The 243,793-nt window shown below is 42.6% G+C and overlaps 15 protein-coding genes, 1 long non-coding RNA gene and 1 pseudogene across 21 annotated transcripts; 15 read left to right on the top strand and 2 right to left on the bottom strand.

Moving 5' to 3' along the window:
• Positions 1-359: 359 nt before the first annotated feature.
• Positions 360-2,657, top strand: LOC308395769. The gene is made up of 3 exons (XR_013971454.1): positions 360-478; positions 997-1,145; positions 2,415-2,657. It is a non-coding gene; the product is annotated as an uncharacterized lncRNA (long non-coding RNA).
• Positions 2,658-2,793: 136 nt separating this feature from the next.
• LOC308409561 (uncharacterized protein) lies at positions 2,794-7,958 on the top strand (the record flags this gene model as incomplete). Its single annotated transcript, XM_080902402.1, has 5 exons — positions 2,794-2,863; positions 3,366-3,632; positions 5,676-5,927; positions 6,071-6,208; positions 7,852-7,958. The coding sequence occupies 5 exons, from the start codon at positions 2,794-2,796 to the stop codon at positions 7,956-7,958; spliced, it is 834 nt and encodes a 277-aa protein (XP_080758528.1).
• A 7,689-nt stretch (positions 7,959-15,647) lies between these two features.
• LOC308409570 (P2Y purinoceptor 14-like) lies at positions 15,648-16,964 on the top strand (the record flags this gene model as incomplete). The annotated part of the gene is made up of 3 exons (XM_080902412.1): positions 15,648-15,752; positions 15,852-16,111; positions 16,313-16,964. The coding sequence occupies 3 exons, from the start codon at positions 15,648-15,650 to the stop codon at positions 16,962-16,964; spliced, it is 1,017 nt and encodes a 338-aa protein (XP_080758538.1).
• Positions 16,965-39,560: 22,596 nt separating this feature from the next.
• Positions 39,561-40,901, top strand: LOC308411236 (P2Y purinoceptor 14-like; the record flags this gene model as incomplete). The annotated part of the gene is made up of 3 exons (XM_080905093.1): positions 39,561-39,668; positions 39,768-40,027; positions 40,235-40,901. The coding sequence occupies exons 1-3, from the start codon at positions 39,564-39,566 to the stop codon at positions 40,899-40,901; spliced, it is 1,032 nt and encodes a 343-aa protein (XP_080761219.1). The 5' UTR covers positions 39,561-39,563.
• An 8,942-nt stretch (positions 40,902-49,843) lies between these two features.
• Positions 49,844-51,257, top strand: LOC308411214 (P2Y purinoceptor 14-like; the record flags this gene model as incomplete). Its single annotated transcript, XM_080905055.1, has 3 exons — positions 49,844-49,948; positions 50,047-50,303; positions 50,609-51,257. 3 exons carry the CDS (start codon positions 49,844-49,846, stop codon positions 51,255-51,257), a joined length of 1,011 nt encoding a protein of 336 aa, XP_080761181.1.
• An 8,263-nt stretch (positions 51,258-59,520) lies between these two features.
• On the top strand, positions 59,521-60,740 carry LOC308411227 (P2Y purinoceptor 14-like; the record flags this gene model as incomplete). Its single annotated transcript, XM_080905079.1, has 3 exons — positions 59,521-59,625; positions 59,723-59,982; positions 60,143-60,740. The coding sequence occupies 3 exons, from the start codon at positions 59,521-59,523 to the stop codon at positions 60,738-60,740; spliced, it is 963 nt and encodes a 320-aa protein (XP_080761205.1).
• A 6,185-nt stretch (positions 60,741-66,925) lies between these two features.
• Positions 66,926-69,194, top strand: LOC308411222 (P2Y purinoceptor 14-like; annotated as a pseudogene). The gene is made up of 3 exons: positions 66,926-67,024; positions 67,116-67,375; positions 68,583-69,194. The product of its transcript is annotated as a P2Y purinoceptor 14-like (transcript).
• Positions 69,195-76,430: 7,236 nt separating this feature from the next.
• Positions 76,431-240,467, top strand: LOC308411170 (P2Y purinoceptor 14-like). Of its 4 annotated transcripts, XM_080904952.1 has the most exons (7): positions 175,849-176,268; positions 232,466-232,571; positions 232,926-233,002; positions 233,427-233,491; positions 238,887-239,001; positions 239,108-239,367; positions 239,560-240,467. In XM_080904952.1, the coding sequence occupies exons 5-7, from the start codon at positions 238,897-238,899 to the stop codon at positions 240,203-240,205; spliced, it is 1,011 nt and encodes a 336-aa protein (XP_080761078.1). In that variant the 5' UTR covers positions 175,849-176,268; positions 232,466-232,571; positions 232,926-233,002; positions 233,427-233,491; positions 238,887-238,896; the 3' UTR covers positions 240,206-240,467. The 4 variants fall into 4 exon arrangements, 2 of the variants coding, with proteins under 2 accessions (XP_080761078.1, XP_080761079.1); XM_080904953.1 differs by lacking the exons at positions 232,466-232,571; positions 232,926-233,002; positions 233,427-233,491; ... (1 more) ...; positions 239,108-239,367; positions 239,560-240,467 and adding exons at positions 218,040-218,154; positions 218,280-218,539; positions 218,698-219,843; XR_013974347.1 differs by lacking the exons at positions 175,849-176,268; positions 232,466-232,571; positions 232,926-233,002; ... (2 more) ...; positions 239,108-239,367; positions 239,560-240,467 and adding exons at positions 76,431-76,551; positions 195,825-195,930; positions 196,303-201,883.
• LOC308411244 (P2Y purinoceptor 14-like) lies at positions 104,118-105,379 on the top strand (the record flags this gene model as incomplete). The annotated part of the gene is made up of 3 exons (XM_080905106.1): positions 104,118-104,222; positions 104,312-104,571; positions 104,664-105,379. 3 exons carry the CDS (start codon positions 104,118-104,120, stop codon positions 105,337-105,339), a joined length of 1,041 nt encoding a protein of 346 aa, XP_080761232.1. The 3' UTR covers positions 105,340-105,379.
• LOC308411192 (P2Y purinoceptor 14-like) lies at positions 112,712-116,681 on the top strand (the record flags this gene model as incomplete). The annotated part of the gene is made up of 4 exons (XM_080904997.1): positions 112,712-112,824; positions 115,371-115,473; positions 115,576-115,826; positions 116,003-116,681. The coding sequence occupies exons 2-4, from the start codon at positions 115,375-115,377 to the stop codon at positions 116,679-116,681; spliced, it is 1,029 nt and encodes a 342-aa protein (XP_080761123.1). The 5' UTR covers positions 112,712-112,824; positions 115,371-115,374.
• LOC308411213 (P2Y purinoceptor 14-like) lies at positions 125,089-126,506 on the top strand (the record flags this gene model as incomplete). The annotated part of the gene is made up of 3 exons (XM_080905054.1): positions 125,089-125,175; positions 125,279-125,538; positions 125,840-126,506. 3 exons carry the CDS (start codon positions 125,089-125,091, stop codon positions 126,504-126,506), a joined length of 1,014 nt encoding a protein of 337 aa, XP_080761180.1.
• On the bottom strand, positions 132,872-133,753 carry LOC308409576 (E3 ubiquitin-protein ligase TRIM35-like; the record flags this gene model as incomplete). The annotated part of the gene is made up of 1 exon (XM_080902421.1): positions 132,872-133,753. The coding sequence occupies one exon, from the start codon at positions 133,751-133,753 to the stop codon at positions 132,872-132,874; it is 882 nt and encodes a 293-aa protein (XP_080758547.1).
• Positions 145,389-147,159, top strand: LOC308411164 (uncharacterized protein). The gene is made up of 3 exons (XM_080904937.1): positions 145,389-145,588; positions 145,733-146,015; positions 146,143-147,159. The coding sequence occupies exons 1-3, from the start codon at positions 145,497-145,499 to the stop codon at positions 146,812-146,814; spliced, it is 1,047 nt and encodes a 348-aa protein (XP_080761063.1). The 5' UTR covers positions 145,389-145,496; the 3' UTR covers positions 146,815-147,159.
• Positions 150,829-152,136, top strand: LOC308411186 (P2Y purinoceptor 14-like; the record flags this gene model as incomplete). Its single annotated transcript, XM_080904983.1, has 3 exons — positions 150,829-150,933; positions 151,039-151,298; positions 151,491-152,136. 3 exons carry the CDS (start codon positions 150,829-150,831, stop codon positions 152,134-152,136), a joined length of 1,011 nt encoding a protein of 336 aa, XP_080761109.1.
• On the top strand, positions 163,504-215,584 carry LOC308411204 (P2Y purinoceptor 14-like). 2 transcript variants are annotated; one of them, XR_013974350.1, is made up of 4 exons: positions 163,504-163,612; positions 163,713-163,972; positions 164,153-165,382; positions 210,598-215,584. XR_013974350.1 is itself a non-coding variant. In XM_080905021.1 (3 exons), exons 1-3 carry the CDS (start codon positions 163,508-163,510, stop codon positions 164,793-164,795), a joined length of 1,008 nt encoding a protein of 335 aa, XP_080761147.1. In that variant the 5' UTR covers positions 163,504-163,507; the 3' UTR covers positions 164,796-165,540. The 2 variants fall into 2 exon arrangements, 1 of the variants encoding a protein (XP_080761147.1); XM_080905021.1 differs by lacking the exon at positions 210,598-215,584 and having other exon boundaries at positions 164,153-165,540.
• On the top strand, positions 204,090-210,604 carry LOC308411198 (P2Y purinoceptor 14-like). The gene is made up of 4 exons (XM_080905009.1): positions 204,090-205,773; positions 207,443-207,557; positions 207,658-207,917; positions 208,098-210,604. The coding sequence occupies exons 2-4, from the start codon at positions 207,453-207,455 to the stop codon at positions 208,738-208,740; spliced, it is 1,008 nt and encodes a 335-aa protein (XP_080761135.1). The 5' UTR covers positions 204,090-205,773; positions 207,443-207,452; the 3' UTR covers positions 208,741-210,604.
• On the bottom strand, positions 233,146-237,676 carry LOC308400470 (uncharacterized protein; the record flags this gene model as incomplete). The annotated part of the gene is made up of 3 exons (XM_080888195.1): positions 237,463-237,676; positions 236,003-237,368; positions 233,146-233,219 (listed from the first exon to the last, which is right to left on the bottom strand). The coding sequence occupies exons 2-3, from the start codon at positions 237,006-237,008 to the stop codon at positions 233,146-233,148; spliced, it is 1,080 nt and encodes a 359-aa protein (XP_080744321.1). The 5' UTR covers positions 237,009-237,368; positions 237,463-237,676.
• Positions 240,468-243,793: the final 3,326 nt, after the last annotated feature.

The raw sequence follows: 243,793 nt of genomic DNA on the forward strand, positions 1-243,793 counted from the left end.
TCAGCACGGGGTCGACTGTCCAACTACTGTTCACACGTAGGATGGTAACAATGTAAAGTGCCTTAAAAACCACACATTTACTACACTCACAGACTGTTTGTGGATCTGAGTGGATTATGTAGAGATGTTGCTGATGATGTGTTTTTCTCTCCAGGTATGATGGTACATTTCTCACTGATTTTTATCAGATCCCAGCTTGTTTCGTTCGTTATTTTGGCCTTTGTTCACCCCAGAGTCAAAGGTTTCAGTTTGGTATTGATAAAATCACCTTAACTTGTAAATTTGTTTCTGGGTATAACTTTGGGGACCACGGCAGGGTCACCTTCCTTTTAAACACTTATGCTGTGCTATCTCTCTCAGCCTCTTTGAAGGTCACTCCCAACTGGTCCCAGTTTTTTGAGTACGAGCACATCAGTCTGAGCTGTGAGCGGATCGCCTCCGGTGAATGGACAGTGTGGAGATCCCCAGCGAAAAAAGGGTCAGTTTACTGCTTAAATAACTAAAATCACAAAACTGGCATGTTAAAGGAAGAGCACTCTTTATGTTTCCCTCAGCTAATTCATCTTTTCAGTTGCTGTTGTGCAGGAAGAAAATCATTTCTACCGAGATGTTTTCAGTGTCTAAACCTGATAGAATCATTTTCAGTGAATTAACCTAACCGGAGACTGAAAGCAAATAAAAGGAGATGTTAAAGAAAAGCAATCAGCAAAACAAAGAGCAAATTCCAGCGGTCTCATAACAAACTGCTGACAAACTGATATTTGACTGGTGATTCAGAGCACCAAAGTACTTTATGAGTGACAGTGAGAGTCAGCAGGCATCTGGCAAAATGCCTGGTTTGAGAATTTCTTGCATAATTTACAACCTTGGACTGTAAAATGATTCCAGTATAGTACTGAATTAGATAATTAGTTTATTCATTAGTCGTCTAAAAATGAAGTTGAGAATCAGGTTATTCCACATGTGTAAAGGACTAACACAAACGATGTTTCTCAGGTTGAAAGTGTCTGACTGCACATCAGGCTGGGGTATTCAAACTTCCTCTACCTGTGAAATTAAGAGAGTCACACATTCAGACTCTGGGGTTTACTGGTGCCAGTCCACACACGGTCACAGCAGCAACGCCATCAGCATCACTGTCAATGGTAAGATTCATTAAACTGCATTTCAGCATGCCTGAAGGAGGCTACATAACTCCTGCTTCCTGTTTCTATGAAATTTAATGTGACTCATTCATGTGTGAATCAGCTCTTCTCTCTCCAATAGACTTTTGCAACTATAGACGTGTATAGTGTTTTACAGGGAACTAGTTGTGATAAAGGGAAGCACATCAATATAAACCAAAAAGGTTTAGTTCAGTTAAGTGGACTCATTTTTATACACAACTTGCTTCATTCATTCGGGGTGATTGTGGCTCAAGAGTTAGGTGTTCCTCTTGTAATCGGAAGGTTGCCGGTTTGAGCCCCGGCTCGGACAGTCTCGGTCGTTGTGTCCTTGGGCAAGACACTTCACCTGCCGCCTACTGGTGTTGGCCAGAGGGGCCGATGGCGTCATATGGCAGCCTCGCCTCTGTCAGTCTGCCCCAGGGCAGCTGTGGCTGCAATTGTAGCTGCCTCCACCAGTGTTTGAATGTGAGAGTGAATGAATAGTGGAATTGTAAAGTGCTTTGAGGGGTCCCGAAAAGCGTTATATAAATGCAATCCATTATTATTATTATTATTATTCTCCCATTAACACAAGCACTATTGACTAACTTGATATTTGGCATTGAGACTGGTGCAGTCAGGGATTGAACCACCAGCCTTTTGGTTGGTGGTCTGGCTCAGGGCTGCAGCTCCAAACAAGCCACACTTTTGCAGTCTAACATTAAAGTCTGTGAGCTGTAGCTCTTTGATGTGTTTCTGATCAGCAGCGACCTGCTCTACTTTCTGTGCCACAGCCAACCAGAGCTAATGTTGCATGTTATGTCAGTAAGCTCTCCGCATGTGGAAAAAATGAGCTATAATGCTGCACATTTCTTGCTGCATGGGGCTGTTCATGATCTGTTTTAGAAATGGATGCCTGATTGACCTCTATGAGGCTGGTAGCTAACCTGTGCTGTGTTAGGTTCCCTAAACTGGGACACTGAAATAAAATCATTTTTAAAAGCAGATAAATTACATTTTAGCAATACCAAAAATGATCCCACTGGGCCTGTTGAATATCAGTTGTGTATAGAGTCCATGTGAAGTCTCTGTGTATGTGGACGCAACACCTCCAGTCCTTCTCTGTAAACCACAGTGACCTAATTTCTTTCCTGCAGAGATTCAGAGATAGCTGATTTTGTTAGCATAATTGTTCTAGGGCAGTCACCTCTTCCCTGTAGGCTGTCTCCTCACCTGAAATCACACAACAACATATTTCATTTTCTGGAGGTTTAGAGAACCCGGTGATCCTGCTGAGTCCTGCTGCCCCTGTGGTGGAGGGAGAGAACGTCACTCTGCTCTGTAGAACAAAGAATCCCTCCAACCTCCCTGCTAATTTCTTTAAAGATGATCACCCCATCAAAAGTGAAACTGCAAACCACACGACCATCTACCAAGCATCTAAAGCTGATCAAGGTTCCTACAAATGTGACATAAGTGGTCATGGGGAATCACCATCCAGCTGGCTGCTGATACAAGGTAAGGAACAAAGTCATTTCACTAAATAACAGCTGTCTGCTTAAGCTGCTGCCTGTGACATGACCCAGATAAGTGAACAAAATAGATGAATGGATGCAGACAGCTGTATAAACACATAGTGAGGGTAAAGATGACAGAAGAAGAAACATTCAGTGCATCTTGGGAATCCCCCAGCATTCATCAGGATTCATTCAGTTCAAGTATGAACAGGACGGCTGTGAGTATGCTGAAGGAACATCCTAAAAATCTCTTCTTTACTCTTGGATTTGGTTACCTGACATCATGTATTTATTAGGATTTGTGTTAATTAGAAAATCTTATTGTAAAACTAATTGTGTTACCAGTCTCAGTGAGATTCGTAGCGCTGCAATACATCATCCAACACGTTGCTTTATATGTAATAATGTGTGCCAGTCGAACTGGGGTTTGTAAAGGTTTAAATATATATGATTTTAAAATGCATATTATATTAATATTAGTTGTAATGCCTTGCATGAATGGAATTCTGATTGGGGCTCAGCAACATAATAAATACATTAATTGAATTTTGTTGCATTTTTTTAGTGTAAAAAAGTTTTGACACGTGTATCATAGAAACAAAGTGAATAAGCAAAACAGAAGACGTCTCATAACAACAGGAAATGTGAAAACATTGAATACAGCGCACATATTTTAACACACTGAGTCTTGTTCTGTCCCCAGATCATTCTGACCTTCCCCCTCTCACACCGTCTCCCAACTCCGCTCAGATGTTTGAGTACAAGGACTTGAATCTGAGCTGCGGCATTCAAGGATGGACAGTCAAGAGATTCAGCACCTTTGACAAACAAGTGTCCGGATGTGAAGTCTGGGGAAAAGCTACTTCCTATGGTTGCATCCTCCACAAAATCAAGGGGCTCGACAGTGCTGTTTACTGGTGCGAATCTCCTACACACCAGCGGAGCAACTCAGTCAACATCACAGTTTATGGTAGGAGAGGGTTAAAAATCTAATTTGAAACAGAAGCCCTCAAAATGTATACGAATGAGAGAAAACTAAACACGTAATAGTCATGCTTGTAAAACACGTGTCAAAGTTGTTATAACAAAAATGGTTAAATGAACACTTTTTGTTTTACACACACAAACAGTGGAGCTGTACAGCTTCACAGCTGAGCTCAGTGGATAGATGCTTTACTATGAACAAACATAGTCGAGCTAAACAGAAAAAAACATGCATTTCTATTTCACTAATGCTAGTTTTGTTTTCTTTTAGTTAACAGAATCCATGATTAATCACAAAGCTGTAGTGCTGCACACTAAAGTGGATAAAGTAATGGTGGAGACAAAGTGCACCATGTTTAATTTCTAAGGTCTAACATACCAGGAAATAAGAAAAAGTTATTAACACATAACTTAATGCACCATATCAGGACAAAAACTAATTGGAAAAAGCAGGCTGTGAAAACCTAAATACACCTCACAATGCTGCTGCTTGTAGAAAATAATAGTTTCTAACTTCATGAGAATAGGTTGGCCAACTCTTCTTTACAGCATTGTTTCAGTTTATTAATGTGCACAGCTCTCTTAAGCTATCTTAAGATCCCACAGGGTTGCAGTCGGGTTCACTCCTGGACTTTGCATAAGTCACTGATACATTTGATCACAGAAGATGTCGTTCTTAGAATCCTGTAACTAAGTTTAAGGATGTAAAGTCTCCACTGTTATCTTCTCCAATGACATACGCCAACACAATGTAAAACAGCTACCTAGACTCCCACAAGACTGATTATCTTGTTAGTGTTGCATTAAACAGCTTTCATTGAAAAAGCAGGCCTCAAATCAGAAGTGCATGAGTGCCTGGTATAACTCACAAAAGTGTGCCTTAAAGCAGATAACCTGCAAGCTGTAGAGAGAAAGGCAGCTCACTATTCTAGATCTTCATTTAGACTGGAAGAAGAGTTTGCTGCTCTATAATAAAAAGACGTCTTAGTATTTGTCACTGAATCGAGACAACAAAAACAACCCCAGGTTTCCTCAGGTGACCACAATATTTTAATACACAGAGAAGAACATGCAATAGAAATTAAAGGTACTGCACTGCAGTGCTCTGAATCATTCCATATCTATCTAATAAACTCTGTTTTCATGTAGATTGATATCTCTCTTCACACACAAAGGTTTATTATGAAGTTCCACAGGGTTTAGTGGTGGAATCAATTATATTTTTCCCAAATATATTTTTCCTATCATCGCTTTGGTGCAGATAATACCCAGCTTTATCTATCCATGATGACACACACTGATTAGCTAAACTGCAGGGATTTCTTAAGGACCTGGATGAGCTGGATGAGATTATTGTAATTTGCACTAAAAATGTTAGAAACATTGTATCTAACCAAAATGCTTACTCTGAGTGGGATTACCTTGGCCTCCAGTAACACTGCAAGGAGTCATTTTTGACCAGGATATGTCCTTCCATGTACATATTAAACAAATGTACAGAAAAAGTGCTGCATATCTGCAAGAAACGTTCATGCAAAAAACTAGTTCAGTCATTTATTACTCAGAATCTGCACTGCTGTAATTTATTATGATCAGGATGTTCAGATGACCCACAATGACAGTGACTACTGTTGTAAATTGCTGCAATAAAAATGAAACCGAATTGAACTGCATCTTGTAGAAGTACTCACACTTGCTGATGATCAAATAATCAAGTGCATTTGACTAGTAGCACCTGCCCAGAATACTTCCTCACCCACTGTTTCTCTATTCTGGCTTAATTTGTTTTATATGTCATGTCATGCAGTTCCTCTGAGGTTTTACTTACTTAATTTTAAGAACTTTAAGGAATCAGAATATTTTATGTCCTGATACTTGAAACCTTAGCAACTAAGGAAGGTTTACTTTCTTTATTTACTCTGATTTTATCTGCCTCTCATCAGACAGTGCTAGATAAATAAAGCTGAATAGCATGTTCTGCTACATGGCATGTACTTGTGTATTCAAACATTTTGTTTTTATCTCTCAGAACGAGAATATACTCCAGTAATCCTGCAGAGTCCCGTCCTCCCCGTGATGAAGGGAGATAACGTTACTCTGCTCTGTGAATCAAAGAACAGTCAATCCGACATCCCAGCAACTTTCTATAAAAATGAATCTATTATTGGGACTGCGCCTAGAAGTCACATGATCATCTATAACATCACAAAGTCTCATGAGGGCATCTACAAGTGTAACATGAGTGTGGGAGTGTCTCCATTCAGCTGGCTGTTCATCATAGGTAAGGACTGAAAATCCAAGGAATGACATGACTGGTGACTTTGGTCTTTTTTCTTTGATGTGTATTAGACACTGTTCATCTGTGGTTTAGAGAGAAGATAAAAAGAGCTTTTTTCCAGCAAGATCTTTGTTGTTTGTTTCTAGATCCTGAAGATCCTGATGCCCCCACCTCAGATCCTCACAAAAACCTGTCTTCTCTGGGAATACTGCGCTACATCTTGGTGTACTTCCCATATGTAATTTCCACATTCCTCATGGCTTCTATATATCGCATGTCTGCAGGTAACACTGATCATTATGTTCAAAAATCACCCGTCCATCTCGTAGTGTTGGATCTATAATCTTTACCAGAATAGAAAAACACTGGTTACTGAACATGAATATTTTGTCATAAACCAGAGTTACTATGTAAAAATCAGAGAATAACCAAAGTTATTGCCGTTTTGATGGAGGTTTGATGTGCCTGAGCCACATTTAATTACAGTTCACACAAAAGTCGATAAGAAAAGCAGGGAATTGGCAGACGAACTGGCCAACATCTACAGAGACATGTTTTCAGGGCTCTTAATCTACCAGTTTCCCAGAAAACTGGGATGATGTGTAGAACAGCATCAAAAACAGAAATTCATTATTCATAATTCATTATAAGTGCACCTGTATTTATTTTGTTTTTCACATCAAAATTATTTGTATTTGAACAAGGATAGCAAAAGACTAAGACATCTCATTGTGGTTCAATTTTCACTACTAATCGGGTTATTTAGGGACATGATCGATATATTAGATGATCTCATAGAGGCTTTGTGTTTCAGAAGCAACCCTTGGTAACCTCCAGTCTCTGTGTGTTTATTCTCAAACCAGTTGCTGAGTGGTTGTGAGATCAGTCACATAAAGGGTGCTGCATCAAAAACCTTCTTGCTTTGGACACTTGTAGATTGCAGTGGTTGCCCAGATGCATGGAAGATGCAGACTTTGCCTTAAAAGTAAAAGTTACACATCATCTGGTTTCTGTGACACTTTTACCACAGCTTGGGAAGTATTTGGCATTTATTTGCAGAAAAGTTAGTGTCTTCCTTTCAAATTATAGGCAACGTTTGCAATGTGCTAGTGACCAAATTAAATACAAGGAGGTCCTCAATGTATAGCTTTTTACAACCAGCTTCATGTTATGGACTGCCAGCAACTTTATCAAATCAGACAAATCACTTTTATTGTCACATCACATGTGCAGGTACATTGGTACAGTACATGTGAGTGAAATTCTTGTGTGCGAGCTTCACAAGCAACAGAGTTGTGCAAATACAATAACGTAAACAAGAAAAATACAAGAATGGCTACATCTGAAACTAATAAATATATGTACAATATATAATAGTATATGCATTTCTGGATGTGTATACTAAATATTTTTCTACGTTTAGCAACCACTCATTGGGTCACAGAATACACATTATTCCAGAGGGGGTCAGTGATTGGATTAATGGGACCAATGGGCTAATGACTCAAAATCAATATACATAAGGGAATAAATGAAAGCTTAAATTTAAAAGCCATGATCTTCAGGCCCTCAGGCAGCACTGCAGTAACGTCTTGATATTCACATGTCCCGGCTTAGGTTTGGAAGTTGTTTTAGCCACATGTTAGTTTTAGTCACTACAATCTGCAATTCAAATAAAGTCTAATACAGTTTGGCGGTCCAGTTTTGCTGTCTTAACAGTTTCCATCCCACTTTCTGTTGGCCCCAAATTATTTAAGATGGCGACAAATAGAAGCTCAAATCTATCGTCAGACAAGAATAAGTTAACATCTACAGTCGATGTCAAATTAAGTTCAAATTAAGAATGTATTATTCAAAAGAAAAATGACTTCTTTATATTTACAGTTTGTTTCATCACTGTTGTCATTTCTTACTTTGCGCCTAACAGGCAGGAGCTCACATGTTTCCATAACGATGCCTCCACCCACCGAGGAAGATGAGGACCAGTCGTATGATGATGTCATGGCTGACGTCACCACTGAGCATAATTTCTAACTTAAACTCTTTGTCATGTTTTGAAGTCCATGAATTTTGTTGCATGTTGTTTTTAATTTTTGTATCAATAAAGTTTTTTTTTTGTAAATTCATTGCTGTGTGTTTTCTTTAGTTTACATCTTCGACCTCTTAACATGAAAAATGAAGCGGTGCTTTCCTGGCAACAAACGTTATCGGGGTTAGAGGTGAGATTTTATTTATAGGATCTATTTTTAGGGCAAAGGGAGAATTTAACTGTTAGTTTCAAACTTTACTGGGTTGAAGAAGTATATTCAAAATGAATAGAACCGTGATGTTAAGCTGCCACCTGCTGATGGCTTCTTGTCACTGCATCTCTGAGAGGTGACTGTGGAGCTACAGCAGCAAACTGACTCTGAGATATTAAAGATGGAGCTTTATTAAAACACCACCAGACTTTATGCCTGACTTCAAACATACATGTGGCTTAAAACTGATGATGCATATACATGTATATTTTAGTTAGTTGGTATTTAGTTGTGTGAAGGGAACCTGCAAAGTGCGGTGTATATGACAATAAACTTCTTGAATCTTGAATATTTTTTTTAATGTAATGCTTACACCCCACGAAACAGGCCGTCTGTTTTTTCAGTCTGATGACTGACAGCCTGCACAGAAGGAACCCTGATCCTCTCACCAGAGAGAGGCCAAACTGAGTGCAGTCATGGTTGGCTGAAACAAATCACAGAATGCATGAAAGCTATTGGAAAAGGTACTAAATCAGCTCAATTTAACTGAGCAAGTGAAAGAAAGTTTAAAGTAACATAAAAAGAAAATCAAATATTTTCCACAACATTTCTTTTGCTGGCCACCTTTTCAGTCCCCAGAGAAACTGCGATATCAGCCAGTCTCCGGTGCAGCCGCTCCACTGCTGGCTGCTCATTTGACCTCCAGAGATGCTCATGTGTCCTTCTCCATGTCCAGGCTGATGCTCTAAAGTGTCTTCAGGCCTCGCTCAGCCTCGTGGTAGACCCCCTGAAGTGGTTAGCCCCTGCACAGGGCCTTCCTTTCTCCTGTCGTTGTCTCCTATGCTGTGCAAACCTCTCACACCTTAGTTTATTCTTGCTTTTGTATCTTGCTTATCTTTGGACTTCAGCACTAAATGGTCCCTTGAGTTTTCATCTGCCTCCTTTTTCTACATTTGGGTTAAAAACTTTCTAGATTTAGTATTTCTAGTAATTCATAGCATCTGTAGTTATGCAGTGAAATGGGTAACACAGCAAAAGAGTTTGTAAATGTAAATGAGCAAAAACACGCAGCCATTAGCTGTGTTTTCACTTCTATTATGAAAATAAAAAATGGTGCCAAAAGGTAAAAAACTAAAATCTTGAAAATAAGTTCTTCTTGCTATGAGAAAATATTGAAATTAAAACAGGTTTTGACACTCGCTTGAATTCAGATTTCACACATTTAACACTTCTTACTTTGTTGTAAGACTTGGGCCACAGACTGGTTGAGTTTATTCATGCCTACAGATCAGTAATTGTGCTAATAGCTGGCAGCTAGCATGGAGTTGATGGGGAGGAGAAACTTGTTGTGGGCAGCACACATGGGAGAATTTCAACCCCAGGTTTGACCACGAGAACAGTAGAAGCATTCAGCCATCCAAAAAACATCTATCCAGCAAGAGACGCAGCTGCAAGATGCACATGTAACCTAGATTTGCTTCTGAGTAAAATATCATGAGCAGAAATGATGCTTGCCAGTGAAACTACAGCAGGAGGAATCTGCCAGTTCTGCAGTAGTTAGAGCTACAGTAAGAAAATATGCACAAATGCTGTCTATTTAAGATCATGTTTGTGTTGAGTTCAGCCTCATGTTGATCTCTGATATCATATTCATTTTCCTGAATGCTTGGGATCGATTAAAGCTCTTTCTCTCACTGATATCATTTGACTCAAAAGGCCTCACCTCCTGCAGGAGGTGCTGTAGTAGAAGAAGAAAACCAACCTACAGCTGGATGGTGAAGCTGGTGTTGATTGTTTTGATGAGCAAGTCGACATTAGAAAGAGATCTGAGATAACGTCAACGGGCACTAAAAAGTGCCTTCAAAACAAAATTCCCCCTCAGTGTACGGAAATAATGTGCAGTACAGATAAGCAAATGACGCATGTTGTGGTTGCTTAAGAGCAAAGTCAGACTTTGAGGGGAAAAAAACTCAAATCAAACTGAATTATAAAGGTGGAAAACCTGTGAAGTCTTATCAGAAAGTGACAGTGTGATATGACCATCTGAGAAAAAAGTCCTGACATTTGAAGAATACAATATGCAGGCAACCTGTGCATCATAAATGATGAGAAAGCATATCTGTTCCTGCGTTGGAAATTTGTAGCCCAGTTTAGCATAAAATACAAAGAGGAAATAAGTATGAGGGTAGTAGTGCGGTCTTTGTGAGTTTCCTGATTTGCAACAATATCATTAAACTCAGAGGACTCAGCGAATCAAGCAGCTTTTCCACAGGTGAGTCTTGTTTACGCTCAAAACTTTTGTGCTTAAGTTCTAATTTCATGCTTAAGTTGAACGATGATTTGTAGCAGCTTCTGGGCAGTAGAAACACACAGCTGCCTCAGCACCACAGTTGGCTCCTGCCAGTGTTCAGGGTGCAGATCTATTGATGTCATTACAAATTGGTTATTGTTGTTGTTATAGACAAAGACTTAGAGTGTACTGGTGCCAAATGCACTGATAATCAGCCTCACACTCTTTTATGGCTTCGTTATGAACAATCTGTTCACTACCATTCAAATGTTTGGACACCTTCTCATTTAATGTTTTTTCATCTTTCGTCCTGGAAATTGTTTTTAATGGAGTTATGTAGTAAACAAAAAAGTGCGAATCAACTCAAAACACGTTTTATATTTTAGATTCTTGAAAGCAGACACCCTTTGCTTTGTTGACAGTGCGCGTTTCAATTACCGCTTTTAGCTTGAATATCAAAATATAAATGTATTTTGCCAGAAACACCAGAATCTCAGGTTAAAGCTTTCATTTGAACAACCATCAAACAGCTAAAACAGCAAATGACAGCAGGTAAACAGATTCCAAATGAAGACGTAAACACAAAGCTCACGCACGCATACAGACCTGCTGCTGGGGCTGAAAGCCAACATCTTACAGGTTCTGATTCTGCACATTTTGTCACTCTCCAACCAAAATTCATTGAAACAGCAGAAGAAGGAGATCAAAACTACGCATCACATTTTATAGACATTTACATTCACAGCATAAACAGTTCCCTCTTACTTTCCCTCTTACCATAAAAATCACACTTCCTGCACAGCTCTCTCTCTCTCTCAGTGTTCGCTCAGTTCACGACCAGTATCTATATCTAAGAAATGTAAACTTTTTAAAACCCTTAGCTGTGTCTCAAATCAAACCTCTGTAACTTTTCTCTGCTTCAGTTCAGCAGCATCACTTACTGTTCATATGCTGATTAATGCTTCCCTCAGTTTTTGTTCTACTCCAGAATATTTTTAAGGTATTTGCTATAAAAAGCCAGGCCAGGAAAATTTCCTTCATGTTTTTCTGTGTTTTAGCCTCACTTACACTGACAAAAAGGCATCTGCTGTGATGTTTACACCTGTGATGAAGTCTCACGAGTGTTAGTACTGATAAATGATCAGAATTATAATATTTCTTACTGTTTGAGGCAAAATTTCCCTAATTTAAATTGAAACAAATTAAAAACAAATCGATTACAGAAATCAGTGACGATACCCAGCCCTCCTGCAAACCCTTGACCTTCTCTCGGTGAGATTCATGTTGTAGACACCTGCCGTGGTCTTCACTTCACATTCCTTGTCAGGCTTGTCAAACTTGTCAGTTTGCATGTTCTCCCCGTGTTTGCCTGGGTTCTCTCCAGGTACTCCGGCTTCCTCCCACAGTCCAAAGACATGCAGTTAGTGGGGATAGGTTAATTGATTAATCCAAATTGCCCATAGGTGTGAATGTGAGTGTAAATGGTTGTCTGTCTCTGTGTGTTGGCCCTGTGACAGACTGGCGACCTGTCCAGGGTGTACCCGCCTCTCATCCTATGACAGCTGGGATAGGCTCCAGCGCCCCCCGCGACCCTGAAAAGGATAAGCGGAAGTGAATGAATGGATGTTCAGACTTATACCACAGGTTGTTGTTAATTTCAGATGTGTTCATTCATAGTTTTGATGCTTTCAGTGAAAATCTTCAATGTAAATAGTCATGAAAATAAATAAAAACCATTAAATAAGAAAGGATCTGTCTACCAGAGGACCCAAGCTTGAAGGATAGACCACCCGCAGGGGCAAGAGGGGATTTATTATTATTATATACTCAGCCTTGGAAAGAGCAAAGATGACTGACAACCTTGGCCAACCACTTGAAGAAGTATACTAGAGATATTAAAGGCAGAAGAATAAACCAGCACTACTCCACGGAGCCATCTGAGGTGTACTCTGAGTGGCAGGGGAACAAAATGAGAACAGTGCCACTAAAGCTGGAGACAGAGCAATAGTGGAAGAGCATAAGGGAGAAGGACGCAACCATGACGGCAATGCTCAGAAAGGGTCATCAGTATGAGCTGAAAGTTGGACATCAACAGGCCCATGATTCACGTCCACTGGCTGAAGAAACTGACTCCACTCCATTAGTGACTAGCAGCACACACACACACACACACACACACACACACAATCAACCCAGTTGATAGTCAATGAGTCACTTCCAGAAGGGAGCAGTCCCATTTAACTACTGAAGAACAACCTGCCTCTGTAACACATGGATTCTCCTGATGTCGTAGTGGCTAAGTTAACCAGGCACATGGCTCAGTGCATGAGTGGTGCACCAAAAGACATTGGCAGGAATACCAGAGGAGCGAAACACGAGAAAATATTTGACAGTGTCATCTGCTTATGTATGCATTTATATATCACCAACATACTGTGCAACAATCTGATGTTACAAGCAAGTTACGTTAAGGATTTTACCTGGTTAAATGTTAGTTTAGCTGACAGCTTTCATCTGTGTACTGAGATGTATGGGCATCCAACTTTGGATCAGCTGATCAGCTTTTCAAGTTGCTATTCAAAAAGCCCAATAATGGGGAAATACAATAATAAAGCCTCAAAGTAACAAAAGCATGAACCTTGATCGGATTAAAGAAGGCACTGCTTAAGTAGATACCTGGTTAATTGCAAGTTAAAGTTATTCTGATCATATTCTGAATGATTTGCCATTGTGACTGGGGCCCAGTTAAACAATGACTACGTAGTAAGACAGTTTTGAGATGTTTAGACGAAATACAGTTCCTATGCAATATCACTACACAAGATGGAACATGTCATTAACACAGTAAGTGATGTGATTTAGAAAGGAAATAAGCATAATGATATTAAGATAAGATAAGATAAGATAACCTTTATTAGTCCCACACGTGGGAAATTTGTTTTGTCACAGCAGGAAGTGGACAGTGCAAAAGTTATGACGCAAAAATTAGAATACAATAAGAATAAATACAGTACACAGCTGTACAGAATAGAATAAAATAATATACTATATACAGTAGAATAAAATAGAATAAAAATATACAATAAGATAAAAATAGAATACGAATGCTATATACAACTGAGTAAAAATACAACGATGCCAGAAAAGATTATTGCACTTAGTGTTATTGCACATGTGTGGATGTGTGTGTTTGTTCAGTTAAAGTCTTTGTTGTGGAGTCTGACAGCAGTGGGGAGGAAAGACCTGCGAAATCTCTCCGTCCCACACCGTGGGTGCCGCAGTCTCCCACTGAAGGAGCTGCTCAGTGCTGTCACAGTCTGCTGCATGGGGTGGGAGACGTTGTCCAGCAGGGATGACAGCTTAGCCGCCATTCTCCTGTCACTCACCACCTCCACTGGGTCCAGAGGGCATCCTAGAACAGAACTGGCCCTTCGGATCACCCTGTTCAGTCTCTTCCTGTCCCCAGCAGAGATGCTGCCGCCCCAGCAGACCACACCATAAAAGATAGCAGAAGCCACCACAGAGTCATAGAAGGTCTTCAGGAGTGGGCCCTCCACCCCAAACGACCTGAGTCTCCGCAGCAGGTACAGCCTGCTCTGCCCTTTCCTGTAGAGGGCGTCTGAGTTATGAGTCCAGTCCAGTCTGTTGTTCAGATGAACACCAAGGTACCTGTAGCTGTCCACAGCCTCAATGTCCATACCCTGGATGTTCAGTGGTTGCAGTGGAGAATGCTTGTGCCTGCGGAAGTCTACCACCAGTTCCTTGGTTTTACTGGCGTTGATCTGGAGGTAGTTCAGCTGGCACCAGTCCACAAAGTCTTGAGTCAGTCCTCTGTACTCCTTGTCATCCCCATCAGTGATGAGGCCGACTATTGCAGAGTCATCAGAGAACTTCTGCAGGAAGCACTGGGTGGAATTGTGGGAGAAGTCTGCAGTGTAGATGGTGAAGAGGAACGGAGCCAGAACCGTTCCCTGTGGGGCCCCCGTACTGCAGACGACCCTGTCCGACACACAGCCCTGAGTCCTCACATACTGTGGTCGGTCGGTGAGGTAGTCCAAAATCCAGGTAGTGAGGTGATGGTCCACTCCAGAGTTCACCAGCTTGTCCTTCAGAACTGAGGGAAGAATAGTGTTGAAGGCACTGGAGAAATCAAAGAACATGATTCTCACAGTGCTTCCAGCGGTCTCCAGGTGAGCGAGGGAACGATGTAGGAGGTGAATGACGGCATCATCCGCTCCAATGCCAGGCTGGTAGGCAAACTGAAGTGGGTCCAGTGATGAGCTTATTAGGCGCCGAAGCTGAGCCAGGACCAACCGCTCCAGGGTCTTCATCAGGTGGGATGTCAGAGCCACCGGCCTGTAGCTGTTGAGGTCCTTGGGGCGTGAAGTCTTTGGCACTGGTACAACACAGGAGGTTTTCCAGAGCTGTGGGACTCTTCCCAACCTCAGGCTCAGGTTGAAGAGGTGCTCCATCACCCCACACAGTTGGTCCGCGCAGGACCTGACGACCCTCGAGCTGATGCCATCTGGGCCCGCTGCCTTCTTGCCATTAATCCTCCTCAGTTCCCTCCTAACCTGGGTGGTTGAGAGAGACAGGCTGGAGCCTTGTGTTGAGTGTGTATTGGATGCTGTTGTTGGGGGTGGGGGGGAGTGAGCAGGGTGAATAGAGGAGGTGTGAAGTGTCTGAGGTGTCAGAGGTGGAACAGCAGCAGTTGGGGTGGGTGAGTCTGCAGCCGATGTTGTAGACTGTCTCATGGTTGAATCAAATCTGTTGAAGAAATGATTCAGTTCATTTGCCCACCTCACATCCCTCCCAGGCAGAGAGTTCTGCTGTTTGTGGCCTGAGATGGTTCTGAGGCCTCTCCAGACTTCATCTCCAGACTTCACCAACGTTGTTTTGCTGAAGCTGGTTCTCCATCTTCTGCCTGTAGCTGTCCTTCCCATTCCTTATCAGTCCCCTCAACTCTCTCTGCACCCTTTTCAACTCCTCTTTGTCTTTGGATTTGAAGGCCCTCCTCTTCTGCTTGAGGACAGCTTTAATTTCTGGGGTAATCCAAGGTTAAAGAAATGGATTAAAACACAATACTAATAATAAAGTGTTAGAATAATAGGTCGGTTAAGACTGAGCAGTGGATTTCTATGACTGCTCCTTCTTGAACTCAATAAATTGGATTTATTTTTCAGCTCCAGAAACATGGCTGACACAATAAATGTGACTTCATCTTCCAAAAAGACCTGCGATGCTGTTAACACTTCAGCCTATCCTTTCTTTATGCTGGTCTACAGTCTAGTGTTCCTGGTAAGTTTCAAATCATCAGATCACTGTTAAAAATGTGTTAAAGGTTCTCAGTGTATGTACTGAAGTCCTGTCCTCTCCATCCTTTCTGTGTTTCTTTAGGTGGGGTTAATCCTCAATGGCTTCATCATGAAGTTTCACTTTTGTGGAGCACAGCAGCGGGCATCGAGCAGCTTGAAGATCTACCTGAAAAACCTGACAGCTGCTGACTTCCTGCTCTGCCTCTTTCTGCCACTCCGCATCACCCACTATGCTAGCAGCTCTGTCATCATTCGGCAGCTCTACTGTAGTTTTGGAGCTTGTGCCATTTTCATCAACATGTACGCCAGCATCATATTCATGGGCTACATCGCTGCCAACAGGTAAACTTCATGATGAAGATTAGAGGAACCTTTTACCTTTTACTCAAACTGCATTTCATGGTAATGCTGTTTACGCCTGACAGCTTGACTAAAGTGCTGACAAGAATTTTTACTTTATTAATGATTTCTGCTGATTTCAAACTAATAATTAATAAATAGTGACTGATTCATCTACTCAACCCCCGTTTCTTTTCTCTTCAGGTATCTAAAGATCGTCCGACCTTCAGGAACTCACATCCTGCAGACAGCAAAAACTGCCCACATCATTTCCATCATTACCTGGGTTTTCCTCCTGGTTCCGACTGTGACATACACCATCCTGTTTTTCATCACCCAGACCCCTGTGACCTCTAACCCCAGCTGCTGTGATCCCTTCTTTAGTGAATCAATCAAGTTGTTCTTCACAATCATCCACACTTTGTCTCCCATCATCTTCCTCGTGGTCTTCATATCCCTGGTTTTCTTCTATTACAGCACCTCCCGCAGGGTGTTGCGGGCACAGCAGAGGCAGCTGGCCTCCTCTGGCTCCGAGAAGCTTGTCAAGCCTCGCAGGAACATGTTGGTGCTGGTCAGCATCTTCTGTGTTTGCTTTGTCCCCTATCACCTGGCTCGTCTTCCCTATAGTCTTCTGTGGAGCAATGACTCTGTAGGCTCAGTCTTGAACTATGTAATGGAGGTGACCACCATGGTGGCAGTTTTCAATGTCTGCCTGGACCCTGTTGTTTACTTTTTCCTCTGTAAGTCTTTCCGGGCAAAGGTTAGAAAGGTGTCCAGGACAACCAACAACCAACAAGCAACTGAGGAGAGTGAGAGTACCAAAGAGCCACTGGACAGTGTTCCAGCAATGAAGTAACCCAGTGAGTTGTAAGGAAAAGCTCAACATTTTATAAAATAGAGAGATTTGCATTTGGTTTGAGAGTCAGATTACACCAGTGAAACCAGTGTCATGGATCCCTAATCCTTGTCAGTTATATGACTCTCTGCTAAGCACATGAATCAATACAGTGCTTAACACAAACATAAAGACAGAATCAGTGTTTGTGTTGCTTTCAGCTATTAGCACAGTGGCTGATTTAGCATAAACAAATTGAACCAGTCTGGGTTCACATGGATATAACACTTGGCATCTGATGAACATTTACAGAGGACAGAGATGACTCCCTTTGGGGAGAGTGTGATGGTATGATGACAGTTATGAAGTGAGGGTTAAAGCCATGCACACACTGGAAGTGATTCCTCTCATCGCACATGGCTCTGAAAATGGTTGTTGGTCACTTGTGGACATTGCAGGCTATGGTTGCCTGGGTAACGCTTTAATGTATTTATTACCAGGTTGTATATCAATCAGTGGTTCCCCATGTTCTCATTGGTAGTTGCTTCAATCTCTTACCTGGGCCCAGAAAAATGTCGTTCGCTTCATTTTGCCAGAGTGTATTTTTGTTGTAGTCATTTAAAGTTGCAGAATGTCATTCACTTTCTATGTCTCAGGTTGCCAAATTCCTGTGAATTTGATGTATGTATGAAGCTTAAATCTGTAAGAAAACCTGCATCAGAATGAGGCTTAATGAAAAAACGAGTACTGTGTCAAATAAAGCAGCATCTTAACACCAGTGAACTCGTTTTGGTTTCTTTTCTGAATCTTGTCAACAGTTTTTCAGGTCTTCGCTGTGTTCCCTCTGTCTGTCCATGATGTCATAGTGTCTGCTCGTGGGTCTGTCTGTTAAGTTCAGTGTCCAGTCTGGATCTCTGTGTCTGTATTTCCTGTTTTACTTAGAAGGTCCATTTCTGATGTGTATAACTGTGTCCCAAAACGTCGGCTGTATCCTTTGGAGGCTGTCACAGCCAGGCGACGAAGGCTGTCCCAATTCGGCGATTCCTTCAAATGCAGACGGCTGCCCACTGCTTCACTGGGTGAATGGGTTAAATGCAGAGGAACTATTTCCCTATGGGGACTAACACGCACACTTTACACTTTTTACGACAAATGAGTCCTCCATTTCCCCAAATTTGAAGGATGGGTCGGGTGTGTCCTTTGTGGCCCACCATATCCCAGAATTCATAGTGCGGCCCAGCCAATTTCAGTTCCCAACAATGGCAGCCGCTACTAAGTTTTAAAATTACTCTTATTAATCTTTCTGGGTCACAAAATAAACTTTTAACATTTCTCAGGTGAGAAAGTAGCTGTGTAAACTTCAAATATCTGCTTTGTTTATCGAGACATTGCATATGTGCAAAAGTGCGCCGATGTTTTTGGAGACGTCTGTTACCCACCCACTCAACCGGGGGATTCAATGGTCACTCCAGCCGGCGAGAGCAGCGGACTCCCGTCTTTTCAGACCCCCGCTCTTTCGCTACTCAGGTTAAACATGATATATAAGTCACTCGGATAACTTAAAAATGTAATTGTTTGGATTTTTTGTAATTAGCTTCCTTTAAGTTGCTTCAGTGATGCAGTTTTTCAAAACTTTTTTATGAAACTAACACCTCGGTGGTTGTCCAGTTTCCTCTTTCTGATAAAACCTGTTTTACTGCATGCCTGTCGTGTTTAATAACCCACATAGTCACCCACATGTGCACAATGCAAATTATGCGGTTTCAGCATGTTTTGAAGCAGCTCAGCAGTCACCATTCTCGTCATCAGAAGTCTTTATTTTTATTTTTCTTAAACACTTAAAACATCATCATCTTTATTTATACAGCACTTAAAAAAAACAAAGCTGTCACGAAGTACTGTACATTTAAAGTAAATAATAAAAATACACAGGTGTACAAAATGAATTGTTAAGTGATGATGAGAAAGTTGCACACATTCATCATGGAGGTGGATTCATGGTAATCTGTTCTTTTTACAAGGTGGAATGATTGCACAGCATGCAGGCTCAAAAGTATACATATGGGGTCAATTATAAACATGTATGGGATGCTGTGTAAGACATAAATAAAGCTAAAATACAAAGGTTTGGACACTGTTTTGCATGTTTCGGAGGGGGGCTATGTGTTTACGTGCATAACGAGTGGTGCTGTAACAGCAGGATCATTCACACACACTGTTCTCCTGATTTGGAGGTTCTGGCAGTCTCGTGCAGACCTTTTTACATCCCGAGGGAGTTTACAGTAGTTATTGTGATAGCTGTTTATATACCGCCGGATGCTAACGTTGGCACGGCTCTCAGCCTCTTGCTCAACACCATAAACAAACAACAGCTTGCCCACCCTGATGGGGTTTTTATTGTCGCCGGCGACTTTAACAAAGCGTGCCTAAAGACTGTGCTTCCTAAATTTGTCCAGTTTGTGTACTTTGCTATGAGAGGAGAACACACTTTGGACCATGTCTATTCAAACATCAGGCATGCTTTCAGAGCGACACCCCTCCCCCACCTGGCTGGATCTGACCACCTCTGCATGTCCCTCACCCCCACCTAGACCCCCCTGCTGAGAAAAACAAAGCCCCAGACAAAGACAATAAAAACCTGGCCTGAAGGAGCCCTCTCTCAACTGCAGGACTGCTTCTCAACAACTGTATGGGATTTATTCTCCAGCCACAACCTCAAGGAGTACATGGACACTGTACTCTCATACATCAGGAACTGTGTTGACAATGTCACCATCAACAAAAGGGTCAGGGTTTTTCCAAATCAAAAACCCTGGATGAATAGCGAAGTGCAATCCCTCCTAAAAAGCCGCAACACTGCCTTCAAGTCAGGGGACAGGGCTGCGTATAGGGCGGCCAGGGCAGACCTGAGTAGAGGCATCAGGAAAGCTAAGGCTGCCTATAGGAGGAGGATTGAAGATCACTTTGCTGACAACGACCCCAGAAAAATGTGGCACAACCCTCTGTAGAGCTCGTCTGTCCTGCATGGTGCTGTTCCCGAACCAGGTTAAGATGTTTCCCGCCAGGATGCTCTCTATGGTGCACGAGTAAAAGTTCCTGAGCACCTTGGAGGGCAGTTGGAAGTCTCTCAAGCGTCTGAGGTGGTAGAGACGCTGACGGGCCTTTTTCACCACGGTGTTGATGTGACAGGACCATGACAGGTCCTGCGTGATGTGAACTCCGAGGTATTTGAAGCTGTCCACTCTCTCCACTGGGCACTCGTTGATGACGGGGGTCTGGTAGTTCCTCTCCTGCTTAGTGCTGAAGTCCACTATCAGCTCCTTTGTCTTACTGACGTTTAGAAGGAGGTTGTTCCTCTGGCACCAGTTCTCCAGATTCCTAATCTCCTTCAGGTAGGCCGTCTCGTTGTTATCAGAGATCAGGCCCACCACGACGGTGTCGTCAGCAAACTTGATGATGGTGGTGGAGCTGGTAGTGGCCACACAGTCATATGTGTACAAAGAGTACAGCAGGGGGCTCAGAACACACCCCTGGGGGGCACCAGTGCTGAGAGTGGTGGAGGCTGAGACATGTCCGCCCATCCTTACTGCCTGTGGTCTGCCAGTTAGGAAGTTGGAGATCCACTGACACATAGATGAGCTGAGTCCCAGATGCTCCAGCTTGGTGGTGAGTGTGGAGGGAATTATGGTGTTAAATGCAGAGCTGTAGTCTATGAAGAGCATTTTAACATAATTCCCCCTTCTAGTGTCCAAGTGAGTGAGTGATGTGTGGAGGAGATGAGAGATGGCATCGTCTGTGGAACGATTTGGACGGTAAGCGAACTGTAGTGGGTCCAGTGTGTCTGGTAGTGAAGAAATGATGAAGTCTCTGACCAGGCGTTCAAAGCACTTCATCACTACTGAGGTGAGGGCTACAGGGCGATAGTCATTGAGAGAAGCAGGGTGGGGTTTCTTCGGGACAGGAACAATGATGGACTCTTTGAAGCATGTGGGGATCACCGACTGAGATAAAGAGATGTTGAATATCTCAGTGAACACAGGAGCTAGCTGGTATGCGCAGTCTCTTAGGATACGACCTGGGATGCCGTCTGGTCCTGCTGCTTTCCTGGTGTTCACTCTCTTGAAGGCTCTCCTTACTTCATGCTCGGAGATGACGAGCACGTTTCCGGTGCTGGCAGTATCTTCCTGTCTGCAGCCGTTAGCGCCGCTAACACTAGCATTGTTGGAGACCTTAGCTGCAGCCTCGAAGCGAGCATAGAAAGTGTTCAGCTCGTCTGCCAGAGTCACGGCCGCGTTCGTCATACCGGTTGTTGGTGCTTTATAGTCCGTTATTGTCCTTAGTCCCCGCCACAGGCTCCTAGAATCACTCTGTTGGAGTTGTGACTCTAGTTTCCTCCCGTAGCGCTGCTTCGCCTCTTTCACCGCCCTCCGCACGTTATATGACGCGGCTTTGTACGGGTCCATGTCCCCCGTCATGAGTCCCGTGTTGTAGGCAGCGGTGCGGGATCTCAGAGCGTCGCGGATGGTTTTATCCACCCACGGCTTCTGGTTGGGAAACGTTGTGATAGTCTTTGTCTCCACGGTATCATCCGCTAGTTTCCCGATGAATCCCACAACCGCTTCCGTAAACACGTTGACGTCATCGTCGGAGCTGTTTCTGAACATGCCCCAGTCTGCGTCATCGAGTGCGTCCTGTAACGCGGCCACCGATTGATCCGTCCAGCGCGCGACCTTCCTCTGAACCGGAACTTCCTGTTTCAGCCTTTGTTTGTATTTTGGCATGAGGAAGATGGTGGCGTGATCAGATTTGCCAAACGGGGGGCGGAATTGTGCCTTGTAGCCGTCCTTGACCGTAGTGTAGCAGTGGTCCAGTGTCCTTTCACCCCTGGTGGGGCAGGTGATGTGTTGATAAAAGTTCGGCGCTGCGCGTTTGAGGTTGGCGCTATTAAAGTCCCCCGTCACAATAAGCGCAGCGTCCCGGTGTTGTGTCTGGTGCTGTGTGAGTGCCTCATGCAGCTCGCATAAGGCGGTGACCGTGTCCGCTTGTGGTGGAATATAAACGGCACTTACAATGACCGATGTAAATTCCCGAGGTAGATAAAAAGGACGACACATGATGGACAGTAGTTCCAGATTTGGTGTGCAGGAGCGTGTGAGAGGAACAAGAATGCTATGTGAGAATGCTCTTCCTGGACTTTAGCTCAGCATTCAATCATATCATCCCGGAGATCCTGGTCCAGAAACTGTCTCACCTGGGACTCTCCACCCCCATCTGCCTCTGGATCAAGGACTTCCTGACAAATAGACCACAGTCTGTCAGACTCGGCCCCCACCGGTCCAGCACCATCACACTCAGCACCGGGTCTCCACAAGGATGTGTTTTGAGTCCCCTCCTGTTTACGCTCTACACATCCGACTGCTCCCCTACCCATCTCTCAAACACCATCATAAAGTTCGCGGATGACACCACAGTGGTTGGACTCATCTCAAGGGGGGATGAGTCGGACTACAGAGATGAGGTCAACAGACTGACTGAGTGGTGTTCAGTTAGCAACCTCCACCTGAACACTACGAAAACTAAAGAACTTATCTTGGACTTCAGGAAGGGCAGAGCAGACCCGGCCCCACTCTACATCCACGGGAACTGTGTGGAGAGGGTACACTCCATGAGGTTTCTGGGCGTGCAGATCTCTGATGACCTCTCCTGGACTGCAAATACCACGGCGGTGGTTTAAAAGGCCCAGCAGCGTCTCCACTTTCTGAGAGTGCTCAAGAGGAACAACCTGGAGGAGAGGCTGCTGGTGACATTTTACAGAGCCACCATAGAGAGCATCCTAACGTACGGCATAACATCATGGTATGCAGGGTGCTCAGCTGCGGACAGGAAAGTACTGCAGAGGGTCATCAACACAGCCCAGAAGATCACTGGCTGCTCTCTGCCCAGCCTGGAGGTCATTGCATACTCTCGGTACCTCAGCAGAGCTGGCAATATCATCAAGGCCCACTCTCACCCCAGCAACCAACTGTTTGAACTATTACCGTCAGGCCGACGGTACAGGTCACATAAAACCAGGACAAACAGATTCAGGGATAGCTTCTTTCCCAGAGCTATCACCGTAGTAAATAAGCACAAAAACAATTGAACCTGCTTAGCTATACCATACCGTCACTGCCATTATATTATGCTGCTATTCATACTGTCATTATATTAATGCTGCTATCCTGTATATATCGTACTTACTATTGTTTGAGTACTTGCGATTATTTTATTGTACTTTTTATATTTTACATTTATATTTATTATTTATCTTGCACCAAGGGAGTGGCACTCCAATTTCGTTGTACTCTGTACAATGACAATAAAGGCTATTCTATTCTATTCTATTCTATTCTATTCTATTCTATTCTATGTTTCCCTACTGTAGGGGTCTGTTCAGGGCTCTGAGAGGGTACAAGATGACAACTTTGGAATTCTACAAGAAACAGTCGATCATATTTGTTTGTCAAAGCTGAATCCAGGGCAAACTACGCTAAATTAGCATTTTTAGCTAACAACTACAATAAGCATAAAAGTTACTGTACGGCTATCATTTGTCAACATGACGCTTGTTCTTTTACATGTAATACATTTATTAACAACCTGAGAGTTTATCCGCTGGTCATTCGACATGACGAATGACTTCTGAAGTCTTAATTCAGCTCAAGACGCTGTAGATTCCCGTCAGTAACACTTTCGGTCCGCTAGTAAAACGTAGTTCTATTAATCTGCGCTTGATTACTTTTGAACCGGAACCGGATGTAAGTCCCAAAAAAACAGAATTTTGGAACTGAAACTGAATTGTAGAACTGAAACTGAATGGTGAGAAGTGAAACTGAAATTATTCAAGAGCTAAATTTTTAAAGGATAAAATATGGTTTCAAAGCAAATGAATTCATTTTCAAACTATAAAATTCAATTTCAGTTTAGTGATGATCATTTTCAAACCAATAAATTGAATTTCAAATTAGGCTAATTCATATTCTGTTTTTAAAAGCATTTATTTAAGTTACAATTCAGATTCAATCCGAGCAATTCAAATTCAAATTGAACTTATTCAAATTCAGTTTCTGATGGCACAGATTTCTGCCCATATGAAAGGGCATAGCCTAACATATAAAACAGGAACAGACCGCCATGTAATTCATTTATTTCAACAAAGTAACTTTATTCTGAATATCACCTTTTTAAACGGTAACTGTAATGGACTACAGTTACTAAAATTTTGTTTTAAATATGTAATGCTGGTACATGCACTCTGTTACTCCCCAACACTGTCTGTGTACAATATATAGTGCTCTAGCATGGTCCATGGTAGTGATGTGCAAAAACACAGTGACTTCCAAACCCTTTTCTCAGTGATGATTCAGCTCTCATAACTCTCCTCCTCTCTCCTCTCAGTTCCAAGTTCCACTTAATACTTAATACTCCAGGGCTGACTGAGGCCCTCTGTTAAATAGTCAAGGCAAGAAGATTAGTGGCAGGTTTGACGTCTCCAGCACGGGAACGCTCCCAAGAGCGCGTGACCTTGATAAACATAAACAACACATACAGAGGGAAATGAGAGGGAGAGGAAGTGAGAACACCACACCAACGCAAGTCGACCGGTGAAGATCATCAGACCTTGACAGTTTCCATTTTGCATCATAGTCTAAACTTTGTGGTGACACCTCACGGACTAAATAATGAGTGATTTAGAAAAGTTAACATCTACAAAAGTGACCAAAGAAAAAACAAGGAGGATTTTGGTGAAACACCTTCAGTACAAGTGACTTTAACCAGCATTAGCCAAAGAACAACCAGCAAGTTTCATGTTGCCATGTTTTTATCCATGGCAACATGATGTTGCCAGGGGATCACCAACTGGTTTCTATGCTTAAGTAACTGTGGTGCAGCTGAAGTCATGTTTCCGATATCATTATTTTAACTATAACTGTGACTCTATTATTTTACAAACTTCAGCAACGTGTCTCATTACTGTCACACACAGGCATTAAAAACAGAAATATTATGTTCACTGTCATTAGTTCAAAATGAAAATATATTGTTCAAAAGGACAATTACTGAATTTTAACATTTGATATGTTCGCTTTGTGCTATGCTCCAGGACTTGATGACTCAATTTTCTTTTATTTATATTTAATTTGAGACAATTATTTACTGTACAGCTAACAGAGAGGAACTCATGTGTTTCCAGAACGATGAAGCCACTCACCCAGAAAGATGAGGAAAAACTGTGTGATATAGCTGACGTCACTACTGAGCATCATTTCTGGAACTGCCATATGTTGTTTCCTGATGTCTTTGTTTTTTTCTAACACAATAATTCCAGGTTTCAGTTCATGGCTTTGCTTTTGTTCCGGTTTGTTTGTGTTTTTCAGTTTGCCTATCGATAAAGATTTATTTTTTCAAGTTTATTAGTATTAAAGTTGGCATTGCAGGATAACATGTAGGTTTTCATTTTCAGATTCTCCCTTACACTAAAAAGTCGTCTTATCCCTCAATTGCAGCGGTGTGAAACATAAATCTGGTCCACTGGAAGGCACAAAATTTGGATTTTTAATTGTATTTTCATATGTATTACAGCTTTTCCTACTAAAGGTCATTCATACTACACCATGATAATGAAGTACAATACTACATAAACAATTAAATAACCAAGAAATGTTTTTCAATATCTAGTATAAAAAATAAAATAAGACATTTCTTGTAAACTGACAAAGATATTCTTTAAAAAAAATACAGGTCAATCAATGAATACATGAATGTAAATTTGACATATTCATATCCATTTTTCACGGCACGGTGGTTAGCACTGTTGCCGCACAGCAAGAAGGTCCTGAGTTCAATTCCACCATCAGGCCGGGGTCTTTCTGTGTGGAGTTCGCATGTTCTCCTCCTGAGGATGCATTTGTAGGCCGATTACGTCACAGCGACGCAACGAAGGCTGTCCAAATTCGTAGACTCCTCCGAATGCAGTCGACAAATGCGTCCTCTTTTTCCCTGAATTTGAAGGATGGGTCGGGTCTGTCATTAGTTGCCCAACCTATCCCAGAATTCATAGCGCGGTTCCAATTCCAGTTTCCAACAATGGCGGCCGCTACTAAGTTTTTAATATCACTCTTATTATTCTTTCTGGGTCAAAAAATAAACTTTTAACATATTTGCAGGCGAGGATGTAGCTGTGTAAACATTAAATATCTGCTCGGTTTATCAAGATATCACATATTTGCAAAAGTGCTCGAGGAGCAGAGAACAGGAAACTCCCGGCACATCATTTTCAGTTCACCGCAAGGAGCAGACGGCCGAGTTTATTAAACTCCACCGAGACAGCAGTGACACAAATCCAAAGGCTACACCGTCCAATTTCACAGGGGTTTACTTTCAGCCTACCCGACCTTTTGAGGATCCGGCCCACGTAGACCGTGAAGGCCGGGTCCTCAGGAGGATGCAGCCCATGAATTTGGACATGACTTATATACACACAATTTGTAGAACTACTTATTGAGATGGGCAGCTGGCTGCTTTCTGTCTCTGTCAAGGCTGTCCATATCTGAGAGGAGACCGTGGAGCTACAGTAGGAAACCATTTGATATTAAAGACAGAGCTTTATCAAAATACCACCATCCATGTGTGTAATGAACTGTTCAGATGGGTTACTGGAACAATAAATAAGTTGATGTCATGGTCCTGGGCCATGTGGGCCCAGTATTCTTAGTTCCTTGTATTTTTGTATTTCGTTCCTTATTTAGGCCATGTCTTCTGAGTTGCCCTGTTGTGTTGTTCCCTAAGTGTTTTCCCTTCATGGCTCTCTCCCCCCTGTGTGCCCTCTATGTATTGATAAGCCCTCGTCTCCCTTTGTGGTTGTTTCATGTTTCCCCAGCCCGTTATGTCTGTGTTTTCCCCGTGCTCTCTCTCCTCCTGTCGGAACCTCTGTGCCTCTACATGTCATGTTCAGTTCACCCCGCCCTGTCTCGTTATGATTATCAGTGTCACCTGTGTTCCCCGTGTGTGCCCACTTTCCTCGTTTACCCTCTGTGTATTTCTGTCTGAGTCTCCCTCTGTTCGGCGTCGTGTTCTCCCTCATGCTGTGTGTGATTCCCCCGTGTTTCCTTGGTGAGCTTTATGTTAGTTTTTCCCAGTTTAGTTTTGTATTGTTTCTCGTGGCCAGCAATAAAGCTGTGTTTTTGAGTTCATCCCCGTGTGTGTGAGTTTTGCGATTGGGTCCTCATCCTGCCTGCCACACAGCCGAAACATGACAGAAGAACACGACCATTACATGGACCCAGCAAACCGCTCTCAGCTGTATGAGCGCCAGGAGGCAGCCCTCGCCCAGCTGGAGGAGGAGCTCCGCTGGAAGCCGTGGCGCGCTCCGGATTATGAGCACTTATTCCGCGGAACCCGGCTGGCTTTTGGAGGTCCCCGAAGTTGCCAAAATCCTCCGCCTGTTGCCCCGCTCGCACCCAAGCCTCGGCCGCTTCGGGTGGGAGTGCTCCGTTTTTCTTCGGATGCTCACGCTCCAGCCTCTGCATTGCCGTCCCGCACGTCAGAGGCTCAGCTGTATGCCCCGTCAGCTTTCTCACCTCAGAGGAGGCGACGCTCACGCCGCCGTCACTTTTCATTTGCTGAGCAACTCCCGGTGGTGAGTTATAATGACTGCCTTTCACACATCCCACCTGAAGCCATAACTGAAAAGGACAATAAATTCACCCCAGACACGGTTGGAGTCTCCCTTTTGGATGATGACATAGACTGGGAGAGGTTTTTTCATTTTGCTCCCTCTGAACAGGGAGAAATCACAAACAATAAGCACTCGCCAAAGGCTGTAAAAGCTGTTAAACCTAGGACTGCAAATGCTAAGACTGCTAAGCATGAAGTGGACGGCGGGTTCATTTTTGATAGATCCGTTTTTGTCGACCCTGTATGTGTTGACCCTGAGCCTGCCGTTTCTACGACTGTTTTTTCTGAGCCTACTCCCGTTCCTGCTCGTGTTTCTCCCCCCGGGGCAGCTCGGGCCCAGCGTACCTCCGCACCCGTACCTACTCCTCGGGTGGGAGTGGCTAGTGTCCGGCATGTGCCTACACCCGTCCCTATTTCTACTGAGGGCTCAGGAGAATTCAGTCTACAACCCACACCGCCATCGCCACTGCATGCCTTTCAGTCAGTAGTTCGGTCGTTAGCTCTGTTAGCAGCCCGGCCCGTAGCTGACATTCCTGTGCTTCCGTTAGCGCAGCCACCCTCAGTTCAGTTAGCTCCCTCGCAGCCACCCTCAGTTCAGTTAGCTCCCTCGCAGCCACCCTCAGTTCAGTTAGCTCCCTCGCAGCCACCCTCAGTTCAGTTAGCTCCCTCGCAGCCACCCTCAGTTCAGTCTCCAGTAGCTCCAGTGCCGCCTGTAGCGCAGGCCCCAGTAGCTCCAGTGCCGCCTGTAGCGCAGGCCCCAGTAGCTCCAGTGCCGCCTGTAGCGCAGGCCCCAGTAGCTCCAGTGCCGCCTGTAGCGCAGGCCCCAGTAGCTCCTGTAGCCCAGTCCCCGATAGCAGTACGGTCCGCTGGTCAGCTTAACATTCAGCCAGGGGTCTCAAATCTCTCTGGCCCTGCATCAGCTCCTGCTGGGAGCTCGGATGAGCTCATCCAGGACTCCGCGGCTCCCACGCAGCCATCTACCTCATCCGCTGGAGGGTCCAAGGGGCCCGTTCAGCCTCCTGCCTCCGCTGGAGGGTCCGAGGGGCCCGTTCAGCCTCCTGTCTCCGCTGGAGGGTCCGAGGGGCCCGTTCAGCCTCCTGCCTCCGCTGGAGGGTCCGAGGGACCCGTTCAGCCTCATGTCTCCGCTGGAGGGTCCGAGGGGCCCGTTCAGCCTCCTGTCTCCGCTGGAGGGTCCGAGGGGCCCGTTCAGCCTCCTGTCTCCGCTGGAGGGTCCGAGGGGCCCGTTCAGCAACCTTCCTCGTCAGCTGGGGGTTCTGGAGAACCGCACCAGCCTCATGCCACGTCAGCTGGAGGGTCCGAGGGGCCCATTCAGCCTCCTGTCTCAGCTGGAGGGCCCGAGGAGCCCATCCAGCACCATGCCACATCAGCTGGAGGGCCCGAGGAGCCCATCCAGCCACCTTCTGCTACGCCTGGTCCAGCCTGTGCTTCGTCAGCTGCAGCTCCGGCCTGTGCTTCGTCAGCTGCAGCTCCGGCCTGTGCTTCGTCAGCTGCAGCTCCAGCCTGCGCTTCGTCAGCTGCAGCCTCAGAGCCGTCATCCTCGCCCGGTCCGGCCTCTGCATCAGCTACTCCTGCTCCGCCTGGTCCGGCTCCGGCTTCAGCCTCAGAGTCTTCGTCTGCTGCAGCCTCAGAGCCTTCGTCTGCTGCAGCCTCAGAGCCTTCGTCGGCTGCAGCCTCAGAGCCTTCGTCGGCTGCAGCCTCAGAGCCTTCGTCGGCTGCAGCCTCAGAGCCTTCGTCTGCTGCAGCCTCAGAGCCTTCGTCTGCTGCAGCCTCAGCCTGTGCTTCGCCTGGTCCCGCCTCGACTGGTCCTGTGCCCGCCTCGACTGGTCCTGTGCCCACCGGGCCTCGGCCAGTACGCCTGACACTGGAGAGCCGCCGCCGCTGCCTTGCGCGCGGCCGGCCCCCTGAACTGCTCCGTCGTCTCCTTCGCCGCCGCCGCTGCCTTCCGCGCGGCCGGCCTCCGGACCAGCTCTGCCACCGGTGCCACCCGCCTGGTCGGCCCCCCGACCGTGTGACCCGTGAACTCTGGTGCCTGTGGGCTCTGGGTCGGCCCCCTGAACTTTATTTTGACTATGGTCATGTGCTCCCGTGTTTTCTGTTGTTTATTTTGTTTCCCGTTCTGGTCCCTCCATCCTGGTCCCCCGCCTCCCGCCCTGGGTGGGTTGTTTTCTGTTTTTGTTTTTGTTTCTCGGGTTTGGGCTGTCGGGAGCCAGCCCTTTAGGGGGGGGTGATGTCATGGTCCTGGGCCATGTGGGCCCAGTATTCTTAGTTCCTTGTATTTTTGTATTTCGTTCCTTATTTAGGCCATGTCTTCTGAGTTGCCCTGTTGTGTTGTTCCCTAAGTGTTTTCCCTTCATGGCTCTCTCCCCCCTGTGTGCCCTCTATGTATTGATAAGCCCTCGTCTCCCTTTGTGGTTGTTTCATGTTTCCCCAGCCCGTTATGTCTGTGTTTTCCCCGTGCTCTCTCTCCTCCTGTCGGAACCTCTGTGCCTCTACATGTCATGTTCAGTTCACCCCGCCCTGTCTCGTTATGATTATCAGTGTCACCTGTGTTCCCCGTGTGTGCCCACTTTCCTCGTTTACCCTCTGTGTATTTCTGTCTGAGTCTCCCTCTGTTCGGCGTCGTGTTCTCCCTCATGCTGTGTGTGATTCCCCCGTGTTTCCTTGGTGAGCTTTATGTTAGTTTTTCCCAGTTTAGTTTTGTATTGTTTCTCGTGGCCAGCAATAAAGCTGTGTTTTTGAGTTCATCCCCGTGTGTGTGAGTTTTGCGATTGGGTCCTCATCCTGCCTGCCACACAGCCGAAACATGACAGTTTAAGTATAAATTTTCATAAGATAGAAAGAAAATGATGTTGGAGTCATTTAAAAGAAAAGTTTGTTGTGGAAAAACTGTTTGTTATTCTATAAAAAAGCTCTCGGCAAAGTTAGGACAATTGGAACAGCCCCACTCATCTTTCCAACACTGTAGCCAAAGACCCAGAGTTCAGTTCACTGAGTAGTCCCTTAACTGTAACTAGCAATTAATTTATGAATTATCTATCCATCCATCCCTCCTTATCAGGGTCAGATCAGAACTGGACACTATCCCAGGTACCATAATAATACATAATTCTTTAGGTTTTAGAGAACAAGACTGTGAGACTTTCTGCAGGTTCGAGTTAGACGAGATTAGACAAGGACCTAATAAGGCAATCAGGAATGATAAGGAAGGAGATGGTGAACAATGTGTCCGCCTCTGCCAGGGCCAAAGCAACACGTCCAGTGACCAAAAGACAGATGAAAAGTGAAATTCACATTTTTCTATCTTTACTATCTTTACTCTTCTATCTTGTAGCACATTGCATTGGACCCATTTATCCTTCAGACACTAAAATAAAAAAAAAAAAATCTGAATATAATCCAAGTAAATAATATGATGACTGGTAAAAATAAAAAGATTACAGACAGTATTGTGGAGCCCACCATCTGTATCCCCAAAATTACCTGACTGTGGAATCTGTATCGTGAGGCCATGGGTCTTTCATCTAGTGTTTGCAAATATACACCCAGAAACAGGAACTTAGCCCAGACAGGCAGAACCTGGACTCATGGGCCAGAATGGAAACATACAGCAACACCCTTGACACTCAGCATGGACCATGACACTATTGATCTTGTTTTTAGAGTTTGTTCCTGTGTTGCTATGATTAGTGCCACTGTGCCATCTTTCAGCCCAGCTTTGTCCATCCACTGGTCCAGATTTCTAATATTAGATTAATATCAGCCACTTCTTCTATCTGTTGGTGCTAAATACCATGTTTTCATGTTTTCAATAATGGTTGCTCTTGCTCCTCTTTTTTCTCTGGCTTCGGCTGTCTGAGATAGTTACTAAGCAAATAATAAGTCGTAACTATCTTCCTGATGTATTCATGAATCTTTGTTGTTTCGTCCTGGAAAGGGGTTCAGACACTATCTAGTCTCCGGGTGCCTTCCTTCTGCTTAGTGTATGTAACACTCCCCTAGTAAGAGGGCAACAAACAGCTTATATATGGTCCTGAAAAAAAAGAGTAAATGATGAGATGGATGAAAGGTAGTGTGTTTTCCTCTCCCGCATCTGCTAAAGCTTTATTTATACACATTCACATGTTCACAATAGGTTACAAAAACTTCTTAATCTCTTGTGTCACATTACTAAAATCTGAGTAAACTAAAATAATATAAAAAAAATCTAAACAGTCATATCTGTTGTTTGTTACTCAAAGTTACACATGACACTCTTTTTCCCCACACATAGTTTAATAGAACAAACATTCGTACTGGTTCAAATACAAACTTGTATTGGAAATTTCCACATCAACATTTCAGAGTGACCAGAGTTGTTATTACACTAACTTTAGACAATTACAGTGGTAGAACATCAAACTGTCTCTGTGAACTCACTAATATAGAGGAGCTGTGGTGTACTGTTGTTACAAGAGAGTGCCTTCAGTTTAGAAGAAGCCACAGACAAAGGCTACTCCAGCATGCGGTGAGCTAAGCTAGCTCTGCTCTCTTAACCATAACACGTTTCAAAGAGAAAAAACAGACAAATACAGATCCCACCAAGACAAACTGTTGGTCGGGTTTTACCCTTATTTGGCATCTTAATCATGTGGACCACATGTGTTGCCTTATTATTTACTAACCTGAAAAAAACAGGTGGACTACAGGTAGTGTGTTTTCCTCCCTCGTTTCGGCCAGATCTGAAGATGAGCAGTAGCTCACACTAAACCGTCTCACTAGGGTGGAGGTGCCCCCTTGTGGCGCAACTTGGGATTGCACAACATGTTGACTCTCCACCCAAAATCACCAAATTAAGGGCCTCCTTTAAGAAAAATACACCTGGAAACTTATACAATACACAAAAGGTAAATCACATAATAACGCTACCACACATTACGGTGTATCACATACGTTCTTTTTTTTTGTCCCATCTTATCTTAATGACCTTGTAGTACCATATCACCCTATTAGAGCGCTTCGCTCTCGCTCTGCAGGCCTACTTGTTGTTCCTAGAGTATTTAAAAGTAGAATGGGAGGGAGAGCCTTCAGTTTTCAGGCCCCTCTTCTGTGGAACCAGCTTCCAGTTTGGATTCGGGAGACAGACACTATCTCTACTTTCAAGATTAGGCTTAAAACTTTCCTTTTTGCTAAAGCATATAGTTAGGGCTGGACCAGGTGACCCTGAATCCTCCCTTAGTTATGCTGCAATAGACGTAGGCTGCCGGGGGATTCCCATGATGCATTGAGCTTTCCTTTCCAGTCACCTTTCTCACTCACTATGTGTTAATAGACCTCTCTGCATTGAATCATATCTGTTATTAATCTCTGTCTCTCTTCCACAGCATGTCTTTTATCCTGTCTTCCTTCTCTCACCCCAATCGGTCACAGCAGATGGCCCCGCCCCTCCCTGAGCCTGGTTCTATCGGAGGTTTCTTCCTGTTAAAAGGGAGTTTTTCCTTCCCACTGTCGCCAAAGTGCTTGCTCATAGGGGGTCATATGATTGTTGGGTATCGATGAAGCGCCTTGAGGTGACTTTTGTTGTGATTTGGCGCTATATAAATAAAATTGAATTGAATTGAATTGATGAATATCACATTATTAACTTTTTTTTTTTTTTTTTTTTGCCTGTCCCTCTTTTGCCATCAGAATTATTGTCTAAAGGCAAAGAAAGATCACATACGTTCTTAAAATGCAGATAAGGAGTTTTCTTGTCTCTCCCCTTTGCTCTCTCTCTCTCCCTCTCTATAGACAGTGACATGTTTTTTGTGTGTTTCTAAATCTGTTGCACTTTTATTGCAGTGAAGACAAACAGGAAGTAAGTGAGAGTGCAGGGTAGAAGTGTGATCGCGGTGTTTCCAGATTTAAAGCAGTACGATAAAAGAGCACATAAAAGCTCAAGCAGCTTTTCCTACTCATTGACAACTGCAGAAACATAGGTGAGTCCTGCTTGTTTTTCATCTTCCACTTTTTTCTTCTACTGATTTCATGTTTACCTTAAAATATGCATATATAAAAGATACTTTACCAGCTCTGACACGCTAGAAGAGAAACACTATGTTCCTTCGATACAGCTATCGCAGCATCACAGCTGGTTTCTGGCAGTGTTCAAGATGCACAACCTACAGCTCTATAACACTTTTTTATTAACTAAGAGCTCCTAACTAGCCTGCAAATCAACCTTACACTCATTTTTTTGCATTTATTATGAACAATCTGTGAGTAACACAACATTATATTTAAAAGTGTTGTATATTCAGCAATGCAATATATTTGGTCATTTTCCATCTGCATACAGGGATTTCTTCTCTGCATTTATACATGACACACATACTGTGGCCCTTGTTAACGATTTTATCCAGTTGCTATTGCAGATGACAGCTTTAATCTATGTACTGAGGCGTATGATGACCCAATTTCGGCTTTTCAATCGGCTTTTAGAAAAGCCAGATAGTAAGGAAAGTAACAAATGTTGAAACATTGATCAGATTAGAGAAGGAAGTTAAACAGTTGATACTTGTTTAATGTGCAAGTTATGATAGGGGGCAGGGGCAGGGAGGAAGCAATTGCATGGGCACTGCTGAGCAAGAATAAAGTAGTTGTGGTAAACCAGTCATATGACCAATTTAAGGCAGCATAGTAATAAGATGCTATGTACCCATTTTTAAATTGTGGTGATAGGCCAGGTAAAACCAGAGTCATGATAAAAAACAAAAAAAACAAAACGCTGTGTTTTTTCCTGAATACTGTCGTCACATTTACTGTCTAAGGACAGCGCTAGAAAGCAGTCTCTGCTGATGACCCCCCAAAAGTTTAGAAAACAAAAAACACCATTTCCTATCGGTGGAAAAAGGTACAATGTTGACCTATCAAAAAATGATATGGAAACATGGTATTTGTTTTTTTAGGAAGAGGGGGACGTTTTAGGAGTGATGGTTGTGAGAGAACAAAAGAGAGAGAGTTTTAAGATGTGAGAGATTTGTGACATTTAGGCTACGTTCACACTGCAGGTCTTAATGCTCAATTCCGATTTTTTGATCAAATCCGATTTTTTTGTCTGCTCGTTCACACTACAAATAAAATGTGACAGCACACGCGCTCTAGTGTGAACGCTCAAAGTGGCCCGCATGCGCAAAAGAAGACGTCACACACAACGCGCTCTGTTTACACCCAGAGCAAACAGCATTGTTTGACTGATGGTCTTAATATAAAGACTTCGGACTTGTGTTATTTTGTTATTTACATAATAATGTAAATACATAATAATGTAAATAACCTAATAATGATCCTTATTGCTGTTTTAGAGGAGCGGTGCTTCAAAGGATAGCTGCAGATTTCTGTCAGAATCTGCAGAATATACAGTGCAAATAAAATGTTCACGTTTCTCCAACGTTGTCTTCCCAACAGTTTCACTGGATGGCCAGGAAGCGTTCACGATGTCTTCTCCGGCGCTGATAATTGCCGTCTGTCTTGTGTCAGTGACGTAAAAGACGGATTTAATGCGACATGACCGTTCAAACAGCAGTCGCTTTCTGAGACATCAGATATGTATCGGATTCAGTACCACATACGAAAGTGACCCAGATCGGATTTGAAAATATCGGATTTGTGCCGTTCACACCGTCACACCATGATCGGATATGGGTCGCATAGGGTCAGAAAAATCGGATTTGATGCGCTTTCGCCTGCAGTGTGAACGTAGCCTTAGTGTGTTTAGATAGTGTAATTGTTCGTGTTCAGGTTATTTTCTACGTGCTCGTGTTTATCTGTGCCACCTTTCTGTCTCTGTGCATTATGTTCTAGTTCCACTGCATATGTCATTAGTCAGATTATGTTCAGCCCTGTACTCACCCTGCTGACAGTACCCCCCACTCCCCCCGTCAAAGGCCGGCACTCGACCAACCAAAAAAGGGTGGGCGGATGGGACCCAGGACGGGGGGACAGACTCCAAAACAAAGACAGTTCAGGTGGGCGGCCACGTGACCAGTGGCTGAGACAAGAAAGACAGTTCTGGTGGGCGACCACGTGACCGGCGGTGATGCTGGAGTAGATATGGTGGGTGGCCGCGAGCATGGCAGCGGCAGCCGCGAGGAAGACGGCGGCTGCCACTGAGCAGGTCCGGCGGTGATGGAGGAGCAGCTGCAGGTGACGGCTTGGGAGGTGCAGGTGCAGGTGCGGAAACCTCTGGCTGAGGAGCGAGAAAGCTCACAGCTGGCTCCGAATGCTGTGGCGGCAAGTCAGGGAGCAGAACAGGATGATACATGAGTGACTGGGCCAAAGACTGGGTAGGAGACTGGACTACAGGCTGAACTGACTGGACTACAAAAGACTGGACGACAGACTGGACTGGCTGGAAGACGGGCGATTGGGGGACAGGGGGAGACTGAACCAACTGGACAGGAAAGGCCGGTAGATTAACAGAGGTAGGGGAGGCTAATGGCTGAGGTTGGTGAGGCTAATGGCTGAGCTATAGACTGAATTAGTGAGGGGATAAAGCTGCAGCTTGGGCTAGCGCATCAGGTGCTTGAGCGGGGAAGAGCTCAGCTAGCCTAACTAGAGATAGTGTGAGGGCATGAAAGGCTGGATCAGGAGGTGGATGGAGTGATAAACTAGCAGGTGGACGGGCTAGTTCTTCGAAGCCTCTATACAGGTCTGGTTGGGTTCTGGCTGCCCTCAGCCTGGGTGCTGGGGCAGGCATGGAAGGTGGCTGGACGCCAGTCACCTTCCCACCCAATGAACACGAACAGCTGCAGGAGTGGACTGGGTCGCAGCTGCCCTCGTCCTGGGCAGCTGGTACAGGTGTGGGTGTAGTCTGACTGATAGGAGTGGAAATAATGACTGGGTGAGTGATACTGAAAGGTAGGTGCAGGAGGATTTTTAAGAGTAGCCTGGGCTGATGAAAACTAAACAGGCTGACAGGTGGACGATGGAGCAGTCTCAGATAAAACAGTCCTAGAGTGAGCAGACCAAGGGCTTGAGTACACAGGGACCATAATAGATTTATCAGAGACTGTTCTGTCCCTTCTGCCATCACCATTTACAGTCTTTAATTGAACAGTCTTCGGGGGTGTTGAAGTGCGGATATTGTCCTTAATAAATCCCAGCTCAGAGGGAGCAGAGCAGAAAAATTCTTCCCAGTTCACATCATCCTCCAGGAGGGAAACTCCCCATGGATCGGAGATTAGTCTATTATTTGTTTTAAGTGAAGAATGAAATGAGGAGGGTGGAAAACAGTCACTGGAACTCAACACGGGGAGTCACTCAAAACGGTCCATTTTATGGTGGCATATGCACCGCTTTCTCCGGGAAGAGGAAGCGGACGGTGCAAACAACTGAGCGTCTGGTGCGGGAGCCTCCGTTGAGCGGAGGTGGGAGGCGTAGCCGCTGTGCCGTGGCGATGCAGAGAGGCCAGTGAGTGAAGCGGCCGGCGGGCGAGCGAGGAGCCGAGCGAGGGAGTGAGCGGTCGAAACTTGACCAGTGACACCCACCCGGCAAATGCTCCGATGCAGGGGAGGCAGCAGGTTCGCCCAGAGCCAGATGAGTCCCTGCAAAGACGTGTTCTCTCTCCGCGAAAAGTCGCTGTTTTCCCCTAAGCTCCTCCGGCCACCGAAGGAGCGCTGCCTCCTGCCGTTCCTGCTTTGTTCATTCTCTCGATCCAATAAATCTTTTTCACTCCTGACAGAATGACGCGACCGGTGCCAAGAAGACACACTTTTGACCCAGCGGACTCTGACTTTTTCGAGCGGCAGGAGGCAGCGCTCTCCATGTGGGCAGAGAAGCTTCAGGGGAAACAGTGGCTATTTCTGGAGAGGGAGCAAATCTTCGACATGACTCGTCTGGCTCTGGGCGGCCCTCGAAGATGCCAGGGTCCTCCACCTGCTGCCTCACCTGCTTCGGAGCATTCGCCGCGGAGAGTGGGTGTCACTTGCCAAGCTTTGGCCGCTCTCTCTCTCGCTGCTCCGCTCCTCGCTCGCCCGCCAATCACATCGCCCGCCTATCACAGGCCACTGCTCAAGACATTATCGCTGCTAAACCTGGTAATTTCTCCCACTCAATCACCATTTCACCCATCAGTCAACCTTTTTCTGCTAGCAGGGCAGCTCAGAGACTGCCTTCCCTTCCATCTGTTTCACTTTCTCAGGTGAGGGCAGCTATTGCTCAGCCTGTCCCTGCAGCACCTCCTCGGGTGGCTAGGGACCAGCTAGCACTCACTCCTGTGCCAGCTCCCAGGACGAGGGCAACTGTGACCCAGTCTACCTCCACACCCATTCCTGTTTTTCAGGTGGGGGTGACTGTTGCCCAGCCACCTCCCGTGGCTTTCCTAGCACCCAGGGTGAGGGCAGCCAGAATTCTACCTGACCCCCCTAGAGGCTCAGTTGAGACTCTCCAGCTAGTGCCCTCATGCTCTGGAGGCTCGGAACAGCTAGCCTGTCCACCTGCTAATCCAACACCGCTTCCATCTCCTGATCCAGCCTTTCATGCCCTCCCACCTTCCCTGGTGCCTTCAGCCTGCCTTCAGCCAGAGGTTCCCGCACCTGCTGACCCCACTTGCCTTCAGCCAGAGGTTCCCGCACCTGCTGGCCCCGCAGCTGCCGCTCCGTCACCGCTGGCTACATCACCGCCGGCTCCTACACCGTCGTCTGAAGCTGCCCCTCCGTCACCTGCAGCTGCCCCCTGTCGCCATGCAGCTGCCCCTCCGTCACCACTGGCTCCCATGCTGTCGCCTGCAGCTGCTCCTCCGTCGGCTCAAACGCCGTCGCCGGCAGCTGCTCCTCCGCCGGCTCCCACGCCATCCTCTGCAGCTCGTCATCTGCAGCTCGTCGCCGGCCTGGTCGGCCTCCGGACCTGCTCAGTCGCCGCCACTGCCTTCGGCATGGCCGGCTTCTGGACCTGCTCAGACGCCGCCACTTCCTTCTGTGTGGCATGCCTCTGGACCTGCTAAGTCGCCGCCACTGGCTTCCGTGTGGTGGGCCTCTCGATCTGCTTAGTTGCCTCAGCCACTGGCCGTGTGGCTGCCTGTTGGATCTGTGTTTCCACAAGCCCCGCTGGTTTAGAAACTTATTCTCGTTAACGACAAAAACAAGATGAACATCCTTTACTTGCTAGCAAGGGAAGTCTTTGGTTAAGAACCAGCTCTTGGAGCTCACGCTCCTAACCTGCCTCTAGCCCAAAGTCCTTTAAAGAGCAGCTCGCTGGCAGCTATTTATTGACAAACTGTTACAATACACAATACAACACAAGCACCTACCACCGTAAACCCCCACAATGGTTCTAAGACAAGGCATTATGTGTGTGTATGTGTAAGCATCTATATCCATGTGCAAGAACCTTCGGCCGCCAGGTACCGGCCTTTGAAAGGAGGGGCGGGGGGGTCATCTCTTCCTCACCTCCACACATGACACTCCTGACATTAAGCCACGAAAATGATTTTTCAAATATAAAAACTATGACTTTGATTCTGAATTTAGGGTTTTTGTCTGTGTTCAGATCAATTGTGTTAATGCAGTATGTCAAAATGAAAAAGAAAAAAAGTACATTCAGACATGTGAGATCGTGCTGAAAAGAAAGCCAAGTAGGCAAAGTAGTCAAAAATGGCCAATTAAACCCTGGACCCCAGAGGGTCAGTAAAAGTTTAAAGTAACACAATGGTTACTTTTCCTAGTAATTACTTTTTCAAAGTACCTTGCCCAACACTGGTCTTGAGACACCGAGTATGGTGATTTAGATCTGAAAAAAAGAAGAATGAATTAAAAAACAATACTAATGATAAAGTGTTAGTATAATTGGTTATTAAGAGTGAGCAGTGGGTTTCTATGACTGCTCCTTCTTGAACTCAATAAATTGGATTTATTTTTCAGCTCCAGAAACATGGCTGACACAATAAATGTGACTTCATCTTCCAACCAGACCTGCGATGCTGTTAACACTTCAGCCTATCCTTTCTTTATGCTGGTCTACAGTCTAGTGTTCCTGGTAAGTTTCAAATCATCAGATCACTGTTAAAAATGTGTTAAAGGTTCTCAGTGTATGTGCTGAAGTCCTGTCCTCTCCATCCTTTCTGTGTTTCTTTAGGTGGGTTTAATCCTCAATGGCTTCATCATGAAGTTTCACTTTTGTGGAGCACAGCAGCGGGCATCGAGCAGCTTGAAGATCTACCTGAAAAACCTGACAGCTGCTGACTTCCTGCTCTGCCTCTCTTTGCCACTCCGCATCACCCACTATGCTAGCAGCTCTGTCATCATTCGGCAGCTCTACTGTAGTTTTGGAGCTTGTGCCATCTTCCTCAACATGTACGCCAGCATCATATTCATGGGCTACATCGCTGCCAACAGGTAAACGTCATGATGAAGATTAGAGGAACCTTTTACTGAATTCACACTGCATTTCATGACAATGTTTTTACTACAAATTCTGATAGCCTGACTAAATCACTGACATCACTTTTGACTTTATTAATTTCTACTGATCTGAAACCACTGTGACTGATTAATGAATAGTGACTGATTCATCTACTCAACCCCCGTTTCTTTTCTCTTCAGGTATCTAAAGATCATCCAGCCTTCAGGAACTCACATCCTGCAGACAGCAAAAACTGCCCACATCATTTCCATCATTACCTGGGTGTTTCTCCTGGTTCCGACTGTGACATACACCATCCTGTTTTTCATCACCCAGACCCCTGTGACCTCTAACCCCAGCTGCTGTGATCCCTTCTTTAGTGAATCAATCAAGCTGTTCTTCACAATCATCCACACTTTGTCTCCCATTATCTTCTTGTTGGTCTCCATATGTATGGTCTTCTTCTACTACAGCACCTCCCGCAGGGTGTTGCATGCACAGCAGAGTCAGCTGGCCTCCTCTGGCTCCGAGAAGCTTGTGAAGTCTCGCAGGAACATGTTAGTGCTGGTCAGCATCTTCTGTGTTTGTTTTGTCCCCTATCACCTGGCTCGTCTTCCCTATAGTCTTCTGTGGAGCAATGACTCTGTAGGCTCAGTCTTGAACTATGTAATGGAGGTGACCACCATGGTGGCAGTTTTCAATGTCTGCCTGGACCCTGTTGTTTACTTTTTCCTCTGTAAGTCTTTCCGGGCAAAGATGAGGAAGGTGGCCATTGTGACCAATATCCGACAAGCAACTGAAGAGAGTGAGCTCAGCAAGGAGCATCTGGACATTAACAGTCTGCAGGAGACAGACACAACACTGTGAGCACAGAAGCAGGCATCAAGCAGCTTTCAACTCTGCCCTCAACAGTTCTCTACGTTTCATATACTGATATAATCTCAGCGATTTTAGTAAAGATTATTTACTTTTGTTACGTTAAAGAAAGAGGAATTTTCTGATCTTGGCCCATGAGAAGTCCATAACAAATAACTTGGTTATGAATGAATCTGTAAGAGTTTTTGGAAAGGAAAGCAAAAGACATCCCAGTGTACTTCAGACCCAGCAACACAATCAGACAGAAACTGGTTCATCCCGAACACAAAACTCCTAAACACAGACTTAACAATGTGGTGTATGCTGTACAGTGTAGCAAGGAATGCCCAGACCTCTACATCGGAGAGACCAAACAGCCACTTCACAAGCGCATGACACAACATAGAAGAGCCACCTCCACAGGACAAGACTCAGCAGTCCATCTGCATCTTAAGGATGCCAATGTTCACATTTTGGACAGAGAGGACAGATGGTTAGAAAGAGGAGTGAAAGACGCCATTTTTGTCCACTGTGAGCGACCATCTTTGAGCAAAGACACCAGCTGTCTGCCATCTATAATCCAGTTTTGAGATCCCTTGCCAGACGCCTTAACGCCCACTCACATCCTGGGCCATCTGGCCTCAGGAAATCACATGATGGGGTGGGGCCAGGTTTCACAATGAGCTCACCCGAAACCCTGGCTGATTGGGACCTAAACCCGTTTTCACACCTTGGCTCATGTGATTACGTAGAAGATCCCTAAGGGGTCCCTAACCCTCTTGGGGACACTCGCATAGGGCTTAAAATCTGTGACTCTCCTCCAATTGCTCTTAGAACATCTTGCTTAACTGTAACTAGCAATGAATTTAAGAATATCTTTAATCCATTCATCCATCTTCTCCTGTATATATGTGTATTACATATATCAATAATGTGATTAGGTAGAGGATCATTAGGGGGTCGATTGTCCCTCTCGGGGGAATAATCCCCAAATCTGGGACTCCCCACCATTTGACCTTAGAACTGAAGAAGCTTCTTGTATGAGAGGTGAAACGTCTTCAAACAACTTAAAGAAGTCCAGACTCTTTTCTTTCCAAGGTCCTTAGACTACGATGAGCTGGATGACTGAGAACCTTCACAGACAAGCAGGAGACTGTTGTTGTACAGTGGATTGAAGAGAGAGAGGAGCAGTTCGGTTTCAATCAGAGTTCAGTTCCTTGCAAAACAAATAAGCTTAAAACAAGACAAAATCTGTTGTTTTCTACAAACAGTGTTGGAGAGTAATGGAATACATGTACCACCGTTACATATTTAAAATCCAAAATATGAGTAACGGTTTTCCATTAGTGGTACTGTTTAAAAAGGTAGTATTCAGAGTACAGTTGCTTACACAGAATTCTGTTCCTGTTTCGTATGTTAGGCTATGCCCTCTCTATTTTAGGTAATTCCACGGTGGTGGAAACCTAAACAAAACACGCATTAAGAGGCTCTAATGCCTGTGTCTCAATCTCGAGTCTCATAATGGCGTGAGGAAATATTTTTAAGAATAATTTAATATGAAGGCAAAGCGGAGTGTTACAGGTATAGCCCTAAAGAATGTAGCCTCGTGGGTAGGGATGGTATCGTTTAGGTTTTATCTGATACCGGTGCTAAAACAGTACTTTTGAAATGGTGCCGGTGCTTAAACGGTGCTTAAACTGGTGCTTAAAGAATGAAGAACACAAACTTTGTCCAAAAACCTCTCACGTTTAGCTGGTTTTTTTTGTAAAAAGATAACAATGTTAGCCTTTTCTGCAGCTATAGGGCATATATGGTATCACTCTTGGCTGGAAGCAATGCTTAAACAGTGGGAAAAAATCCAAAAACCTCTCATATTTAGCTGTTTTCCACTTTTTCTTTGGTCATTTTAGCCTTTTTGGCCAGGGTGAAGAGAGTATCTGCCATCAAACAAGAAGACAGCCGCATGTAACTACAACGGTGTTTGCTAGTTCACCTTACGTGCATTAATGTAATAACGTGGTTAGCCTACTCAACGTAAATTACACACGAACAACATTAAGCTACTCGCCCAGAGAAGAACGGCTGCTGCTGCTGCCATCATCATCTGTCATCATTTCTGCTACACTGGCAGGGCTAGGGGCCAGGACTCTACTCTTTGGGTTTTTGGGGGATGTTGCAAACTCCGGGCCCGATAACAGGCACCACACCCGCAGTAGATGTGCACAGTGTGAGGTCTCGCAGCAAGCTATCAAATACGGTGCATTTCTCGGCTTTTAACAAAACGCTATATGTCTCAAGGTTTGTCGTCAGATTCAAGGTGTTACCTCCTTTGACAGTATCACAGTATCAGCTTAAAGCACTTGTTGCAGGCTGCTGAGTTTGCATCTTTTGCTGTGAAGTACAGCCAGACTTTTGACCGCTTCGCCTTGGGCATTTTTAATCTGTAGCTCTTCTCTAAAAGAACGTACGTACCTTGGCCCGCTTACTATCCTTGCAAAGGTAAAATTATTGGCTAGAATCCAAAGTGTATCACATCTCAGGAAAAAAGGCAACTACCGTTTATGTCAGACCGGTACACATCCCTACTCATTGGCAGTGTAGTCTGTGCCGCAGGGAGAATGGACTGCCATATCCGTTATGTGTCTGTGAGCGCGAGGGAGGGAGAAAAAGGAGAGTAGAAAAGTACGAGTTGTCATCGAGCAGAAACGGGAGCTGGAAGCATGTAAATATAATAATAACCACTGCAGCCAAGAAGAGTGCCTGACGAGCCCAGTTGTAAGTAAGCTATTAAGACTCGACTGTACACCGTGTTCATGTTTTCCTCTGAAACAATAAGTTCAGTTGGAGCTTTCAACGCCTCTCTCTGTCTCTTGCTATACAGTTGACCCAGACAACAAAGCATGTCTGTAAGACATGGCAAATTGTTTTGTTTTTTTTACTATGCCAACCCTTTTAGGTTTGTTACGGCCCTGGGCGAAACTGGAGTCCTAGGGGTCTCTTGTTTCTGTCTGTGTCTTTAAGAGTCCACAGGTCCTTCCTCATTGGAGAGCTGGCGGCTGCTGATTGGTCCCCTGATCTTGTGACTGCTTTGAAAATCCCTCAGCAGCAGTTGACCTGTGGCAGCCACTGGTTGTGTCCCAATTCAGGGTCTGCATGCTTGAAGTACGCGCACTACGTACAGTGCGTACTATAAGTACGAGAAGTGCGGAAGTGAGAGGCTTGTGAAATGGGACGGTCTAGCCTTCGTCGCGCTGTTCAGGTTGCCTAGCAACCATGATACTAACCGCGAGAAACGTTACATACAGCATTGTGTGACAGAAATGAAGGAGAAAAAATGTTTTGTTGGTCATTCGTTTTTGTCATGACATCACTTTGATTAGTTGAATATCTGAGGCTGAGACCACGGGACTGTAAAACATGACTGTTGGGCTTCATTTTTGTACTGAACAGTCATTTCAAGATTAGTTAGTAAAGAACAATTAGTTAATGTTGTTCATGAGACTAAAATCATCTCACTGTGGTAATGTAAATATAATATGGCCAATATTATAGTATTGTCAGATTATTATGATATATATATAGATTATATATATATATATATTAGGGGTGCAACGATACACAAAATTCACGGTTCGGTTCGATACTTTGGTGTCACGGTTCGATATTTTTTCGATACAAAAAAATGTTCATGCTTTTTTAATTTGTCATTTATTAAAATTATAAATATATATTTTAACTCAAACGTGCAGTTTTTAAATTTAATGTTGCTGAAACAACAAAGGGATAAAATGCAAATGCTACACCTAGCTCCCTAACTGGATAAACAGGAGAAAACAAGACAGAAAATAACAAGGCAGCTCCTCCCTTCTGCTTCAGTGACTACTTACACATGAATCTAACTGTACACTATATACAAATAGAGACATTCCTCAGAAAACACACACAAAATGTCAAAGGGTTTGGAGGCCAAGGATGGGTCTGCTGCTGCTGTCAGTGGCTGTGTCCCAATTCAGGGTCTGCACGTTTGAAGTACGCATTTTAAGTGCGGTTACGTCACCGCCACGCCACGACGGCTGTCCCAATTCGAAGTGTACTTCAAATGCATACTCGAAATGCTCCATCAATTTCCCCAAATATCAAGCGTGGTCCGGTGCACACTTCGTGGTCCCATATATCCCACAATTCATAGCGCGGCGGAGGGTGTGGATAATTTTGCCGCAAAATACGGCAGAAGGGAGCGGCTGAAGAGTGAACTGTCAAAAGTAAGTACTGAATATGACGTCACTTATTTATGTGCGAATGTTTAATAATGAAGAACATTAAAACATTGCTGTTGGCCACATGTCGGCAAAGCTATGTGACATTAGTGATGTTTGTACTTTCAGTGTTGACTTGGTTTTAATATATATATATATATATATATATATATATATATATAACAACACCCAGCACGCCCCTGCGGGCGGTTTATCCTTCAAGCTCGGGTCCTCTACCAGAGGCCTGGGAGCTTGAGGGTCCTGCGCAGTATCTTAGCTGTTCCCAGGACTGCGCTCTTCTGGACAGAGATCTCCGATGTTATTCCCGGGATCTGCTGGAGCCACTCGCCTAGCTTGGGAGTCACCGCACCTAGTGCTCCGATTACCACGGGGACCACCGTTACCTTCACCCTCCACATCCTCTCGAGCTCTTCTCTGAGCCCTTGGTATTTCTCCAGCTTCTCGTGTTCCTTCTTCCTGATGTTGCTGTCATTCGGAACCGCTACATCGATCACTACGGCCGTCTTCTTCTGTTTGTCTACCACCACTATGTCCGGTTGGTTAGCCACCACCATTTTGTCCGACTGTATCTGGAAGTCCCACAGGATCTTAGCTCGGTCATTCTCCACCACCCTTGGGGGCATCTCCCATTTTGACCTCGGGACTTCCAGGTTATACTCGGCACAGATGTTCCTGTACACTATGCCGGCCACTTGGTTATGGCGTTCCATGTATGCCTTGCCTGCTAGCATCTTGCACCCTGCTGTTATGTGCTGGATTGTCTCTGGGGCATCTTTACACAGCCTGCACCTGGGGTCTTGCCTGGTGTGATAGACCCCAGCCTCTATGGATCTTGTGCTCAGAGCTTGTTCTTGTGCTGCCATGATTAGTGCCTCTGTGCTGTCTTTCAGTCCAGCTTTGTCCAGCCACTGGTAGGATTTCTGGATATCAGCCACCTCCTCTATCTGCCGGTGGTACATACCGTGCAGGGGCCTGTCCTTCCATGATGGTTCCTCGTCTCCCTCCTCTTTCTTGGGTTTCTGCTGCCTGAGGTATTCACTGAGCACTCGGTCAGTTGGGGCCATCTTCCCAATGTATTCTTGGATGTTTGTTGTCTCATCCTGGACTGTGGTGCTGACACTCACCAGTCCCCAGCCCCCTTCCTTCCGCTTAGCGTACAGCCTCAGGGTGCTGGACTTGGGGTGAAACCCTCCATGCATGTTAAGGAGCTTTCTTGTCTTTATGTCAGTGGCTTCTATCTCCTTCTTTTGGCCAGCCTATTACCCCAGCAGGGTACCTGATCACAGGCAGGGCGTACGTGTTGATGGCCCGGATCTTGTTGTTACCATTCAGCTGACTCCTCAGGACTTGCCTGACCCTCTGCAGGTACTTGGTGGTTGCAGCTTTTCTAGCGACCTCTTCATGGTTCCCATTCACCTGCGGGATCCCCAGGTACTTGTAACTGTCCTCTATGTCTGCAATGTTGGCTTCTGGTAGTTCAATCCCCTCAGTTCTGACTACCTTCCCTCTCTTTGTTACCATCCAACTACACTTCTCCCATCCATGTACAGGAGGTGGCTGACAACTGCTCCGTTCCGTAGTCTGTATCCGTAGCCAGTCTTGTTAATGATCTCACTGAGGGGGTTCAGGCCTATGCAGAACAGCAGTGGGGACAGAGCATCTCCTTGGTAGATCCCGCACTTGATGGTGACTTGTGCTATGGGCTTGGAGTTGGCCTCTAGTGTTGTACGCCACATCCCCATTGAGTTCCTGATGAAGGCTCTTAGGGTCCCATTGATCTTGTACAATTCTAGGCATTCCAGTATCCAGCTGTGGGGCATTGAGTCATAGGCCTTCTTGTAATCAATCCAGGCAGTGCACAGGTTGGTCAGTCTGGTCTTGCAGTCTCGGCTGACTGTTCTGTCTACCAGTAGCTGGTGTTTTGCGTCTCTGGTATTCTTGCCAATCCCTTTCTGTGCCCCGCTCATGTATTGACCCATGTGCCTGTTCATCTTAGCCGATATGATGCCTGACAGGAGCTTCCATGTAGTACTGAGGCAGGTTATTGGTCGGTAGTTGGAGGAGACCGGTCCCTTCTTGGGGTCCTTGGGGATCAGGACCGTCCGACCTTCGGAGCGGTATAATATTTATTTTTGTTTTTCCTGCAGTATATAAAAATTGGTGTATTTCAAAAATAGAACTATGAAGACACTCAAAATAAATTTCCTGTGGTAGGAAACTATTTTGTGCAACTTTTTTGTATTTACAGTTTTGAGGGATAAGCCTCTTAAATTTCTCTAACTAGAAATATATGTTAAAAAAGCAAAAACGATTTTAAATTTTTTTAGTTTATTGCACTTTTTTGCAATTTATGTAATTACTATGCACTTAATGAATACATATTATTAAAATCTGGGCTATAACAGCTGTATTGATGTATAGCAACTTGAAATGCTCCCAAAAATGGCACCACACCATGTAAAAATATAATATAAGCTCTGGCGGACTTGGTTCTATGGTAGGTCTTAAAGGGTTAAGACTGCACTAAACTAGACAGAGATCTTGGATGTCATTCCTTTCATGTACTGGAGCCATCTACCCATTTGGGGGTCTCTGCCCTGAGTGCTCCAGGTCATCCATCTGCATCTTGAAGTCCCACATGATCTCAGCCTTATCATTCTCCACCTTTGGGGTATCCAATTTTCACCTCTCTGGTCTGTGTCCAGATCCACCAGTTCTGCTGGAAGTGATGTGTGAATGCATGGTGAGATCTGTCTATACAGTCCTCTGTCAGGCACAACTTCTATTAGAATTTGATGTAGTTTGAAAACACGGTCAATAAATAATTTAGAGGTGTGTGACACTGTGGGCAGTTTTTCTAGGGCTAGGAAGTGTCATTTGGTACTGCTTTTATTGTTCTATGAGAAAAGGCGGTTCAGCTCCCTCCAACCAGCGTCACCATTTGTCCAGCTCCAGCCTAACCTTGAGTAGTTCACAATCACCCCACATTCAAATTTTGTTCTTTGGGGGTTAACTGATAGGAGGATAATGCACAAGGTTGCAGCCTACCCAGTGTTTAGAGACTCAAAAAAAAAATCAGAATATAATTCAAGTGAACTAAAATCAAAATGTTCAAGAAGTAAATGGCCTGCATTTGTATAGCGCTTTTCTACTCCCTAAGGACCCCAAAGCGCTTCACACTACATTCAGGCATTCACCCACACACATTGGCGATGGCAAGCTACATCAAGCTACATTGTAGCCACAGCTGCCCTGGGGTGCACTGACAGAGGTGAGGCTGCTGGACACAGGCGCCACCAGGCCCTCTGACCACCACCAGTAGGCAAACATGGGGTTAGTGTCTTGCCCAAGGATATTTGGCATGCAGCCAGGAGGCAGCCTGGGATCGAACCACCGACTTTCTGATTAGTGGCTGACCTGCTCTGCCACCTGAGCTACAGCCACCCCTTAACACATCATTAAATAAGTCCTGGAAGACTGCAGGTGCAATTGTGATCCAAAAAGCCATCACAAGATCTTCAAAATGTCCTAAGCATGTGTTAAACACAGCCTTACATTCATCCTCCTCCCTGATATGGACCAAGTGTAAAATGTTTCAGAGGTCAAACACTGGAGAGGCTCCAGAGCAGATCTATCGAGTGGCAAAGGATACTTACTCTTCAGGTTACAGTAGTCAGTGCATGGCCTACATGTTTTTTTTTTTTTCTTCTTGGCTGCAAAGGGCATGACACTGTGTTTTTTTTCTGTGTTTTAAATATGTTGCACTATTTTGCAGTGAAGGCAAACAGGAAATAAGTTAGCGGGCAGTGTAGAAGTGTGATCACTGCTTGTTTCCTGATCTAAAGCAGTACTATAAAAGAACACCTAACAGCTCAAGCAGTTATTCCTGCACACTGAAAACTGCAGAAATAAAGGTGAGTCTTGCTTGTTGTTCAACCTCAAGTTTTTTTGTACTTTTAGTGATTTCATGCTTAACTAAAAATATGATTTAACCAGCTCCTGACTCATGAGAAGAGAAGCAGTGTATAATCCTTCTGTACTGCCATCTCAATGCCAACGTTGGCTTCTGACTGTGTTCCAAATGGGAAACCTGTAACACTATAACAAATTTGTCATTGACAAAGGCCCAAGTAATGCTAACTGACCTGAAAATCAACCTTACACTCATTTTTAGCATTCATTATGAACACACCATTGTACGTAGCGTTGTATATTCAATAATGTAATATATTCAGGAATTTCTTCTCTGCACGTGGATATTTCTTCATAAATTGTGCACCAATCCCATGTCACAAGTTCTTGATAAGGATTATATCCAGTTAAATGCTGGTATAGAAAACAGCTTATAATGTTCAGAGTAATGGGTCAGTTAAGAGTCAGTGTTGGATTGCATATGTAGGCTAAAGATGAGAGATGACATCTAACAGTGGTTTCTGTACTTGCATGTTAAGCTTTCAACTTTGTCTTCAAAGCTGCAAGACTGTAGGGGAAAGCAACCTGAGACAACTGTACACTGAATAGAATTAAACTTTCAGTAAACTCCTCCAGAAAGTAGCATGCATAAAGAGAGCTTTACTGAATCTTAAAGGCAACATTTAAAACTGGACCTTGATTAACACTAAGAGACTATGAAAGAGGGATCTCTGAAGGCAGATTTATTTTTCAGCTTTGGGAAAAATGAGTGACTTAAAAAATATGACTTCAACTTTGAGCCAGACGTGTGATGTTGTCGCCACATCAGTCAACTCTTTCTTTATGCTGGTCTACAGTCTGGTGTTTCTGGTATGTTTCAAATCTTCAGATTATGTTCTGTCAGAAATGTTATTAAAGATCGCTGTGCATGCACTAAACTCCTGCCTTCTTCATCTCTGTCCTTTCAGGTGGGTTTACCCCTCAATGGCTTCATCATGAAATTTTACTTTTGTCGTCAGCAGCAGACATTGAGCAGCTTGATGGTCTACATGAAGAACCTGACAGCTGCTGACTTCCTGCTTTGCCTCTCCCTGCCACTGCGAATCACTTTCTATGCCAGCAAGTCTACTATTGTTCAGCAGCTCTACTGTAGTTTTGGAGCTTCTGCCCTGCTCCTCAACATGTATGCCAGCATCCTGTTCATGGGACACATTGCTGTTAACAGGTAAGTACAATCCCTGTTTCCCTGATCCAAGCATAGACATCTCTTTGTAACTTTCCAAAAGTTGATCCTGTTCGTCTGGACGTAGCGTTTTGTCTCTGGAGACTGAAGAAGTCGCTTGGATGAGTCACAAACGTTTCTCCCACAAAACGCTACGTCCAGATGAACAGAATCAACTTTTGGAGATTTACTTACCTGGACGATTGCAGGCATTTTAACCATCTTTGTAACTCAGTTATGTCTTCTGCAGATTCTCTTCCACTGTGACTGATCAGTGAAATTGCATACTGCCTCTTTTCTCTCTTCAGGTATCTGAAGATTGTTCACCCTTCAGGAACTCACATTCTGCAGTCAGTGCGAGCTGCCCACATCATCTCCATGGTCACCTGGGTTTGTCTCCTGGCTCCAGCAGTTATTTACACCATCTTGTTTTTCATCACCCAGAAGCCTCTGAACTCTATCCCGAGCTGCTGTGATCCATTCATTAGTGCATCAATTAGCTTGTTCTTCACAATCATCCACACTTTATCCACCATCATCTTCCTCGTGGTCTTCATATCCATGGTCTTCTTCTACTACAGCACCTCCCGCAGGGTGTTGCAGGCACAGCAGACACAGCTGGCCTCCTCTGGCTCCGAGAAGCTTGTGAAGTCTCGCAGGAACATGTTAGTGCTGGTCAGCATCTTCTGTGTTTGTTTCGTCCCCTATCACCTAGTTCGGCTTCCCTCAACGTTTTTGACAAGCAATCGCTCTGTTGTTTCAGTCTTGAACTATATAATGGAGATGACCACGATGGTGGCAGTTTTCAATATCTGTCTGGACCCTGTTGTTTACTTTTTCCTCAGTAAGACTTTTCGGTCCCAGGTGAGGATGGTGTCCTGGAGAGGCAACATTCAACAAGTGAAAGAGCAGGAAGGAGCAGCTGGACATTGCTACAGCTGTGAGTTAAGCCAGTAAGCTGTTGCTTTGATTCTGACAGCGTGTCATAGATCCAAGTCCTCGTGAACCACAGGAGCTTCTGCTAAGCTAAAAAATCAACACAAGCCTGAACTCAACACAACACATGGACAGCGTGAATGTCAGCACTGTTTCATACAGAAAAATATGTGAAAACTGAATTTCTGTGTGTCTTACAAGGCATTTGAGATATCAACCTTTCAGCATTGATTTGTGTTAAGATGTCTTAACTGCTGATGCTTATAAAGGAAAAAGATTTTAACTGTTTTGCTACCCTACTGACTGATTTCACGTTTTTGGTCTGAAGTATAGGAAATGCATTTAATGAAGACGTGTGATGACGTGTACAAATGTGACTCTTGTGTTGACATTTCCCTTTTGACTGGCGAAGCAACAATGTGACAAGCTGTACGGCACTATTTTGTTAAAACAGGACCTTGGTGTAAAGGCTCATATAGATGTAATTCATAAGTCATGTCCGTAAACTTAACAAAAAGCAACGATTCTCTTCTGATCCTGTTGGAATTACGGAGAATTCAGAGAAGAAAAGAAATTCACATTTGTACACGCAGTTCTTATTTTGTAAACTCCTCAAACATGCATGTTTTACAATCATTTCACCTTGAAAGTGGAAGAGTTCAAAGAAATCATTAAAAACCTAAAATTACCACGACATTCTTGTATAAAAAGTTTAGGCAATACCTATAAACCACCTTTGTAGTGGTTTTTCTAACCCTCAACCTTCCTGTCAGTCAGATTGAAAATGTAACTTGACTATGAAGAGTTTAGTTTAGTTCGATCAAGAAAACTTTGAGTCTTTTTCTTTTGTTTTATGTTTTGTATGTTTGCAGGTTGCTATGTTGTATGACAAGCATGTGAAACCACAACAGTTATTTCCTCTCTTTTTTTTTTACTCTATGTGCAAAGCTATAGTGAGATTTTTTCACCACAGTGCTGAACATAGCATACTATCGCATACTGTGACAAAGTGTGGGTCTGTTTTGTACTTTGAGTCACTGTGTATTCATTTACACCTAAACTCACAGCACTGCTCTGTGCTTTAGTTTTTTAGAAAACAAAAACCCCATAAATCCTGTTTTTCATTGATGTTGAACATTACACTTTAGTATAACACCTGGGAGAATAACCACACTGATCATTTTACTGGAGCCAAAAGAATTTGGACTATTTTAATTCTCAGTCGTGAACTGCAGGATCCCCTGCATTTGAACCCAACATTCATTACGTTATGAGTTTATCGAGTGTTTGGCGCTCTCACTTAGAGTTGGTTCTCTCTGTGGTATTGTATCACATCCTTTTCCTGTTAAAGTGCACCCCGCTGTTTTGCCTAGCTTATCTCTGTACCTGTTTATTTAAAACCTTTAGAATAAGACTCTTTTCATATTGTAATCTCCATGTGCTATATTCAAAGCACACTCTCCTAGCGAGGCACCTGTACCAGTAGCTTTTCCCAGCAAAAACCAGGCCGACTGGGTGACAGTGAGAAGGAGCTGTAGTCTTAAATAGAAGCCCCCAGTATGCCACCAACATGTTCACATTTCACATCATTTTCTGGCACTCTGTGACACACACACCAAAGAAAAAACTATTCTTATTGCCAGTTCCGTTTTGACAAACCTGAAGTGAGAAACACAAGCAGCCAATTACCAGGGGCCAGCGCACACGGCACTGAATGGAAACCTGAAACTGCAAATAAATGTAAACTTCACAAAATAATAATTCACTTCGGCAGTAATGACACTTGCCAAAACAAAGGTGAACTGTAGTTTTCTCTGGTCCCCTCCCCAATCGGACCAGAAGTGACATTTTTAGCTGGCTTTCTGAGTGAGCTGGTGTGGTCTTTATAGATAACAAAAGTTTGGGGAAGTTTGTGGGTGAAACCTGTGAATATTCAAAGATGGAACCAGGAGCAAAGTTGCAGTTTCTCTTCCTCTATCATCCCAGGAAAACACTATCCTAGAGAAACTGCAGGTGGTGCTGTTGCAGAAGCGATATGAGGATCAACCTAAAGATGATGGTGTGGCTGGCATAGATGATTTTGATGAACAGGCTGACTAATGCACTTAAAACTCAAAGGGGACTAGGGGAAAAATCTTTAAAACCATAATAGCCTCAGACCTCAAAGATGCCTTCCCCCCCTCCCTTCTTTTTTACTTTAGATCACAGGCAGATTTTCAAATGAAGAACCTGAGATCAACTCGAACCATGGACGTGGAAGTGCTTTGCTTTGTTGCTGATGATAGATTTTCTGCTCGTGGATTGTTCTTGTAAGATAATGTGAGATCATCTAAGAAAAAACTGCAGACAGGTGAAGTAAGTATTATATATAAACAACCTGTTGACCACATCTAAAAATGACATCAGGGTTTTCTGTGGTGGAAATGTGTTGAGACAGTCTAGCAGTGACGTCAAACAGAAAATAAGTACAAGTGCAGGTTAGCGGTGTGGTCTCTGTGTGTTTCCTGATCTTTAACAATACAGTTAAATTGAGAAGGCATAACAACTCAAGCAGCCTCTTCTGCTCACCGAAGTCTGCGAAAACACATGTGAGTCTTGCTGTTTTTTTTATGAAACATACTCTGAAATCATATATATTTTTATACATACCTATGCAGGAGTGTTTATATACTGGAATTACAATGTTAAGCAAGTGACCCACATAGTTAAATTGTTTATGACCCATATACTTAGGTGCATCACTGGTGATGTGCAGCGGTTGCTTTAGCCTACTATTTTAGACTATGGCAGTTTTATGGGTTATGCTGACAGGTTTGTCTCTTACAGTTGGTAGAGTCTGGCTGATTTGATGCATCTGGTTTGGGTTTGTGTGTCCTCGTCTTAATCTTTTTTTGTCTTTGTTAGTTTTTGACGCACATGTGCTTAAAGCTTTTCACCCAGGTTTGCTTTGTCTTGTTCTTCTGTGATGTTATGTTTTGCTCTACATATGGCTCTGTTCAGTAAGCTCTGTTTCAAGAACTCTGCTCTGTTCCAGAGGATCTTTTTGAGTGGTTTGATTTTAATTGGATTTAAAAAGCTGAATCCACAAATGATGTGCTGGATAAAGTTCATCATATTTGTCTTAAAATTGTGACCTGACACTCATCCTTAAATCTTTTGTACTTCTGTTGAATTCCTGCTTAACTTTACTCCTGTAATGGGAAAGACAGACAGCTGCCTCAGCACTACAGCTGGTTTCTGCCAGGCCCAAGGCATCTTGCTGCCAAGTGTGCTGACAATCTTACAGTCATATGTGGAGTTCATTATGAAAAATCTGTGATTAGCATATAATTATATTCACATTGAATAATGATATATTCAGTAATTTTTCTGCTGCACACCGGTGTTTCTTCCAAAAAATGCATATAGAGTGGTCTGAGCCCAGACTTCTCAACCTCAAAGCTCTGATTACCTGTTCTGATCAAATTGTGCAAACAACAATGGAGGTGGAATATTAAGAAATGCGTGAACACAGTAAATCTAAAATTATCATCTGAAAACTTATTATTTGGCCCCATCAGCTCTCAGCGAAGGCGGTCGCACTTCTCCTCTCCTCCTCACCCTTATCTTCCCTGCTTGCCTCTATGTCCTCGTCTTGTCTTGCGTGCATTACTTTCCCTGGAACAGTCTCTCACTGTCGTTCTCTAAACCTAAAAGACAATTATGGATTTGATCAACTGGTCTCTGAGTGCTATTGACACCCTTTTCTCAACGAGAAGTCGGGGCTCGGGAGAGCCTGAGTGCCCTGGAGGGACTTTCCCTGCCGGTTACACGATGGACGGGTGGCAGAACTGGAGGACCGTGTGCCTGGCGGGACTGTCGATCGAGGACGCTGAAGATATCTACCTATTCGGAACCATGATAACAGGGTTCATGCTGATCGGCGTTGGCCTAGCCCTGCTTTATCAGAGAAATAAGAGAGCGGAACCGGCTGTTCAAACCCCCACATGGCTGCCCGCTGGATTCGAAGCGCCGGGACGAGGTGTGACCTCTCACAACGAACGTAATATGGTCAACACCTTGGAGACGCTTACTGCTGCTGTGAAGGCTCAAAACAACACCATTGAGCGTATGAGGGGAAACATCAGAGAGAGGCCTGCTCAAAATGACACCCTTGAGCGACAGTTGGAAAACATCGCGGAACGGATCACTGCAGTTGTGAAGTCTCAGAATCAAAAGACTGACAACACCTTGGAACTGAAGTTTGATACCATCATGGGGAGGCTCGCGGCTCTCCAACGCGAAGTTGAGGGACCAGTCTCAGAGTGCTAAAATTCGAGCTGCTCACAAAACAGAAATCAACAATATTCAACATTCGGACACCACGGCGCCAGCTGCAGGCCCAAGGCTGGAGCCCACCAAAACAACTCCCTGATAACGACTGTGTGATGACTATTCTTCCCGTCCCATGAAGGCCACCTGGGTTGGCTGGCAGACTGTTTACTTAGCCTGATAGTGCGAAGGACACTGTCTCCGCTGAACTCTGGACACACACACACACACACTTACACTGACAAGCACTCACTCATCCCCCTCCCTTTCCAACGCCTTCGATGCTTGTGTCCTACCGGGGAAGATAGCAGTCAACTGGACCAGCACAGATGCTGCAGGACCGGATGCGCTGTCTACGCCGGCTCTCTCTTATCCTTTACCCGCCCCTGTTGCTTGTCTCGTGTTTCTATGGTGTATTGATAGTCATGTGCTTTTGTGCTGAGGTGTTTTTTCTGTTATCAAACTGTTCTCCCACCAGGAGCTCAGTCTGAGTGGAGTTTTTTTTTCTCCTCCTCTTACCTCATGTAGTGTATTTTCGTTGTTTTTTCCTATCAGCCTACCTTTCTGACATGTCTCCCCAATGTGATGTTTGTGTAAAGTTGGCCAGAAGGTTCCTTTGTGAGTGCGCATGCGCCATTAGCGTGCTGCCTGCTGTAACCCCTAATTTCCCTCGGGATGAATAAAGTATTCTGATTCTGATTCTGATTCGACAAGTTTCATCTTCTTGGCAAGAAAAGTACAAGATTGGAGATACCAATGACATATTCCATACCCATTATATTTTTGACCATTAACATAAATATCTGGTTGCAACATTTGTTTACATTTTCGAATAAATATACTCAGTGGAAGGCATGTAGATCTGCACCAATGCAAAACAAACACAGACTGTGAATTAATCTCATGTTACAGGTTTGATAAGAAGAAAAACAATTACTGTCCCCAGAAAGTTGGGTACATGTCAGTAATTGACTGTACAGGTGTGTTACACAGAATGCACCGTAAGACAAATGTTTTGAATGGAATTGAATTGTCAGAAAATACAAGTATCTGCCTTAAAGAGGGATGTTGCCACGGACAGGTGCAGACCATGGAGTAGCAGTGAGGAGGACCCAAAACACTATACATGGAACAATATACAGAAATACATCACGCTTACGATGAACACTGGATTTATTTATAGTGAGTGGAAAAAAACACAACTATATAGAAATCCCAGCACCGTGGCCCCACCCATATGGAAAAGATATATATAAATCTTATAAAGTTTGTATCTGTCTTGTGGAAACTTGTATGAAAAGCATATAAGAGTGAAAACAGATATAAGATCCCTTGAAAAATTATATAATGCAACTTGTATGTTTTGGATACTTACTAAAACAATATATGAAGGTAGGGAGAAAGTGGCCACTTTCATGAGTAAATCATGTAAGCCTTATATGATTTACTCATGAAAGTGGCCACTTTCATGAGTAAATCATGTAAGCCTTATATGATTTACTCATGAAAGTGGCCACTTTCATGAGTAATCACATATAAGTTTTTACTATTTCTTTTCCATATGGGCAGTGGCAATTCTCATTGATTCCCACACAGTGGACATGTCCATGAAAGGTGAAAAAGTAACATCTCCAAAAACACCCTCCGCTCCCCAATTCCTGGTAACACACAAACATACTCAGCTTAGCAGGATCAGCTATAATCACGACAGTGTTCTTGGTCCACAGTTATACTAACAAGTTTTGCGTTAAGGATCTAGTGCCGACTAGAGCTCAGCCACCCTCTTAAATAGGGCGCTCTTGACGAGGCCATCAGCTACAGCTGGTGATGGCTGATGAGCGGCAGGTGTGGAAGCCTCCTGTGTAGGAACACATCTGAGAGCGCAAACGTACATAAACACACACAGGGAGACGGAGGAAGAAGCGAGAGGATACAACCAAAACACTACACATGGAACAATGAACAGAAATACATGAGCCCTGGATCCCTAGACCCAGGCCATGACAGACGTAGTGGATCTCAATGCAAAATATTTATAATTTGTTTAAATTTGATTTGACATAACAAACTAAGAGTCTACCAAGGTCGATCCTTCTGAGTATTTATGTCTCCCAAACCATCAATGTGTCTTTTAGACCCCATCCTACAAGACTGTTCAAGAAAGTACTACGATTAATTAATGTTTCAATCTGATCAACCTATCTCTGTTAATTATTTAATCTCCACAGGCCATCAGTAGTTTAACCGCAATCACTTTACCTAGCTGTTACAGCTAATTATAGGCCAATCTCCAACCTTCCTTTCATATCAAAAATCCTTGAAAGAGTAGTTGTCAAACAGCTAACAGATCACCTGCAGAGGAATGGTTTATTTGAAGAGTTTCAGTCAGGTTTCAGAGCTCATCACAGCACAGAAACAGCTTTAGTGAAGGTTACAAATGATCTTCTTATGGCCTCTGACAGTGGACTCATCTCTGTGCTTGTCCTGCTAGACCTCAGTGCAGCATTCGATACTGTCGACCATAATATCCTATTAGAGCGATTAGAACATGCTGTAGGTATTACAGGTACTGCACTGCAGTGGTTTGTATCACATCTATCTAAAAGACTCCAATTTGTGCATGTAAATGGAGAGTCCTCTTCACACACTGAGGTTAATTATGGAGTTCCACAGGGTTCAGTGCTAGGACCAATTCAGTTTACACTATACATGCTTCCCTTAGGCAGCATCATTAGAAGACATAGCATACATTTTCACTGCTATGCAGATGACACCCAGCTCTATCTGTCCATGAAGCCAGATAACACACACCAATTAGTTAAACTGCAGGAATGTCTTAAAGACATAAAGACCTGGATGGCCACTAACTTTCTGCTTCTTAATTCAGATAAAACTGAGGTTATTGTACTCGGCCCTGAAAAGCCTAGAAATATGGTATCTAACCAGATTCTTACTCTGGATGGCATTACCTTGGCCTCCAGTAACACTGTGAGGAACCTTGGAGTCATTTTTGACCAAGATATGTCCTTCAATGCTAATATTACAGAAATATGTACGGCTGCTTTCTTCAAGTTTTGCAGTATGTCCAAAATTAGAAATATCCTGTCTCAGAGTGATGCGAAAAAACTAGTAAATGCATTACTTCTAGGCTGGACTACTGTAATTGGTTATTATCAGGTTGTCTGAAAAACGCAGTTTTGATAAAGTGGTATAGTTTGCATTGGCTCAGGTAAACCTGACCCCTCTTTTAGTTACACTACAATGAGTGTAGGCTGCTGGGGGATTCCCTTGGTGCACCTAGTGTTTCTTCTTTAGTCATCTTTTTCAGTTAATATGTGTTCACACACCTTTCTGCATTTAATCATTAGTTATTGTTAATCTCTGGCTCTTTTTAACCACATTTCTTTGTCCTGTCTTCATCTGCACACCTGCAACCGGTCACAGCAGATAGTCGCCCCTCAGAGATCCTGGTTCTATTAGACGTTTATTCCTGTCACTGTCTCCAAAGCGCTTCCTAACAGGGGTCATATGGTTGTTGGAGTTTTCTGTTTTCTTTGTATTATTTACCTTACAATATGAACTCCCTTGAGGCAGCTGTTGTTGTGATTTCCTATAATCCTATAATTCCTATAATTTATAATCCTTATCTTTATAATCTCTTCTGCTATTTGCACATTCTTTACTGTAAATTCCTAAGTTAATTTGTAAATTTTTGTAGTAAATTGTAAATATTGTAAAACTTTTCTTCTGTCATTTAATGGTCGGGCATTGTACAGCTACAAGCATTTCACCCCCATGTCATACTGTGTATGGTTGTGTGTGTGTGACAAATAAAATTTGAATTTGAATTTGAATTTGAATTTGAATTTGATTTGGTACTATAAAAATACATTGGATTGAACTGAATCTTTTTCAAGATGAAACTTGCATTTATATGCAATGTATTTATTATCTATTTTTCAGCTCCACAAACATGGATGGCCCCAACAATTTGACTTCCATTATGAACAAGACCTGTGATCCAGTTGTCCCATCAGTTAACCCTTTCTTTATGCTGGTCTACAGTCTAGTGTTTGTGGTAAATTTTCAGTTTCAATTTTTTTTAGAAATTGGTATAAGGTTCTCTGTGCATCTACCAAAGTCCTGTCATTTCCATTTTCTCTGTGTCATTTCAGGTGGGTTTACTCCTTAATGGTTTCATCATGAAGTTTTACTGTTGTCGAGTTCGGCAGCAGGCATCAAGCAGCTTGATGGTCTACATGAAGAACCTGACAGCTGCTGACTTCCTGCTCTGCCTCTCTCTGCCACTCCGCATCACCCACTATGCTAGCAGCTCTCTCATCATTCAGCAGCTGTACTGCACAGTTGGAGCTTATGCCCTGTTCCTCAACATGTACGCCAGCATCCTATTCATGGGGTACATTGCTGCCAACAGGTAAGGAACCTTTACTAATTTCAGACAGTATTTCTTGTCATCATTGTTAATTTCAAAGCCCAGACATCTCTCTAGAAGTCAATAATGTCTTCTGAAGATTTGGCACCACTGTGACTGATTAGTGAATTTTTCTACACCTTTCTTTCTATTCTCTCTCCAGGTATCTGAAGATAGTCCATCCTTCAAAAACTCACATTCTACAGAGAGTACGAACTGCCCACATCATCTCTGTGGTCACTTGGGTTTGTCTCATTATTCCAGCAGTCACCAGCAACAGCCTGTTTTTCATCACCCAGAAACACCTGAACGTCACCCCGAGACGCTGTCGTCCCCTGTTTAGTTCATTGGTCAGGCTGGTCCAAAAAATCGTCCATATCTTCTCTGTTATCATCTTCCTCTTAGTCTTCATATCCCTGGTCTTCTTCTATAACGGCATCTCCCGCAGGGTGTTGCAGGCACAGCAGACACAGCTGGCCTCCTCTGGCTCTGAGAAGCTGGTGAAGTCTCGCAGGAACATGTTGCTACTTGTCAGCATCTTCTGTGTGTGTTTTGTCCCCTATCACCTGTTTCGACTCCCCTATATTTTTCTGTCGGGAAACTGCTCTGCTGTTAAGGTGTTGTACTACCTGAAGGAGGCGGCCACCATAGTGTCAGTTTTCAACGTCTGCCTGGACCCTGTTGTTTACTTTTTCCTCTGTAAGACTTTTCAGGCCCAGGTGAATCGGAGTATGGCCTCCATAAGAGTCAACGTTCAATAAGCAAATGAGGAGAGTGTGACGTAGGCCAGTCCACTGGCTGTCACAAGAGTGACAGCATAAAGAAGGAGCTGGAGCTTTTCGAGAGTGAGATGAGACCAGTAAAACCAGTATCATGTATGCTAAGCCCTCACATACTAGAGAACTTTCTGTGGCGCTGAGAGAACAAATCAGCCCAAACACACTCCCACACAGAGAGCATCAGTTTATGTTGCCAACTTTCAGCTATTAGTCTGTGTCAGTTTTAGCAAACAGAAACGGAACCAGTCTGTGGTTAAATTTCTACAAACAATATCCAATGTGTGAAATCTGAATTTCAGTGTTTATGAACAAAAATATTTTAACATTTATAAATAAAAACTGAAGTGAAAATTACTGCTGAAAATTTCGTCCGCAGCAATTTTTATGATTCATGACGAGAAGCAAAACATAGGCAATGCCTCAAGAAGAAGAAAATATAAGGTTTCCAGCCTGTTTTGCTACTTTAATAATTTTTCATTTCTTATTTCGAAGTTTTGTTCTTTCGAGTAGAAAATAGTTTAAATCAAGACAAAACAAGTGTTCCTCTGCAACTAGGAGTCATAGCTCTACATTACTAGAGGGGGTCCACACAGGAATCCTTGGAGAGCAAGCAAAAGACTTCACCTGTGCCTTCAACACATTATAATACACATTTATGCAGGTCATGTTTAAATAGCAGTAGTATAAAATGCCCTTTCATACTGAGGGACACTCAGTTCCTGGTTAACAACTGAACCTTCTCCAAGATCTTCCCATATGGCGTGCAGTAAATGCAGTCTGAGTGCTCATGGCTTGCCCATCGTCAATCATGTCGGCCAGCCAACAGCTGTAACCGCTTTCTTTCTTCCTCGATAAGGCAGGTTCAAGCCAGCTCTGACCAGGCAGAACTCTGTTGTCATGGTTCCTGTTTAATGTTATTGCTTGTCTAAATGAGTTGACTTATCAATTCATCTCTAAGAAGTTTTGAAGGATCCAATAAATGATCTAATGGTAGTGACCTATACCTTTAACAGATTGCAAAGCATTCTGGGTGAGCATGTTGAACAACAGAGACCAACACTGAGCTCTTTCTATAGTTATAAACCACAAAGTTTCAAAGTAACCGAACCGATTTACTGCACACATGGCTTAGCTTTTAACCTTTCTTCTTTCCACCTCACGCTAACACGTAGCTCAAACTATCTTTACTTCTGATTTGTCTTCTTTCAAATGTTTCGATGCTATAGTTCTTAAATCAATAAGTCGTTACCCTTCAGTTGTTCTGTGTTTTAAGAACAGTAAAGTGAGTCAGTTTCTTTGACGTGGACTGTTTTTTCAGCCTGCAGTTTGTCTGTGTAACAGATACTAACTCTAGCTCTGTGGTTGTTCAGTTTCCTGTTTCGAATCAAAACTTAGCTGCTCACATTTTACTGCAGGGTAAACTGTGTGGGTGTAGGTAAAATGTCCTATAAATGTCCTACACACACACCTACACACATTTCTACATTTTAAAGTAAACTAAATATATTCTATAACTTAAATACAGTTGGTACATTGCAATAAACCAACATGTATGAAAATCACATGTCAGCTTTAATTCTGTATAGACCGCAGAGTCCACAGATATACATGCACTGGAAGGCAATATGGCTGCTGTTACCAGTGCCAGTCCCTCTTCCCTCTTTAATGGTTTTATTTCAACCCTCAACACAGCCTGCTTCCTTTCAGCCAGACTCATAGTTCGAAGTGAAAGATGAACTGATAAAATCTTTATTAAGGTATTCAGTAATCATAACTGGATGTTCAATATATTTAAAGAGTCATTTAGAAAACTTTACCTGCTCTTTATCAGTTGAATTGACAGGACAACATTGGAGCTTGCATGAAGTTCAGATTTACAGCAAACATGAATGCACCAAAAATGAATGAACACTTGTGTGATCTTTGATGTTTTGTGTGTTTGTATGTTGCACTTCTTCCTGCACCGAGGGAATCACTTGATAAAACCTGTTACTGTGGATCATATTTAAGCCTCTTTGTGGCATTGCTCCACCAAATGATCATGCTACTTCACCAAACGTATAGATCTGTATTGTGAGCAACATGTGAGCTGAAACGAAATAATGTTCAGGGTTTATGCTCATATTTTAAGATTTACGATACATGTTAACAACTCATAAATTGTTAACAATCAGGAAGTGGTTTCAAAGTCTGAGACTGGGGTCAGACTCATTTTACATGGCGGGCCACATATAACCACATAAATATCTATGGTAGAAAGTGAAAAACAGAATTTCTTGTGGAATTTTTTCAACACCAAACACAACTGTAGACTTGGTCTCAAAGCATACTGAGAGACAGAGCTGTGCAGGAAGTGAGATTTTATCTTGGTGAAAGTAAAATTCATGATGTTTTTCAAATGTGGAGCCCAATTTTGATCTTCTGTTTCTGTTAGTTCAGGGAATTTTGGTCAGACAGTGATAAAAGGTTTGGGTAGTTTGACAGCATGTCCATGTACGTCTATCATGTCCATCTTTTTTCAGAGTCTGTGTACCTGCTCTTTAATCGTTTGCTGTTTTGGCTTTTTGGTGGTTCTTGATTCTGACGTTTCTGTGGATAACACGTGTCTATATTTAAATAACAGATCAGTGATACATCCTGTTAAACTAGATGTTCTTCCTCTCACCCCCAAAAGGTTCAACAATTCATAACTTTATAGATTCTGCTCTCAGCTTTGTCTCTAGTATCACTGAAATGCAGCCAGATGCTCATTTTATGTTTCCACTCGTTTCTTCACTTTTTTCCGACGTCCCACTCTGTCTTTGCATGTGATTGGCTGCATGGTGCGCCCATCAACATAAAGCCCCGCCCCTGCCTGCATGGATTCTCAGCAGGGCTGGAGATTCAGCTCCTACATACCTAATGACTGACATTTAAATTATCACAAAACAAAACAAGAGACGTACATATGTTACTTTTGAAAACAAAAGTCTGTGACTGTGGGTCAGCCGGATTGCCCGACACTCAAACACCCACCTGTTCCTCGGGTTTACTTCCTGAAAACCTCTGAAACGTCTGCTCATCTTTCCGGGTTTACAGAGCAACACCAGCTATGAGAGCACAGAGAAAACCCAACACAGACCTCTAGCATGACCGGATTGGACTGCATGAACTGCGCTTCAGTAAAACAAAGAAAAGACAGGTGGCGTGAGCTGAGCCGTCACAAGTGCAGCTCAGTGACGTGATATTAGTGACACAACCACAGACTTTGCTGAGACTCTCTTCTTTGATATCAGTTACCACACTAAACACTTCCTGCTGGATCTCTTTCAGATTAAAAGGTTATTTGAAATGAGGTGACTGCAATACTTTTAATGTGAAATTAAGAGAGGAAGTGCTGCGTTTTATTCTTTGCACTCTGACATTGTGCAAGAGCGGATGTGGTTTTTCCTGTAATAAATTAGTAAAATATTATTTTAAATGGGTAAAAAATATTAGTGCATATATGAAACAGTATCATCGTGTTACCGTTTAGAAATGTACTCTTCAAATAAAAAAATACTGAATTTGTTCTCTTTGTGTCGTGTTCAGTTGAATGTTGGTTTAAATGTTTTACACATCACTGAAACTTCGTTAAATTTACATTTTGTTTCATACATTTATTATTTAGTGTACACCAAGTAGGAAAGGAGTTACATGTTTACATTACCCACTAATGTAAACTGTTTCCAGATCTGTTCTCTCTTTTCAAAAAAGAAGCCCTAGTTTTGGTTCAGTCCTTTGCTTTTCTTCTTGTTTGCATGTTTATTTCAGGACTTTTACAATACATTTTAAAAGTTGCCAAGTCATTTTTTTTTTTCAAACCTGATAGTTCTGACCTGATAAGGTGCTGTATTTCATTTAAGATTAAGCAGAAAATGTCAGGATAGGCTTTTATTTGTAGGCCTTCTTTTTGATATCAAAATCTGACAGTGACATCAAAAGCACTGTGGTGATTTGCTGCCACCTACTGCCTGCTTCCTGTCACTGCTCAGGTTGTCCATCTCCCAGAGGAAACTGTGGAGCTACATCAGAAAACCAACTGTATGATATATGACCGTGATCCATGATGAGTCTTGGGTGGGGTGGCTCAGTAGTGAATATGGGGATTGTTGAGTGAAGACAAATTCCTTCAGCCAGATCAAGTCAGCATACTGGGGCAAACTGCAGATCCTTTGCCTGAATTCCTTCTACCTCTCGGAAAAAGGAAAAATCCACCGCCCACGGAGCTGATTCTGAAACTCCTCAAAATTTACAAAACAAAATCTGCTGGGTCCACTCTAGTCGGAGTCTGCTGTCCGGATCATGGATCCGGATCATCAGGGTCATCAAAAAAACACCAAAACATAACAAATAACTTAAACTGGGAAATAAAATAAAAAAGACACGTGACATGTGTAACAGGAAATAAGTGCTGGTTAGCGGTGTGGCCATCATTTCCTGATCTACAGCAGCACTGTTACACCAAGAGCACAAAACAACTGAAGCAGCTTTTCCTGCTCACTGAAACCTCCAGAAACACAGGTGAGTCCTGCTGGTTAATCATCCCTGAATCTTTTGTGCTTCTACTAAATTTATGCTTGACTTCAAAGATGACTTAACATTTCCTGACCTGGGGACCAGAAACACTTAAAATCAACTCCACACAGCTGCCTCAGCACCACTGCTGCCTCTATCAGGATGCATGTGTAATGACACCATTACAAATTTCTCACTGACTAAGGCCTAGGTGCGTCCTGGTGCCACGTGGTGTAATAGTCATCCTTACACTTATATATGTGGTTCATAATGAACAGTCTGTCATTAGCCCATCATTACATTCAGTGCTGTGTGTTCAGTCATCCAATATTCAGTCATTCTTCTGCTGCACAAAAGCGTTTCCTTCAAAAAATACATCTACGGTTATGCGAGCAGTGAACCTCAAAGCTCTGCTCATCTGTGCTGAGCAAAGGTTTAGAAAACGGTTTAACAGTTGAACCACTTTAATGCTGTTGTTACAGCCACACTGCAAAATGAGCTGTGGGAGGGTGGGGGGCAGGTGTAAAAGGCATGCAGTGCTTATTTATCACATGTTTCAACAACAATCAAGAAAAAAACAGAGGTGGGGGAGGAGGACCAGGCGGCTGAGCCAAATTAGAAAACTCAATAATAAAACAAAACTGGTCTACAGCTTCTCGAAAGGTCATGTCTATCTACAACAAGTTCAGTCAAAACCATACAGATGTGGCATCAACCGCATAGGGTAGTGTTTCTAACATGTGTCTGTCTATGTGCTTTATATGTATAGAGTACCCCAGAATTACATACACAGCTGCCCACAATAAAGACGCTACTAATACATAGAAATCAGCAGCTGCCCCTTTTGTAATGATCCCTGGTGAGTGATTGGTCACCTTTGTCCAGATCAACCAAATACGCATGTACCAGTCAATTTTGAAAGGCCTAGAGGCTCGAGGCGCTACACCTGGAAGACAAGAGAGTGACAGAACAACCAGCTGAATATAAAACTGGGTTCTGAAAACTAAGAAGGGGCTCCTGATGAGATTCATATCAACAAATTTAATCCTCATGGCATGCTGTCTAAAGCTACCTGCAGGATCTGAGAAAACAGTGAAATATTTAGCACTGTGCTGTTCTTAAAGAAGACATGAAACACTACACAGTTAAAGAGTAATTTAATCCATTGAGTCCTGCTCTTTATAAACTGACACAAAGTTTATGTTTAGCACCATCTTCTGTTGGTACAGAACATCATGTGGTTGGTTGGTTGATAGACTTACATTAGTTTATGTTAGCTAACTAGTGACCGAATCAATTACTCAGAGGAAAATAAGGAAACTAAAACTAACAATCAGTTTACAGGGATCACTTTAACGTTGAAACAGTGAGTTTGATGTTCAGAAATATTCAGAAGATATAGTGTCCACTTTCATTGCCCGTCTCTTTAGCAGTAAGTAGCAGAAACATTCAGCCATAACTGAATTTAACTGACCAGAAGATGACATTTATCAAACTTTCTGAGGGATTTAGGGGATCTCAACATTATATTTAAAATTAGTTTGACTTTTGATTTACCTAAAATAATATGAAGGCGTATCCTATCAAAGAGAGATCTTAATGAAGGGGATTTATTTTTCAGCTCCAGAAACATGAATGAACCAATAAATGTGACAGATGGCCAGACCTGTGATTATGTCAACACATCAGTCAACTCTTTCTTTATTCTGGTCTACAGTCTGGTCTTTCTGGTGAGTTTTAAGTCTTCAGATTGTGCTCTGATGGAAACGAGGTTCTCTGTGCATCTACCAAAGTCCTGTCGTCCTCTCTGTGTCTCTACAGGTGGGTTTACCCCTCAATGGCTTCATCATGAAGTTTTACTTTTGTGGAGCTCGGCAGCAGGCATCAAGCAGCTTGATGGTCTACATGAAGAACCTGACAGCTGCTGACTTCCTGCTCTGCCTCTCTCTGCCACTGCGCATCAGCCACTATGCTAGCAGCTCTCTCATCATTCAGCAGCTCTACTGCAGCTTTGGGGCTTCTGCTTTCTTCCTCAACATGTATGCCAGCATCATATTTATGGGGTCCATTGCTGCTGACAGGTAAGGAACCTAGTAAAACCAGAATAATGTGTTAGTTATGAACCCTGTGCTCCAGATCAAAGTGTAGAAATCTCCTTTGGACTTAATAATTAATTGACCGGCCCACCAGGTATTAAAGCCATAAAGACTTTGAATGAAAACAAACCCTGTTGTGACAGTGATGTACAGTCTTGTTGGTATATGTATGATTTCTATACATTTTACATCACATACAAACTTTAGTTGTAACATTCAGATAATTATTTGTTAAAAGCTAGATATTTTAAATAAGAATAAGAAAGAAAAGTATTTCTTTGTGCCCCCCTCTCCCTGTTAATGCCCTACCTGCCCCCCTGGCAACACTTTGCTAGATCCGCCCCTGCACAGTTACCAGCTGTCAGCTACTTAGAAAAGGATCCTGGTGTTATTTGTCTCTCAGAAAAAGTTCATAACTTCCCTTCAACTCATTCATGTCACCTAAAAGGTAAACCTGTTTCTCCATCACCTGTTCAGCTCTGATGATTCAGTAAGGACATCTCCTGGTTTCATCTTCATGTTTCCCTCTCACCACATAACCAAACCATATCATGACCAGCAGCTTTACAGCTGTGGCTCCAGCAAACATCAGCTGATACTAGAAAGTAATATTAAATAAATTCTAGCAACAGCTGATCAAGCTTAAACGTGCTGCTGTTGTTTAGCGCGACCTCCGCCTGTTTCCCCGTTCTGGCGCAAAGTGCGCAAAACAAAAAATAGAGACGGGACCTGCGACAGAAAAGCCGATCAGCTGATCATTGATCAGTTTCATGATTGAAGTGGGAGAGGGAGGGGGAGAGAGTGAGAGTAGAAAAGGCAGCTGTGCAGCATAAAGACGCAGAATAACTCCAGCTTTGTGTCTTTTTCATTGTAGCTGAAGTCCGGGACAAACTGTGTTCCTTTTCAGCTCAATACCAAACGCGCCCGCCACGGATCTCTGCTCCTCCTGGCTTCCCTTTTGCTCACCACCTGCTGGCCTCTGTGGGAGCTCTGCCATAGCCACCACCAAACATCAGAGTTATTTTTACACATCGACCTGCATCTGGCCAATCCACCACCTTTCATTTTTTATACCGTTACAAAAACAACAACAACAACAAAAAGAAAAAAAGATTGGCCCATAATAAGCTATGTTGGCACCTCTGTAACAACTTAATTAAGTTGTCTCCTGCCTCCTGTCTCTTCTCGCTAGGTATCTGAAAATTGTTCATACTTCACAAATGCACATGCTGCAGACAGTACAAGCAGCAAACATCATCTCCATGGTCACCTGGGTTTTTCTTCTGATTCCTGCCATCACCTACACCATCCTGTTCACCCAAGAACCTCTGAGTTCTACCCTGAGCCGCTGTGGTTCCCTCTTTAGTGCATCACTCAGCCTGGTCTTCAAAATAATTCACATCAGTTGCACTATCATCTTCCTCGTGGTCTTCATATCTTTGGTCTTCTTCTACTACAGTACCTCCCGCAGGGTGTTGAAGGCACAGCAGAGGCAGCTGGCCTCCTCTGAGAAGCTGGTGAAGTCTCGCAGGAACATGTTGGTGCTGGTCAGCATCTTCTGTGTTTGCTTTGTCCCCTATCACCTGGTTCGACTTCCCGACACTTTTCTTTTGAACAGCTGCTCTGTGGGGCCAATGTTGTTCTACCTGAAGGAGGCAGCCACCATGGTGTCAGTTTTCAATGTCTGCCTGGACCCTGTTGTTTACTTTTTCCTCAGTAAGACTCTTTCGGGCTCAAGTGAGAAAGGCGTCCAGGAGAGCCAACATTCAACAAACGGACAACAGGTCAAATTGGTGAGCTGTGAGGAAAACAATGCACTTTATTAAATGTGTGAAATGTGAGTTTTGTCTAAGATTCTGCTTTAATAGTTACACATGTCTGGATGACTGCATCACTTTTTAGCACTTTTTATTTTTGATAACAAAAAAATTAAATATAGCTAATATCTTCATTTCTTTTCCTTATAAAAAAATCCAGCATTCACAACCATTTTTTGCTTTACTGACATCTTATTTCTCCATTTTGTTAATAAGAAATAAGAAATTTATAAATAATGATAAAATGAGAGTTGATGTGTTCACATGTTAAACTGGTGCTTTACGCAGTCTGGGAGCTGCTCCAGACTCCTTCACCTTGCTTCAGTAAGGCTTGTATCAACATTTTATGCACTATCAGTGCCCGAGGTTATAACAGGTATTAAAGGATTCTGGTTGTTTTGATTTTCATCATCTGAGCAACTGAAACCAAAGCTGCTCTCCATCCATCCATTCGCTTCCGCTAATACTTTTCAGGGTCACGCTGCTGGAGCCTATCCCAGCTGTCATAGGGTGAGAGGCGGGGTACAGCCTGGACAGGTTGCCAGTCTGTCGCAGGGCTAACACACATCATTTTATTGGAGCTCAAACTCTCAGTCATGCCTCCATGCTGGTTGGGAACTGCAGAAACCCTTGCATTCGAACCCTTAAATGGCATTCATTACTTAATGACTTAATCAAGTGTTTGGAACTCTCACTCAGTGTTGGCTCTCTCTGTGGTATTGTATCACTTCCTGTTCATGCTACAGTGCACTGTGCTGTTTTGTGTAGCTTTTGTGTGTACTTGTTTAATTAAAAACACTTTCAATTGAAATTAACTGCCCTTTATATTCACAGTACTTTTGTCTTTTATTTTAGTCTTTCGACATTTGCTAGCTTAGCTTAGTAATAAATTTATTTGTATTAAATGCAGCCTATTTGCAGCTCTGGAGGCCAGGATCACTGAATTGGCTCAGAAACCTGGAAAATCCTGTAGGTAGCCTGTAGTTGGTAACTTTGCCACCATTAGCTTTCTCCCAGCAGAAACCAGGCTGGCTGGGTGATAGTGAGGAGGAGCTGAGTCCTAATTGGAAGTCCCCGATTCACTTCACCATGTTCATGTGTCTAATGATTTTTCCCCACTCTGCGACACACCAACTAAGGAACAACAACTGTGATTCTATTTTAAGAATCATGAAGTGAGAGACATCAGCACCCATCACCAATTGTCTTCCAGAGCAGGCGACACCTAACAGAAACCTGAAACTACTGGCTCTGGATAAATGTAGATTTAATAGAACAATAACTCCTGCTGGCAGTAATGACACCCAGTTACCTCAATTGGAGTCTAGGTATTGTTACAAGTTCAAATATTGAGGGTGAGCACAAAAACAGCAATTGGTCCAGGAGAGTCGGTCAAACAATGATTTTAATGAACACACGCGTGGTGAGATGAACACTGCACACAGACAGCATCGATCAATCGATCACTGAACAGATGATGGATCAATAACTGCAGCTGGATTGTGTTTGTTCTCTTCATCAGATTCCTGTCAACTCAGAATCGACACAAACACAGTAAACAGACACATTAAACTGTCTGACAACAACAGGAAGATGACACATGTGGAGGAGGTTCAGTCATATCCTGATCATCTAGACAGATTTGATTATTTTTTTCAGCTGATGTGTAGTAATGGTCTGACTGGTCGCTGTTACTGGGAGGTCGAGTGGAAAGAAACAGTTGAGATATCAGTGAGTTACAGAAGAAAAGGAAACAGTTATGACTGCGTGTTTGGATGGAACGATCATTCCTGGAGTCTGATCTGCTCTGAATATGGTCCTCATTATGTGACATCCATCTCCTCCTCCTCCCCCTCCCCTGTCTCTAACAGAGTAGCAGTGTATGTGGACTGTCCTGCTGATCCACCTCCACACCTTCAACACCACATTCACTGAAACTCTTTATCCTGGGTTTGGGTTCAATCCTGGTTGCTCGGTGCGTCTGTGCAGAGTTGGGTGTAAAGAGTGTCTCCTGTTAGAGAAACACTCTGACTGCTGAACAGTTCTGTCTGTTTCACTCAGAAACACGTTTTCAGATTCATGGATTCAATCAGTTGATGTTTTCAACTGTTCTAAATGATTCCTTGTGAACTTCTTCCTCTTCAGTCCTTTAGCAAACAAACATGTTAACATGTAGATACTAGACTAAGATGAATCATATCATCTGAATGCAGGGAATGTGAACTTTGATTTTTAGGAAATTAACATAATTCCTCTCATCATCTTATAATATTAGAATATTTCAAATCAATCCAATGTATTTGAAATGTCAGATATAAAATCGAGCACTTCACTCTCGCTCTGCAGGCCTACTTGTTGTTCCTAGAGTATTTAAAAGTAGAATGGGAGGGAGAGCCTTCAGTTTTCAGGCCCCTCTTCTGTGGAAACAGCTTCCAGTTTGGATTCAGGAGACAGACACTATCTCTACTTTTAAGATCAGGCTTCAAACTTTCCTTTTTGCTAGAGCATATAGTTAGGGCTGGACCAGGTGACCCTGAATCCTCCCTTAGTTATGCTGCAATAGGTGTAGACTGCTGGTGACTGAGTGTTTCTTCTTCATTCACCATGTTTGTATATACAACTCTCTGCCTTTAATTATGAGTTATTGTATTATTGTCTTTACCTTACAATATAACATGTAAATATAAAGCACCTTTAGCTGACTGCTGTGCTATAAGAATAAAATTAAACTGAAGGTAACACTGTAATATGTGTGTCTGTGTTTGTCTGTGTGTGTCCTGGAACTACCTGCTGTACTGTAAGACAAATATGAAAGCTACTGGACCAGTTCTAGGTTGGCAGGAGTGGTGGAGCAAAGCACCGTGTAAAGATCAGAACTGAAAACCTTTGAATGAAAAGTCGGCATCTTTAATAAAACACAAACAGGTCACACTTAACCGTCCATAGATTAAGATCATTTTAGTTATCCCAGCTTTGTTCTAAATGACACACCGAGGTTATTCTTTAAGCTTTAGTTCTTGATTTACAAATAAGATTGAAACTAAAACCTTCAGTTTCACAGTTTCACAACTTATTTAAGACAAACTGAGAGTCTGAGAGTCTAAAACCGGTCTGTTCTGCAGGGCAAATAAAGCCAACTTAGTGCTATGAGCTCAATGAATTTATGCCCACTACTGATCATGGTGAGCAGTTTCTGTCTTTGCTTGCAAGAATTCTAAATTGTTCTCAAACCCAATTTGGTGCTTAAACACAGAGTTCCTATAGAAAAATCTAATTTGGCTCAAAACAAGAAAATAATAATAATCATTAGCATATAACATGAGTCAATAGTTCAAATAATCACACTTTCAGTTCAGTTCTATGTCAGTGTGATCAGATCAAAGCACCCCTCCAATCCGGTCGTTAAGTCTGACGTCACTAGCCGTGTCTGGGCCTAAACTCCGCTGCAGGTCCATATATCAAACGATCACTATGGCATTACTGAGTTGAAAAACTGTCTAAAGTCTTTCATCTTTAATAAAATGATCAGCGTTCTGCTCTACCAGGTGTAACAATTGAGTTTAACATCCAGGCATCCATGAAAACTGAATTTATGACATTTAACGGAGTTAGAAGTTAGCAGGAAGTTAGCTCGCTAGCTTCTATCTAAATACAATATAGCATGTCCTGACTGCGGGGTTTTGGAAACAAATTAAAACGTACAGCTCTGTTATCACTTCCAGCATAAATGAAGACAGAAAACTAAAGAGCAGTGACATTTGTAGGGTTACTAAAGTTTGGTCAGCTGGTATATAATGATGTGCTAGCGACACAGCTATGTTAGCATAATATAAACAAGCTAACTTTTTTTCCACTCGATAAAAGTTAACGTGAGTGTTCTCAGTGGTCAGGAACAAATGTAATCGCATGGCAGGATGCTGTAAAAGGAACATGGGGGAACATGTTCCCTCTAAGCCTGAAGGAAAAAATAAGGAACACACACATGTAAAGGAAGCACTCAAAACGTGCGGCTATCCTAAATGGGGGTTCTTAAAGTCAGCAAAGAGGCACAGAAAAGAAGACCAGACACCAGCGAGGGAGGATAAGAAGGACAGACACAACAACATTGTCATCCCCTATGTAGCCGGTGTATCAGAAAAACTCAGGAGAGTTTTCTCCAAGCATGACATCCCGGTGCATTTCAGACCCAGCAACACGCTCAGACAAAAACTGGTTCACCCGAAAGACAAAACGCCAAAACACAGACTTAACAATGTGGTGTATGCTGTACAGTGCAGCGAGGAATGCCCAGACCTCTACATTGGAGAGACCAAACAGCCACTTCACAAGCGCATGGCACAACACAGAAGAGCCACCTCCACAGGACAAGACTCAGCAGTCCATCTGCATCTTAAGGATAAAGGACACTCTTTCGAGGATGCCAATGTTCACATTTTGGACAGAGAGGACAGATGGTTTGAAAGAGGAGTGAAAGAAGCCATCTATGTCCACTGTGAGCGACCATCTTTGAACAGAGGCGGGGGTTTACGACACCAACTCTCTGCCATCTATAATCCAGTTTTGAGATCCCTTCCCAGACGCCTTAACGCCCACTCACATCCTGGGCCATCTGATCTCAGGAATTCGCATGATAAGGTGGGGCCAGGTTTCACAATGAACTCACCCGAAACTCTGGCTGATTGGGGCCCACACCCAGTTTCACACCTTGGCTCAGGCGATTAGAGGATCATCAGGGGGTCCTTTTGTCCCTCTGTGGGGGGTCACTCCCACTAGGTTTATATCTGGGACTCTCCACCATTTGACCTTAGAACTGAAGAAGCTTCTCGGATGAGAGGTGAAACGTCTTCAAGTAACTTAAAGAAGTCCAGACGCTTTTCTATGCAAGCTCCTTTGACTACGATGACCTGGATGACTGAGAACCTTCACAGACATGCTGTAAAAGGACCAAACTTCAGCCAGGAGAACAACTGAGATGATCAATCCACAATACGAGGTTAGTCATTCATATACTGCTGCATGGGCTGGGCTGTAGTTACATCGTAAGGTTTTAAAAACTGAGCTTAAATAAATGATTAGCAGGGAGGTCAACAGTGATCACTGACTGTTTTAGGAACTTTTTGAGATTAAATAGAAGAAAATACAAAACATTAAACATGTTAACAACACAAAAGCCATATTAAATGCAGACTACTTTAGGCCCGGAAGTAGGATTCCTCACGTCATCACTTAACGACCGGATGGCCAAACCCATCTGTTCTCTGATTGGATAGTTAAATTTGTGATTGACAAGACATTGGCCAATCAGATGAAAGGAAGAAAAAACGGGTCAAAATTCATACTTGTAACTTGATACTTGAGTGCAGAATTTGACATGTATTTTTTGGCTAAGTCCACACACAAATTCTTTTTACACATACAAATCCTGATTTACAAGTACAAAATATTTACGACCACAATTTGAGTCGGGAGATGGCAGGACTGGTTGCTTGTTTCCCAGAAAAGAGTCATAATAGTATTTGTTTTTGTTGTGGTATTATACTGTATTGCCCACTTACAGGGTCATCCTGTTTGTGAAGCAGATCACTGATTCACATTGAAGTTCAGCATGCTGGAACTTCTAATTTCAACTGCTGAAATGAATTAAATCTTTTAAAAGGTAGTCATTGTCCTGTACTTCCCGAAAGAAAGAAAAAACCAAAGAACACTAACAGAGGTCAGGTTGCCCAGGTGTTTGGCCTGGTCTATCAGAGATCCTGAGGGCAGCTGTGGATCATCCAGCAGGGGGCAGCCTTATAGCAATCGGAATATGAATGTGAGTGAATGTTAGATAACCAGCATTTATACAGAAGTAAAAGCTTAGAAAAAGTGTGTGTGTGTGTGTGAATAATGCAAGTGGTGTAACTTGCTTCATTCACCCACTCTGAGTAATGAGAAAAACGCTATATAAGAACCAGTCTGTTTGTTATTTACACAAATATCAAAGCTGAATCTCTCTCTATTCCACTTTTCTTAACACCTGCCATGATATTGAGAGAAGAGTAAGGTTGCTAGCATAGCTGAAGATTGAGGTGATGTTTGCATGCTGGTGCCTTTTAAGCTAATGTCAATTGTTAGGCCCATGAACCTGCTATACAGGAAGTCTGGTTCAGCTCCTTGAAGTTCTAATCCCTGATCCTATGAGTCGATGTGGGTGGGAGGACTCACACAGCCTGACTGCCTTGACATCTGCGTGTCTTCCCTGCTCACCCTGATATAAAGAAATCTGAGTAGTCTCGCGGGTCAAATCGCATCAGTCACACCTACTATGGCAGCTCCCCTGTTGATCATGGCACTTTGTTTTTTATCTGACTTGGTTTCAGAGTCTGGACAGCAGGCCCCAAAGAAAGATATTACTTGGAAAGGCTAGAGCAACCTATTTGAGCTATTTGGACAAATATAGATTAATAGTTGTTTGTATATATATATAAAAAAAAAAAAACACCCAGCGCGCCCCTGCGGGCGGTTTATCCTTCAAGCTCGGGTCCTCTACCAGAGGCCTGGGAGCTTGAGGGTCCTGCGCAGTATCTTAGCTGTTCCCAGGACTGCGCTCTTCTGGACAGAGATCTCCGATGTTATTCCCGGGATCTGCTGGAGCCACTCGCCTAGCTTGGGAGTCACCGCACCTAGTGCTCCGATTACCACGGGGACCACCGTTACCTTCACCCTCCACATCCTCTCGAGCTCTTCTCTGAGCCCTTGGTATTTCTCCAGCTTCTCGTGTTCCTTCTTCCTGATATTGCTGTCATTCGGAACCGCTACATCGATCACTACGGCCGTCTTCTTCTGTTTGTCTACCACCACTATGTCCGGTTGGTTAGCCACCACCATTTTGTCCGTCTGTATCTGGAAGTCCCACAGGATCTTAGCTCGGTCATTCTCCACCACCCTTGGGGGCATCTCCCATTTTGACCTCGGGACTTCCAGGTTATACTCGGCACAGATGTTCCTGTACACTATGCCGGCCACTTGGTTATGGCGTTCCATGTATGCCTTGCCTGCTAGCATCTTGCACCCTGCTGTTATGTGCTGGATTGTCTCTGGGGCATCTTTACACAGCCTGCACCTGGGGTCTTGCCTGGTGTGATAGACCCCAGCCTCTATGGATCTTGTACTCAGAGCTTGTTCTTGTGCTGCCATGATTAGTGCCTCTGTGCTGTCTTTCAGTCCAGCTTTGTCCAGCCACTGGTAGGATTTCTGGATATCAGCCACCTCCTCTATCTGCCGGTGGTACATACCATGCAGGGGCCTGTCCTTCCATGATGGTTCCTCGTCTCCCTCCTCTTTCTTGGGTTTCTGCTGCCTGAGGTATTCACTGAGCACTCGGTCAGTTGGGGCCATCTTGTCTCATCCTGGACTGTGGTGCTGACACTCACCAGTCCCCGGCCCCCTTCCTTCCGCTTAGCGTACAGCCTCAGGGTGCTGGACTTGGGGTGAAACCCTCCATGCATGGTAAGGAGCTTTCTTGTCTTTATGTCAGTGGCTTCTATCTCCTCCTCTGGCCAGCCTATTACCCCAGCAGGGTACCTGATCACGGGCAGGGCGTACGTGTTGATGGCCCGGATCTTGTTCTTACCATTCAGCTGACTCCTCAGGACTTGCCTGACCCTCTGCAGGTACTTGGTGGTTGCAGCTTTTCTAGCGGCCTCTTCATGGTTCCCATTCGCATATATATATATATATATATATATATATATATATATATATATATATATATATATATATATATATATATATATATATATATATATATATATATGATCTCACTGAGGGGGTGAGATCATATATATATATATATATATGTGTGTATTGTTTCATTAAAGGTTAAAAAAATGAATGTTCATTATTTAGACTTTTTGTCTAGAAGATTGTATTAAAGCAACTTAGAGCAAAACAAAAACAAAAATGATTTTAGAAAAGGATAATAAAATCACATCAATTCTACTTATTTATTTAATCCACTCTAAGCTGATGATTATTTTGTTCTTTGGAGGGAGATAAATTGGTGGTGATATGGAAAAAAATGTTTTCCTCCTCAGTGCTCTGTGCTCTGCTCTATATTCGGCAAAGCAGGATTCCTTGATAGAACCCACATCTTCTCAAACTTATACTTTTGCTTTTCCACAGGGAAAACCTTCGAAATATCCCGTCTGGATTGTGACTAACTAATGTTCAGATTTTTATTTTCACAAATGAAAAAAAAACTACAACAGTAGCTGAACAAACAAGTTATTGGTGGCACTTCTGCAATCAATATACTCTGAAATAAAAGATTTAAAGGATGAGACAGCTCAGCACAGCATGTTATTAACTTCACACATGAAGTGGTTCAGTCCAGTCAGACTTCAGTTTTGCAGCCACCGTCCCCATCCTCCTTCTTCAACTGGTCGTCATGGTAACTCTGGACCTTCCTCCAACGAATCCTGAAATCTGTTGCACTCCTGGCTCCACCCAGAGTTTCTACCTAGAAACAAAACCTGTGTGTTAACATTAACTTCAAATTTGAAAACCTAATTTTTATTTTTTTTATTAGTTTTGTCTACTTTGCTCTTGTTTTCCTGCAGTACCACGTCCTATCGCATACCCCGGCTGTGCTCTCTTTTTAAAAAAAAATAATTTTACTATTTTAAAGGGAAAAACCTCAGTCACTTGGACCAGTGTTTGTTATTCCATAACTGTATTTTGAATGTGACAAGTCTACCAATCCCCTATGTAATTCATAAATATTGTTTTGGTTCTGACTATTTTGCTCTATATAATTTGATTGACTTCTACAGTGGCCTGCTATTGTTAATGGTAACATGAGTGATATCAAAAATTTTCTTAAAGCAAACATCAGCAACCCAAAATTAGCAGCCAAAGGGTTCAGTCTGCAGCTCAACACTCTCATGTGACCCTACAGTCTCTCCCTCCGGTCTCTCTTGTCCTCCTACTCCTTTCAAAAGCAAAACAAAGCAAAGCAAAGCATCCACCCTTTCCTTACCGGTGTGTTGAATTGTTTGTCAACATTTACTCGTCCTAACCTTGCTCCAGTCTTTGTCTCAGTGTAAAGTCAGTCAACACTTAAGTCCACATCGTCAGTCCAGTCACACATTCACTCACCCGCATTCACACAAGATATTGCTGATAGTGGAGACTCACGCACAACCTATTCCAGTCTCCATCACCAGCAAAATCCTGTCATCATTTTTATAACAAAAAAAATGTTTATGATTTTAGACTGGATTGACTCGCTGCATTTCTTTTAGACAGGAACTCACACTCTGGTCGGATCCCCATAGGTAGCCTTCTCCTCAGCCCATTGTAACAATGGTTTCCAATCATGAGTACTTTCACCTTACTTTGTCGTCAGGCAGAGGTTTGCAAGAGGGGAGTGAGCGCATGGATCAAGGCAGGATAGCAGCAGGAGAGACCAGTTATGGGGCTGTGGTTAACTGCAGGCTGACTCAGATTATATTGCGTGGAGTTGACTAGGGACAGAGACAACAAGGTTAGTACTAATCTTTTGAGAACAAGAAATATGAGAAACCGACACTAAATTTCAATTTCAAATATTTTATTGTCCCACAAGGGGAAATTAGGATTTTTCAAACAATTAACAATAGAATGAGCCTTCCTGAGCAGATTTGTGTTATAAATGGCTGAATTTCCATATTGCCAGTGCCCTGAAATTTTGCTAGCAGTTTTTACCAGAAGTCCCAACTGATTCTTATTCTTCACAGTCAAGGTATTGAACCAGGTAGCGATACAAAAACATAATGGATTACATAAACCTTCTATAAAACAAAGACAACATCTGAGATGAGACATTACTCCGCACAATCCCAATATCAGCAGTTTTAATACTAGTACAGTAATAGTAAACAAGAGGACTTCCCAAATCAATAATCATGTCTTTAGTTTTAGACACATTGAGTGAATAGAAGGACTCACCACACCAAGCCACAAAATCTGTCACCGGTCTTTCCATTTTATTATTATCTCATAACACTTGTTTCTTCAGCTACCATGTCTCATGTGGACTTTACAGTGTCTACAGTCTCAGATCAACAAATTCCTTCCCTCCAGCACAATCAGCAGCAGGGGTAGCGACTCCTCAACAGCAACATTGTACCCTTTACATAAAACATAGAATATGCATGATTTGCATTGTTCCCACATAATGTCAGTGATCGTATGATACAATTCCACATTAGATTCTTGATGAATGTAGGTTATTGTTATTCAGCCCTGTTCTAATGTGCCTCTTTATAACTTTGAGCATCTGCCCCTTCAAACATATCTGCACAGCCCTGAACCTAAGCCTGATCTAAGCTGGTGAAATGTTAACTTATAACAAGCTGTTGTTGTTTATCCAGTTCTTCTCAGCTGTTCAGAGAACTGCAGAGATTGTCTTCCTCAAAGTCAAATATTTGAAATGGAGACAGCTTTAATGTGTCAAGGACATTATGTCATTACAACATGCCAAAGTGCAACAATAACATGTTTTCTCTAAAGTGAAGTATAACGAATTTAAATGCAAAAAAAGAACAGTTTGAGCTCTTTATCTTATTTTATTGATGTTCAGTGACGTACAGCAATGCATTTTTAATCTGTTACAGTTTATTTTCCCACAAGTGTGGGATTCAGCCCAATCCCAAGTCGACCCTAAGATTTAAGAGTTAGTTCCTTCTCTCGTGCTTATTTAAATTTAGTTTTTTGTCTTGTGTTTTAACGCTTGTTGTGGTTAACCTGTGGTTAACATCACAGCGCTATAAACTGCAGGTCATGCCTTAAGTCAAAGTCTGCAGACATAAAGACTCACAGAAAGTTTTTCTCAAAGACCTCAGGCTTCTCATCTGAGCAGGGCCATTGGGATTGGACCGCTTACTGTCATTAATAGAAAGTTATATATTTTATATTTGCATAATATATTAAACACAATTCTACTATATAACATAACAGCAACATGCATATATTATACTTCCCAACACCAGTTTAACTAAACATATATAAATTTCTCTGGAGTTTCCCAACCTTCCTGTTTCCACTTGAGCTGCTCTTTTTTAGATTGTAGAAATCACATTCAGGTCTTTTACATTTTAAAACCACTGAATTTAACACGGGCCTCAAACGTACACAGAGAGAAAAAAACTAAAGAAACAGAAAACTTTATTGTCAAGAGTTTTTATGTTTATAGATCTGTAACAATGTTACCTGATTTATTACTCTGTAAAAACCCACAAAGGACTCATTCTTTTATTAATAGAAAAATAAGCTCAAATCACCAAGAAAACACATTAAGATCAAAATAAAAGAAGTGAAATTATCAGGACTTGAGTCTAACTTAGCATTTTAATTTATGTGTTTCATTAAATATTGCTTCTTGTATACTTGCCTATGTGATGCATTTGTGTAAGTCAGCAGAGGTTGCTGTCACAATGAAACAGAACTATGGATCCTAATAAACTGCACACAGACAAAGCCTGTGCAGTGACGTCCACAGATGGACAGGGTCTAAGGTGTTGGAAGCCACACTGAAAAACAAAAACAAGAGACTAGAGCCTATCACGAAAACTAGTGAGTGGACCTATGATTAAAGAATTTCTACCAAACTACAACTGCAGCTGAACAAATGAGCTGTAGGTGGAACTTTACACTCTGAAATATTGAAAGATTTAAAGGCTGAGACAGCTCAGCACAGCATGTTATTAACTTCACACATCAATAGGGCTGCCACAAGCGATTATTTTGATAGTCGACTAGTCACCGATTATTTTTGCGATTAGTCGACTAATCAGATCGTCATCCATTGGACGTAAAACGTACAGCTTATTGCACCAGCATGCATCTGCTCTCATATAACTATCATTAGCTTACAGGTTTAAGTGTTTAGGGTATGTGCTAACTAAAAATAAAGACAGGATGATAGTTTATTAAATTTTAATAAAAATTTGCAGATTGTTTCGGTGGAGTTTAATAAACTCAGCCGTCTGCTCCTTGCTATCTAAAGTATAACAGGACACCGGAGTATATTCTCGAGCATCTCACACTTCTTATAGTAAGTTGTCTGCTTGACGTTTATTCAGCTGCCGGGAGTCCGGTGTTTTCACCGGCGCTAGTGAGCCTTGCCCCCGGCTCGCTATCGAGCTGGTGGGTAGCAGACGTCTCCGAAAACGTTGAAGTGCTTTTGAAAATATGTGGTGTCTTGATAAACTGAGCAGATATTTGAGGTTTACACAGCTACTTTCTCACCTGAAAATATGCTAAACGTTTATTTTGTGACCCAGAAAGAATAATAAGAGTAATATTAAAACTAACTAGCTGCCGCCATTGTTGGAAACTGAGCTGGGCCGCGCTATGAATTCTGTGACGCTGCTTCTTCTTCTTCGGGGTTTAACGGCAGCTGGCATCCTTGTACATACAGTGCTGCCATTTTCTGTTTCAGTCCGTTATTACACTCTTAAATCCTACTACTTATTCCTGCGTCTTTTGGGATCTTACAAAGCTTCAAAGGACGTGTCGACTATTAAATTAGTTGTCGACGATTTTGATAGTCGACTAATCGTGGCAGCCCTTCACTTCAAGTGGTTCAGTCCAGTCAGACTTCAGTTTTGCAGCCACCGTCCACATCCTGCTTCTTCAACTGGTCGTCATGGTAACTCTGGACTTTCCTCCAACGAATCCTGAAGTCTGTCAGTCCTTCTGACAGCATGAGGCCTGACAGCTGGATAAATGTCGGGTGATGAAAAACATGAAGCATAGTTTGAACTTGTGTCAAGTTTGTGTTGGTGACTGAACTGCTGACCTGCTGTGAAACCTGCTGCTGGATCTCTGTGCTGTGCATGTCTGCCTCTGACTGAAGCTTCATTTTCACCACTGTTTGCTTTGTCAGGATCTTACAGTGTTTGCATTCTGAGCCTCACCTTTGAAACAGAAAAGAAAGTGTCTGGCGGTACTGAAGCCATCAGCCCATTCCCCTGACATTAAATTTAGTGCTCCACCGTATTCAAGTGAACCGTAGTTATCAGGCTGACCAGACATCCAGTTAGTGAATGTGGAGGTTGTGTTGTCAGACCAGAAGGCCCAGGGATCCCTGTAGAGGCCAATCCACACATACTGAACCCCTGATCCATTCAAAGTGAGCGTGATGTTGGATTTCTCCTCTTTGCTTCTTATACTGGTCAGGTCTGTGTGGTATGTCCTGCAGTACGACTGAGCTGCTGACCAGGAGCGGCTCTCCTTCACTAAGATGTAACTTGTACTGCTGGCTGTAAAAGATTCAGAAAATGATTAATTTTGAAACATGCCTAGTCTCATAGAATTGTAGAGATAAATAGGCCAACAAGCCTTTTTTCCTACCATTGTAACACAGGAAAGGGTAAGAATCTCCACAGGGTCTATCATCCATCTGTGTTTGTCCCTGAAGAGCCACACAGTATTCCTTTGCATTTACACAGTCTGGTTGGCCGTTAGCCCAGATTAAAAATTCATGTTTACTGCCAACATAGAAAAGTTTTTCCTCCATGGACCACTTCCAGCTGTAACGATCATCATAGAGTCCTATCCAAGCCCAGTCATCAATATTTTGTGCCATTGTCACAAGCAGTTGGTTGATGTTGCTGTTGTAGATGGTGACCAAGTCAGTGAAGTGTTCTCTGCAGTAACTCTGAGCTTCAGTCCAGGTCATCAGCTGGCTCACAAAGTGGTATTCTCTGGAGTGGGGAGGAAGAGTGGAAAGTCCTCCTGAGAAAATGAAAAGATTTTATTGTGAAATATTTTCCCTTAAATTTTTACAAATATTTAAGTAATTTTATTTATTTATTTTTATAATGTTTGGTTTACCACATTTCTTGGTTCAAACTGTTTGAGGGAAGTGTTTTATTTCACATCACTGCACACCTTCAAACTTCAAACTTGTTTGAGTCCAAATGGAGGAAATGATAGCATATGAAAGAAAGTCCAACTGGTGAACGAGCTGTATTTTTAATTTTATTTATTTTTCTCTTCTCTGTAGTCAAACTGCAACAAGTATGCGTAGTGCAGCCATGTACAACTAATATAGTTCAACTAATAATACATGTATTACAACATTTTTGTAACATCATTTTAAAGGAGTGAGTACAAAATTAAATGTTTCTCAACTCTCAAATGACCTGAAGACAAAGATTGTTCACCATCATGGTTTAGGGGAAGGATACAGAAAGCTGTCTCAGAGATTTAAGCTGTCTGTTTCCACAGTTAGGAACATATTGAGAAAATGGAAGACCACAGGCTCAGTTCAAGTTAAGGCTCGAAGTGGCAGACCAAGAAAAATCTCGGAGAGACAGAAAGGACGAATGGTGAGAACAGTCAGAGTCAACCCACAGACCAGCACCAAAGACCTACAACATCATCTTGCAGCAGATGGAGTCACTGTGCATCGTTCAACCATTCGGCACACTTTATACAAGGAGACGCTGTATGTGAGAGTGATGCAGAGGAAGCCTTTCCTCCACCCACAGCACAAACAGAGCCGCTTGAGGTTTGCTAAAGCACATTTGGACAAGCCAGCTTCATTCTGGAATAAGATGCTGTGCCGGGGCTGGATATTTCAACAAGACAACAACCCGAAACACTGCTCAAAATCCAATAAGGCATTCATGCAGAGGAACAAGTACAACGTTCTGGAACGGCCATCTCAGTCCCAGACCTGAATATTATTGTAAACCCGTGGTGTGAGTTAAAGAGAGCTGTCCATGCTCAGAAGCCATCAAACCTGAATGAACAAGAGATGTTTTGTCAAGACGAATGATCCAAAATACCTTCAACCACAATTCAGACTCTCATTGGAACCTACAGGAAGCGTTTAGAGGCTGTAATTTCTGCAAAAGGTGGATCTACTAAATATTGATTTCATTTCTTTTTTTGTGGTGCCTAGATTAATGCACCTGCCTGGTTTTGTTTAAACAATTATTGCACACTTTCTGTAAATCCAATAAACTTCATTTCACTTCTCAAATATTACTGTGTGTCTCCTATATGATGTATTTAACTGACATTTTTTTATTGTAACAACCAACAATTTATACAGGAAAATAATGACCATTAACAAGGTTGCCCAAACTTTGCATCCCCTTTTGGCTCCTACCTCAAAGCACACTGTGTTCTGTTGATCTTATGTGCTGCACAATAATGTTTAATATTTAGTATTTACTGTCATATTCCCATATATCATTGTGATGTTGTTTATTCTATTACTCTTGTTCTCTTCTGCTTGTTTTCTTTTTTCTTTCTCAACAGGTGATCCAGGTGATTGATATATGCATTTTTTTTCCTCTGCTCATTCTGTTGGTTTTTGTTTTTCGACCCTTCTCCCCCGTCCCTCTTCTCAGCTGTTTTTCTTTCCCTCTTTCTTTCTCCCCTTCTTTCCCCTAGTCAAGTCTGTCCTGTATTCAGCAACTGAAAATAAAATAAACAACAAAAGGTGAATCAAATGGACCATTACGGCAAGGCTGGGATGGTCAGTTTGGTAAAGTAAATCCGTTGGGCATCTTTCTTTGCCTTTAGACAATAATTCTGATGGCAAAAGAGCCAAACGGGACAGGCAAAAAAAAAAAAAAAAAAAGATGCTGAACGATAGGCTATAGGCTAATTGCTAACTAGAACAACAATACGTTGTTCACGTGGAACAGAAAGCGCAAGTACGGAAGACAAGGGGTTGTCACATGATTCGGAAGGCATTGTGGGCATTGTAGGCTCGGCATTTTGCCGTAACACGGGCAGAAATATTGCAGTTCAGTGCATTCGTTACTGAAATTTTTCGTGAAACGGGGTATTTGTAAGTCGGGGTTCCACTATACAGCAAAACTACTTACTCAGTTCAAAAGTTATAGTGCTTCTCCATACAATGGGTTTTGTTAAATAATATCATGGGTTTGTATTAACTTTAGCTTTAACTGAGCAGACCAGCAACATATTCCTCCCAAAAAGTTCAGCCATTTGTGTACATGGCCATATCACTAAAGGTTAACTTGACTTGACTTTAACCATCTCATGTCACTTACCTACCAACTACTCCTGGCCCTTTTTTTAATCAGTTCTGAATTCTTCAGTAAATCCTTCTTTTACATTTTAAAAGATTAGATTTCATTATAATGTCTGTACACCATAATAAGCATCGTATCAAAAAATGAAAAAAACAAATCAAATTCCTGAAAATATCACACTATGTATAGTTTAAAAACTTAGCATATCTATCTGTCTATCACAGCTACTGCTGTGAACTCAGTCCACTATCTTAGTGAAGTGGCTGTGTTAGCTTGATAGCTGTTAGCTTATTAAGTATTGGTGCCAGTGAGAATTGGTTTGCTGGCATGTCAATAAAACTGACTTGGAAAACATAGAAATCTAAAGAAAATTAGCATACTTACTGTGATACAAATAATACTGGTAATGGTCAACGCTTTATAGCTGGTGTTCCTGGGCTTTCAATGAATCTCCACTCCCGCCCACTCATATTGCAAAGCAAACAACGGCAAAAAAAGTGGGCGAACCTCCATACATCACACAAAATTACCTCACAAGTTGAGTTTTTCTTGGAAGAAATACATTCAAAGCAAACAGCTAGTTGACTGTTTTTACAGCTAGCAGTTGATATAGGCTTTTTTTTTAATCATAAATTCACTACAGTAAATTCCTAATTTTTGTCATATATTTTTATAACAAACTTTATGTGATGTTTCAAAAAGAAATTTGTTAAACAGTGTGCATAATGTTAGTGCAAGAACCTGTGAGCAACTGATAATAGTCAAGGTCAATCTCAAAAAGACATAAAAAAAAAATCTATTTTATGTTTGTGGTCAAATTGACCCCACGAATCGAAACATTCTAAAGATGGCTGCGATATAACTGAGATAAATATGTGAAATTAAATGAAGTTTTTAAGTAGCGGGTATTTTTTAAGTTGTCTTAAACTTTTGATCAGGACTATATGCACCTTCATTCTCTGCAACACATCAGCCAGTGCTTTCCCTTTACAGTCATAGTCCCTACATTTAAAATCCCTACTCTTACACACCATACTGCCTTTACCTCCCTATATTTATACACCTTCCCCTATCCTCCTCCTTTGTCAAAGCCCAGCAGTTTGTAATGGCACTGAGCTTATCAACAGCACTGGTGCTGGGAAATGTTAACTCAGGGCGCTAACAATCCAGTATGGAAATGTACTTCTTATCCACATATTTGACTGTGACTTGATGTCAGGTGCCATTCCTGGTACAAGTCTTCTTATTTTATCTGGGCTTAGGACTGTCATGATACAGGATACATTGGCTGTTGTTAAAAACTGTAATCCACAGTAACTATTTAGTTTAATAGCTAAACTAAATAGTAACACAATTTAAAGTGAATGCAGGTATTGTGGTATAAGTAGGTAAAGATTTTCTCTCTGTCATTGTTGTAAATGTGTTAATAAATACATTTATTTTTTTTAAAAAACTTAACATGTAATCTGATTACCCAAATGACATTAATCTGTCTCAGTAAGTTTATAAACTATATTTCAATGTTTAATATTTTATATTACTGACCTGAGAGCAGCAGGATGAGCACTAAACAGGTTTCTTCCATTCTTTGCTTCTGTAGAACAAATATAGTCGTCATGATTATTTTTGTCATTTTTTATCATTTAGAATCAGAATCAGAAAAGTGTTTGTCAGATATTGAGCAGATTTACAACATTAGGAAATTGCTGCGGTACTTAGTGGGAAACATACCATAAGACAAACACTTAGATAAAAAAAAAATATATGAAAAGTGCTAAGCAGATTGATATATACATTAATGCAGGTGATGATCGGTGCAAAAATGGAACAGATGCAGAGAACACAATACAGGTCATGTGTTTGTGGTGGGACCAGTCATATGGTTATTGTTCATGAGTCCAACAGCAGAGGGGAAGAAACTGTTCTTATGGCGAGAGGTTCGGGTCTGAATGGACCGGAGCCTCCTGCCTGAGGGGAGCAGGTCAAACAGACAGTGTCCAGGGTGGGAAGGGTCAGCTGTGATCCGAGCTGCACGCCCCAGTGTCCTGGAGCTGTAGGTTTATTATCTCCAGTCTGATAAGATGCTTAATATAGAGTTTAGTGTGTATATCCAAAATAATTATACCTTTTGAATATCTAAAAGTCTATTGTATCTTTAAATGGTTTCAATCATCAATCATAAGTTTATATGTTTTGTCATTAATAAATTAATGATGCGTAACTTACCGGGCAGCTCATCTAGTCATCTGCTGACTGGGGCTGACTTTTAACAAGGTTTTTGTTTGATTTCTTTGTATATTTTACTGTCAAATGAGGACATCAAGAGGGAGTGAACTAAAGTGAAGGTAATGTGGTAATGTTATGGTAATGGGGCGATCGTGGCTCAAGAGTTGGGAGTTCGCCTTGTAATCGGAAGGTTGCCGGTTTGAGCCCCGGCGTGGACAGTCTCGGTCGTTGTGTCCTTGGGCAAGACACTTCACCTGTTGCCTACTGGTGGTGGTCAGAGGGCCCGGTGGCGCCAGTGTCCGGCAGCCTCGCCTCTGTCAGTGCGCCCCAGGGTGGCTGTGGCTACAATGTAGCTGCCATCACCAGTGTGTGAATGGGTGGATGCCTGAATGTGTAAAGCGCTTTGGGGTCCTTAGGGACTAGTAAAGCGCTATATAAATACAGGCCATTTACCATAATGTTATGGTAATGTTTTAATAAATGTTAATTAATAATATTATTGCATTCATGTTTTTAAGCCAATGCTGTAAACACACTTTTCTAAACTATTACAATATAAACCAGTTTATTGATTATCACCTTACCTTCCGTACTCAGGCTTATCTGTAATTTTTGAAAAGGTAACAATTGTCAGTTTGTCCAGACAGTCTACAGAAGGTTTGGCACCACATGAAAAACCTCTGCAAGGTTACAGAAAGGTGAATACTCTTTAACAATATTCAAATCATTAGGGAAATCAAGCTGTTAAAGCGGGAAACACACACACACACACACACACACACACACACACACACACACACACACACACACACACACACACACACACACACACACACACACACACACACACACACACAAAGAAGCTCAGACATGTTTCTAAGGATCAGACAACATGGGTGTTAGTAACAAGCGGGGAAGATATATGGAGTCTGTGCTTGTCATTTGTCTTCGTCATTCAGGGCACTGTACAATTTATTAGGAGGCAATTCATTTTTGTCAATTATACTTAAAAAAATATTAATGTTCTTGTAGGTAGAACTTAACAACAAAGCATTTTAACTTAAAAAGTACTTTGTGCACATGTCCATGTTTCAGTGAGCTGACTAATCATTTTAAAACTCAGTGCACCAAAAAGAAAAAACACTCCTTCACTTAAATTTTTGAGTATATTGAACAAAATCTTTTTGTCATCACTTAACAACAGAAAATATTAAGCTTGTGTAACACATAAAAGTGAGTCTGAAAACCCTTTGTGTTTGAATTGCATGCCCTGTACCATCAGAATCAGAAAGACTTTATTTATCCCCAAGGGGCAATTAACATATAACAGAGCAGCATGGCAATGAAGATAAGGATAGGGCAATAAGAGTGAGATAATAAATACACGGTGAATAAAGAACTGTAAATTAAAAATAAGTTAGTTAAGTGTCAGCAGTAGAAATAGACTGTAGAGTAGTTTATGTTTCTGGTGTGGGAAGTGTTCTTATCGGCTGGAGTTAAAAAGCAGAGTGCCTTTGGGGACAAAGGTGGCGCTCCTCCTCTCAGTCCTGCAGGAAATGCAGCGGAGGCGTCGCCCAGAGGGGAGCCATTGAAATGTGGGGTGAAGAATGTGAGAGGGGTCGTTGATGATTTTGGCTGCCTGTCTAAGGACCTGTTGGCTGAAAACCTGAGCCAGAGTTCTGACAGGCCAATGATTTTAGAGCACACTGATGCAGTGTGCTGCAGTCTGTTCCTGCTCTGAACGGTGAGGGAGTGGAACCAGCAGGTGATGGAGAAGGTCATGATGCTTTCCAGGAAGGCATAGTAAAAAGTCGTCTTGATGGGTGTGCTGACTCCAAAGGAGTTGAGTTTCCTAAGGAGGTATAGCCGTTGGTGGCACCTCCTGAGAATCTCCTCTGTGCTGCGGAGAATTTCAGGAGGTTGTCAAAGATGGTTCCCAGGTATTTGTACTCCTCAACTACCTCCACTGGCTTCCCGTGGATGGTGGTGTGACTGAAGCAGCCAGATCCCTCTACCTACTGAAGAAGGACACCACCATCTCTTTGGTTTTGCTCACGTTCAGTTCAAGTTTGGAGCTGTCACACCACTCTACAAACTCCTGAAGAGTGGGCCTGTGGTGTTGTGAGGGGCAGTGACATGAGAACTGTCGTCAGCGTATTTAACCAGGTGACAGTTGGGCTGTGTGGATCTGCAGTCATCAGTGTAGAGGATGAAGAGCAGGGGGGGAGCACACAGCCCTGAGGGGAGCCAGTGGAGGTGGAACAGAGACCGGAAAGACAGTTGTTGACCCAAACTTTCAGAGCCCTGTTGGTCAAAAAGTCCAATATCCACAGGATCAGCTGATCATCCAGGTGAAATTGGGAGGAAAGTTTAGTGGCCAGGATCTGAGGCTGCAGAGTGATGAATGGTGATGAGAAATCAGCAAACAGAAGTCTGGCCGAGGAGTCAGGGAGCTTAATTTGTTTGTGGATGGAGTCCAACATGAAGATTTTTGCATCATCAACAACTCTGCGTGCACGGTAAGCAAACTGGAGTGGGTCCATCACGGGGTCTTACGATGAGCTGTTTTATGATCTTCTCCATGGCCTTTATCACCAGGGAGGTGAGGGCCAGAGGACGAAGATCATTCAGAGACTTTGGGTTGTTTCTTCTGGGGATGGGGATGACTGTGGAGTGTTTCCACAGCTGGGGGACGGTGTGACTATCAATTGAGTGTTGAAATGGAGTCTGGAACACACTTCCTAGTTGCCCTGCGCAGTGCCTCAGAACTCGACTGCTGATGTTGTCAGCTCCTCTCCCTGGCCCTCCTGAGGGCTCTCAATAGGTCCTCATTCCTGAAGGTGACTGCAGAGCTGCCAGCTTTGAGTGAGGATCTGGAATCTTCAAGCTGGAATCTTCAAGCTGGGCCATGTTGTCCATCTCAAACCATAATGAAAACATTATTACAACTGAAATAGGAAAAAACATTAGAGGAAACAAAAAAATCTGAGGTTGGCAACACTTCCTGGTAGGTTTCATGTTTTATAGTGTTTTATTAATATGTACTAGTTATATAATTTCATTGTGCAAAACATTTTTGTCACAAAACAAAAACTTTGTAGTTATTTTTTGTAATGTAGCAGAGTGAAGATGTTAAAAAAAAACTCTAGCTAGCCATGTTTTTTAACTAGCAAACATTCCTCAGAAATATGAATCTGTGATAGTTTCACAATGGCTGCTGAATGATATGAACTGAATAGCCCCCTAATAAACTGCCCTGAATCATAAAGACAAATGACAAGGTCAGACTTCCCCACTTCTTGCTACTCACACCCATGTTGTCTGTTCCTAAAAACACATCTGACCTCATTTGCTTTTAGGTTTGTACCTGCTTTAACAGCTTGATTTCCCTACTGATTTGCATGTTCTTGAAGTAGATTCACCTTTGTGTAACCTTGCTTGTGTTTCTTTGGCCCAGAGGCGCGTCATTTCCAGAGATATTTTTCTTTTAGACAAGCACAGGTATGGACACATCACCAAAAATACCACTATATGTATTTTTGGAGCAGCACCACTTCCACTACACTACATGTAGTTGTTTTATTGTCAATAAAACTCTGAAACATGAGCATTATAAAATTTATTGGTCAATATATCATAGAAACACGTTAAATGAAAGTTTAAAGTTTACTTTGGTGTGAAAACATTTGACGGCATAAAAATCCTGTTGGCACCAGTGTTGGGCAACTTACTTTAAAGAAGTAATTAATTATAGTTACTAGTTACTTCTTCAAAAAAGTAACTGAGTTACAATATTCTAAAAGTAATTAATTACTTGAAAAGTAACTATTGAGTTACTTTAAAAAAAAAAACTTTTAACCTTCTGGGGTCCAGGGTATTATTGTCCATTTTAACTACTTTTGATTTTCCCTCCACATTTCACCTTTAAACTATTTACTTTGCCTTGTTTGGTGTCATTCTTTTCAGCACAACCTCACGTGTCTGAATTTACAGTTATGTTTTCATGTTGACATACAGTATTAACACAATTGATCTAAAATCAGACAAAAACTGTAACAACCACAAACATGTTTAATGATCATATTTCACAACTTTAAATGCAAATATAAATTGTCAATTTTAAAATCCTATGCACAAGTTTGCAAACAACAAAGTTATTTGCATCCATTTACCTTTTACCTTAATTTTTTTAATAACCATTTCAAACTATTTACAGATCAGCTGTTCTTCAATAAGATGCCACAAATTATTTGTGCCACTCCAAAAACATAATTTCTGTCCACTATAAAGGAAACATCACAGCCTGATACCTGCAGGTCTGACAGCAGCAGGTGTATCACTCCTGTTTCTACCTGGAGACAGCAGTCGCCTCATTGTTCTGACACAACACAAAACTATCCACAACACTAAACACTAACTACACAAGACAACACATTAACTACAGACTCCAAACACGCTAAACGTCACAAATCTCTCACACCTCAAAACTCGCTCTCTCTCTTTCGGCTGTCTCTCTCTCTCTCTCTCCCTCCCTCTCTCCCTTTTTTGCTCATAAGCAGAGAGTGCTCGCTGCGCTGTCCTTAGACAGTAAACGTGACGAAACTATTGAGGAAAAAAAGCCGTGTATATATTTTTTATCATGACTCTGGTTTTACGTGGCCTATCAACACAGTTTACAAACTGGTATATATCACCTTTACTTTGTCTTTAAGTGGTCATGTGATTGTCTTACCACGACTCCTTTATTCTTCCTCAGTCAAACATCATCACTCATGCGATTGTTTTGTACATAAAACAATCTAATAGGAAAATAAGGATACTAAGGATATTGATTTCATGACATTACCGTCCGCGGGAGCGCGCAGCTGCTTAAAGCTGTATCGTCTAGATTACTTACATAGTCAGCTACTTCCGTGCAACTGATATAAGATGCGGTAAGCTGAGCACAGCTTCAACCGTCTGTTTGTTGAAAAATAGTAACGAACGGCGTTTCCTTGTTAGTAACTCTAATGCCGTTGTAAGGATAGGAATAGTAATTAGTTAGATTACTCGTTACTGAAAAAAGTAACGCCATTACTAACACCGTTACTTGTAACGCCATTATTCCCATCACTGCTCGACATAGAGTTTTCAGTGGGAGAAAGGATGCTGAATGGAGGATAGGAACAAGTGGATGAGAAATGTGTCTGACAGCCAACTGACTCAAACAGTGACAAACATACGTGCAAAAGGGTTGAACTTTCCTGTGGCGCTGATACTAATCCCACTAGTGGAACTGATCACAGCAAAACAGAAACAGCCCACGTAATCCAACATCAACACGAAGGATAGGAATGCACTCACAACACTTAGTATTGACAACAACAACATTATCATCCTTGCGGCAGACAAGGGTATGTTGCTAAACCAGAAAGACTGAAGCAGTTAGAACAAGACAATGCTATTGACTGGACCTCGTACCACAGTCTATACCCAGAGAAATCTACACCAAGTCTGTAGGGTTTACCAAAGATATATTAACAGGGTGCAACTTAAAGACCAATTGCCTGTATGATCAACACAGTGACCTATAACGTCTCTAGGTTTCTGGCTTTGATCCTCAACCATTTGTAGACAGTTTTGTAGACACATCCAGATCACTTTGGATTTTGTTGAAAAGGTGAAAGATGTCATTATGGAGGCAGATGAAACAATGGTCTTGTACAATGTTACATCTGCCCTCACTTGCATCCCAGTCACGGAAGCTTTGGAGGTATTGCGTAAGAGATTACAGGATGACCCCAACCTACCTATTTTACATACAAGGGTCAATACTACAGGCAGAAACATGGGGAGAACAAACAACCTCTGGCGAAGCAGATGGCACAACACAGAAGAGCTACCTTGTCAGGCCAGGACTCTGCAGTCTATTTACACCTACAGGTCAGTTGTTACGTGTTCAGATATTGAGGGTGAGCACAAAACAACAATTGGTCCAGGAGAGTCGGTCAAACAATGATTTTTAATGAACACACGCGTGGGGAGATGAACACTGCACACCGTCAGCATCGATCTCCGCCCAATAATACACAAGCAGTTGTTTTTATAACATCAGGGTATTATTTATGACGCCCCCTCATGCGTCAAAGCAGATATAATACATGCATACGTTTCAAAACCACAAATATTCTGTTGACGACTTTTGACACATTTAAAAGGACATCTTCTCCGTCTCGAGGCCAGGTGCTTCCTATTAATCTTCTAACTCTCGCTTATTTCCTGGAACAAACTGTCCCTTATGCAGACACAATTTTGCAGTCACAAGCTTTTGCAAACTATTATTTGAACTCTTACCTAAACATGAATCTAACTACTGTTTGTGTGTGTGTGTGTGTGTGTGTGTGTGTGTGTGTGTGTGTGTGTGTGTGTGTGTGTGTGTGTGTGTGTGTGTGTGTGTGTGTGTGTGTGTGTGTGTGTCGACCTCCAACGCACTCAGCCTCACCCCACCCGTTGATGCTTCTGGCCTTTTACCAGACAGAAGCTCTCTGTGATAGGTGTAATAATCTTAACTAAGAACATGTGTAATCTATTAAATAAATGCTTTGATGAAATGATAATTAATGTAATGGTAATGATGATGGTTATGAATAGTAGCAGTAAAATATTTCCCTGATCTCCACAGTATTCATGGTTATGTGCTGGGATCAATCTCATTTACATTGTTTATGTTTATGTTTCTGCAGTATCACTAGAAGGCAAAGAATATACTGTTGTCCTTTTTTCCCTCTTTATAAAACATCTCTTGTACAACATATCCAATTTCCTTCCACATGTGCAAAAAGCCTTGCATCTCTAACTTTCTCTCCAAATTGATCAATCTGAGCTATCCTTCTGTAGAACTGAGACCCATGAAGACTTGGGATCTATGGCATTGGTCTCATCTGACTCAAAAAGCAGAAGAGACCAGCTGTGTCTGGTATGCTAACTAAATCCTGGAGGTGGTGCTGCAGTAGAAGAGATATGAGGACCAACATAAAGATGATGGTGCAGCTGGCATGAATGGTTTTGATGAGCAGGCTGACTGATGCAGTTAAAAGATAATTCAAAAGCACTAGAGAAGAATTTTTTTTAAAACCATACTAGCCCCAAAATTTCAAAAATAATTAATGATTAATCAAATCAAAAATCCATCAAAAATGTCCCTCCCCCTCCCCCCAAAACAGATCCCAGTAAATATGTTTACTTTAGATCACAGATGGATTTTCAGGTAAAGAACCTCAAATCAACTGTCACGGTTCTGGGTCAGTTTGGCCCAGTATTTTGAGTTGTTATGTTTTTGCAGGTTTAGTTTAGTTCCATGTGTCATTTTCTGTCTGTCTCTCAGTGTCGAGTCTGCATCTTTGTGTGATGGTTTCTTGTTCCTGTTTTATTGTGAAGGTCTGCGTCTCATGTGAGTGTGAGTGTATGTGTGTTCAGTTTTACCTCTGTCTCGTCTTGTTGATTACTCCCAGCTGTGTTCCCCACCTGTGTGTAATCTCCCTGTGTTTCTCTGTGTGCATTTAAGTCGCGTCTTCTGTCTTTGTAGTTGCTGGTCTGTCTGTGTTTCCACCCTGTGTCATCTGTGTGTTTCCCTGCAGTCAACCATCATCTGTTTCCGCCCGCTCATGTCCAGGTTCGTGTTCTGTAGTTAGTTTGTTCCCAGTTTAGTTTAGTTTAGTTTGTCCATTTCCTTTTTGTGTTTAATAAACCACCCTCACACCTGTACAAGTGCCTGCGTTTGGATCCTCCTTTATTTTCCACACGGCTCATCTCACTCACCGTGACGGTACGGACCAGCCAGATATGGATCCAGCGGCATTCAGCCCACCCAGGGAGCTTCAGGAGGCCGTTATCGACTCTGCTTCTAAATTAATCAACCAGTGGTTAGAGCATGAGGGAGAAGCGTCTCTTTACACTGTGGAAGCTGTTAAGGTTCAAAATTGAGGAAGGAGAGTACAAACCACCCATGGTCCAGAAGGTCTTGGTCAAACAATGATTTTAATGAACACACACGTGTGGGAAGAACACTCTGTACGTCGACAGCAAGTGATCTCCAACTTAATCAAAGCATAAACAGATATTTTATAGCATCAGGGTTTGATTTACTGACGCCCCTTCATGTGTCACAGATACATTTTATACATAGATCAGATCAACACTACAATGGCTTTTAACCCAGAAGATCATCTTCTATTTTCATGGCTGGTACTTTCCGTTCTTGTCTTAAAGTAAATTGTTCCTCTTTCTTGCCGAGACAACAAGGACGGTTCCTCTTTTACCGAGACACTTTTGCAGTTACAACCAGACATGACTAATCTCTCCTCTAAATAAATCTAACTCATGTGTGTGTATGTGTTGACCTCACATGCTCTTTCTCAATTCACCTGTTGCACTTTTGACCTTTCACTAGACCAGAAGCTCACTGAGACTATGTGTATGTCTTCTACTAAATAAATGTTTTAATCAAGAACCCCTACTAAAAGCTTAATATAAGAATATGAACATATAAAAGATATTAAAATGAACTGTTGTGTAAGCATGTACTGCAATTCCTTCTATGTTCTAGTTTTCCCTCAGCATGGATCATCTAGACACTCTCACTAGATGAAGCTTAAGACCATTAATGAACCTGAACATCAACTCAAATAAGCACAGATATGCATTGTGTATAAAATAGTCATAACGGCTTAAGGCCTTCTTAAAGCTATCTGTTACATTGTTAAAGCCTCGTCTTAGCCTGCTGCTCAAAATAACTTCCACTTCTGCAAAACTCTCCAAGCCTGTTTCCTGTCCTGTTACTTTTAGCCTTTCTGAAAGACACACACTGTTCAACCCCTGAATGCAATATAAACTCCAGATTATATTATTAATGCAATAGTAATGATGACAATTATTTAACAATAGCAGTAAAATAATTTCCCTGCTCCACAAAGCCAACCTACAACACCTTATTTCCAGTTACCCCTGGTTATTGGACTCACTGCATCCGCTCGTACAGAATTTTGTTCTTCACGAGCTTCACCTTCACCCTCCCACCGCTACCGCTCGCCCACTCGCTTCAATGGAGGACGTGCTGTCCGACCGGCCGGACAAGGAATTACCCGGTCCATCGGAGCCGTCTCCGAGATGACAGCGACGTTCGCGCCACCGGTGCGGCACCCCACAACCGGATGTAGGGACATGTAAGCAGTCGGCTGTGGTGAGTGAAAGGGACAGTTTTTATGCTGCGTCAGACTCTGTGACTGTGTTTTCTGGAGCTATTTTTTGTGTGTCTTCTGAATATAACAATAATTTTTCCGTCTCACCCATGGCCACTGCTCCAAAGACTGCCTTTGCTGAGCCCACATTCAGGGTTAATGACTGTGTTCACGCTGTTGTTTCTAAACCTGAAGTTACTGAGTCAAGCACCACGAGTTTAGGGAATGACTATGTTAGGGGAGCCTTTTCGTCCGCCTCGGTTTCTTCAGGTAAAGCAATAAACTTCCCCGAAACAGTTTTTCCTGACCATATCCACACCTTCACCACAATTCAATGTGGGGCCTGTAACACAGTTAGCAGTACAGTTAGCAGTTCAGCCAGCAGCCCAGCTGCCCTCAGTTCAGCCAACAGCCCAGCTGCCCTCAGTTCAGCCAGCAGCCCAGCTGCCCTCAGTTCAGCCAGCAGCCCAGCTGCCACCAGTTCAGCAGCCTACCCACTCGTTCATTCAGCCACCATCCTCACTGTCTCATTCTAAGCAGGGAACACACTTCACCACAACATCTGCTGGTTCTCTTAAGCTGGCCATGTCAGAGACAGTTGCTCCCTCTAGGGCCTCCCCAGAGGCTGGGTGTCAGTCACCAGCCAACTCTGGACCCCTAGAGGTCAAGACGCCAGCGCCAGCAGCCTCACCGGAGAACTCACCAGAACAGTCTCAGCTCTCAGCACCCCCTGAGAGTTCAAGTGAGTTCACCCGTCCGTCTCCGTCCTCTGCTGAGTGTATTGGGGAACACTTCCAGCCCTCTGAGGACTGCATCCCGCTGTTGCTGCCTGAGTCTAGCCACTGTGCTGCTCAGTCCCAGCCAGTGTCCACACTGGCAGAGGTCTCCGTGCCTGCTGCTTCAGTGTCTGTTTCCACTGGAGGGCCAGAGGGGCCCGTCCAGTCTCAAGCCATGTTAGCTGGTGGTTCAGGTGAACCCAGCCAGCGTCCTGCCTCGTCGGCTGGAGGGCCCGAGTCGCCCGTCCAGCCTCAAGTGTCGTCTGCTGGAGGGCCCGAGTCGCCCGTCAAGCCTCAAGCAGAGTCAGCTGGTGGGTCCGAGGAGCCCGTCCAGCCTCAAGCCAAGTCAGCTGGTGGGTCCGAGGAGCCCACCCAGCACCACTCCTCGTCTGCTTACGGTCTGGGGAAGTTTGTTAAGCCACCACCTGCTGAATCATCCCCTATGACTTCTACACTGTTGCCTGCATCCACATCACCTCCTGCAGCATCACCACTGTCAGGTTCCGCAGCCGTCCCGCTGCCGTCAGGTTCCGCAGCCGTCCCGCTGCTGCCTGGTCCAGCCTTCCAAGTGGTCAGCCTCCAGAACTGTTTGCCCGTCGCTGCCGTTGCCGTGTGCACGGTCGGCCTCCAGAACTGTTTGCCCGTCGCCGCCGTTGCTGTGTGCACGGCCGGCCTCCAGAACTGTCTTGGTCTTTGTGTTGTCGACCCCCGGGTCGACCCCTGAACTTTTCTCGGACTCTTGAGCTCTAGTTTGGTTTTGTTTTTGATCTGTTTTCCAGTGTGCTTGAATTGTTTGCTTGCGTTTTTGGACTCTTGTGCTCCTTGTTTTTTGTTTGGTTTCTGGTTTTCTGTATTTTCATGACCATTTACACTGAAAATCCTCAATGAAGGCATCAAAACTATCAACGAACATATATGGAATCATGTAGTAAACATATAAGTGTGAAATAACTCAAATAAAACATGTTTTCTATTTTAGATTCTTCAAAATAGCCACCATTTGCTTTGATTACTGCTTTGCACATTCTCTCCATGACCTTCATTATTTAGTCACCTGAAATGGTTTTCTAGCAGTCTGGAAGGAGTTCACAGAGATGCTGAGCACTTGTTGGCCCTTTTGTCTTAACTCTGCGATCCATCTCATCCCAAACCATCTCAATTGTGACTGTGGAGGCCAGGCCATCTGGCGCAGTACTCCATCATTCTCCTTCTTGGTCAAATAGCCCTTACACAACATAGAGGTGTGTTTGGCATCATTGCCCTGTTGAAAAATAAATGATGGTCCCATTCCCCTCCACAAATCATTACCTTATCATGGTGGAGGTGTTTGTATGTCCCATGGATCCCAGGGGCTATGTTGTCCGGGGGCTCCTCCTGCCTGGTAGGGTCTCCCATGTCAAATTGGTCCTGGGTGAGGGACCAGACAAGGAGTGATTCAGAAGACCTCTATGAGAAGAACACCTAGGGAACAGTTCACCTAGCCTGGGATAGGGTTACTGGGGCCCCACTCCGGAGCCAGAGCCAGAGGCCTTAGTCCATGGGGCCAGCCAGGTACAGCCCGAAAAAGGGACATGGGTCCATCTTCCTGCAGGGCTACCACCCACAGGAGGGCCTGTAGGGGTTGGGTGCATTGTGAGCTGGGTGGTGGCTAGGAGCAGAGGCCCTGGCAGACTGATCCCTGCTTATCAAGACTTGCAATTGGGACATGAATGTCACCTCTCTGGTGGGGAAGGAGCCCAAGTTAGTGCGTGAGGTTGAGAGGTACTGGCTAGATATAGTCAGGCTAACCACACCGTACGCTTGGGCTCTGGAACGAGTCTTCTGGAAAGTGGGTTGGACTCAGTCTGGAGTTGCCCCTGGTGAGTGGCGGTTGGCTGGGGTGGGTATTCTGGTATCCCTTCGGCTTGCTGCCTGTACGTTGGAGTTTCTCCCAGTGGACGAGAGGGTTTGTTCCCTGCGCCCTCAGGTTGAGGCACAGGTCCGGACTGTCGTCTGCGCTCATGCATCACAATACCCAGCCTCCTTGGAGTCCCTTGGCCGGGTGCTGGAGGGTGCTCTGCCTGGGGACTCTGTTGTCCTACTGGGCGACTTCAATGGTCATGTGGGCAACGACAGTGAGACTTGGAGGATCTTGATGGGCGGAATGGCCTCCTGGATCTGAACCCGAGCGGTGTTTTATTGTTGGACTTCTGTGCAAACCATGGTTTGGCCATAACAAACACCATGTTCGAACATAAGAGTGTCCATAAGTACATGGACACTCTAGGCCTCAGGTCGAGGATTGATTTTGTAAATGTATCACTAGACTTGCAGCCATATGTTCTGGACACTCATGTACAGAGAGGGGCTCAGCTGTCAACTGATCAGCAGTGGGGTTTTTTAGCAGGTGTTTGACCATAAAGGCCTTATTTGTGCAGTCTCCTCCTAATAGTTGATGTAGAGATTCTGAGGTGCTCTTAACTTTTGCCATTTGTGAGGCTGGTGACTCGGGTGAATTTATCCTCAGCAACAGAGGTGACTCTTGGTCTTCCTTTCCTGGGGCGTCCTAATGTAACCCAGCTTTGTCATAGAACTTGATAGTTTTTGGTCTTTGGTATAGTGAAAACAGGACTGTTGGAAAACCATTTCAGCTGACTACGTTATGAAACTCAGTGAGAGAAGACCAAGGGTTTGCAGTGCTGTCAATAAAGCAAAGGGTGGCTACATTCAGGAATCAAAAATATAAGATATATTTAGAGTTATTTATCAATTTTTGTCTTTGCTACAAAATTAATCTTGCTTCATATATTTGACCTCTCCAGTATGTGTCTACAAGTAGAAAGTAGTAAAAATAAAGATGAATAAAACCGTTGACTATTAGAGTATATAAGCAACCTGTCCATCACAACTAATCAGAACATGAAATCTGTTTTTTCTGTACAAAAAAATATGTTGATCCAGTTTAGCAGTGACGTCAAACAGGAAATAAGTCAGAGTGCAGGTTAGCAGTGTGGTCACTGTGTTTCCTGACACACGTCAGTCATGCTGGTTGCTCATGTGGTGGACATTGAGACATTCATACTCTGATATCATATGTATTTGTGTACATTATATAATCTTAATGGAGTGTTTAGATATAGGATGGTGATGGGCTGGATAACTTTGTCATATTGGTCTTAGACTTGCAACCTGACACTAATCCCTAAATTTTTTTACTGAGAGATGCAGACCCTAAATACAAGAGGAAATGAGGGCAAAGAGGAAACACCTGGCAAAAATGTAACAGAACAGGCAGGATGAAGCAAAACAGAACAGGATGCACATGAGACAGTAGACTATCAAAGTAAAAACATGAGGAACACACTGAGACACAGACTGACAAAACCTAGGAAACAAAGAGAGGAGAGAGCAAGAGATGAGAGTCCAGAAACAAAAAAACAAACCGAGTTTAAAACTCAAATAATTCAGGAGGAAGAACATTAGTCCAGAAATGAGTCTGAACTAAGGAACAGAAGTTCAAAACACAAGAAAAAATAAGCTCTGGGGCTCGACTGCAGGGCCAGCAGGGCCAGTAGTGCCAGCGATGGAGCAGGTCTAGAGGCCAACTGCAGGGCCAATGGTACAGGTGACGAAGGTATGGTAAATGGCCTGTATTTATATAGCGCTTTTACTAGTCCCTAAGGACCCCAAAGCGCTTTACATATCCAGTCATCCACCCATTCACACATACATATAGGGGACAGCCACTGGTCCCTGCTCTCCAGAGCCCACAGCTGGCAATGGAGTTGCCTAGATGGGCTCTCCCGAGGCTCCAGCAGGTGATGAAGGTGGCTGGTTGGTTTCACCTGAGCCCCTAGCTGACATAGGAGGATGCTGTATGGGCTTGCCTGAGACACAGACAAAGAAATGAGTGCAGGCACCTGCCAGAAACCAGTCACTCCCACCTTAGCAGTAGATACCGGTGCAAGAGTATAGGCTGGATCAATGCCAATCTCACCCTGGGAGTTGGTACCAGCACAGCGAATGGCTGGCACCAGCTGACCCCACCCGAAGAATAGATACAGCTGCAGGGACTAGCAAAGCCTTAGCGGGCCAGGGAACTTGAGTAGGGACCAACTGAGTCCTGACCACCCTCACCCGAGGCACTGGTATGGGTGCAGGGATATGCTGGGCCCAGGCATCCCTGGGAACAGGATCAGATGAAGATTTAGGCACAGGGGTGCCTAAAAACCGCATCTTATTAACCCTTTCACGCATAGTGGTCACTAGTTGTCCACCTAAATGGACGTGTAACAAAACTCTTTGAAAAGTACATGTTTAAAAAAAATAAGGTTCAAAAGTCTTTTTTTCATGCCTAAAGATGAATAAAAATACTGCAGAAAAAAAATCCTGCTTGAGATTGTCATAATTCATGCATGAAAGGGTTAATCAGCAGACCGTGATAATAATAATCTTAGTGAGCTCCCTGAACAGCACCACAGTCTCAGGAGCATCCATCGCAGAAATGTGGCATGAAGTTTTCGATAGATTTGATGAGTGAGTATTTTTAACAGTATCAAAAGGTGAGGAACCATAAACAGCTCTTGAGGTGTTCAGATGAGATTCACAGACAGTCTTCAGGCAGATCAACTTGGATGAATAAACACTGGTCTCAGAACAGCCAGGCAGGCAAACATTAGTAGACTCTAACTCAGTGGTTGTGGACTTTCAAACAGTCTTAAAACTAGCGGACATAAGCACACAAGAAACAGATTCAGAGTGCACCGACAGAAACTCAGTATGAGTGGTTTGTGTGGTTCATTTGCACAGGTTTGAACACAGTGATCGTACTCAGGAGCAGAGAGAAAAACAACGTACCCTTTGGAGAGGTGGTCTTATTCGAAACAAACTCCGGAGAGGATCATTCGTGGTGAGAATGTAATCCAACCATCTGAACCCATTATCGGGTTTACGTTCCAAGTTTGAGCAAAAAAAAAAAACATCCCATGATCACGTATGCTTCGTATTGTGGGATGCAAGAAGTTGCTATGTATGTACAAGGTTCTGCACATGCCAGAGTACTTCTGTTCTCCAAAGGTCCAAAACAAAGCACCACATTTTTTTTATTTTATTGCTTTTATTTTATTGCTCCTCCCCTACAGAAGAAGCCAATGAGCAGACTAAACATTCTCACATAGTTTGTAGTGACACATTTTGGTTGGATGTGCATCATAGCCATCGTTCCCCCAAGACTCTGGAACTCACCCCTCTGAATCTGAGGTCTGTGCACTCATGGATCTCTTTTTTAAAAGTGAAAACTAATGTTTTTAAACCTTGTTTTAAGGAAACGTTTTGCTTTTCTATCATTTTTATTGTGAAGCTCTTCATAAATTAATATAATAACCTGACATTCTGTTGGCTAAAGTGTTTACTTAGATGAGTGGTTTGTGTGGAATGTGCAGGTGTTTGAAATGACCTCAAAGTATTAATTGACTGAAATGCTGTTTACCACAGTGTTGGGTTTGCAACACATGTGCAGGCATTTCAAAAATATTAATAGATTGATATACTGGTAAGAAAAAGTTTTACCCAGATATATTCAATTTATTCTTTAAAAAAATGCTTCACACACACTATTAATCAGCTTTTCTTGCACTTAAAACTGCAGAAGGATAAATTAAAAAATATAATATAAATAGATAGATCTAGATTTTCAGTATTAGCATGTTGTTGGCCTGAAGAAAAACAGGAAGTACAACAACGATTGCAGGTAGCTGTGTGGTTACTGTGTGTTTACTGATCTGCTTTAAACTAGAGTGACACAGTTAGACAGACAGTACATAACAACCTAAGCTTCTGCTGCTCATTAAAAACAGCGTCAAACAAAGGTAAGTCATTTTTATTTCTATACCTGGATCCAATGATAATGAACAACATTCATGGTTTAATTAGGAGCGCAGGGTTTGTAGTTAAGCCAAAGATTCTTTATTTGTGCCCTGCGATCAATAATATGCTGCATACATGTTGTAGTTGAAGGCAACAGATGACCAGGAGGTAGAGCAGGTCGTCTAACGCTGTCACAGGCACAGCAATAAACTGAATACTGAGATGTACCCTCACTCGCTTTTGGATCAAGTGAATGCTTTTCTGATATTAAAGAATTTCAATACTCGACCCTCAGTTATGACTAGATGAAAGAAGGCAGTCCTAGTTACTTAAATAATCTGTGTGTTAACTTTAGACCTGCCAAGTTTCTAGAGTCATATACATTTAAATGATGTGATATTACTACTGCTGACACAGCAGGAGCTATTTTGATCATTCCAGGCACATAAAGGACATTTCCTGATTATAAATAACTAAGTGTTAGCAGGGCCCAAAGTAAACCAGGTCTGGTTAGACACCACGTTGCTAAGATTTGTAGAGATGAATGTGTTCCTGCCCTCTGTCAGAACAATATTGAACGTGATTAAAAAACTAGGTGAGCTTACTCACATTCAAAGAGATCATTCCCACTTTAGTCAAGGGCTTAAATCAGATTAATGAGACGTTTGATTCATTTAGAAAGACATATTACTACAGAGTGAACATTAAAGATTAAAAACCATAAAAGGGGTTTCTTTTAAAGATGAAGATGATATCTATGCACGGTTTGTTTCAAAGAGGGGGGTTTATTTTTAATCTCCAGAAACATGGCTGACCCAACAAACATAACTTCATCTTACAATCAGACCTGTGATCTGGCCGTCCCGTCAGTCAGCCCTGTCTTTATGGTTGCCTACAGTCTGGTGTTTCTGGTAAGTTTCAAAATTTAAGATTACGCTCTGTTTGAAATGTAGTTATTACTGAAGTCCTGTTCTCTCGATCCCTTCTGTGTCCTCTTAAGGTGGGTTTGTTTCTCAATGGCATCATCGTGCGGTTTTACTGTTGTGGAGCTCGGCAGCAGGCATCAAGCAGCTTGATGGTCTACCTGAAGAACCTGACAGCTGCTGACTTCCTGCTCTGCCTCTGTCTGCCACTCCGCATCACCAAGTACGCCACCAGCTCTCTCACCATTCGGAGGCTCTACTGTAGCTTTGGAACTTCTGCCTTCTTCCTCAACATGCAAGCCAGTATCCTATTCATGGGGTACATCGCTGCCAACAGGTAAGGAACTAATAATTTATCATTTATTGTAAAAGTGACGTCTGCACTGATTCGTGAGTTTGTCTACTGCCTCCTTTCTCTTCTCTCTCCAGGTATCTGAAGGTGGTCCATTCTTCAGGGCCTCACTTCCTCCAGACAGTACGAGCTGCATACATCATCTCCATGATCACCTGGGTTAGTGTCCTGGCTCCAATAATCACCTATACCATACTATTTTTCATTACTCAACAACCTCTGACCTCTGACCCTGGTTGCTGTGAAGCCCTCATTAGTGCATCAATTAGACCGATCTACAAAGTCTTCCAGGCCTCCTCTTTCATACTCTTCCTGTTGGTCCTCATATCCCTGGTCTTCTTCTACTACAGCACCTCCCGCAGGGTGTTACAGGAACAGAAGAAGCAGCTGGCCTCCCGCCACTCTGAGAAGCTTGTGAAGTCTCGCAGGAACATATTGGTGCTTGTCAGCATTTTCTGTGTTTGCTTCATCCCGTATTACTTGGTTCGGCTTCCCTTGGCATTTAAGTTGGGCGGCAGATCTGTGCGTCAGGTGTTCTACTATTTAATGGATGCAACCACAATACTGTCAGTTTTCAATGTCTGTTTGGACCCTCTTGTTTACTTTTTCCTTTGTAAGAGTGTCCGAGCTCAGGTGAATCTGAAGATTCCATCCAAGAAGACCAAGAGCCGACAACCAAACAAGGGGAGTGAGTGGAGTGAGGAGCAGCAGACAGTTGTTACAACAGCAGCAAGTCAAACCAGTGAGCTGTAAGAAAAATGTAAACAGTTTAAAATATCCAGATTTACTTGAAACCAGGCCATGGATCCCAATTCAGTCTGTGAAGGTTCTCAGTCATCCAGGTCATCATGGTCTCCCAGAAGCTTCTTCAGTTCTAGGGTCAAATGATACCAGATACTCCCAGATACTAAATCTGGACCCTAGAACTGAAGAAGCTTCTCGGATGAGAAGTGAAATGTCTTTAAGCAACTTAAAGAAGTCCAGATGCTTTTCTTTCCGAGCTCCTTTGATCCCAGTTGAGATAAATCCACTCCAATTAAAAATGTAATGTAAAAAATCTAAAATAGGAGGACAGAAAAGATAGTGTTTACAAGAGTTTGCAAGTTACAGTGTCTGATTTAAATAAACTGAACAAGTGGTCACATTCATTCCAACAATTCATATTGTTAATATGCCTGAAAAATGATTTCAACATTTTCACAAATTAAAATGATTCTTTCTGCCTCTCAGCAGTAATTTTTATATTTCAGTGCACAAATGAATAAATGTTTTCACAGCTTCTGCTTATTAAGGAAAGCTCTAACATTTCTGTGCTTTATAATGTTTCTCTCGCTGCATAACTACAGATGTCTGATTCCACAGTTTTATTCTGTCTTCATTAAAGACAAAGTTTTCATGTTGGTGTGTTCAAACCTTTGACTGTTACCTTCTCAGTTTGTGAGACACTCTCCTGCTGATGTCACACAAAAGGAAACTATAACTTTTCTCATTCAAACCAACAATAAATTATTGAATAAACCAGTAAGTTTAAAAAAACAGCTTCATCATGTTTTCCATAAATGAAATTTGATTGAAGACAATCAAATTCAAATGTACTTTATTTCAGTTTTATTTATAAAGCACTAATCACAACAGTCACCTCAGGGGCTTTATATTGTAAGGCAAACTGAAGACAGGAGAAAAGACGTGCTGTGGAAGAGAGCCAGAAATTAGTAGTTGCTAATGATTAAATGAAGAGATGTACATTCAGAACTGTTGTACTGACTCATGAATCAGCGATGTGACAGAGCTCTGCTGGAGTGTCTCAGTGGGAGCAAATCTGCATCTAAAGGCTCATGTAGCTCAAATGTATAACATAAGTCATATTTACTCGGTAAAAATTTAGGATGATTAACTTTGGGTAGGACGTGATAGAGGTGCTGATGTAAAAACAAAATTCTGTGTCAGACTGAAGGTGATGTAAAGAGATGAATCATTTAAGTGTCTCCAGCTGTGTAACTAAAGCCTTTTATTGATTATCTGAATAAACTTATTTATAATGTCTGCAGCTCTGCGCTGTGTGAAGATAAACGCCCTGAGCCAACTATTGTTGGGATTTGGTCTTTTTAAAGCACAATGTGTTCTTTATATACTCATTTTTTGACAACAGAAGGATCAGCTGTTGTTTGCTCAATAAAATAGAAGACATCCATGTGCATTACAGCAGGAACTACAACAGGAAGTGATGCAATGGACTTCACCACACATGCCTGGGCACCAAGGCCAAATTAGCACCAAGTGACTATGTAAGAGATTTGTGTGAGTGAATCACACATGTCTGCTCCTCTTGTGAGTCTCCTGATTATTCTTTTTGCTCCTCTTCCTCTTGGTTTTTTTCACATTTTGATTTCTGGATTCTTGTTTTGTGATCTTTTTAAACATGAAAACCTAAAAAAAAAAAAAAAAAACCTCTCGCTCCTATTTTGCACTGGCTGTGTTTGCACTGTGTCTGCAAGAACACAGGCTGAAATATTGTGTTCATTTATATTTGCAGGCAGTTTATCACCAAGAATGTTCAGCCAATGAACTTGGTGGCTTGGACTGTAGCAGTAGGTTCACCTCTGGTGTTTTTAGGCTTTGTATCCATATTTGATTATTATTCTATAATATATTTGATGTGCAGCAGCAGATGGAAATTAGCCAGAAGCTAAATCTGTTACAAGGCATGCTTTCTCTCAGCTGTACACAAGCAGATGGCTGTTTTTTTTTTTCTTAACATTGTGGGTATGTTTTAATATAAAGCACCTTGAGATCAAGTACCTTAAAGCTTTTGTGCTCAATATATATAGTACACTGCAAATACATTTTATTAATTTGTAATACAGCAGAAGTGTGGTGTCCAATGTTAGGAACTGCTGAAGGCTCCCCTTTTTTGAGAGTACAGCATGAAATCAGCAGAAGTAAAAGTTAAATGTTAAGTTAAGATTAAGAACCAGCAGGACTCACCTGTCTTCGATGTATGCCTCTGAAGCGATCCCCTGCCGCATCACTGTAGATCAGACAACACAGTGACGACACTGCTAACCTGCAGGCTTTCCTCTGCTTCCTGTGTGTCTTCACTGCAAACAGCGGTGACAAAATGTTTGCACAGACAACACAGACATATCATTGGTCAGAGTGAGGCTCGAGCAGTGTGTTCATCCAAAACAGAGGACTTGGAAAACGTGATCATCCAAGCATCTTCCGGTGCGTCTGTGAAGTGAAATGACGTGTTAAAACTCATCAATCTTATTAACAGTTTGCATCAGCAGCTTTTCTTTGTGAATGCTGAGGGGGAAGTACTGAAGCACACATCACACACTCAGGGAGACGTGAAAGGGGAGGGGTTTATTTTCTGAATAACCTTTTCTTTTAGCTCACAAACAGATGACACCAAATATTCCTTTCACTGAAGCAGAGCAGGAGAGACTGAGCGTGAACAGCTTGAGTCTAATATTTGCTGTAGCGCTGGATCATTAATAAAAGAGAAAACGTTTTATTCTGTTTGAAAAAATCTCTCCAAGCAGTTCAAAACCATGCAGTGCAAGTGACCTCGTTTGGGCTTTGTGGCTGTTTCATTTTAATTCAGTGTCATTTTAATCGCACAGTGGTCAGTGTGTTCACTAGAACCATCCACACTCAGCCGCCTTCTAAAGCAGGTACAGTTACAGCTTTGTGTTGTTTGAAGCGTCATCATTCCTGGACGATCAGCGCAGACAGAAAAGGGCTTCAAAGTTTATCTCATGGGTATCAGTCAGAAATATAAAAACAACTTTACTGTATTTATTCTACTTTAGCCTCCTGTAAACTCAACATGTTCTTCTAATATTATAGTTTTATCTTCCTTTGTGAGATCCGTCGCTCTGCTGCTGTTAGCCTATCCATGTTTGTTATTGATCAGATACGTGAACGCACTCTTTTAGTAAACCCTGGGTTGGTGTTTGAAGTTTATAACCAACTTAAAGTGTCCTTTTAGCATCAATGATGATGTCTGGATATGTTATTAATATTATTGTTGTTATTTTGAATCCGTTATTACATTCAGGACACAAATAATGATGATGTCAAAAGAGAGCAAGCTGTTTATTGGTTGGTTGAGAAAGTCTTCAAGATAAGACTCCAACATTACATTGAGAATCATAGGAAACGAAGCGAGACGTGGGACTATTTATACTCTGAGGAAAGAAAGAAAATGAGAAAATGCAAATACTAAATACAGACACAAGAAGATTCAACGATGACGTGACAGTGACGGTGGAACAGGAAGTGATACGAGGCAGAGGGAGTAGAAGGCAAAGTACCGAGAGCTAAAATTTCCACTCACACTAATTAAAACAGTAGATTACAGAACTGACGGTCGTCATTAGAACAACCAAAATGTAAAACCAGATCTCACAGACACAAACTACGACTCAGAATTAGGAACATCCAAAACTGTCACACACCTCTGACCAACAGCACCCGCCTCCTCCTCACTAAGATCACGAAAGCTTCAGAGTGTTTTCTAGAAGCTTATTCAGTTTGTGTGGGATCCTTCAATATGATCCACGGTAAGCGTCAGATTCAGTTACAAACTGTGGCACACAGGGCAGTATCTGAGGCAATCAGCCCCCACACGCACACTACGTGGGTTTATTTGTGATGTGTGTGTGTGTGTGTGTGTGTGTGTGTGTGTGTGTGTGTGTGTGTGTGTGTGTGTGTGTGTGTGTGTGTGTGTGTGTGTGTGTTTGTGTGTGTGTGTGTGTGAGAGGCAAACCACACTCTGTGGGAGTGCAGACTTCACTGTAGCTCAGCTATGTGCAATTTTATGTTAGAGGAAGTTAACTCGTGTGGGTTTTTGTGCAATTCTATGGAGTGATATGGGACGAGAAAGAGGAAACTGAATGCACCAAGTAAGAAAACAATGAACGAATGAACAAAAATATTTTGGAAGGAAGGACAGGAGGAAGGAAGGAAGACAGGAAGGAAGGGAGGAAGGAAGGAAGGAAGGAAGGAAAGAAGAAGATGGATTGCACACAAGGAGCTGTTTAACATTTGCAAACTCACTTGTATCGAGCAAAGGATGATAGTTTTATCCTGTCCAGGTTTGCTCTGTTTATATTCTTCTTCTTCCTCTTTTTTGTTTCCTTGTTTGTTTGTTTTCTCTTTGTTTGGTGGTGGTGGAGGTTTAATTTAGTAATGTAGATTTTTGTTGGAAAGAGGGATCATTAACTAACTTTGTTAAAATAAATACATCGATTGCTAGTGAACGTCAGCTGACAGAAGAACTTTTCATTCTCACTTCAGACGTATTTTGTCAGTTTTTTAAAGACATCTTTTCTCCTTATATGTCTTTTCACTTGGTTCTCACTCATGTACACGGTGTACATCACTTCCTGTTCTGTTTCCTGTTGTAACACACAGTATTGTCTTCTTCTTTTACCGCACCACTGAACAGCTGCCGTTTACGCTGTCAAAGTGAAAATATAAACCGCACATTTGGGTCTCGAACAGAACGTTAGACAGACGAGAGAGCAGCCTCCTGTAAGTCTGCTACCATGTCTGCTGTGTTTTTCAACAACCCCCCCCCCAAGCATTTATACAGGAAGATGAGCTGCTAATAAGAGAAGAAACCACAAAACACTCACTGGTGTTTAGGTGCTCTGTCGCTTTAGAGGCACAGCTGGAGAGCAGTCAACCATTTTAAATGAACAACCCCCCCGAGCCTCATTCCGCCCCAGGTTTTCTAACCATTTTATCCCTGCACGTTCACCACATGTTGTCCAAAGAGAATCACCCTGAAGTCTTTAAATCAAAAGATTTCATTCACGTCATGACAAATTAGTGCTGAATGGTAGAAAACTTCCACTTGGTACTTATTCATTTATTGATCAAACACGAGGCTGATTTTCAGCAGATTAACCTCAAACCAACTGTGAAACAAAGAGGAACACATTTTCTGGCTTGTTGTTCCCAACAGGAGTGCAGAATGAGCGGACAATATAATAAACAATAAAAATGAAGGCAAAGTATTTTTACTGGGCCGATAACCATAAAGGGCTTTGTACACGAGAATGTGTAAAACTGGCTCCAACACGAGGCAGTAGAATATGAGGATCTAGCTTTTTAGACCCTGTTATACATTTTAGTTTTTTAATTTTAGATCTATACTTTGTCAGTGTCAGAGAAAACATGCCTTACACCAGATTTAGCTGCTACCTTATTCCATCTGACGTCCTTGGGTGGGTACACACTTTGCATAAGACATATAATTTCCTCATCATTTCAGAGTTCTGTCTGGGCGCCTCCTCTCTTTTGTAAAGGCCTGAACCAGGCATTTACAAGACATCCTAATTATTAATTTCCTTTGCTTATCCTGCTTTGTGTCCTCTTAATGTTTACCCCTGAACAGCTTCATTATGAAACTTTACTTTTGTCGAGCTCAGCAGCATCCAGCAACTAAAAGGTCTATCTGAAGAACCTGACAGCTGCACTTCTCTGCATCACCCACTATGTCAGCAAGTCATTTATTTTTCCAAAGCTCTGCTGCAGCTTTGGTGCTTCTGCCCTGCCCCTCATTATGCATGCATGCTTCTCTTAATGGAGTACATCACTTCCAACAGGTATAAAACCTTTAATGTTTTCATGTGGCAGCTCAAGGTAATATTAAGACAGCTTTAATTTGCTGCTGATCAAACCATGAACTTCTCTATTTACCACAAATCACTCTACACCAGTTACACCATCATCTCCCTGTCGTTCTTCATATCGTCCGTCTTCTTCTACTACAGGAACTCCCACGGAGTGTTACTGTCACAGCAGAGGCTGCTGGCCTCCTATGGCTCTGAGAAGATTTTGAAGTCTGACCACTATGGTGGTAGTTTCCAATGTCTATCTGGCCTTTTTGTTTAGCTTTTCCTTTGTAATGCTTTTTGGACCCAATGGAGGCTGGGGATTTTCTCTATGAGGACAAGGGGCAGCTCAAACTAGTTAACGGTATATAAAACTTTAACATTTTATAAAATGCCCACATTTCCAGTTTCTGCAGAGCTCACTGATCAATAAGGGGCTGAAATGAACACTATCACACTCCCACACAAACAACATGAGGGTTTCTGTTGCTAGCTTTCAGCTATTAGCACAACATCTTATTTAACATGAATAAACTGAACTAGCCTGTGATCAAATTTATACAAAAGCATGATATCTGAATTTTGATGTCTGAAAAAATATATTAACATTTACACCTATCAAGATGAACTTTTCACCAGGAACTGTTACATGACATAATACAAATGAAAACATAGATAATGTCTTAATTCTTTTGATTATAAGAAAAATTCAATTTCTCTATTTTTCAATTTTAATTTTTTCTCTACTGTCATAACTACAGATGTTTGATTTCATAAATAAAGATGAAGAGAAAAGTTGATAAGACAGCAATTCTTCCAGAAAGAAGAACACTACTGCATCACTACTTGGTACGGCAATAGCACCGCCTACAACCGCAAAACTCTCCAGAGAGTGGTGCGCTGAAAGGATCACTGGAGGAGAGCTTCCTTCCAGGAAATCTACAGGAAGCGGTGCCTGAGGATAGCGGGGAGGATCATCAAGGACTCCAGTCACAAACTGTTCAGACTACTTTTGTCAGGCAGAGGTTCTGCAGTATCCGGTCCTGAACCAGCAGACTGAGAGACAGCTTTTTCCATCAGGCCATCAGACTGCTGAACACTTCACAAACACATCACTGTCACTTATTCTTATGGTTCTTGTATTTTGCACACCACGTTTGGCTTGTGAAGCTTGCACACAATGTGACAATAACAGTGATTTGATTTGAAAGAAGGAATGTCCAAACTTCAAATGGCAAAGGAGTGAATAATAAGCATGGGAGACCAACCCAAAAGTGTCCGGAGTGACACTGTGACCTGTGGCAGAGACTGGCGTAGTTTAACATAAACTTGTATTGTTAATGAACACTCAGGATCCGTGACACTGGTTTTTCTGGTCTTATTTGTGAAGAGAACATGCAACGTACATTGGCTGCAGGTACTGTCTCCTGCTAGCTGTAGTGATAAGGACACTAAAACCAAAGAACAATAAGTCAGTGGTAACAAACAGGAAACAAGTGTAGTGTAGCAAGATGTCTAGCAGTTGTGTTTCCTGATTTACACTGACACCATTCCATCTTAGAAGAACCAAAGCAACTATTCGTCCACACAGAAAGCTGCAGAAACAGAGGTGAGTCCCGTTAGTTTCTCACCCTCACATTTATTTTTTACTCCTACTGATAAAGGCATGAATGAATAAGACCATTTTTAAATTACTCCCAATTTAGGAAACAAAAATACTAAAATGTAACTTCCGACAAATTCAAAAAGCTTATCTGATTATACGTTTATAAATCTGTTACTGACTAAGCCAAGTACAATGATGAAAAATCTTTACCGCACCATTATATTCAGTCATATCATTCAAATAAGAGCTCTTTTCTTACAAATACTGCATGTGCATTTATCCGAGTAGTTAACCAACCTTTTCACCACAGACACTGTAAGAGAGTGTGCTTGTGTCTATGAAGAAAACACAACCTGTATCAGCTGCAGGTACTGCCTCATGAAAGCTGTAGTGATACGGACACTAGCAAAAAGTGAAAACAGTGAAATATCAGTCAGCAAAGATAAAGAGATAAAAGCGGCCTGTGGCAACTTTGTGATTGAACGTGATGATCGCTTGTTTTTTAGCAGCGTGATTGCAAACTATTTATAGCAGCTTTAATCACATGATGGGTCTGCATTTTCTGTGTACCCCTTTCAGTCACAGCAAACAGGAAATAAGTCAGAGCTCAAAGAAGAAGTGCAGCAACCACGTGTTTTCTTATCTGTAGTGACATTATTACATCCGAGAACAACCAAAGTAACTTTTCCTGCTTACAGACGACCTCTAACCCGAGGAGAGTCCTGTTTGTTTCTCATTCTCAAATCTGCTGTATTTCTACTAATAGAAAACAAAATAAATAAGAAGATTTGGAATCAGTCATTACATAGGGAACAAAAATACTTAGCTGTCTTTTCTACTGTTCAGAAGGCTAATCTGTCTACACCCTGGATGTCTTCGTGCCAGCTGCACTGATGAAAAACGTTATGCCTAAACGCGCGGTTAATAATGGACAAACTGTGATTGGTACATCATTATAGCCAGTGCTAGATATTCAATAATCCCACTTCATTTTTCTGCTGTGACAGTGTGAGGTTATCTGAGTAGTAAAGCTTTAAGCTTTGCTTTTAACAGTGCAGGTGCAGTACTATCAACAACTTCAGGGTTGTTCATTAAAGATAGCTGAAAAGTGAATATTTGGTATTTCCCATGGAGATCACAAAAGCAAAGAGCGACTGCTGTGGTTTAATTTAAGAACTTTTTTGACTTGCTTTCTGAATTACTTGGATCTGGGATAACACAGAAATACTCAACATCCACTATTCTCTTTATTTATTTTTTGACCATCAACATAAATATTTTGATGTAACTTGTGTTTACACTTCCTTGTAAAATCTCCAAGGTTTTCTCACTTTTCAATGTAAAGAATGGAGATTTAACCCAGTGTGGAAGTTTTTTTGTAAGTAGCAAGTGCTCAACTCTCATTGGATGAAAAAAGGCGGTCCTACATATTTGTTCAAATGAAAAGACTTTTGCTGGTCGTAAGTGACTCTAAGGTTTCTCACAGTAGTACTGGAGTCTAAAGAAGAAGACTGAAATTGTGATTAATAGACAGAGTGGGTTTACAGCCAGCACACCCTGTGATTTAATAGCTGACAGAACCACTTCTAGCAGCAATAATTTGAAGCAAGCATTTCTGTAGGATTATATGAGTCTTGCATTACTATAGAGAAATGATTGTACTTGGTAATGGGTACGAGATGTTAGTGCTGATATTTGTTTGTTTTTTACTAACTGTGCTGCTGTAGATTATGGGCACACATTTACACTTTAGTCTCACCTGTTCAAAGGATGCTGGCCGACACCATTTATACACAAATCTCGATAAAAACCATGTGTGTAAATCAACCTTTTCTCTCCATCATAGCAGCCAGCTCTCTGTAGTAATGCCCCCATATTTAATGTCTGTACTCTCACCTCCTCACTCCTGCCTTTCCTTCTCTCCTGCTGCCTCCTAACATATGTCCTCCCTGCTTTTCCTTTGTCTTTGCCCCACAGTTTCCACCAAGCACCCTGTTGGTCAACAGCACTGGAGGCAGTGGTTGACCAAATTGTATTAAAAGACTGCTGCCACTATTGAGATGTTTAATTACATTTGATTGATGTTGTTTTCTTTCCACAAATAGAGTTTGCATAACAGATGATGTCACTAGCAATTTCCTATACAGTATTTGCATTTGCGTTAATTTTGTCTTTAAGGCTTGTTCATCATGTAAAAAACAAATATAACTGTTGTGCATTGAATTGAATTTAGGTAAACTGTCAGTAAACTCCACCAGAAGGGAAAGTGCTGTTTAAAAAGACAAATATGGTGGATTTTAGCACTTATCAGAATTTAATAACATTGGTTTAACTCTGATTTAACAAAACAAACTAAGAAATTATGAAGTATTTTAATGAAGATGGTGTATTTAAGACTCCTATTTAATCTTAATCTTTTTATCTATCTATTGTTTTACTGTACACCGAGGGCCATGGGAGCATTGCAATTTCAAATTCCTGTGTATGACTGTAAATATGGTCTTTGACAATAAAGCTAACTTTGAATTTGTATTTATTTTTACCTTCAGAAACATGGCCGACTCAAACAACATCACTTCAAACCAGACCTGTGTTATGATCGATACATCAGTCAGCACTTTCTTTATACTGGTCTACAGCATGGTCTTTCTGGTAAGTTTCAAATCTTCAGACTATGCTCTGTTAGAAATGGGTTTAAGGATCACAGTGCATGTACCAAGGTAATGTTTCTTCCATTGTCTATGTCCTGCTTAGGTGGGTTTACTTCTCAATTGCTTCATCATGAAGTTATACTTTCAACAGCAAGCATCTAGTAGCTTAATGGTCTACCTGAAGAACCTGACAGCTGCTGACTTCCTGCTCTGCCTCTTTCTACCGCTCCGTATCGTCCACTATGCCAGGAATTCTGTTCCCATTCAGAGACTCTACTGCACCTTTGGAGCTTCTGCCATCTTCCTTAACATGTACGCCAGCATCATATTCATGGGGTACATCGCTGTTAACAGGTAAGGATTTCCGAATGCAGTTGATGTCAATTTCAAAACTATATTAATGGGTCGACTACAAATCCTGCACTCCTGAATAGAGAATGGTGGTGTCTTTTAGTCTCAATGACTTTTGTAGATTTAGCAGAACTATTACTGCTTAGTGAAGTACTGCTTCCTTTCTCTTCTTTCCTCAGGTATCTGAAGATTGTCCATCCTTATAGGACTCACTTCCTCCAAACAATACAAGCAGCCCGCAAGATTTCCCTAATCACCTGGTTGATTCTGCTGGCTCCCACAGTTATCTACAACATCCTGCTTTTGATCACTCAGCCACATGTATCTGCAGGTCCTGGTTGCTGCAGTGCCTTCTTTAGTGAATTCGGCAGTGTGCTCCACAAAACACTCCATGCTGGCTGCATTAGCATCTTCCTGTTGGTCTTCATATCCCTGGTCTTCTTCTACATCTCCCGCAGGGTGTTGCTGGTACAGCAGAGGCAGCTGGCCTCCTCTGGCTGCGAGAAGCTCCTGAAGTCTCGCAGGAACATGTTAGTGCTGGTCAGCATCTTCTGTATTTGTTTTGTTCCCCATCACCTGGTTCGCCTTCCTTTTACTTTTCTATGCAGCAAGGGCTTTGTTGGTCAGGTGTTATACTACTTGAAGGAGGTGGCTACCTTAGTGTCAGTTTTCAACATCTGCGTGGATCCTGTTGTTTACTTTTTTCTCTGTAAGGCTTTTCGGGCCCAGTTGAGCCAGAAGACAGCATCGCTGAGAGCACATGTCAATATTCAACAATCAAAGGAGGAGAATGAAAACACTGAGCAACAGCTTAGCATCCTCCAATCAACAGCAACGAGTCAAACCAGTGAGCTGTGAGGAAAAGTTCAACATTTTTCAAAATTAAAACAGACACCTACACAGACATCATTGATGTTTATATTTCTATCTTATGGCTATTAGTACAATGGCTGTTTTAGCTAGAATAAATTACATGGGTGTTTTCATCCTGTCCACATGTGCAGTATTGAAAAAATATCTCTGTCCGCAAGTAAATGCAAAAAACGAAGTCAAACGCTGTTAAGAACATGCCAAATCATTTTTTTTTGTGTCCTGTTTGGATCTTTTGCCATCAGAATTGTTGTCTTAAGGCCAAGAAAGATGCGAAGTGGATTTATTTATTTTCATCATGGCCTTGCCATATTGGTCCATTTGATTGACCTTTATTATAATTATGTATTTATTTTACAAATGGGACAGACATGACTGGGGGATAGGACAGAGAGAAAGAATGAAAGAAAGAGAGGGAGAGAAAGAAAACCAGAGGGAAGAAGAGACGGTGAGAAAGGGGGGAGGAAAGAAAGAAAAACAAACAAAACACCTGGATCACCTGTATGGAGAAAAAAAACAGAAGAAAGAAGAAGAAGAAAGCAAAACCAAAAAAAGAGCAACATAATAAAAACAGCACCATCACAATAAACTAGCTAGCAGTAGATAACAGTAGATACTAAATACTAAACGATATTGTGCAGCACGCAAGATAGACAGCGCACAATGTGCTTTGAGGCAGCAGCCAACAAAGGTGTAGTCCGCGTCTGTGAACACCCGTGTGTACACCTGTGTGCATACCTGTGTGGATCAGCATGCTTGTATTCCAAAGGTTTCTCCATGTAACGATCTGCTAGGGAGTGTGGGGAGCCACAGCCCCGTCCTCCAGGGCATGAAGCAGGTATGGAGGAGATCCAGGCCCCAGATATCTAGAGGCCCCAGAGTACGAGGACCGAGGAGGACCACCAAAAGGGGGGGAACCGTGCCACCCTCCTGGGAAGAGCTGAGTAGAGCCCCAAACGAGAGGTCACCCAGCATCTACGGAGCAGAGGCCAGAGGGGGTTGCAGTGGCGTGCCCGCGGGTTCTGCCGGCAGCCAGCTGTGCCAGAGAGGACTGAGCTTCAGGCCCAGAGGCCAGAGGACTGTTAAATTTCAGACACTTTGATAAGTCTTCACATATCTCACGCCAAAACTTTTGAACTGGTGGACGGAACCAAAGAGCGTGGATGTGAATTGTCCGGTGTATTTGCTGTGCAATGTGAGCAGTTGTTGGAAGGCGTATAGCCCATCTTGGACATCCTATGACCAGTATAGTGCACGCTATGTAATATTTTGCATTGTATTAATTGCAAACTGGGATTTCTGATCCACTGAAAGGTTTTTAAGTATATCTGAGACCAAAGGTTTGGGTCTAAGCTGATCGATAAATCTGCTTCCCATTTTGCAATAGGAAGGGATATTGATTCATCCATTTTAGAACGTGTTCTGTATATTTTAGGCAATAATTTGGGGGGTTTTAGACTAAAAAATTGTACCACACTTGGTGGTGTTTGTAATTCAGCTTCACTGGGATTGAATTTCTTTTTTTACTATGGATTTAATTTGTTGATATTCCAAAAATCGTTTCTTGTTGATCCCGTATTGTGTAACTAGTCTGTCAAACAAAATAAAGTCTGTTCCTTCCAATATATGTTCCAAGTATTTAATTCCTTTGCAACTCCAATCTGGAAAGTTTATCATATTATTGTTTTGTAATATGTCAGGGTTGTTCCAGATAGGTGTACGTTTGCATGTCATTTTTAGAAACTCCCACCATGCTGTCAGAGAAGAGCTGCTATTGATGCTTTTAAAACATTCATGTCATTTGATGTTTGAGCTGATAAATGGTAGGTCTGAAATTTCTATGTTATTACATAGTGCCTGTTCTACATCTATCCAAGGTTCATCTAAGAGGGTGTGTTTAAACAATCTGGAGATGAACTGAAGCCTGTTGGCTAAAAACTAGTGATTAAAGTTAGGCAGATCTAATCGTCCTATATCCTTGGTCTTTTGTAATGTTTTTAAGCTGATATGTGGGGGTTTATCTTTCCAAAGGAATTTAGAAATATACGAGTCTAACATACGAGTTGTATGAAGTACAGTTATACAGAAATGTGAACTATGCAAGTTATAAACAGTTGTAGGATTAAAAATTATCGTATGTACAGAATGATTATTTACACAGAGCTATACGGTAGTGCAGTTAAGATAAGTGAGATATGTGGATAATTCCTACAGAGGCTGTATAAAGTGCCAGTGGTTGTGAGTGGTGGTTCAGTCCATGTTATTATTGTGTGTTTGAGGGTACAGTTGTCCATTGTGGGTGTGTGTATGTTCAGTCCATTAGTTAACGTGGGTCAGATGTCAGGAGGCAGAGTTCAGGAGTCTGACAGCTGTGGGGAAGAAGCTGTTCCGGTACCTGGTGGTCTTAGTCCGGAGGCTCCTGTAGCGCCTCCCAGAGGGCAGGAGGGTGAAGAGTCCATGTGATGGGTGACTGGGGTCTTTGATGATTTTCCCAGCCCTTTTCAGACACCGCTTCCTGTAGATGTCCTTTATGGCAGGAAGTGGTGCTCCGGCGATGCGCTGGGCAGTTTTCACGACCCTCTGCAACGCCTTCCGGTCCGAGGCAGAGCAGTTCCCGTACCAGACTGTTATACAGTTGGTCAGGATGCTCTCGATGGTGCAGCGATAGAAGTTCACCAGGATGTCTGAGGACAGGTGGTTCTTCCTCAGAGTCCTCAAGAAGAAGAGGCGCTGGTGAGCCTTCTTGACCAGCTTGGAGCAGTTGGTCGTCCAGATGAGATCCTAGGAGATGTGGACTCCCAGGAACTTGAAGCTGCTCACACGCTCCACAGCCGTCCCCTTAATGTGGATGAGTGGATGTGGGTCAGTATTCCTCCTGTAGTCCACGATGAGCTCCTTGGTCTTCTCGGTGTTAAGCAGCAGGTTGTTTCTGTCGCACCACTCAGCCAGACGATCCACCTCCTCCCTGTAGGCGGCCTCATAATTGTCACTGATGAGGCCAATCACCGTGGTGTCATCTGCAAACTTAATGATGGTGTTGGAACCATCAGCAGGTCTGCAGTCGTGGGTGAAGAGGGAGTAGAGGAAAGGGCTCATCACACAGCCTTGTGGTACACCGGTGTTCATTGTGATGGTAGATGAGCAGCGGTTATCCAGCCGGACATGTTGGGGGCGGTTGGTCAGGAAGTCCAATATGCACAGTCCAATATGCACTGTTGTAAATTTTGACTAGCAGTTAGTGGGGATAGGTTAATTGATTAATCTAAATTGCCCATAGGTGTGAATCTGTGTGTGAATGTGAGCGCGAATGGTTGTCTATGTCTCTATGTGTTAGCCCTTCGACAGGCTGGCGACCTGTCCAGGGTGTACCCCGCCTCTCGCCCTATGACATCTGGGATAAGCTCCAGCGCCCCCCGCGACCCTGAAAAGCAGAAGCAGAAGTGAATGGATGGATGGATGGATGGATGTTTTAAATTACTTTTATTTATTTTTTTTAATTCAGTTCAGTATTATTTCTATAGTGCCAAATCATAAGCTTGAAGGGGCTTTGTATTCCAGGGCAAAGGCCCAACAAAAATAGAGAAAAAACCCCAAGGCTAATTTACACCATTTACCACCATTGAGGCCTGCTCTCATAAAGTGTCATAGGTTTTACTCTGTCTGTAAAGCTGGTTTTCAGAAATATAAGATTTTAGAGTACCATCTTTAGCCAGTATAGTGTGACGTCACCAGGTTGGTTGGTTGGGGCATATAGACTTCGCTAACATAAAGTAATGTAACTAATGACAGAACCAATAACTCACTAGAAAACAAGGACGCTGAAACTAAAAATGAGTCTGAGAGGTTGGTTTTTGTTCTGTCCCTGAGTGCAACAATGAGCTTTATGTTAATCAAGAAATCAAGAATAAGGTGTCTACTTTAACTGTCTGTTTCAGTGGTTCTTATTGTTTGTCTATTGCATATCAGTCTTTCCTTTGCACATGATATAATTAGTTGCCTAACATAAACTAGTGTAAGTCTGTTAGCCACAACCAACCAGCCTGGTGACATCACATTCTGTACTGGCACTAGATGGTACTAAACATGTTTTAAAAAATTAAAGTTTTAACATGTATTTTTAAAATCCAACTTTACACACAGAGTTAAACAGATGATAATTTTTGGAGTTAACCTTTAAATGTGTAGTGTTCACTGATTTTATCTTTGTTTTTTTGTGAACAGTATTTCCGGGTTGGTTTGCTGATTTGTCTGCTGGTTCACGCCTTACATTCAGAGTGTGCGATGTTGTCACATTCTTAGAATATTATGGGCTTGACCTTTGAACTGTTCCCTGTTTGGGCAGAACATGGTGGAAGTGCAGACGACAGCACTGTGAGTTGCAACAGAAAAGCAACAGGAAGTGATACAACACGCCTTAATGCATACATTACAGCACCCAGTGAGTGAAGTGGAGAGACACGAGACTCCGCAGAAACAAAAGATATAAACCTTACTTCTGTAGTGCTCAGTGCCATTATCATCACCATCACCATTATCTGACAGTGGGGATGGAGGTTGTATTTATTTTAACTGTGTGATAGCTAGCCAATATTACTTGGTTTTCAATTTTCCAACTGATGAGGGGAATGAGGAAGGCCTGCAATGTTATTATAGGTGTCAGTAAAATAATACATTTTGGCAAACCTGAGAAATCTGCAAAGTGGCCACTCTGTGTGTGTGGCAGTGTGTTTGTATTGAGTTCAGCCTCGTATTGACCTTTGAGCTCAGCAGAAGCCCTGGTGTAATGGCCCTGGCAGTATTTCGGTCATAAATCCTATAAATATGAATTATGACCACTAAATCCATATGTCTGGACTGTAGTTTACATGTGTGTTCTGTACCTTTAAGAGTCCTTTTTCTGATTAAGTGGGCTGTTTGGGGTTGGCTTGAACATGGCATCTGCTGATTGGACCCCACTGCCAACTTAGCCACCTCAGAAACTCTGGCAGCATCAAGCAGCAGCAGGCCCGTCTTCCACCGCCACACGTTTATATATAGTATTGGAAAATAGCTCTGCTTATTGTTCAGGTAGCACTTTTTTGGAATAGATTTTTTGTTTGTTATTTTGAACTTGGTTCACCCTGGGGTTTTGGTTCAGTTTTGGTACGTTCGCAGTAGCAATACACTTCACCTTTATCTGTGAATTGGCTACTAGGTGTGTGGCTTTGGGAACCAGGGCGGGGAAACACTTTTTTAAATGGGATCTATGACACTGGTTTCACTGAATTCATCTGCGGCGAGAACACAAAACCTCAATAGCCTAAAGGTACTGTCCTAATCTACCAGTTAAGGCCACCAGCAAAAAACTTAACTAGAGAAAAATCTGTAGTTATAGTCTCTGACTATCACCTGCTAAACTATTTCTTTTGAAGATTGGCCTGTTGTTTCATCTCTAGTGTAGTTGTTGTCACTTTCATCTTCACCAAAGCAGGTGAAATGAATTCACAACTTACTTGGAGAGACTGATACCCTTGATGTGACTTTGTGTTGCACTGTGATACACATACTGATGATAAGTGTATAAACAGTACTTTGTTTTAAATCATCATTTAAAAACTGCGTTTTATATCTATTCGAGTTATCTGTGTCAAATATTAAAATTGTGTTGATGATGCGAAACACTTAAGCGTGAAAATATATTTAAAAAAATTAAAAAGACATTACAAAGGAGGCACAGAATGATTCCCAGCATTGTATATGGCCTGTTTATCACAACTAATCATAAATGAAGTGTCAGCTTTCTGTGCAGCAATTTCAGTGGTTTCAAACAGGAAACACGTCAGAGATCAGGGTAGAGCTGCAGTTACTGTGTGTTTTCTGATTTACAATGATACCATTAAACCACGAAGACATATTGACTGAAGTAGCGTTTCGTGCTGACAGAAAACTGCAGAGGGATACATCAAATACAGGTGAGTCCCGCTGGTTTCTCAGACTCACATTTATTTGTACTTCTGCTGATTAAAAAAACAAAAAAACTGAAAAATGATTATCTTTAACATGTGGAGCAAAAACAGTCAATGATCAGCACCCACAACTAACATCCGTGTTCAAGAGACCAATCTGATCTCATGATTCTAAATTTGACTAAGGCCTGGGCCAAAACTACCAATAGTTAACCATGATCCAGATCTGGACTCAGACCTATCTTTAGAATAAGTCTGAGGCCATTTCTAGTTAACTCTGCACAGCTTTTCTCATATTTACGGTAGGATTATTTTTAATCTATGCAGCCTATTTTGTTTGTCTTTATGGAAGTCAATGTACGTACACAGGAAACTCACAAATTAGTCGTGTGCATTGTAACTGATACCACATGATGTTACTCAGCAATTAAATAACCTATTCAGAGCATGGGTGAAAACACAACTCTGCAAGGAGATGAGATGTAGAAATTCAGATCAAAGTTCAAGTAGTAAGTCTGGCAAATCATGAGAGATAACGGTTAAAGATGAGATTGTTTCAATGTTAAATAGAGGGAAGAAGGATGCCATGCAGTAATTAACACTGTCATCTCGCTGCAAGATGGTCCTGGGTTTGAATCAAATCTGGGGCCTTTTTTTGTCCAGTTTCCTGGTGTTTGTTTCTCTGGTTACTCTGGCTTCATACCACAGTCTAAAGACTGAGGTTAGATTAACCACTGATTCTACATTGACCGTGAGAGTAGAGAGAGTTCACCACCTTGGCCTTCCTTGTTGTAGTAGACCTCAGTCTCTATTGATCTTGTGCTTAAGGCTCATTCCTGAGCTGGCACGTGCTTTCTTTCAGCCCAGCTTTCTCCAGCCATTAGTAAGATTTCTCAGTGTGAGTCATGTCTTTTGTCTGCTGGCAGTACATGCCATGCAAAGACCTGTCTTTCCATGGCGATTTTTCTTCTTGCTCCTCTTCTTTCTTGAGTTTCTGCTGCCTGACATTCACTGAGCACATGGTCAGTAGTGGCCATCTTCCTAATATACCACATATCTGTTGTTTCATCCAATTTTAGTCATATATAGCAACAAATCACAAGAACAGTTTCCTTAGCTTTATATCTTCAGGTACAATTATACAGAGAAACCACCAATAATCGTGTGCCCCCTTTGCGTAAGCACTTTGGCGACAGTTGGAAGGAAAAACTCCCTTTTAACAGGACTTCCTTTTAACTCAGCAGAACCAGGCTGTATGATTCAGTAGCTTTTAGAATCACTTTTAGCAGTAATGTGAAGTAATGGGTTTCTGCATGGCTTTGTCAGACTCTCACATTGTTGTGGAGCTCTATTGGCCTTCTTTACATGCTTCTTTGAGGTTTGCCGTCTCTCAATCATTCTGATGTTGATTTGCTGCTGTGCTTAGGATCTTTGTCCTATTGACGGTCTCACATTTGACTCCACTGTATAATACTTTGGTATGCAGAGGAGTTTATGGTCGACTCTGTGACTTTAAGGTGCCCAGGTCCCGTGGCTGCAAATCAAACCCTAATCATCACCCCTCCACCACTGTTCTAATAGTTAATGATACCTTTCGCTGAAATGCTGGGAATGCCAAACATGGTGCTGCCAAATATCTGCACTTCTGGCTGCTCTGTACAGAAGTCTTGTGGTTTGTTTAGAAGTAACTTCCCAAGCCTAAGCCATGTTGCCATATTCTTTGTGAGGAGAAGAGGCTTTCTCCTGGCAGCACTTTCAAACAAACCATAGTTGTTCGGTCTTCTTTAGATTGTTTGTCACGAACTTTAACATTTATCATGTTCACAGTGGCCTGTGGAGTCTGAGATATATCTCTTGGGATTTTTTCATAGTTTTTCTGAACATTGCACCATCTGACCTTAGGGTGAACTTACTTAGTTTGACCATCATCACATGGTGGCATGGTGGTTTGCACTGTTGCCGCACAGCACGATGGTCCTGAGTTCAATTCTACCATCAGGCCGGGGTCTTTCTGTGTGGAGTTTGCATGTTCTCCCCGTGTTCACGTGGGTTCCCTCCGGTACTCTGGCTTCCTCCCACTGTCCAAAGACATGCAGCTTGTGGGGATAGGTTAATTGATTAATCCAAATTGCCCATAGGTGTGAATGCGGGAGTGAATGTGAGTGTGAATGGTTGTCTGTCCCTATGTGTTAGCCCTGCGACAGACTGGTGACCTGTCCAGGGTGTACCCCGCCTCTCGCCCTATGACAGCTGGGATAGGCTCCAGCGCCCCCACGACCCTGAAAAGGATAAGCAAATGGATGGATGGTTTCACTTTGAGTTACCACATCAAACAAAGACACCATGAAGATAATTTCAAAGATTAAAATAGCAATTATATTGTTGCAAAATGATGTATATGTGAGGTGGATTTTTGTTTCCGCTCCAGAAACATCACTGACCAAAATACCATGACTTCACCTTCCAATGAGACCTGTGAGGTTAAGGATATTTCAGCCAAACCTTTCTTTATACTGGTCCACAGTTTGGTCTTCCTGGTAAGTTTCAAATCATCAAATTGTGCTCTGTCAGAAATTGGTTTGAGGTTCCCAGTGCATGTACCAAAGTCCTGTTCTCTCCATCCTTTCTGTGTTTCTTTAGGTAGGTTTACCTCTCAATGGCTTCATCATGAAGTTCTACTGTTGTCGAGGTCGAAAGCAGGCGTCCAGCAGCTTGAAAGTCTTCCTGAAGAACCTGACAGCTGCTGACTTCCTATTCTGCCTCTGTCTGCCACTCCGCATCACTTACTATGCCAGAAGCTCTGGAATAATCCCGAGTCTCTACTGCAGCTTTGGAGCTTCTGCCTTTTTCCTCAACATGTATGCCAGCATCATATTTATGGGGTACATCGCTGCCAACAGGTAAAAAAAAAAACCTTTATAGTGTTGTTAAGTACAACACTGGGTGTTACATCAGTAAATGTAGCTTGCCATCACCAGTGTGTGAATGTGTGTGTGAATGGGTGGATGACTGGATATGTAAAGCGCTTTGGGGTCCTTAGGGACTAGTAAAGCGCTATACAAATACAGGCCATTTACCATTTACCATTTAAATCCTGCAGTCCTAATTAAAGCATGAATGCATTTTTTAACTTAATGATTTTGGCAGCACTGTGGCTGATTAGTGAATTTGTCTATTGCCTGCTTTTGCTTCTCTCTTCAGGTATCTGAAGATCGTCCATCCATCAGGAACTCGCGTCCTGCAGACAGTACGAACTGCCCACATCATCTCTGCGGTCACCTGGGTTTTTCTTCTGGCTACAGCAATTTCTTACAGCAATCTGTATTTGATGACTCAGGAATCTCTGACCTCTAACTCCAGCCGCTGTGATCCCCTCTTTAGTGAATCAGTCAAGTTGTTCTTTAAAATCATCCAGGTTCTGTCTGCCATCATCTTCCTCTTAGTCTTCATATCCCTGGTCTTCTTCTACTACAGCACCTCCCGCAGGGTGTTGCAGGCACAGCAGAGGCAGCTGGCCTCCTCTGAGAAGCTCTTGAAGTCTCGTAGAAACATGTTGCTGCTTGTCAGCATCTTCTGTGTTTGCTTTGTCCCCTATCACCTGGTTCGACTTCCCTTTACTTTTCTGTCGGGAAACTGCACAGTAGGTCCAGTGTTGTACTACCTGAAGGAGGTGTCCACCATGGTCTCAGTTTTCAACATCTGCCTGGACCCTGTTGTTTACTTTTACCTCTGTAAGGCTTTTCGGGCCAGGGTGAGAAAGTTGTCCAGGAGAGCCAACATTCAACAAATGAGTGAGGGGAGTGAGAGCAGCAAGGAGCAGTTTGGCATCGTTACATCAACAGCAACGTCTCAAACCAATGAACTGTAGGAAAACTTCCATATTTTATGTACAGCCTTGTTTTGTGTGTGTGTGTGTGTTTCTTTCTTTCTCTTTTTTTGTCACGTGAGTTCTGTGCAATCATGCTTATCCACCCCAAATCTTTACAAATAATATAGTTTCTGCTAAGCTTATTTAAACATATCATGAAGAACTTTTTACCTTTCTGCAATATTTTTTTTTATTATTTTATTCATAACAAAAATTAAAGCATAGTAGTAGTATCTATTTATTGTCATTGTCAAGAACAATGAAATTGCATTTGGGGCTTCCATACAACCCAAAAAAAAGAAGAAAATAATAAATACCCCTTAAAACCCAAGTGTACATATTTAACCCAGTGTGACTCCAATGCAATAAGACAATCCTTAGCAATAATGTTCGTAGAAATTCAGACAAAGACCTGAGAAACATGACAAAATACAACAATGCAACCCATTCAATATTATTGTACTGTGAGATATGATATCAGATATGATAGTTATCTATTTAAGAAAGAGGGGGGGGGGGGGGGGGGGGCAGGAGGGGGAAGAGAATAAAGATATGATGCACCAATGCAGACCAGTTCATTGCTATTAAGAAGTTGGATATGGTTATTGTCCGTGAGAGGGGGGCAGAGAGTTCAGGAGCCTCACAGCCTGTGGATACAGGCTGTTGGCCAGTCTGGATGTTCTGGCCTGTATAGACCTGTACCTTCTCCCTGAGGGCAGCAGATGGAAAAGGTGGCGCGCAGGGTGATGTTGGTCCCACAGGATACTGTGCACCCTCCTCAGACAGCGAGTGGGGAAGATATTACTGATCTCTGGCAGACTTGTTCCAATAATTCTGCCAGCTTCTTTCACCACCTGCTGGAGTGCTTGCTGATCGGCCTTGGTGCAGCTGGGGAACCATACTAGAAATCCATACGTCAGAACGCTGCTGATGGCACAGTTGTAGAAGTTCAACATCAGAGATCTGGGAATGTGTGCGCTCCGCAGTCTCCTCAGGTAGTAGAGGCGCAGTAGATAATTGGTGTTGCTTAAAAAAAAAGAAATCTCAGATTTTTTTTCTACTTGGCTGTTTTCCAGAAATGTTTCATTTCATTTTGATGTGTATTGTAGGAAATACACTGAATAAAGCGACAATGTTTTGAGGTTGGCATGTGCACATCATCATGATTTATATTCGTGAGCACATTCAGTCACATCATGATTCAAATATACTTTATAAATAGCATTGTTGTACTGACTTCTTTTTTGACTCATGAATCAGTTGTTCCACACCGTTTTAGTCAAAAGGACCTATATGCATCTATAGGGTCATATACGGTAGCTCTAATTCATAATTCATGGATGAATATTGGTTCAAGGTACAAGCACGATTATGGCGTCAGCTTTCCCCCCTTTACTGTGTTTGTCAACTTCATTCGCACTGAAGCCAGAACACGAACTGACCCTAGCTTCAGCGTCCACAGCCCTAACCAACCCATAACATCAGAACGAAGACACATGCACGAAAGGTTCTCCAAAGGACCCATATCTGTTCACAAAACTCAAGTACAGGACAAGGCAGATGCAGAAAAGTCTAAGTATGCTGTGAATCCAAATAAACAGTGCCCAATTCACAGCAAGCCTCATCCTCTGAAAAGGTGCAGAGGGTTCAGAGAGAAACCCTTGGAAGAGCGCAAACAGATCCTCAAAAAATTAAACGTCTGCTTTCGCTGCTGCTCATCTACTGACCATTTAGCCAAGAACTGTGAATCAGAAACCACGTGCACTGAGTGTGACAGCAAAAATCACATTTCTGCCCTCCACCCAGGTCCAGCACCATGGGAGTCTAAATCGCCCCCTTCCCCACAGCAAGGCGGGGAGAGAGACAAAGCAGACACCCAAGAAGTCACGTCTCGGTGTACTGAGGTGTGTGGGGAAGGAGTGAGCGCCAGAGAATGTTCAAAAATCACACTAGTGAATGTATACCCTGCTGGACACAGAGATCAAACAAAGAAAATGTATGCAATCTTGGACGATCAGAGCAATCGATCGCTGGCACGTTCCCAGTTCTTTGATGTTTTTCAGGTCCAAGGAGAGAGTCGCCCGTACATGTTAAAGACGTGTGCCGGACTCACAGGAGTATCAGGGAGAAGTGCTTCTGGCTTTATAGTAGAGTCAGTGAATGGAAAGGCAAGTCTTCCTCTGCCAACACTCCTCGAATGTAACGAAATTCCAGATAACCGCTCTGAGATACCAACTCCAGAAGCTGCCCAACACCACGCCCATCTACGACAGATTGCCAACTTGATCCCGCCATTAGACCCAAATGCTGACATACTACTACTGCTGGGACGAGACATGCTTCGAGTCCACAAAGTCCGGGAGCAGATAAACGGCCCAGATGACGCCCCATTTGCTCAGAGACTCGACATGGGTTGGGTCGTGGTAGGTGACATCTGTCTCGATGGAGTGCACAGACCCCCACACGTGAACAGCTATAAGACTTTCATACTGGAGAATGGCCGTGCAAGCCATTTTCAGCCATGCAACGGTCAAATAACTGTTAAAGAGACATTTACCAAAGCTCCTGAGCGCAGTCACAGCCTCCCAAGCCTTCCTGTGTCAGGATGTAATGTGGACAACAGACAACTAGCCTACGATCGCCTTATGTCACTCCGGCGCACTCTTGAAAAACGACCTGAAATGAAAACACACTTTCTGGAGTTTATGGAGAACATGCTTACCAGAGGACATGCTGAAGTGGCACCAGCTCTCAGTCAGAACCAGGAATGCTGGTACCTCCCTTTGTTTGGGGTTTACCATCCAAAGAAACCCGCCAAAATTAGGGTCGTGTTCGACTCAAGCGCCCCACATGAAGGAGTCTCTCTCAACGACGTGTTGCTAACAGGCCCCGACCTCAACAACAGTCTTGTTGGGGTGCTCATAAGATTCAGAAAGGAGCAGGTGGCCATAACGGCGGACATTGAACATATGTTCCACTGTTTTGTTGTCAAAGAGAGCCACAGAGACTTTCTCCGCTTCTTGTGGTACAAAGATAACGACATGTCATCTGAAGTTATAGAGTATCGCATGCGAGTGCACATTTTTGGGAACAGTCCCTCCCCCTCTGTCGCCATATATGGGTTGAAGAAAGCAGCAGCGACTGGTGAGCTAGATTTTGGGATTGAGGTGCGGACATTCATTGAGCGAGATTTCTATGTCGATGACGCTCTCAAGTCATTTCCTACTGAAGAAAAGGCCATACAAGTTCTCCAACAAGCTCAACGGGCTCTTGCTTCTTCAAACCTCAGACTACACAAAGTAATCTCCAACCGCCCTACAGTCCTAGAAGCTTTCCCACCAGAGGACAGGGCAAAAAACATTGGAAACTTAGACCTGTGTGCTCAAGACTCGCCAGTGCAACGCAGTTTGGGGCTGCTGTGGAATGTTGACACAGACACCTTCACATTCAAAGTTGACAATGAGCAAAAGGCCTTCACACATAGAGGTGTCCTCTCTACTGTCAACAGTCTCTACGACCCTCTGGGGTTTCTCGCTCCAATCACAATTCAAGGCAGACTGATTCTTAGAGAACTTACCAGCTTGACGGACGACTGGGATGCAGCACTCCCAGACAACATGAAGGCAGAGTGGAGCAATTGGAAGGACTCACTTCAAGATTTAGAAGATCTCCAAATACCACGCCCCTACACTTCTCTCTCTACATCTGGCGCCCAAACCAAAACACTTTGTGTATTCGCTGATGCATCCGTGAAAGCCATTGCAGCTGTCGCTTACATCAAACTGTCTACTTCGAACAAAACAGAAATCGGCTTTGTGTTTGGAAAAACAAAGCTAGCTCCTCAAGCCGGCCTCACAATTCCAAGACTAGAGTTATGTGCTGCAGTGCTTGCAGTTGAAGTTGCGGAGCTGATAGTAGCAGAAATAGACATCATGTTTGACGACATTGAGTACTACACTGACAGTAAAGTCGTGCTAGGCTACATCCACAATCAGTCACGAAGGTTTTATGTGTACGTGCATAACAGGGTCCAACGCATCCTCCAATCAACATGCTCCAACCAGTGGAGGCACGTTCCATCCGAACTCAACCCAGCAGATCATGGGTCCCGCTCCGTTGCAGCAGCGCAACTGAGCAGCACAACATGGTTTAAAGGGCCAGCCTTTCTCCTCAAACCGTCCGCACAGTCGCAATCTCCAGTCACGTTTGACCTTGTGGATCCCACTCTTGATACAGAAATACGTCCGCTGGTGACAACAAATCTGACACAAATTGCAAGGTCAACAGTAAGTTCATCCCATCTTGAGAGGTTTTCCAACTACAGTCCTCTCCTCAGAGCAGTTGCCCGCTTGACCCACATTGCTCGTTCCTTTGGTCGATCCAACCAAGCATCCAGCTGTCGTGGTTGGCATCTCTGTCAACCCACAGTGGAAGAATTGGAAAATGCGAAGGTCTGTATCATAAAGAGCGTTCAGAGTGAGTGCTACGAAAAGGAAATAAAGTGTATTCAGGAAGGGATCCCTATTCCCCCCTCAAGCAGTCTTTGGAAACTGCATCCTATTCTAGATAGCAATGGACTCTTAAGAGTTGGAGGCCGAATCATACAATCTGAACTGGGTATCGACACCACTCACCCTCTCATCATCCCTGCCCGACACCACTTGGGAACGCTCTTAATACGGCACTATCACGAGACTGTGAAACACCAAGGAAGACATTTCACGGAAGGTGCCATTAGAGCTGCAGGATTCTGGATGGTAGGAGCCAAAAGGGCTATCAGCACAGTGCTTTTTAAGTGTGTCACATGCAAGAAATTGAGAGGAAAAGCGGAATGTCAGCAAATGGGAAACTTACCATCTGAACGAATGCAAGTTGCACCCCCCTTCACATATGTGGGTGTAGACGTGTTCGGGCCATGGGACATTGTAACCCGGCGCACGAGAGGAGGACAAGCTAGCTCTAAAAGGTGGGCCGTGATGTTCTCATGTCTGTCAACAAGAGCAGTCCATATCGAGTTGATCGAATCAATGAGCACAGACAGCTTTATAAATGCTTTAAGGCGACTTTTTGCAATCAGAGGCCCAGCAAGACAACTAAGATCGGATTGCGGTACGAACTTTATCGGCGCCTCTCGGGAACTGAAAATGGACGGATCGAACATGTCAGTCAAGGATGTCGAAGGCTACTTAAGCAAACAAAACTGTTCATGGATCTTCAACCCACCTCATGCATCCCATATGGGCGGTGCCTGGGAGCGGATGATTGGGATTGCGAGGCGTATCCTCGACTCTATGTTACAGGACTGCAAAAGAACACTACTAAAACATGAACTGTTGTCAACATTCATGGCAGAAGTCTGTGCCATCATGAATGCTCGCCCCCTGATTCCTGTGTCCACCGATCCTGAGTCACCCCTCATCCTCACGCCGTCGATGCTGCTCACGATGAAACCAGACTCAGCAGCGCCACCCCCTGGTGACTTTGGAAAGGGGATATTTCTGAAAGAACAATGGAGAAGAGTACAAGGTCTCGCTGACATGTTCTGGTCCAAATGGAGACGGGAATACCTTCATACTCTTCAGTTGCGACACAAATGGCAGGACAAGAAACAAAGTCTCAAGGAAGGAGACATCGTTCTGCTCAAAGACATTCAGGTGAAGAGGGGCGATTGGCCCATGTGTATCATAACCAAGACTTTCCCAGGGAACGATGGACTTGTCCGGAAAGTCGAAGTAACTACTTCGCACTCAGGCGATAAGAAGACTTTCTGTCGTCCTGTAACAGAAGTGGTTTTGCTGCTGTCCCCCGAAAAGTTTAGTGACTGACAGTTTAATGTGGGATTGTTATAATCCCAGGCGGGGAGTGTTATGTTACTGCTTAGTTAATTTCATGTTTTAAATGTTAGTAAGTGCGCCGCCCTGCGGTCCCTTTAAGTCGATATTTTGTGACAGTAGAAGAAGAGTTAGACAGGAAGTTCATGTTTGCTTGCGATGCTGCTTCAAGATGGCTGCTCCACATTCGTGTCCTTCTTTGGGTGTTTGTTAAAGCATTGTCTGTAAGTACTCAATGGTAAAGCAACGAGGCATTCAAAGTGCTGTCTTTATGTGTGATGGACCACAGTTAGCAAGTTTTCTATGTGCTATTCATATGTAAATGAGATCGCCAGTTCATATGCTAATTAACGGTGCTAATCGTCATGTTAGCTCTTCGAATGCATTGTTAGATCATTGGCACATGTTGTTGTTAACAGTACAGATTATTAATGTACATTTCCACATATGTTTTATTGTTACAGTTTCACAAAATGAAAGAACCAGTAAACTTCTCAAGATCTCATCTATTGTCTGGAGTTCCTGGGTTCATGTTTAGCTGTGTGGATAGCTAGTCAGACTTCTAGCGATGTCCTTCATGTTGTTCCAGATGTTGAAGGTCAGGTTGCCCAGGTGTTTGGCCTGGTCTATCAGAGCTCCTGAGGGCAGCTGTGGATCATCCAGCAGGGGGCAGCGCTGGACTCTTTCCACTGCAGCCTTGTAGTTGTGCAGGAATGAGACGTCTTCAGCTCTCAGCTCCTCCTCTGTGGCTCTGACTGTGTCTGAAAGAGCTGCTGTCTCTCTGCTCAGAGCCTCCATCTTCTCCTTCATCATCCCACTCTTCTGCTCCTCTTCCTCCCTCAGTGCAGCCAGCCTGGCCTCCTCTTCCTCTGCTAGAAACTGGTGAAGCTTCTTAAACTGCTCCTTAATCTGCCTCTCTGTGTGTCGGGCCTGGACCTTAATGTGTTCTGCTGTTTGATCAAACTTCACTTGAACTTCTTCACAAACCTTTAACTTCTTCTTTAAGGGCTCCAGAGTTTCCTGAAGTTCCTTCTTGTGTTGTTGTGCAGCTTCATCGATGGGTCTGAATCTGTGATTGGTGTGTTTTTCTGAGCCACAGCAGACGACACACACTGGCTGCTGATGGTCCAGACAGAAGAGTTTGAGTTTCTCAGAGTGCAGACTGCAGAGAGCCTCTGAAGCTCTCTGATCTCTCTCCTGTAAGAACGACTCACACAGGTTCTTTAAAGCCAGGTTTAAAGGTGGATCATACACTGATATTTCCTTACAAATTGGACACTCGTGTATTAGTCTCTCTCTCCACCATCTCTTCAGACAATCTTTACAGAAGCTGTGGCTACATGACAGAAGAACAGGATCTCTGAAGACCTCCTGACAGACCGGACAGCAGAGATCCTCCTCTGATCTGGAAGCCATTGAGTCTGTGAGTGAAGCTGAAAACAGCAGACAGGAAGTACAGTCAGTCCTGGCTCCCCTCCCTCCTCTACCACCTTCACTGAAACTTCCTTTGAGTCGTGTTTTTGCTCAAACTCACATTCAGTGTGTGGAGCGTCAGCAGCTTGAAGCAGCAGTGTTGGAGTTTTCCACTTTTCTCTCCTGTAGCTGGACTCACTCAGAGGAAGCTGCTAGTTTGGTCTGAGCTCAGTCTGATCGTCTGTGCGTCTCTCTGCACTGAAGAAGAAAAATAATCTGTTTCCTTGTTTGTCTCAGGTAAGTGATGTGAGGGGCGGAACTTCATTCACCTTCACTTTACAAAGGCTGTTGCTTCACCCATAAACGAGGGTGTGTTTAATTCCAGAGTTAAGTCGTTTAGGTGCCACCAATTGTAAAACAGGTCACAGCATTAAGCTCAGAAAATAAAGTGTGACTCAGCATTGCAGCTGTCTGTCAGCTTTTATTCCAGACTTTGTTCTGGTTATTTGTCAGGTTCCCAACAGTGGGAGTGTAGTCACACAAACACAGGTGGTGTTAAGGTGGATTCACTTTGTTACAGACAGTGGTGTTATTTCCTGTAACTAAGGGTTGGTCAGATGGGAGGTGTTTGATAAATTTATGTGAAATGACCTGTACTTAGAAAATGTCAAGTGATGTGAGCGGCTCAGAAACAGGATTACAAATGGGTGCAGTAGATCGAATAGCCGATATTTCCAGTCCTGGATCAGTAGACTTTGTTTGAAATCAGATCTGATTTATTGAAATATTAAGAAAACATTACAGTTTCAGATACACAGATATTTACAATCAATCTGATTCTGTCCACTCAGATGATGATAATGCCATGATAATGCCATGTCTCCTCATTTGCACCCCGAGCTAACAGGTAAGTTATGACCAGAGGTGGGTCGAGTATCCAAAAATTCACACAATATTATTTAACCTCCTAAGACCCGAACTCTTTCATGGCATGCATTTTTAATTTTTCTTTGCTATTTGCGTTGATTGGGACCTAAAGAATGTAAAAACAAATAATTACCTGTTTTGTTTTGACCTAATTTTTGTTTTTGAGAAAACGAGACCCACATGAGGGCATTTGTTTCAAATTTTGATAGAACAGTGGCAGCATAATGTCCTCATAAGTGGATATCAGGCCCTTGTAGAGAAAAATTAAGTATTTTGGTCTAGACGTCCCAAAATGTGATGTCCACATATGTGGACACCAGGTCCTAGGAGGTTAAAAACAAGTTTCATCAACTTACATCTTTATGGAGTGGAAACATTGCAGATTTCTTTCTCTCCTTGCTCTTTATGAATGCACACAACAGGGAGCTCCAATGAGTCTGGTTGGGTCGAAGAAACTGCAACTTGCACTCACGTTCCACTCTTTCATAAGCCATGATTGACCTACTGGTTTTATTCCACAGAGCTTGACATTTTGCAAAAGCAGACCAAGACAGCCTCTTGTATTGAACATTGGTAGCTTCTGCAGCAGTGGCATCAACTATTGATATAAGCAGAAGCTTCTCAAACGTTGCTTGCGTTACCCGCCTTGAGCCAGTGAAAGAATCTGCATTCTTCATAGGTGGCTCTGTAGAAGAGGACGACTTTCGTTTTCTGTGGCTTTCCATTAATTCTGTATACATCTTCATTTTGTTGGTATGTGATAGACTGAGTTGAAAACAGGAGGAGTCACAGGAATGATTTGAAAAATAGGGTTGCCATTTAACCCAAAAATTATGTTTACAAAAGTAATAAATATTGAGCTAATGAAAGAGGTCAATGAAACAAAACTAAACTCAGGCAAAGACTGCAACCTTAGCAAACCAAGCAACAGCCCAAACAAACATAACTGACTTAAACATGAAATGACACACAGAGGTATATATAATGGCTGATCAGACCACTATGACACAAGAGGGGTAACTAAACAAAACAAAATTGTAAACAACAAACAATGCAGTACAGTCTGGTTTGATAATAAACACCAAAGAAGAAAATCAAAACTAATAAACCCCAAACTCAATATTTTATTAAATACAAATACTTTGTATTTAATTAAAGAAAACACACATTCTCCCCTTCAGCAGGAAGTGGTGGTGCGGTCCAATTATCCCTCTTTGCATTTAATGGTTTCAAACCCTAGCCTCCACCTTTGTCTGGCAACTCCTTGGATCATGGCAGGTTAGAAGTAAAAGAAACAAAGGTTAGCCAAAATCAAAGTAATGAACTGATATGAATACATAAGTAAAGAACACATGTATCCAAACTAATCAATAAACTTATTGGAAACTAAAGTGTGTTATTGTGTTCAAAAAAGGAATGAAAATACAAGTGTTACAAACTTTAAAGTGTGGCCATGGGTTTGGCAATCACATGGTACTATCCTGGTACATTGTCATGGTAACTAGTGATGTGTCGGCTCTAAGGCTATGTTCACACTGCAGGTCTTAATGCTCAATTCCGATTTTTTCATCACATCCGATATTTTTTGTCTGGTTGTTCACACTACAAATGAAATGTGACCGCAAATGCGCTCTAGTGTGAACGTTCATGGCTCTAAAAGCGGCCTGCATGTGCAAAAGAAGATGTCACACACAATGTGCTCTGTTTACGGAAGTAAAAATGGGGTTACAGAGCTAGTAGTAGTAGGTGTTGTTGCAGTAGACTGTCAATTTCTTTAGAATTGTCTCCCCATATGCTAATCAAGTCCAAAACCTCAGTTTCTGTCCATTAACTCGCTCTGCCTCCAGTTTCCGCCGCCATGCTTTCTTGTTTGTCTTCAACGGCGCTGATAATTGGCGTCTGTCTTGTGTGGGCGACGTAAAAGACGGATTTAATGCGACATGACCATCAAACAGCAGTCGCTTTCTAAAACATCGGATATGTATCGGATTCAGTACCACATACGAAAGTGACCCAGATCAGATTTGAAAATATCGGATTTGTGCCGTTCACACTGTCATACCATGATCGGATATGTGTTGCATAGGGTCAAAAATTATCGGATTTGATGCACTTTCGCCTGCAGTGTGAACGTAGCCTTGGAGCCAGATCTTTGAAGTGAACAACGGGAACCTTGCTTGTTTATATTTCTTTCTGTCACCCTCTCTCTCACTTTTTTTTGTACCTGCAGTACTTACCCTGAAATATGAGGAATGAAGACAGTTTCAAGAACAAACACACTTGGTCAGTGCTGAGAGTGGTCCTGTTGCTGAGGTTGGGGTCATCCTGTAATCTCTTACAAACTACAACCAATGCTTCAGTGACTTGCACACAAGTGAAGAGAGATGTAACATCATACAAGACCATTGTTTCATCTGCCTCCATAATAAAATCTCTGATCTTCTCAAAATATTGTCACTGAGTAGTAACAGCAATTCCCATGTTAAGTCGTTCTGGTTTAAGAAAACCGTGCACGTACCAGAAGAAGTCAATTGGATGAGTGACAAAATATTTCTCAGACTAAAAACAGTACGTCCAGATGAACAGAATCAACTTTTTAAGATTTCCTTACCTAGATGATTCAACATAGACACTCACGCTTGTACATTATATATTCATTTTGACAGAAATGACAGTTGTTGGCTGTTTAGTTGGTGCATTAAATTCTGAAAACAACCCTTTGAGTTGCAACAGGAAAGTGTTGAGTGTTGCTTATGTTACAACACTCGGTGGGTGTGTAGTGATAGACTCTGAAGACTCTAGAGATTAGATATAAAAAATTACTGCTGTCATCATTAAGATTTTTACTGTTACCTGACAGTAACTTACCGATGAGCATTAGGATCACATCAAGGAAAAAAAATATATTATTTATCATTTTGAAAATAAAGTCAAAATTCTGTTTAAATGGGAGGATAACAGTTTCATGGCAAACTGCCATGGATGCCTCTACAAAATACCTTTTGTACTTGAGTTAATGAAACAATTTGATCAGCTGCCTTGTGATACAACATACATCGTCTTTAATGCACGAGGATGTAACCATTGATAACCTCGCATCTGTGCACCGCCAGACATTTCCTTTCGTACAAATCCAGCCAACTCTTCCGCACTTGTGCGTAAAAATGCAGCTTTCTACGCCATCTTTTCATCACGCCGTGTTTATGTGCTAAACGGAAGTCATTTCCTTGTTGCTAAAACAGACTCTGAAGTATGATTTCACTAACTCAGAGGCTATAGCAACTGTAGCAGTTTGTCTTGAAACAACTTTAATCTCCACATTTACTTTTTCTTGAAAAAGCCTGAATTTTGGCTTTTTTTCGAAAATAGATTTTTGACCTTAATGTTAAAATTTCAACATTATTGTCAAAACGATCAATATTTTCTCTCCTTAATGTGGCCCTAACACTCTGTTGTAATAACCAGTGATGGAGACTGTATTTGAACTGTAAGTATTATTAAGCAATTTTGCCTAATAGCGCAAAAGTGAATTTGGTTAATATGCAGTCATCCTTCCAATAAAAAGGATACATTATTTAAAAAGGCAAGAAACAAAGTGAGGAAGAAACCTTTTTTCCTAAGGTGCACTCTGCCCAACACAACTGTTTTCTGACTGATTACAGTTACTCATATAAAGACACACCTTTAAAAGAACAAAAGAAACAGTCACACCAACTGTTAAAAGTTTCACACAACCACAGCCCATCCAAATCACCGCAACTTAACGCCCAGGAAAATGGAAAGAAAAAGGGCATGGTGTTTTGAGATGGCAGTCTTTATTCAGTGTCCTACAAGCTGCAAGACATCTCAGCTGTGCTTACGAGGCATAGCAGCAACACAGAAGGAGGACAAAGAGCTCTCTCACATGGGGAGAGCCTAGAGGTCAGCGACCGTAACAGTAGCAGAGTGGTCACCGTGTGTTTCCTTATCTAAAGTGATGCTTAACTTAAAAGATGCCTTTTAGCAGCTTTTGATATGAGGAACAGAACAGAACTTCTGAAGCTAGTATTGAAAAAGGTTTCATTACTCGAACCCTTTCAGCACAGTGCTCTTTGGTGACATCTTGTGGCTCAAAGTATGAAGAGCAGCTTGAATCTACAACTTGAAATAAACTGCTTTATTGTGATTCCCTCCTCCACAGAGCTGAGATATCATTTCTATGTGATATGATGTGATGGTGTTTTGAAGATGAATTTCTTTGAGGGGATGAAAAACAACAATGTTATGTCTGTTTGATTAATAAATAATTTTGATGAATAAAATTAAAAATGTGTCATTGTGTGTTCTTCCTTTGTTTGACTTCTTGACATTTGAAAATATAAATGTCAACAGACAAAACATTTTACACAGCATCCCTGATTCGCCCATTCATACACAGATCCAATATTCTATTAACAATGATGACCGATACCTCCCAATACCGATCAATTTTGATCTGGTTATATGCAGAGAGGAGTGAGGTTCGACGGGTTCCAATAGAACAATATGAGGTGAATCCCATATCATTAAAAGACGTCCCATTTCTAGGTACGAAAAAATGTTTATCTAAGCTCACAAATAATTCGATAATATTAAACACCTTCCGTGCCTGGCAGGAATCCCACTCACTTCTAAAAATAAATATTTCTTTTCTTAGAAGGACACCCCTATGGGACAATCCTGATCTCTCCCATCATATTTCCGACTCCATATTGCGGGGATGGAAGGATAGAAATATTCGAACTGTTGCCGATCTATATAATAATGATACATTTATTGACTTCCAACAACTAAAGGAAAAATTTAAACTTCCAGACCAAATTTTTTTTAAATTTCTACAAATAAGAGACTGGATCAAAGAAAAAACCAAAGGAACATTCCCTGAGATTCCTAAAGAAAGTCCTTTTGAAACGCATCTTTGCACCAAACCATGGAAGTCAATAAAAGGAATAGCATCTTCAATATACACTATTATTAATGAAAAATTACCTGACTACAACAAAACGTCTCTGAAAAGAAAATGGGAGGCAGATCTGGGCTATGTTTATGAAGAGGTAGAATGGTACCATCTAATGGAACAGGCACAGACCATGTTAATTTCTACAAATCATAGACAAATGCAATTTAATATATTCCACAGGACATATTATACACCTTACAGATTACATAAAATTGATATTAATTACTCTCCCAAATGTTTGAGATGTAAGGTGATAGATGGTGATCTCCTTCATATGCTGTGGAATTGCCCAGTAATAGAGGAGTTCTGGAGACGGACTACTGAAATAATTTCAAGGGTGATTGGGATCCAAGTCGAAATGGACCCAAAACTATGGATTTTAGGTGACATAGATTCTATAAATGTGGATTACCACAAGAAATATTTTATTTTACTTGCGAGTACTGCAGTTAAAAAATGTATTCTGACACATTGGAAATCTGAAAATTCTCCAACACTGAGATATTGGATTAATGAGTTAGCATCCTACTGTACACCTGAGAAGATATCGCATAGTGTAAAAGGGAAATACGGAACCTTTAAAAAAATTTGGGGACCATTTCTTTCAGTATTACCGTCTTTGGACTTGACAGAATATAGAGATGATGTAAATTCCTCTGGGTTTACCCTGAATTGATCCTTGGTTAGGCCCTTCTGATCAGAATTCTTGAATGTTGTGCTGATTCTTGCGTATAGACGGGTGTAAATATGGGCTGTTTGGATACACGAATGTGATGAAGTTGAGAGCCATACAGGGGTAAAGGGGTGGGGGGTTGGTGGGAGGGGTTCACACGATATGTTTTTCTTTTTTTTTTCTTTTTCTGTTTTTTTTGTTTTTGTTTTTTTGTTTTGTTTTAAATTTCTGTAATTACCAATACTGTTACTATTATAATTATTATTTTTTATTATTATTATTATTAATACGCCCGTATTTTCTGTGTTCGGTCCTCAGAGGGTTGAGGCTATGTTTGAAAGATAAAGACACTAGAGTGTGTTCCTGAGAATTTTTCATTTTTTTTTGGTCATAATGGCCAGTCAAGCTTTGGCTAGTTGATGATACCTACTCTGTCCCATAACTGTAAATGTCTTTTATTGTTTGTTTCTGTTTGTTTGTTGTTCGTTTTCAATTTAAAAAATGAAAATAAAAAGTTAAAAAACAAAAAAAAAACAAAAACAATGATGACACTACATGTAGTCTTTAAATCTGCAGTTTATCAAAAACCAGTGAGAAGTGAACGGTTTCCTTACCTTTAAATATAACGTCTCTTCTTCCTCTCCACTCCTGTCTGTCTTACATCTTTGTCTATGTCTGAGAGATACAGCAGCTGTACATTTAAAAACACAAAAAACACTGTGTGACAAACCGCACAGAAACATTTACAAAATGTTATTCCCTTGATGCTGTGTGTGTGGAAATACCAAAGTTTCCTCATCATGTCAGAATAATTTTCAGTAACCTCCACCAGAATAGGTTGTATGTCAAAATTACTTTAATTAAAAGACAGATGGAGTGGACCTTATAACAATATTTAAATTTGCTTAATATGCTGAGAATAACAAAGAAAATGTAATGAAGTGATTTTAACATTTAAAAGTTTAAACTTTGTTAAGTCATGTAAGTCAGAGAGAGAGAGTTAAGTTTTGAGGGGATTTTATATGATTAAACAACTTGAAGGAATGTGGTGTGTGTGTGTGTGTGTGTGTGTGTGCGTGCGTGCGTGCGTGCGTGTGTGTGTGTGGGGATTGGCCAGCTCTTGGATTTATGTAAGCATCTTGCGTGTATTTAACACAATTGCCTCATGCTTTAAAGTTAAGTGTAACTATATAGTGTAGAAACTACATGATATGCAGAGAGTGTAGATTAAATTGTTCATATCATGTTCAAGTGAAGTAAGTCAATAATATAGCAATGTTAAATCCTGTGACACTGCACGGGTTTCAGACTCACGCTCTTTAGATCGTGGTTTCAGGAAGGCATCCATCTCAGTCAAGTCGAGCAGCCGCCTCTACTTTTTTTGGTATACCAAAAAAAGTAAGTTGGGTGGTTGTTACATTAAAAAAGTCTAACTTGTAATTTGAACACAATAATTTCATGTTTCTATGAATGTAATTAAATCATGTAGGATTTGCATGGAATTCAAAAACTTAATTTGTTCTTGTTGAGACGACCTGATACAATCTAGTAAGAGTGGTTAGTTGCTGAACTCATGAAATTCACAAGATCGCACAAGATTTCAAACTGCAGGTAAATCAGTGGAGTTATAAGAGGCAGAAAACTACACACACCACGTGCATGCTGTTGCTATTTATTGTGGATTAACCTGTCAAGGACAAAAACAAAAAAATTCTGCATCAAATACAAGAAATCATAGCTTTCGTGTGTTTCCTAGATTGTTGGCATGGTGGTTAGTGCTGTTGCTTCACAGTAAGAAGGTCCTGGGTTCAAATCCACATTCTGGCTAGTTTGCAGTGGCTTCTCTCTGGGTATTCTGGTTTCTTCCCACAGTTAAAAGTCAAGCAGTTAGGGTTAACTGGTGATTCTAAATTACCTGTGAAATGGTTGTTTGTTTCTATGTGAAAGACTGGTGAGGTGTCCAGGGTGTACCCTGCCTCATAACCTATCATTTCAGGGTTATTTCCCAGCCCTCCTGCAACCCGGAGGATGGTAGTCATTGTAAATCCATTCAATTTTTATGGTAACCAGGATCTAGACTTTGTTGAACATTATGTAATATGAAGACAACATGTAGTATTTAAGTGACCAAGTAGTATTGGGGTAAAAGTTATTGAATAGTGTTGAAATAAAATGACAAAATTGTGAAGGATTAAAACATTCCAAGAGCTCAACTTACTCCATCTGAACATGTTTCAATTGTGTTTTAGGAACACAAAATGCACAGGTTTATTGAATATGAAAAAGTTGTGTTGATTTAACTCAGTTGTTTAATTTTCTGCCAAAACATTTGTGTGCAACAAATGTCCATTATTGAATCAAGGAAATTCCAACATGGCCTTTTTTTCCAGTGAAGAGGTCTTCCCTTTTATCTTCTGCGAGATGAGCAATTGAGAAGATTGGATCTAAGAGGTTCACAGTTTTACTGTGTTTAATGGCTAATTCAAAAGGATTTGGATCCACAACATACTTCCACTAGATGCCCAGCTGCTTTCAGAGAGCCAAACTTCCTGCATCAGCGTTTCTGTGGGCCTAAAGATCGACAGCTTATTCTAAATGACATCTGATCAAAGAGTTGTACTACGCTGATTTGTATTCCAGAGCACTAAGCACTCACATCATGACTCAAACATAGTTTCTGGTACATGTTGCACTGTTGTATTGTTGTATTGTTGTATTGTTTTTAACTCGTGAATTAGCAGCAACCGACTGATTGGAAAATGACAAGTCTGTGTCAATCTACAGTTATGTCATTAAACTGAGAGCGTAAGTGTTAGGTTAGCAGGATATAACCTTGCATATATGTTAGGTTATATCCTGCTAACCTAACAAAAATTCAGAAACATGCTTAACTTACGTTCTACACTAGAAAGCATCTGAGCAATTCTAAGGTTTATTTTAAGTATTAGACTCTAGAATCAGCCATTAGAATTATTATCTACATTTATTTAAATGGTTTAAAAACTTGTATTTTAAACACTAAATGTTCTAAATGCAGTTCCAAGGTTGCAACTAACCAAACTGTTTTCTAATCTGTATAAAGCTCTGGTCCCACCAACATACATGCACTGGGAGGTGCAGCTCGCCTTGAACAACATGACCGCTGCAGTGACCAATGTGACCTCTACATGTGTGCACTTATCGCCTTTTAAGGGCTTTTTAGAACTTATAGATATTGAGTGTGGTTAGTTTACTCACTAAATCCTTATAAAGTCTTCAGCAACTCAGTCACCACTGGATGGTCAGTGTCTGTACACAAGAAAACATGACCCCTTAACTGCTCTTAATCACACAGACTTTTGAATCAAACTCAGAGTTGATTTTAATGACATGTCTTTTTAGTTTTTCTGTGTCAGCTCGTCCTTTAAAAACAGTTTTATGTCTTGCGTGTTTTTGTTTCTATGTTGTATGTTGCATATGTTGCACCACACCAGCTACTTCCTCCTGCTGTTTCCACTGAACTGATGTGTGAAACTACAGTGAGATTTCTCAACACGGAAATCTTTTCATAATGCTGCTCCACGGTGAGAACAGAAGACGTCAGTCATTGACAAATGACTGTCCCAGCAGAAACAAATGACACATTATCAAATAGTATCATTTACAAGACATTATCAGTAACAATCAACCCTCTAAAATAAAAAAGAAAGAAAATAATGCACTTACTGCACATATGTATGCTTCCCAAGTGTTGGTGACTAATCCAAGATTTAGATCGCTTCCACTTTGCCACTCTGTCAAGCTCATTGCAACATCACAGGTGTTGGTGACTTCTTTCCCTCCTGTTTCCACTTCTACTCCTGTACCAGGGCTCACACTTATTGTACTGAAGATGACTTTAGATTTTGAGGATTGCAGCTGAAGAGGTGTCCGGTAGGTGCAGTGTTAAGAAGAGGAATGTGGAAGGACATTTTTGGATTTTGCCTAAAGAAGAGGGAGGAACACAGGGTGACTACCTGAAAGAGTAAGGAGACTGTAAGTGGTGTCAGGGGAGCTTGTAGCTTGTCAGGAAGAGCAATAAGAGCCCTGCTCAGAACTATTCATTTAAATACCACTCCAATGTAATTTCTGACCATTACCACCTGCTCCCGCAACATGTCTATCCAATCCCACCAAACCCACAGACTCACTGATATTCATAATTTTCATGTAATGTCAGAGCTACTGAGACGTGCCCACCTGGAGGGCAAAACAATATTGTGGTCCTTTTCAGTCCGTCTGTTGCCTGTTAAAGAAAACAAGAAAACCTAAAATGACAAGATACTAACATATGTCAGTTAATAGCATTATCCATAATGCTAAAACATCTGCATTTTTTTTCTCAAGTATATGATGACATCAAATTTAAAGTTAACAAGAATGAATGTTCACAAGATTTATCTTTCGTTCTCTTGGAACATTGGGGGAGCTGTAGCTCGAGTTGGTCTTTACAGTTTTTCTCGATTGCCTAAACACTATAACCAGGCCTCTAAACTAAAATTTCAAAACCGTAACGCTATTGTTCAAAAAGCTCACCCATTTGCCTGAACTATAAACACTATTCCCTGCTTTGACACATGACTCAAATTTGGTGAACTGTTACTGCAAAACTCTACACACAAATCCCTACATTTTACAGTGCTTACACCATGTAGTCATTTAGAAAGTACTAGCATGCAATAATGTTAACTTAAGTCAGCATAGCTTGAGCTCAATTAGCACACAATTAACCAGGTGGAAACACTAGGAGTCAAAATTTAGCACACACCAATCAGAACCTGCGATGGATAGATAAAAGGGCCAAAGTCAGCTCATTCAGGTTTGAAACAATGGATCCAAAGAGATGCAAAGGAAGAGGACGTGGTGGAGAAAGAGGACGTGTTGAAGGAGGAGGACGTGGTGGAGGAAGAGGACATGGTGAAAGAGGAGGACGTGGTGAAAGAGGAGGACGTGGTGGAAGACGAGGAGGAGGAGGTGGTCTAGGACAACAGGAAGGTGGTGGAGGAGGAGGGAGAGGTGGAGGAGGACGTGGTGAAGGAGGTGGAGGTGGAGAACGACGGCGACAAGGAAGGGGAAGAGCAAGGGCAAGAAGACAGTCAGTCTCGGATGAAATTCGAGCCACTTTAGTTGACCATGTCCTTGTCCATGGGATGACTATGAGGGAGGCTGGGCAACGAGTACAACCAAATTTGAGTCGCTTCACTGTTGCCTCCATCATCAGAACCTTCAGGGAGGAAAACAGGTAGGTGTACTTGCAGTAAGACTGCTTTGTACAGTAATGTTTAAGTTACTGAACTTATGTGTCTTGAGTTTCAGTATGTTTCCATTATTTGCCTGTAAAATGAATGTGTGACAGTTACAGTAATGAGTGCTTCTATTTTTGTAGGACACAGAGACGACCGCCTGGTGGAGGCAGGTTAAGGCTTTTGTCGGAGGAGCAAGAGAGGGAACTTGTAAACATGGTAATTGCAAATAATGTAATCCGCCTGCAAGAGATTCAAAGGAGAGTGATTGAGGATGATCATCTTTTTCGAGGCATAAATGCCATCAGCCTCTCCACAATTGACTGCATCCTCCGAAAGAATCAATTCCGGATGAAACAGGCATACCGAGTCCCTTTCGAACGAAACTCTGACAGAGTGAAAAACCAACGTGTGGAATATGTTCAGGTATGAGTTTTGATACTGTATAAAGTATTGTGTACCATCACAGCATGGCAGTTTATGCTGCCATTTCAGCACTCTTGAACTGTGGTTCAGGGTACCGATTGACTCTACTGTGTTATGTGTTTTGCAGAGAATCTTTGAGATTGAAGGACGGCCTGTTCCCCATGAAATAATCTTTGTGGATGAGGCAGGTTTTAACCTGACCAAAAGAAGGAAAAGGGGGAGGAACATAATTGGCCATCAGGCTATTGTAAATGTCCCTGGTCAGCGTGGGGGGAATGTCACTATGTGCGCAGCCATCAGCCAACGAGGGGTACTCCACCGCCATGCCGTACTAGGACCCTATAACACTATGCTTCTCCTTGCTTTTCTTGATGGTTTAAGACAACATATGTTCCAGCTGGACTACAGGGAACCAGCACAGCCAGAGCAGCCTCACTACGTTGTTGTGTGGGATAACGTCAGCTTCCATCGCGCTGCTCTGGTTCGTGACTGGTTTACCAATAACCCAAGGTTTTCTAATATCTTTCTGCCTGCATACTCTCCCTTTCTAAACCCGATAGAGGAGTTATTTTCGGCATGGCGGTGGAAAGTGTATGACCGAGAACCTTATGTCCGTGTTCACCTCCTTCAGGCCATGGAAGAGGCCTGCCTAGACATATCAGTAGATGCATGCCAGGGGTGGATCAGGCATGCAAGAGGATTTTACCCCCACTGCCTGGCTGGGGCCAATATAGCCTGTGATGTGGATGAGATTCTCTGGCCTGACCCAGACCAAAGACAAGATGCTGAGGTGGAATAATGTTTCTGGTGTGTGTTGTACTGTATAGTACATGAATGACAATGTGCCACTGTACATACATTGGTTGCGTCTTTTGTGTTTATCATGTGACAAGGGTTTTGAAGGGGAGAACCATAAGCAACCTAATTGTTTTGGAACTATTGTTTTGAATTAATTGTACCAGTGTGCAAAACTCTGTTGTAGTGTGTGTGTTTTTGAGGGCTTGTGTTTGATGTCTGAGGGCAAAGTTTGGTTTTTCAGCAGGAGTGAATAGTTTTGGGTGTAGAGCTTCATTTTGACCTGGAAATAGGATGTTTGGGAAATTGAGTGAGATGTTATGGATTTGTGTTTACTGTTGTGAGGATATGAGGCGTAGTTTCAAGAAATGTTTTTTAGCAATCGAGAAAAACTGTAATATTGAACCCTGATTTACATCATCCTCGTTGCATCCCTCGCCCAGCATCATCAATTGACCGATCTGTAAGCTGAGGAAATATTTGAGTTGTTCACAAAGTCTTGGGATTCATGACACTGGTTTCACATGCAATTTGAATTGGCTGCAGGTGCTGTCTCATGTTAGATGTAGTGATGAAGTGGTGAAGGACATTAGTAAAAAATCCATCAGTGGTAATAAAGTGAGTCAGCGCTAAAATAAGAAGTGTAGCAATAGCTGATCAGAAGATGACTCATCTGTAGTGGAAATATGTTCTGACAGTTTAACAGTGAAGACAAAGAGGAACCATGTCAGTGTGCAGTGTGATGTCACTGTATATTTCCTGATCTACAGTCATACCATCACTCTGAGAACAGCCAAAGCAACTTTACTTCCTTACAGAAAGCTGCAGAACCAGAGGTGAGTCCTGATAGTTTCTCATTCTCACATCTTTAATACTTTTTTAGGGGGGGGGGGGGGAAGAGATATTTTCAACCCATCCTCACTTAAGGAACAAAAATAATCAGCTTTCTTCTGCCAGTGTTCATGAAACTAATATGAATATATGATTACAAGTCTTTTTGTGACTAAGGCTGAGGATGTCCTGGTGCCGAGTGCACTGATGAACTACCTTATACTTAAATATGTTGATAATGTTTGAAGACAGTCATTATGATCCATGGCACTAATTTTATTGGTTTCATCCGTCAAGAGAACAAAAAACCTATGGTCCATATGTACTGGCTCAAGCTACAAGTGATAAGGAAACCAGAAAAAAATCAGTCAGGAGGGAATTACAGAGAGAACAGGTCTGTGACCACCTGCTAAACTTCCTATTCGTGATGTTGCCTCTGATTAATTCTTCCTACTTGGAGGGAATGATATCCCTGAGGTTTAACTGGCTTTGTGTTGCACTGTGATACACAGTAGTGATGATCCACGTACATACAGCACTGTGTTTTTAAATCATCATTTAAAAACTGTGTTTTGTATTTACTCAGGATGTCTTTGTCTAATATTACATGGGGTTGAGGATCTGAAATATTTAAGTGTGACAAATATGGAAAAACAGAAAGACATTGGGAAGAAGTAAACAAAAGTTTTTAGTAGTTGAGCTGCAGTATTATGAACTAGTTTAAAGTTGTGGAAATAAAACTTCTGAAAACTGAGTATATGACATTTCCTAAGAAAATCACTCATACTGCTCTGGTTTCTTCCCAAGAGCCTGTAATATCAAACACAACTTTATTTATATAGCACATTTCATTACATGTAAACTTAAGTCACTTGTCAAAAGAGACAAAAACATAAGAAACAACTTTACATTTCTTTAAAGAAATGAAAACAGCAAAAAAAAACAAAGAAAACATATAAATATATATAAAGGTTACACATAACGTGGAAAATTTTGTATTTGGTTGACTATTTCTTTGCTTCTTGGCAATAAATCTTCTGGAAAGCCTCTTCATTCAATTCAACTCAGTTTTATTTATATAGCACCAAATCACAACAACAGTCACCTCAAGGCACTTTATATTGTAAGGTAGACCCTACAATAATACATACAGAGAAAAACCCAACAATCATATGACCCCAATGAGCAAGCACTTTGGCGACAGTGGGAAGGAAAAACTCCCTTTTAACAGGAAGAAACCTCCGGCAGAACCAGGCTCAGGGAGGGGCGGGGCCATCTGCTGCGACCGGTTGGGGTGAGAGAAGGAAGACAGGATAAAAGACATGCTGTGGAAGAGAGACAGAGGTTAATAACAAGTATGATTTAATGCAGAGAGGTCTATTAATACATAGTGAGTGAGAAAGGTGACTGGAAAGGAAAAACTCAATGCATCATGGGAATCCCCCCAGCAGTCTACACCTATTGCAGCATAACTAAGATGGTTGTTCACAGTGGACATAAATGGCTTCTTTTACTCACATTTTGGTCAGAGAAGACCAAAATGTGAACACTGGCATCCTCGAAAGAGTGACCTTTGACCTTTAGATGCAGGTGGAGGTGGAACAAAAAGTGGCTCTTCTATGTTGTGCAATGTGTTTATGAAGTGGCTGCTCGGTCTCTCCAATGTAGAGGTCTGAGCGTTCCTCACTCTCTGCAGACTCTCTTGAGCTTTTCACCGGCTACATAGGGGAGTGTTGTTGTGTTTGTCTTTCTTATACTCCCTAGTCTGATCTGGTGTCTGATCTTCTTTTCTGTGCCTCCTTGCTGACTTGATGAAAGCCCAATTAGGATAACCACATGTTTTAAGAGCTTCCTTTACATGTGTGTGTTCCTTCTTTTTTGTCTTCAGGGTGTGTGTGTGTGTGTGTGTGTGTGTGTGTGTGTGTGTGTGTGTGTGTGTGTGTGTGTGGTTTCCAAACTTTTTTTGCTTTTTGCTTTTTTTTTACTCTGGTTTTATGTGGCCTCCTATATACCAATTTAAAATGTCATCTTAAATTGTTCATGTGATTGGTTTACCACAACTACTTTATTCTTCATCTGCCAATCAGCAGCACTCATGCAAGTGTTGCCTTATTTCTGGAAATGAGAGCTGCTACATCCAAAGTGGGATGGATGCCGTCTCTCCTAACAAGTCCAGGTTTCCTCCAGAAGGTTTGCCAATTATCTATGAAGCCCACATCGTTTCTGGGACACCAGTCAGACAGCCAGCAATTTAAGGAGAACATGCGGCTAAACATGTCACTCCTGGTCTGATTGGGGAGGGGACCAGAGAAAACTACAGAGTCCCACATTGTTTTGGCAAAGTTGCACACCGATTCAATATTGATTTTAGTGACCTTGGCGTGACCAGGTGTCATTACTGCCGACGTGAATTATGATTTTACTGAATTTACGTTTACCCTTAGCCAGCAGTTTTAAAATTCCCCCAATGTCGCCTGCTCTGGCCCCTGGAAGACAATTGACTATGGTTGCCGGTGTCTCTAGCTTCACATATCTCAGAAGAGAATCACCAATTACCAGAGTTTGACCTACGGCGGGTGTGTTACCGTGTGGGGGAAAAGAGTTAGACACATGAACAGGTTGGTTCATGTGTCTAAATTTCCAGCTCATAGGGTCCCAGGGAGCCTGCCATGACTGCCCTTCACCGCCAGGCCTGGTGTCAGTACCATGTGCACTGGAACGTGAACATATAGAGGAACGTTATGTTCAGCGATGAGTCCAGGTTCTGCCTACAGCTCACTGCTTCAGCTTGTGCTTAATGGATTCTTATAAGATTCATGAGAGGGTTGACTCATCTTTACTAATCAATGCTTCCTTCCACAACTACAGACTGTACACAAAAGATGGTGTCAGTGATTTCTGTATTTGCATTTAAGTGTCTCAATTTTACTTTCAACACTACAAGAACATATGGGTGCATCACATAGAAACTAAATTTAATTAACTGTCTAAACCTTCACCAGAAGAGGTCATATTTCAAAACCACTGTCTCAAAGAGAGATGTAGCATAATATTTAAAGTTTGTCTGACACTGATTTAACAGATAACTAAAATGCTATGAATAAATATTGTTTCAAAGAGAAACCTAGCATTTATATACAGTTTAAAAGAGTGTTTTATTAAGTGTTTTTATTTCATGTCCAGAAACATGATTTACTCAAAAAACGAGACATCGGCTTCGGACCAGAACTGTGGTAATGTCGACACATCAGCCAACCCCTTCTTTATGCTGGTCTACAGTCTGGTGTTTCTGGTAAGTTTCAAATAATCAGATTGTGGGGTTTTTAAGGAACTGGTTTAAGGTTCTCTGTGCATCTACAAACGTCCTGTTCTCTCCATCCTCTCTGTGTCTCTACAGGTGGGTTTACCCCTCAATGGCTTCATCATGAAGTTTTACTGTTGTCGGGCTCGGCAGCAGGCATCCAGCAGCTTGATGGTCTACCTGAAGAACCTGACAGCTGCTGACTTCCTGCTCTGCCTCTCTCTGTCACTGAGCATCGCCCACTACATCAGCAGCTCTGCCATGGTTCAGCTGCTCCACTGCACAGTTGGAGCTTCTGCTTTTTTCCTCAACATGTACGCCAGCATCATATTTATGGCGTACATCGCTGCCAATAGGTAAGAATCTTTATTGATTTCAGACTGTAGTTCATGACAACGTAAAAACTAGATTAAGTGGTTAAGTACACACCCTGTGCTCCTCACAAAAGCATGAATGTACCTTTTTCTGGCTCAGTATTTACTTTTGCAGTTTTGGCACTGTTGTGATTAGTGAAGTTGTATTCTGCCTCCTTCCTCTTCTGTCTGCAGGTATCGGAAAATCGTACATCCTTCAGGAACTGTACGAACAGTACGAACTGCGAGAATCATCTCTGTCATCACCTGGGTTATTCTCCTGGCTCCAACAATCACTTTTATCAGCTTTTTTATCAGCTCCAAGGAACCTTTGACCTCTAATTACTGTGTTGATTCCTTTAGTTCATCAGTCAGCCTGCTGTACAAAATCCTCCACACCTTCTCTGCAATCATTGTCCTCTTGGTCTTCATATCCATGGTCTTCTTCTACTACAGCATCTCCCGCAAGGTGTTGCAGTCACAGCAGAGGCAGCTGGCCTCCTCTGGCTCTGAGAAGCTGGTGAAGTCTCGCAGGAACATGTTGGTGCTGGTCAGCATCTTCTGCGTTTGCTTTGTCCCCTATCACCTGGTTCGTCTTCCCTTTGTGTTTCTTTCGAACAGCTGCTCTGTGGGTCGAGTTTTGTACTACCTGCAGGAGGCGGCCGCCATGGTGTCAGTTTTCAACGTCTGTCTGGACCCTGTTGTTTACTTTTACCTCTGTAAGACTTTTCGAGCTCAGGTGAGAAAGGCGTCCAGGAGGACCAACATCCAACAAGCAAATGAGGAGAGCGAGAGCAGCAGGGAGCAGCTGGACATCACTACATCAACACCAGTGATGTAAGGCAACATACAGCATTTGAGAGTCCGATTAGTGAAACCAGTATCATGGATCCCCGTCCTCATGAACCGCAGGACTTCTTCTGTGCTCAGATATCAACATGAGGCTGAACTCAGCACAAACACATAGTGTCAGTGTTTATGTTGCTAGCATTCAGCTTTAGCATGAACAAAGTGAACGAGTGTGTGGTCAGATTCATACAAACAAAGCACATCATTAAATATCTGTCTCTGGAAACAGTTTTAACATTTACACATATCCAGATGTGCTTTTTATCTTTCAGCAGTAATCTGTATATTTCATTATGAAAATCCAAGCTTGTAAAATGTAAAACTGCTTATGCTTATAAAGAAAATATCTAAGATTTCCAGTTTGTTCTGCTTCTTTACTGTTTTTCCACAGATGCTTTCACAGGTTTGTTCTGCACTGAAGCTAAAATCCAATTTAATGTTTTAATGTTTTTTTTGGTTCTTTCAAACAATAATATGTCCACGTTGATCAAGCTGCACCCTTTTGTGACTCCCACACTGATGCTTTTTTCTGGAGCATTTACTTCTCCAGTCCACATAAGAACTGTATTATTCTTTAGATGTATTTAAATATATTTTAATCATACGTCTTGCACTAGTGAGCTAAGGGGGGGTAGAATTATACCTTTATGATTAGCTACACTAATAATCTGCATGAGAACAAAGAGCTGCACATGAGTCTGAAGAATCTAATCTTGTCTGATAATTTTCTGCACTGGTTTTCCTTCTGATTAAATTAGAATAAAGTTTGTATTTTTGCCTTTTAACTGTTACCTGATTTTATGATCTCATTATCTCTGAGAGCAGATGTGCTCTTACTGTAGTGATTCTTTGTCTTTTCTGGACATGTACACAGATTTTGAGCTTTGCTCGGATTTTTTTTTATTATTTAAATAAAGAAACTTCTCACTTTAAAAGTTTTATTTGAAGTTGTTTCTTTAAACTCTAATTCTGAACCTCGAGTCTGTGAAACCTTAAAAACCGTGAGTACAGCGCTCCTGTCATGAAAATGCCTTTGTGTCGGTAAGCAAACACCGCGGGATCTGCGTCTTTATCACATTAACGGGAATTGGAGGGCGGCTCTTAATTCTCCGGCACGCGCTTTTTGGTGAGTTCGCGAGAACGCGCTGGAGATATCAGCTGTCCGGTGTGCTTTCCTGCCATAGACCGAGTGCGCCGCTGCTGGATTCACACTGTAGGACCGGAATGATGCAGGAGAGCCAGGAGCCAGAGCAGCAGACTGCTGGAGCCTCCGCCACCTCCTCAGGAGCCCAGGTCAGTAAGCAGGACGCGGGGGTTTATATCTGACCCTTCTCGGTGTGGGTGGAAGAATACACGGCAGAAACACCGTGTACAGTTGACTCTGAACAGCTAACTTGCAACAGGCATCGCAGACACGCACCCTGGCTGCCGTGGGAGTTATTAGATTTGTTCTGTGCTTTCTTTACGGTAGCTTGTGTCGAGGTGATGCAGCCTTAAACACGAGGGAAAGTAATGACCGTGATAATGATGTTAATGATCCAGATAAGCCCCGCGGGGTCATCGTGCAGGGCTCAGCAGGTGTGCAGATAACAGAGAGTATGGGCTCAAATTGGAGTCATAAATATTATTATTATTTGCTTTTAAGTTAAACACAGCATGCTTATACAGATTCAGTTGAGGACAATTACTACATTTGACATTTGTGAACTTATTAGCATGAAAAAAAGAAAAAGGAGCGATAAGAAGAGAAAATTATAACAATGTTAACTAAATAAAAAGTAAAATAAAATAAAATAAGAAAATTCACGTGGAGTGTGAGGCATGAATTATGATTAGTTAGTTTTTAGGAATTCTAGAAATGGCTGCCAAATCGTACTTGCCAGTTTCCCTTTTCTATCAAATCTTATCTGTTCCCTGGCCACAGACACCATCTTATTAAGCCACCTTTTAAACACGGGGCCAAAGAAGACCGCCACTGTAAAAGAATAAGTTTCTTTGCAGCCAGCATACCCATTGTAATTATCTGTTGTGAAAAGGAAAAAGATTTGATTGATGCAAAGGATCCAAGTATAGCCAGTGTACCATCAAGTGGTACTTTTTTCCTAAATTGGTTTGAAAACCACGTAAAAAGCTGACTCCAAAAAGCTTTCAAGACAGGGCAATGCCAAAATAGATGTGCAAGGGAACCTTCACCGATATTACATGTGTCACATGAGAGGGATACAGAATTATAGATCCGGTTAAGTTTAGAAAAATGTAATCTGTGAATGACTTTAAACTAGATTAGTTTATATCTGGCATTTATTGAGCCTTTCTGAATATTGGACAAACAGTTTTGATATTGGTCCTCAGACAGAGGAACACCGAGGTCTTCAGTCCAGTCGTCATAAATATGTTGCGTAGTTCTGAAATGAGTTTTTGTAAATAATTTTGTGCAAAATATCTCTGACCACAAGACTCTGGGAACACATTGTTGTTTTTGTGTGTAGTCATTTCCATCATTGAAGGAGGCGCTCTCATGAATCATCAGGTGACACCAATGACTGGACGACATCGATTGGTTAATCTGTTGATGTGATATTTTCAGATTGCCACCTAATGGAAAACACTGAAAACCATGGCAAGCCGTGCCAACCCAAACCGAGTGGGTACTAATGGAAAAGAGCTAATACTCACCGGGGGAGTGTCTAGTAATGATTAAATGCAGAGATGTGTAAACACTGAGTGAAGAAGAAAGCAGATGCCTCCACCTTTGGCCTTTGTGTGGTGCTCTGAAGCACTGGAATCCACTCGGCTGCAGCCCAGCTTTCTGTAAAAATTACTTTTGTAAACATCAGCTACGGCTTTATTCTGTACACATTAAGCTCTTTATGAACCGTGAGAGGGAATCCACGGAGGCCCCGGCTTAGATTGTTTTCCATTTCTGGTACTCGCTCTCTGCCAGTAGCTGTGAGGACAAGGTAACAGTGTTTGTGTACAGAACCAAAGCAGGCTTGACTTCAACAGATTTCCTACTTTGTGATAGAACATGTGACAAATGGATGTATGAGAGAAAACAAAGTTAATGTATTGACGTTCATTAGTAAAATAATAATTGACAACAGGACCAGGACGTTCATCTCATTTCAGCTCAGTGTTCACTGTTGTTTACAGCCAGGAAATAGAAAAAAAAAAAAGCTTTATATCATGTACAAATTTTTATGAATGATAGTCAAATGTCACAGCAATATACTAGACCTTAAAGGACACAAGTACCAAGGTTAGCTAAGCATTTGACCTTGGCCTTCACTGTTAGTGAGCAAGGTCAAAGTTAACCTTGAAATATAATTTCAAACAACCATATCGAGTAATACATGATATGAAAGGGCATGGAGAGAGCTGTGCTACACACCTTTTAGTTTTTCATTACAACACATTACGATGTCACAGTGTTAAGAAATATATTCTAAAACACTTCTTCAGTAAAGACTCAGAGAAGAGAAACACACAGAACTTCTTGCTAGCAAGGGCAGCCTCCAGACTGAGAAACTGCGTGTGTGTGTGTGTGTGTGTGTGTGTGTGTGTGTGTGTGTGTGTGTGTTGGTCTCGAAGTCCAGCAGTTCATCAAAACAAAAAGCACTTAGACTAAAACAGATATAGCTACGTTAATCCTACTGTAAAACAATAAGACAAGGTACGACCTCTTCCCATACTCCCAGGATGTAGGTGTGCATTCCACACCAAGCCTTTGTAGCCTGCTAAAGATCACACATCCTATCACTACACAATTGATTATATGCCTCTAAGTATACATGGTTGAATATTTCCTAATACAAATAACTACATGCAGTATTCTACCATATGCAAACTTGTATCACTAAAAGATTATACTGACTACTAAATACAATTTATCATTGACACACAGTGACCCATAAAGTTAGACACTGCAGCTTTTTGAAGCCAAAGATTTCAAAGAATTCTGCCCCAGTCATATGTGTAAAGATAAAAAAAATTAATATATATATATATATATATATAATACCATTTTAGCATGTAAAGTCAGCGTCACACTGATTAGGATAAAGGATCACCTGCCAACTTTGTATATTTAATATTATAATATTCATAATAGGTACTGTTGCCCTTAATACAGTTTTCTGAATAAATAAGTTAAGTTTAATAATATAATTATTATGAAATTATAACTATGGTAATAATTATGAAAGGATTTTTCATAAAAAAATTAATGTGTTGTTAAAATGAATAATTCATTCTTTACATACGTTTTAGATAAAAGGAAAATATCGCTAAAATGTATTTCCTTTTCTGACGGCACACTTCCGATTTTGGTCAAGCACTCAGTTTTTGCTGAGAAACAGGCTCCATGCTAGTGATGGTAAATTTGATTCTTTTTACTGAATCGAGTTTTAATGAGTCACTCACCAAAGTGAATCGCGTTTTTTGAGTCACTGAGTCAGTTGACCAGAGAGTGCAAAAAAATGTACATTTTCACTCAAACTTAATTTGTTTCTCTTTGCATGTAAATCCTACTGCTAAGATGAATGATTCTAAAAGAAAACAACTATTTTATCGAGCAAAAAAGAGCAAAAACATTTCTAAAATTAAGCAATTTCCTATCAAAATTGCTTAATAAACATTTATTTTGTTTATTTTTATTTTATTAGTATTTTCCTTAAATATGTCAAATATATATTTTCTCATTTAAATGTCCACTGAGCTGTGAGCCAGGGGGCGGTAATGCGCCTTAACATTGGTTGCCAACCAAGAAGAAGAATGAGGGAGGGGGTGAGTGAGTGATTCGTTTGCTCTACGATTCAACACAGGGGGGAGGGGGTGAGTAGCTCAAATGTGCTGTTCTATGTTAACAGAGCGATGCTACTGTGAACCGAGGAGCTATTGTCTTGATGTGAGCTTCAGGGTTTTTTCTTCCAGTTCAGAGCAGAAATTTTTTTGTTAAGATACTGGATGTTGTGTTTTTCTCCACAATTTTAATTACAAGCTAGATACATTGCTGCTAACAGCAACAGGGATGAGTCAGTGAGTCAGTTGGGCTTGTGAATCATGATTCAGGAGTCAGTAAAGTGATTCTCGAGTATTGAACGATTCGTTCATGATTCGCGCATCACTACTTCACATGCTAAAGGCAATATGGAGATGTAATCAGATGCCATCTACTCTGAATTATCAGGCTGGAACGCTGTAAGTTACCTTACGCAGGGGCCATGCTAATATTCTCTGTATCGTATCCAATTTAGTGTACGCGCTTGCCGAAACAAGCGAAACAACAGTGCTTGCTTCAGCAAGTGCGTACGCTATATTGGATACGATACAGAGAAGATTAGCATGGCCCCTGCGCAAGGATGACACGCAAATTTGTGAAGTGTAAGTTACCTTATATGACAGTTTATACAGATAGCTTTGGATATTATTGCATATTTTGCTAACATGAATGTTTTAGTGAGATTAATGCTCTTTATTGATGTAAACACGATTCTACCTGTTGAGATGGAGTTTATTTTCTGTCATTTCAGTTTTCACCAAATGTTCATGGAGACAATTAAATAAGCTGCAACTAAACTCCAGGGTCTTCATTTGTGGTTTAACTTGGGGTCACCGACATCCTTGTTGAAAACACTACAGGCACTTTTTTTGTTTGGGGTATTTAAAACATTATTTTTCGAAACAGAAGTAGGACTTCACACTGACACACAAAGATTAAGATATTACACAAAGAATTTCCATGTTAACACTGCTGACCTCAGCATGTTTAATAAAAACACCATAAAACATCACAGTTTTAGTATAGATCTCTCTGAGTGCTTTTGTTTTACTTTTTTTGTTCCTTCATTGACTCCAGCATCACTGCTCTCTCTTTCTGTCTGCTGTTTATTCAGAAACAGAAGAAGACTGGATGTGGTGTGCACCAGTGCCAGGACTGCAACAAGACCTTTAAGTCAAAACACAATTTAAAGCTTCACCAGAGAATTCACACTGGAGAGAGACCACACAGCTGTGATGAGTGTGGAGCAGCTTTCAACACTTTAATCACTCTACAAGTCCACCAGCGCATCCACACAGGAGAGAAACCCTACAGCTGTGAAGAGTGCGGCGCAGTCTTTGCACTTTCAGATACCCTGAAAAAGCATCTCCGTGTCCACACTGGAGAGAAACCCTATGTTTGTGACGAATGTGGCAAACGGTTTACAGAGTCCGGCTCCCTCAGGGGCCATCAACGTTTGCACACTGGAGAGAAACCATATAGCTGTGACCTGTGTGACAAAACCTTTGCATACCTGGGGGCCCTAAAGACCCATCGCCGTAGGCACACTGGAGAGAAGCCATACTGGTGCGACAAGTGCAACAAAACCTTCACTCAGCGGTCCAGTCTAAACCTCCACAGGCGTGTGCACACTGGAGAGAGACCGTTCTGGTGCGAAACATGCGGGGAAACGTTTGTTTGGCAAAACAGCCTGAAGGAGCATCAACTCTCTCACACCGGGTACCCGTGCAGTCGCTGTGGGGACGTGTTCCCTGATCGAAGCCTTCTGTACAATCACAACCTTGGTCACAGGTGGAGAGATGAAACTGGTCAAGAGAGCAATGCAAAAGAAAGCTGAGGCTGGGAATCAACAGCCTGTGTAGAGGTTTCAGCTTTTGCTTCTGTAGCAGGGGCAATAAGAACTGACTTGTGGGCACGACCTTCAGACTCACCGTCTGATGACAAAACTGACCTCAGTCCAGCCCAAGCAGGAAAACGGATGAAGGGTATGGAGTTTTTTTATTTGACAAATGATTAAAATTCCTTTTTAATGCTTCTGATTTCAAACTAAGTTTTGTCAGCTTGATAAAGAAATGACTGAAACACTTGTGGGGCCTGTTTAGTGGACTGATGTTGATCTTAACTGATTTCATTTTACTCCTTTTCTTAGTTGAAGCTTATTGTTCTAATCGTTTTTGCTGCTTTAACCGTTTTTGATTTTATTTTGTTGTTTAGGGATTTACTTTTAAGTCTTTTATTGCTGATTATTTTCTTGTGTTCTTTTCTTCATGTTCCCTCTTCTGATTTGTTTAATTTAGGTCTATACAGAGTCTTTAAAGGTGAGCTTTTATGCTTTGTATTTGCACCTGGATTAAGATATCCTCTCTAAATAAAGGTTTTCTTTTTGAATCCTTCCTGTTTCTTTTATGCAGTGTTCCACAGTCATAGGTCGTGTCCAAATTCATGGGCTGCATCCTCCTGAGGCCGCATTTGTAGACCGATTCCGTCACAGCGACGCGCCGAAGGCTGTCCAAATTCGTAGACTCCTCCGAATGCAGCCGACAAATGCATCCTCCTTTTCCCCGAATTTGAAGGATGGGTCGGGTGTGTCCTGTGTGGTCCACCATATCCCAGAATTCATAGCGCGGCCCAGCCAAACTCCAGTTTCCAACAATGGCGGCCGCTACTAAGTTTTATTATTACTCTGATTATTCTTTCTGGGTCACAAAATAAACTTTTAACATTTTCAGGCGAGAAAGTAGCTGTGTAAACATTAAATATCTGCTCGGTTTATCAAGATAACGCATATTTGCAAAAGTGCTTCGACGTTTTCGGAGCATCTGCTACCCACCAGCTCGATAGCTAGTCGGGAGCTCGAGGGTCACTGAAGCCGCCGAGAACGGCCCAACTCCCGGCACATCATTTTCAGATCACCGCGGAGTTTCGCTGCTCGGGTTAAACGTAATAGATAAGTCACTTAGACAACCTAAAAATGTTATTGTTGGGCTTTTTTCAGTGTTTTATTTGTTCGTGAGTAAATCGGTTTGGCTGAGATTAAAGTTATTAGATTAGATAAAATAAAACTTTATTAATCCCCCGGGTGGGTTCCTCCGGGATTTTCGCACAGCTGAATAAACGTCAAACAAAAAACTGATTAAACAGAAGTGAGAGACGGTTGAGAATTTATGCCAGTGTCCTGTTATATTTTAGACAGCAAGGAGCAGACGGCTGAGTTTATTAAACTCCACCGAGACAGCGGTGACGCTAATCAGAAGGCTAGACTGTCCAATTTCACGGCCGTTTACTTCCGGCCTACCCGACCTTCTGAGGACCCGGCCCACGTAGACCGCGAAGGCCGGGTCCTCAGGAGGATGCAGCCCATGAATTTGGACACGACCATACTGGCTCATGCAGGTGGCAGAAACAAAACTATCAGGTACTCCTGAGAGAACAGGGCGGAGTCTGGAGAGATGAAGGTGACGTCTATCAGAGTTGTTACTCAAGCTTTCACTGAAGCTTCATGTATCATAACTGATGGAGAAATAATGACTTTTTTATTTCAGTTTCCTCTTGACTTTTATCTTTAAGGCTGCAAAGAGAACAACACTTTGGTCAGTGTGCTGATGTTTATGTTGCTGAGTCAGTATTCATGTTGCTGCTGACTAAATGCAGAAATATCAGCATGGAGCAATAACCAATAACGTTATGAGCATCATTCCAATATCTGCTCAGCAGCCGCAGTCACAGGTCAGAGGAATGGACACATTTATGTAAGATGATGTTCTGAGCGTTTTAATAAACACTGAAAGAAACCGACTGAGGGTGAGCAGAGCAGGTTTCCACACTCTGACAAGACTTTGACTGGAGACATTACAGCTTCTGTTAGAGAGGAACATTTAAGAGAAGAGTAACCGAGACACGTGACTACAGGTAGATTCCGTGTGTGTGTGTGTGTAGCTTGAGCTACAATGAACCAAATAACAGCTGATGAGGTGGTAACCACTGGGAACGCGTCCTCAGGGTTCGTGTTGTTTTCTGGGTAAATGCTTCTTCAGCATAACTGAAGAAGCTGCACTAAAAGATGAGGATGATGTTCAATGGTGGTGGTGACACATACAGGTTAATATTTCACTGCTTTCTGTTTTAAATCTTCCTTCTGTTAAACTCTTAGCTGTTTTCTTGAGCTGTACAGCTTCAACCAACATGAAATCAAGATCATCAAAATGTAATGACCTCGACAGGAAATCTGCAGTGAGCCAGATGTGTTTTAATAAAGTTTAATGAAAGAATAATTGTTGCTTCAGGATGTTACAATCAGTCACTGACAGTGCTGATTTAAGAGGAAATATCAATCCAGACTTATTTTTTTAGCTCCAGAAATATGCAGGTGTTCCAAGCATTTCTATCTCTGTAATTGAATTGATAAGGGATTAATGTTAAAATGAATCTTCATGTGAACCCCTCTCCCCAAATCTAATTGAAGTAGAATCACATAAACTGATTGTAACATGAATTATATATATAGATAGATCTATCGATATAGATATATCTATATCTATATCGATCTATCTCTCCATGTGTGATTCAATGTTTATATATGATGATAGAGAGAGAGAGAGAGGCGGGCGGCTGGCTTTGGATGATTAAATGTCAACAACCTAAATGAATGTGGGGGTGGGGTCAGTATAAAAGTGAGGAGAAGATGGGGTCTTCCCTTTTATCTTCTGCAAGATGACCAATTCTGAATACTGGATCTAAGAGGTTCACAGTTAAAAGTTCCAGCAGAGACGCTAACAGCAGTCAACCTGTGAATTGATAAGCCAAAAATTCCAAAATCATCTCCTGAGTTTTAAGGTGTTTGATGGCTAATTCAGAAGGATTTTGATCTACAGCATACTTCCACTGGATGCCCAGCTGCTTTCTTGTTGGGTGATTATCATCTACACAGAACAATAAGAATAAGAGCACCTTCAGATCTGACACTGCTCATCCCTCCTCCAGCCTCTCCTCACTACAGATAAGAACAAGATCAGCATTAACTCAGAGTAGTAAAATTAGATAAGTATGGTTTAAGTGATTTTCTTATTGTTTTGTGATTTTTATCATTTGATTTTGATTTTGCTTTGGAAAATTAAAATTTCCTGCAATTAAATTCTAAATTGTGGACTTTGGCCTTTTAACCTTTTTTCCAAATTGTAAAGAAAAAAGTCTGAGTGTTATTCTTTAAATTTGATTACAATTTTTTTTCCTTGGAGTCTGCTGTCCAGGCTATTAAAATCATCCCAGAAATAACAGAATCAATAGGAGCGCACTTCCGTCATCAGGTGGGACTGATAGGATTCGACCTGCAGGCTTAGCAGGTTACCTGGACCATACTGAGATAGTAGTGGGCGAGTCCCCTCACCCACATCAGCTCCAGCTGAACCCTACATGATCTACTGGGTAAGACTCACAAGATCAGAGATTAGGACTTTTCAATCAGAGAGCCAAAATCAACTTCCTGCATCAGGGATTCTTTGGGCCTAAAGATCAACAGCTTAAAAGATGACTTTTAGCACTGAAATCTGCATCAGAACCACAGCTGTCTTCTGCCTGTATCCAAGATGCAGATCTAATGATACTATCATAAAGTTGTAATTGACAAAGGGTTAGGGTGTCCTGGTGCCAAATGCTCAAATGTGAAGCTGAGACACTCAATGGACAAGTGGAGAAAAGAAGATGCCTTTTATTTGTTAGTCTCACAAACAGAACAAAAACATCAGAAGGAAATCACATAACAGGGGCTGTCAGCTCTGTAAGCTCACAGCAAAGGACTGAGACACAAGTTAGAAAGAGAAAGAGACAAAAAGAGGACAGTAAACTGTTTAAATAAGTCCATGTTTACATTCTACATTAGAAAGCAGCTGAACAATTCAAAGGTTTATTTTAAGTATTAGACTCTAGAATCAGAGCTTTGCTGAAGCCTGTGATTTTCTGTGTGTCAGCTCGTCCTTTAAAAACAGTTTTATGTCTCGCAGGTTTTTGCATGTTTCTATGTTGCATATGTTGCACCACACCAGCTACTTCCTTTGGCTTTTTCCACTGAACTGGTGAGTGACGCTGTCATTTCTCAACACAGGTCTGGTTAAAACTTACGCATACTGTGAGAAATCAGAGCTGCTGAAACCTGCTGAGGAAATCCTTTCTTAATGCTGCTCCACAGTGAGAACAGTCAGACCCCACAGGCCCAGAGGTACAGCTGCAGGTGGTGTCAAGGGAGCTTGTAGTGCCACTATTCATTCACACACTGGTGGAGGCAAGCTACAGTTGTAGTAACAGCTGCCCTGGGGCAGACTGACAGAGGCGAGGCTGCCATATCGCGCCATCGGCCCCTCTGGCCAACACCAGTAGGCGGGAGGTGAAGTGTCTTGCCTAAGGATACATGAATGCTTCCTTCTACAACTACAGAGTGTACATAACATGTAGCACAATATTTAAAATTGGTCCAACATTGGTTTAACACAACAAACCAAGAGACCGTGGAGGTGAATCATTTCAAAGATGAACCTAGGATTTTTACACAGTTTAACTGAGTAAAGTGGATTTATTTTTCAGCACAAGAACCATGGTTGTCCAAAAAAATTTGACTTCATCTTTGAACCAGACCTATGACGATGACGATACATCCATGAACCCTTACTTTATGGTGGTCTACAGTCTGGTGTTCCTCGTAAGTTTCAAATTATCCAATTGTGCTCTGTTAGAAATTGGTTTATGTGCCGGTGTATGCACCAATCCTTTTCTTTTCCTTCCACTCTGTCTATTTTCAGGTGGGTTTACTCCTCAATGGCTTTACATTGAAGGTCTATCTTTGTCGAGATTGGCCTGAGGTATCCAACAGCTTGATGGTCTACTTGAAGAACCTGACAGCTGCTGACTTCCTGCTCTGCCTCTGTCTGCCACTCCGCATTACCTACTATGCCAGCAGCTCTCCCATCATTCGTAGGCTTTACTGCAGCTTTGGAGCTTCTGCCTTCTTCATCAACATGTGTGCCAGTATATTATTCATGGGGTACATCGCTGCCAACAGGTAAGGAACCTTTATTATTTAAGGCTGTAGTTACCGATAATGTAAAAACTAGATTAAGTGGTTAACCACTACCCTGTGCTCCTGACAAAAGCATGAATGTATCCTTTTGACTTAACTGACTTCTTCAGATTAGGCACCTTTAGTGAAGTTGTATTCTGCCTATTTCTCGTCTCTCTCCAGGTATCTAAGGATCATCCATCCTTCAGGAACTCACATGCTGCAGACACTGCAGACTGCACGAATCATCTCTGTCATCACCTGGGTTTTTCTCCTGGCTCCAACAATTGTATATATCATAATTTTTTTCAGTTCCCAGAAACCTCTGACCTTTAATCCTAGCCGCTGCGTTCACCTGTTTAGTCCATCAGTCAGCCTGTTGTTCAGAATTATCAACACCTTCTCTGCCTTCATCTTCCTCTTAGTCTTCATATCCATGGTCTTCTTCTACTACAGCATCTCCCGCAGGTTGCTGGAGGCACAGCAGAGGCAGCTGGCCTCCTCTGGCTCTGAGAAGCTGGTGAAGTCTCGCAGAAACATGTTGGTGCTGGTCAGCATCTTCTGTGTTTGCTTTGTCCCATTTTACCTGGTTCGTCTTCCCTTTACGTTTCTGTGGAGCGATGACTCAGTAGGTCCAGTATTGTTCTACCTGAAGGAGGTGACCACCATGGTGTCAGTTTTCAACGTCTGCCTTGACCCTCTTGTTTACTTTTTCCTCAGTAAGACTTTTGGGGAGAAGGTGAGAAAGGCAACCTGGAGAGCCAAATATCCGACTACAAACGAGGAGAATAAGAGCAGGAGGGACAAGCTGGACATCATTACATGAGAACCAGTGACTTCAACCAGTTAGTTGTGAAAATGTACATTTTAGATTTCAATTTTGTTTTACAAGTTGATAAAACCAGTGTCATGGACCTTTATCCTCGCAAACCACAAGTCAGAAATCAAAACAGAGCTAGAATCAACACAGAAACATTTCCACAGAGACGCATCAGTGTTTATGTTTCTAGTTTTCAGGAATGAGCTCAAAGGCTGATTTAGTATGAACTGAACCATTCTGTGGTCAAATTCAAATGTTGTTCATATGGTTCTGGCTCTTTGGCTCACATGATTTAATGATTTAGTTTTATACAATTTAGTATTGCATTTTACATTGCTTAGTATGTTTGCTAATTTCTAGTTTATGTGCTTTTGTTTATTAGGTTACCTTTGTGCCTTTGTCTTCATCTATGTGTCCTTCGCTCCCTCTCTATCTGTGTGTCTTTTTTGCCCTTCAGCTCTTAGTCGTGTCCTATCTTTCTGTCTCCCTCTTTTGTTACCATGCTTCCCCTCCTTGTGTTTCATTCCTCTTCTCCCCTCTATGTCATGTGAATCCATGTCTGTTTCTTCAACGAACCCAGTGTCAAGCTGTGTGTCTTAGTCTGCGGCTCAGTGTGTTTCCTGTTTTATTTTGCACCCTGTGCTCAGCGGGTTCAGTTTTGCTTCCCTCTGTCTAGTCTACTGCTTGTGTTCCCCATCTGTTTCCATTTCCCTCCCTTCCCCCAATTTCAATGTAAAGAGGAACTTTTATCCTGTTCAGCAATTTGTACAGTTCATAATGAAAATTAAACAAAAGACAATGACTGAATTCCTTTTGCTTATAAATAAATAAAACAAAAAAAAACATTTATAACCCATTTTCCTACTTTAGAGTTTTTCCACAAATATGTCAAAGTTGTGTTATGTAATGTAAAAATAAGTGTGTGCTTCATGTTTTTGGCTTAAATAAAGACAAATGTTTTGAGGTTGGTGTGGTCAAGTCAAGCTGAGTTTTATTGTCAATATATACTCAAGTATGCAGTGGGATAAAATATTGTCCTCCTGGATCAAAAGTGCAAACTGTAAAACTAAAATTGAAAAATTAAAAATTAAATTATACATATATACAACTTTACAGAATACAGAATAGATAAACTAAATACAAGTATAAAGGCATTGTACTTGAATAGAGATAGAGTAAGAATAGAAAAGAGTGAGAATAAATACATTAGTACCCTACATCCTGCACCTTTTTCACTTCTGTTTAGCTGAAGACTTTTCAGGGAGTTTTTTGGACATCCTGATAATAATGGATTACAGTCGTCCAGCCTGGAAGTAATGAATGCATGAACTAGTTTTTCAGCGTCAGCAAGAGACATTCTAATTTTAGAGATGTTGCACAAATAGAACAAAGCAATCTTACATATTTGTTTAATATGTGCGTTGAAGGACATATCCTGGTCAAAAATGACTCCAAGGTTCCTCACAGCGTTACTGGAGGCCAAGGTAATGCCATCCAGAGTAAGAATCTGCTTAGACACCATATTTCTAAGCAGCATAATGAGAGGCTGCTTTCTCTCACACATTATGTTCACTTATTATCAGCACATGTTGTTGTTCTGTGGAAGCTAACATCTTGTAGTTTCTGACACTTTGCATGTTTAGCATGAGGCTAAAATTCCCCCTCAGTGGGTCACTGGTGACCTGCTGGATGTTCAGAGGTTCATTAAATCCAACATGACTAAAAACTCAAATGTCAAAGGAAATAAACAAAATATTTAAAGTCAATCATTCTGATCATAATTGTACTTTGACCTTTAACCTCTCTGCTCTGTGTGGTTTCCTCTTTCAGAGCAGAAAAACATAACAGCTGAGTCTTGACAGAACGTCACTCTGACATATCGAGCTCCACACAACAAGACCAGAGTTGTAGAGTGGAGTAGAGCTGAAATGAAGTCAGAATATGTGCTTTATTATCAGGATAGTCACTTTTATCCAGCCAACCAGCATCCATCTTTTAAGAACCGGGTGGATCTGCAAGACAGACAGATGAAGGATGGAGACGTGTCTTTGACTCTGAAGGATGTGACGGCTAATGATGCTGGAACATACGAGTGTGGTGTCTTCATGGATGGAGCACACTCATTGGAGTTAAGCATCATCTACCTGGTTGTTCCTCCAGGTGAGTGAGTAGAGTTGAGTGTGTGTGTGATCAGAGGTGAAGCTGCTTCCTGGTTGTTGATGTTTGTTTCTAAAGATGTTGTTGATGAGACTTTGTAGAAAGCAGCTGGTCTGAGTGATGTGATCAGAGTGCAGTAGATAATGTCTGACAGCAGTTTGAAGAGGAAATGGATTCTGTTCTGTTCTTCACTCATCACTGTTGTACCTGACAGCTGACACCTCACACCTGTTTCTCACCTGCAGGTCAGACAGAAGGGCAAGAGAAGGATGAAGACAAGATGGAAGAAAGGAAGATGACGGAGTGGGTGGATCTGTTGGAATTATTGTTGGTCTGTCAGTTTCTGCTCTGCTTCTTGTTGCTCTTGTTATTGTTTTTCTGATCTGCAGAAAATATTAACTACAGAATCTGGATTTTATCTAGCATCCTGTTGAACTGCAGCAGGTTGAAATGTCTCAGAGCTTTTTACAGCTTTGAGTCTGCTGCTGCTGTTCAGAGTTCTGGGTATTGTCAGTGTTTTAAAGTCATGCAGAAACAGATGTAATGAGCACAGATAGCAGGCCTACAGTACTGTATGTCTATTTCATTTTTACTCAAAGGTTTTGTCTTGAGATTTGAGTGTCTTACTGATCAACAGATCAAACGGCCACTTTAGACTTCAGTATCACATCCCTGCTGAATGTCAACAGTGAACGTTGCATAATTTGCATCTTTTAATAAATCTAGTTTGTCAGATCTTCCAGCTACATCATGTGTTATGACCCAGGTCATTGTTGCCGTGTGGTGCTGTTACTCGCCACACCATGCGGGGGCATTGCTTGTACTCTGTGATGTCTGTGTTATGTAAGTTTCCAGGTGGAGGCTGACCATTGGTGGAAGAGAGAATGAGGCCAGCTACAAATTGGGATCTGATTGGGCCGGCAGCCCCTCGTCCTACTTCCTGTTTCCAGAGCCATTGCGGGGGGCGTGGTATGAAAAGGGAAAAAAAAAACCCCAAAACACTTGGACACTGCTAGCACGGTGCACCCACAGAAACGCAAAGCAGGAAATGAAGCATAGCTGAATATGTTTCCAAACCAACTTCCTTCCAAGCCAAAGACTAGAAAATATGGTGAAGCATATCTTCCCTTTGGCTTCACCTGCACAAGTGCCAAGATAGGTTTCCCCTATCACACGCTGGGCTCTCCAAATCACGGACAAACAGTATCCCACATTCTTCATTTTTAGTTCACAAACACTTGTTGTAATGACTAACTACTCCTGACATTTTGGAGATGTTAGCTCTTTATACAGTAAAGTTACAGCGGGATACAAATAATATCAGGCTGATCCTGCCATAATTTGTTCCCCCGGTTCAAATCAAAGACAAACAGTATCCCACAGTTGTTTATGTTTTTGAACCCATTTTACACAGAGAGGCATTTTTTCTTGTAAAACAAAGGAGGGGGGGGCAGAGCAAAGAAAAAGTTTGGGAACCATTAACTGGAGATGTAAGAAGAGGAGTCAAGAGAGGAATCAAGGAAACGAGGATTTAAGCGCTACAGCTACGGCTGTGTTTACAGTGTTCTTCACGTTTGATTTTTAGTGACAGACTTTGAAAGACAGACAGTTTGACACGCTGTTTAAAGAGTCTTCCTCCCTCCTTTCTCCCTCCATGGTTGTATGCTGTACCTGTGTGAAAGGATCACATGTGCAGCCTCCTCTCTCCTCTGTCCTGCACATGTTTTTCTAATACATCCTACAAGATGTACAACAACATGGCCTACTGACCCTGATTTTTGGGTCACAGTGAGAGAAATGAGAGAACACTGATGATCTATTTGTATCCATGTTAGTGTTTAAAGCACAACATTTCCCTCTAGTGGCCATATGTAAACCATGAGGGTGGATGGTGTTAATGTAAAATGTGATATATTTTCTCTTCCTTTTCCTCTTATGAGGTTAGAATGAAGGTGAACATCAAAGTTACAACATTAAATTGTATTTTTGCTTCTTTATCTAAAACTTGAAATCTTTCTCTGTTGTAACTTGGAAATGGAAATTAGCCCTTGGCTATAATCTGGTATGTTTACATTCATGTAATTTTTTTTTTACATTTATGTTCATTAACATGCACTGTCCTAAATAAATAAATAAATAAATAAATAAATAAATAACTTGTGTGTTTAATTGCCTTGGACGCCTGCCACAGAAACAGCGTTCATTTCACTGAAACAAGATTTGTCAAGAGCCACAGACCTGGCAACACCAAATTATGATGAACCATTCTACCTGGATGTTTCTGAAACACACGGAATCGTGAACGGTGTGTTGTTTCAGAAAAAGGGGGCGGCAGAGATGTGCTTGTGTATGTCAGCATAAGACTGAACTCAACAGAAGCAAGGCATCCTAAATGCACACAACACGCAGCTGGGGTAGCTAAAATAATTCAGAAAACAGCACACGTAGTGAGAGAACATCCACTAAAAGTACAGTGTAGTGGCATATGTCAACTCACAAGCATTCACCATGACACCACTAACACAACAGAGATTGAGTAAAGTTCCAAATCTGACATTTACACATGAGGGGATCAATATGGCAGATTTAATGGGGTCAGGGGAACCACATGACAGAAAAAGCAGAAGCTGAAGAAAAAGTGACAGAAGACTTAAAAGCAGAACCTATTCCTGGAGCTGAGGACTGGTTCACAGACGGCTGCTGCCATCATGATGAAGAAGGACTGAAAGCAGGCTATGCTGTGGTTTGCAGAAAGGGAAAGCAATATGAGGTTAAAGAGGCAGGAAGAGTTGAGGGGCAGCAGTCAGCCCAGAGAGCAGAAGCAATAGCCCCGATTAGAGCTTTGAGATTGGCCAAGAATATGAGAGTGAACATTTATACTGACTCAGCTTATGCTTTTGGGGCAGCTCACATGGAGCTTGCTCAATGGAAGAGGGCAGGCTTCAGAACGGCAACAAATACTCCCATTTGCCATAAGAAAGAAATGGAGGAACTGGAAAAGGCTCTGGACGACCCAGACGAGGTAAGTATCATAAAATGCAAAGGACACTCGCAAGAAATCACAATGGTGGCAAAGGGAAATAGGAAAGCGGATGAAGCCGCAAAACAAGCAGCAGGTTACAAAGGACGCAGGCAAATTGGTCAGGTAACTGCTGAAGAGGAACCTTTCTCGTTTGGCTCTTGGCGAAGGCGGTCGCACTTTTCTCCTCTCCTCCTTCCCCTTATCTTCCCTGCTTAGCCTCTTGTGTCCTTGTCTTGTCTCGTGTGTATTACTTTCCCTCGAACAGTCTCTCACTGTCGTTCTCTAAAACCCAAAAGAGAATTATGGATTTGATCAACTGGTCTCTGAATGCTATTGACACCCTTTTCTCAACGAGAAGTCTGGGTTCGGGAGAGCCCGAGTGCCCTGGAGGGACTTTCCCTGCCGGATACACGATGGACGGGTGGCAGAACTGGAAGATCGTGTGCCTGGCGGGACTGTCGATCGAGGACGCTGAACATATCTACCTATTCGGAACCATGATAACAGGGTTCTTGCTGATCAGAGCTGGCTTGGCCCAGGCTTATCGGAGAATTAAGAGCAGAACCGGCTGTTCAAACCCCCCCAAGGCTGCCCGCTGGAATCAAAGCGATGGGACGAGGCACGACCTCTCACAACGAACGCAGCATGGTTAACACCTTGGAGACGCTTACAGCTGCCGTGAAGACTCAAACTAACACCATTGAGCGTATGATGGGATACATCAGAGAGGGGCCTGCTCAAAATGAAACCCTTGAGCGAAAGTTGGATCACATCGCAGAACGGATCACTGCAGTTGTGGGGTCTCAGAATCAAAAGAATGACAACACCACGGAACAGAAGTTTGATACCATCATGGGGAGGCTCGCGGTTCTCCAACGGGAGATTGAGAGACCAGTGTCGGAGTGTTAAAGAACAGCTTTGAAATTCTCCTGAGCTGCTCGCATAAAAGAAGAATCAACAACATCAACATGCGGACACCACGGCGCCAGCTGCACAGGCCCAAGGCTGGAGCCGAACAAAAACTCCCTGATAACGACTGTGTGATGACTATTCTTTCCATCCCATGCAAGACCACCTGGGTTGGCTAGCAGACTGTTTACTTAGCCTGATAGGGCGAAGGACGCTGTCTCAGCTGAACTATGGACACGCACACACATACACTTACACTAATGAGCACTCACTCATCCCCCCTCCCCTTCCAATGCCTTCGATGCTTGTTGCCTTCTGGGAACACGGCGGGTCTGGGCCCGCGCTGGAGAGTCGGCGCAGTGGCAGGATGGCTGCTGTGTTGCCTGGAATTACTCCTTATCCCCTACCCAACCCTGTTGCTGGTCACGTGCTCTATAATGTTGTACTGTGGACATTTATATGCTTTCTGTGCAGAGGAGTTTTTTTGTTTCCTGTTCTCATGCTGTCCTCCTGTAGCCCAGCATGAGTAGGGGTCTCTTTTTTTCCTCTTGTACTTTTCCCATTGTAGTGTACATTTCAGTGGTTTTCTGTAATGCAACCGTTCTCTGACTTGTATCCCCATGTGATGTCTGTGTTGTATGTGTAAGGTCAGGGGGCGGGTTCATTTCACTGCAGGGCAACCTGCATGTGGCGAATAAAATTTGAACTTGAACTTGAACCAAGCACCAATGTGTTGGAAGAAGCCAGACAGGCTCAAGAAGAAGCAGCCCCAGAGGAAAAAGGGGTGTGGCAGAGCCGAGGAGCCCGGAGAGAAGGAGGTCTGTGGGGAGCAGTCCAACTGAAAGGAAAAGACGACACCTGGTTCCACTAGACGCAGTGCGCCACAGCAGACGACAGCCTGGTGGAGGAAAAACCAACCACATGATGAAGGGAAACTGATAAAAATGCTTCTTACAGGCTTAGGTTTGCTATATCAAATAATATTGGTTATGGCTGTGCGTTACCTTGTTTATATGTTGCAGACCGCTGTTAAGGGTTCAAGATTGAGGAGGAGAGTAAAAACAACCATGGTCCAGAAGAGCTTGGTCAAACAACTGATTTAATGACCACACGCAGTGTGGTGAGATGTACACTGCAAAACATCAGCTGTAGATCTCCACCCAAAAAGACACTTCAGATTGCTTTTGATTCATCAGGGTTAACGCCCCCTCATGTGTCATCAGATACAATACATGCATACGTCAAATCAAAACCAGGGCTGGACTGGGACAAAAAATCGGCCCGGGCATTTTGACTAGAGACTGGCCCACCAAAATGTGACGTCATTCAGGGGTAAAACCGCAAAGGATTCTGTGAACTTGTGGCAAGAGGTACTAGCGCACACAGGCTTTCAATTGAACTGAGTTACACAGCGATAAAAAGAAACACAAAAAAAGAGAGGGATATTCCTATGGGTAACTCCAAATAAGAATGTTGATTGTATAAATTATGTCCACTATAATTTGCTGAGACTCTCTAACCTAACCAGAGACGACATGGAGGTGTTTGCGGAACAATTGGGTACGACCTCGCTGATGGGAGTGCAAAATCGAATGGCCCTTGACTAGGGATGGGTATTGATAAAATTTTCACGATTCCAATTCCATTTTCGATTCTGTTTAACGATTTGATTCTTTATCAATTCTCTTATCGATTCTTTTTAAAAAAGGAGAACACTAAGGTCGATTAGCTTAGAACTTTGTTTTATGTCTTCTTTTTGAACAAGATAGAAATTTAGGAGTAACATGGCCTTACAAACCCAACAGTGTGATCTTAAGAGAACCACAGCCTACGGCTCTTCAATGGGGTGTCACAGGGTCCCCTGGGAAAAAAAAAAAGTAAATGTAAAACAATAAAATAAATATTCATCTGTAGCCATAACAAAGTATACGTCAGGGTCCTGGGTCTCCTGACCCAGCGTTTTAGTTCTTTGTGATTTTTGTATTATTGTACTTGGTGTGAGTTTCTATGGTTTCTAGTTTCGATCCCTTGCCCTTCATGTTTCTCTGTGTCCCCTCTGTTCTGTGTAAGTCTGTGTCTGCATGTTTGGGTTCCCCGCTGTGTCTCTCGGTTCTTAGAGTCCTCTGCCTTATGGTTTATGTCGCTGTGTTTCTTAGTTGCTGTCTCCACTGTGTCAAGTTCGCGTCTCTGTGTGATCCTTCCTGTTTTACTTTGAAGGTCCGTGTCTTATGTGAATGTGTCCTGCTTTGCTTGTCTCGTCAGTTCTAATTTCCCCCAGCTGTGCTCTCCTTCTGTGTCTCATTCTCCTCGTTACTTCCCAGTGTATTTAGTCCCTGTGTTTCTTTGAGTCGGTGTTGCGTCGTACCCTCAACAAGCTGTGTGTGTTTTGCCTCCGTGTTACCAGTGTTTTTGTTTCCAGCTCTAGTTTCAGTTCAGTATTTCTGCTTCAGTGTTTTAGTCCACCAGCGTTTTTGTTTGTCTTTTGGTGAGTTTAGTTAGTAAGAGGTTTTACAGCAATAAAGCTGCGCTTTAAGTTGAACTTCTGTGTCTGAGTCCTGCATTTTGGATCCACCACTCCTGCTTGCCCACCTGCCACACAGCCAACCATGACAGTATAACATAAATTATTCTGTAGCAATTACACAAGAATATCCAGTAATGTCCCTGCCCACAATTAAACACATTCACTTACCAAAAATCGGGGCATCTGCTGTGGCAAATGGGTGCAAGCCTTTTACCACAAACTTAGTCACTGCTCGGTGACATTCATCTGTCCTGGCCTGAAAGGAGACGCTACCGGTAGACTGCAGCGAGAACTGCCAGCATCTGAGCCAGCCAGACTCTGTCTGTCTCTCTCATCATGGTCACCTAAATGCACAGTAATGGCAGGTTTTGTAATAAGGCAGATCGCGCTAACATAATATGCACTGTTAGTTGATTATTTACCTGCCGCATTAACGGGAGAGGACGTGCAAACGTTACCGCTGCTGCTGGGTTGAGATTCACGAGTCCGGAGCAGAATTAAAAACACGACATTCATTTAAGGTCATCGTGTGTTTTGTGAGCAAATGCTTTTGCATATTCGTAGTGTTTCCTCCCTTAAATGAAATATCTACTTTGCAAGTATTGCAAGATGCCCTGTTGTCATCTGTTCTCGTAAAGTATAACCAAACTTTTGAGTGTTTGAGCCGCTTACGCGCCATGTTTCCTGCCAGGTAAATGATACTCCGCAACGTGGTGACGTCATTCGGGGCGACTGGAATCGATAAGGGAATCGTTTGCAAAAATGCCAAACAATTCCAAGGAATTGAAACTGTGAGAACCGGTTCTCAACAAGAACCGGGTTTTGATACCCATCCCTACCCTTGACATGTTGTTGGCGGAAAAAGGGGGCATTTGCGCCATGTTTGGTGACTTATGCTGTACCTTCATCCCCAACAACACTGCTCCAGATGGCTCAGTAACTCGAGCTCTGGAAGGGCTGAAAACTCTGTCATAAACCATGCATGAACACTCACGAATTGACAACCCGCTGGAGAGCTGGATGACCTCTGTGTTCGGAGAGTGGAAAGGGTTGGTGATGTGTGTAATGCTGTCTGCTGCATCATTTCTAAGGATATTGGTGACTTGTGGTTGTTGTCTCATTCCTTGTGCTGGAGGATTGTTGGAAAAGGCGATCACGAGGGCAGTGGCCCCAATGGCCATGATGCCATTGATGGAGCTGGAAGTAACTGAGTGGGCCGAGGAGTGACACAACAAACGGTGTGGTGACGTCTCTGAGGGAGACGTCAAGAGAGGGAATGTGGAATTAAAGAAATAATTTTATGGCTACAATATATTCAGCATCATTAATGATATAATCTATAGTATTGATACTGCATTAAGATGTTTATTAAAACCTGCTGACTTTACATTAACCTTTTTATTACAGGTACAGCTAAGACCATTTTATAAGCTCAGTCAATTAGAGATCCGGCTCTTTCGGTTCGGCTCACTAAAAAGAGCCGGCTCTTTTGGCTCCGACCGGCTCTTCGGGTTGTTTTATTGCTTTAATTTATTTATTATTAACAATAATATGAAATTATGCACAAAAGGAATTACTAATGTAAAAAAAAGTGGTTTTATTTATATGTTTATATATAAATATATACGGTGGCCCCTAGAGACAAAACACGTACAAACTACAAAACACATTTCTAGCATGAACTGAACTTCCAAAGCAGAGCTACTAGATCACTTAAATTACACAATTGAAAGCATGTGTGTATTGTTTGTGTATTTATACACAGGCACTCGTATATAGTCAAATAATTTAAAAAAAAGTTCATTTACCTGTTACTACCACACACCAAATCCGGTCGTTGGTACTTGCTGGCTTGTGTAGCCACTAGGTAACAAAAGCTCAACACTGCGCCCAGCATCCTGGAGCACTTCTGTTGTGTTTGTACGTGTTTTGAGTTTTTATGTGCTTCTGAGTTTTTACGTGTTTTGGAGTTTTTACGTGTTTTGGAGTTTTTACGTGCTTTGTCTCTAGGGGCCACCGTAAATATACTTTTATTTATTCACTCCACATAAAATGTAATAAAGAAATCATATAATACAAAAATCAACTATTCACATTTCACCTTTTAACTATTTAAATTTTCAGCTTTTTCTTTTTAAACAAATTTAAAATGAAACAACACAAAACACTGCAAACCACAACACAATTAAATATAAATTAAAATATGAAAACAAAAAGAAGATGCATATTCTCTGTCATATGGACCTGCATGAATAAACTTTCTGAGTCCTTTATCATCTGCAACTGAAATTAGTTGTGGATGATTACTATACCTTTCTAATGTGACGTTGTTGTCCCTGGCTCTCTCTCTCTCTCTCCCTCCCGCTCTGTTCCTGTGCTACTCAGTGTAACTACCGCCCCTCCCCCCTCTGCTCAGCGTAAAGCACAAGGCTCGCGTGCTGAGTGAAGCAGGAAAAAAAGTGCGAGAGAGAGGGTGAGAGAAAGAAAAAAACAAACACGTGACGGCTCGCGATAAGGAGCCGGCTCGCGTCGTTCACTTCAAGGAGTCGACTCTAAGAGCCATTTCGTTCGCGAACGACCATCACTATAGCAGAGCCCGGGAAGGGGGCGGAGCAAGGTGTGTGCGCGTGGTAGATGAGGCGAGCATAGAGAGAGCTGCTTTTAATGAAACGGGAGTAAAGCAGTAAACTTACAGGAACATATACCACTACCAACGTTTGGATCGATATCTGCATACCCTTGTCTCCTGGATCCTAGCTGAGATCAGCGTGAACCACGTGGGTCTCTGCTCCCTGATCTGTTTCCTGTGTTTAGAAGACTTCCAGCTTTGTCACGGAGTTTCTGTCGGTTTGTGGGCTCATCTAAAGGTAAGCACCGAGCTAACTTTAATGCGGGTTCAGTTTATGTTGAGTTTATCTCTGTTGCGAACAATAGACTGTTTGGTATACACTGGAGTTAGGCAGACTGTAGAGTTTGTGATTGCTTGCAACATTATAATCTGGCGGTTGCTAACTGCGGTCAAGTGAGCCTTCACTTACGAAGTCACAGTCAAGCCAGCCTCACCGCAAATGCTGTTGTGCAATTCTTAGGCATATTTACACATAGGTTTGCAAGCAAGAAAGTCTTCTCTATGGTTGTGTCCCAATTCAGGGTCTGCACGCTTGAAGTACGCATTTTAAGTGCGGTTACGTCACCGCCACTTGACGACGGCTGTCCCAATTCAAAGAGTACTTCAAATGCATACTCCAAATGCGCCGTCGATTACCCCAAATATCAAGCGTGGTCCGGTGCACGCTTCGTGGTCCCATATATCCCACAATCCATAGCGCAGCGGTGGGTGTGGAGAATTTTGCCGCAAAATACGGCAGAAGGGAGCAGAAGAGTTTTTTTTTTTTATTCCAAACTTTATTGAAATTATAAAGCGAACAGTCAGTCATTCCAGTTCAGTTTGTACAGTAGACATACAAGGCAAATAAGAGTAACAATATACAGTACAATGAAATAAGAAGGACAAATAAAGGAAAAGAAAAAAAAGGGGGGGGGGGGGGATGTGACAGACTTCATAACAACTTTGTACTTGAAAGTTGTGACAGCTCATTCGTTAAACATTTCTGAATGAATTTCAATCAATAATAAATCTTTTTTATTGGAAGTTAATTTAAGAGAGTTTAAGTAATATTCAATTTCAATCAAAAACAAATTAAATGATGGGGTTGAGTTTTGAAATTTACATTTATGTATATGGAATTTCCCTAATAAGATGGAGCGGCCGAAGAGTGAACTGTCAAAAGTACTGAATATGACGTCACTTATTTATGTGCGAATGTTTAATAATTAAAGTCAGTCATATATCCACAAACACAACAAGCTGAAAGTCAGTGATGTATGTGTGTGTGTATTTTTATATATATATATATATATATATATATATATATATATATATGGCTGTGTCCCAATTCAGGGTCTGCACACTTGAAGTACGCGTACTACGTACGGTGCGTACTATTAGTACGAGAAGTGCGGAAGTAAGAGGCTTATGAAATGGGACGGTCTAGCCTCTGTCACGCTGGTCAGGTTGCCCAGCAACCATGATACTAACCGTGAGACATCAGTTACACAGCGATAAAAAGAAACACAAAAACTGGCAAGAAGCGGTTGTATTATTATCTGCAATAGCCGGTGCAATAGACAGCCACGGGAAGCCGACAGGTAAAGGGATCGTTTTTCCCTTTATTCTAAGCTCAAAGATGAGACTATTCAAAGTATAGTACTGTAAATTGGGTATAGTTTGGTATTTTCTCTGGAGCTGTTTTCTTGGTTATTTATCCCTAATATTGTCTCAGTATGTCTGATACAAAAAAGATAGTGGAAAGTTTCAGGACAGAGTTTTGGAATGATTGTAAAACTGTGTAATCATCAGTGTTGGGTAAGTTACTTTAAATTAGTTAACCCTCCCTCTCCTGTTTCTACTTCAATCATGAAACTGATCAATGATCAGCTGATTGGCTTTTCTCTCTTGTTTGTTTATCGCCCACTTTGCGCCAGAAAGAGGAAACCAGCGGAGGTCGCGCTAAACAACAGCAGCATGTTTAAGCTTGATCAGCTATTGTTAGAATTTATTTAATATTAATTTCTAGTATCAGCTGATGTTTGCTGGAGCCACAGCTGCAAAAAAAGCTGCTGGTCATGATATGGTTTGGTTATCTGGTGAGAGGGAAACATGAAGATGAAACCAGGAGATGTCCTTACTGGATCATCAGAGCTGAACAGGTGATGGAGAAACAGGTTTACCTTTTAGGTGACATGAATGAGTTGAAGGGAAGTTATGAACTGTTTCTGAGAGACAAATAACACCAGGATCCTTTTTTTTAATGTAGCTGACAGCTGGTAACTGTGCAGGGGCGGGTCTAGCAAAGTGTTGCCAGGGGGCCAGGTAGGGCATTAACAGGGAGAGGGGGGCACAAAGAAATACTTTTCTTTCTTTTTCTCATTTAAAATATCTATTTATGCATATATACCATCAGAACAGTGTACATCAGCGTTTCTTTTCATTCAAAGGCTTTATGACGGTCTCTAGTCAAAATGCCCGGGTCTGTCCCAGTGTCCCAGCCCAGCCCTGTATGCAGCTCCTCTGGAGTCTGGTGTTACCTACATCTTCGTATTCGGAAGGCAGAATTTCTGGTTTTATACAATCGAAAGCACCACGACTGCAGTTTTTGTGTTGGATGTAAAAACATGACGCTGTGACGTAGGCTAGAATCATGGCGGCGGTCAACAACGGTCCAGGCGTGGGATTTCTATCATAGAAAAATGCACAGAATTTTTTCCTTTCTATTGGTAGGTGGCACAGTGCACTTGTGGCAAGTAAGCAAGCTAGAAGACTGGTAATCTTGCTGGGTATCCAGTTACAGAAGCAACACATTAACAAGAGAATTCTGAGTAAAACCAAAGTTACTTTCCCTAGTAACTAGTTACTTTGAAAGTAATGAGTAACTTGAAGTAACTGAGTTACTTTTGATAGAAGTAACTGGTAATCTAACTAAGTTACTAATTTAAAGTAACTTACCCAACACTGCACATGAGTGTATACTTACAACCTAAAAAATCTTACCAGGGGCCCGTTCTTCGTACCTCGCTCACTACACCCAAGATCAAATCATCGCGCTAACTTTGAGCTTGCTATTCCGGTTCTCCGAACACACCTGTTGTTGACGATTAGTATAGCTGGATGAAGTAATGTGAGATCGCCGGGTGGCTTAAAAGGGGCTACACATCGAGAGTAGAAACATTGATCGGCAACCCTTTGATTGGTCGGCGAAAATGTCGAAGGAGCGCGCTCAGTATTTTTCGTCAGCAGAGCAAGAACTCTTGATTGAGGGATTTCAGGAGTTTCAGTGTTTAATTAAAACGCAAGGGAAGGCTGAAAAGGCTGCAAAAGCAAGGAGAGAGGGCTGGCAGGAAGTTGCTGACAAATTAAACTTGTAAGTAATTTAATAATAATAATAATGGATTGGATTTATATAGCGCTTTTCAAGGCACCCAAAGCGCTTTACAATGCCACTATTCATTCACTCTCACATTCACACACTGGTGGAGGCAGCTGCAGTAGCCACAGCTGCCCTGGGGCAGACTGACAGAAGCCAGGCTGCCATATTGCGCCATCGGCCCCTCTGGCCAACACCAGTAGGCGGTAGGGTAAATTTATTATATTATATTACGTTATACCCTCTGCAGCACGGTGGCACGGTGGTTAGCACTGTTGCCGCACAGCAAGAAGGTCCTGAGTTCAATTCCAACATCAGGCCGGGGTCTTTCTGTGTGGAGTTTGCATGTTCTCCCCGTGTTTGCGTGGGTTCTCTCCGGGTACTCCAGCTTCCTCCCACCGTCCAAAGACATGCAGCTTGTGGGGATAGGTTAATTGGATAATCCAAATTGTCACTAGGTGTGAATGTGCGAATGAATGTGAGTGCGAATGGTTGTCTGTCCCTGTGTGTTGGCCCTGCGACAGACTGGCGACCTGTCCAGGGTGTACCCCGCCTCTCGCCCTATGACAGCTGGGATAGGCTCCAGCGCCCCCCGCGACCCTGAAAAGGACAAGCGGAAGCGAATGGATGGATGGATGGATGGATATTACGTTATACCCTCTTTCACATTAGAGCCACAACAGGACCAACTAGAACATGGGAACAGGTAAAAGTGAAATATAAGAATATTCTACAGAATGGTAATATTTATCACTTATATTGCTTTTAGCCTCTTGAAAAGAGACCCTGAAATAATTTGTTTGTTTATAACAGCAACCAAGAAAAGGGCAGAGCAAAAACAGACAGGTGGTGGTCCTGCACCCCCTCGTCAACAAGTTGGTTAAGTAAATAATATCCTCACGGGAAAATCGATATCTCTCTATGAGCACACTGTCGCGCTGAGCTAAAGGATCCTGTCTATCCCGCAATATACGCTGAATTCTGGAAACTCTCCTTATCAATCTTGCACCTTCCGCAATGGGTGGCTCGCGTATACGGACAGGACATGGCTGCGACAGACTTCTCAAATCCACCTTCGCTTTTATAGCCGTGGTCTCTCATCTTGATTACACGAAGTGATTTACTATTACTACTCTAAAATATGAATTACATCTGAAATAATCAAATACATGACATAGAATGATTAATAGTACATTTCCCTTTTTTAGGAAATGACCTGTATGTATCTGTATGAAATCAATAAAAGAATCAAATACTGCATTATCTTTAGTTACATTGATAATATTTATGTATGGTAAAACAGTGGAGAAATATCGCTGTTGCTTTTGTATAAATGAAGCGGACATACCTGAGTGGCCGCAATCTAATCTTGTTTACATAAAGTAAGCCTGCTCCCGAGCAGGCTTACTTTATATATATATATATATATATATATATATATATATATATATATATATATATATATATGGGGTGCAACGATATTCGTATCGATATTGAACCGTTCGATACAGTGCTTTCGGTTCGGTACGCATATGTATCGAACAATACAACATTTGTAATTTATTTTATCAACTTTCCTTCTGACGATGCTGTCTGTGTGGAGCGCTCAGTGAATCTGCGTTCGACTACTCCGCCTAGGCTGCACTGTCGAGCGCAGATCCACTGAGCGCTCAACACAGACAGCATAGACAGAAGGAAGAGCGCAGGGCACCTCCCCCACCCTCATTCAGATCTGGCGTTTGGAATTATTTTGGTTTTCATGTGACGTATGACCCTGAAGGTAAGCGAGTCATGGACTAAAGTAAAACAGTATGTTGGATGTGCCACGCAATGCTCAATTACATGGGTGGGAACTAGTGTGTTAGCGCAGTTAGCTCGTTAACGTGTTGGCCGTCTAGCCCCATGCACGGGGCGATCGGCGGTAGCTCGTTAACGGAGATTTGCCGTGTTGTGGCGTTAAGGTCATTTCAACGAGATTAACCTGAAAGCACTAGTGGGAACACAACGAATATGACTGCACATTTACATCATCCTAGTGCAAAGACAAAAACAACAAGCATGCTACTAACTTTAGCCGAGTCATTTAGACAGCTGTTAGCACATGATTCTCCTTATGCTGCTGAGAATATAGCCCAGAAGAAGCGGATAGTATAGCTTTTGTTTTGGAAAGAGACATTTCTCTGTAATAAACTCTCTTTTCCAAAGATGAGTGATTCCTCAATCAGATACAGGGCTTGCAATATCGCTAGCCCGACGTCCTGGAGCTAGCGATTTTTTCAGTCGGGCTACCAAAATCTATCTCTGCCCTGCCCGTCGGGCTATTGTAGGAAGGAAAAATATATGTCAATGCTTTTGCATTCTTTCAGAAATGTAGCTGGGTAATTATGTCATTGGCATCGGTGAGCCACTGTCAATATGTGACATATTGAAATCGCGTTTGAATTTGCGCTTGTTTTTTTGCTTTCACTTTGCAATCGTGCGAACTGTATATAGAGAGCGACAGCACTGATCTGTGAGTGATGATAATTTGTGCACCAATTCCTCTGACATCGTCTTATTAATCGTTAGCTTACTATGCAAACATGACAAGTGAAATCTCCCGCAGCAAGCTTAAACATGTGAGAGGTTGATCGCGCAGAGAATCGCTGAGCTTATGTGAGTGCGTGTGTAAAAGCAGCAGGATTTATATTTGACTACGATGACCTGGTTGACTGAGAACCTTCACAGACAGATATATATTTTAGTTCTGCTGAGCCAAATAAGACAGGTCAGGTTGAAGAAGTGACAGCCAAAGAAAAGCTTACCACAAAACGGAGAAGTTATGACAAATCAGACTATAAGGCAAAAAGAAAGTGCAGCTTTATGGTTTCATGGACAAAAGAATTTCTGTGGCTGCAATATGACGAGCTAAATAACCAGGGCTGCACATAAGTGGTCCGCAGGTGCGCATTCGCTGTCAAAATAAAAAACACGCACAAGGGTTAGGGTTAAATTTAAAAACTGTACTTTTGAGTTAAAATATATATTTATAATTTTAATAAATGACAAATTAAAAAGGCATGAACATTTTTTTGTATCGACAAAATATCGAACCGTGACACCAAAGAACCGAACCGTGAATTTTGTGTATCGTTGCACCCCTTATATATATATATATATATATATACACACATACACACACACACACACACACACACACACACACACTGGGTGAATGTGCAGTAGTAGCAGCAGCACATTATTGTCACATCACATGTGCAGGTACATTGGTACAGTACATGCGAGTGAAATTCTTGTGTGCGAGCTTCACAAGCAGCAGAGTTGTGCAAAAATACAATAACATATAAAACAAGCAAAATACAAGACTGGCTACATCTGAGACTAATAAATATATGTACAATATATAATAGTATATGCATTACTGGATGTGTATACTAAGTATGTTTTTCTACGTGTGTGTGTGTATACATATTTTACAAATTAAATAGAGTAAGCAATAAAGTTAAATATATAAAATATACAGAGGTTTGTAGTTGGATATTGTGCAAAACAGTGGCATTACTGTACAGTACGGAGTGCATAATGTTGAAGTTCCAGTAGTGAAGCTGAGGTGTCTATGACGTGTTCAGCAGTCTGATGGCCTGGTGGAAGAAGCTGTCTCTCAGTCTGCTGGTACGGGACCGGATGCTGCAGAACCTCCTTCCTGAGGGAAGTAGTCTGAACAGTTTACGGCTGCGGTGCCTGGAGTCCTTGATGATCCTCCCCTCCTTCCTCAGGCACCGCTTCCTGTAGATGTCCTGGAGGGAGGGAAGCTCACCTCCAATTATCCGTTCAGAGCACCGCACTACTCGCTGGAGAGCTTTGCGGTTGTAAGCGGTGCTGTTGCCATACCAGGTGGTGATGCATCCAGTGAGGATGCTCTCAATGGTACAGTGATAGACGGTTCTGAGGATGCGGGGGCTCATGCCAAATCTTTTCAGTCTCCTGAGAAAGAAGAGGCGCTGCTGCGCCTTCTTCACTGTCTTGTTTGTGTGTACTGACCACGTAAGATCCTCAGCCAGATGTACACCAAGGAACCGGAAGCTGCTCACTCTCTCCACAGCAGCGCCGTTGATGGTGATGGGGGTGTGTACTTCTCTGCACCTCCGGAAGTCCACTATCAACTCCTTTGTCTTTGCGACGTTGAGGGTGAGATGGTTGTCTTGACACCAGTGGGTCAGGGCGCTGACCTCCTCCCTGTAGGCCGTCTCATCACCATTGGTGATAAGACCCACCACTGTAGTGTCATTCGCAAACTTCACAATAATGTTCGAGTTGTTAGTGGCTCTGCAGTCGTAGGTGTAGAGTGAGTACAGGAGAGGGCTCAGTACACACCCCTGTGGAGCACCAGTGTTCAGTGTGATGGGGGATGAGGTGATGCTGCCCAGCCTGACCACTTGGCGTCTGTCAGACAGGAAGCTAAGGATCCAGCTGCAGAGGGAGCTGCTCAGTCCTAGATCCTGCAGTTTCCTGTCCAGCTTCGAGGGAACGATGGTATTGAATGCTGAGCTGTAATCTACAAACAGCATTCTCACATACGTGTCGTCAAAGGAGCTTGCAAAGAAAAGCGTCTGGACTTCTTTAAGTTGCTTGAAGACGTTTCACCTCTCATCCGAGAAGCTTCTTCAGTTCTAAGGTCAAATGGTGGAGAGTCCCAGATATAAACCTAGTGGGAGTGACCCCCCACAGAGGGACAAAAGGACCCCCTGATGATCCTCTAATCGCCTGAGCCAAGGTGGGAAACTGGGCGTGGGTCCCAATCAGCCAGAGTTTCGGGTGTGTTCATTGTGAAACCTGGCCCCACCTTATCATGCGAATTCCTGAGGTCAGATGGCCCAGGATGTGAGTTGGCGTTAAGGCGTCTGGGAAGGGATCTCAAAACTGGATTATAGATGGCAGAGAGTTGGTGTCGTAAACCCCCGCCTCTGTTCAAAGATGGTCGCTCACAGTGGACATAGATGGCTTCTTTCACTCTTTCAAACCATCTGTCCTCTGTCCAAAATGTGAACATTGGCATCCTCGAAAGAGTGTCCTTTATCCTTAAGATGCAGATGGACTGCTGAGTCTTGTCCTGTGGAGGTGGCTCTTCTGTGTTGTGCCATGCGCTTGTGAAGTGGCTGTTTGGTCTCTCCAATGTAGAGGTCTGAGCATTCCTCGCTGCACTGTACAGCATACACCACATTGTTAAGTTTGTGTTTTGGCGTTTTGTCTTTCGGGTGAACCAGTTTCTGTCTGAGCGTGTTGCTGGGTCTGAAATACACTGGGATGTCATGCTTGGAGAAAACTCTCCTGAGTTTCTCTGATACACCGGCTACATAGGGGATGACAATGTTGTTGCGTCTGTCCTTCTTATCCTCCCTCGCTGGTGTCTGGTCTTCTTTTCTGTGCCTCTTTGCTGACTTTAAGAACGCCCATTTAGGATAGCCGCACGTTTTGAGTGCTTCCTTTACATGTGTGTGTTCCTTCTTTTTCCCTTCAGGCTTAGAGGGAACACGTTCTGCCCGGTGGTGTTGGGTCCTGATTAGGGCTGGGCGATATGACCCAAAATTCATATCTTGATATTTTTTAGCTGGATGGCGATATAAGATATATATCTCGATTTTTTTTTTTAAAGCCATAAGTTAAGAACAAAAAGAGAGTTCTTAGTCACACTGTGTCCCAGATGTCACTCGGGCACTTTTATTTACATACAGCGTAGATGTACATGAAGAAATTACTCAAAAATAAATTATCAGCATTTATTAAATAATCATGGTCCATAAATAAAAGAAAACAATGTTGTTTTTGTGCATAACAAAAAGCTCACAATTGTGCAGTCAAAATGTAAACTAATAGACGCTGAGCATAATAACAAAGAGACAGATTTCACAGCTGCACCACGTCTCTGAACAGGTGCCATTTGTGGTCCTTATACACACACAGTACGTATCACTCCGCGAGGCTCCTCCTCGGTAGCCGTAATCCTCTGACAATCCATCAAGCGGTGCAGCTCCGTAGCTTAGCAAAGTCATATTAAAACATTTTTTGACAGATTGCTGAGCGCTGTGTACCACATAAATTCGGTTCGCGGTCAGTAAGCACATCCAGAATTCATACATAAGGCGCACTGTCGATTTTTGAGAAAATGAAAGGATTTTAGGCCGTGCAGCCCCTCCTGGCTGCATGTCGTTAGCGCGGTTAGCACGCTAACCCGTTGACGCCATCCAGCCCCACGCACGGTAACTCGCTAACGGAGATTTTCCGCTTTCATCTTGTCATTGCCTGCAGGTGAAACTATGGGGGAGGCGGAGTTGTGTTCAGTGAAGGAGAGGCGAGGCCGAGTAACGTTGCGTAGAGACAAAAGTGGACGAAAGAGAGGCAAACCTGCGGCTCCACAAGTATAATCATAACGTAACATAGACTATATCGATATAAACGATATTGTCACATCTTATATCTCGTATGAAAATATATCGATACTTTTAAAAAACTCGATATATCGCCCAGCCCTAGTCCTGATTACTCCAAGTTTGTGTTCCAAAGGGTGATGGGAGTCAAAGAGGAGGTATTGGTCCGTGTGTGTGGGCTTCCGGTAAACTTCGATGTTGAGTTTGCCGTTCTCTTCAATGTGCACAGCGCAGCCCAGGAAAGGCAGACAGTTGTCCTTTGTGTCTTCCCTGGTGAACTTGATGTTTTTATCCACAGCGTTGATGTGCGCAGTGAAGGATTCCACTTCTTGTGTCTTGATTTTGACCCAGGTGTCATCCACATATCTGTACCAGTGGCTGGGTACTCTTCCTTTGAAAGAGCCAAGAGCCTTTCTTTCCACTTCCTCCATGTAAAGGTTGGCTACAATAGGTGACACGGGGGAGCCCATGGCACAGCCATGTTTTTGTCTGTAAAAGCCTTCGTTGTACTTGAAATATGTAGTGGTGTGGCAGAGGTCTAACAGTGTGCAGATCTGATCGGGTGTGAAGTTGGTCCTGTCCTCCAAGGAGCTGTCTTCTTGTAGTCGTTTTCTGACAGTCTCCACGGCCTCCGTGGTGGATATGCAAGTGAAGAGAGAGACTACATCAAAGGACACCATGGTTTCATCTGGATCCAGGGTAAGTTTCTGGACCTTGTCGGTGAAGTCGGTGGAGTTCTTGATGTGGTGTGGGGTGTTCCCCACGAGAGGAGCAAGGATGGTAGCAAGGTGTTTAGCAATGTTATAAGTGGCTGAGTTTATGCTACTGACTAGTAGGCACCATGTTAACTGTGACATGGCATGGATGACACATACCAAGATGGCGCCTGTGTGTTTGGCATGCCGTCTATCGCTCTCTTCTATTTGTTTTATTTTATTGTTTTTAGTCAATTTTGTGCAACATGTCAGCCCTGCATTGTTTTATGATCGCCAGACATTATTGGAAATAGGCTTATCTACCCAAGCTTTAGCTCGGTTTGGAAATGACAACCAAGGCTTTCTGCCTCCCGATTTTGAAGTAACACCACCTCACTGGCGCTCCTTACCATTGCCACTGGATGTGCGGAAGCGACGCAGGAGACGAGGTAACCGTGGAGGTCTCCTTGTCAAACTGAGACTCAGGATCTCTTGTTTTCCTCATGAGCTTCGCTCAATTTGTCGATCCTGCCCGCGACTCTTGGTGCCGTTGCGTGCTTTGGACCCGGTGGACTCCTGCTTGGTTCCTGTTGTGGGATCTCTCGAGAAGGGTTCTGCAAAACCCTCTCCTCTCCGACATCTGCGTTGGCGTGGAGTGGACCAAACAAACCTCCGACCTGTGAATCTGGTTGTTGCTGCCTCGGAAGCTCCCGAGCCAATTCCTCTCAGGTTGGGATTAATTAACGCCAGATCAGTGGCAAATAAGACATTCATTTTGAAGGAATTTTTCGCTTCCCATGCACTGGATTTTCTTTGCTTGACTGAAACTTGGATTCCACCCGGTGAGTTAAGTGCCTTTTCTGAATTACTGCCGGCTGGCTGTGCCTTTTTTAGTGTTCCGAGAGTTTCTGGTCGCGGAGGAGGGCTAGCTGTTGTTTTTAAGGCACATCTTGACTTTAAGCAGCTATCCCCATCAACACGCCACACCAGTTTTGAACTCTGTTTGTGTGAACTGGGCCACTCGTCTTCGCTGTTGTGTGCGATTGTTTATCGGCCCCCAAAATATAACAAGGAGTTTTTATCCGAGTTCTCAGAGTTTCTTGCTGACTGTGCATCACGGTATGACCAGATCCTTTTACTTGGTGATTTTAATATACACGTCTGCTGCCCGGGGAAGCCCCTGGCTAAGAACTTTCTGGACTTAGTGAACTCTTTTAACTTTATTCAGTCTGTTAAAGGTACCACTCAAGAACGTGGTCACACACTGGACTTGGTTTTATCACATGGTTTATCTGTCCAAAACGTACTTGTCGAGGATGCGGTGTTCTCTGACCATATGCCTATTTTATGTGATATTGTTCTTTTTAATCCTGTTCTTAAGCGTGCTGTACCTGCTCGATGTTATTGTGCTTTTGGCTCAGATACTGCCAAGCGGTTTTCCATATTGTTTGACCAATTTATTTCTTATCCTCCTGAGTTGTCCATCTCAGATGGATTAGTTTCTTGTTTGGATTCTGCTTGTAAATCTGTCCTCGACGCTGTCGCTCCTTTTATATTCAGACAATGCAAGCCAAAGGCTAGTCCTTGGCTAACTGATTTTACCAGAGCCGCTAGAAAAGAATGTAGAAGATGTGAAAGACTGTGGAAAAAAGATAGGCTGTGCGTCTCTATGGAAGCTCTTAAGACTAGCTGGAAAGTCTATCAGAGAGCAGTAAAGGCTGCCAAGCACTCCTATTTTTCTCAACTTATTGCTGCCAGCTCGCATAACCCTCGTGTTCTATATAACACTATAAATTCTGTACTTAATCCGGAAGGCTATATTCTTTTGCACTCTTCTGCGGTTATGTGCAATAAGTTTCTTAATTATTTTGTGGAAAAGGTTGCTAGTTTGAGACCTCCGACTCTACCTATTGCTGACCCAGCCATGCATGGTTCTTGCTCAAGTCTGTTCTCTGCTTTTCTACCAATTGTTTTATCTGATTTAGAGAAACTTGTGTTGAATGCTAAACCGTGTGGCTCTCCAAATGACGTTGTTCCTCCCCGTTTTCTTAAAAAGGTATTTCCTATCATCGGACCACATATTCTGAACATTATTAATACTAGTCTTTTGTCTGGTCAAGTACCTAGGGAATTTAAGCATGCAGTCATACATCCTTTACTTAAGAAACCAGGCTTAGACAGTTCAGTCATATCAAATTTTAGACCCATCTCTAAGCTTCCCTTTCTTAGTAAGATTCTGGAAAGGATTGTTTATACTCAGTTGATGGACTACTTGAATGACTCTAAATTGTCAGAAATCTTTCAGTCCGGCTTTAAGCCATTCCACAGCACGGAGACAGCCCTCGTAAAAGTTATGAATGACATCCTGATAGCGACAGACCGTGGTAAATATGCAGTGCTGGTCTTGTTGGACATGACAGCTGCATTTGACACTGTGGATCACGATTTGCTGATCTCCCGCTTACAGCACTGTGTGGGAATTACTGGTTCGGCACTTTTGTGGTTAAAGTCCCATCTTTTAAATGGGACCTTTTGTGTTAAGTTGGGGTCGGCTTCATCCTCTGTGGCCCCTCTGCTTTGGGGTGTTCCACAGGGATCTATTCTTGGGCCGTTATTGTTTACATTGTACCTCTTGCCTCTTGGCGCGATTTTCCGAAAGCATAAAGTGCCATTCCATCTATACGCAGATGACTGCCAGCTCTACTTACCTTTTAGTCATTCTGATAGTCTCCCAACTGGACCTCTGCTTGACTGCCTTACTGATGTCAAAGCATGGATGGCAAAAAACTTTTTAAATTTTAATGATCGGAAGACAGAAGCAATTTTATTTGGCCCAAATCGCTCTTCTCATACTCTGGATGTTGATCTTGCAGCTTTGACTTCCCAACTAAAGAGTTCGATCACAAATCTCGGAGTTAAAATTGATTCTGCACTCACCTTTGATGACCATGTAAACGGGGTGGTAAAATCAGCATTTTATCACCTCAGACGTTTATCCAAAGGTTAAGCCCTTTCTTTCCAAGCGTGACTTGGAAAGCGTTATTCATGCCTTTATTACCTCACGTTTAGATTATTGTAATTCTCTTTTAACAGGGGTTGGGCAGGGCACTTTGTCACGCCTGCAATTAGTGCAAAATGCTGCGGCACGATTTTTAACTGGTAGAAGAAAATTTGATCACATCACTCCGATTTTGGCCTCTTTACACTGGCTTCCAATTGAATTCAGGATCCGTTTTAAAGTCCTTTTATTGGCTTTTAAATCTCTAAATGGTCTGGCACCTGTTTATTTGTCTGATTTGTTGAAGCCCCACGTCCCCACTCGTTCCCTTCGGTCAGCTGAGCAGTTGCTGCTTTCGGTCCCAAAGTCACGGCTGAAACTTAGAGGAGACCGAGCGTTCTCTGTTGCCGCGCCGATGCTTTGGAATAACCTTCCTCTCCATATTAGACAGGCTGCATCAAGTGCCAGTTTTTAAGTCTTTATTAAAAACCTATTTTTATTCCCTGGCTTTTAACTCTGTGGGTAACTGACATTTTTATTTTATTTTATTTTATTTTTTTATTGTTTTTTAACTTTATTGCTATGTCTGGTTTTATTACTATGTGCATATTAGTATTGTACAGCACTTTGGTCTACCAGGTGTGTTTTTAAAGTGCTATATAAATAAATAAATGATGATGATGACTATGGGTCTGAGTGGGACAGCTTCCTTGTGGATCTTAGGAAGTCCATAGATGCAGGGTATGGCATCCCCTGGGTAAAGGCGGTGATATGTAAGGCGGTCAATAATTTTGTCCTTTTCAAAGTCTTGAAGGCAAGCTATAACTTTCTTTTTGTAGCTGCTTGTGGGGTCTCGCTTTAGGGCTTCGTAGGTATTGTTGTCACTGAGGAGAGTAGTGATCTTTGTATGGTAATCTGTAGTGTTTAGGACCACGGTGCATCTTCCCTTATCAGCTGGTAAAACAGTGATGTTGTGGTCTTTGCTCAGGGAAGCGACGGCCTTCTTTTCCTGTATTGTGAGGTTGGATGGAGGGACTTTGGCACTGGAGAGCGTGGCTGAGACTTTCATCCTGATTTGCTCTGCTTCTGTCTGTGATAATTTATTAATCCGTATGGCAGATTCTGTGGCTGTGATGAGGTTCACTATGGGCAACTGTTGTGGAGAAATGGCAAAATTGAGTCCTTTGGCTAATACTCTCTTTTGAGTTTCAGTGAGAATCCTGTCTGAAAAGTTCTTAACCCATTTCTCCTGACTGGCATCAGGTGTGTTTTCTTCTCTGGGTTGTGTAGGTTCAGGATGAGGAGTGTGTGTTTTTGAAAGCAAGGTGTGAAATTTCCTGCGTTGTCTTTCTTTTCCTTTAGAGTGTTGGGCCCGCTGAGGTGGGGCCAGGTTTCACAATGAACTCACCCAAAACTCTGGCTGATTGGGACCCACGCCCAGTTTCCCACCTTGGCTCAGGCGATTAGAGGATCATCAGGGGGTCCTTTTGTCCCTCTGTGGGGGGTCACTCCCACTAGGTTTATATCTGGGACTCTCCACCATTTGACCTTAGAACTGAAGAAGCTTCTCGGATGAGAGGTGAAACGTCTTCAAGCAACTTAAAGAAGTCCAGACGCTTTTCTTTGCAAGCTCCTTTGACTACGATGACCTGGATGACTGAGAACCTTCACAGACTCACATACGTGTCTCTCTTCTCCAGGTGTGACAGGGCAGTATGTAGTGTCAGGGCTATGGCATCACCGGTGGACCTGTTGTGGCGGTATGCGAATTGTAGAGGGTCCAGTTACAAGTAACGCGTTACTGCCCATCTCTGCTCGCGAGTAAAGACAACTGCAGTGTTTGTGTTTTCTAACTCAGGTGTCTCAGCTGAAGAACTGTGGTGCTGGTGAGTCCATTTCACCTGCAACAGCATTACAGACCAGCCACACTAATAAAGCAATTTCTTTTTAATTATACACTTTGTCCTTATTATGTCCTGGGTTTTCACTAGTGGTGCAACGGATCAAAAATCTCACTGTTCAGATCCGATCACGGTTTTAAGTCATGGATCGGATCAATTTTCGGATCAGCAAAAAAAGAAAAAAAACGACAAATCTGACTCACCATTTACTTATTTAGGTATTTATTTGCCTATTAAAAAGCATTCAACTCAAGACTCATTCCACGCACTTATATAAAAACAAATTAAGGTGCAATATAGGGAAGTACAGGGCTTTATGTCTACTACTCTGCTGTGATATAATGAGCGGTCACGTAGCGTTCCGTTGCCCTGGCGGTCCACCCATTTGTAGTTTGGGCAACAGAAGAAGCCTGGGACAGTTCAGCCTTAATGTTAAACTTGTGCTCTTACATGCTTGGAACAATTTTATCACTGAAGTGGATGCGCAATGGGATATCATAGCGTGGCTCAAGCACGTTCATCTTAGTTTAAACCCCTTGTTTTGCAGAATGGATTACGGCCTCATGTCTGCAGCTAAACACCCCAATATCTTTTGTAATAGCTTTAGCCCGGTCGAATTGGGCCGCAAAGGGCTGAAAAAATACCGCAAACTCCTCTGCTCCTCACTTGGACCACTAGCGCTGGCCATAACTACCACTTGACAGACTGACTACCATACACATACTTTTTTTTCGAATCTTCAGATCACGTGCATGCTGAACCGTGGAGTGAGCTCGGTTCGGGTTATGGATCAACCGTGATCCGTTGCACCACTAGTTTTCACTATTTAATAATAAAAAAAGGAAACATCACAAAAAACACTTAAGGTCATGAAAATTAATTGAGATTTAGCAATTAAATGGCGCATCCACCTTATTTATTGAAAAGTATTGGTATCAATATTTGCAATACTGGCCTGTATTTACTTGGTATCGGGTCTATACCAAAATATGCAGTATCACACACCACTAGATTCGAGTCAACTAGCACCCCCTCTGGCCAAGTGCCATAGCCTATAGCCAGATTAACTTGTGACACACATCTGCACCACGTCTGAATTAATTTTCATGCACAATCAGTGTTGGGGAGTAACGGAATACATGTGCCGCCATTACGTATTTAAAATACAAAATATGAGTAACTGTATTCTGTTACAGTTACCGTTTAAAAAGGTGGTATTCAGAATACAGTTACTTTGTTGAAATAAATGGATTACACTGCGGTACTTTCCTGTTTCATATTGTGGCGGGTCAGGACTGTTTGGGTTTTGTTTGACAGCTGTTCTGTTGTTCCAGGCTGCAGCGTTACGGTTGCCATGGTTACAGGGCGACGCTCTTTCTCTCTGCGACTGTGTGCTTCCTGGGTGAGAGAGCGCCTTTTCGTTGTTGTTGTTGTTGTGCTAAGCTAACAGGCAGAATGCTACAGGTATAGCTCTAAAGAATGTAGCATCATGGGCAGTGTAGTCCGTGTTGCAGGGAGAATGGACTGCCATACACGTTATGTGTCTATGAGCGCGAGGAGGGAGAAAAAGGGGAGTGGAAAGGTACGAGTTGTCATCGAGCAAAAACGGGAGCTGGAAGCATGTAAATATAATAATAACCACTGCAGCCAAGAAGAGTGCCTGACGAGCCCAGTTGTAAGTAAGCTATTAAGACTCGACTGTACTAGGGCTGGGCGATATATCGAGTTTTTAAAAAATATCGATATATTTTCATACAAGATATAAGATGTGACAATATCGTTTATATCGATATAGTCTATGTTACGTTATAATTAGCCGCAGGTTTGCCTCTCTTTCGTCCACTTTTGTCTCTACGCAACGTTACTCGGCCTCGCCTCTCCTTCACTGAACACAACTCCGCCTCCCCCATAGCTTCACCTGCAGGCAATGACAAGATGAAAGCGGAAAATCTCCGTTAGCGAGTTACCGTGCGTGGGGCTGGACGGCGTCAACGGGTTAGCGAGCTAACCGCGCTAACGACATGCAGCCATGAAAGGCTGCATGTCGTTAGGCCTAAAATCCTTTCATTTTCTCAAAAATTGACAGTGCGCCTTATGAATGAATTCTGGTTGTGCTTACTGACCGTGAACCGATTTTATGTGGTACACAGCGCTCAGCAATCTGTCAAAAAATGTTTTAATATGACTTTGCTAAGCTACGGAGCTGCACCGCTTGATGGATTGTCAGAGGATTACAGCTACCGAGGAGGAGCCTCGCGGAGTGATATGTACTGTGTGTGTATAAGGACCACAAATGGCACCTGTTCAGAGACGTGGTGCAGCTTTGAAATCTGTCTCTTTGTTATTATGCTCAGCGTCTATTAGTTTACATTTTGACTGCACAATTGTGAGCTTTTTGTTATGCACAAAAACAACATTGTTTTCTTTTATTTATGGACCATGATTATTTAATAAATGCTGATAATTTATTTTTGAGTAATTTCTTCATGTACATCTACGCTGTATGTAAATAAAAGTGCCCGTGTGACATCTGGGACACAGTGTGACTAAGAACTCTCTTTTTGTTCTTAACTTATGGCTTTAAAAAAAAAAAATCGAGATGTATATCTTATATCGCCATCCAGCTAAAAAATATCGAGATATGAATTTTGGGTCATATCGCCCAGCCCTAGACTGTACACCGTGTTCGTGTTTTCCTCCGAAAACAATAAGTTCCGTTGGAGCAGCCTTTCAACGCCTCTCTCTCTGTCTCTCGCAAGAAAAGTTGACCCACACAACAAAGTAAAGCTATTTTTCGGCTACGAGCCGACAGGGACCTCGCCGTATTAGTCAGAGGTCCCTTTACTACAGTTCGGAGCCGCAGACCTTCAGTAATAGTAATAAATCACACAGCAATAGTACATTCACGTTGTTGTAAAAAGCATGATAATATATTAAGTAATCCAAAGTATTCAGAATACGTTACTGTCATTGAGTAAGGTAACGGAATACGTTACAGAATACATTTTGGAGCATGTATTCTGTATTCTGTAATGGAATACATTTTAAAAGTAACCTTCCCAACACTGTGCACAATACATTTGTAACTTTCTATTGTGTCTGTTTGTGCGTCTTGCAAATAAACCTTTGAACTGAATGAAATTATATCATGTATTCATTTTTTGCCTACATCAGTAAAAAATGCCAAATTATATACACAAAGTTATAGAAATCACCACTCCAAATGTTCATCATGATTTTAATATTTTTGTTTTCTTTAACCCTTTAAAGCCGATCGGAGCGGGCACGCTCCATTTTGTGTAACTATATTTAAATCCCTGTAGAACTGCAACCACGTAAGCTAGCGCAATAATCTTTTTTTCCATATGAAACTGGAGGAGTTGTACTTACATCTTAAGCCATCAGCTTGTCCTAGGTCACGGTTTACTTCCACATATAGCTTTGCAAAAATTGCATAAATACCACTTGCAGCAACAAAAACACAATATTCCAGAAACACACTTTGCCGATCATTAAGAACGCTGATCATTTTATTACGGATGAAAGACTTTATATAGTTTTTCAACTCTCAGTGATGCCACAGTGATCGTGTGATTCATGGACCTGCAGCGGAGTTTGAACCCGGCTAGTGACGTCAGACTTAAAGACCGGATAAAGAGTGATATGAACATATCTATAACTTACCGGAATGAAAATGTCTGGAGCACACCAACAGATATTTGGAGATGGAAGAGAACTGGATATTAGCTCGTCTCACACCTGCTATCCAGACTAGACGCCTTTTGGTAACATCCGATACATGAGCTGCCTTATGTTGCGTCCAAGTGGGGAAAGAATGAAAAGATAAACCTTTTTTAACCTTATTCCCTTTCCGGCTGTGCGATCTAACATTACAACCGACCGCACAGCAACTACGAACCATAGCGGGTGTTATTCGCATGTTTTCAGTCCTCTTTCGCTTGCGCTTTGTTTGGCCCAGAAACATGGCACCTCAACCGAAAATCCTGGCCACGCCCCCTCTCGTGATGCATTTTGAGTGCGATTACGTCACCGCCACGCGACGACGGCTGTCCCAATCCAAAGTGTACTCCAAATGCGTACTCCAAATGCGTACTCCAAATGCGCCGTCGATTTCCCCAAATATCAAGCATGGTCCGGTGCACGCTTCGTGATCCCATATATCCCACAATTATGGGCTCAAATTGTGGTCATACATATTTTGTACTTGTTAATCAGTTTTGTACTTCTAAATCAGGATTTATATGTGTAAAGAATTTGTGTGTTTTTGACCCTATTTTTCTTCCTTTCATCTGATTGGCCAATGTCATGTCAATCACAAATTTTATATATATATATATATATATATATATATATATATATATATATATATATATATACACACTCACTCTTTGTGTCCTAGCTGAGTAACAGGAGGAGAAGAGTCTGGTGGAGCAGCAGAGGAGCAATTTCAGCCATTTGGACTCAGCTCAGCCACTACAGAGGAAACAATGTCTTCAACACAAAAGGTGAGAAAAATATCAGTTACTCTATTATTGAAATTGTTTGCACAGCTAGTTGGTTTTTAAAAACCTGTTAACAGCATCATTATCTTTTCCATCCTGGGCTCCTCCATACATTCACAATCTACATTCACAAACAAAAAACTCAGAGGTTATAAGATAATACAAAGATCATTTATGAGTAAAAGATTTTCTCAGCTGATCAATATTTCTTCAATATGTATTTTTCATTACAACTCTCATTGTAGCACAGAAGGTGGTGGTAACACACCAACAATGTATTTGTTTACATGTTTGATTCCACCAATGGAGGGAGTTTCAGTTTGTTCCACGACTGCATTTCACTCACTGCCTCTGTTTGTATCTCTGTCACTGCAGGACCAACATGGAGCAAGAAGTCAGCGCTCTCAGGAGGCTGACAAACCTCACAGAAGAAAGGGAGAGAAAACCTACAGCTGTGATGAGTGTGGAAAGTCTTTTACCCAGGCTGGGGGCTTAAAAACACACCAACTAGTCCACAGTGGATTTAAAGCTTACAGCTGTGACTTGTGTGGAAAGTCTTTTACCCAGGCTGGGGGCTTAAAAGCACACCAACTAGTCCACAGTGGATTTAAAGCTTACAGCTGTGACTTGTGTGGAAAGTCTTTTACCCAGGCTGGGGGCTTAAAAGCACACCAACTCATCCACAGTGGAGTTAAACCTTACAGCTGTGACTTGTGTGGAAAGTCTTTTACCCGGGCTGAAAACTTAAAAAGACACCAACTCGTCCACAGTGGATTTAAAGCACACAGCTGTGAGTTGTGTGGTAAAGCTTTTTCTCAAAATGAACATTTACAGAGGCATCTAGTTACCCACTCTGGAATTAAGGCGTACAGCTGCGACGTTTGTGGAAAAAGTTTCAGCGACAAGGAGTACCGAAATATTCACCTACGGATTCACACTGGAAATGATGTTTTCTACTGTGATCAGTGTGGGAAACTGTTTGCAACAGATTCACAGTTACAACGACACATGTTTAGCCACTCTGAGGAGAGACCTTATAAATGTGACCTGTGTGAGAAGACTTTTAAATCTCCACATTACCTGAAAAAACACCAACAGATCCACACCAGAAAGTAACTCTACAAGTGCAGTTACTGTGAGGATGTATTTAGTTTTTTATCTTGTAATTTTAACCTGATTGTTTGGAACAAGTCTGATCAGTAAACTTATGGAGTTATACTGAATGAACTGTTTGGAAAAATGAAGACTCATTTTCACTCAGTAAGCTGAGTGTTGTAATGTAAACAGTAAAATATAATTGGACGTTGGCAGAGATGCTCTTTATTTCAGGCGACGTTCAGGATAAAAATGTTGAAGGAATTCCCCGACTTACAATGTCTTTGTTTAGAAGCGGAGCAAAGCACATGGATCCATTTCTCAACCCTGTCGTCACTGTGGTGGTGGGAAAGAGTTTCTCTGTGATCTTTGTGGAAAAACTTCCAATCATCAACGGGACCTAAAACCACATCAACGTAGTCACACTGGAGACAAAATGAACTACTGCAAAGAATGTGGGAGAGGCTTCCACACACCAAGTACATTAAAAATACATGAACTCTTCCACAGTGGGGTCAAAAAGCACATCTGTGACCAGTGTGGGTCATCCTTCACCACTGGACGTGAGCTCAATGAAAAAGCATAAGGGAATCCACACAGGAGGGACACCATACAAGTGCAGACACTGTGACAAAAGCTTCTCACAATCAGGTCATCGTAACAAACATGAACGTACGCACATGGAAGTGAACTTCAGCTGTGACCAGTGTGACAAGAGCTTCAGGAATCTCAGTTCATACTCCGAACACAAACGATCCCACGCTGTACATAAACTGTTTCACTGTTACCAATGTGCAAAAACCTTCACGTCATTATCAAACATCAGCCTGATCATGCAGGACTGAAATCACTGGATCACAATGAATCTGAAGAGAGAGAAAGATCCTCTTCTGGTTTCAGGGTCAGACTTAAAAACCTTGAGATCAGGCTCCACAGAGTTCAGATGGAATCTCCTGTAAAGAGTGTCAGCTGATGTTACACTTGGATCTGATGAGGTAGCTCTGATTTCTGGACCTGCAGTGAATAATCCTGAATGTTACATTTAGGAAGCTGCATGTATAGATATGCATATCAAGTTTATTATTTTTCCTTTTAGGGATTTTAATTCTCTAAAATGTTATCCCTGTTACATTTTATTCTTTGTTCCCTTAGGACACAGTAGTGTTTAGTAGTTGTATTTGTTACTGTATTATTAAAGTTATAGAAATATCTTTTTTTACCAAACTTTTACCATATCAATGTTGGGTCTGTGTTTCCACATGCCCCGCTAGTTTAGAGACTTATTCCTCATGAAGAACGCAAGACATAACAGATCATCTTCATCCGGTTTTTTAACTCGCTAATGAGGGAAGCTTTGGTCAAGAACCAGCTCTTGAAGCCTAAATCCTTCAAAGAGCAGCTGTCCTTGTAGCCTTTTTATTGGCATGACAGTTACAGTTTACACAATACAACACAACACAAGCACCTCCCACCGTAAAACCACCCCCAATGGTTCTAAGACAAGGCACTATTGACTATGTGCACAAGACAATGCTAACTTCCTGGTTTGAGACCGGATGTGGGGTTGTGCATTTCCGGTAGCTTTACTTTGTGGTCAATCGCTACTGCGAAGATATACTCCAAAATCATGTCCAAAACTCAAAAACGGAAAGATTGCGTTAAGTTAAGGTGGGAACACTCACCGCTGTTGTGTCATAAAAAATCTAATGATCAACTTTGACCTTTAAAGAGTTTAGATCGATCAGTTGTTTACATCACTCAACACAAGCAGAACTGCATCACTGCAGCAGAAGACACATCGTCCACATTCAGAAGCACATCTCTGTATAGTGACTGGTCTTATGATTTAAACAGGCAAATGTTCAGCATTCAAACTAAAGGTGAAGAGTAGTCAAGCCAGATGTTTTCCCCATTATGTCGATATCAGCTAGTCAAGTACACACCTTCACAGCATGTTAACAAACCATGAAAAAAGCCACACAAAAAATGAATGATTGCTGGTAAGAGTTTTTATACATTAGTATTTACGAAGGGTATGTTGTGACTTACCTTCAAAATTACAGCGGTCCCTCGCTATAACGCGGTTCACCTTTCACCTCGCTGTTTCGCGGATTTTTTAGTGCAAGTTTGCATGCTTATTTTTACGTCACATTGTGTCCTGCGTCCTGATCGCTGCAAACGATCTCCTCCGTGACGTTTCTCCTGTACAGTACAGAATCGCTGCATCGATGCTAGCAGTGTGACTCTGAAGTGCAGTGCTGTATGTCCACGATGTCCATGAAATGTTTTGCACCGTCAAAAAATAAATTTGGCTACTTGATTTCACCTATCGCTGGTTATTTTTAGAACATAACACCCGCGATAAACGAGGGACAGCTGAGAAATATAACATTTGAATCCATTTTCTCTTTTGCTCTGAGGCGTGGGGGAAAAATATCGACAAGTCGATGAACATCATTTACAGATATATTGGGTAAATGCCCAAGACATCTATAGAAATGTAAATCGCCATTTGCTTAACTTGTTTTGGACCGTAAACCAGGCGCGAAGAGGACACCGGAAACAAAGCTCCCCACAGGAGTTTCCGCACCGGAAGTAGCATATGCTAATGTGCACATAGTCAATTAGTGTGTATGTGTAAGCACCCATATGCATGTGCAAGAACGTGTGTGTGTGTGCATGTGAGAATGTGTGTCTCTCTTTGTGCGTGATATCCAACTGTTTCTAACAACAGTCTTAGTCATAAAATGGTAATCTCCCTCACACCCAATATATGGTTCAATTCCTGTATTGGTTCACCATGCATAACACAGTGAAGCCATACAAAGGGCAGGAGGCTTACCAAACAACAAACAGAATCTTCACATGGGATATGTCTACAATAAAACCTCCCCCAGCACACAGTGGCTGGAGAGGTGGTCAGAGACAAAGGAATGTCTTGAACCTATAGATTGAACTAAGACTCTCAAATTGAAGAACTACAATAACAACATTCAACAATTAGACTTAACAGTCAATTTCTTCCATTTGAACTTTCTTAGTTTTTCCAAAATTAACTTCTTTTTTTAATGTATTCATTTTAAAGAAGTGTTAAAAGTTAAAAACAGCAGCACACATCAAGACCATTTTCAAGATCACAGGTGACTACTTTTAGTTGTTTCAAATTCTATTAAACCTCTATTTTTGGCTCCTCCTTTCACTTTAGTGTATTTACTGTATCCTTGAAGTCCACATGTTGTTTTTTAATGAATTCATTTTGATCCACATGTTCTGCAGCTGTTTTCCTGTTGATTTGAAGTTTGTATTATGAAATCCTGATAATGTTAAAGCGTTAGTTATATTTGATGAACTCTGTGTAAAGTTTGTCCTATTAAACAGTTTGGTGTGAAAAATAAAAAAATGGTCTCACAACAAGTAGTTTGAGCCATGATTTCAGATTCAAACTAGTTTAATAGTTTTCAGTGGTACATGTGGAGGTTTATCAGAGGAGGCGACTTGGCTGTTCTCCACTCACACAGAACAGGGTTCCTGCAGCTCGTTAAAAACTCAGAAATGATCTTCAAGGACCAAAAGGTCATAAAATGTTTGTTTTTTTTCTCAAAAAGGTGCTGTGGGCATAAAATTTTCAGAGGGTTTGTTTAAGATGCTTTGTAATTAACATCTCACACATTTCAATACAGTGGATGATCCTGCATTGCAGCAGTGGTTTGAAGATGTGTTCTCCCCCCTGCTCGTATGCACGACTCTCACGGAGCACCACTTTGAAACGCAGCCTGTCCGGCTGTTGAGAGGGGCCGGTTGTCTTTAAAGTGCTTCCAGGTAATTACGAAGTGAGCGCAGGGTTTTGTGATGATTGTCACAAAGTGAACAAGGTCTCATGGTTTGATGCTTATCTCATGTCCCCGGTTGACCTGGACTGTATAAGCACTGCTTGGTTTTTTATTATGCTACATTTAACCAACGCCCACTGGCCGATTCCCTTGTGTGCAGAGTCCACAGACAAAAACGTCCTTCTCTACTCTGTATGGTTCGTATCAATTCGTCACACTTCTGTTTGCCTTGGTTGAAGCCCGGCCATTTTCCAGCACCTCATAGAGCGATAGCTGCGTCCTCACACTACATATGCTGTTCCTTACCTGGATGGTGTTGTCATTCATAGTGATACCTCGGTGGATCATGTGCAGTGGTTGGTCACAGTCCCGGAGTCCATGAGGCAGGCAGGGCTGATGGCAAACCTAAAGAAGTGTGTGGTTGGAGGGAGGTACAGTATTTGGGTACTAGTGATGTGTCGGTCGTGAACGAAATGGCTCTTAGAGCCGGATCTTTGACGTGAACGATGCGAGCCGGCTCCTTATTGCGAGCTGTGATTGTTTTTGTTTCTCTCACCCTCTCTCGCACTTCTTTTCCGCTTCACTCCAGATGCGAGCCTTGTGCTTTGCACTGGGAAGAGGGGGGAGGGGCGGTAGTTACACTCGCAGTAGCACAGGAACAGAGTGGGAGGGAAAGAGCCAGGGACAACAACATCACATTAGAAAGGTATAGTAATCATCCACAACTATTTTCAGTTGCGGATGATAAAGGATTCAGAAAGTTTATTCATGCAGGTCCATATGACAGAGAACATGCATGTTCTTTTAGTTTTCATATTTTAATTTATATTTTATTGTGTTGTGGTTTGCAGTGTTTTGTGTTGTTTCACTTTAAATTTGTTTAAAAGGAAAAAGCTGAAAATTTAAATAGTTAAAAGGTGAAATGTGAATAGTTGGTTCTTGTATTATATGATATATTTATTACATTTTATGTGGAGTGAATAAATAAAAGTATATTTACTTTTAAATATAGGCCTTAAGCAGCCTAAGCAGCCTTTGCTTAGGCTGCTGCCCCCGCGACCCGGCCCCGGACAAAGCGGATGAGGATGGATGGATGGATGGATGGTATATTTACGGTGGCCCCTAGAGACAAAGCACGTACAAACTTCAAAACATGTACAAAACACAACAGAAGTGCTCCAGGATGCTGGGCACAGTGTTGAGCTTTTGTTACCTAGTGGCCACACAAGCCAGCAAGTATCAACGACCGGGTTTGGTGTGTGGTAGTAACAGGTAAATGAACATTTTTTTTTAATTATTTGAATATATATGAGTGCTTGTGTATAAATACATAAACAATACACATATGCTTTCATGCTTTCAATTGTGCTTTAAGTGATCTAGGTAGCTCTGTTTTGGAAGTTCAGTTAATGCTAGAAATGTGTTTTGGAATTTGTACGTGTTTTGTCTCTAGAGTCCACCACATATATTTATATATAAACATATATTTTTAAAAAAACACTTTTTTTTTTTTTACATTAGTAATTCCTTTTGTGTTGTTAGTAATAAATTAATTAAAGCAACAAAACAACCTGAAGAGCCGGTTCAGAGCCAAAAGAGCTGGTTCTCTAAAAAGAGCCGGAAATCCCATCACTATTGGGAGGTGGGCAGGTGCATCCACATATGGATAAAAAAAAAAAAACAGCCATTGCATCCTTCCCAGACAGGATATTTTTAATTTTAAATATATTGCAGAAATGGAAGAAAGCAGGCTTAAATATTTGCTTAATATTTCCATTGAAAAACAAGTCCTGGTCAAAATGACTCTAAGATTCCTCATAGTGTTACTGGAGGCCAAGGTATCACATCCAGAAGACGATGAAATCCTTATTTGTTGATAAAATTGTCACAGAGCTTCCCCCATCCATTACTAAAGATTCACATCAAACTTATCCCATTCTTGGTTGCTTTAATGAACATTTTTTGTTGTCACAGTTTGATACTGATGATTTCTTGTGAACACTCCTTGAGTATGAACCCAGTGACAGTACCTGGGCCGGTTGTAGACAGGCATATATGAGGGGGCAGACAGAAATGTAAAGGGGGCACCTGTTGGCAATGGAAGCAAGAACGGTGTGGGGGTTGGGTGGGGTGCTCTGGATTAGGGGCAGTGTTGTGGAGTAATGGAATACATGTACCGGCGTTACGTATTTAAAACACAAAATATGAGTAACTGTATTCCGTTCAGTCTGCTATTACACTCTTAAATCCTAGTACTTATTCCTGCATCTCGTAACTGATTTAATTTCTTTGCTTTTTCTTAGTTTAAGCTTATCGTTCTAATCATTTTTGCTGCTTCAGCAGTTTTAAGTTTTGTTTTGAGTTTTAGGGATTTATTTTTAGGTCTTTTTAATTTTGATTATCTCCTTGTGTTCTTTTCTTCATATTTGCTGTTTTGATTTGTTTAATTCATGTCTTTAAATGTGCATTTTTTTTTTTATTGTATTTGCACCTGGATTAAGATGTGCTCACTAAATAAAGGTTTTCTTTCTTGACTTATTCCTGTTTCTTTCATGCTGTGTTCCACAGTCAGATGCAGGTGGCAGAAACAGAACTATCAGGTACTCCTGAGAGAACAGGGCGGAGTCTGGAGAGGTGAAGGTGACCACTATCAGAGTGGTCACTCAAGCTTTCACTGAAGCTTCAACGTGCCGGCTTACATCACCTTTTATATTGAGTCTGACTCAGTAAACATCTTAAAATTTTACACACAGACTCAGGTTTCATTTTCAAATCTATTGCATCATAACTGATGGAGGAATAAATACTCTTTTTTTTCACTTCAGTTTCCATCATGACTTTTAATTTCAAGGCTGCAAAGAAAATAACACTTAGGTCTGTGTTTTGATGTTTATATTGCTCAGTCAGTATTCATGGAGATGCTGACTAAATGCAGAAATATCAGCATGGAGCAATAATCAATGTTATGAGCATCATTCCAATATCCTATCAGCACCACGGACAGCAGCCACGATCACAGGTCCTCTCCTCACTAAAGATAAGAACAAGATCAACATTAACTCAGAGTAATGAAATTGGATAAGTATAGTTTAAGTGATTTTATTATTGTTTTGTGATTTTTATTATTTGATTTTACTTTTGCTTTGGAAAATCAATTTAACAAAATTTCCTGCAATTAACTTTGGCCTTGTAACCTTGTTTTTGAAACAGTAAAGAAAAAAGCATGTGAGAGGTTGATCGCGCAGAGAATCGCTGAGCTTATGTGAGTGCGTGTGTAAAAGCAGCAGGATTTATATTTGACTACGATGACCTGGATGACTGAGAACCTTCACAGACAGATATATATTTTAGTTCTGCTGAGCCAAATAAGACAGGTCAGGGTGAAGAAGTGACAGCCAAAGAAAAGCTTACCACAAAACGGAGAAGTTATGACAAATCAGACTATAAGGCAAAAAGAAAGTGCAGCTTTATGGTTTCATGGACAAAATAATTTCTGTGGCTGCAATATGACGAGCTATATAACCAGGGCTGCACATAAGTGGTCCGCAGGTGCGCATTCGCTGTCAAAATAAAAAACACGCACAAGGGTTAGGGTTAAATTTAAAAACTGTACTTTTGAGTTAAAATATATATTTATAATTTTAATAAATTACAAATTAAAAAGGCATGAACATTTTTTTGTATCGAAAAAATATCGAACCATGACACCAAAGTATCGAACCGAACCGTGAATTTTGTGTATCGTTGCACCCCTAGTATATATATATGTATATATATATGTACTGTATGTATACAACACCCAGCACGCCCCTGCGGGCGGTTTATCCTTCAAGCTCGGGTCCTCTACCAGAGGCTTGGGAGCTTGAGGGTCCTGCGCAGTATCTTAGCTGTTCCCAGGACTGCGCTCTTCTGGACAGAGATCTCCGATGTTGTTCCCGGGATCTGCTGGAGCCACTCGCCTAGCTTGGGAGTCACCGCACCTAGTGCTCTTATTGGTGACTAATCCAAGCTTTAGATCACTTCCACTTTGCCACTCTGTTAAGCTCATTGCAACATCACCAGTCTAGTGCAACTATCATTCTGCCTGTAGCAGCAATATCGCCCAGCATGTGCACAGTGTGACACACCCTGGTTGAGACGAGTGTATGATAGTCTTGGTCTTTCGAATCATACATCAGTGCAGTGACTCAAAGCATCACAGGTTATACAAAAGATGATGTTGTAACAGCTTGTAAAGATGAATTTCCCCAAAAAGAGTGTCTGTGACTTCTTTGCCTCCTGTTTTTACTTCTACTCCTGTACAAGGGCTCATGCTGAGGTGGCAACACTTATCGTGCTGAAGACAACTTTAGACTTTGAGGATTGGAGCTGAAGAGGTGTTTGGTAGGTGTAGTGTTAGGAAGAGGAATGTGGAAGGACATTTTTGGATTTTGCCAGAAGAAGAGGAGGGAACATAGGGTGACCACCTGAAAGAGACAGGAGACTGTAAAGTGGTGTCAGTGGCCCTTTTGAGTTCATCTGTTACCTGTTAAACAAAACGAATATACTAACATATGCCAGTGAATACCATTATCCCTAATGCATCTGCATACATTTTTTTGCAGATCCATGGCACTAGTGCAATTTAAATTGGCTGAAGTTGCTGTCTCATGTTAGCTGTAGTGATGAAGGACATTAAAAAATCCATCAGTGGTAATAAAGTGAGTCAGCGCTAAAATAAGAAGTGTAGCAATAGCTGATCAGAAAATGACTCATCTCTAGTGGAAATATATTCTGACAGTTTAACAGTGAAGACAAAGAGGAAATAAGTCAGTGTGCAGTGTGATGTCACTGTATATTTCCTGATCTACAGTCATACCATCACTCTGAGAACGGACGAAGCAGCTTTAGAACTTTTTCACAGAAAGCTGCAGAACCAGAGGTGAGTCCTGATAGTTTCTCATTCTCACATCTTTAATACTTCTACTGCTAGGAAAAAAAATAGATGTTTTTTAACCCATCCTCACTTAAAGGACAAAAATAATCAGCCTGCTTCTGCCAGTGTTCAGGAAACTAATGTGAATATATGATTACCAATGTTCTTTTCACTAAGGCTGAGGTGTCCTGGTGCCAAGTGCACTGATGAACAACCTTACCTTAAATATGTTGATAACGTTTGAGAACATTCATTATGATCCATGGCACTAATTTTACTGGTTTCATCTCTCAGTGGAACTTAACTTGAATGGTCTGCACCTACTGTCTCAAGCAAACCAGCATATAGAGAGAATATAGAAAGAAACAGTCTGTTACCACCTGTTATATTCCTACAGTGCAAAAACAGCTCTCTTGGCGATCGTGGCTCAAGAGTTGGGAGTTCGCCTTGTAATCAGAAGGTTGCCGGTTCGAGCCCCGGCTTGGACAGTCTCGGTCGTTGTGTCCTTGGGCAAGACACTTCACCCGTTGCCTACTGGTGGTGGTCAGAGGGCCCGGTGGCGCCAGTGTCCGGCAGCCTCGCCTCTGTCAGTGCGCCCCAGGGTGGCTGTGGCTACATTGTAGCTTGCCATCACCAGTGTGTGAATGGGTGGATGCCTGAATGTATAAAGCACTTTGGGGTCTTTAGGGACTAGTAAAGCGCTATACAAATACAGGTGATTTACCATTTAAAATAAAGCAAATAGTCTTAAATCTTACAAAATCATCTTGTTTTGAGAAAATACAATCTGCCAATGGGGGTAAGCAAAAGTTGCTTGGCTAACAACAAGACAATTTTGTCTGATTTAAGAATATTTGGTTTATTTCAAGCAGAGCTGTTTTTGAAGTGTAGTGTGTAACCTGTAAATAAAGTTCAATGTGAGCTGCAATATCTTATTAAGAAAATTTTTTATATATATTCCTAGAATGAGCTTAATTTTCTTGTGCAAAAACCTTCTTGTTAAGAACCTGTTTTCTTTTTAGACAAAAAATTAAAGAAATGTCCATAAACAAGGTTTTTTTTAACTGTCTTGAAAATATAAATACATATATATATATATATATATATATATATATATATATATATATATATATATATATATATATATATTGCAGTTTATTCCTGTTGTTGTCTCTGATTCATTATTCGTACTTGGAGGGAATGACATCCCTGAAGTTTTGTTAGGAAATAACTAATACAACTATGCTTTCTTATCAAGACTGGGACATGCTGGTATGAAACGGAGCCAATACGCAGGGGTCAGTTAACATAAGGAATCAATAATGCAAAATAAACAGACCTGCCCCGATATGAAGAGCTTTTAAAGCCAAAGTCATTTTATTTATATAGCGCATTTTGTTACATGTAAACTTAATGTGCTTGTCAAAAGAAACAAAAACATACGAAACAATATGACTTCACATTTCTTTAAGGCAATGAAAACAGCAAAGTAAAACATATAAATATATATATCTATATATAAACTTTATACAATAAGTGGATAAATTTGTGTTTGGTTGACTATTTCTTTGTTGTAACAGTGCTTCTTGGCAATGAATCCAACATTTATTTAACGCAACAAACCAAGAGACTGTGGAGGTGAATCATTTCAAAAATGAACTGGATTTATTTTCAGTGCCAGATCCATGGTTGCCCCCAAAAACATGACATCATCTTTGAACCAGACCTATGACGATGACGATACATCCATGAACCCTTACTTTATGGTGGTCTACAGTCTGGTGTTCCTCGTAAGTTTCAAATTATCCAATTGTGCTCTGTTAGAAATTGGTTTATGTGCCGGTGTATGCACCAATCCTTTTCTTTTCCTTCCACTCTGTTTATTTTCAGGTGGGTTTACTCCTCAATGGCTTTACATTGAAGGTCTATCTTTGTCGAGATTGGCCTGAGGTATCCAACAGCTTGATGGTCTACTTGAAGAACCTGACAGCTGCTGACTTCCTGCTCTGCCTCTGTCTGCCACTCCGCATTACCTACTATGCCAGCAGCTCTCCCATCATTCGTAGGCTTTACTGCAGCTTTGGAGCTTCTGCCTTCTTCATCAACATGTGTGCCAGTATATTATTCATGGGGTACATCGCTGCCAACAGGTAAGGAACCTTTATTATTTAAGGCTGTAGTTACCGATAATGTAAAAACTAGATTAAGTGGTTAACCACTACCCTGTGCTCCTGACAAAAGCATGAATGTATCCTTTTGACTTAACTGACTTCTTCAGATTAGGCACCTTTAGTGAAGTTGTATTCTGCCTATTTCTCGTCTCTCTCCAGGTATCTAAGGATCATCCATCCATCAGGAACTCACATGCCGCAGACACTGCAGACTGCACGAATCATCTCTGTCATCACCTGGGTTTTTCTCCTGGCTCCAACAATTGTATATATCATAATTTTTTTCAGTTCCCAGAAACCTCTGACCTTTAATCCTAGCCGCTGCGTTCACCTGTTTAGTCCATCAGTCAGCCTGTTGTTCAGAATTATCAACACCTTCTCTGCCTTCATCTTCCTCTTAGTCTTCATATCCATGGTCTTCTTCTACTACAGCATCTCCCGCAGGTTGCTGGAGGCACAGCAGAAGCAGCTGGCCTCCTCTGGCTCTGAGAAGCTGGTGAAGTCTCGCAGAAACATGTTGGTGCTGGTCAGCATCTTCTGTGTTTGCTTTGTCCCATTTTACCTGGTTCGTCTTCCCTTTACGTTTCTGTGGAGCGATGACTCAGTAGGTCCAGTATTGTTCTACCTGAAGGAGGTGACCACCATGGTGTCAGTTTTCAACATCTGCCTCGACCCTCTTGTTTACTTTTTCCTCAGTAAGACTTTTTGGGACAAGGTGAGAAAGGCATCCTGGAGAGCCAAATATCCGACTAGAAACGAGGAGAATGAGAGCAGGAGGGACAAGCTGGACATCATTACATGAGAACCAGTGACTTCAACCAGTTAGTTGTGAAAATGTACATTTTAGATTTCAATTTTGTTTTACAAGTTGATAAAACCAGTGTCATGGACCTTTATCCTCGCAAACCACAAGTCAGAAATCAAAACAGAGCTAAAATCAACACAGAAACATTTCCACAGAGACGCATCAGTGTTTATGTTTCTAGTTTTCAGGAATGAGCTCAAAGGCTGATTTAGTATGAACTGAACCATTCTGTGGTCAAATTCAAATGTTGTTCATATGGTTCTGGCTCTTTGGCTCACATGATTTGGCTCACATGACCAATGGATGCCCTTTTTAACTGTATTTTAGATATACGATCTTGGATGGCAGAAAACTTTTTACAGCTTAACCAGGACAAGACTGAAGTTTTAATCGTCGGTCCCGAGGCTCAGAGAGAGAAACTCTTGTCTAAATTAGAGGCATTTTCACTATGTCCTTCGCTACAAGTGAAAAACCTGGGTGTTATTTTTGACTCTGAGCTTGGTTTTATCCCACATGTTAAAAACATGTAACCAAAATTGGATTTTATCATCTAAAAAATATAGCCAGAGTCCGCCCAATTCTCTCTCGGGCCAACACGGAGATGCTGATGCATGCTTTTATTACCAGTCGCATTGATTACTGTAATGCCCTGCTCTCTGGTCTTCCTAAGAAGAATATTTCAACTTTACAACTTTTGCAAAACTCAGCAGCTCGTGTGCTGACGAAGACCAGAGGGCGGGCCCACATTACACCGGTTTTAGAATCGCTGCACTGGCTCCCCGTGTGTTTCAGGATCGATTTTAAAGTTCTTTTATTGGTTTTTAAATGTCTTAATGGTCTTGGGCCTTCTTATCTCTCAGATCTGCTTTTACCATACGAACCCTCGCGGACCCTGAGGTCCTCTGGTACTGGCCTTTTGATTGTCCCTAAAGTCAGGACACATACTCACCGAGAGGCAGCTTTTCAGTGGTATGGTCCTCGTCTGTGGAACAGCCTGCTGGAGGAGCTCAGGGCCGCAGAGAACGTACATGTTTTTAAGAACAGGCTCAAGACCCACCTTTTTAATTTAGCTTTCAGCTAACGTTTATTTATTTTATGCTTATTTATTCTATCCTGTTATTCTATTATTAATTTAGGCTTTACCTAATATTTATTGATTTTATTCTTATTCATTTTTTAACCTTCTTACTCTATTTATATTTATATTGTATCCCGTTCTTATTTATTTTATCATTTTACCCTGTATATATCCTATTGTGTCATATCTCCAGTGTTTCCTCGGAGGGCGCTCTCTGCACCGGGGCTGTGATCGACCATGGCTGCTGGGTCTCTGGGGGTCCTCTCAGCCTGGCTGGGGGGCTCCTTGGCCTCCCTCCTGCTGTGTGCCCAGCCTGGAGGCTGCGGTCTGTTACCGGCTCCCGGTGCAGACGGCTCCCTGTTATAGTGTTTCCTCACTTGGCTCATGCGAACCCAGCCCAATTTTTACTCTTTAAGTGTGTGCGTGTGTGTATGTGTGTGGGGGGGTGGGGGATATGTGTGTATTCACATCATTTATGTTAATGAGAGTGAGTGAGTTGGAGGGTGGGGTGGGCTGCTTTTAACTATGTAAAGCACTTTGTGCTACATTTTTTGTATGAAAAGTGCTTTATAAATAAACACTGATTGATTGATTGATGATTTAATGATTTAATATTTTTAGATTTAGATACAATTTAGTATTGCATTTTACATTGCTTAGTATGTTTGCGAATTTCTAGTTTATGTGCTTTTGTTTATTAGGTTACCTTTGTGCCTTTGTCTTCATCTATGTGTCCTTCGCTCCCTCTCTATCTGTGTGTCTTCTTTGCCCTTCAGCTCTTAGTCGTGTCCTGTCTTTCTGTCTCCCTCTTTTGTTACCATGCTTCCCCTCCTTGTGTTTCATTCCTCTTCTCCCCTCTATGTCATGTGAATCCATGTCTGTTTCTTCAACGAACCCAGTGTCAAGCTGTGTGTCTTAGTCTGCGGCTCAGTGTGTTTCCTGTTTTATTTTGCACCCTGTGCTCAGCGGGTTCAGTTTTGCTTCCCTCTGTCTAGTCTACTGCTTGTGTTCCCCATCTGTTTCCATTTCCCTCCCTTCCCCCAATTTCAATGTAAAGAGGAACTTTTATCCTGTTCAGCAGTAATTTGTACAGTTCATAATGAAAATTAAACAAAAGACAATGACCGAATTCCTTTTGCTTATAAATAAATAAAACAAAAAAAACATTTATAACCCATTTTCCTACTTTAGAGTTTTTCCACAAATATGTAAAAGGTGTGTTATGTAATGTAAAAATAAGTGTGTGCTTCATTTTTTTTTTTGGCTTAACCCTCTGGGGTCCAGGGTATAATTGGCCGTTTTTGACTACTTTTGATTTTACGTCTATATTTCACTTTTAAAATATCTTTTTCTTGCCTTGTTTGGTATCATTATTTTCAGCACAACCTCAAATATCTGAAATGAGAGTTATTTTTTCATTTTGGTTTACTATATTTGCACAGGTGATCTAAATTCAGACAAAAAATTTAATATCCGAGTAGAAAAAGTTATATTTTTTACTGTAAAACCCACAAACATGTTTAACGAATCATTTTCATAACTTGAAATGCAAATAGAAATTGTACATTTCTAAAAATTATGCACAAGTTTTGCAAACAACAAAGTTATATGGTACTATTTACCTAAAAATGCAGCCAAGGCCTCGGGGGTTTTTTATGTAACCATTTAAATCTATTTACAGAACAATCAGGTGTGCTGCATCAAATAAGAAGGCACACAAATTATCTGTGCCAGTCCAAAACATGTAGTTTGTGTTCAGTATAAGACAGAGGAGAACACCACAGGCCTAAACCCTGCAGGTCTGACAACAGGAGGTGCATCAGTCCAGTTTTCCATGTGGGAACAGCGTTTACACTGGAATCTGCCTTTGACGGCTTTTTTAGAGCAAATGTGAAATTCAGCCGTCTAACTGACACACAATACAAAACAATAACTACACAACATACTAACTACAGCCTCCAAACACGCTAAACGTCACTAATGTCTCACATATGAAAACTCGCTCTCTCTCTCTGTCTTTCTCTCGCCCGCTTTCCGTTGCGGGTGTCACTCCTAAAAACTTCCCTGTAATGATATCCACCATTACAGATATCTCCACCATTTGACCTTAGAACTGAAGAAGCTTCTCGGATGAGAGGTGAAACGTCTTCAAGCAACTTAAAGAAGTCCAGACGCTTTTCTTTGCAAGCTCCTTTGACTACGATGACCTGGATGACTGAGAACCTTCACAGACATATTCCCTGGAATACACTCTCACAGTCTGTTTTTAAAACCTAAAGAGAATTATGGATTTGATCAACTGGTCTCTGAATGCTATTGACACCCTTTTCTCAATGAGAAGTCTGGGCTTGGGAGAGCCCAAGTGCCCTGGAGGGACTTTCCCTGCCGGATACACGATGGACGGGTGGCAGAAACAGAGGATCGTGTGCCTTGCGGGACTGTCGATCGAGGACGCTGAAGATATCTACCTATTCAGAACCATGATAACAGGGTTCTTGCTGATCTGAGCTGGCTTGGCCCAGGCTTATCGGAGAATTAAGACAGCGGAACCGGCTGTTCAAACCCCCCCACCCCCCAAGGCTGCCTGCAAATCTCTTTTTTCTTTTACTACATCTTATTAATATTTTGCTCTTACTATTTTTTCTATTTATTTTTTATTATTTTTATTTTATTTTCAAATGAAAACCTGAAACCTAGTAAAGTAACTGAGTCAAAGTTCAAAGAATAAGTGTAGCAAACACATATCTATCTCGGAAATAACTTGTGACAGTTTAACATTGACGAGAAACAGGAAATACGTCAATGGGGAGAGCAACAGTGTGGTCATTGTTTATTTCCTGATCTACAGTGATACCATCACACCACGAGAACGACTAAAGCAACTTTTCCTTCTCACAAAAAGCTACAAAATCAGAGGTGAGTCTTGTTCATTTTTCATCCTCAAATCTTTTGTAATTCTCGTGATACAACAGACACTGAATAAAACCACTTTTAACCAGTCTTGACTGAAAGGACAAAATATTAAGGTGGATTCTGTGAGTGAACATTAAGTTAATCTGAATACATGCTGACAGATGTCTTACTGGCTGAGGCCCATGGTGTCCTGGCATCAGGTGAACTGATGAAAAACCTTGTGCTCAAACATGATGATATATTAGAAAATATACTGTGATTAGCACATCATTATATTCAGAAAATATTATCAGGAAGGCGTCAAATACCTTTTTCTAAGCATTATATTCAGCAGCAAGACTGTACGGTGCATTACATAGAAAACATCATTAGACAACTTTTGTTGTGAAATTAATTTAATTGAACTCAACAAAACACTCAGTAGGTTATTCAAAATTGCTGTCTACATAGCTTTTCAAAGCATACAACCTGTTTATCAGAACTAATCAGCAAGCTATGTGTGACTTTTCTGTGCGCCAATGTCAGTGATAGCAAACAGGAAATGCATCAGAGTTCATAGTAGCGCTGCAGTCACAGTGTGTTTTCTGATTTAAATTGATACCATAAAACCACAAAGACATAACGACTGAAGACACTTTTCATGCTCTCAGAAAAGTACAGAGAGATACTTCAAATACAGGTGAGTCCAGCTGGTTTCTCAGATTTACAGAAAAACACGCAAACTGACTGTGTGTGTTGTAACACATCCCGCATGATGTCACTCAGCAATCAAATCATTTTATTCAGAGCAACTGTGAGAGGAGACAAGATGTAGAAGTCCAAATTATTAATTCAGAAAAATATGGAGAAATAAAAAGTTAAAGATTGTTTGCAATGTAGAATATAGTGAAGGAGGACCGCATGCAGGGGTTAACACTGCACAAAAAGAAGGTTCTGGGTTCAAATCCAGTCTCATGTATTCATCAGGGGTAGGTAACCTTTCTGATGACGAGTGCCATTTAAAATTTCCTCAGAAGTCAATGTGCCATATGACTGCATTAGCAATAAATTTTCTTTGTCCTGGTCGTTGTGTTCTTAGGCAAGACACTTTACCCTACCGCCTGCTGGTGTTGGCCAGAGGGGCCGATGGCGCGATATGGCAGCCTCGCTTCTGTCAGTCTGTGGCTACAACTGCAGCTTGCCTCCACCAGTGTGTGAATGTGAGAGTGAATGAATAGTGTATTTGTAAAGCGCTTTGAGTGCCTTGAAAAGCGCTATATAAATGCAATCCATTATTATTATTATTATTAAATTTAATAACGCTCTATGTTAACAGTTACACACTATATAGAACCACTTCATAGAATTATATTTGTTCGCAGATGTTGGCAGCTATCTGCGAATAGTTATCAGCTATTTTGAAACAAAAAAAAAGACACTTTTTATCCATAACAAGAACTCCATAAGTGCAAATGGATTGTACAACAGAAAATACAAATGCTATTTATGGTCTCCTCACAACAATGATAAGAAAAATAAACTAGGCCAATATGGCATGTCTGTTAATACAGAGACACACATGCTAATATGATCTCTGGTCTCCCACTCAGAGACACAGGTCTCCGAGCGTCCAGCATTCAGATGGCTACCTGAGGACACTCATGTGAGAGAAAATCTGCTCACACAGATATTTAGAGCCAAATCCTGTCAATAAGGCCTCTGCAATGTTCTGAAGACAGTTAAACTTGTCAGGTAGTGATGTCCAGCAGGTGAAAATGCAGCTCCATGAACACACACAGCTGTGGATTCCAGCTGCTTCGACGTTACATTAACTGGTATTAACTCAGCCAGTTAATGTGAGACAAATCCAGCTGCTTATTAAAGATCTCTGGTTTGATCAGAAAATAAAACATTGGTCCATACACCTGAAAGTCCCAAAAATACATTGTGTCTCGAGTCTACGGATGTATCCGTGTATCTCCATGGTGCTGATGCTGTGCTGAGCGGAAAGCTCCTGAAGCTTTTGAAGTGTCGGAATGTGGAAAGCTAATAACGTCCCTCTTACCAGTAGGCTAAGTTATTTTTAGCCAATTATAAGTTGAATCTGGTAGTTGGAGTTGTTAACTAAGATACTGTCATTAAGAAGCGGCACAACTAATGTGTCTATGCGAGCTAATTTGCAATGTGCACCGCTGGCGCGGCCATTTACTTTTTAATGCACCCTCTCAGATTAATTCACTGCGTGTTGTGCCCAGGGCTGGACTGGGACACAAAATCGGCCCGGGCAATCGGACCGGCCCACCAGGTATTACAGCCATAGAGCCTTTGAATGAAAACAGATGCTGTTGTGACAGTGATGTACAGTCTTGTTGTTATATGTATGTTTTCTATACATTTTTTGTCAGATAAAACCTTTGGTTGTAATATTCAGATAATTATTTAATAAAAGCGAGATATTTTAAATGAGAATAAGAAAGTATTTCTTTGTGCCCCCCTCTCCCTGTTAATGCCCCACCTTCCCCCCTTGGCTAAACTTTGCTAGACACGCCCCTGCACAGTTACCAGCTGTCAGCTACATAGAAAAGGATCCTGGTGTTATTTGTCTCTCAGAAAAAGTTCATAACTTCCCTTCAACTCATTCATGTCACCTAAAAGGTAAACCTGTTTCTCCATCACCTGTTCAGCTCTGATGATTCAGTAAGGACGTCTCCTGGTTTCATCTTCATGTTTCCTTCTCACCAGATAACCAAACCGATATCATGACCAGCAGCTTTTACAGCTGTGGCTCCAGCAAACATCAACTGATACTAGAAAGTAATATTAAATAAATTCTTACAATGATCCTGATGATCCTCTAATCGCCTGAGCCAAGGTGTGGGTCCCGATCAGCCAGAGTTTCGGGTGAGTTCATTGTGAAACCTGGCCCCACCTTATCATGTAAATTCCTGAGGTCAGATGGCCCAGGATGTGAGTGGGCTCTCTGTCCAAAATGTGAACATTGGCATCCTCGAAAGAGTGTCCTTTATCCTTAAGATGCAGATGGACTGCTGAGTCTTGTCCTGTGGAGGTGGCTCTTCTGTGTTGTGCCATGCGCTTGTGAAGTGGCTGTTTGGTCTCTCCAATGTAGAGGTCTGGGCATTCCTCGCTGCACTGTACAGCATACACCACATTGTTAAGTCTGTGTTTTGGCGTTTTGTCTTTCGGGTGAACCAGTTTCTGTCTGAGCGTTTTGCTGGGTCTGAAATGCACCGGGATGTCATGCTTGGAGAAAACTCTCCTGAGTTTTTCTGATACACCGGCTACATAGGGGATGACAATGTTGTTGCGTCTGTCCTTCTTATCCTCCCTCGCTGTTGTCTGGTCTTCTTTTCTGTGCCTCTTTGCTGACTTTAAGAACGCCCATTTAGGATAGCCGCATGTTTTGAGTGCTTCCTTTACATGTGTGTGTTCCTTCTGTTTTCCTTCAGGCTTAGAGGGAACATCCCTCTAAGCCTGAAGGAAAAAAGAAGGAACATGTAGGTGGAAAAATGCACCACTTAGACCAATCAAAAAATGATATGGCAACATGACATTTGGTTGTTTAGGAAAAGGGGGACATTTTAGGAGTGATGGAGAAAGAGAGTGAGAGAGAGAAAGAGCGAGTTTTGAGATATGAGAGATTTGTGACATTTAGCGTGTTTGGGGTGTGTAGTTAATGTGTTGTCTTGTTTAGTTAGTGTGTAGTGTTGTGGGTAGTTTTGTGTTGTGTGTCAGAACAATGAGGCAACTGCTGTCTCCAGGTAGAAACAGGAGTGATACACCTGCTGCTGTCAGACCTGCAGGTATCAGGCTGTGATGTTCTCCTTTACGTTCTCCTAAAATAGTTTGAAATGGTTATTTAAAAAGGGGTAAAAGGTAAATGGATGCAAATAACTTTGTTGTTTGCAAAACTTGTGCATAGGATTTTAAAATCGACAATTTATTTTTGCATTTAAAGTTTTGAAATATGATTTATTAAACATGTTTGTGGTTGTTACAGTAAAATTGTAACTTTTTTTGTTTTTTGTTTTTTGTCTGATTTTAGATCAATTGTGTTAATACAGTATGTCAAAATGAAAACATAACTGTAAATTCAGACACGTGAGGTTGTGCTGAAATGAATGATACCAAACAAGGCAAAGTAAATAGTTTTTAAAGGTGAAATATGGAGGGAAAATCAAAAGTAGTTAAAAAATGGCCAATTATACCCTGGGCCCGAGAGGGTTAAACATTTTTTTTAAAGTAATGCAATAGTTACTTTCCATCCATCCATCCATCCATCCATCGTCATCCGCTTTGTCCGGGACCGGGTCGCGGGGGCAGCAGCCTAAGCAAAGAGGCCCAGACCTCCCTCTCCCCAGCCACCTCCTCCAGCTTATCCGGGGGAACACCAAGGCGTTCCCAGGCCAGCCGAGAGATATAATCTCTCCAGCGTGTCCTGGGTCTGCCCCAGGGCCTCCTCCCAGTGGGACATGCCTGGAACACCTCACCCAGGAGGCGCCCAGGGGGCATCCTTGTCAGATGCCCGAACCACCTCAGCTGGCTCCTTTCGATGTGGAGCAGCAGCTGCTCTACTCTGAGCCCCTCCCGGATGGCCGAACTTCTCACCCTATCTCTAAGGGAGAGGCCAGCCACCCTTCGGAGGAAGCTCATTTCTGCCGCTTGTATCCGCGATCTCGTTCTTTCGGTCAGTCTTGGCAGCCGGGGGTCAGTCCGCCAGGGCCTCCGCTCCTGGCCGCCACCCGGCACACAATGCACCCGACCCCTATGGCGCCTCCTGCGGGTGGTGGGCCTGCGGGAGGATGGGCCCATGTCTCCTCTTCGGGCTGTGCCCGGCCGGATCCCATGGAGTAAGGCCCGGCCACCAGACGCTCGCCCTCGGGCACCCTCCCCGGGCCTGGCTCCAGGGCGAGGCCCCGGTAACCCTATCCCGGGCAGGGTAAACTGTTCCCTCGGTGTCCTTTTCATAAGGGTCTTATGAATCGCTCTTTGTCTGGTCCCTCACCCAGGGGCAGTTACTTTCCAAGTAATTACTTTTAGAATCTTGTAACTCAGTTATAATGAATTACTTTTTAAAAGTAACTTGCCCAACACTGATCATGAGTGACTCCAAGGTTTCTTACTGGGGGTCAAAATTACTGTCTCAAAGACACATGTAGTTGATCTCAACACAATGTTTAAAATTGGTTTGACTTTGATTTATCTCGAACTAAGGGACCATGAAGGTTGATCCTTTCAAAGATTAAACTAGCATTTATAAACAGTTTGTTGCAAAGAGGTAGATCTCTGAAGTAGGTTTATTTTTCAGATCTGGAAGCATGGTTGACCCAAAATATGAGACTTCACCTTCCAACCAGACCTGTGATGCTGTCGACACATCTGCCAGCACTTTCTTTATGGTGGTCTACAGTCTGCTGTTTGTGGTAAGTGTCAAATCTTCAGACTGTGCTCTGTTATACACTGGTTGAAGTTTTCATAAACTGTTCATGTTGAGTCTGAAGGTGCATGTACCAAAGTCTTCTTTCCATCATCTCTGTGTCATGTTCAGGTGGGTCTACCTCTCAATGGCTTCGTCATAAAGTTCTACTGTTGTCAAGCTCAGCAGCAGGCATCGAGCAGCTTGAAGGTCTTCCTGAAAAACCTGACAGCTGCCGACTTTCTGCTCTGTCTCTCTCTGCCACTGCGCATCGGCCACTATAATAGCGGATCTATAATAATTTGGCAGCTCTACTGCAGCTTTGGAGCCTCTGCCTTCTACCTCAACATGTGTGCCAGCATCATATTCATGGGGTACATCGCTGCCAACAGGTAAGAAACTTTTACTGATTTCAGACTGCAGTTCATGATGGTGTTGTTGACTGCAAACCATGCACTCCTGATGAAAGCATGAATGATTTCTGAAGGTGTGACAGCACTGTGACTGATCAGTGAAGTTGTCTACTCCCCTCCTTCCTCTTCTTTCTCAGGTATCTGAAGATTGTTCATCCTTCACGAACTCGTGTCCTGCAGACAGTACGGACTGCCCGCATCATCTCGATGATCACCTGGACTTTTCTTGTGACTACAGGAATTATTTTCATTATCCTGTTTTTCATCACTCATAAATCTCTGCCTTCTAGTATCAGCCGCTGTGTTCTCATCTTTAGTCCACTGGTCACTGTGTCCTTCAAAATCATTCAGGCTTTGTGTGTCGTTACTTTCCTCGTGGTCTTCATATCCTTGGTCTTCTTCTACTACAGCACCTCCCGCAGGGTGTTGCAGGCACAGCAGAGGCAGCTGGCCTCCTCTGGCTCCGAGAAGCTCTTGAAGTCTCGCAGGAACATGTTGGTGCTGGTCAGCATCTTCTGTGTTTGTTTTGTCCCGTTTTACCTGGTTCGACTACCCTCAGTTTTTCTGTGGAGCAGCTGCTCTGTAGGTCCAGTGTTGTACTACCTGCAGGAGGTGACCACCATGGTTGCAACTTTCAATGTCTGTCTGGATCCTCTTGTTTACTTTTTCCTCTGTAAGACTTTTCATGCTCAGGTGAGAATGGCATTCAGGGGGACCAACATCCAACAAGCAAATGAGGAGAGTGAGTAGCAGCTGGACATTAAGGAGGATAGATAAGATGGCGGTGAACATCATATGATTAAAGATCAACTTGACTGGATAGCCCTAGTATGAAGATTTGACATCCAGTGAGGGTCCTGATTTGTCTTCTGTGAGATGAGCAGTTTAGAAGATTATCTCTAAGAGGTTCTAAGTCCAACCTGTGAATTGATTTGGGATTTTTTGTCTTTTTCATCTGCTCATTGTTGCTGTGTTAGATGGTTAATTTTAAGAATAATTCCTTTATGAAGTGAGAAACACAGAGTAAAAAGTTCCAGGCATCTCCAAAAACATTAGAGCACTTTTGCAAATGTAAGATAAGATAAGATAAGAGATAAGGTAAGAGATAAGATAAGATAAAACTTTATTAATCCCTCGGGTGGGTTCCTCTGGGAAATTCGGTTTCCAAAAGCACAGCACCGACAGAAGTTACAGAGTTACAGAATATTATACACACACACACACACACACACACACACACACACACACACACACACACACACACACACACACACACACACACACACACATATAAATACAGAGACAAATATAAATAAAATATACGAAGGGGATCAATAGGATAAATAGGAATAAAAATAGTGAATTGCACATTTCAGGTATTGAGGTCTATTGCACCATTGACCATTAACAAAAGTATTGCACAGTGAAGTGAAGAGGCACTACAGCTTAGTTGTTCCCCCCTCCTTTGTCCTCCTGTTTCCCCTCCCTCTCCCCTCCAGAGAGGAGTTAAACAGTTTGATGGCGTGTGGGACAAAGGAGTTTTTAAGTCTGTTAGTTCTTGTCTTAGGGAGAAGCAACCTTTCACTGAACAGACTCTTCTGGTTGTTTATGGCCGTGTGCAGAGGATGCCCAGCATTGTTCATAATATGTGATGTCTTGATAAATCGAGCAGATAATTGAAGTTTACACAGCACCATTTTCGCATGAAAACATCTTAAAAGTTTATTTTGTGACCCAGAAAGAGTAATATTTCAAACTCCACCACTGCCTTGTTTGGGTTTTGGACGAAATGCATTCTGGGATATTCCATTTCGTCATTTCGAGCTGATTGGAGACCAAAACAGCCAATCAGATTTTTTCGCATTCAATTCTGTGATTGGCTGGTTTTGTGGCACAAATATAACGGTGTACAGAAAGAGTTGAGCTCTTTGGGGGGAAACTCCCACAGGGTGTTAATCTGGGACTCGCCACCATTTGACACTTAGAACTGAAGAAGCTTCTCGGATGAGAGGTGAAACGTCTTAAAGCAACTTAAAGAAGTCCAGACACTTTTCTTTCCAAGCTCCTTGATCTACGATGACCTGGATGACTGAGAACCTTCACAGACTCATGCTGTGTCGATTTCTTCTGTTGTGCTCCCTAAAATCGCCATCCGTAGTTTCCCAGTGTTTTGTTATTAGTTTCCAGTTTCTAGATTTTGGTTCAGTTTTGTAACTGCTTTTTGTGTAATCTGTGCAATAAAACAGCCTCCTTCAGTTCATCCACGTGTTTTGAGTTGTGCATTTAGGTCTTTCCTCCTGCCTGCCTGTTTCATGAAATAAAATAAACACCTCCGTCAAAAAGAGGCTCAAAGAGAAAATAAGTGAGCGTCTCTATTTGTGTCTCAAAGTGATAACAGTATCTTATCTTCAGTGAGTGTTTTGCAGTTTCTACTTTGTGGTTTCTAGCCACAGCTCATCTTTCTACATAAATACTGAGGGGGAAGTACTGAAATAGCAATCAGGTGATGACGAAGACTTAAAGGGGACTGCTGTATCTTCTTTCCAACCTTCTATTTTAGACTCAGATGTGTAGGTTAAATATTTGTTTTGACAATAGAAATGACAGCCATTTGCTGTTTAGTTAGCTCAATAAAATCAGTGGACAGCACCGAGAGATACAACTGAAAAGAAACAACAAGTTATGCAACATGCCTTAATTCGTATGTTACAGCACACAGTGAAAGTGTGTAGTGATTAGAGACTGTGTAGTGACTTTGAGGAAACAGATCATACAAAACAAACTTCATTGGTGATAAGATCTTTACCACTAATAGTAACTGTTAATGGAAGCTGTATTTATTTTAACAGTGTGTAAAGTGCAGAAGAAAATCCATCCATCCATCTTCATCCGCTTTATCCGAGGCCGGGTCGCGGGGGCAGCAGCCTAAGCAAAGAGGCCCAGACCTCCCTCTCCCCAGCCACCTCCTCCAGCTTATCTGGGGGAACACCAAGGCGTTCCCAGGCCAGCCGAGAGACATAATCTCTCCAGCGTGTCCTGGGTTAGAAATCCTGTCCATAAAAATTATGAACAGAACCGGAGACAAAGGGCAGCCCTGGCGGAGCCCATCACCCACCGGGAATGAGTCCGACTTTGCGAACCAAGCTCTTACAACGGTTGTATAGGGATTTAATGGCCTGTAGCAATGGGCCAGACACCCCATACTCCCGCAACACCTCCCACAGGATACCCCGAGGGACACGGTCGAATGCCTTCTCCAAGTCCACAAAACACATGTAGACTGGTTGGGCAAACTCCCATGCACCCTCAAGTATTCTCGAGAGGATTAAGAGCTGGTCCAGTGTTCCGCGACCAGGACGAAAACCGCATTGTTCCTCCTGTATCCGAGGTTCGACTAGCGGACGAACTCTCCTTTCCAGCACCCTGGCATAGACTTTCCCAGGGAGGCTGAGGAGTGTGATCCCCCTGTAGTTGGAACACACCCTCCGGTCCCCCTTCTTAAAGATGGGGACCACCACCCCGGTCTGCCAGTCCACAGTTACTGCCCCTGATCTCCACGCAACATTGCAGAGGCGTGTCAACCAGGACAGCCCTACAACGTCCAGAGCCTTCAGGAACTCGGGGCGGACCTCATCAACACCAGGGGCTCTGCCACCAAGGAGTTGTTTAACTGCCTCAGTGACCTCGCCCCCGGAAATTGGCGGGTCATTCCCCTCATCCCCAGACTCTGCTTCCTCCTCGGAAGACATGTCAGTGGGATTAAGGAGGTCCTCGAAGTATTCCTTCCACCACTTGACAATTTTCTCAGTCGACGTCAGCAGCGCTCCGCCAGCACTATACACAGTGCAGGTAGAGCACCGCTTTCCCTTCCTGAGACGCCTGACGGTTTGCCAGAATCTCTTCGAGGCAGTCCGAAAGTCTTTTTCCATGGCCTCTCAGAACTCCTCCCACACCCGAGTTTTTGCTTCAGCCACTGCCCGAGCCGCATTCCGCTTGGCCTGTTAATACCTGTCGGCTGCCTCCGGAGTCCCACAGGCTAACCAAGCCCAATAGGACTCTTTCTTCAGCCTGGTGGCTCCCTTCACCTCTGGTGTCCACCATTTGGTTTGGGGATTATCACCTTGGCAGGCACCAACCACCTTGCGGCCGCAGCTCAATGCAGCAGCTTCGGCAATGGAGCCGCTGAACATTGTCCATTCGGACTCAATGTCCCCAGTCTCCCTCGGAATGCTGTTGAAGCTCTGCCGGAGGTGTGCGTTGAAGATCTCGCGAACTGGGGCCTCTGCTAGACATTTCCAGCACACCCTCACTACGTGTTTAGGTGCACCGGGTCCGTCCAGCGTCCTCCCCCGCCACCTGATCCAACTCACCACCAGGTGGTGATCAGTTGACAGCTCAGCCCCTCTCTTTACCCGAGTGTCCAGAACATACGGTCGCAGGTCTGGTGATACGATTACAAAATCGATCATTGACCTACGGCCTAGAGCGTCCTGGTGCCACGTGCACTTATGGACACTCTTATGTTCGAACAGGGTGTTCGTTATGGCCAAACTGTGATTAGCACAGAAGTCCAATAACAAAGCACCGCTCGGGTTCAGATCAGGGAGGCCGTTCCTCCGAATCACGCCCCTCCAGGTCTCACTGTCGTTACCCACGTGAGCATTGAGTTCCCCCCCGGAACTCTAAGAAGGCTAGGTACTCCAAACTGCCACTCGGCGCATAAGCGCAGATGACAGTCAGGACCCGTTCCCCGACCCTAAGGCGCAGGGAACAAACCCTCTCATCCACCGGGAAAAACCCCAACGTACCGGCAGCAAGCCGAGGGGATATTAGAATACCCACCCCAGCTTCCCCTGCCGCTCTTGCCCCTTCTCCCAGGCGAAAGCGACGTCCACGCGGCCGTCAGTTACCGGCAGATTCTGTGAGTCAGGAACGCAGTGTTTTTTCTGCTCCATCTGAGCGTGCATTCATGAACACTCTGTCAGTTATTCCTGAGTCTAGTAATTCAATGCCAGTTAACTCTGGGTTATTCAAATGTGAAAAGAGTAATTCAGAAACGGTTAATTCTTTGTCAGATACTCCAAGGTCCGTTAACACCTGCTCTGAGGATTTAAAGGACTGCTTTCATTCTGCCTCTCCCGAGTCCTGTGTTATACTACCCAGGGCTTTTAATCTGAAAGCTGAAAATAAGGAACACTATCTACTGGAAGCTCAGTTAGCCGCCCGGCCAGAAGGTCAGTTAGCCGCCCGGCCAGAAGCTCAGTTAGCTGCCCGGCCAGAAGCCCAGTTAGCCGCCTGGCCAGAAGCTCAGTTAGTCGCCCAGCCAGAAGCTCAGTTAGCCGCCCGGCCAGAAGCTCAGTTAGCCGCCCGGCCAGAAGCTCAGTTAGCCGCCCGGCCAGAAGCTCAGTCTCCCACTCCACCACCATTGTCATCACAACCATTATGTCAGTCACCCTCAGTTCAGCCTCCTGTTCAGCAGCTGGAGGGCCCGAGGAGCCCGTCCAGTCGCCAGCCGCATCCTCATCATCTTCGCCTGGTCCAGCCCCCGCAGCTTCATCATCTTCGCCTGGTCCAACTTCAGCTCCACCCACGCCGTCGCCTGGTCCAGCTTCAGCTCCACCCATGCCGTCGCCTCGTCCAGCTTCAGGTCCCCCCACGCCGTCACCTGGTCCGGCTTCAGCTCCACCCACGCCGTCGCCGGGTCCGGCTTCAGCATCCTCTTCGGCATCCTCATCAACGTGGCCTGGTCCAGCCTCCGCAGCTTCATCCTCGCCTGGTCCAGCCTCTGCAGCTTCATCCTCGCCTGGCCCAGCCTCTGCTTCAGCTTCATCCTCATCTGCCTCGCCTGGTCCGGCCTCCGCAGCTTCATCCTCGCCTGGCCCAGCCTCTGCTTCAGCTTCATCCTCGTCTGCCTCGCCTGGTCCGGCCTCCGTGTCTTCATCCTCGTCTGGTCCAGCCCCCGCATCAGCTCCAGCATCGCCTGCAGTGGCCTCCTCTTCAGCCCAGCCTGGCCCAGCCTCTGCTTCAGCTTCATCCTCATCTGGCTCGCCTGGTCCGGCCTCCGTGTCTTCATCCTCGTCTGGTCCAGCCCCCGCATCAGCTCCAGCATCGCCTGCAGTGGCCTCCTCTTCAGCGTCACCAGTTTCGTTTGGCCCAGCCTCCGCCTTGGCTTCTGCCTCGTCTGGTCCAGCCTCCGCCTCGGCTTCTGCCTCGTCTGGTCCAGCCTCCGCCTCGCCTGGTGCCGCAGGGATCACGCCACCTTCAGCTCCCAAACTACCGCCTCAACATCATCAAACATTTGTCAGGCCGCTTGTTGGGCATCATCACCACCGTGGCCGCCCTCCGGACTTCTGTTGCCACCCCCGCCTTCTGCGTGGACTACACGCCGCCACTGCCTTTCGCGTGGCTGGCCTCCAGACCTGCATTCGCGCCGCCGTTGCCGTCCGCACAGTCGGCCCCCGGACCTGCATTCGCGCCGCCATTGCCGTCCGCATGGTCGGCCCCCGGAACAGTTTCCGCGCCGCCGTTGCCATCCGCACGGTCGCCCTCCGGAACTGTTTCCATGCCACTGCCTACTGCATGGCCGGCCTCCGGACCTGCCCCACTGCCGCTGCCATTCGCATGGTCGGCCTCCGGAACTGAACTGTTTTGGCTTCCTGCGCTGTCGGCCCCCTGAACTTGGCCATCTGGGCCTTTTTTGGACTCTGTCCCTCCGTCCTGGGCCCCCTCCGCCCGCCCTGGTCGGGTAGTTTTCTGTTTTGGTTTTGGTCCATTTTTGTGGTTCTGCTGGGCTGTCTGGAGCCAGCCCTTGAGGGGGGGTACTGTGGAGACACGGGGACCTGAGCTACTAATGGTGGTGAAGTAGATAACTGCACGGAAGACTGAACTGAGGGCGTCTGCACTGGCACAGGGGACTGAACTGATGTCTGTTGTAACGGTGGTGGTGAGAGTGGAGTAGGCGGTGGAGTTGATGACTTCACAGGAGACTGAACCAGAGGTGAGTGCACAGGAGACTGAGCTAGAGGTGAGTGCACAGGAGACTGAGCTAGAGGTAGTAGTGATAGTTGGGGGGAAAGTGGAGCTGGTGATTGAGTGGATGACTGTGCTAAGGGAGGCTGCACTGGGGACAATGGAGACTGCACTGGGGAAAGCTGAGATGCAGGAGACTGCAGTGATGGTTGTGGTGGAGGTGTAATGGGTGGAGGAGCAGCTGAATTGGCTGCGGGTCGGATGGCTAATGGCTCAGTGTCTTAATGGCAGGGCTATAGGTTGAATGACTCGCTGAGTAGCAGCCTGAATGGCTGAGTGTAGTGATGGTTGTGGCGGAAGAGAAACAGGTGGTAGTGTGGAAGATGGAGCTAAGGGTGACTGAGTGGCAGACCGAACTGATAACTGAAGCGATGGTAGAGGTGAAAATGGAGCTTGTGGTGGAGTTAATGGCTGTGCTAGCGTATCAGATCGCTCTCCCCGGGTAAGTCTGCTGGGTCCATATTGTGGTCGCGTCGTACTGTCATGAATCGCTGTGCGGCAGGCAGGAGTTGGACCCAAAATGCAGGACTCACAGACTCGGGGGGGGGGGGGGGTGAACTCAAAACACAGTTTTATTTGCTGGCAAGGAAAAGACATACAAACTAAACTAATCTAAACTGGGAACAACAAACTAAAACTCACAAGGAGACACAGGGAGATCCACACAGCACGAGAGACGACGCGACACTGACTCAGAGAAACACAGGGTTTAAATACACTGGGAAGTAACAAGGGGAATGAGACAAAGAAGGAGGGCACAGCTGGGAGAAATCAGGACTGACGAGACAAGCAAAGCAGGACGCATTCACATAAGACACGGACCATCAAAGTAAAACAGGAAGTTTCACACAGAGACGCGAACTCGACACAGTGGAGACAGCAACTAAGAAACACAGAGACATAAACCATAAGGCAGAGGACTCTAAGAACCGAGAGACACAGAAGCGAACTCAAACATGCAGACACAGACTACACAGAACAGAGGGGACACAGAGAAACATGAAGGGCAAGGGATCGAAACTAGAAACCATAGAATAACTCACACAAGTACAATAATACAAACATCACAAAGAACTAAAAACGCTGGATCAGGAGACCCAGGACTGTGACATCAGGTCCCCATAAGGAGAATCATGTGCTAACGGCTGTCTAAATGACTCGGGTAAAGTTTGTAGCCTGCGTGCTTGTTGTTTTTGTCTGCTTCCACTTGTCTTTGCACTAGGATGATGTCGGCGTAAATGTGCAGTCATATTCGTTGTGTTCCCACTAGTGCTGTCAGTGTTAATCTAGTTAAAATGACATTAACGCCATAACACAGCCAATCTTAGTTAACGAGTTACCGCGGATCGGCCCGTGCGTGGGGCTGGACGGCGTCAACACGTTAACAAGCTAACTGCGCTAACGCACTAGTTCCCACCAATTGAGCACTGCGTGGCACATCCGACATACTGTTTTACTTTTGTCCATGACGCACTTACCTTCAGGGTCATGCTTCACATGAAAACCAAAATAGTTCCAAACGCCAGATCTGAATGAGGGTGGGGGAGGTTCAATTTGCCATGTTACAACGAGCTGTCTTGCTAGCTTGCGTTGCGCTCAGTGGCTCTGCACTCAACAGTGCAGCCTAGGCGGAGTAGTCGAATGCAGATCCACTGAGCGCTCAACACAGACAGCATCGTCAGAAGAAAAGTTGATAAAATAAATAAAAAAATTTGTATTGTTCGGTTCATATGCATACCGAACCGAAAGCATTGTATCGAACGGTTCAATATCGATACATGTAATGTGGCACTTTAACCCATAATTTCATTTGGGATTAATAAAGTATTTTTGATTCTGATTCTTCATTCATCTGAGCTCCTGTCACCTTTTAGCTCAGTGGTTTTCAGTTGTTTGACTTGTGAGGGTGAAGGTGAGGGCCAGTGAAGTGATTAAAGGGGTAGGTGACAGAGTTAACTCAGACAAAATCTGGGATCTGCTCCCTATGATATTCTCTAGTGAAGGTACCGGATTGATGGCACCTTCAACAAATTAAAGGATTGCGAAAAAAGTTGATTCTGTTCATCTCGACGTGCTGTTTTCAGCTGAAGAAACATCATCATTTATTCAAGTGACTTCTTCAGTCTCAGGTGGTTTCCCCAACCTTATAACGACACTGTGACCAAAATTGTTGTAGATCGGGTTCCCTGGCACAAACATAGTAATATAGTGTACACTGTTTAGTGTCAGAAGCCCACATAGCAGACAGGTCTGGCCCGGTATCAGAGCTGGTGTCAAACTGCTGGCTGATTTCTGGCATCGTAAGTGGTATGTCATCCTGATGTGGGCCAGGTCTGGCAAACCAGATCTGGGCCACCAAAGGGCCGTCATTCTTTGCGGTATGTGGGCCACGTGTAAGCACATTGTGTAGGCCAGGTCCGGGCCATACCAATTTTGCTATGTGGGGGAGGCTATAGTTCCTGACAACTGGATAAAATGAGCACCGCAAAAGCCCGAAAAAAGTAAAGAGGACAAAGATAACTTCATTAATTAAATTCTCATTAATAAAGTTAAAAACTATTTCACACAAGGGTTTCTTGGTTGAATAACAAATTATATACATTTAAGAGTATGTCCTGCAGCTTTTAGATGCATTCTTGTTCCAACACACCTGAATCAAATGAAAGGCTTGGTTCCACATTTGATGGCACACTGAAGAGGTAATTCAACCATCTGATTGAATGTATCGATATTGAACCGAGCTGGCCCCAGTGTTTTCTGGCATTTTCAACTCCTCACTGCAGGCATGTCATGTGCCTGCCTGCTTCAAGTCCTCCACCATAATCCCTGTCCCCAAGAAACCTAGGATCACTGGACTAAATGACTACAGACCCGTGGCTCTGACATCTGTGGTCATGAAGTCTTTTGAGCGCCTAGTTCTCTCCCATCTCAGGACCCTCACGGCCCCCCTCCTGGACCCCCTGCAGTTTGCATATAGAGCCAACAGGTCTGTAGACGACGCCATCAACATGGCCCTACACTTCATCCTGCAGCATCTGGACTCCCCAGGAACCTACGCCAGGATCCTGTTTGTGGACTTCAGCTCTGCCTTCAACACCATCCTTCCAGACCATCTCCGAGACAAGCTTTCCCAGATGAATGTGCCTGATCCCATCTGCCGGTGGATCACTGACTTCCTGACGGACAGGAAGCAGCATGTGAGGCTGGGAAAGAATGTCTCGGACTCCCGGACCATCAGCACCGGCTCCCCTCAGGGCTGTGTTCTTTCTCCTCTGCTCTTCTCCCTGTACACCAACTGCTGCACCTCCACCCACCAGTCTGTCAAGCTAATCAAGTTTGCAGATGACACCACCGTTATTGGACTCATCTCGGACGGGGATGAGTCTGCCTACAGGAGGGAGGTTGAACGTCTGGTGTCCTGGTGCAGCCACAACAACCTGGTGCTGAATGCCCAGAAGACAGTGGAGATTATTGTGGACTTCAGGAAGCACACAGCCCCACTCCCCCCCATCATCCTGGCTGACACCCCCATCACCTCTGTGGACTCATTCCGCTTCCTGGGTACCACCATCACCCAGGACCTGAAGTGGGAGCCCACCATCACCTCCGTCATCAAGAAAGCCCAGCAGAGGATGTACTTCCTGAGGCAGCTGAAGAAATTCAACCTGCCAACACGGACGATGATGCAGTTCTACACTGCAATCATCGAGTCCATCCTCACCTCCTCCATCACCGTGTGGTACGCTGGAGCCACTATCAGGGACAAACAGAGACTGCAGCGTGTTGTGCGCTCTGCTGAGAAGGTGATTGGCTGCAGACTCCCATCTTTGCAGGACCTGTACACCTCCAGGACATTGCGGCGTGCAGCTCGGATCTCAGCTGACCCTTCTCACCCTGGACACAGTCTGTTTGACCTGCTCCCCTCAGGCAGGAGGCTCCGGTCCATTCGCACCAGAACCTCTCGCCATAAGAACAGTTTCTTCCCCTCTGCTGTTGGACACATGAACAATAACCATATGACTGTACCCGCCACTAACACATGACCCTACGCTGTGTCACTGCATCATTCCATGTTTGGCACTGATCACCACCTGCACTCATGTATATATCTTTCAACGTAGCACTCTTAATTCTTATTCTCATGTATATATCTCATGTATATCTCATGCACATATCTTTCCACGTAGCACTTTTAATTCTTATCCCTACTTTTATTTTATTTTATTTTTTTTCCATGTCTATTTAAGTGCTATTTATGACACTATGTTTGCACTGAAGCACCGCAGCAATTTCCTAATGTTGTAAACCTGCTCAACATTTGGCAATAAACCCCATTCTGATTCTGATTCTGATTCTGATTCAGCTGTGTTGGAGTAGGGATGCATCTAAAAGCTGCAGGACAGTATGGGCTCAAAATGTGGACATAAATATTTTGTACTTGTAAATCGGTTTTGTACTTGTAAATCAGGATTTGTATGTGTTAAAAAAATTTGTGTGTGTGTAAAAAAAAGTTCAAGTTCAAAAAAAGCGCCCCTCCGACAGCCAAACCCATCTGTTCTCTGATTGGATTGTTACATTTGTGATTGACATGACATTGACCAATCAGATGAAAGGAAGAAAAATAGGGTCAAAATTTGTACTTCTAATTTGCAGGGGTTTGTTTTGGCTAAGTACACACACAAATCTTTTTACGCACGCACAAATTTTTTTACACATACAAATCTTTTTTATGCACACACAAATTTTTTTTACACATACAAATCCTGATTTACAAGTACAAAATATTTATGACCACATTTTGAGCCCATACAGGACTAGGGATGGGTACCGGTGTCCGGTTCTGACATAAACGGTAGTAACCAGACCGAAAAGCAGCGCACATTTCGGTGCTTTATTTCGGTGCTTTTTTTTCCTGAGCTGTGATACACTTCTAGCCAATCATTTTACGTTTCCGAGGATAGTAGGCGGGTCCGGGTACGTACGTTCTTTTATGCAGAGCTACAGATTAAAAATGCCCAAGGCGAAGCGGTCAAAAGTCTGGCTGTACTTCACAGCAAAATATGCAAACTCAGCAGCCTGCAACAAGTGCTTTAAGCTGATACTGTGATACTGTCAAAGGAGGTAACACCTCGAATCCGATGAAACACCGAGAAATGCGCCATATTTGATGGCAGCAGCAGCCGTTCTTCTCTGCGTGAGTAGCTTAATGTTGTTCGTGTGTAATTTACGTTGAGTAGGCTAACCACGTTATTACATTAATGCATGTAAGGTGAACTAGCAAACATCATCATAGCTACACAGTGTTGGGGAGTAACGGAATACATGTACCGCCGTTACGTATTTAAAATACAAAATATGAGTAACTGTATTCCGTTACAGTTACCGTTTAAAAAGGTGGTATTTAGAATACAGTTACTTTGTTGAAATAAATGGATTACACGGCGGTACTTTCCTGTTTCATATTGTCGCAGGTCAGGACTGTTTCGATTTTGTTTGACAGCTACATTCTGTAGTTCCAGGCGGCAGCGTTGCGGTTGCCATGGTTACAGGGGGACGCTCTGCGTGTTTCCTGGGTGAGAGGCCTTTTTGTTGTTGTGCTAAGCTAATAGGCAGAATGCTACAGGCATAGCCCTAAAGAATGTAGCCTCATGGGCAGTGTAGTCCGTGCTGCAGGGAGAATGGACTGCCATACTCGTTATGTGTCTGTGAGCGCAAGGTGGAAGAAAAAGGAGAGTCGAAAAGTACGAGTTGTCATCGAGCAAAAACGGGAGCTGGAAGCATGTAAATATAATAATAACCACTGCAGCCAAGAAGAGAGCCTGATGAGCCCAGTTGTAAGTAAGCTATTAAGACTCGACTGTACACTGTGTTTGTGTTTTCCTCCGAAACAATAAGTTCTGTTGGAGCAACCTTTCAACGCTTCTCTCTGTCTCTCGCAAGCAGAGTTGACCCAGACAACAAAGTAAAGCCATTTTTCGGCTACAAGCCCAACAAGGAACCCGTATTAGTCAGAGGTCCCTTTAATACGGTTCGGAGCCGCGGACCTTCAGTAATAGTAATAAATCACACAGCAATAGTACATTCACGTAGTTGTAAAATGCATGATAATATATTAAGTAATCCAAAGTATTCAGAATACATTACTCTCATTGAGTAACGTAACGGAATACGTTACAGAATACATTTTAGGGCATGTATTCTGTATTCTGTAATGGAATACATTTCAAAAGTAACCTTCCCAACACTGTAGCTACATGCGGCTGTCTTCTTGTTTGATGGCAGATACTCCCTTCACCCTGGCCAAAAAGGCTAAAATGACCAAAGAAAAAGAGGGAAACAGCTAAACATGAGAGGTTTTTGGACAAAGTTTGTTTTTTTTCCATTGTTTAAGCACTGCTTCCAGCTAAGAGTGATGCCATATATGCCCCATAGCTGCAGAAAAGGCTAACATTGTTATCTTTTTACAAAAAATCAGCTGAATATGAGAGGTTTTTGAACCAATTTTGTGTTCTCCATTCTTTAAGCACCGGTTTGAGCACCGTTTGAGCACCGGCACCATTTCAAAAGTACCGATTTGGCACCGGTATCGGATAAAACCTAAACGATACCCATCCCTATACAGGACAGTAGCTCTCAAGGACTGGAGCTGGAGACTGTTGGGATTAATTTTTATCTGTAAGGCTAATATCTCATAATTTGCATCACATACAGTATTTGTATTTTATTCTTTACTGCACACAGTATATTGTAGAGCAGTTGTGCCCACTCTGATACAAGCAGACACAACACTTTCTCACAACTCCCTCACAGGAATGTGGCCTCAATCATGAATCTGCTGTTATGATATGCACTTTGTCCACTTCTTTAACTCTACAGGCCTGACTGGAGGGCAAGAGGTGGTTGCCATGGTAATGGGAGCGTTGCTAGCAGAAGGTTAAATCTCTATATAAGAAGATGCCCAGAAAGCTGCAGAAGAAGAAACGTGAGCATGTATCAGACCTAAGACACCTTCAACTGATTCCACCAATCATGCTAACATTCTGTTTCTGTGACCCGCAATACAGTTACAATACAGAAGGTCCCTGGTGCTGTGTAACAGTAATTTTAAATTGTAACAATTTGATAATGATTCGTGAAAACGTTTAATTGGAGGAAATTAGTCTTCTCTCATGAAAAAAAACCTAACAAGATTCCTGTTTTATACATTTTAAATATAAAAATCAGTTGATGCATATTTTAGACACTGATATCTATAAATGTTTTTTTTCTGAATTAATGGATTTGGATGAGGAGGGGAAATGGTCGTTGGTTAATGATGGGAAATGGTTTTCTCCAGTGCGTTCATAGTTTTTGGATCAGCATTCAAGGCAGCTGTGGCTCACGAAGCAGAGTGTGTCATCTACCAATCAAAAGGTCAGTGGTTTGATCCTTATTGATCCACATTGTACACTGGAGTTTCTTTAAAAACTGAACCCAGATTTACATCAGCCTCATTGCATCCATTGGCCAGCACCATCAATCGATTGACCTTTGAGCTGAGGAAATATTTGAGTTGTTCAGAAAGTCTTGGGATCCATGACACTTGTTTCAGATGCAATCTGAATTGGCTTCAGGTGCTGTCTCATGTTAGCTGTAGTGATGAAGAGGTGAAGGACATTAGTAAAAAATCAATCAGTGTCAATAAAGTGAGTCAGTGCTAAAATAAGAAGTGTAGCAGCAGCTGATCAGAGAATGACTCGACTCTTTTGGACACGTGTCGTGTCAGTTTAACAGTGAAGACAAAGAGGAAATAGGCCAGTGTGCAGGGCAGCAGTGATGTCACTGTGCATTTCCTTAGTTACAGTGGTACCATCACACTGAGAACGGCTGAAGCAACTTTTCCTCCTCGCAGCAGAACCAGAGGTGAGTCCTGATGGTGTCTGATTCTCACATTTAATACTGACAGAAAAACTAAATAAGATCATTTTAAACCAGTCCTGATTTAAGGAACAAAAGTAATTGGGTTAGTGTTTTGGAAGCTAATCTGGACATACGATTACAAGTCTATTATTGACTAAGGTTCGTGGTGTCCTGGTGCCAGATGCATGGACAAACAACCTTACGCTCAAACATGATAATGTTGTTTAGAACATACTGTGACTAACACATCATTATATTTAGAAAAAAATCAGGAAGGGGTCAAATACTTTTTCAGCACAATATAAAACCTGTTTAACACAAGTTATCAGCAAGTCAGGTTACAAGAGACGATCGATCATTGTGTGTTTTCTGATTTACAGTGATGCCATTAAACCACCAAGGCTTTATGACTTACAAAAATTTAAATTCTAACTAACTTTTAACAACTAATCAGGAAGTTACGTGTCTGAGTTTTCTGTGCAGCAGTTTCAGTGGTCATAAACAGGAAAGACAACAGGGTTGAGGTTAGAGCTGCGCTGTGTCTTTTATCAGAATCAGAATCAGAATCAGAAAGGGTTTTATTGCCAAATGTTGAGTGGGTTTACAACATTAGGAAATTGCTGCGGTGCTTCAGTGCAAACATACTGTTATAAATTACACTTAAATAGACATGAAAATAAAAATAAGAATAAGAATTAAAAGTGCTAATAAGAATTAAAAGTGCTAAGTAGATAGATAGATAGATAGATATGTACATGATATATACATGAGTGCAGGTGGTGATCAGAGCCAAACATGGAATGATGCAGTGAACACAGCGTAGGGTCATGTGTTAGTGGTGGGAACAGTCATATGGTTATTGTTCATGTGTCCAACAGCAGAGGGGAAGAAACTGTTCTTATGGCGAGAGGTTCTGGTGCGAATGGACCGGAGCCTCCTGCCTGAGGGGAGCAGGTCAAACAGACTGTGTCCAAGGTGAGAAGGGTCAGCTGAGATCCGAGCTGCACGCCCCAGTGTCCTGGAGGTGTACAGGTCCTGCAGAGATGGGAGTCTGCAGCCAATCACCTTCTCAGCAGAGCGCACAACACGCTGCAGTCTCTGTTTGTCCCTGATAGTGGCTCCAGCGTACCACACGGTGATGGAGGAGGTGAGGATGGACTCGATGATTGCAGTGTAGAATTGCGTCATCGTCCGTGTTGGCAGGTTGAATTTCTTCAGCTGCCTCAGGAAGTACATCCTCTGCTGGGCTTTCTTAATGACGGAGGTGATGGTGGGCTCCCACTTCAGGTCCTGGGTGATGGTGGTACCCAGGAAGCGGAATGAGTCCACAGAGGTGATGGGGGTGTCAGTCAGGATGATGGGGGGGAGTGGAGCTGTGTGCTTCCTGAAGTCCACAATAATCTCCACTGTCTTCTGGGCATTCAGCACCAGGTTGTTGTGGATGCACCAGGACACCAGACGTTCAACCTCCCTCCTGTAGGCAGACTCATCCCCGTCAGAGATGAGCCCAATAACGGTAGTGTCATCTGCAAACTTGATTAGCTTGACAGACTGGTGGGTGGAGGTGCAGCAGTTGGTGTACAGGGAGAAGAGCAGAGGAGAAAGAACACAGCCCTGAGGGGAGCCGGTGCTGATGGTCCGGGAGTCCGAGACATTCTTTCCCAGCCTCACATGCTGCTTCCTGTCTGTCAGGAAGTCAGTGATCCACCGGCAGATGGGATCAGGCACATTCATCTGGGAAAGCTTGCCTCGGAGATGGTCTGGAAGGATGGTGTTGAAGGCAGAGCTGAAGTCCACAAACAGGATCCTGGCGTAGGTCCCTGGGGAGTCCAGATGCTGCAGGATGAAGTGTAGGGCCATGTTGATGGCGTCATCTACAGACCTGTTGGCTCTGTATGCAAACTGCAGGGGGTCCAGGAGGGGGGCCGTGAGGGTCTTGAGATGGGAGAGAACTAGGCGCTCAAATGACTTCATGACCACAGATGTCAGAGCCACGGGTCTGTAGTCATTTAGTCCAGTGATCCTAGGTTTCTTGGGGACAGGGATTATGGTAGAGGACTTGAAGCAGGTAGGCACATGACATGCCTGCAGTGAGGAGTTGAAAATGCCAGAAAATACTGGGGCCAGCTCGTTTGCACAGTGTCTGAGGGTGGCAGGAGACACACCGTCTGGGCCAGGAGCTTTTCGAGCATTCAGACTCTTAAACTGCTTCCTCACATCTGCTTCATGAATATGAAGAGTTGTGGTGGGAGGAGGTGGTGTGAAATCCTCTTGTGTGGGGTGAGGAGGGGGGTGTTGTAGGTGAACAGTTTGAAGGTGGTGATGGCTCTATGGAGGGGGGAGAGGTGGGGGAATTAGTGTCCAAAGTGTCTCTATTGTTGGGGCCGTTGGAGGTGTGAAGGCTGCCTGATGGCTCGTCAAAACGGCAGTAGAAGTCGTTTAGGGTGTTGGCTAAGAGCAAGTCATCAGTGGAGTGGGGGGTTTTAGGCTTGTAGTTGGTGATATTCCTAAAACCTTTCCACACAGAGGCCGAGTCATTCTCTGAGATCTGCTGCTGCATCTTCTCAGAGTGCTGATGTTTAGCAATGTCCACTTCCTTAGTGAACCTGTACTTGGCCTCTCTGTAGCAGTCCCTGTCTCCGCTTCTGAACGCCTTTCTCTTTTCCAGCCACAGCTTTTTGAGTTTAGCAGTAAACCAGGGTTTGTCATTGTTATAACTCACCCTGGTGCGTAATGGCACAATGCTGTCCTCACAGAAGTGGATATAGGAGGTGACAGTGTCCGTAAACTCGTCCAAGCTGTTAGAAGCAGCCTTCATTGTGTCCCAGTCTGTAGACTCCAAACACGTGCGAAGCTCCTCCACAGCCTCGTTGCTCCACAGTTTTTTGGTCCTCACGACAGGTTTGGAGAGCTTCAGCCTCTGTCTGTACGCGGGGATTAGGTGGATCATGACGTGGTCAGAAAGTCCGAGTGAAGCGCGGGGCACCGCACGATAGGCCCCGCTGATCGTGCTGTAACAGTGGTCTAATGTCCTCTCCTCTCTGGTCGGGCATTTAATATACTGCTTGTATTTGGGAAGCTCATGGCTCAGATTGGCTTTGTTAAAGTCCCCAAGAGCAATAATGAGGGAGTCCAGGAATGTCCGCTCCATGTGCAGTATCTGCTCCGCGAGTGCGCACTGAGCTGCCTGCGCATCTGCATCTGGCGGGATGTAAACAGCGGCCAGGATGAATGAAGCAAACTCCCGCGGAGAATAAAACGGTTTGCAGTGAATAAAAAGGTATTCCAGAGAGGAAGAGCAGTGCTGAGCAATCATTGTTACGTCTGTGCACCAGCCACTATTAATGTAGAAGCAGACACCTCCACCTTTGGTCTTACCAGAGAGAGAGGCCTGCCGGTCCGCGCGCAGCAGATGAAAGCCCTCCAGCTTGAGCGCGCTGTCCGGGATGTCCTCACAGAGCCACGACTCCGTAAAACATAAGACACAGGAGGAGGCAAAGTCTCTGTTCATGCTTCTCATCAGGTCCAGCTCGTCTATCTTATTCCTGAGTGAGCGTACATTGGAAAGGAAGATCCCAGGAAGAGCAGTTCACAGTCCGCGTTTCCTCAGACGCACGAGTGCACCGGCTCGCTTCCCTCTCTTTCGGCGTCTCACTTTCCTGATCAGAGTCTGCAGTAAATCTGCCGCAGATGCGACAAATATTGGAAGTAAATCCCCAGGTGTTGTAGTCCTGTAGTTAAGAAGCTCTTCTCTGGTGTAAGAATATCCAGAGGAGTGCCCAGACACAGAAGTTATGCACAAAAACAAGACAGAAGTAATGCACTGAAGCACCAGGGCATCCATACGCGGCGCCATCTTGGATATGGTTTACAATTTAACCTGGAAGACATAACAACAGAAGTAACTTTTCATCATCACAAAAAACTGCAGAGGGATACGTTAAATACAGGTCCAGCTGGATTCTCAGACTCACATCTTTTGTGCTTCTGCTGATTTTAAAAAATGACAATTATCATTTTTAATAGTTCCTGACATGTGGAGCAAAAACAATCAATGATTAATAACACAGCTGAGTTCAGCGTTCAAGAGATGTCAATCCAGCATCATGATAAAAAATACTTTTAGTTAACTGAGCATGCAACCTCAAAGTTCATCTGTTCCAAGTAATTAGTTTCTCTCTGGTCCCAGTGTGTACCCTCTCGTTTCCCACCCTCTCGTTATCAGAATCAGAATCAGAATGGGTTTATTGCCAGATGTTGAGGTTTACAACATTAGGAAATTGCTGCGGTGCTTCAGTGCAGACAATAAGAATTAAAGTGCTATGTAGAAAGAAAGATATGTGCATGAGATATACATAGAAAGATATATACATGAGTGCAGGTGGTGATCAGTGCCAAACATATATACATGAGAATAAGAATTATGAGTGCTACGTAGAAAGATATATACATACAGGCAAGATATATATCCTGCCTGTATTTAAGTTAAGTGTTTCTAGTTTCTATTTTTTTTAGCTTTGTATGTTTGTGCTTTAGCGTTCAGTATTAGAGTAATTAAAGCTGCCTCTTTTAGTTCACTCCCTTTGTTTCCAAGTCCTGCTATTGGGGCCTAGCTCTGCCTACCACACAGTCATCGTGATAATTTCAATGTCAAAGTCAATTTTACTTATATTGCACATTTCATTCTTTAAAGGAATTAAAACAGCAAAACAAAACATTGAAATATATAAACTTGCAGGCAATTCGAGTAAATTCCTTTAACTTGATATCCAAGCTCATTGGAGTCCAGGAGGCCTGCCATGACTGCCCTTCACCGTCAGGCCTGGTGTCAGTACCATGTGCACTGGAACGTGAACATATAGAGAAACGTTATGTTCAGCGATGAGTCCAGGTTCTGCCTACAGCTCACTGCTTCAGCTTGTGCTTAATGGATTGTCATAAGATTCATGAGAGTGTTGACTTATCTTTACTAATGAATGCTTCCTTCCACAACTAAGGTACTAATGTACAGAATGTGTGTAGGTGCATGTGTGTCTGTGCGTTTCCAGCCATACCATACATAGACATACGACCTTTCAATGAACTTAACGTGTGTGTATGAGCTATGCTCAAAAAGCAGAAGCATCTTGCTAAACTATAAAAACAGAAACTTGCAATTCATCATATCTGAAATGAACATTTAAAGGTGTGAAATCTCGCATTTTAATAGAACAGAACAGTCTGGTTTAAAGCTATTGTATGTTTCCTTCCACAACTGCAGACTGTAACCTGTAGCACAATATCTAAAATTGTTCCAACATTAATTTAACAAAACAAATTAAGAGTGAATCATTTTAAAAAATGAACCTATAAATTCAGTTTAAAAGACTGTTTTTTTTTAAAGTGTTTTTTTTTCCAGCACCAGAAACATGGTTCACCCCAAAAATGAAACACTGTCTTCGGACCAGAACTGTGGTAATGTCGACACATCAGCCAACCCTTTCTTTATGCTGGTCTACAGTCTGGTGTTTCTGGTAAGTTTCAAATAATCAGATTGTGGTTTTTTTTAAGGAACTGGTTTAAGGTTCTCTGTGCATCTACAAACGTCCTGTTCTCTCCGTCCTCTCTGTGTCTCTACAGGTGGGTTTACCCCTCAATGGCTTCATCATGAAGTTTTACTGTTGTCGGGCTCGGCAGCAGGCATCCAGCAGCTTGATGGTCTACCTGAAGAACCTGACAGCTGCTGACTTCCTGCTCTGCCTCTCTCTGCCACTGCGCATCGCCCACTATGCCATCAGGTCTCCCATCATTTGGCTGCTCCACTGCACAGTTGGAGCTTCTGCTTTTTTCCTCAACATGTACGCCAGCATCATATTTATGGCGTACATCGCTGCCAATAGGTAAGAATCTTTACTGATTTCAGACTGTAGTTAACAACAACGTAAAAACTAGATTAAGTGGTTAAGTACACACCCTGTGCTCCTCACAAAAGCATGAATGTACCTTTTTCTGGCTCAGTATTTACTTTTGCAGTTTTGGCACTGTTGTGATTAGTGAAGTTGTATTCTGCCTCCTTCCTCTTCTGTCTGCAGGTATCGGAAAATCGTACATCCTTCAGGAACTGTACGAACAGTACGAACTGCGAGAATCATCTCTGTCATCACCTGGGTTATTCTCCTGGCTCCAACAATCACTTTTATCAGCTTTTTTATCAGCTCCAAGGAACCTTTGACCTCTAATTACTGTGTTGATTCCTTTAGTTCATCAGTCAGCCTGCTGTACAAAATCCTCCACACCTTCTCTGCAATCATTGTCCTCTTGGTCTTCATATCCATGGTCTTCTTCTACTACAGCATCTCCCGCAGGGTGTTGCAGTCACAGCAGAGGCAGCTGGCCTCCTCTGGTTCTGAGAAGCTGGTGAAGTCTCGCAGGAACATGTTGGTGCTGGTCAGCATCTTCTGTGTTTGCTTTGTCCCCTATCACCTGGTTCGACTTCCCTACCCCTTTCTGCGGACCAGCTGCTCTGTGGGTCGAGTTTTGTACTACCTGCAGGAGGCGGCCGCCATGGTGTCAGTTTTCAACGTCTGTCTGGACCCTGTTGTTTACTTTTACCTCTGTAAGACTTTTCGAGCTCAGGTGAGAAAGGCGTCCAGGAGGACCAACATCCAACAAGCAAATGAGGAGAGCGAGAGCAGCAGGGAGCAGCTGGACATCACTACTTCAACACCAGTGATGTAAGGCAACATACAGCATTTTATAAAATGACGAGATTTGCTTTTGTTTTGAGAGTCCGATTAGTGAAACCAGTATCATGGATCCCCGTCCTCATGAACCGCAGGACTTCTTCTGTGCTCAGATATCAACATGAGGCTGAACTCAGCACAAACACACAGGTGTCAGTGTTGCTAGCATTTAACTTTAGCATGAATGAAGTGAACCAGTGTGTGGGCAGATTCAAAGAAAAAATGCATATCATTAAATATCTGTCTCTGGAAACAGTTTTAACATTCACACATATCCAGATGAGCTTTTTATCTCTCGGCAGTAATCTCTACATTTTATTATGAAAATCTTAAACTCTAAAAGGCTTGGAAATGAATTTACTGCTTTTGCTTATAAAGAAAATATCTAAGATTTCCAGGCTGGTTTGCTTCTTTACTGATTTTCAACACAGATGTTGTCACATGTTTGTTCTGCACTGGAGCTAAAAAATAAATAAATAATGTTTTAATGTTTTGTTTGGTTGTTTCAAAGAATTAGTGATGGGATTTCCGGCTGTTTTTAGAGAGCCGGCACTTTCGGCTCCGAACCGCTCTTCAGGTTGTTTTGTTGCTTTAGATAATTTATTATTAACAACAATATAAAATTAAGCACAAACGGAATTACTAATGAAAAAAAAAGTGGTTTTATTTATATATGTTTATATATAAATATATGCGGTGGCCACGTACAACACGTACAAACTCCAAAACACATTTCTAGCGTTAACTGAACTTCCAAAACAGCTACTTAGATCACTTAAATGACACAATTGAAAGCATGTGTGTATTGTTTGTGTTTTTATACACAAGCACTCATATATATTAAAATAATTTAAAAAAATGTTTATTTACCTGTTACTACCACACACCAAATCCAGTCGTTGGAAGTGCGCCCAGCATCCTGGAGCACTTCTGTTGTGTTTTGTACATGTTTTGGAGTTTTTACGTGCTTTGTCTCTAGGAGCCACCGTAAATATACTTTTATTTATTTACTCCACATAAAATGTAATAAATAAATCATATAATACTAAAACCAACTATTCACATTTCAGCTTTTAACTATTTAAATTTTCAGCTTTTTCCTTTTAAGGAAATTTTAAGTGAAACAACACAAAACACTGCAAACCACAACACAATAAAATATAAATTAAAATATGAAAACAAAAAGAATCACATTCTCTGTCATATGGGCCTGCATGAATAAACTTTCTGAATCCTTTATCATCTGCAACTGAAAATAGTTGTGGATGATTACTATACCTTTCTAATGTGACATTGTTGTCCCTGGCTCTCTTTCTCTCTCTCTCCCTTCCGCTCTGTTCCTGTGCTGCTGCGAGTGTAACTACCGCCCCTCCCCCTCTGCCCAGCGTAAAGCACAAGGCTCGCGTGCAGAGTGAAGCGGAAAAAAGTGCGAGAGAGGGTGAGAGAAGGAAAAAAGAAAAATAAGGAGCTGGCTCGTGTCGTTCACGTCAAAGATCCGGCTCTAAAAGCCATTTCGTTTGCGACAGACACATCACTACAAACAATTATATGTTGTTCCTCACTGGTCAAGCTGCCCCTTTTTTGACTCCCACACTGATGCTTTTCTCTGCAGTTTGCACCATTTGTGAGACTAACAGTCTCACTTCCAGGTGCCTATCAATTTTCCATCAAACCATAAAGGGAAGCTGGATTTTAATAGAACCTATACTACGCAATTACTTTTTATTTAGTTCATGCACTGTCTCTGAAGCACCCCCAAAAATGGGCTAAAATCGTCCCTGGAGTACAGTGCTGCAAACACCGCGAGATCTGCGACTTTATCACTTGAACGGGCGGCTCTTAATTCTCCTGCACGCGCTTTTTGGTGAGTTCGCGAGAACGCGCAGGAGATATCAGCTGTCCGGTGTGCTTTCCAGTCATAGACCGAGTGCGCTGCTGGTGGATTCACACTGTAGTGATGCAGGAGAACCAGGAGCTGGAGCAGCGGACTGCTGGAGCCCCCACCTCCTCCTCAGGAGCCCAGGTCAGTAAGCAGGACGCGTGGGTTTATATCTGATCCTTCTCGGTGTGGGTAGAAGAATACACAAGTATCTGCCGGTTTTTGCCTCCGCGGCTCTGAACCTTAGTCAGGAAACCGCTGGCTGTTCCGGGATCCGTGACTGGCTCGTAGACGGTGTTGTGGCAAAAAGTGATTGCCTGCAAAAAAAATGGTTTCCACTGTTTCCATGTGTTTTTTATGTGTAATATCTTTAAGTATGTTGCTAAATAAACTTTTGTGAACAGGTATTACAGAGGGGTTATATATAAAATTTAAAAAATTACCTGTTTCTCAAGTATCTTTATTACTGTGTCATTGTACTTACATTATAATCAATCAGCTCCCTTTTGTCCACTTAAAATATGTTTACAGAACTATTGTTGCAATTTCAGCTGTCCTCTTGGCCAGATTACTCTTAAAAAAGACATTTTTCAAGTCAAAAAGGTTTTTTCTCACTGAGGCTTCATCCGTGGTCTATGCCTGTAACACGTGTTTCTCCAGTGGAAATGTTTAGAAGCCTTTTCTCTGCTGTTCAGCCCTCTGATTCAGTCCAGCGCAGAAGTCCCGACAGAGCATCCTGCTGTTAAACAGCAAAGACCCAGTGCAGCTGCCAACTGGTGTGGATAACCCGAGGTGTCCCGCTAGACTCCGACAAATCTAACAATAAACATATAAAACAGCCAAACATTCTAATAAATACGAAGCAAACTGAATAATATCTCCTACAGCGGGTCTCTCTCATTAAAATAAATTTCACTGCTTTTAAATCATTTCTTAATAAATCCAAAACATTTCCAGTGAAATTAATGTTTTAAATAAACACGATAAACTGTTTAAATTATTTTTAATAATCAATGTAAAATACAGATTTTAAAAAATGTTATAAACGAATAAATATCCTTTAAAGCTGTTAATGTAATGTAATGTAAACAGTAATATGTATGTTCTTGTGTTGGGGTGGTGCAGCCTTAAACATGAGGGAAAGTAATCACAGTGACAATAATGTTAATGATCCAGGGAAGCCCCACTGGGTCATCGTGCAGGGCTCAGCAGATGTGCAGCTCTTCCTTAGATGTGGATAAACTCACAGGCACACGTGCCACATGGTGGTGCTGTACAAGAAGAGGGTCGTGGGTATGAATCCAGTCTGTGCTGTTCATATGTTCTTCCACTGTCCAGAGGATCACTGTGATTCTAAATGAAGTCAAAGAATTGTATGATCCATCGTACCAATCGTTTTTCTCGTGACAGGAATAATGAAACAACTTTTTCAGGGGGGGGGGTACAGTACATGTCCTCAGGGAGGTGCTAAAGCTAACAGTGTAGGTCTCTGATGGAGTCACAGTCTGGTCCAGCTGCTGATGTGTGTGTGTGTTGGCTGGCATGGCACACACACCAACCATGAATAATCAAAGGGCCTTTTCATTAGAACCTGCTCAGATTAGCTCGACTGGTTTTCCATAGAGATTGACAGACCACATGACTTTCGCGCATTGCATTGTGGGTACGAGTGGCAACATAATCAAAACACTGCATCAAGCGCTA

This window comes from Rhamphochromis sp. 'chilingali', assembly GCF_963969265.1.
Source record: "Rhamphochromis sp. 'chilingali' genome assembly, chromosome: 1".
Lineage (NCBI taxonomy): Eukaryota > Metazoa > Chordata > Actinopteri > Cichliformes > Cichlidae > Rhamphochromis > Rhamphochromis sp. 'chilingali'.

Excerpts from the sequence above, each read along its gene's own strand:
- LOC308411164 (XM_080904937.1), top strand. The coding sequence starts at position 145,497 with ATGACTATGAGGGAGGCTGGGCAACGAGTACAACCAAATTTGAGTCGC. Across the intron at positions 145,589-145,732 it reads ACCTTCAGGGAGGAAAACAG|GACACAGAGACGACCGCCTG; the intron begins GTAGGTGTACTT and ends CTATTTTTGTAG. Across the intron at positions 146,016-146,142 it reads AACGTGTGGAATATGTTCAG|AGAATCTTTGAGATTGAAGG; the intron begins GTATGAGTTTTG and ends TGTGTTTTGCAG.
- LOC308411204 (XM_080905021.1), top strand. The coding sequence starts at position 163,508 with ATGGTTGTCCAAAAAAATTTGACTTCATCTTTGAACCAGACCTATGAC. Across the intron at positions 163,613-163,712 it reads TCTACAGTCTGGTGTTCCTC|GTGGGTTTACTCCTCAATGG; the intron begins GTAAGTTTCAAA and ends GTCTATTTTCAG. Across the intron at positions 163,973-164,152 it reads GGGTACATCGCTGCCAACAG|GTATCTAAGGATCATCCATC; the intron begins GTAAGGAACCTT and ends GTCTCTCTCCAG.
- LOC308411198 (XM_080905009.1), top strand. The coding sequence starts at position 207,453 with ATGGTTGCCCCCAAAAACATGACATCATCTTTGAACCAGACCTATGAC. Across the intron at positions 207,558-207,657 it reads TCTACAGTCTGGTGTTCCTC|GTGGGTTTACTCCTCAATGG; the intron begins GTAAGTTTCAAA and ends GTTTATTTTCAG. Across the intron at positions 207,918-208,097 it reads GGGTACATCGCTGCCAACAG|GTATCTAAGGATCATCCATC; the intron begins GTAAGGAACCTT and ends GTCTCTCTCCAG.
- LOC308411170 (XM_080904952.1), top strand. The coding sequence starts at position 238,897 with ATGGTTCACCCCAAAAATGAAACACTGTCTTCGGACCAGAACTGTGGT. Across the intron at positions 239,002-239,107 it reads TCTACAGTCTGGTGTTTCTG|GTGGGTTTACCCCTCAATGG; the intron begins GTAAGTTTCAAA and ends GTGTCTCTACAG. Across the intron at positions 239,368-239,559 it reads GCGTACATCGCTGCCAATAG|GTATCGGAAAATCGTACATC; the intron begins GTAAGAATCTTT and ends TTCTGTCTGCAG.